Here is a 288,358-nt window from a genome sequence, read left to right on the forward strand (position 1 = left end):
AAAGTAACAGTAACAGTATGGTAATATAGAATTAAATGGTATACCTGATCACATGAGGTGCAGACACTGCATGAGCTTTGAAAGAGGTAACTGAAAAAAGATGCCTTACACTTTCTGTATCTTTTAATTTACATTAAATTAAGTTAATTTTGCTTATGTTTAAAGGAAGGCATACTGGTTTCATTTAAGGGGGATACACTGTGAATGTGAATTATGGTCATTTTCATTCAGACAATCTAAACGTTTGAGAAAAATCAGCCTAATGAATATTAATAAACAAATATATATATATTTATTTTACAGATATGTTGTGTTTAAAGAGATAAAACTTCTCCTTTATGACTTGATCACTTTATAAGTTCATTAGCTTTTGGCACACGGTGATTTATTTATATTACAGACTTTTCTATCAGCAGTCTGGCTCTGTGCTGAGAGGGCAGGAGGACCGTGTCAAAGTCCACGTGCACCGCTTTGAAGAGGCGGGGTTCCGCCTCGCGGCTCGCCCGCTGATCACATGCAGAGAGCATGGTGTTTGTAATTGCTGCGCAACAAGCGCTGCGTGGATGCCGGTTGCCAGAGTGACGTTTGATGCCAGCTGTACGCGGCACTGTATCTTAAAGCGTGTTCTCTCCGAACTGCTGTCAATCTTAACTTTTATCAGGCAGAGCGGAGACACGCAGGTCATTCTGCGAGGAAAGGGAAGAGTCCTTTCATCAGCTCGAGCAGACTGCTCAGAAATGCAGTCCGCTCCTCCCACAGGACGGTGGAGATGATGATGATGATGATGATAATGGTGGTGGTGATGATGAAAATAATGATGAGCGCTCTGGCTATCCTTGTTTGAATCCTTTGGCATGAAAGTTGAGTTGCGATATGGTCGGGAGTAGCCTACAGACTGTTATATGCATCCGCAGTAGTAAATAATCCCTCACCTCCACAGTTTTTGACTGAATTTGCAAACGCAGACGCGATTGTGTATTGTGAACGGAATATGATGATGTGGATGATAGTGGCCATATTTAGCTGAAAGCCATTTTCAGCAAAATAACAACCACAAGAGCTGCAGTTTTCATACAAATTACGTTTCCGGTTTTTCTCAGTTTAATATCCGAATAAAATGGTTTAGATCATGAGATGTCATTACGATGTATTTAGACCATTTTGGCCAGTTTTCAGTTTCAAATTCAGCAGCAAAATATAGGTAGTATTATCACAATTATTATTATAACACAACTTGTAAGTGAGATGGTACATATGTCTAGATGTAGCTTAGAAAACTGCTGAACCAGGTTAGACTAATAAAATATTTCCTTTCCAATGCAAAACTGCGCAGGGTCGATCAGCATGGATTACTTTCAGGCCTACATCTATTCTTCGGCTATTGACAACCTCTCCCTTTTCAGTTTGCATGACTGGAGCTCTCACTAGCGCTGCTAGTGGACAATCAAACCTACACACCCACCTCCAGACACACTCGCATTTCTCATTTCTTACTTCTAGTCTAAATTAGATAGCAAGGCGTAGTGTCGGAGCTCGCAGATCGCATAGAATTAGTTTGAAGCACTAGCGGTAGTTAAACAGTGAATCTGAAATTCAACATGGAGTCCCCTCCAGATCCAGCGAGCGACCCGGGCAACAGCGCCTCGGAGCCGGCTACCCCGGTCAGGGAAACCCCGGTAAACCTGGAGACGCTCCGGAAAGCGGACCATCCAGCCCCGGTTCGAAGGCAGACCTGCTCAAGCACCAACAGAGGTAAGCGGACTATTTCGCTTTTGACTGCGTGAGAAATAAAGACCGATCGAGGGATTTTTTTTTAAATCAAACTTCAAAATGAATTAAATCGCTCCCCCATAAATAACTGCACTGTGTCTAAATCCAGCCAACCACGGGGACAGGGCTTTTTATTTAGTACCACCGCGGCTTTTTGCCCGTTCGTTTGTAATTAATGCCTCGGTGTGTGTTGCTCGTGTTCAGGCTCCACTGACAGCTCAAATCATAGGGGGGGTGATACGATCACAGATGTCACATTTACTCAGGCTGCAAGATAAATCAATTACCCAGCAACTTCAAATTGACCACCAGGAGCTTCTCGTGGTGCCCAAACAGGCCGACCTGTCGGCTCAGACGCGATATTGTCAAAGTGTCAAAAGTGAACTTTTGGTAGACTGTGGGCTAGTTTATCGATCAGTCCCATTCTGCTTTTGTGCGGACGTGCCCTCCACTGTTCCTGATACAGCACGCAGCGCCGTCTGGCTGGATATATATATATATATATTATTATTATTTTTCTTACTTCTCCAGCTAACAGATTTTAGGCTATTCCTGTGTGCAAAAAAAAAAGACGCCCCAGCAGCTGGAATTTGTTTAACGCCAGCTCTCCAACACTGCAAGCATGAAGGCGCCGCACGCCTTCTGCGACTAAACCTCCACATGACCAGACAGCAAAAACTAAACAGGCCTGGATTATCAATTAGCCCGTCACAAGCCTGTCTGCATTGCTGCTGAGGACTAGTTCATTTTACATGATTTATCCACCACGTCCCGTCCATGTTGTACAGTACAGACAGTATTTAACCACACCCCCTCTCGGCTGTCTCCACTACGCTGCTAACCGGGGCTCAGCCAAGTTCAAAGAAAGCCTGATTTCTCTGCTGATTCTTGACAGAGCAGAGTTGCTGTGTGTACATGACAGTGAGGCGGACGGTGTATTTGTGACAATTAATTCATTTCACGGTGTGTTTTTTCCCCCCCACCGTGTGTGTGTGCGCACTCTTCCTGTGCGCAAGGGTATATTTAGAGTGTGATATGGTGAATGTGGAATGTAAGCTGGTTATGTAACAGGTTTAGCCATAAACAGAGGCGCGCAACTGAGAGCAGAAATCACCACCGCAGATCTTTTCACTTCATACAAGAGCTCACACACTCCCCGTGATCACCACGGTTGTTTAATTACAGGAAATCAGTGCACTTCAGCCGGTATTGATATGCCACTGAAGGGAAACTGTGTGACTTTGTGGGTTGGCACAGCCGGAGCACTTATGTAATAGCGGGGCAAAGACAGGTAGTTGGGAGACTTCGTGGATTGATTTCTTTTTTCGCAAGTCTGACTTTGAGACACTCCTAACCTGCTGACCCATATTCACCCCACCCTTTTTATGCACAGGATTAAAGTGCGTCTGGGAAAAGAGAAAGACAGGAAAAAGAACGCCTTCGGTCTGTTATGTAATGCTGAATGGGTGAAAAAAACAAAACAAAAAAAAAAAAACGCATGTTCAGTGGGACAACCTCTGCAGCTTTAAAGGAGTTTCCCAGCTCTGAAACGGTATTTTGACCATTTTGCAAAGAATAAGAATGATTGTAAGGGAGCATTAGCTGTAGAAGGCTGAGAGAAAAGTTTTGAGAACTTTTTTAAAAACTTATTGTAAGTCAGCATTTGCCTAAATTAATTTATGTTTCACTGTGTTGTTCAAATCTCAAATGTGCCATAAAGGCAGACGCCTGCTCAATTTTCAGAAGGCTGTGGTAACAACAGGCAATTCATTTCTTATCTTTCAGAATCATTAAGTTGCCATCTGTAGCTTTGATGTACAGTTACATACAGTAACGGCAAACTGTTGTGGTCTGACATCTCGCCTATACTCTTAAAAAATGTTGGACTGCAACAGTTGTTTTGAAAGACACTGAACTGAACAAAGCAGATTATGAATGAATGTAATAAAGCTTCACCATGCAGGAACGTTTGCTTTCATAAAGAAATTGCGCCTTAATTGCTTTACTTAGTAAAGCATTGATGTAAAAGTGTTCTATTAGTTTATTGCGATGGCACAGCTCAGTGCAGAATTACTCAAAAAATAAAACAATAAAAGATGTTTATGGCGCACGGTAGTTTTACAGACTTGTAAGACATTTTTTTAGGATTACAGTTCTGTGCTCAGACTCTGGTTTTTCAGGCCAGCCACAGAAATCAACATCTGAAAGGCGGCAGACACTTGCTCGAGCGCAGTTTCCCCTCTTTACACCAGCTGTATTAGACTTTCTGAGGATGCACATTTCTTATCCTGCATGCAGAGCGTTTACTGTTTTAACCCTGAGTGCTAATACCTTTTAAGTAGAAAGGGCTTACTTCAGCAGAAGCTCTGCTGTAAGACTTGAGTGGGTCAGAGAACAGGCCTTGGAGGGCTGTGGATATCATTACTGGAAAGAAGAAAGGGGTGTTATTTTCATATCGCAAGATCCCTCAGTTCGTGAATTTGGAAACAATCAATATTAATGGCGTGGTTATGTAAGGTCATGGTCTCTGCAGAGGCTTGAAACCTCGCAATTGCACGGGGAAGCTTTGAAGCCGCAGATCCAATAAGAGCTCTGGTGTCCTGGATCCTTCGTTAACATGAGCCGGTTTGAGTGTTGAAAGTGTGTAAACAGTACATGTGCGTGTAGTAGTAGACTTCATTGAATGACACTGCCCACTGTGCTTGTCTTCATATGCTGAAATGTTTGTTATTGTCACTTACAGTGACAACGATAATAATTATCCTTCGATAGGGAGAAAGAGGCGGATAACTACTCATTAAAGGCAAACACTGTGAAAGTTGTCACCAGGTGTAGTTTCGATGTGCGTCCTGCTTATTAGTTTGCCTCAGTGTCATGTCTAGATTAAATGTCCTCTGATCTTTTCATTATAAATACCAGTTTTCAACCTATTGTGTCACACCATTTGTAGGTTATCCCATCACAAGTCTTTGTTACCATTTTCTCAAAATAAAACAAATGTAGCCATGTTGGTTTCATTGTGGGAAGCCAATCTTACACTGACACTGCAGTTTTAGTAGCCGATCCCAACTAAAAAGGCAGAGTATAAAAATATTCAGTCTTCTCTTAATGAACACGTAACCAGACTTTCGTCCAGCAGTTTCATTTTTGGGCAGCAAAATGAGAGCTCTCGGCTGGAGTGGCAGCATTTATTTAGTTGTTGACACAAGACGGATGAGGTGCAGGGACGCAGGCTTTTAAAAAAAGGTTTTACACAAAAATCTCAGAAAGCCGGGAGTTGGCATGGGGCTTGCACGCCACTGGAGTGGACAGCAACATTATTGAGGCTGTGGCATTCTCAAATTCAATGAATTAGGGCTCTGTGCCCGCTGGAGAGCATGAAGATACAGGTATAGGCTTATAGCTGAGCCTTCAGCTCGGACAGATCCGGGAGAGGAACTCCATTAGGTGTCTCTTTTCTTCTGGCTGGCTGCCTATAACATAATATCGAGTTACAGTCCTCCTGCGTTTTCAATTCTTAAGTGTGGGTGAGGTGATAATATCGTGGACTCTTTTATTGGTACCTGTCAGACAGTTACTATTGTTAAATGTATCAGCCTATTTGAAGTCAAAGCTGAGTTTGTTCTGCTCAGACCAACAGTATAAAACCTCAGCCAGTTTAACTGAAAAAGATAAACAGTAATTCTTCGACTGTACACTGAGCTGTTCCGTAGACGGTGACATCTGCTCTTAGTTTAGACTTTGGCACCACTACCTTTGGGGAAAAAATAGGTCTTCTGTTGTTATGAGCTTCGAAGGTCAAATTACAGTTGTGCGGCTGCAGGTTTATCTAAGGGGGATGTGCCGGTGAATATCGACATGACATCAGGATTAGTAGTTAAATGTGCACTGATTGAGATTTTGTCATATCAGGTGTGAGGCTCATTCGTTCTCACCGCCAGTTCAAAACAATGAGTTACAAAATGTTTAAAATAATGAAATATTGTTTTGGCTCAAATCGTCCTACTTAGTGTTGTAAATTGCTCATCACTTTTTAGGTTCTGTGAAATTAATAATCCCTTGTCCCTTTTTCCTATTGTTTATCTGTCGTCATATGTGAAAAATTTGGTTTTTGGATATTTTTGTATTATAAATCAATTATTTTCCTGGAAAGTTTCAAAAGTAATTTTGCTGATGCATTGTGTGCATAAAAATTCTGTCCGATAAAACGTGATCTTTGATTTTAGAGCTTCCCAACTAAGTTCTCCATCGTATGCAGTACAATCTGCAAGTCTACCTTTGTGATAAAGCTAACTAGCATTAGCTAGAGTAATACAGATCCAAATGGACTTTTAAAGTCCCTCCTGATTTGAAGTTGTGCCTAAACATCCTGCTGTGTGAGGAAACAGGTCAAACTTTGCGAGAAAATGACACTCATAAATGCATTTCATGGGACCTTTTTAACTAAATAGTTTTGGTGCTTTTTATGTTTAAATAACTCTGCTTGCGAGACTGCAAGGCTGAAAGGAAGCTCTGCCACTGTTTTGGTCAGGCGGTTAACCACTCGGGTTTAGTTTGGTGTATCAGTGTAGTGTCTAGGGGGCACTCAGGATTTCAGATTTGTTTCAAAATTATCATTGGAGCAATTAAGGATAGGAAGATATGAAGGACTTACAAATCATGCAATAACCCGTGATGAGGTAGAGTGGAGCGTTTTCTGTATTTGGTACGAAGGAAGCTGCATGAAAGGCCTCCTGTGGATTTTATTGCAGGAAACTGCTTTGTAGACACACTGTTGGTCCTCCCCAGCCAGTGAAAATTTACACACTGACATTTCTAGCTGTTAGCAGGGCAGGCTGTTACCATTGCCTGAGTTCAACACTTGACCCATGATTCTCTCTATAAGTCTGAGCATCTGGGCCAACAGCTTCAAAGTTCACTGTGCTGAAATCTACATGCATTTATATAAATTGTGTACAAATTTCCATCATCTGTGTTCTGTGGCACCTAATATGATGCAGAAAACTCGGTTTGTGAAGGTTCAACTTATTTGAGTCCATGTGCTTTCAATCAGTATAGGATTTTTTTTGCTGTGTGCAATGGTTGTACAAGTTGTTAATTGGTGCTGGCTGAGGATACAAAGTGTAGATGCAAAAAGTGACAGGGTCTGACAAACTAAAACACCATTACAAGAATACATTCCACAAATGGTGTAGCTGCAGTTTTTACACATATCGGGTCTATAACGTAGGCAATGCAAATCAAGCCCTAATAGGCTATATTAATTAAAAAAAGTTTGGAAATGTCAAACTTACCCTAGACCAAATCTGAAAGTTTTAATTCTTGCGGGACAATTTATTTTGGAGTTTGAATCACCAGTGGCTTAACTGGGGCTGGCGCGGAAGTTTCAACTGGTGACAGACACCAGATTTGATGTGAAATCTCCAGTGGTGAATGATAACTCAGATCTATGGCCCATTTACAGAAGTTTGTATCTTAGATAGAAAAGTCTGAATAGTAATGACCGGAAATACTCCAGATGCATTATTGGAGGGCGTTAAAGGAGTCTAAATTTAATGTGGTACACTGTGACCTAAGTACTGGTGCCGCTTGGCTCTGTGCTGCTCTGTGCCTCTCTGATATGAAATGGGCCCCTTTAGAAGAGGCCTAGAGGGAAAGAGGTGGTGAGAGGGGTCTAAAGGATCACTCAGAGGAATTCTCATGTCACATCTAGGGCCAAGCCTTTCACGTCTCTACCAGTGTGGAGGGTGCAAAGCTCCAGAGCAGGTAGGTAAGCTCCTCGCACTGAAAACCCCAGCGCTCAGTCAGGAACTTTGACCAGCAGTATCTCTGAAACCATCATTCCTGTGCCTTTGAACAGAATCACACTGGACATATACGTTCATGTCATGTGTGTCAAGTGATATGTGAATGTAACGCCGTTGAGTGTCTGCACACTCAGAAAATATATTTTCTTTTACCGCTTCATGCAGGCTGCAGAGCGCTGACATGTGTTGAACACTTGAGAGAAAAAAATCAGGATGATCTCCCGGCCGCGGAGGTTCTCCCAGACGTTATGCGCTTTAAAAACAGGAAGAGGTAACGTTGTAAAATCTAAAGTATGTTATTCAAACAGCACACCTCGAGAGCCTCTTAACCGTTATTTATCTTGCTTTCTGTAGGCTAAATGGTCCTCACAGCAGCTTTTAAGGACTCTGTTGAGTGGTGGACTACGACATCAGGCTAAGATGAAAATGGAAATATGTGTTGCATATCTGGCATAGATGAAAACAGTAGCAAGGCAGAAGAATCTATGTGCTTTTTCCTTTGGTTAGAGTTATAATAATATAACTTAACAATGTCTGCACTTATGTATTCTCAGCATGTATAAAATATAACTAGAGTAGTCTAGACAAGAGAAGGTGGTCTCAGGAATTGCTGAAACTATTGGTCTTGTTTCATACACGTCAGTCTGGAGAATGTGGGCTTTTGCTTTTTGTTAGTCTCTGCATCATTATTTCACCACACGTGATGTTGCTGTTTTTTTCCCCAAATCCATCTTCAAATTTTGCAAATATTATAAATAATAGAACAGATTTTTTTTTCTACTGCCTATACTTTGATTTTCCTTTGGTTCTATCACTTGGGGTACGGTAATAAAGCACGCATATCACATCCTCCGCCGTAATTTTCGTTACATCGGTACTGCTGGAGTATTGACTCTACAAAGTTTATTTGTCACCTGAAATAAACAAAAAACTTTTGGAGACAAGGGAGATAAAACAACTCGAAAATCAGTGTCATTTCTGTTGGCTTGATTATTTATATTGGAATAACAAGCGCGACTTAATCTCATAAATAAAAAAGGGAGAGATACAGATCCGTCCCCTCCAGGTACTGCCACCACTTAATCGAATTAGCTCCACTCTCAGGCTTGACGGGCTCTTCAAACACCCCTGGTGACTTCTGAGTGCCGATTACAATCAGCTACTATTTTCAGCCTTTGATTAAAATCTGGTGAGGTTGGACAGAATTTTTTTGAGCGCAGAACCAACTAATTATTAACATCGCAGCCCATCTCTCTATTTTTTTTTGTATTTTACGAGTTACAGAGGGCCAATGGGCTGGAGTAGTTAAACAATACCCATAAGTATTAATCATGTTGAATCACTCTGTATGAAACTATTAGCTTCTTCTTATTTAAACATCTCACACTAGTCTGTGTGTTGTCCAAATGTAGATATTTTTTACTGACCTCTGTGTCGTTATAAACAAATCTGAGTGGCGTATTCTGGCTTGAATATTTGTGAAATCAAATCATGTTTGATAATGTAACGTTTTGTCTGATTCTGATGGATCCTAACACTATAATCTTTGTTAGATAAACTAGTTGTTAATACACATTTCCTCATCTGGCAGACAACAATAGTGAACACAACTCTTTACTCATGAAATAATAGAAGATGATCACAATTGTTCATGCCTCACACAGTATGCCATAGAATCATTGTAACGCGGCTGTCAAGGACAATTCTGCTCTTTTGTTACTTTCAAAAGGCAGCTTTTGAATATGAATAAGTCACTAATGAATATTTGGTTCTTGCGTGTCTTTGGATTGATTGCTTTAGGAGGCGCGTTAAGACGGAGTGTGGCACGATGGGGCTCAATCAATGCAGCGATGCTGCTGCTGTGCTGCTGTCTGACAGTGATTGAAAGACAGAGTCACTCTTCACCATGTATGATACACGAATCCTGCTCTCGTTCACTGACAAATACCATCTGATCAATCAATATTTGCTGCTTTATTTTACTAATGCAGTACTTAAGAGGCAATAATTAACGCCATGCTGGGTTGTTAAAAGCCTATTTTTATGTGACAGACAGAAATAGACATACAGAAATAGGAAGATGAAGGCCTTTAGTTGATGTTGATAGTGGCATATCGTACAGACGTTCCATGAACTTATGAAGAACTTTTTCTTCGCCACATAATGACTCCTGTTGGTTTCAGGTTATGCTGATGTACAAAACTGGAGTTAGTTTTCTCTTTTAACTGTGTTTTTTGTTGAATGTTCTTAGCCATTATTTGGGTTATAGCTAGGTCACGGACAGTACTTTGGGAGAGTGGCAGGTAAATAAAAGCCAAAATCCAACACAAATCGAAGTCTTTGAGAATTACTGTTGACACAAAACCTTCATCAACTTCTCCTCTCTTTATAAACTATTTTTATTCAGCCTTTGTTGGGGTTGTACATTTGTTTGAGTAATTGAAATGTAGTATGAAACAGTTTAACTGAGGGAATATTCATTCGATGTCATCTTGTGTTAAACAAGTGCGGCTTGTGATGCTCATTAATTTCTGCTTGCTCCACTTGCAGTGTTTGGGCTCTCTTTGCTGGCTCAGTGCCACAGCGTCTTCTGAAAGAGCCACTTCATCTCTGTCAGGGGCAGGTGGAAATTTGCTGCACACTTCTAATTGGACAAAGTGCCTTTCAAACTCTGAGCCATCATACACAGATCAGATTATCATACAGACCAGGTGTCAACAGAGGTTTTTCACCTCCCTCTTCCCCTCCTGCATCTTTTAGTCGACTTTCAGATTTTCCCTGTGCTGTGTCGCTTTTTAACTTCCTGCCGCCTAGTGGCCCATAATATACAGATAATACACTTTAATTACAAGAAAGTGCACTTGTTATTTTCACTTTGGAGCTTTTGATATATACTGTAGAGCAACATTCAGACAAAAGACATCTTTTAAAACCAGAAGAGATCAAAATCATTTTCAAGTGATTTGACAGGTGGTGCTAAATCTGCCTGCCGAAGATCCAGGTCCTTCCTAAGTTCCTACATTTAAAGCAATAACTTGGTCATCTTTTGTCTCAAGTACAGAAACATTTGCAAGAGCCAGAAGGAGAATCTAAGGCTGCAGGCTAGCTCACAGGGGGCCTTAAGGTCTGCAGTATAGCTTGGGGCCAGACCTCACTGTGCTTGTAAAAGTAATCGGCGAAATCTTCAGATCAATTCTTCATATAACAGGTAACCAGCGAAAACGAGCAGAACTCGATCTATGTTATTTTGTCTGCTTGAATCAGTTGAAAGCATTAACTGCTGAATTTTGAATGAGTCAGGGAAGTGAAACAAGACTTGTGATTGATGTAAGAGTAAAGTTAGGGTTGTCTAAATGCGGGAAGGTAAAGACAATTTAGATTTTTTACAGATCAATTATAGAAAAAACATGAATGTTGAAAAAGAGGTAATGTTTTAGGTCACGGCATATTTTCTGGACAGTTTACAGTGAAAAAAAAAAGGCCTGCAATCTGCAAGGTTTTTGTCAAAATGTTCCAGGCCAGGCTTGAATATAGTCCTTTATGTATGAGAGACACTGAGTGTTTACACTATTTGAATCACTGGCCTTCAAGGGCGCAGGACATCTGTGTATTGTCAGTATAGCAGGAGGAGGAAATATTTTGTTTTCTGTTGATATGAGAAGTGTGAGCCTGTAAATGGAAAATAAGATGGGGCATAAAATTGAACCTTGAGGAGCAGACCAGGTAATAATTGTTAATAATAAAATAATAGTGTAATCGGTTTAACTTGTACTGAACCTCTTACATGCTTATTTCCTCAGTGTTGTTTTTTTTTTAAAAAATTTATGACCCAATATTTTAGTTAGCTCAGCTGCGTTCAATGTCAGAGCCTGCAATAAGATCTAAATGGTAAAACATTGAACAAACCGTATATTGTCATTTTGTGTACAAAGGCGGTTATTTGACTTATAACAACTTTGCACCTGGATTGTTGCTGAGCAGAACATGAGGAATTGGTTGAAGAATTAGAACAGCAGTGTCTCATTTTATCACAGTATCCTTTGATAGTGGAAAGGCTAAACCAGTTGCATATAGTGATAAATACATTATCACTACTCCTTTCACACATCGGGCAAACATGGCAGAATTTTGGCATACTCGATTGCTTATCTTGTCTGCACGTCGTCAGCGCAGATGTATTACCCTGCGCTGATTTGATTCTGGGCAAAGGAAAGTGGACAGGAGAGATTGATGGTGGTGTCCCCAGTCAGACAGATAACACCTGATTCTGCCTGCAGGGGGTTGGTCTAGCGCACTCCTCCCCTGCACCTCAGATGCGTCGGAGGCTGTGCTGAGGAGGTGAACCGTTCCTTCACTCAATGCAAATTCAGGGCCACATTCAGAGATGATCCCAGGACGATTGAGCCAATGTGGCCCCGAGCACTCTGCACCACATGATCCATGCATCAGCCACACCTGGGAGAAACTCACACAGGCATGGGGGTCATTTGTTTAACACAGGTGCATCATGTATCGCAACGCACTCAAACAAGCGCACGCACACACACGTACCCACACGCTTGAATGCACGCTCAGAGACACACACACATGCCCGAATGCACACACACAGAAACACAAGTGTTAATGAAAGGCTGTCTGTGTACATAGTTTTATATTGGGAAAATGTCTGCAGTACTGCACTTTTGTTTTGACCTGTTGTTTCTGTCACTTTCTACTTTTTCAGTTTTGGATGTCTTGATAAAACATGGAGAATATACTACAATAAAGTAAAAAAAAAAACTTAATAAGATAATAAATAAGAATTGGGTACTTTAAAGAAACACTGTTATGGTATATAAGATTTGCAGTTTTTTGATTAACTACTAATATATAAGTAATATATGAGTATAAGTATATATTCAGTATTTGATATTTGCAGATACTTTAGTATTTCATAAGTAGTACATGTCTTATTGGATTCATATTTTGAATAACTAAGCTTTAAAACTAATCTTCCCTAGTGATTAATAGATTAGTCAATTGACAGAAAATAGATCAACAACAATTTGATAATCGATTAATTCAGTCATTTATCAACATTTCCGATATAAGGAGTTGCTGTTATTGTTTGTTTTTTATCATTGAAAATTGTATACCTTTGGGTTTTGGACTGTTGGTTGGACAAAACAAGCAATTGGAAGACACCACTTTTGGCTCTGGGAAAAGTGTAAGGGGCTTTTTCCGCCACTTTCTGGCATTTATATACAAAATAATTAATCGATTAACTGGAAAAATAGCTCTAGTGTAATTTGAAGTGTAGAATAAAAAGTGCCCTCTTCATATTGGCATCATGCTTGATTGTTCCCAGCTCTGACTGCGCCATATGGATACTGAGGGCATTTTAAGAAAATACTCTGCTCGTTGTGCTTTTAAAGCTTCTTTGATGCTATTACATCATTTGTTATGATTTAGCAACCATCAGTAACATCTGAGTGTCTTATGATCCCCATGAATCAAAGAATGCTGCTACATCCTCAAACAGACATACAGTGTAGCAAAACAAATTTTCTTTTTTTTAATTCAATAACAAGGTGTGCAGCACAGGTTCTCAGTGTGTGAAGCAGATGGTGAAAGGCTAGTGTATAATAGATCTCAATATTAACTGTAGCACACGCTGGGAGTGTTGGTGGATGGCACACAGCAGAGTAAAAGAGAAGCAATGACCTTCTGTCCCATCATTTACCCCCTCGTGCCCCCCATACCGCTCTCAAATTACTTTGTTTTAGCCAATTAAAGCAGCCGGCTGAGCATCAAGCAGGCTGCCATTTTTCGCTCACCTGGACCCATGTGACATTATCGCTCTGTCATCGGGAGAGATGGCCGTAAGTGGGAATCTCCGGCATGGCACCGTGCCACCTTAGACCCCACTGTGTTCACTGAGATTAATGCAATGATTCTCCCTCCAACGTGCAAGAATCTCAGTCAGCTCTCTCACCTGTTCCCGGCGATAGCGCTGCACACAGCTCCTCGCTGCGTGAACCAATGAGCAAATGATTGCGGTGGTTATAGCACGCTCCGAATATAGATATACATCTTGTGATATTTCCTGTATTTACCTCTGGTAAAAAAAAAAAAAAAAAAATCAGTTTCTAAATGTGCAAGAAATCTATTGTCCCTAAGTTGCCTTGTCGCTGATCAAGATACCATATGCTGAGAAATGGTTCTCCATCCAAATCCTTTAATGGCTCAATAATAGAAAGAAAGACGGCAGACACAACAATACCATGGCACGGGATGAGTGAAGGACCGGAGTGTGTGGTGTTTAACAGCCATACGAGCACAGATTATGTGCTTGAAGGGGCTGAATTGAGTGCCAGCAGTGACAGTTGGGCTGGGAATTGAGTGTGCCGGGGACGTGCGGCTTGACTCCACTCGGAAACACCACTGGGTCCAGGGCTCATCTCTGCAGTCCTCCGCCTCCCTCCTCTCATAGAGGCATTGTGGCCTACCGTTTGCTCCGCTTCACCAGGGGAATGGACGGACCCCTGCTCCCGCTTGATGAGCACTCACTAATGGCTGCCGCTTTGAAAGCTGACGGGCCCGTTTGAGGAGTGTCTTTTACTTCCCTCCAGCTTGCCTTGGCTGGGCATTCGTCAGGCTGCCTGGCTTTGCTGTCCTGCCCGCATGATGGTGCGCCAAGGGGCTGAAACGTCTGTCATTTGTTTTACTTTCAAATAAAAGTTGATGATTTACCAATAAAAAGTAAAAATAGTCTTTTGATGATGTCTGGAGGCATATGGAGAAAGTGTTGCAATAGCGACATTTTCAGCACTCTGTCAGAAATACCGAAAGACAAAAGAGATTTTCCTTTTTTCCTTTTTTTGCATCTCCTCTGATAAAGAATAGTGTGGCCGTAAGTGAACAAGTGAGTGTAGAAAGTGTGATGGATATTAAAAATATGGGTGAGGACACATACTGAAGGCTGCATTACATTAGTGTCGACATGCTTTTTCAACATCTGATTCTGTATCAGTTCATGTAATGGCTTGCCAAAATGCTCGATGATGTCATGAAAGGCAGCGGAAACAATTAAATCCCCCTCGTTCATGTTTTATTTAAGAAAAGGTATTTTTACTGTCCGGCTGCACAAGAAGGACCCCAGCAGCCGTCTTGAGGAGATGTAGTCTCAACACATCTTAGAACTGGGAGGTCTGTAATGACAAAATAAGCAGCTGTGTTTGAAATTGGGCCCCTTGACAGTTTGCATACTTTTTTTTACAGGCTGTTAATCCTCCATAGCTCAGAAATATACACAAACCAAGTAAGATGACAAAGGCGTCTGCCGTAAGAAGAGAGGATGGTGGTTTCCTGGTTGCTTATCTTACTGGTACCCTTGACCACTGCCCTGTCTTTTCACCCCGGAGGGAGCCGTCGCTCCTGTGGCCCTCCTCCTCACTGGCGTACCAGTCTCCAGCTTCTGGAGACTCCATTAGGAAGTTGGAGTCGTCCTTGGAAATCTCCTCTCTCTAACTTCTGTCTTCGCTCTCTCTACCCCTCTCCCTCTCCCACTCTGTTTCACGTGTGCCCCCCCTCCCACTTCTTCCCCCATTTGAAACTAGGGTGAAGGTCAGAATGGGCGAATTTGATATAAGAGCTGACGTGCTTCCATGGAGCACCTTGTCAACTCAAAACAATAGGTTTGCAGGAGCTGTTATGCCGAATAAAGAATGTTCGCATATTCCCGGAGAAATGTCCTCCGCTAGACATTCCCAAAAGACATGAGAACATTTGTCTGCATACATTTTTACCGCTCATGGCCCAGTAGAAGATGGAGGTTGAAGCAAAATGAATTCATTTAACATGTGAGCAAATAAGTTATTTCACCTGAGAGATTGAAAAAGTCATCCAATTTGCATGTTAGAACCTTTATCCTTGTGATATTTGATTTAGCCATTTAATGCTCAAATGGTCTGCACTGGTCCGTCTTATTCCAGCTTTGTGTTGATGAACATTTAAGGTCTTGTCTCTAACCCAACATATAGTGTTGCAGCTTTATTAGGCTGCACATAATGTCTATGGAGAAGTAACAGATGTTAGCAGTTGCATAATGGCTAGGAAAAAAAAAAAAAAGCAGCTGGCTGTGGTGTTGTACAGCGGTGTGATCAAATAGTTTAATTTGATCTGACCTCTTTGTCTCAGTGGTGTCTCTTGAGCTGCCTCTTGGTAGGAGCTTACAAAACAGAGTCATCTAGCAGGTCAGGATGAGTGGAGACAAGAGCCAGTCAGTCAACTGTGCACTTGAGTGTATTTTTTTTATACTAGTGAAACAGTCCAACTAATGAGGGCATGTCAATAAATCAAGTTAGGTTTTTCAAGGCAACGGCCATTACTTTTATTTCTGAACACTTGAGGTATCTTGTGAAATAATGAAAAAGAAAACGACCCTGATTAGGAAAAAGCGTGAGTCAAAAATGGATTGATGAGTGTTAATATAACCGCTTTATTCATTTCCATTGTCAGAGATCTCTCACCAACCCGTTGTCACAGGCAGTTTCATCTCAAATTAAATTCATTTGGATGTGACATTTTAATTGGGACACTATTCCCATTAATTGAACAAATTAGAGAAAGTCTGCTGGGGGAAAGGTAATCTCAGGGAGAGATGATTTGGAATTCACAATTTAGAATTAAAAATCAGCTGCTCTGCTTTGTTTGTGTGGCAGACAGTTTGCGGCAGTGCGCACAGGCAGCGCCAGCGCTCGAGGTCTCAGCGGCACTCAGGGCTCACATTGTCTTCATTAAAAGCGATTAAGGAATAGGTCAATTTAGTCCGCTTGACTGGTTGGAGATGTGCATTTCCTCCTATGAAATGTCTCCGTGGGCTCGGGCAGTCACTCAAGCAGCTAATATGATCCGTCACTATTTTATGCATGTTTACATGTCTGATTGAACGTCTTAGTGAGTCATGGCAGTATAGTTTTAAATGTTGTCATTTCGTTTTTATTGCTGTGTGAATGTGTGTGCGTACACATGTGTTTGGGTTTTCATGCTCCTGTGCTCTGTTTCAGCACGCATGCTGCCTGGGTGCTGATGAGCTGCTGTCTGATTAGCAATGAAAAGCGCTGTTCACCCCGCAGCTTAAACTACTGTGAGCAATTAATTACGCTAATAAAAATCACCTTAAAATTTGTGTGGTTGATTTCATAAACATATGTGGATGCAGAAATGTTCCCCCAAATCACACATGAGGTTTTCATGATGTTTCCGGTTGACTGGATGCTGTTTCTGTGTGGCTAAATAGAAGATTCTGCTGCTTTTGGAAAGTTCAGGTGCAGTGTGTGTAAGTTTGCAGTTTCTCCACATTAACTTCTGTTTAGAAAACAGCATGTGATGCCGCAGCATTTTTTTAATTGCCTTCCAGAGAGCCAATTGACACTGACTTAATGCAAAATGTGTTGCAAATTTTTCATTTCAGGGTGGCCACCTGTCAGTTTAGGTAGACCGGCAATTTGGCCAGGAGAGAAAACCTGGTGCCAAGAGGAGCCAGGTGTATGTGTAATGTTGCACATATGTCATCAGATGTGCAGGACAAAATGCTTAATTCTAACAAATGATTGCAACATCATTCTGTAATTTTATGTACATTGTTCTGCAGTATCAAAAGAGAAATGTGCTCTACGGACAGCATGTGCAAAAAAAGAGCTAATATTTGTACAACTTTGCAAAAGGAGCCTTTTGAAATTTCAGCTCATTGTGTTCCACCCTATTCAGATCATGTGGTTTCTCAGCTACCACATTGTTGTGTGTCAACAGACACTAGGAGCACCTGTGTCCATGGAGCTGGATGCTGGAGTATGAACCTTGAAAATGAGTCACAGCACAGTTTTGAAACACTAACTCCATTTTTTTGGTAATTTAAAATTGAAATAATGTTAAATTTTTATAATTTTCCATCAAATCTGGCACTCTCTGTTAATATATTATATTATTGAACTATTATCTAAACTGAAACACTACTCTTGCCTTGCCTGATATGAATGAGGTAAAAAATAAAGAAAAATAATAATGTTGGGCTGTACAGAAGTGGTCATGCAAAGTGGGTGAGAGCCCTAATTGGAGCTCTCTATAGTAAAATGTGGAGGGAAAGCAGAGGATAGGGTGTAAGGAGGAAAGAGAGTGAGCCAGACAGAGGGGGCTTCTAGATAGGGGGGCCAGGGGGAAAAAGTTCCCCCATGCTTGTCAGAGTTTGAGCAAGTTCAGAATTGATGGAGCCCACAGGCAGCACTGCTAATTTTAGTTGAAATCACCTAAGTGGTTTGGCTAATTTATCCAGGCTTCTCGGCCTCAGCCCGTGGTTTCTGGCTCTCCCCTGCCTCCCCCTCCCTCCCAGATATATCCACAAAGCGTGAAGGTACCAGGAGGTGACAGTGGGAACAGAAGGGTATTTTGTGCCCAGCTGATTTGTGGAGCACTGGGTGGTTTCAACCTGTGTCATACATTTGGATATTGTTTGACCCTTAACGACAGCCCAGGTTCAACCATCTATTCCATAAAATGATTTATACCTCTCTGTATTTAATGGAAAAAGTGAAATTTTAATTTTAAAACCATGTTAAGAACAAAAGATGCAATCACTGATATATCTGGTATCTCCTACCTATGTTTAATATTTCCGATATTTCTCAATAGTTTAATGGAGATATGAGGATTTAAATATCAGGAGATGACAATCATATTAAATCTTTTGGAGAGGATGTTGCCAGCAAGTCTGATTTTGTGTAATGATGGTCTGCCAGCTGGATATGCTGAACATGTTGAAGCTTAACAAGCATCATTGCTGGCTTTTGATTGTTTAGTAACAAATCAGATGGCCCCTTGTGTGCCTTTGAACACCAATGTGATAGAAAGTTGAGAAAAGGGGATTTAAAATGAAACTTTAAATTGTCATGAAGGCGCAAGATTCTTTGTAGGGGCTTGTAGGCTAGAATTCAAACGGCAAGTCTGAGTCTGGGATCCAGGATGTGACTGTTAGGGTTATTTTGTATGATTTTTGATATTCACATGATGAAACCAGAGCAGGTTGTCTAAACAAGTGAAATATCAGGGTGAGTGAAGTACATCAAAACCGTCAGGCGTTGTGAGCTTCTTGAGTGCGAGTGTGAAGCAGCATGGATATGCATGCCAAGATGTTGCTTTTTGTGTATCTGTTGCTTCACATACACTTTGTATGGAGAAATTAGTGTCGCACTTGCTCAGTGGATCCTATTCACTTAGAAAATCAATGAAATTGCTCACTGTCCATTATTAAGTGACAGCTCCTAATTGCGAATGTAATGATGTTAAATTACTGCAAGTGTGTTTTGTATTTAATAAGTCTGGTAACAACAAATTATAGTGATGATAGAGAGTTTGTTAGACGAGAAGCTTTTAGATCAAAAAACTTAAAAGTCAGTTTCTGAATTACCAACCTTATCTATTCCGGTCATATGGTATATGTAAAATATTATATGAGAAATCTTCTAAGATGCTTAAAACCAGATTGTGTTAGCAGCATGAAAGAAACACTGAATTGCACATCAGGCCTGTTCAGTCATCCATTCATCAATCAATCATTTTGAAAGAAAAGTGCAGCCAGAACTGGGAAGGCTGGGATGTGGCAGCTTTGGTGTAACGTTACCTTTTGATGAAAAACACTCAAATTAATCTAATAAAAAACTTGCAGAGACATTATGAAAAGCCCTCCTGTTTTCTCAATATTTAATTTGCAGACAAATTAAATATTAATTGATTTCTGGTCTTTGTAAGGAACAGGTTAACCTCAGGTTCAAATTCATCACAAGGCAGCAAAAAAAAGACTACATAGCACTGGGCTGTTTTTGTACAAGAACCTTAAAAAGTATGGCATGTGTGATAAGTTTGATTTATGTGTGATGATGTGCATTTCATTAACTGGAACTGAGTAACAGATTATGACAAAAGACAGATAAACGGATGAAGATAATCTTTCATTGTTATAAAACCATTACGCTATATCCACAGCTAAGATAAATGTTTATTTAATTTCTTCCTTTTTTAAAAAGAAAGAACATAAACAGTTTGTGTTTCCACGGTTTCTTGAGAAAAAATATTTTCAGAGCAGTGAGCAAGAGGAGATGTTTGCAGTCTTGTGTGTGAGCCAGCAGTTTTTGGCAGATGAATGTAGGGGTTTTATGTGCCAAGCACCTGGTCAAACTGCAAACAATGAGGGGCTTATGGATTCTCTTTATCCAACAACGACTGAGATGATACCTAGAATGTTAGAGCTCTTATGGGCCCTTTTAAGAAATGCTGATGCACAATAATGCTCAGCACTTCTGGATGCTGTGGAAATATTTCCAGAGTATCCAGTATGTAGTTGGAACTCTACAAGCTATACATATTTAACATATTAATGTTTCTTCATCTTACGAGGAGCATATTTTTGCTGTCTGTTATTTACATTTACTCATTAACCGTCTAAACTAAGAAAACCAACACGTAGGTGTAGCATCACTTCTTTCTATACAAAAATATGAAAGAGGAATATATATGGAAAAAAGGTGATCTACCTAATGGGGTGATGGAAGAGTGATATTGAATATATTCAGCTTAGAAATATCTGCAGAACTGAGTTTCATTGTGGAGGGTCTTGCTTGAGTCTTTAGCAGTGATCTAATAATGAGTTCCACAGATGGGTTTGTTGGCTGGAGCTCTGCTGAGTCCACCGTGTATGCGGTAGAGAGTGTCAAAGTGTCTCCTGTGCAGGATCATCTCCAGGTTTGGGGAATGGATGGTGTCTGCCAGACATGCTGGCAGTCAGTGGGCCTTCTCTCCTGCACTACCTGGACTGGAGCTCAGCCAGGGTTAATTATAGGGGAGCTCCAGAGTCTTGTGTCACTAAGGATGGTAGACAGAATATTGTCATACTGCCATGTCCTATACAGAAAAGACAAGCGTAAGAGCACACCTGCTCAGCCAGAGTTTCTGCAGCGTTTCTCTCTTCCACAGGCATTTCACTCCAGGCCAAATGGCTTTTAAAATGTGTGTTTGGTAGATAAATCTGCAATAATACTCCAATATACTGACTGGTAACGTTCAGGAGATGGTAACATTTTAATGGATTACTTATAGTATATTTTCTCTTAATAGGTATGACCCAAGCCGATCCTCAGGATTGGTATCCGGGGTGATCCTTTCATATTTTAATGGATCAGATTCCTTTCTTTACTGTGTTTTCTGATTGGCTGCTTGTTACTCTGCCATCTGGATCATGTTACTTTTCCTTCTACAAATGTAAAGTTTTTTAAAGTTACTTTTAAATACACACAAAAACAAGTAGGGCTAACATGTGTCTATTTATATTAGTTAATTTCTTCTTTGGGAAACAATTGTCTTGGCAGGTACTTCTGGATGCTGATGTCCATCAGTCTGTTGGTTCACCAAACTCTTGACAACTGCTGGAAGGATTGCAATTAAGTTTGGTGTATGTTCGAGGTCCCCAGAGAATGGTTCCTAATGATTTTGGTGATCCCTTGACGTTTTTGTATAGCATCATCATAATGTCATAATTTCTCCTTGACCAACTCTTTCATCCTTGACATCCTGAAGAGTAATGGCTAGATTCCCAACTGTCATAACCGTCATGCCAAAATATCAACTTGAACCGAAGAAATATTAAAAGAGTTCCTTTAATACACACATCGGCGCTAGTTTAATTTCGATGATATCAAAAACTGTCTTCTAACTGATGTCAAAAAAATGATTACATTTTTTCAGAGATTGATTTCAGACCCACAGCATCAGGCCAAGATTTCCACTTGTACACAAGAACACTCTTACCCTCCTGCCATCCTCTGGGGAGTCACAGTCACGGTTCACTGTGGTGACCCCTTGACCTTTACTTTACCACCACCCTGTGGCCAAAATTTCCACTTGTACATAAGATCTCTCAAAATGTAAAGGGCAGATTACCATGAACATTACTGAACACTGTCATACTCCCCAGAGGAAATTTGTCCATTTTGATCATTGTATGACCTTTTCTCAGGAGCCACTCTTAGCCAAAATTAACAATGTTGTATACAAAATAACCACTTTTGCGGTGGATGTTCAATGTCTCCAGAAGATAAACCTTAATTGATTTTGGTTAGTGCTTCCTGTAGTGCCCCCCTTACAGAAAAAAAACTTGAACAAGATATTTAATATATTATTTATTTTTTTGGCTGACTCTCGTTATATTTTCTGTGCATATTCATACTTTTCACATGAAAAACACATCTGAACTTTGTAATTCAATGACCTGTTCTCTATTGCCATTCTGAGGTCACACTTAACATTTTTTAGCCCCCCTGGCAGCAAGGCTCTAGGAACATCTGCATGTTTGTATTGTGGGGACCCATTGCAGCTCCTTAGGGCTACTAGTAGGGCTTCAAACATGTAGTCTTGTTTACTTAATCAGCACTTGTTAGATGAGTCAAAAAGGTAACTTCAGACACTGCTTCTATTTACTCAAACGTTCCCTGTTAATCCAATGATTCCAGCTTCTCCAACGAGAGGATCTACTCTCGTAGCTTAAATTTGTTTGCAAGGGAGACAAATTTGTCATCTGAGAATTTTCAAGGTCTTTTACAAAGTTTCCCAAAGTGAACGTTGAAGCCGGAAATCTAAAAGCAAGTTGTGCATCTATCAACTCTCATCTGGCTTTTCTCTAAAGTAAAAGTGTGTTACTTCCCTTTTTTTTTTAACTTAGACAAGTGTCTAGTCATGGCAAGCTGGTGCACACTGGCCTAGAAAAAAAGAACAGCTTGTGTTGCTGAAGTTTCCTCCCCTGTCTAGTTATTTTTAAAATGCCCCATTTCCGCCATTGTTGTGGCATTGTTTTGACCTTACGCAGAACAATTTTCCCCAAGTCAAATTAGCTTTCACCATTCAAAGAGATGTTGTAATATAATGGTTTGACGGTTCTGCCTGTGAAATATAAAGAAATGGAAGGCCATGCCACTGGGGTTAATAATATTCCTCCTCTTCAACAAGTACCTTGGGATCCTAAGTGTCCTTGAAAGCAAACGGCATCTCACTTATGCTGGGCATCTTGCAGCACTCATGGGTAATAGCAGTCTACTTTCCCAACTCCGTGCACATTGTATCAGACTGATTCACATGCTTCCTGTGCTGGTAGCGTTAACGGTCTGTGGTAATAAACCCTTATGGATGCTAAATGTTTCTCCTGCTGATTTTTTTTTCAGGGTTACTAGAATAATAACCAGTGATTGTAATTGGTAAAATCCTTTTCTTGCTATTACTTCTTATATAATCTTCTTTGTACATGAGAAAAAGCATCTACTGCAAGAGATCAATAGTAGCTCATCAGTCTTTCGAATGCACCAGCGTGAGAACTAAAGTCAGCCTTCATGCAAGTCAATGAGCACCTGGATTGCTTTTCCCAGAGGCCGCTAAGTGTGCATAGCAAGGGACTACCAGGGAACTGCAGCAAGGTCTCCCAACCTGCTTTGATAGGACAGAGTCAGGGAGGCTTTGTGCGCAGATGCTGGGCCCGCCGAGGTTTACACCTGTTTGTTTCCCATCTCCTGAGCAGCACAGATCTTACATGCCTTTCTGTGCCCAGCCTGCCGGGAATTGGGGTGTTAGATACAACAAAAAAGGTGACTGAGGAGTGCTGAGTTCGGGCTTATGATTTATTAATCTGCTCTCCTTTAAATTCCAAACTAACGGCGTGAGGCTGTGATGCACACTCTGGGGAGTAATCTTAAAACACAGAACAATTCAGATTCACCAAAGTCCTATCTTCTCTAACTGCTTGAGAATAGACAATATACTAGCTCAGTGCAGCCGAGGGACACGAGGAACAAAAGCTCCAAAGCCAAAAGTTCAAGAAGTGGATGTCATGGACAAAAAAAACTGTGAAGTTTATCTTTCCTCATGGACTATATTTTAGAACTCAAGCAACAAGCTGGGCAGCTGCTCAATATAGCTTTCGTCCAAGAAGAGTTGAGCTACATACTGTAGTCTTTTTGGCCATTATTTGGATGACTACCAAATGAAGAAACACTTCTGATATCAAGTTTTCATGTTGCTCGCGCTTTCAGAGGTGTGTTAATTTAGAAGTTGGGTATGATTACAGTTAATTTGGTCCCACCTGTGAGACTACAAACACGAAAAAAAAGTCAAAGTCAACTGTTCTGGTACAGTAGTGGCCTCAGGTGTACTTCTCTACCGTGGAGATTCATCCAGCAGGAGAGAAATATTTTTTCTGCCAGACATTTCTTTGGCAATCTTTCACTACCTGACTTGGCTCTGAGGTTTGCACGTACCAGCCCAGCCAACAAGGTGGTTAAAGAAGCAACAATGTTGAAGCGTACACATGTTATAAGGTGTCAGATCATCATTGCAACTTTTTTTCATACGACTTATGTTGGTGTGTGGCTTTGCCTAAAAACTAGATGAAATGGTCAAAGCCAAAATGTGTTTTATTCATATTCTCAAGTCAATTTCTAGACATGCATGATACGCCTGTAAAATAGAAGATGCAATGCGAATTTAAAACACACTACAGCCTTTTACCAAATTGTTGGTCCTTGCAGTCCATCCTCCACAGCGCACTCTGTGTAGTGTAACATTTCACTATCTCCGCAGAGCTGTCAGCTGCATGCCAGATCTCACTCTAGCTGCATATGAAGTCAATTATGTGCAACCATTCCCCCTTGGTAATACATAGATGTCACTTAGAATGTATTTCTTTTGGGGTTACTTTGATATCTTTAATGTGAAGGCCATCCATCATCACAGATGTTGTGGTCTCCAGCCTGGTATGTCAGGCAGTTACAGTATTCATGGAAATGTGATCCATTTCCTGACACAGCCAGCACCATATGCGCAGTGGGTTTTTTTTTTTATACGTGTGTATAGATACTGCATGCATGTGTGTGAGTGAACATGAACAATGAATGAGCATGAGTAAATGCAAGAGATAATGAGGAACACAAAAACGGCAGGATACCTCTGTCTCAATTTAACCATTTTTGGTCTTAAGAAAATCCATACTGTACTGTGTAAGACAGTATATTATGAATATGTAGGACATTTAAAGTGCTCATCAGTGATAATTTAGTAAAAAAAAATGAAAACAGATGCATAGTTTATAACATAAGTTATTGAATTGCCACTCTTTGCTAAAATATAATGCATAGGTGTTTTTAGCAATTGAAATGACCTCTTCATTAATAAATTGTACTCATTACAAACTGATAAGTGGGTCTGAATGTTGCCTTTGTACTAGCTGTGTGGGATTTCCTTTTTAAAGTGCTGTGTAAGTGCTAGGGCATAGCTGCTGCTCCTCTGTCCATTAGAGCAGAACCACTATCCTTCACCTGACAAAGTTTGGGAAAGGACACGGATGTTTCCAGTCTACTTCATAGAGTTCAGCCTAGCTCCGCCTTGGGAGCCCAAGTTTTTGCGTTTGAAGAGTGGATGTGAGGGGTAAATGGGACGGGGGTGATGGGCCGGTGGGGGTCTGTATGAGCGGACACGGACGCGGGGATGTGAATAGATGGTCTAAAATAAGAAGTAGCCCCTTGGTCAGAGTCGTGGCAGATGGAGGCTCAAAGAATGAAATGATGCCAGCATTCTTTGTGCAGTCTGGTGCCAGCAGTGCACTCGATGGACCGCTTGAGACCAGTGTAGGGCCGATGTGATAAGACAGCTGCCTTAGCCTAACCTCCACAAGGTCATTTTGGCCAGAGTAGAGCATTGCGCTGATGAAGGGAGGCACCCCTGAATCCACAGAAAGACGGATGAGTTGAAAGTGAAAGCGAAGTCATGATTTTTTTAACTGTGGAACTTGAAAGATGTGTTTTCCAAGAAGTGTTATTAAAGTTCCCGCAATTTGTAGTGAGTTCTGTTATGCGAGAGTGGTAAGAAGTTGTATTGGTTGTGAAAGTTTTAAACATTAGCGCACTGTTTCTGAACTATGTTTTAAATGAGCTACCCAGTATATCAAAGCAGAAATTAGCATGGAGAAAGTTTGGAGGTGCTAATGACTTTGACTGTCCCTGTGGAAAGGCTTACTGTTCCAGAGAAGTTGTAGTGTGTGTGTGTGTGTGTGTGTGTGCCTGCCTGCGTTACAGAGCGCGAATAGAGTGTGATTCACTAGTTAATAAATCATGCCAGATGAGTTTATCATGGAGATACAGAAGCTCCTCTGGGTCCTGAGCTAACAGCGAGTATCTGGGAGCTGGTACAACACATGATGAAATGCCGTTGTCATGTATATCATTTTTATAGCCCCTAACTTTTTACCTTCATTGCTGTCAAAGGGGCAGGATGAGTGACTGTGTATCAAATATACCAATGTGTTGCTTTAAGGAGGACTTATCAAACTGAAAACATTTTGGCTCGCGTGCTACATTCACTGCCACGGCACCTTAAAATCAGTTTTTATCAGCTTAATCCTGTTTGATTATCTGCTGGCAACAAATTAACTATTCTTGTTTACTGTAATTGAGTTCTTTTATGAGTACTTGGTAATTCGGCTGAACTTTCTCATCTTTGCTTTCACAGGGGCATTGATAGTATCTCCCCAGTGAAGATGCTCTTATCTTTGTGCAGCCGATGCAGCTTGTCATCTATTGGGGAGTGTACTCGGATAATCATCATTAAATTGACTTGATAGGTTCTGACTCGGTGACTAAATAAGTAACTTGTAACCGCATTATTTCACGCTCAAATGAGAAAAGAGACCTTGATCATGTCCGTGATCTCTTCTATTATTTTATTGTGGAATCATATTTCTTGGAAAATCTTGTTTTATTTCGAGGAGACCAAACTCTTTGGAATGACTTTGAAGCCAAGAGCGGGCAGTGCACCATTCCTCCTGTGCTCCTCTCAGGGAATAAAAGTCAGTATAACGGCTATCTCAGCTAATGACTTGGGAGAACAAACCTTGGTCTCTTAACATCTAAGACTTATTATTTTTAGCTCTGGCCAATGCTAAGCTTATCCCTCTTACAGGGAGCACGTTTTGTGATATCAGATGTGGAAATTAAAGCTAAATGACTTAAGGGGAAGATTGCCCACACTGCAAGTAGGCTACTCTGACCTTCAATAAAGCTAAGCTTGACATGCCTATTTCCCCCTTTTTTTGCTCAAGTCTTTTCAAATCAGCGGGCTTGTAACATGATGGCTTGGTATTAACTGCCATCAGTTTCTTCAAGGTCCGTTTTTGCTGGAATTCAGAGGACTTTCCCTGAGATGAAACGCTTAAAATTGCTTTTTTTTCTCTCCTTAAATGTTTCAACTTGATGCATTCTGTTTCATATTCTACATGTCACCACAAACAATTTGGATTGAACTATTGAATTATGATAATTCCACATGAATTTAGTTGATCAGTACTTAGATAAATTAGTCATGTTGTAGAAACAGGACAATATGAACTCAAGAGTACAGAGGCATCCTCTGTTGAGTTTTGTTTGGGCTGATTGTTGTTTTCATCACCCTGACCAGCATCACGTTGGTAGAGATGTGAAGCACACGTCTGAGTAGACTGTCAGTGTTTTACAGGGATGTGTGTCCTTAATTATGCTTGGGCTTTTTGCATAGCTTAACATGCAGGGAACAGTTACATAAAAGCAAACCACAACTCTGTTTTTTAAGTTTAAGTTTAAGTTTCATCTCTTTTTTTTTTTCTCTTTCTCTTTAGATCCAGTTAGGTGTGATTGAGAGATTAAGATAAGAAATGGATTGCTAAAATATATGTGACCCATTCCATGCACTCTAAACTCTAAACCCCACTGAGTAATCCCATTTGAAAGTTACCTTTTATAACACTTGTTGGGTTTATGTACTTGCAGTTTATTTTTTTATTTTGTAACACCTCAGTGGGCGGACTGGAGGGACTATTTTGAGTTTTTATTTTTATATTTTTTTAATATGCCCACTCTCACCTCTGTGCCTTCTGGTTCGCAGAAGAGCTCAGAGCTTCAAAGTTCCTGCCGATGTTTTTGACTCCTTCTAGTAATGAGATGAAGTACAGTACGTAAGGGGAAGAACTCTCAAGATGCTTTTCCAGGGGGCTTTGGAATACATTTGGTAAAATGTTTATGATGCCAAAGACCAGGGCTGGCTTCTCATTAGCTGATCTACTCGTTGCAAGTGTTACAGCGGCATTAGTCTTTTGGGTTAATCTTCAAACGTTCCCATATTTATACCCATCAAATACCAGTGACTGCCTGCGACACCCTTGTGTGCATTCGGGGAACTTGCTTAGTTAAACGCCACAGAATAAATGCAGAAATGTGAGCTAAACTTGACAAGATCAAACACACTGGTGAATGTACAGACGCTGGCCAGTGTTCTAAGTGCGCTGCATTATTCATGCTCTCCAACATGGGGTTCCTAATGAGAGTCTGGTGGCTGTTTTTGGAGTTAGAGTCATGGAAATCAGTGTGACCCGTACTTGAGTCTGTGGACAAAGCTTTGCATTCGTGGTGCAGCAAAAGTGGAATTAAAGGCCAACCAAGTTCATCAGCACTCCAATTAAGACGAGTTTTGATTCAAGTTCTGGAAATCATTCACATTCCTCACAGCCTTGTGTCTTTTCAAGTTCCGTCTGTCTTATAGCTTTACACTCATAAATTATTATTTTAAGTGTAATATAACATCAGAATAGGGGATGATGATAATGATTTAACATTCTGCAGTTTTCCTCAATAGTAATGCTTAGTTTTTCCAAGCATCATTTTTTTTTTACTTAAAAAGTTTTCTTAACAGCGTAATAGGCCATTTCGTGATATGCTGTAGACTTGACATTCCCTCAAGAGGGTTGCTCTCACATCAAGCAGCGAGGGCCTGTGGTTAAATGCAAAATTTACTGCTAGCATTGTAATAAGCCAGTGCAACAAAATAAGGATTATCACCCCATGGCGTGCTGGTTCAGTAGGAGGACGCTGAACCAAAGGCTGAGCATCCATCCTATTAACACCACATATCCCTTGAAGAGTAAGCAGCAGGCTGCAGCTGAGCATGTTGTCTTCATCCTTGAATCAGAACTGGCAATAACATATTCAGACTGAAGGGCCTCAATTAGACACTTTAAAACTCTGTGTAATTGGTGTCTTTCTGCAGATTGCCTGTGGATATGTAGTGCTCAAATTAACACAGCCCAACTTTAAGTCTGTAGTGCTGTGATTGTCATGCAGTGTGGTGGTGGCAAGGTAACGGAGACGCTGTGATTTTTATACTTTGGTGCGTGCTTTGCTCTGTCAGCCACCTCTGCTGTGAGGTCCTATTTAAACTGTGCTTGTGTTGCAGAACTGCATATGTATTGTGTATTCATACTGCACATGAAATCAAACTGAGTTCAAGATTTGTTGGTTAACCGCTCAGAAGGAGGTGCACATGATCAAAAATTTAAATGTTTTCATCAAAGTAAATCTTTTACTTGAAAGCATTTAGATTTAATAGTTTGAACAATTTGTATTAATATTAATTGGCTGCAACCAACGATTATTTGTATTATCAAGTAATCTATCAATGTTTTTTTAAACTGTATTTCCTCAGTTTTAAGAAAAATCCCAAAATAGAGGGGGGAAAAAAACTCTTTAACTCCATCCTGCTCTTAAATATGAGTTGAAAAAAGCTTTTCATTGCATACCACCAGCTTTTGCCATTAGTTTGAGCTGCTGCCGTGCTGTTCCATCTACCTTTTCTACACAGTGTGAGTCCAGGCATGCCTTTGCTGCTTGCTGCTTCGTGGTACTTCCTCTAAAGTGATTGTAAAAACGAAGCAAAGACGACAACGCCAAGCTATTCAGCTGTAGACATTCAGAGTTGGCTGTTGGTGTGGAGGCAGAAATGACTCATATTACTGTAATTGATAAATGTCTGGCACTATCTATTCAGCAAGGTCAGGTAAGCTGTGGAGGAAATGACCTGGCATCCCACAAATTGTTTAACAAGTGATCACCAGTTACAACACTGATGGAGACCTTTTTGGGGGGGATAAGTTCAAAAGAATCAATAGTGGAGGCTCTTAGAGCTGGGAAAAAGGTTTGGTCTTGAGGGCTGTAACAATTAGCGTTACTGCCAAGTTACTGTAAATGTTTGACCTTTCTGTTATTCTACCAGTATCCATGAGCACCTAGCTGCAGTATGAAAACATCCTGGTCTTTGCTGTCAGAACTATTTCCTCTGTCAGTATTAGCTCCATAGCAGCCCTTTGTCGCTTCAGTGCAACTATGTAGACAGGCCTGACTGCTCTCCAATCTAAACATGTCAGCTTCACCGTGTCTTTTCCGCAGGCACAAGCAGCCCTCTGTTAGTCACTAAGGAACAAACACATGCGTAGCAAAGGAAAGCCCCCACCTCCGCCTCCAGAGTGTGAGTCCTCACAGCTTAAAGAGCACCTCAGCGTGGCTACCAGACCCTCCCAGGAGAGATCTGGTTAGTGGCCAGTACCTGCAGAGCCCACCAGAGTCCCAACAGAGCCCCGCAGTCGGTGGGTGATGGGCTATGTGAGAGGGCTTGTCACACTCACCCTGGTTAAGGAGCAGCTGGGGGTCCAGTTCAGGCAGGGGGGCTCTGCTCATGGATCAGGCGCTGGCCTCTGTCTCTGTGCCTCCATGCTGGCAACCTTATTCATGTTTCAGTGAAGTGCTGTGAGGTCTGCCTGGAGAGTCTGGCCTAATCCAGCACTCCTTGAGCCATGCTACCGCACCTTGCCACAGAGACGCTGCTTCTCATCTAGGGGGCTGAGATGTGGTCAAGCAGATGCAGATATTGAACTTCCTGGGGGGGGGGGGGGGGGGGGTGCTTTCGTCCCCCCTGCCTCCCCAGTGTAGAGAGAGGCAGGTGGGATTAGAGCACTCGGGCATCCAGCCTTCTCTCTTTCTCTGACTGTTAACAATCCCCGTATCGAAATCCTGTCAGCACAGTGCTTTGTGTCTTCCATTAGCATTTTGTTGTGGTGTGCATCTTGAATGGCTCAGTACGCTTCTAGAACTGCTCAATCTGGCAGGCGTCTTAAAAAGGCGATACATCCAATACTAATGAGGCTACTTTCATACCAAAACTGCATTGGCACTTTTGTCACTCTACAATTCCGCTTTGTTTTCCCAACCTCAATTATATGAATCACGGCAAGTGGTTCGCTGTTGACAAAACTGACACGAGTTGTAATACACATTAGAGGGAAAAGATTTGCCTTATCAGTTCTGAAAAACAGCCATTACTGATTCAGTACACAGTTAAAGTATCGCTGCATTCAAATGTTATTCATGCACAGTCAGCAGCGGTGTCTCTTTTTTCTCCCTGTGGTCATTGACTTCGGCTTGTAAGCTTCCTGTTTCTGATAATTAAAGGTGAAGTGTGTGTGCAAGTGTGTGTGTGTGTGTGTAAATGAAAGGGAGGCTAGATCATGAGTATGTTGCTCAACTACAGACTCTCCTGTGTGAGTGCAGTGGTGGCCTTTGCCCTGTAGAAAGCGCTGGCTGCTGCTGCTGCCCACTCGCTGACTAAGTAAAGGCTACATTTGCATAATTATCTGTTTAATTGGCAGGCTACTGCAAGAATACGGTCCTTTTTTTGTAAGCTGTGGAGTCCACACTAAATTTGTTACGAAGATATGGGGGTAGAGATTACAAAGCAAGCAAACCGCCAGCTCATGGCTTTCTTCTGCTTAACCTGATAATCGTTTGTGCTCATAAACACTTTTCTGCCCACGCACGTTTTTGTGAGATAATTTGCCAAATGATTTTGAAACAATCATGTTGCTCTGAAGTGACAAGAGTATCCGCTATGATTAGGGGCTTTTATCGTGTTGCTGAAAATAAAATCAAGAGTTTTAGGAGGAGGAAGGAGCTCAGTAACATTTGCTGCACTACTGCAGTTAAATATTGTTTCCGATGCCAGCGACGTCTCGCTCGGGGCATGCAGGGCAGCTAATATAAATTGAATTGTAATAATTAAGAGTACTTTTAAAATAGTTGTGAAGGTGGTTGTCTCTCTGCTGAGCAAGCAACACATGATGGGGGTCCCATCTGCGTTTTACAGTCCAGTGACAGTGGAAAAGCATTAGTGCCCCCTCCCCCTTTCCTGAACCCCTCACATCCCCCCATTTCCATTCTGTTTTCATCTCCCAGGCTTCAGCTGCGGCCCTGTGAAATGCTCTACTGCTGAACAATTAACTGAGAGACTGTGAACTATGATTCATGTAATTAATATTTTATGCAGAAGAAGTGGAAGAAGGATTGAAAAAAAAAACATAAAGCTAATTTTAATTGAATCAATCCCTGGGAACAGGTCAGGGGAGCAAGCTGAATTTATCTCTGCTATCCCATTCCCATTGGCCGATACAGACAAAGGTGTGCGTGCGATTTGTTTTTCTGAATAATGTTGTGGACACTCTGAACCTCCCTCTGAGAGACAGCATTCAAGTATGCACTTATCTTCTCTCCTCATGCTGGCTTGGCGAAGTGGGAAATGCAGTATTTAGGAGGAACTATGCGAGAGACTGTTGAATCAGTAACTTTGTTCCATATGACACCGTGTCAGCTCTGCAGGGTGTTGTGCTTTGGTATACAGTCTCAGTTTCCCTCAGTGGCGAAGCTTGTGCTCACTCTGTGTGTAGGCTATCAGTGGTGGGTAGAGGGCTCCTTTGAAACTGACTACTATAGTACGAGTGTTTGTGCCCACTGCTGCTGCATTTGCCGCGCTGGGCAGCCTCTGATCAGCCTGAGCCTTGCCTGCAGAGAGCTGGCGCAGCCTCCAATCCTATTCTATGTTCAAAGGTAAAGCAGACCTCTCATAGGCCCCGTCTTTGATGTGCCGTTCGACACCAGAGTCGTATCTCTGCCACTGCACATCTCCTGGCAGACGACAAGAGCCAGTCCAAAGGAGCGGAAAAAAAAAAAAAACTTAATTTGCAAGTCACAATGCATTTCTCCAGACATGGTTCATATTCAATTGCAGGCCTGTTTCTTGAGCCTGTTGGTATTATTTACGAGTGGTGAACAACAACGGCAGCACAAAGTGGAGAATTAAAAGGGCTGCTGCATTTAAGCCTCCAGTGCTGGTTGGTTGAGAAGCTGAGCCAGGATTAGCAGTAGAACAATGGTTCCCTCACAATGAGCACCCTCCATATAGCACATCACTGTATCTGCTGCAGATGGAAGGCTCACCTATAAGCATCTGAATTAGGATGAATTTACTCTGTTTGCTCATCAATCTTTGGATTGTAAATGACTCAGTGACACGTTATGTATCATTTAATCTGATATACTGTCCCTGGCCAAACCCTCTCAACACTCATTTTGCAGATCCCGCTATGGTGTGTAAATTAGCTGAAAAATAATGCAAATGATCTCAACAAGGTGTTAAATTTAACATCACCCGGCTTGTTATGCGGTTTGCTAAAGACAGAGCATAGAACAAATGAAATCAAATGCGTTTTGGCGCAAGAGGTATATGACCACCATAGCATCTCTGAGGAGTATCTGTCTTAATGATTTATACCGCCACAAAGACCTCTGAGAATTAGCAGTTGAGGGTGATATTCACAGCGTCGTTTCAGCGTTGCAAATGAGCGTCCTTTGGCTGCCTAATGGGAGGAAGAGGAGCTGAGAAAAGTGAGGAGATGCCCCTTCGCTGGCTTTGTCTGGAAAATTATACCAGTTTTGAGAAAAGGAATTATACTCACTGGTTTCTTGTTTGCCGAGGAGACAGCCTAAACACTTCGGCTGAGCTATCGCCTCAGCCATGAGGTTGAGTAACTCAAGCTCTGGGTTTTTGCGAAGAGTGAGTCAGTGCTCAAGGTTTATTTATTATTGGTTGTCATGCAAACAAAGCAGTGGCTATTGAATAGACATCTTTGCTCAGGGACACACCCACATTACAGCTCAGCTAGGATAAAGTCAGCCGTGACTGTACAGTGATGACGACCACTGTAGATGAATCCACATCTGTCCTTACGACCAGTGGACGTCCTTTCTGAATATATTCACTGGCTTTGTATACATGGAGTAATCAGGGTGGGTGTCAGTTTTCATCTACCCCATACTTTTTGTAAGTGCTTACCTTGCTTGCTGCTAGACAAGTTGTCATGTTGGGCTTGTCTGAAGCCTCAACCATCGCAAGGGGGATTTTGAAAGAGAAAGAGATTTGCTGCACGCCACACCCATGCTCTTTGGTGGAGTGCCAAAAAGTGCAGTTTTGATGTGGAAAAACACCTTGAAAAGCAATAGTTAATCCTCTGTGATAAGCTCTTTGTCAGCTCTTCACGTTACAGGAACAGTCAAGAGAATCCAATCCTTACACACACGCGCCATAGTCAGGATTATAGCAGGTTTTGTTTCCACATTGGACACAAGATTGAAATAGATCCTGAATGAATGGCTCTTAGCTAAGATGGATGCTTGGGAGAAAATATCTTCTATCTGATCTCAGGAATCATGTGTAGAATGCTTAATGTTATTATACAATTACAAGACCATATGGATATGATTTAACAACCTCTTGGTTTGACGTCATAATATAACTGTTTGGAGCCAAACATTATGTTCATATTTCAGAAATATTTGCTGAGACCTCTGTCAGAATCCCTGTTCAGATATTCAGAGTGTCACCCATCTGTACTGGTCACCACCAGCATGCAGAGTGCACCGGTGCCACCGGTGATAGAGACGAGGTGCAGCGCAGTATTGTATCCGAATGTTTACAATGGCAGACAAATGGCATCGCACTAAACAGCTTTCAGACATTTATCTCACACAAAGTAACTCAATTCACAACTTGCTGTAGCTGTTTGTTAGCATAAATGTGATACTGACAACAATCTGACACTTGTTCATTTGTTATGTGCCAGCTGTCATTATTGCCTCTTTCTAATCTCAACCTTTGCAAATATTTGATCATCCCTAAGAACCCTAAATCAGTAATAATCTACAGTTTGTGCAGCGAGGTGACAACGTGCCGTGCTCCTGGAGGGGCTGTTCAGTGCTCCTTTACCTACTGTAATGAGGTCCAGTTGAAACAAAGCCTAATTGGGTTCTCTTTAAAAAATAATCACTTTATTCAAAACTGACGTCACTTGAGGAAAATGGCCATGCTGAGTCCGTTTCCAATGTGTTCTGTAATGCCACAGATATGGGATCACCACATGAAAAGACAAAACCTTTGGCCTGCCAATGGCCAGCAACTCCGTCAGGCTCTTCTGTAGAAATAGGATGACATCATAGACTGTATAAAGTGTAGCGTCTGTGATGCCACTCATAGCTTTTTATAATGAAACTGAAGAATGGATTTGCAGCCATGTTTGTTTGTTACCAGAACCAAATATTCCAAATTTGGACAAAACGAAGGACTAGAGCTGCAGTGGAATAAGACCCTCAGCTTTGTGGAGCATTTTAGCCTTTTTTAGATAATTATTTTTACAGCCCACAACTTTACTGTTTTGTTTCACTCTCATCAAACTCCTTTCCAGCTGCAGCAGGCAGGTGTTTTCCCACAAAAAAGCTTGCATAAAACCTGTGTACACTACCTGCCCAGCACCAAACGACCGACAGACAAAGTTAGTGACTAGCTGGTGAACATAGTGGTGCATTTAGCTTGGTCTGCTGCCCCCAAGTGGCCAAGCAAATATATATATATATATATATATATTTTATTGCAGCTTTAATATCTTCGTAGTGCAGCAATGGCCCTCAAAATTGCCCACAACACACACAGTAGCAGAAAATTACAACTAGAAATACTTTAAGGATTTTTTTAGTGTCAGATTTTTCTGACAGCCAGAATCTAGCGGCCAAGAAATTAAGCACTGGTTTACATTGCAGTCCAGCAACGGTAGCTCCGAAGAAGTGACCACACAAGCTAGTGAGGGACTTTGGGCATGAAGGGTAAAATTTCAGTCCAACAATGAGCTTTGCACTTCCTTTCAACATCAAATGAATATTAACTTCACTTTCTCTCGTCCTCTTCCAAGACTTCCACCTTGCTAACTCTAAAGTATACAGCACTTTAGAGACCAAGTTATTTTTTATTTTTTGGTTTGTGTGTTTTCATGATGCATTCAGAACGGTGATAGAAACTAGATACGCAGGTGTAAAATTTGTTCAGTGATCACATTTATTGACTTACCAGCATGCCTTTGTATGCTCAGCAATCATTATAACAGCAAATAATGTGAAAAGTTACCCCTCTACTACATCTCTTCCATCTATTTTATTACCGTATAATCTCCTGGACAGAGTGAAGCTTTGCAGCGACCAGCGCATTTAAACCCTTTGGAACCAATTGTAGGAGAAAGGCTGTCTTGGGATGCCCTCAGTGGAGAGCAGCTAGGCTCATTAGTTAAATCCCCACCGTGGGCTAATACAGCCCTCTAGGAGCGAAGGAGAGAGGGGGAGAGAAGAAGACATTTCTTTGACTCCTTCTCAGGGGTTTCTTTCCCACATTTTCTTGCATGCATCAGCAGCTAAGAAGGGGATGCACGACGCCAGTTTTGAAGCCTCCTTCAGCGTTCTATTGAAGCCCCTCATTGGGGGGTTAGGTAGTGCTGGGTGCTGTGCTGGTGGTCAGATGTAATGAATCTATCATGATCAAATTCACTCATGCGATAATGGTGTTTACTGCAGTGAAAGATCGATTTTCTTTAAAAAGGCTCTCTCCGTGAACTTCACACTTTGAGAAGGTCCAGTCCAGCCCGGAGGATTGCCGAAACTGAACAGAATATCCCAAAGGTTCTTGAGAATGTGGTGTACACATGCAAGCAATCTGACCTTTTCCATTAGTAAGTGAGAGTAAAACTCTTGTTTTGTTCATAATGATAGGGGAACTGGAGGCCACAATGCAGGCAGGTCCCCACTTAACCAGAATTTATCTTTTTGGCAGTAAGAGGAGGGGTTTTGAGTGCTGTTATCTATGGCCTCCCCCTTGAACAAGTAAACAGCCCATTTATTATTAACTCAGGTTTAAGGTAGAGCATTAATCCTCTCTGACAGTTTGCCTACTTGTTAAGGCAGCCAGTTCTTCCTCCACAGCAGATGGCTTTCAGCTGCTGTTGCTCTACTACGCAGCCCCACTAGATAAGAGCTGAGAACCCTCCAAACTTGTGTGCTGCATTGTCTCGATCTGCAATAAGTTAATGTAAGGCAATTACACATATCGGTTTTAAAGGCCGAGATACCGTGGAGATTTTGGAGATTTTGAACAGTCCCTCAAAGATATTTCATCTCTGAGGCAGCAATACACGACTTTTGGTCAGTTGAAATGGCCACTTCAAGTAGACTTCATCATGAATTTCAGACACAGGAATTGGCTGTGGTGCTTTCCCATTGGATGACATAAAGTTTGGCCCCTTCTTCACTTTCCCTGCTGTTGCTGTTGATAATTGCACAAGAGCTCCCGTAGAGCCAGCTGCTGAAGTGTGTCCTGACTTGAACTTGCAAACTCAGTCACCCTGAGACTGGCTCGTCGACTTTCTCTTCAACTTGTCTGCACAAAATCCCTTTTTACTGCGGGACACTAGAATGACGCGCAGATGTCTCAACAATTCAACAATCCGAGGTTGTGTAGTAAGGATAGGGTACATGCTATGTGGAGAGAACCTGTCTACCCCTGCTACCCTGTTCTTATTCAATCCTTCACTTCACCAGTGTACATACTGGCTGAATGTTTGCGCTTACAGGGTTGATTTTATGGTTGGAATGAAGCAGTTTGTGAAGGATGCCTTTCTATTGTATCAGTGAGTGTGCCTTGGACTCAAAACCAGGAAATTCTATCAGCAGACAGGTTAAAAAAGGCAATACAGACGTTAGTACACTGAAGAAGGGGATATCTGTTTGCTCTCCATCAACACTGTAGCACATGAATCAATGGAGGCCTGTGGGAATCAAGTGTGAAGCTGGGAGAAAAAGAGGCGAGGGAGGGAGAGAGGGAGGGAGTATTTTCCGACTTGAAGGCCCTGTCCTTTTTTTGAGTAGTGGTAGCACTCCCTGTGTGACAGTGCAAGTCCTCTCTGAGGAAAAAAAGGTCCCCCCTTTTTTCCCTGCAAGAGTGAAGACAGAACTGACAACAGAATTAATACTAATAGTTTATAGCTTGGAACTAAAGAGAGGCACTCCAGATATCTGTGAACTATATAGTCTGTCTTGTCTTCAGTTCCTCCAACATCTGGCTCACAGTTTTTCCAGCATTCAGTTTACTTAAGTGACACAAGCCAAGCAGCAAAATGATCAAAATGTGACTCTGCAGAGACACTTAAACAATTTAACTTCCCACCTGATACAGCCTAGCAAGCCTGACTATTATGGAATAAGTTAAAAATAACTGAATGGGATAAAAGTACACAGTTGCAATACTTCTCCAGAATATCTATAGACTTTTTTTCTGGAATATCTATACATTTTTTTTTGGGAATCTCAAACAAGGCGCTCAGCAGTAGGACTAGAATAAAGAAATTGTTTGATTTTAATGAACGCAGCTCTAATTCCCTCTTCATCTCTGATTATGAAGGAGGAAATGTATCCGACCACTGCTGAGATAAATCAGCAGGCATAAAGAGCCGCATGAATTACGACATGAAGATAATTCTGTCATTCTTTCGGCTGTTTCACACATTCATTTCTGCTCTGTTGGTTTTAGAGAAAGAACGTGAATGTTACACAATAGAGTATCTGGTTCAATTAAGCAACTTTTTCCGACTGAAATGTACTTTCTCTAAGCCACTATAACACTTCAATACTGCCGTATTCAGCATTCATGCCATGGCAAATATAGAGGATTGTCTAATACAAACAGTTTTGACCAAAGTTGGGTCTTTTTCAAGGTTTGAAGTTATTCATTCAGAAGTGCCTGGGTTATGCGAGCATACAGAGAAGGAAAAGAAAGATTTGTTAGAATCATCAGCTATCCAAATGAAATGGAATATCTTATTTTGTGGGCATGCTTAATTTGGATTAACCATATGAAAGCAATTAAACGGAGGCTTCCATTTATGGGATGGCGGGAAGAGAAAATGTCAATTTAACTGTTACCACTGGAAAGTATGAAATAAGACTGGGAGTCTTGTAACCACGCCATGCTCGTATTTCAGTGCAGTGTGTGTGTGTGTGTGTGTGTGTGTGTCAGTGTGAAGCTGTCTGTCCCTGCCTATACACAGCACAGACTCTGTTCTGATGTCATGAGCAAGGTCACATAGAAGGCACTACATCCTCCCATTCAGCTCCAGGTTTTACCCCACCCCTCAGCCAGACCCACGCTCTACAGCCAATGAGTGGTTGTTTCTGTTTGTGTTTCAAAGAAGGAGACGGAGAGAGAACTTGAATTTGCATGAGTGTATTCACAACAAATGTGACACAGCGACAGTGTGTGTGCAGGCAGGACAAAGACTGTTTACATGCGCACCCAGCGCACACTTACATCTGATGATGTTACTCATAACCTCAGTCTCAAGCTGTGATGCCATGTTTATGTACCATGGCAGCTCGACACGGTGAGATCATTACCCACCATGCTAAATATATTTGTAAAATAATTGTGTTTATATTCGAAATGGTCCGTTGAAGGTAAAGAGGCAGGCAGGAGAGCTAAATCTGCAGCGTGGTAAATGTGTGCGGCTATTGCGCGCCACAGGCAGTGCATTTCCTCATCATCACCTCAGATTCACCTCAGCTCTTCAGTCAGACCAGACGTCTGAGAGGCAACGACATGATAGCCACCTGTAAACATCAACCTAAAATATAAATAGCAGAGCAGCAACTAATTTTTATTATTGATTTAACAATTGTATTTTAATTATATCAGTTAAAGTTTGTGTCTGTCAAACACATGAGAAGAGAGCACCAGCAACACCGGAAGTAACAACATACACATTACATCCTGTCTCACGACCAATATTGTAATGCATATATTAAATCTAGCTCTTAATGCCAAAACAAAAGACCAGTTGATACATTTTATTAAGTGTAAAATTACCAGCCCACAAAAAAAATCTCTCACAGCAAACTTACTGTTAGCATTAGTAACGGTGACTTGATCTTTTCTGCTCATAAGTTCTTTAAAGGTGGATTTATACATTTTTAAAAAAAATATATTTGTTTTGTGGTGCATGGAGCGCCAGGGAGCCCTAACATGATGGGGCTTTGCATTTAATGTACCATTGTTGCAGTGAAAAAAAAAATAAGGGAAACATTTAGCTCTCCTGCCTGCCTCTTTACTTCGACGGACCAACAACTAGAATTTTCTACGTAATGTTAATATAAGATGCTTCTTTTACTGCATAAAAACGTAATACTAAGAGTTTAAATGTCTCGTGCTCTGCAAAGACATGGTAGTGTCCTTCAGCTCTCGCAGCTTACTCATCCAAATCAACACTCTACAGCCAGCGAGTGCATTAGAGTGTCGGCTGAACATGTGTGAATGTGTCAGGAGAGATAGAGACTGAATTTGTGAGGCAGAGTGCATAAATGTGTGACACCAAGTGTGAGTGTACATGTGTGAGAGTGAAAAGGTAGAGAGGGTGCATGTGTTTCAGTGTTAGTGCAAGTCTGCGTGCGCATGTGTGTGTACATACTTGTCTGTATACAGTATAGTGTGTGTTAGTGTGTGTGTGTGGGCCCGCTCTACACTGCGCTGGGGGCCAAAACACTAGAGATTGCTTTGATCTGGATTCTCTGTGTCTCGTCCAATCACAATCATGTCACCAACTCCCCACGGCAGGAGCGACTCATTCATGGTGCAGAGAGGAGACCCTCCTGCATGTTATTACTTTATATACACTTCATTTTACAAGAACTATGCTCACAAAATGGCTTCATCCATATCCCACAGAAGCCTCACAATACTGACGGACAAAAAGATTTTACAGTCACTGGCAGGGATGTGGCACACAACCAGATGCGTTCACATTTGGGAACATCTGCAACGGTCAATTTGTTGGTAGAGACAAAAGTATCAGAAAAGTTTAGGCAGGTTTGTGTGTAATGGAGTCTGTCACTTAGAGGAAAGGCATGTCTCGGTAATCTGAGAGCTTTTACTTTGCTCCCAGAAACTGGAAGGAAGAATTCAACAACCTACAACACTGAAGTACTCATGTCCAGTTGACACTTCATCGTCCTTGGAGGTCTTTTTGAAAGGCTTTTGACTGTTGTCTTAAGTAAGTGATGCAAACTTTGCCTCTTCTGACACCTGTAATGGAAACAAAATGACATTTTTCCAAATGGTGATGCCCATTTTACACTTTTCCTTTCAAATTAAATAATCCCTTTAACTGAATGTCATTTATCATAAATTGATAGTTTAAATTCCATTATAATGTACAAATAGAAAGTGCTGGTAATGCAAGAGACAATTCATGTCTCGACTGCAGGCTACTAGGATGAGTTTCTACCCATATTCAAAACGCATTAGACCAATATAGTTGCCTCGAAGTGAAAGCACAGAGCAGTATTTGTTTAGATGGCTGTTAAAGTTAGATGAAAAGACAGTGTAATCAAAGTGGATTAGGAAGTTTAATATGTCTACCTTCTGGCTGTTTTGAAACGCCAACAGTGCGAAGGGTTTCTCTTAGTCTAGCTATGAACTGTCTCTTGAAACGGTAGGGATTTAGCCCAAAGGGTCTAGCCTGTGAGTATATATGAAAGACATTTCTACGCATTTACAAATTATTATTGTGCAGAAACTTAAACTCACCAAAATGCAAGGGAGATGGCGCAGCAGTAGCCTAAAAGTAACATTCATATATCATTACTTCCACACAACTATTAAAGTTAATGTTGAACAGTATCCCATATATAACACAGTAACCCTAGTTTCCTCTTGCCTCAAAACTGGAAAATGGTGGAGCCTCGAAGTGCATTTTCGCCTGTTTTTTCCATTTAAGTGGAAGAAAATTTGATTAAAATTTACACTACATTTAGATGGAAACGTGACCACTGTTGCCTTGACATAGCCAATCTCTCTGTATGTTAAACAAAATGATAACTTAAACGTACAAACTGCACAGCTCCATCTGGTGGACAATACAGATCATTAGGTTTTTCCAAAGTAAAATTGATAGTTTTAAATCTCAATACATGTAAATGACGAACAGCTGGTCTTTGATGAAGTGTTTAATAATTCTTTTTCGTGTGAAGTAGCTAAAGCATGCAGTATCAGTGCAGAGAGAATGCAATGATCAGTGGGACTTTAATTAATATATATCTGTGCTGTGATGCATTTTTATTGGGATAAACTATAATTATGGCACAGCAGCCGTGTTTCCTTTGTTGTTTGAGTTTCAGAGAGTGTCACTTTGCTTCTGAAATTATGTGTTTTCTTGAATTTAGGCAGAAGAGTAATAGGGGAGTCCAGAGACTGACAACCTGGCAGAAAGACAAATCTGTTGATAACTGGCACTGACACTGAGTGATGGGTAGCAAAATTGTCTGCTCCCATTACCTTTTGGAATTGAAATACATGATGTGTTGTATCATTTGTATTCATTGCAAATGGAGCCCTTACTCTACATTAAAAAACAACCCTTGCATTGTCTGACATTGATTATTGGTAAGCAAATTGTTTAGAATAGAAAATATATGGCATGCAACTTCTAAAAGACCTAAATAGACCCTAATATCTATAATATAATATAGTGATCCGCTATAATCACATAGCTTTTGTTGCATAAATAATGATACATAATTTGTGCCTTTATTATTTAAAACACAGGACATGATGTGCTTGTACATTCAGTAAACTAAGCTATTCACCGTGTTAAATGCTGTGAAACAGCTCATCATTGTGTTTAATTATCCTTCGCACATCAAGCTAACATTGCTGATGAAACAGCAAAATAAACTGATGTCCTGTCCAAGCGCTGCATTAGGCCTTTTTATTGGACTCATATTATATGATCACAGGAGAGCAATAGCCTTCAGCAAACTGATTAGTTCAAAGAGGAAGTGGGTAAAAGGCAAAAAAAACAAAAAAATCCCCATTCAGATGGCTCCTTGTTACCAGAGACGGGGACCAGCAGATGATGAACGCGGACTGAGCATTCAGTCCAAACACCTGTCTGACAGCAACAGCTTTTGCCCACTAGTGTTTAACATGTGGGGGTAAAGAGCTCTGGAAACGAAAATGCAAATAAAACAATAATGCCTTCTCCCTGCTTTGCAAAACAGAGAGGGCTTGCATCTGTGGGAGGGGTGGGATGTCTAACAAGAACTAATGCTGTTTATGAAAGCAGAGTTTTTGCATCTAATCACAATGTCTATTCCCATGGGCCTGCTAGTTCTTCATGCTTCCCTTCAGACTGGTAGAGCACCTCTCTTCCAGGAGCGCTGTATTTTTAGGATGTTGTGAAGCTTCCTCAGCTGCATACAGAATGAGATGCTCGCCTTTAGGGGGATGTCGAGTTTGAAGATGATGTCCTTTGGATTTGATTAATTCAGTAACGGAGAGAGAAGCTGTCCCTGACTGAAAATAGACTCCCTTTAAATGACTATATTGCTGTTGTTTTCTTACTTTTCACTGTTTGGTCTCTTTGCCACTTATCAGCGTATCACGACAGGAAGCACATAAAAAAATAAATAAGTTGTAGGGCTATCAGTGATGGGAGCCTGTTTATGAGTGAGTCTGCTTGTGTGCGTGTGCGTGTGCACATGCATATGTTTTGCATTAGCATGGAAGAATATGCTCAGCACAGAGAAGCCTGTCGCCTTCCCAGCAGAACAGTCTTTTTCCCCCTTCCTTCCTCTCTACCATGCTGCTCTTGTCTCTGCTGCCACACTTGTCCAAAGCGCAGCCTTCTGAAGTTTACCATCAAGGCCTACCTCTATTCAAACTTGATTCACTTGTAGTTTATTTTGTAGTATTTTGTAGCTATTTCTGCTTATAATTTGTGATGTTGAAGGTAAATATTAGGTGTCGGTTGTACTGAAAAAGACCAGCATATAAAAGCATTATGGCTGCCGAGGTAGAACGCAGTTAGTCATTTATTCGGAGTGGTCAGAGGAAAACACCCACGCTGTTTATGGCCGTAGTAAATTGGCCGGCTGAATGAACCATTCTTGCTGTAAATAGGAGATTTTAATGTCAACAAAATGGTCCGCAGATGTTAAACTGTACACACTGAAAACTAAGCCATTTTTGCAGTAAGCAGTTATTCACAAGAGCTTTGTAATGGATATATGCCTGATCCCTCTCGTTTACCAGTGGCTGTCATTGCTTAAACAAAACAAAATGTCCCTACTTGATACTAAAAAACCCAACAATTCCCCTGAAAGATTACAATAAATCTTCAAAAACCATGTGTACCAAATCCGGTTGGGCTGCAGTATGTCAATCATGTACTTAATATTCTGGCTCATTTAGCATCTTGAAGAGAGATTAATGACATGAACAATCTTTACAACAATCCCCCAAAGATGAAAGAAGTCTCAAACAAAAGCACATGCGCTACAACTTTGATTTAGCGCTTTAATACAATGCTAATTAGATCACATGCAGTGTCTCCTCATGAAATCTGCTCTCATCGTCTAATTATAACGGCCAGATATGCCATAATGGGACACATGTATTTTAAATCAAAGCGGTTATGTGACAGAGAAGAAGGGAGATGGGGAAGCAACGCTAACGCTGACATCGTGTATGGACAGGGGTGGACATTAGCTTCATCGTGTCTGTCAATTTGTGACCATGCCACCCTATGGCCCGCTCCATAGAGGAGAGGCTGCTGCTGGCCGCGTGGGAGGGCTAATTGTGTGTCTGTATGACTAGTGTGGAGCCCCGGGATGACTAATGAAGAATCCTCAGCTTTTGAACACGTCGTTCACCTCCTTCAGCACTAATTAATGGCTCATTGGCGGAGGGCTGAATTTCACCCCAGCCTTTTTCACCTATTATCCACTACTTTAACATAGGCCTCCTCTGCATACTGAGCATGTATTAAAGCAGCCCCAGTAATGTAAAGCCTCCACTGAAAGTCTTCCCGCAAAGTGTGTTTTTCTAATGAATTAAAGATGGCTTCCTTGCTCTCTGCCTGGTAAACACTGCTGTTTGCCGCATAATCAGCATACGGATTTATACAAATGAGTGCCATGGTTAAATTCAAAATTCAGATAATTGCTGAAAGTGAGAGATGTTAAAAACAGTGGATGTAGTATCAGATGGAGTCGTACACTCGCAGCTCTTAATCACTGTCAACTTTTGTAGTTGTGCCCTGTCTTATCAGCCGTGAGAAATGATCACACATCCTGTTTTGTATTTCCAGGAGATGTTTTCTCGACTACAAATCCTTCTCGGGGTGTGTCAGTGTGTGGGCCTCCGTGAATGGGTTTATCTGCACCAATGGTGACCTTCCGTTGTGCAGGGTTGATATGGGGGCCGTGAGCTGACTGTTGGAGAGAAAATCACAGCTGGGAGTGGGAGAGTAGTTCCTGATTTGACAAAAAACAGCAGCTGATGTGAAAATGGCTCAATTAGGGCAGCCATAAACTCGTTAGGGCCCACGTCGTGCCCGCCAGGGCTGGGACTTTTTTATTTGCCGCTGCAGTTAATATTGCTTCAGCACATTAAAATGTGCACTTGATGGGCGCTCAGGAGCCCTGGTTGTGTCAGAGAGTGCTCTCCTGGTGGACACTTAAACAAAGAATGAGCCTACTCCACTCCCTCAGCAGAGGCACAATTACCAATGCTGTTTTTCCTGGGGAGAGAACAAAACACGGTACGGCGCTCAGGCTTTTTCCTACAGGCTAATAGAAGGGTTTCACTCCTTCAGTTATACAGCTGGCAACATCATGTCAGCAGCACAATACGCTATCTGGTAGCCACGGATCAAAGCAATAGTCTTAAATCATGGGTTTTGTCGCTGACAGGCTGTAACAATAAGGGTCCTTTTTCCTCCACGTCTGTCTGCCAAACAACTGAAGTAAGCATACCTTTTCTCATGCAGAGCCAAGATGTACACAGACAGATGATCACAGTGGCGGTTGGGCAGCCGATAGCACTATCCTCCGGCTGCTGCCCACGTTTGTGTCTCTGACAATTAGACTCCGGGCTGACAGGGGAGCACGGTTCAGCCACTGTGTTAAGAGACTTTGTCAAATGTGTAGCCCATCAAAATGCACGGGCGGCCCCAGCTGAAGTCAGTCATCCCCTATTAACGATGGCCCTATTAGCTCCTCCCGTGACCTGTGAGCTGGGAAATGAAAGGCGTGGAGGTGCAGTCATTTATATAACCAATGTCAGGGTGCGTCGGACATGGACACCCCTCATCTCCCCGCGCCTCATCAGCCTCTCTGATCAGATGGGGATGCATAATACATCAGACGGCCAGTAAGTGGAGGAAAGACATTCATCACTGTCCACCTTTCAAATTAGATCCCACAGACGTGGCAATCAGTCAGACGCATCAGTATTCAGCCCTGGCTGAAGGCTCTCCTGCAGAGACATCCCCTCCATTACAGCTTTACAAACCTTACTTTAGTGTAACAACTGCCCTCACCACATAATCTGTACTTCAAACAATAGTGTTTTTCCCTACATTGACTTTTATTCCAATGTGCTAACGTGCCACTCTGTCTGTACAGATTTATGGATATGGGAGTCAGAGGGAGGCAAAGAGACGTCCAGGAGAGTGTTTATGTCTTACAAGCTATATTTTTTTCAGCTTGTCAAAGAGATGAGCGCATGTCTATAGGGTGTAGACCAGGCATATGAAAGCCGTAGTTAAGTTTAAATGTTTCCTATCTTTCCCCTGAGGATCATGAGGGTTTCATCTTATGAGAGCACTTACGCGTATTTAGTCAAAACGCATTCTGGTGGATGCCACATAATCTGTAACAGAGTTTGTTTCTTAGAAGATTGTTTACATATTATTGTCCCATAAATGTTCCCAGTGCTGTCTGATCAAAGGTATTTAAACTGACGATCATATAGCACATTTAGTAGAAAATAGACCACAGCTTGTCTAACTTAGAAATGTTCTTTTTTCTCTCCTTATGTTGCTGTCCCATTGATGGTGGCCGCCTCCTTCTGTACCTCAGGTAAGAAAGTGCTTTTATTGAATCCTTTGTCTATCCACAAACTAATGAAATGTACCTAAACATCTTGTATACTCTGTGATCGAGTGAACTTTTTCCAACATTGATTCCAACCAATATTTTCACTTTATAGCTTTTATTTTTGTAATTTTGGTAAGTAATATCGGAAGGATCTTGTTATTGCAGCAAGTTTGTGGCTACATTTCCATCCATAAATGCCTACACAGTGTGTTTTCTTCCTTTTGAGAGTATTTCAACTGAAACATGAAGTTCACTCATGAAATAAAGGTCTTCAAAGAGCATGAGCTTTAATTCAAACCCATCACAATAACATTAACACATTTCCAAAACTTTCCCTGGATGTTTCATCAGCCTAATTCACTTTGCACCGAGCTCAATTACTTCAGTTGTATTCCGTTGAAAAGTGTGCATTAAATTGAAATCTGCACGCTCTGTTACTGTGCATAGCAGGTCCTCTCGCCGGCTCTGAATCCACGGTTAATTACATCTACGTCAAGCCAATCTCAGCACTTGTTTCTGATGTATTAAGCAATAGCCCCTCTGTCTCTTGGTTTTCCTCAGCAATTAAGACGGTGCGAAAAAGGACTTTTTCCAAGAGTCTTTTTCCATTTAGACCTCAGGGAGAATGCTTTATTTAGTCTAGCCGGTCTTTAATGCGTAGCTTCTGTTGGTCTTGACTGAGATGGACCATGATGCTAAGTGAGTCTCTGCCTATGCCAGAGTGCAGAGAAGCAGATGTGCTGGGTGATCAGCTACAGCCTCAGCCACGGCTCTTCTTCCTGGATGTTTGGTTCTGTGGTGTCCAACTGTCAGAGTTTCCCCGAGGCTGCTAATCGGCTTTGAAATGGAAACAATTAGTTCCATAGCTGAGGTAGTCTGTTGTGTGGTTGGATTCCGCCTTAGAGTCTAAGGCTTTTGCTGTGTCATTGGGAGCTAGCAGAGAGGATGTACTTCCTTAGAGTTAAATGTTTGTTTCTTGTGTTTCCGACAGTGTGAAGAGTTTAGACCCTGTTTATTTATTTATTTTTATAAAAACATCATACAATATAATAATTTAGTTGTGATCTCCCCCCAGTAATCCACAGGATCTGCCGGGGGAAAGTAGTGAGATGCACTGCAGGCCCCCAGCTTGTTATTACAATAGCTGGACAATGTAACCTGCTCTTTGTGCAGTGACTTGAAAGTGTGGAAGCGTTGAGGCTGCTCTTGGAGCAGCTTGGAAGGTCTCCTCAGTCTCCTCTCATCAGATGTCTGGCTTTAATTTGTCTCAGTGCGCCTGAGGAAAGGTCATGATCCAGATGCTTTCACCCTCCTCTACTGGTCTTCAGCTTTCCACAAGAGAAAAAAAAAGAAAGAGAAAGAGAGAGGGATGGACAGAGTGGGTGGAAAGTCCTGGCGTTCCTGCCTAGGTCCCCCCCCCCCACAAATGTACATCCTCATTTATAATGAGCATGCCTGTCCGACAGAGTGGTGGCTCATTTGTTGGTTAGGGGAGGGACTGGCTGGGATGACCAGGGACACCTATGGATGGCTGACGGGATCTACATACTCGCTGTAGCACTGAGGTGATTGAACAAGTCCCAGGGCGCACCTTGTCTCTGGCATCCCTTCTCCACATTATGACAGTCGGAGCCCATCCTCTCCTCTCCTCTCCTCTCCTCTCCTCTCCTCTCCTCTCCTCTCCTCTTCTCTTCTCTTCTCTTCTCTCCTCTCCTCTCCTCACCAGTTCCCTTTGTAGATCGACATTACAAAGTGTGCATAATATGTTAAAAGCATATTTACCTTGTGCACTAATACAGACATCTTGAGTTGTCTAGTAAAATCATTCCCAGTTTCAACATTTACTGTGCACGTCAACGTTGTAGATGTTCTTCATGTCTAGGCTGAGCCAAATATTACACGCAAAATTGAAGATTTAACAATTTTTGATAGAAACCTATTTTTAATAAAATAGATAATTGCCTTGCTTCTCTTCTGTTTTTCAAAAATTAAGCTTTTGCAAAGATTCACTATATATCTCTAACAATAAGCATGACATGATGAGAATGGTGAGAAATTCTCACCAAAGCATTTATTCATGCAATCATAGTCAAGTCGGGCTTTAATGCTGTGCACTACAAATTTCAAGAAAAAGAACAATGAATACTAATAGATATTTACAGTCACAAGGTGTGTCACACTGTGTTCAGCGCACAAAATGAGATTGCGTACATCAGAACAGATAATTGATGGCAACAGGGGGAAAATGTTTTTAATAGGTTCTGACCTTAAGGCAATAATTGATTCAATTCACCTCATCACAATTCACTAATTTCTTTGGGAGAAATAGCTCTGGGATTTTCTATTTTATATGAAGGAGGGTGGGGGGTTGTAGATGGCTGGAAGCGCGCACAATTACTCACATGAAAGAGCCCATGTTAAATGAGCTTGGCACTCAAGAAACAAACCTCAGAATGTGCCTGTGCAGACTGTTGTGTGCATGTTAATCAATAGTCATGATTTATTCAATGAAATAGCTGTCAGGAAGTGGTTGTGTGAAGTGTGGAGAGGCTGATGAGAGGCACACACTGGTTTGTATTAGTGTCCACAGAGATGGAGAGGTTTTGTTTTAACCAAAGCCAAGAATGAGTAATGTGCAGAGAGTAGTGAATGTAAGTGGCAAATTACCGTATTAGGACGTAAATTGTCTTCTGATATGGAAATATTTAGACGATCATGTACTAGTAAGTGAAAAAGCAAATTTCTTTGACACTTTACTATGTTTTAGCACTCCTGTTTTTTTCACTTTATGTTGTTGCTTCTGCAGACAGTTCATTGAGGGCATTCAACCACTTTCTAAATTGGCTTCTGATTCATTTCTAATCTGGTAATGTCTAAATACTGCCTTTGGATCAGCATTTCACTAGCTATGTCCTGAAAATAGAGTGAAAAACAAGCGGAATCAACCATGTCTGTGTTTGTTTGGCCCACTCCGTTCAGGGCTCTTGCGAAACGTAACCAGCGTGGCATTGACAAAGATTACGGTCCCACAGGCCACAGTGGGTGTGCAGAAGAAAGTGGCCTCGCTCTGGCAGCTGGCACTGAAACATATATACTTAGGCACAGTGGCATACGCTGGCACACAGCGACATACACAAACACACACACGCGCACAAACACATGCAGCGAGAGAGGCGGACTTACGTAGCGTCAACAAGGGGAGAGTCAGAGTCCAAACATTCGTAGTAAGTGTTTGACTCAGCTCAACCCCTCATAGACACTTTTAATGGAGTTGGCTCTCCCTCCACCCTTCACCCTGGATCCAGCGCAGATGAACGCTACCACTTCTCACTCACTCGCTCTCTCTCGGTCGTTGCCTCTGTCTATGGCCAAAAAGTAGTGGGAAGGGGAAGTTAATGATATAAAAACCGCCACACTGTCTCTTTAAGTGGGGATTAGAAAAAAGAGGAGTGCTGGCCAAGGGAGAAGAGGGGGCTGCGAGGGGGAGTGTAAAAATAAGAAGCCCGGCAGGAGCGGCACTGCAAGGTCACCTCTGCTGTAGTGTCGGGCCTGTCGGATCGAAGGCATGGCTAAGGGGTTGCAGTGGTACGGACCGGTCTCCCAGGAATGCTTCAGGAAGATCTCCTGCCATACCTGAGGCAGCCGCTCATTTATCTGGAATGCTGCGCTCCGGCTGCTAACGACCAGCTCAAATTGGACTATTTTTTCCCATTTGTCAGTTGGCCAGCTGCACTGGCTCAGCTGCGCATCTGTGCGGAGGGAAGGCGTAGGACAATGAAAGTTCCAAACTCATTTTTCTCACTTCTCTTCATTTTGTGTCTCTCTTCTCACAGTTGGGAGAGTTTTCAGTATTGTTGCCGCCTGTCAGTCTAAGTAAGTCTCCCCTGGCGCAGTGTTAATGGAGACGAGTGCCTTTGGCATGTGGCAAAGCTTTTCCTGTGACATTTATGAGGCCCCTGCACAGCAGGGGTGCTAAGTATGGCTTGTAATCTGCCTGTTGTGGAGGATATTCAACATTGTATGTGAGTTTTCTCCAGTAGCACGTGTTTGATGTTTTAACTCATAAAAAAACTATTCTACCCTGAATGGACAACAATTTTAAAAAAAGTGGCAGTAGCTGAGAAAAAAGTCCATGCACAGAAGTGGACAAAATAACAGGCATACCCTCAATAAAGTGCAGTCCAGTACAACAACACTACACTACTAGACACTAATAAAAACTTCTCCGGAAGAAGTCTCAAGCTTTGCAAAGTTAAGATTTATTGCAGGGCTATGTATTACATTGCTTTACACAGTGACATATAATCAATTTACCATTTCTATTAAAACATTCAATAGACTGACAGGATGTAGCTGTGAAAACCTCCCCAAACCATATGAACAACCCCACCCTGCTTTTTTCATTAAGAGGAAATGAGAGGTTTTTCAACAACATTTTTATCATTTAAATGAGCTTCATCAAACAGGTCATTAATATGGAAATTACCCTCCATTAGCTTTATTGCAAAGCCTCTCCAAGCCCAGTGAAAAGCCAAATGTAACTGGAGGTTTACACTGACTTTTTACTTTTCAAGTGATCTCCAAGTGTTGTATTAGTTTACTGAGTTGATTATTGTCCTGCATTGCACAGAATCCTGGTGTGCTCTGTAAATTATATTTGCTAAAATATAAATGAATCATCTGGATAAAATCAGACAGTACATTTTGTGTGCCTTCCATTCCTGTTAAATAACACTGAAGTGCAAAGTGTTCTCTAACCCCCTCCACTAAACTTAAACACACATGTGCATGCGTATACACGAATGCGATTATCATTAAAAAAGCGTGCACTGCACGCCTGAAATGACCATATGAATTAAACAATGCATGATATCGTTCATTACAAATGTTTTGCCACAGACAAAAAGGAATATGCATTAGTGTTGGTTTTGGTTGAAATGTTGGAAATAGACCCCCCTCACCTACACCACTCACACACTCCTCTGTATTAAAAAGTGCTCCGTAATTATAACTCTCCCACTGTCTGTAGTTTATTTTTTGGCAGCAGCACAGCTTGGAGATGCTCCTCTAGGGCTGAGGAAAACCTCTGACCAGTCTGGAACTGGCAGAGGAGAGTCAGTCTGACAAGGTGTGAAAAGAGTCATGATCTTCTTCTCTCTCCCTCTCAGATCTCACTTTGATGGACTGCTTTGTAGTGCAAGGAGCTGGGCAAGTGCTGCTAAGCTACATTACAATATATGGCGTGTTTGCCCAGCAGGTGCCATTTCCCACTCTGCCATAATTTGAAACACTTTGCATTGCTGGCGCACTGAATGCCAATGTCAACTTAGGCATGTAGCTCACAGACCTCCTCTTTAAACACCTCCTGCACCACCTGGAAAAAGGGATCAGTAATGTGCTGCTTCTTAAGCTCACTTGGTATTAAGGTGATGTTTTAAACTCTATTAGTGCTTGAATTTTAAAGGGTTGGTCCACATAAATGACAAAAAACTTTTTTTCACCTATTTTCTCACCTGTCTTTAGTGGTATCCTGCTATAGAGATGGTTTGGGTTTTATTTGCCCAAGTTTTATTATTATATTATTTGTGGTGCTCAGAGCTTTGAAAAAATAACATTTAAAAAACTCAACAGCAACATTTGTTTCCCGAAATAAATATCCCTGATAATCCACAGACCTCACTGTGAACTGTTTTCACCGGGACTATTTCTATGAAAGAAAGTAGTTCCAGTGAAAACTGTTGAGAGCATGTTCTCTGGAAGTAATGGGGACACTGATTCTGAAAACATGAAGCTGTTGAATTTTTTTTTTTATTGCATTCACTTAAATTAAGTCAATTTATTTATTATTTGTATAGCCCCTTAACTCAGATGAGGGGGAAAACAAAACAAAAAAACTTTAACTCTTTAAATTAATGGGAAAACCTTTGGATGAACAAAGGAGGGATCCCTCCTCCAGGACAATAAACGTGTAATATGTGTCATAGATACAGGGTAGACAATTGCAAGGGTATGATATGGACTGAGAAGAATGACAATAATATGTCAATTATGCAAAAACATGTATTAAAGTTGAACTGAGATAGAAAAGTATTCTTCTCTTATCTTATCTTTGTTTTGACTAAAATTTAATTGTTTAAAATTACATTTTGGTTTTATGTATTTTTCTGCGGTGATAATGCTCCCTGCATTAATGTTCTTTATGGGGCTTGAATTTTTGGTTCAGACTGGCCATGTCTGTACTGTAATTTGATTTGTGAATGTCCGTGTGGGCAGGCACTAAAAATAGTTCATAATTTCACTTCATTTTCGACAGCGATGCAGGCAGTAAACCAGATGGGGACGAACGTTGTTAGCCGCTGCTATGTACCATTTTGAGCACTCTGTACGTTACTCCACATGTTGACCCATGATAGTGCGACAGCTAACACTAGCTAGCCTATAGTGCGAGATGAACACAGCATTAACAACGTGTTCAGACTAACAGTAGTGTGAAAAAAACGCAGCCTTCTCATTCATTTGAATGGAGCCAGTCCTCCAGCACCAATGCAGGGTGCTCCGGGGGAAAAAAATGGAACCTGGCTCAACTTTTGCTGTAACGTAATGCAACATTATTCAGCAAGGTGCTGCCTTCACCAATCACATACATGCAAGCACACATTCCTGGTAAATTACTTTGCAACGTAAACGCCATATTTCTGCTGTATACCTTGTATAATAATATATAGTATTATACAGTATTACAAACCTCTGTGTTTTGACATCTGGTAAGGCTTTGAACGCATTAAGATGTTACTCCAACTGGACTCCCTGGATTGTATTTCATAGTCTCACTGATACCTTAAACAACACGCCCACACCAACACATGTTTTAATGCAAGGCTCTACTTTTGTTTATCTCGGATGCATATGGGACTCTTTGACAGGCCAGCTGAAACTCTGTCTGTCACTTAGTGGGCAGTGTAACAGAAAGGGACATGTCGTGTGGAACCTTGTAATGCACAAATGAATGGTGATATGCGATGACAGGACAAAGCCACTGAACACACCTATGACTGGCTGCAGGCTAGTCTGCAGAGGCAGGTGAAATGCCTTAGCCACTGTTGTTTAATGTTATGTGACATTGCTCTTTGCTTGTTGCTATCAGTTCAACTGAGCAGCAAGCCGGATACAAAAGCTTCTGTTATCTCCGTCTGTGTTATTTGTTCGCTTTTGGTTTCTCTCTCTGTAAGATGTGGTTTAGGCATAATGAGGGAGTGTGGAAGTGGTGCTTAATACTGAGCATCAAGGTTAATGAAGTCAGCATCCAATTAACTCAAAGCAGGCCTTGGCAGTACAATGACTCCTTCACCCTCTTTGATATTAACACTGGCCGTTCTTTGTGTTCACGGTGTCAGATTATGCACCTCGTTTACCTCTTAGATTCCTTATAAAGCCATGGAGCGAATGTTCTGCTCCTTCACCATGTCTCTATCAACTTTGATGTCAATAACTCACCACAGGATCCTTACAGATTAATTAATGTGATAAAAAAAAAAAGAGGCTAAGTTTCCACTAGATGAATAGAGCGCTTCTCAAGTTCAGGGAAAAGGCCAAGATTCTTTCAACATTCTGTAGGTGTTTACCAAATAATCCCACACAACAAGTGAAGCAGAAACTTAATTGTAACTAATTAGCTCCCTAGAGGTTTAATTGGATCTGCATTCTTTATTCCCCAGTTTACCTGCAATATGTAAATCCTGCTTCCATGTTGAGGAGCGGGAGGGGAGAAAAAAAACGCTAGGGTATGGGAGGGATCCGTAAAGGGAAGCTGAATTAAGTGAAGTTGAAAATCAGTCTGTAACAAGCTTAATTTCTGTCTCGCCTGGCTCTCTTCACCCATTCGGCACCCCGGAGCTGTTTCCAGCCTGTGTAATTGAATGTGCGTGCACTAATGGTAGAGAATACGGCTCATCTCGGAGGTCAGGTAATAAGAAGGCGTTGTTTTTGTTTTGTTTTTTGCTCAGATGAGTTGCTATCTCTGGATTGAAAGTGACTTTGTAGACATTCTTATTGTTGTGTGGAAAGAAAATGACACGTGAGAAAATGAGCAACCTGTCTCTGTCATGTTTGTAACAGCATTCCTTTGAGAGAATGTTGTTGTTTCTTTTGCATGATTTCACTTAAAATGATGAGGCTCAAACCGGAGCACCACCATCTGTCCACCATGACTTTGGAGTACAATTTTCTGGGCTAGGGCCCTTTCTGTTTTCAGGTTCATCTGCACTGTCCAAAACTGGGAGTCGGCTGGTGGGATATTGTTAATTTTCCTCTTGACAAATTACGTGATGGGTTAAAGGTTAAACAAGCTGTGCTACCGCCAAAACAGGATATCACTGTTTTTTCTTTTAGTTAAAACTCCCTCAAATCACCGACCAGAGAACACAATGAAAGCCTATTCATCCAAGACCTTCAACCACAGCGCCGACAATGCTGTCCATCCTGTTTTGTTTCTATAGCAACTGCAGCTCTTAACTTGGCCTTACCAAGCCTGAACAAGTATAAAGTTGCTAAACTAGTAGAAAACAGATGTCCGTGGACTGTTTGCCAGATCCTCTCCAAAGTAATTTTTGTTACACAGCTTTATTTCTTTTCATAACACTTCATCAACAATCTTTCCAAGCAGGTTCCAGTTTCCCTGTGAGGAGTGACCTCATCAGGGAGGCTTATTAATTAAATTGCAGACAATGTGCACGGTACCCATGAAAATAATAGATATTTAGTGAAAAATCTGTGATGCTCTGCTTCTGCTTTGTCAGTGTTTGCAAACTCGACAATATAACCGGGAGGAAAAAGAAGTTTCATGGAAGGTCGCAGTGGTAGTAGAGACAGGAACAGGGTGTGGAGCATTGAGCCTCAGAGGGTGTTACATCACCAGACTTTTCCACTTTTCCATCAGGCCACACATACTTCACCACAGTGAGACTCATATGGCTGGAGTCACTGACTCGGGATTTTGGTCTGAACATTTGGCTTAAACCAATTTTCCACAAGGTGAGAAATATGGTGAGAACTTTAAAAAGCCCAAAGCAAAGTCACAATGTAGAAATTCATTAAAAAGAATACATATTCCTCACACTTGCATGTATACGTTATATGTAGATAGGTTTTGTATGTGATGCTTAGACTCTGAAACCTGTCTGATCAGCACATGGATGAAAACTGAGCTATCACAAACATAAACCACCCAACTCCTGCTTTGATGTGACAGTGCTAACTGCTATTAGATAACACAGACACTATAAAAGAAAAGTTAATTACTGTATATTGTACTGTGTATTGTACAGATATTCAAGACATTTCATTGACATGAAAATCGGTGTCTCCAAATTTAACTTTACAACTATTTTGTGACTCTTACAATAAACATAGTTTTAAATGAGTCTTTTATATTTGAAAATGCAGTATGACAGTTTTGACATTTTTTTAGTTTGAAAGAGATTTCAGACTTAGGAGAGATTTACAGTACAGTGTAATGCAATAAATATTCAGAATAATACAGGATATGTAAACACACTCTTTTCATTCCTTAGGAAATAATGTTCATTTTATAAATCTTTACATTAATTAAGGGAGACAAATTGTGTAAAAATGTCAAAATATTTTTTCAGAAAATAACGTTTTTATTATGATAATTGAGTACATTATTCAAAAAATGTCCTCTTATTATCCCATTCATCCTTTCTGACCTGACACTATGCTATGATCCAAAATAAAATCACATCAGTGCACAGCTGCTGTTTCTTTTCAGGCAAATTATTATTCTGTTGTAGGATATTACACTTAGATAATTACAAAAATTGCGGGAAGGCAAGAAAATTATTAAATTAAAGCATTGAAAAAGCACTGTTGCAAGTAAAGAAAAAATGACAAAAAATGAATAAATGTAGTGATTTGCACACACACAACACAGCACAAGCACCACTTATTGGGTTTGTCGAGCTACTCTTCTTGCTCTCAGATCTTTAGAACTTGTAGAAATTATCTAGTTAACTTGCTGATTAAAAATGCATTGCTACAGGGAGTGCAAGTGGTTTTAGCGATATGTTTAAAAAGTCTCATGTGCTATATCTGTATGGACCCACCCTGATGAAACACTTGGCCTGCTACTCTCCCTGTTTACTTAGGGTTTTATTTGTTGAGAATTTTCATAGTGACGTGTACTTTCTGAGCTTTTAATTGAAGGACATGGTGTGACAGCCAAACTAAATGTTTATATACATTTTGTGGTGGGGAAATGATTATTATTAGAATTACTATCACTGTTATTATTGCTGGTAGTAACTGTAGTGGTAGTAGTAGAACTAGCAGTGGCAGTATTATATTCTACAGATGAAAGTCTGGCACCATCAGTGACAGAGTGGTGTCATGCCTGCCTGAGAAGGTTCATCATGAGCTCTAGCAAAGCATGTCAGGCATGCAGGTGAAAGACTGGAATGTGATTAGTCTGTCCTGCAGGATTGTGATAAGAGGCCACAGTTCATGCATATCAGCGAAAGAGGAACTATTTGACTCAACTCTCAAAAGTGATACTTAATAAAGACCGCTAAAAAGAAGTCAAATACATGTTCAGGCCAATCCCCTTTTATTTGCTAATTGAGTTGCTAAACTTGATTGGGTATGCGTCTGTGAATGTCAATACCTGGTGTTTGTATTCTGTACGTTGCTGACAGCAAACAGTATTCCTTTGCCTCCTCTAGAAAATAATGATGGACTTCAAGGTTCATGCATTATGCAAAAGCTGTGAAAATAGTGTTTCCTGAGAGTACACCGCATCGCCTTTGGACTTAAGTGAAATATAACCTGAATTTGACATTTTCTAATATCCTACACCAAACTTTTTGTTTCAAAGAGATAGGGGCGGTAATTGCTGCACCAGAAGAAAGACTGCCGATCCTTCTGGGTATTGCGGGTGACTGTGGGGACAAGGCAAGATTGGAACATGGTAATTGCAAAGACAAGGGCTGAGAATAAATGGAAAAAAAGAGTTCTTTACTGTCAGATAGAGGAAGGTCAGAAGCACAAGTGTATGACATCCATGCATGTTACAGTGTATTATTCACAGTGTACACAGGGGACCGATACCTTTTCTTAGATATCCAATTCATCGCTTTGCTTTCTGACAAAGAGAGGAGATGATCTCCGCTGAAGTTCCCCCGACTGCACTGAAGTAACAAGATGTGATACAAGATGCAAGGATGTCAACAGCGCTAGGTCACAGTGAATATCAGAGCCGGCTACAGTATGCTTCTTTTTTCCCTCCTCCCCAAATCATTATTTCATTATTTGATTAATGCTTCCACGGTGTTGTCAGAATGCTTATACATTTCCTCACAGATGAAAGACAAACAGGGGCAATTTATTTCTCCAGATTAGATATTGATCACAGCTAGTGTGCTGGGCGTCAGATATCTTCCCTGAAAAATGAATGTCAAATGGTAAGCATCACTACTTTTGTATTTTCTCTTTTTCTATTAAAGAGGCACTCTTCACATAGAGCGTCATAGCCGTGTGTTTTGTGCGCTCTTTATAGAAAATGTCTACTTTTCTGTTAGTGATTCTGCAGCTATAATTTCGTCTCTTTGACGCGATCATTTCTGATCTTCCTTGTTTATGTCTTGTCCAACTCTTCAGTATGGTCCCAATAACGTTTTTTTTTTTTTCTCAAATCTTCTCAATAATGCTGTCCCATTTAGAGACTTAAGAGAGTGGACAGGGAGCCGGCTGACTGGCTGGAGGCGAAGCACACTACATAATGAAGAAAGAATGTTGGAGGGAAATAAATAGGACCAATGTCTCAAGCAGCTTCCCTACGTACAGACTGGGGGTCTGGAGTAGCCCAGTCTCCGTAATAGACTGTTATAGAGAACTTTCATGAAGATTGTAAAGAGAAACGGCAGCCCATATGCTCCGAACAATATGAAGAACTCCTCTCTGTTGTTTTGTTGTCATGTTTGGTCTATCTGAGATGTTGACTTCACTGAGAGAGTGAATTAAAGACCACCAATGGGAAAACAAAGATAACAATTGAGAGCTGTGCTGGAAGTATTCTCTTACTGTACACTAAAACTAAGAGCACTGCTTAATTTTTAATTCTGTCCTCGTCATTGTAATACATATTTGACTGAGATGAGATGTCGGACCAGTAAAATTCCACCAAATTAGACATTTCTGTGGTTTAGTCTTTAAGTCATGTTGTCATAGACAGTTTTAGGAGATGACTGTGATAAATTAAATCATACATGTGATCAGTGTTGGAATTTCTTTTCAGAAGAGCAGGGGCTGGCCACGGACACACTCTAGACAGTGTTATAAATAATTTCTTCTTGTGTGTCTTTCTGCAAGAGATGACAACAGCAGTGAAGTCACTGTTGCACAAAGAGAGCATAAACACCACGATAACTCAGACTCCAGAGACAGGCAGGAGTAAACAAATAATTATGTTCCTGTGTGTATGCCCTACCCTAACTGGGTCTTTAGCTGCAGTACAGTAAGTCATTACAGAAATCCAATCCACTGGAATTTGGATTCATTACATGTGGATTCAGCACATGACTCCTGTGTGACCTGTTCAGTTGAGGATTTCAGACAGGAAGTCAGCAGATAGTTTCACTCAGTAGTGTTTGTTTTTCTGTCTTTTTTCGTCTCACAGTGGCTGAATAAAATGTTTTATTTGGTCACTCTGTACAAGCTATTTAACAATTGTTATTACATATTTAACCATATGCACTGATGCAGTGGTAAGATCCATGGAGTCAATGTCACAGAATGTTTTTCAGCAAAGAAATTCCCCAGTTTGACCTCTATTTGCTACGAGTGCGTTCTTCATCGTTATATCCCAAATTACTTTTCTCCATAGTCGTCTTTTATTCCATGCAGTCAGGGAAAACACTGTTGCTTTGTATTTAGTGCCAGTGTGGCAGGCAGCTGAGTGTGAATTATCTCACTGATTCTGTCAGGGTAAAACAAACAGACAGAAGAGCGAGACATCAATTACTGTAGTTACTCCTGGGGAAAATAAAAGCATTGGAATCTAATGAGCGTATTGCTTTTACCCTGCTGTTATATAATTTATACCCTGTTAACTCATCCATCACCTCCCTGCATACGGTTAAATACAGGCTGAGATCCCAGTGCTGTTCAGCTACAGGAGAAAAAATAAAAACACGTCTCCAAATGGCATTCATCTGCACTGTATACCAGAAATTCTCCTTCTAACATCATATGTTTTATATGCGCTCCTCTCATAAACACTGGTGTTTCTTTGCTTAGTCTTTCATTTCATGCAGATTTTAACCCTGCATTCCTGAGGTAATGCTTTTGACTTTGAAAAGCTCCTACACACCAGAGAAACACAGCTGATGATTCGCACTGCGAGCTGTGCTGTGAGTCACTGAGGCTTAGCAGGATCTACTGCTCTGACTCAAACATGTGCTGCCAGGGATAGAGGCTTTCTCCCCCACTTTTATTGTCTCACTGCCACAATGCTGCCTCAGACAGCCATCTCCAACCGTATCCCTCGTCACACAGGAAACATAACTTGTCCCTTGAGTCTGTTGCCTCATGAACACAGGCCAATCAGACTGTTGACTGCAATCACCTCTGTGAGTTTTGCCAGGAGAATATCTTGAGTTTTCTCCCAAATTGTGTAGCATGAGGTGACTGCGTGTTGTCGGGAGAGAGGTGTCTCGGTGACAGTTGTTAACGTTGTGAAGTGGAGCCAGCTGCTTTAAACAGAGTTGGAAGTCCGGTCTTCGTTTTGACAATGAGAAATGTGCCATCTGGGAAAGGAAGCAATAGAACTACTATATGATAATGAGAGAAAAATGTGAAACCACGAGGCCACAACAAGCTTGGCCACACTAAAAAATGAATACAGAGGCAAAATAATCTATATGGAGTTAACAGAAAAACCAAGACAATCAGTAATGCACACTATATGTTAAATTTTTTCCCCCAGACTGCCATTTCTCTCTGATCTCTTCCCCTTTGCCTCAATCATTTTCTCCCCAACCAAGAAATCCCTCACGCTCGCTCGCTCGCTCGTTTTTATCGCCACCGAAATTCATTCAACATGTCCGCTTATAGGCATTCTATTATTTCTTTATTTATGTATTCCACTTTTTATTCAGAATCACATGTTAATGAAGAGCGTCATTATCAACCTTAAATATTTAATTTTCCGCTCTGTGTCTGCTTCCGAGGGAGGCTGACTGGAAGAGCAGCAGCGGCGAGGGGGGGGGGCGGAAAGGATGGAAAGAGTCGTGCTGTAGCATCAGCCTTATCTGCATCCGCTGCTTTAAAGTCGGCTCCAACCAAAGCAGAAGTATAGCAGTGTTTTTCCACATCGGCTCCATCTGAAGTCCAGCTACCAGCTACCTTTTTCTAAACACAAACCAAAGATCCAAGACCTGGTGTAACTATACTGTCCGATTTCTTGGGAGAGGGTGTGTCTCCGGCTTCGGCTTCAATATCGGTCTTTGCCCCTTAGCCCCATCTCTAAACTCCATCCCCAGCCTCAGCATTAGCTCCAGAGAGGCTGAGTGCCCTTGTGATAAGGTGTGAGGCCTGTCTGCCTCTGACTGACAAGCCTGCTCTCACCATGCCAGTGCCTGCTGCTTGATAAGAGAAAATGTCAGCGTGATTTTGGGAAATGTCATTTATCGCGGCTTTCTGGCCGTGTCTGTAACCCAGACTGATTATGGTTGCTGGACATTTGTATCACTGGGGGTGGCTTGGAAAATTGTACAAATGCTATGTTTTTCTGTGATAACGGCACTTAATATCCCTTTTGCTGTAATGGATTTGATTTAGTTCCCGTACCTCTCCTTCCCTTGTCTGAATAGTCTTAACATCATATGCTGTATTTGCTAGTTTATTTTATGAAGCGTGTATCAGACACCATCAAAGTGTCTGGCATGTGGAGGCGTTTAGATCGGGGGATTCACTCCACACCCAGACAAAGACTTCCGCCGCTCTCCGCATTGTGCAGAATCTATGAGTTGAAGTGTGTGTTTGTGGTGTGAGAGGAGCCCCAGATTCAAGTGACAATCTGCTAGTCTTTGTCAGAGCGTGTGTGTGGGCTGCGTGGTGGATAGGGGACATCTTGCTGTATTATTTAGAAAGACAATCCCCCCCCCCAAAGATGAGTGGGTTAACAGGAACCATTAATTGGTTTAGCAGGATCATATAGACACTAGTTCCGGCTTAGCTGCAAGGCGGAAAATGCTTGCGTTCAGATGTATTCAAAAGCTCCTGCTTGTTGTTGTTATTATTATTTTTTTTTTTCCCCGCTTTAAATGCTTGCACTGTGAAGATGGACTATTTACCGTTTGCTTTTATGCCTTAGGTTTTGATTTGTGGATCCAAGATGAAGCAGAGCTGAGTTTGTACTCACGTCATCACTTTTAATGTCGGATTCAAAACCCAAGCTGTCATATATTATTCAGGGAGTTTTCCGAAGCACTTCACTATAGTACTGTACCTCTGCTTGCTGCATGATTCTAGGAGCCATGCAGTTCAGAGGAGGGTCTATGATTCAGTGCTGTATATTTTTTTCCCTCATTGTTGACTCAAAGTGACATTTATGGGACACCCTGATAAAGCAATTCTTCCCGCTGCTCAGACCAGGCCGGTATTTTCAACAGATTTTCTCATTCATTTGTATTCACCTTTTTTTCTTTTTTTCTGGGAGACCCAGGCTGCCTTTTGTGATCCACAGCCCCGAAGTAGACTGAGACAGAAAGAAGTGTCTTTAACATTGGCTCCCTGGCAGCCTCTTGGGAGCTTAGTGAGAGTGTTGTCCCCCCACTCTTAACCAAATTTATTGCTAGTCTGACTGTGGAAATCTAACAAAGGCATGGGCACACGGTTCCCGGTATATTTGTCAAATCACTGCACCTGTGAGAGTCCCTGCGCAAGATGAATTCTAGGTTGGAGTGTTCGTCCAGGAATAAATCTCTCTCTTTTTGCATTGTCTTTGTTTGGGCGAGCTGTAGGCTGGGAATGAGCTTTCCTCGTCACATGAAGTAGAGTTGGTGAAAGCCATGATAAATGGTGCTCTTTGTTGACACCTTCATTGGGTTATTTATGGCTCATTAATTGAAGTGAAAAGGAGACTTGTTGGCGCAGCAGGGGGAGGCAGCGCCAGGCCTCCGTAGCTGTGCCTCAGAGCGGCCCACAGGCTTTGGGGGGGGGGGGTTAGGGAGAGGCAGCCATCCCTCTCTCACTTCTGTCTGTTTCCTGTTTGCTGTGGAGAGAAAGGGAGACAACCCATTCATCAGGAATGGATGGGGAGTGAAAGAGGAAGACAAGCATGAGAAGCCAGCCTCCACCCTTCCCAATCACCTCTTTAACATTGCAGTTTGCACACAAGAACCTAAAGTCTTAAATAGTCAGTACATGTGAAACATAGTATACATTTAGAATAGTTGAGGGATTACAATTGTTTTTTTCACGAAATGTAACCACACCAGTCGTTTAGAAGTCAAGGTTTGTTGCGGAGCAGAATTGTGCCACAAATTTGGGATATTGTGTGCGTTTTGACACAGCCGCACTCGGATTTTGTCTGAAATTTTCCGATACCTCATCTTTTCACCCCGACCACAATTTCCTTTGAACGCTTTGAGTCTTCCGAGGAGAAAGAGCCACTTCAGACATAAGCTCATGAGCACACTTGATTAACAAGTGGATTAACTATGCTCGTTTCATGGGATGATGTACCTCAAAGCACTTCAAAGGCCACGCCGAGTGCCCATGAGGTGCGGTAATGAGGGGTTCTTCTACACAACGACAAATTTGGTGGCCTCGCTTCATGTGAACCTGATCATTTTCTCATTTTGTGTGCGCTCGCTCCTTTCGGTCTCCTGCTCTCTGCCGCTCTGTTTCTCTTGCTTCCTCTCGCACTCTTTTCACCCCCCCCCCTTTTTTTTCGCTCTCAGTCTCTCATCTCCTTCCACCTTCTCCGTTTCTCCCCTCAGATTTCCTCTCATGATCCCCTCTTCATTTCAGCTCAGTTGAGATTTAAGACTAGGTTAGACACTAGGTTATCACTCTAGCTGCTCTTTATCTTTAGTTATTATTTACCATTTTAACATTTACGTTTGTTTCATCTGCATGTCCCCAAACTATAAAGATGACAATCCACAGAATCAGTCATCACATGTCTGGAAGTTGCCAGCCTTTTTGGTGTCCTTGAACTGTTAGTCCAGGTTTGACTCCTGTAAAGCCCACTACTGACATCTCAGCGCTGTCACAGCTGTCAGTCAACTCTCAGTGACGCCCATGTCCTCCAACACTCTTCCATCTCTCAACACCCAGGCTTCCACCTCACTCTGTATGAGAGGAACATGTCCTGGCCTGTCATACACTCATCCAGAGTGCAGTTTAGGAGGGGGTGGGGGGGGGTGTATGTGGAGGGGGGGGATTCAATTTTCTAAGTGGCATAACGTCCTCCTGAGAAGTATAGTGAGGTTTCTCTCTGTCTCCAGCAGTGGAAAGGCATGTATAACTCTGCCACAGTGGAGTAGCCTGCTCACGTTCCACCCTCTATCTCTCCCTCCCTGCATTTTTATTATTTTGATCTGGCAAGCACATGAGAGATAGTAATCTACACTTCAATTACATCGCACAAATCATCAGATGCTATCTTGCGCTGGTGATAGAATGTGCTCTGAGGCAGCCCAGCACCACTGTGAAACAGCCCCTAGAGAGCCACAGTCTCAGTGTGTGTGCATGTGTGTGAGTTCTATCTATCTGTGTTTGTCTTTGTGTGTTTGTGTATCCCTGTGTGTGTGTGTGTGTGTGTGTGTGTGTGTGTGTGTGTGTGTGTGTGTGTGTGTGTGTGTGAGAAAGAGAGACAGAGAGAGAGCTGGAGCAACAGAGAGACCAACAGACCGACAGAGAGACAGACTCTGGGAACCAGCTCTATTTATCAGTATAACACACGTATTTGCCAGTAGGGTACAATATTTAACCTCGATTTGTCATTGCACTGATTCTTATCATTACATTTAATTTAGTTTGCAATGAACAGACTGCTGTAATAAGAGGATGAATTTTGTGCATCGTTTATCATCTGAATTCCTGATGGTAACCAGCAGAGGGCTAATACAGACGTGTTTTTAAGGTCTTTGTCTACAAGGCAACCGCTTATCCTCCATGAGCTTTCATATGATTTATTGCAATATGTGAACTCTGCTGTTAAAGTGCAATTTCAATGCCTTTCACAATATATTTTAACCATTATAGAAAATTTTGATTCATTTAACATGTCATTTGAAAACAATCTTTTTAATATAAGCTGCCACAACTAATACCGTATCCAGGAAATACGTATAAATGTATGAATTGTCTGTCTCTCTTTTCGGTGCTGTGTCCTTCCTTGCGCGCTGTCTTCATCGGATCATCTGCACATTTTAGGTAAGTGCTGTTACCAAACCACACATGAGACTGTTAATTAAACGGCTGGTGTTTGAAATACATCAACTCCACACTGTGCAACAACAGGACAGCTTTTTGCATGATTGCACCGTGATGGTTGATGTATTTCTCTTGTTTTAGCTGTAGCTGGCCATTTATTTAAAACCTGAAATGTATTCCCTGTCCTCTAAAGACAGAGACAAATAAGGTAAGTGGGCAACTGTCCTGCAACATGATCAGAACACCCTGAGTGACACAGAAACACAATTCATATCTGTAATCCAAAGTTAGTGATCACCATAATGGAAGCAACCACACATTTTCAGAAATAAAAATGTTTCTTTGTCCTGTTCTCATGTTAGTTACATGCTTAACCTGACACTTAAACATGAAATAATACATATTCATTCCGTGGGCATGAGAAGTGGGAAACAAATAAAAGGGGGTTAAATGAGTTCATGTTTCATCCCTGCACATCATATAAGACGTAATGATCATTAAAAAGACAGTAATCATGTATCCCATTAATTAATTTGTAACTAGTAGTATACATGTAGGCAGGTGTCAGTCTTTGTCTAAAGCCAACCACTGACAGTTGCAGTATTCTTCCACTGAGTGGCAGGTATTCAGTGCTCATACTCCCCGCTCGCTAACACCGGCAAATCAAGACGGATGGTTGGAGTCCATAGTTTTTTATCAGGCCTTAATGTGCACTTATACAATGACAGAGAACCCTCCTAGAGGCCGACAGACCAATGTTTGAGAATTGAGGAAGGAGATAGCACTCTCCGGGGCCAGCCATTTTCTTCCATCAGAGAGCCTGTGATGTGAGGCAGCCCTGGCAGCAAGGCTGTTTCTCAGGTAGGCACGACGCTCAGCGCTCTGCCCTGCCTCTCCACTCCTGCTGAAACAGCAGCTGGAAACCCTCACCTACTTTCGCCCCATTAGGCACCGTTTGACGCAAGACAATAGATGTGCAATTCATTGAGAGGCACTTTGTTGTCTTAGTCAGACATCTGGCAGGACTCAAATAGTTGCGGCCCTTATTTTAGTGTTTTGATCCCTTTTACATGTTCGCTCATTTATGTCCTCCTGTCAAGAAGCTTGCTGATGTAATCTACAGATGTTAAAGGGTAAGGATATTTCATTGAGGACTGTTGTAACATTAAGCCAACTAGCTCGATCTGCCGGTATATGACTCTGCTACCTCTGTTTTTAATCAGAGGTTTGATTGAAACAGTTGTACACAGCTCCAGTCTGTTTCAGGGGATGAGGTGGCAATAAAAATTTGCTCTCTGTCTTTGTTTGTGTGTTACCCGCAGATAAAAGCGCCTTGATGTTTGAATATCTAACCGAATGAGAAAATGTAAATATTTTCTACCAGACATTCTGAGTGGGACTGCATGCAGTGACGGTCTCCAAAGCACACTGCTGTCTAAATGAGTGGTTATTGACAGACCTTTGGTGTCATGAGAATCACATGTTGTTTGAATCTCTGGTACACTAGCAAATGTGATCCTCTCTGATGGTTGCATTTGAACTTATTTTGATGTCCCTGAGCATTAAGGGAAGTGACAGCTTACAAATAAATCCATAATTATCACATCTGAAAGCCGCCATCCCAAACTTTATTTGCATACCCAACACTTGGAGGAATGTGGGTAATAAACCCTGAGGGTCTCCCAGACTCTGGCAAAGTCGCGGCTGTCATCTCATCAGCCTTTGGGTCTTTCTCAGAAGCTAGCAAAAAGGGAAAGGCAGACTGGAGTGAGACAATACTGCTCTGTTAAAAAGAGGCTACAGTAAATGGGCAGCACTGACTAAGGTTCAGCAGAGCACAAAAGGAAACTGAAGGACAAGATTGTTCCCATTGTGTTTCCACTGTGTATTTCCCCACAGAGCAAGGTCTGCCAAGGCCCCGCGGGCTTCATTTCACCCCTTCAAAACCCAACATATTTCTTTGAGTGTCCTGAAGATACGAACACAATGACTGCCTGTAGAATTTCATCTTAATTCTACCTGGGAACACAAAAGACTAATCACAGCCATCACAAAAGCACTGTTCCTGCAGCCCAGTGTGTGATAGGACAGGCTCCGGCAGCATAAAGGCCTGGCCCTCCTGAGAGCCAGGAGGCTGGAAGAGGCAGTCAAATGGGAAGCAGAATAGGCCAGGAGACACCCAAGATTATGTCTCCTCCACTGTGTGGGGAGAACACAGGCCTGCAGGACCAGACATCTATCAGAGGAGGTCAGGCTCAGGGGCGAAGCAATAGAACAGTAATAATTTCAGAACACATGATGAGAACAAGAAAAGTTAAGCGATAACAGTTGTGTAATATTGTACTTTACCGCGGACGTGTGACGTTAGAGCATAATGAATAATATCCCCCCCTGTCTCATTTCATGAGATTAAAGATTATTCACAATTGGCTCTTTAATAAAAAGTTGTTGAGAAGTATCAGAGTGAAAATGCGAAACAGTTGAGGTTTCTCACATTTGGTTTATTTATGTACGCTTCCCTACCTACCTCCTTCCTGCACATCCTGCATGATTCTGCACTTGGCAGGCAGAAAAAGGCCTACAGTATATTGATCTGGAGAGAAATAAAAATCCTGTGTTTTAGCATGTTGCAGTATAAAAGTGGAGAAATATTTCCAGTTGACTCCGTAGCTCCACCTCCCAAACAGATACCCACCCCCACCCCCCCACCCCCCCTCGGTGGCTCAGCCTCAGTACCTCCCCAAAAGGTTCAGCTAAAGCTCATCTAATTGGTTGCTGGGCTTTAATTAGCCTGGCTCGTTTGCATGGCTGCCATTAGGAATTCAAATGGGGTGGAGTGATAGCTGACATTTCCCCCTTACTCCCCTCTTTCCAGAATTCTCCCCTCTGATTCATCTCATCTTCATTTCCCCAGATCCTGTTTTTAAAGTTTTATTTAGGGTGTCATTTATTTAACAAGGGATTATTTATTTAGCGCATCAAATCATTCTGGAATGAATATTTATATATTTGTGAGGGTTTTAAATATTTACATGGTCTCTCCATTTCTAGTTTTGGAGCCACTGTAATGAGTGCTGTTGTTGGATGTCGAGGGGAATAACAAGACTGGTTTCAAAGTGAAAAGTCCTTTGAATATATTTCTAACTTAATTGGTATGAATCTATTATCAGGCTTGATGCTCTGATCATAGTTTAATTGGAGGTATATTATTATGGAATGACTTTAGCGGTGGTTAATTATATTTCATAAGGGCTGATGATATTCATTTGAATGGAAATGAATGATTCATGTCAGGGGTGGCGTGTGAAAACACTCGGCAGTGCCATGACCCCATGTCAGCTGCTCTAATGCACTCACAGACTCCTACTTGACTAAATTCCATTAATCCTCAAAGAAGCTTAGCCATTTTTGCCCTGACGCTCACTCTCTTTCTGCATCTTGTTTTACAGAGACACCATTGTGTAATGGTAGCTTATAAAAGAGGATGAACATTAACAGGGTTGTGTCCCCAGGACTTTAACTACTGGATCTGTCTGGTGGTGCACTACGAAGGCCTGAGCCAGTGGTCTAACCAGAGACTCACTACTAAGTTTACTCACATTGGGCCTTAGAAGAGTCTTATTGACAGCAGCTGCAGGCAGTAGGAGAACACAGAAAGCGGCAGCATGACTGCTGAACCAAGGAACGCCTCTCCACACAAGAACCCCCCCCCCCTCCTCCTCAGTCTTAATGACTAACCAGAATGAGAAGTGGAGGAGAGGAAGAGCCTGGAAGAGCCTGATTTGTTCTGCATGCTAAATATGGCCTGTAATCTTTATTCCTCTGAGTGCCTTATTAAAAGTGAAAGGAAGATGAAATCCCACCAGCCAGCCCATCCTTTCTGCTGTTTATTAGAGGGGGCTTTTCCTCTGTTAATATTGAGGTTATGGTAACCTTAGTGGTGATAGATGCATCTTGTGACTTCAGGTAATAATAGCAATGATTGATTCCCACCTGAACCTTGGAGGTGTAATCTAGCAGGATGGAAGAGATAAAGTGGCAGCCAGCGTCTGAGAGATACACAGAGAGGCAGATTCCATCCAACGGTGCTGTTTATCATCCAGCAGACAACAGCGCCCTGTCAGAATTTATGATGTTTCCCCTCGTCTCTAATTCATCATCCATTAACTACTCTTTCTCCTCCTAAATCCATCTCTATTTGTTAGTTTTATCAGTAAGGTTAGGATGAAAAATACCTGTGTGTTAGTTTTTGATTCTGCAAGAAGATTAATGCGATTTTTGAGTGCAAGTGTGTCACATCAGTCAGATCTGATTTGATAATCCGAGTGAAATTCTTCCCTCAGTCGTGGAGTTTGTTGTCGACTTGAAGCCAAAGTGGCACACAGTTGCTATCATTTGCAAGAAGACTTAATATTTTTCTCCCAAGTAATTTATTTAGATTAATGCTGGGATTGCATTTACACTGCAATTACATCTTATGGCAGGAAGTCCACAAAATACATTAATTTGGAGGGGAAAAACAAAAATAACCATAAAACATTTCTTAGGAATCCACACGGTAATATTCAGAGCACAGCACATTTTGCATCATTTCTTTACCTTGCCCTTTCTACGCAGCTGAAATGATTCCCACTCGTGAATTTTTCTATCATTATGTAAACAGATAACCAGAATGAGAGAGAGAATATGATCAGCATATTTTTGTGCCTGTATTTGCATTATGGTGCTTGTGTTGGAGCACTAATGAAGCTCAAAGACAAGTGGAGTCCTAGATAATTTTTTTTCTTTAAGCCCCACACCTTTCCTGTTGTAGAGCAGCACTAGATGGCACATCTATTATTCCATTAGCAGGTAATTAATGACTCTCATTTGTGTAACTGTTATTAAGCCCTTTGAAAGATTGTTTGTGTTCAGATGAAATGAAACACATCCCAGAAGCCATCCATTGTGGCGGATAGATTAAAAGAGCAATAAGGCTCTTTGAAAAATGATATTTTATCAACGGTAATTTTTCACCGTACCTCAGGGGCAGCGATGACAGGAAAACACTGCAGTCCTCCTTCATGTTGATATCCTTTTTTTAGTCAAAGTACCAGGGGAGTACACTAAGTGTGATTTATTCATCCCTTGACCAGTAAAAGGTGTCAGCCAGGTGAAAATGGATGCTGGGAGAGTATTGACAGGAGAAATAGCAGTGCAGTTGTCCTGCCCTGTCACAGCATATAGGAGGAGGAGGATGAGGATGAGGGGGGTAACGTGTCCTACACTCTGGATGTCTAGTTCACATCTGTCTGACTCTCCTACAGGGTGTCTTAAAAATCTATTCTCTGCTTCTGATGAATATTTTTCATTTGCCGTTAAAGAAGAACAATTGTACGGACATTTTAGACATTTCTGTTTCCTATGCAAGCTACCTATTCTATATGATATTATAATTTCTTTTTTTTCCCCTTTTTTTTTTTTTTTTTTGAGGTTTTTTTACTTGTATCCTGGAGTGCATTGGATAAATCTCAGACGGGAATCTGATTTCCCACATGAGCAGATCAAATTGTCTCTTTTGTTCATGGTTTCTATCTGCCAATGTAAAAAGATCGAGGTTTCTTTTTTTCCCTTTTCTTTCTTTTTTTTTTTTTTTTTGAAACTTATTGAAGAATAGGAGGATGGGGGAATCAAAAGCAGTGTGTCTTGTGAACAAACACCCAGCCTTTTCCAAAGAAGAAGCTGTGTAACACGGGCACTGGCATTCCACAACTCCAGCTGGAAAGGCACAGAGCATCTCCTTGGGATTTATATTTAGCATTTGCTATGCTACTTATAAAATATTTCATAAATAATGTGAATATATTAGACGGGGAGAGAACTGTCGCCAGTCATTCCATATGCACTGCCATAGCAACAAGATGTTCCGCCTTTATCTGTTTAGGGCCCATGATTCTTAAACTGTTCATTGCCCACGTTTCCTTTTTTAATCAGAGTGTGTTTGGGATCCCCTGCAGCAGGGATCTAGATAAAAGGATTAACTCTGCCTCTACTAGTTAACCACGTTTAGACTTTGCCAGGCAGGCCCTCAAAATGAAAATAGATGGATTTCAAATGCCTACATCAATGTGTTTTGATTGTGTGTCATCAAGTATCATCTGGCAATGCATTTATCAATTTATCAATAATTATAATAGCAAGGACTACAGGATAAAATCAAGACAACTTTACGTCTGGCAGGTGACTGTTAATTATGATGACATTTTAATTGTGTCATTGTGTGTACATTTCAATATTTTTCCCATTTTTATTTTGCATTATTTTAATATGCATATTTATTTTGGCTCTCTAAAATTATCCCATTCGCTGTTTTGTTTAAATGTAAGCTGCCTTTAACTCTCTTGACAATTATATTTTCCTGAAATTGAGACACGGTTGCTTTTCTCCACTCCAAAGATATGTTTTTTCTTCCTTTTTAAAGGGAAAAAAAAGAAGATGGAGACGTCTGCTCTGTCTAAAAAGCACTAGTGGTTAAAATCACAGCCTGGTGAGGCTTAAAGAAACACAGGAATCCTTGACCAAGGTGCTGGCTGGTAGAAGATAGAAATCTTTCCAGCGGAGAACATCCATATGTATTCATTACTGGTTTTGATCCAGCAGGCCTTTTCTGAATCTGGAGGCATTATACCGGCCACTGCTGCACTGCCGGCTGGGTAACACAGTGTAGCAGGGAAGAGCTGGCTCCTTTGTCACTGCTGTTAGCATTAGCCAGAGATTTGCATATATTTCTCTCGGAAGCATTAAAGGAATACAAAAAAGACTAATTCACTATTGAAAGTCTCCCTTGCAAGATTAAAAGAGTCCCATTAGAAATGTATGACTGCTCATGTAGTTTTTATTTCATTTTTCTGTCCCCCCCCCCCCCCCCCTTTTGTTGGAGGCTTTGATTATTCGCCAGGTTGGCAGAAAAAAAATAGAAAGAAAAAAATTACAGCTGCCATCTTTTCTAATGCTACTTTGTTTTAAAATACACTTGCTTTTCATGGCAGTGGCTCTTTTTTCCTCAGGTTATCTCTATAGAAAACTCACTTTCATTTAGGAAAGGATTCAAATCTATTTTCTCATACTGGTATTGCCTTAGCTGACTTGTAATTTTTAAGTTTACACATTATATGGAGAAGACACAGATTGTTGTAACAACAACGAACAAAATGTTTCCCAGAAGTAACAATGATTTTAAACATTTTAGGGTTAATGTATGTAACATAAATCAAATATGACTTGTTTTTTCTTTTAAACTTATTTTTCTCCATCCTCTGCTCTGTTGGGTACAGTAGCGCCAGCCTGCCGCTGCCACGGTGGTACAGTGTACCACACAGACGTCTGAATGAGAACATGTGAACAGCATTCCCAGAGGGAGTGCCCACAATGCTTATCACTCTGACCTGAATTCTGTGACGACAGACAATTTTACAAACAGCTGGGGATCAATCAAAGCCCACTTGAAATATGCCACCTGCCACTTTTACATTAGGAAGCATGCTGTTCAAAATGGAACATTTTCACTTGTATTTGTGATTATTTTACAGGCAAAGTTGGTCTCCTCATGGGGCCTCAAGTGCCAAATGATTTATTCCTCCCCCCACTGCCACCTCCACTCTCCAGAGCTGTGGTAAAGGGGTGGAGGGAGGGGGTAAGATTTACTTTAAGTTGTCTCTAAGCCTGGGGATGCAGTCAACAAGGGAAGGATAGATATAGTATTTGTATTTAAGCTAAAATCCTGCGCCCACCACTTACCACAGCCCCCATCCCACCACAGTTTGTTCTCTACAGAGTGAGCATTGCATGAATTTATGATGCCATTAGTTTAGACACTTTAAAGACAAAGTAAATGAAGGAGATGAAATATTTATATCACCTAGAGGCAGAGAACCTGTCTTCATCCTGTATAACCTTGCTGTAAGTAGGTTGAAGGGTCTGAACTCACTCCTCCCAGGTACAGGTGGCTCCCCTACCTGTCCCCAGATTTAGCCAGGAGTCACTCCTCTCCCAGCAGGTGTCAGTGTTACTACTACAGACACAAGAAGATGTCACTGTTAAAACACAAAGATAGACAACTCTCTTGAGCACTGTAATGTCTTAAAGCTAATAATTGTTCAGAACAGCAGCTCAATACATAGTTAATCAACAGGTGGCACTGATGTTGCACCAAAAACAGGTGAATTAAACTTGTAACTACCATCTTTTCTGCCAAAACACTGGCATATTTTCTTTTGCAGTTCAGCAGAAGCTCTGCAGTCACCAGACAAAGCTCAGATTTTTTTATTTTTAGTCAGCTGGATTTGGGTTTTTAAAAGAGTGTGAGTTTGTGTTAGGTTACAGTGTTTTTAGTGAATCTCAAGGGCAGAATGCAAATTTCAACTCTACAAAATACAAATAAAGAAAGAAAAAAAGAGCCTCAGAAATTCACAATAGTTTTCATTACACGTCTGTGGTTGAACTTGAACTTCTCATTACACTCAAAGAAAATAAGGCAAACATTTCCTCTGGACCGCATGCCGCCTCTTGGGCCTGGTCAGTCGTGTTGAAAGTCGCTCCCAGACAACCGAAAAGTGGCAGGATAAAAAGGAGTGGAATTCAAGTGTAGCCACAGGATGAAACAGATGTGCTGGCTGTGGTGTTAATGTGAGTTGTTTTAGCCAGACTCTTAACTCTCCTGAACACAGTGAGCTTGGTCTTCCCCCATCTGGTGTGTAGAGTGTCAGTCCTCCAGAGTAATGTTCGACACGAGGTCAGCAGAACACCACAGACTCGCTACATATGCTTCACAAACTGTTGCAGTTGGTCAGGAGAACATACATTATAATCCAGATTAAACCGGATAATTAGCTCTTTGTGAGCCATTAATTCTGGCAGGTGAAGGGGGCAGAGGGGGGAATAAATAATGTGGCTGTGTCTTGTGACACGGTGCTAAAAAATGGGCATCTTTCCAACAGCTCATTTCAACTCTTCTAAATTGGCCTCATTGTGGATGAAATATTAAATGGCCAGCCTGGCTATTACTGCTGACTTTTACGGATTGGATGCTGTTGTACTTAATACACCGGTTCAGTTGTCCCTTTTTATTCCTCGGCAGTGCCCTGTCCGCCCATGATGTATTGCACGAGGAGCAAACTCTCTGGTACACAATGGGGTTTCAATCCATGTGAAGCTCTCTGGCTCTGGTCCAGACTGCGAGCGAGGAGCAGTCTGATCTGTGTTGTCTGAAGCGTGTTCTCTGCTGTGGAGCATTGCCTTCAATAGGGATCCTTTATGGTGACATTATACTTTGGAATATATTTCAATTAAAAACTAGCTAATTGAAAACAATGTGAAATACATTTTTGAGAAAATGAATGACGGGCAAATTTGAAAAATTGTGCTCAACTTTAACGGCTATATTTTAAAGTTCCATTTGAAGAAAAAAAATCTGTAATTTGTGGTTGCTTTGCGATTCAAAGTGCAAAAGTCTCTTTTACAGTAAACTAAGATTTACGGGTTAAATTTCTTTTGCAGTGCATGGAATTGAGTAATCTGCTGAAAATGTAAATTTCATTTTGATAAAGGCATATGCATATATGTTAACATGCTAACACGCTAAACATTAGCATGTTAAAGTCAAACAACAGTATATTAATGTCCAACAGCTATTAACATAACATGCTAACTCTAAGCAGCTGCTCATTAGAAGTTTCTGTTTTGTGCTACTGGTCAGGCTCATAAAGTCTTAGCCTAATTGTAATGCATACCACCATCAGTAACTTCATTAACAAATAGGCTTCATGGATTGACTCTGGTTTCTTAGTAGTTACTTTTTACAAGAAAACTGGTGAATAACAGACAAGAGTGAAATCAAATATTTTACTGTGTTTGATAGTCTATTGGGGTCCACAGAACAATGCTTGTAACATATGCAGTAAAGATTCTAAAAAAAACATTATTAAATCGTTGTCTTTAATAGCAGAGAATAGATAATTTCACGGTTCAGAGGATGACTGAAAGTAACTTCATGCTTCTAATTAGTAACAATGAAGATGCTATTTCTTTTCCTTTGATTACGCTTCTGTGAAATATGCAGCATCAAGACTGTTCAGGTGTAAAAATGCCGTTATCATTAGGCTTATTCACAACAGGATGACATTATTGTCAATCAGCTGTGTGAAAGAAAAAGACTGAGTAAACACAGTAAATATATTGCAATACTACATGGGGGAAAATGTTTATTTAATACTTTAGGTTTGTTAAATACTAGAGGAACAAAACAAACAATAAACCCACCAAGTGACCCCCATCTTACACACACACACACACACACACACACACACACACACACACACACACACACACACACACACACCAAACAGACGAACAAAAAAATCACTTGAATGTTGCTACAGTATATAAAAGTTTAAAAGAGTTGAGTCTGAAATCATGGCTTTGAAATGTTGGGTACAATTGGATATTCTGTATTACAGAGCAGTATTTTGTTTCAAGTGATAATTTGAAGCCTTTCGTTCAACTGAATTATAATTTAATATCGCAAAACCAAATTTCAAAAAGTAAATATGAGTTCATGTTAAAGGATTCCTTTTGAAATTTCAGTATCAAATTTCAGTGATCACAGACACCAGAACATGTACTGCAGTTGTATGTGGGAACAAAACTCGCCCCATAGAAAGATAAACCTGAAACTATATATATACGACACGGTACAAATTGTGTTTGGCTTAAAAAGGAAACAGACAGGTCAGCTATAATTCTTTGGCGCTCTGGTGGAAGAATTATTGCCGTACACGAGTGCGAGCAGCCAGGGCTCTCCTGAAGAGGGACGTCCCCCTCAGCATCATCCACAGTGGGGGAGGATGTGGCTGTTTTTCTGCCTGGGAGGAAGACGTTGGCCAGGGACCATAATGCCTGCAGCCGCTTGCAAAGCCCCCCCCCCCCCCCCCCCCTAAAATATTCATCACATAACTTTTCTGTGTGACTATATGTTTTTAGCAGATGGTTACATCTTTGAGTGGAGAACAAAGTTGTAAAAGGAATATGATTTCACTTGTTGCCATGGGAACAGAGATGGATGAAGATGTTTCATGGTTCACTGGTTGCCTCGTCTCTGCTTGCGCGTTTGTGTGTGTGTCTGGATGAATCTGCACGTCTCACTTTGTCTGTATGCCTCTGAGTGTACATATATATGTACGCGCATGTGTTCGCATAAGGAAGGGCTTTATGTAACTATTGAATTTGTAGAGAGTAGCAGACTCTGCTGTCACTTAATTTCTCTGAAGGATATTATGTTAAGTTGCTCAGTGAAAGGTCAGTGCAGTTCCAAGAGAGGATCATTTCCTAATACACTATTACAAGAAGTATCAAGCCGCTAGTATTATAGAAATAATAAACGCTCTTGTCAAAAGCTCCATTCAGAGCATGATTTATTTTGCTCTGTGATGGCGAAGTGGTGCTCATTTCACAGTGTATTAGCTGACTGTCTAAATAGTGACGATTCAGTAGCATGGCGACTCATTTTCACGACACATGAAAGGGAGGATCTGTCGATAAATGCGACAATAACAGCAGCCCAAGTTATCTTGTGCCGTTTTTTAGCTGCATTTCAAAATGAGTGTTCTCCCATTCGAGAGGAGCTAATTAGATTGTGTGAGTTGCATGATATGGGGTCCTACACATAAAAGCCTCGCTGTGGAGATGAGCAACGGTTGCCCGTATCCCAGACAGTGCTGATAGTAGAGCCACTCCTTTAATTCCACTCTCAAAAATCAGATCCTAATTGGGTGTCTGATTTTAGTAACTTGTTCAGCAATATAAGAAAATTGCTTTTTGAAATGTAACAATTTCAGTGATCTTAAGCGTCTCATTTCTCATTCTGTGCACTCCACTGAGGACTGTCTCTTTTCAGGCCTCATCAGGCAGTAATTGAAAGGTCCTCCTTCGCCTGTAAACCATTGACCCCATAGAATTTATCATGCAGTTCATTTGGGAGCATGAAAAACTGTTTATTAAGCCCATCAGGAGGCTCAAAGACGCAAAGGAGAAAATATTTTTGCGGGTAATTGTTTAAGATGGTGGTATATTGAGTTTGTTTTCTTGCACGAGTCCTTGTGTTGTACAGTTAAGTGCTCTTACCAGAGACCACAAAACACACATAAACACATAAAACACACATACAGTCATGCACACATAAAGCTATTAAAATGTATTGAATCTAACTTGGCGGCGTGCAGCTCTGAGACACCAGGTGAAGAATGTAGTTATTAGAGGAGGCACCTGCAGACTGAGCATGGAGCCTTTTATTTTTTTTTTCCTGTGACAAAGAGGAAGACAAAATTTCCACAGAGGCATGTATGAGTGGTGAAGTGTAGCTTAATGGGATGGTTTTATTCATCAAGCGAGGTCTGTGCACTCGTCCACTGCGAAGCTGCCTTGAGGGACAGTGAGTGATTCCGACCACTCAGCCTCATTATGGAATCATATTAATATTTAAGGGGTTGGAATTGAGGAATAAAGAGGGTAATTGATAGCATCAAAATGGAAGGTTTTGAACCTTGATACAATATGTGCTAAAAAAAATGCAGCTAAACCAATCCTCCCTATTTGTAAGTGATAAAATTGTTGAGTACAAATCTAAACCTTGAACCTGGTTGTGAATGGCACTCAGGGTCACAGACTAGAAGGAAAGACACAAATGACTGGCTGATGAGTCGTGCCAAGCGGAGGAGATTGAGTCATAGCATAAGCAGTGGTGTTTTTCTCCCTTGCTGCAGCTAAAGAGCCACGGGCCATCCTTTTTTGGAGAAAGAATGGGGGAGAAAAACAACACAGGCCTATTTGTTTTTATTTCCTGTTTATTTTAATCTAGATAACCCCGCTACACAGGGTTATCCAGATTAAGTACTCAGAGAAGGACAGTAACCTTTAAAGTCTTCGGTGTGTGTGTGTGTGTGTGTGTGTGTGTGTGTGTGTGTGTGTGTATGTGTGTGTGTTAATCAGCTGATTAGACTGTATGGAAGGAAAGTGACATGTAAGCATAAATGAGTCTGCAGGCAAGAAGACTGTGAATGATAATGATGCTCAGGAGTTCTACTTAGCATAACATAAGGGACTGCTGCTTGTGCTCATGGCATTCTTCAGAACGTAGTCAGTGGACTTTGTTACAGAGTAGCACTAATTAGGCTTTACCACATTTAGCCAGCGGCTCTACAAAACCACCATTGTGGCTCGTTTCTGGATCTTGTGCATGATTTAGCCTGAGCGTTGCATCAGCCAGTTCTGGCGGATGAATGCTAACTTATGAATGCTACTTTACCTGTTATGAGAGCACAGCATATGGAGATGCAGCCGTACAGGTGCAAGCAGCCTGTTATTTGATTGTTACCCAGAGATTGATAATCACACAACAAAGGCGTCACGATGATGTTCAGTCTGGATGCTTTTTAGATAGAGCAGGAAAAAAAATGCCAGTACACAGACAGATTGTTAACAGATGCCAGCGCACCTGTAGCTCCTAATCGAGTTCGTTTTCTGTTTTAGGGGGAAGAAAGGTGTTGGACGGGCAACAGGCCTGTCATTCAAAAAATGACACAATAACAGTGAAACATAATGATGGTGTTGAAGCAAGAAATAACTGTAATCATAAACATACACATGATCTATTTCATTTAACGTCAAACTGTAATAGGCTTGCATGAAAGAATACAAAAGATTAGTTCATATTCTTTATAGTAAAAAGAGGCAGCAAGTAACCAAGCATAATTTTAATAATCACTTTTTAATCTCACCCTACGCTACAGCATTAGGTGCCCCTGTGTCAAGCGAGCAATTGCACCTATAAGTAATAATTTGGGCAGCCTCTTCTTATAAGGCTTTGTCAAAGCAAGTGAGTGTACATGCTAATAAGACCTCACGACTGAAAGGTTTGCACAGGACCATTTTTATTTTTGTACACAAAGTATAAAAAAGAAGCGAACACAAAATTACACCATTTGATGTTTGATCACATCTTTTCTTTGTGTTGCTAATAGAAACAGTGGGAGTTATAAAGACCGTAGTAGCTATACAAAGGCTGTGTTGAATGAGGGATGTGTGATTAAGCAGCAGGGCCTCAGAATACTAAGATGTGGTGTCTATTGCCTGAGAAAAAAACATTAATGCACTGACTGCAGCCAGTGAATCTTTTTTTTTGTGGAGTGCCTGTGTTGGTATAAATAGATAGCCAATTTGTAAAATCGTCCGCCTGAACATAAGCATCTTGGGCCACTCTAATTGGTCAATTTCCCGCCTGTATTGAGTGCCTAGATTGATTTATTGCCTTTTTTAAAAGGCCGTGGGGACCCACAGAACAGCTGTGCCAGCCGTCCGTGCCGGAATTGTTATGAAAACAAGGGGCTGAGTGCTGAGCGTCGGACAGCAGTCACGGCAGCAAACGGCGAGTAGAATGGAGCAGAGCGGCATTGGCAGACAGCTGGCAAAGACAGCGTCTGCTGTCTGGCACCACTGGAGATGCAGGATTTATTTCAGCAAACACTGCTGAGTGGAGAAGCCCTGCCCTAGTGGAGATCTCTCCCTTTCTCACACAAACACACAACCAGGAATTTGCTTGATTACCGCAATGTCTTAATCATATGAGAGCCTATGTGATTGGAGCCAGAGAATAGACATTTTTCATGTCATGATATCCCCCCATCCACTTGACATGGAGAGGGCTCAGAGAGAGCGGATTTGAGTGCTCTGTCTCTCGGGGCTTGAGTGATAGCTTCCCAACCTGAGCGTATCTTGGCTGAATCTGGCTATTTGTGAGCAATCATACTGATTTACTCTCCTGCCTCGTATCACGGCTGAAACAATTCCATCACATGTGAGATTCAGAATAATAGATCTATCTACTTCTGCACATGTGACCTGTCTGAGCTCTGCTGTTTGTTTTTACGAGTTCCTGTCAAAGTGTATCTCAGTGTTTAGAAATGTGAATGGCGATCTCGAGCGATCGTCGTTCTCTCACAAGTAGCGTTTGAGGCAGAAAAGCAGCGTTTAGGAAAGAATGTTTTTGCTTCTCTTACCTTCTCTTAGGTGTAAGCTTCAGCTTGACTTATGACCCGTGTGGGAAGAAACAAAAGCGTTTGCTCAGTTTGGAGAATGTTTGAACGACTGTGTAAGTGTAATGTGCATCTGCTCTGTGTAACTCAGAAAAATGCTTCCTTAAATACAAGCACATGCCTGTATTTCCTCTCGCCACAACACATTTTTTCCATCTGGTCTTTTTCCCCCCGCTTTTTTGATTACATTAGTGAAAATACTTTCCCGGTGGATACCACACATCGCATGCGATGCTCATACACTTTATTTCCATGTGTTTCTTTTAATTTCAAGAAGTAACAATGAGGATAGTTGCAAATAACCCTTATTGTGTGGTTCGGCAACACTCGCATTCACTGAAACATTTGAGATAATCCACTCCATGTTGAAGCATCTACTAGAAGCATCCTAGCCCAGCCATTGACTCTGGTTCTCTTGTGAAATGTGAGAGCAGATAGCTAAGTGTCTCCTTTTTGAACTGTGATTCTTAGAAATTCCTGTATTTAGCACTGGGGATTGGGAGCCTGAGTCTTCCACAGGCATTTGAATGCACATTTCGTGAGTCCTCCTCCAAAGGCAAAAAAAAAAAAGAAAAAGAAAGAGAGAGACCAAGAGAGTGTGTGTGAAAGAGAGAATGAAAGAGAGAGAGAGAGAGACGGAGAGGGAGAGAGTAATCGCACAGTCTTCATCTAGTACTTAACTTTAGGAAATATGAGTCTGGTTGAAGATGAAAGGGACTTAATCTCAAATGCCTCAAATGCCTCTCTCCTCTACTCTTTCTCTGTCTGTCTTTCTCACTGCCTGCTGTCCACTGGGACTGGTCCATTCCAGCACATTGGAGTGCATTATGTAATCCCCTCCAAGTCTCCACGCCCTGCAGTAATGGTTTAATTAGGGGAGGGGAGGCAGGCATCGTGGCATTCCACCTGCCATCACTTCTCAAACATCCACCAAGTGATTTCTACACCAGAGACACCTCTCAATCTATCAGTAGTCCTCCACACTCTTTGATAAACACTATCTGATTGATATCTTTTTAAGCTGTTAGCATTGTGGCTGCTGATGCATACCGAGATGCAGACTTAACAGAGCTTGTCTGTTCATTGTCCCCCGTGCAGCTTGTGGCCCCAGCCTCCTATCCTCTTTCCTTTTCCTCCAGCAGGCTCTCGCTTTACCCCACCCAGTCCCTAGCCAGCCAGCCAGCCAGCCAGCCAGCCAGCCAGTGCGGGCGTGCTCAGTCTGTCAACACTTCCACAGCACTCAGAGTGTTTGAATGGAAACAGGAGGAACCATACAGACTTGCCAGAACAGGCCTCAGAAACAGGGGGTTAATACCAGCTAGAGTATGATGTAACTCGGTCTGCCACACTTAAGCCTTTCACTAGTGAGCTCCATTCCAGTTGTGTGGATGGTAAACATTTTGAAATTGTTAAGTAATAATGTTTACTGCTAACACTGTGCAGGTTTACATTAGACATGGAGGGATTTGTTTTTATTATATGAGGAAACGTGAACCTTCATTTGTATTTCTGTGGTCTAAATCACCAAGCTGCACACACACACTGTATACAGAAGAATTATTAGGTGGTTTATATTTAATTTATTTTTCAAATACTTTAACTTAATGTATGTTTTTAAACTTCCTGTGTGTAGAACATTCTCAAATGAATTATAGAAGTGCAGTAAAATGCCTTAGAAATGAAGACTATTATGATGGAAATGGTATATTTTTTGTTTTGCCATCTACTCTGTTCATTCAAACCACTATGACTTGGTGGAGTATTATTTCTGTGTTATATTACAGATTAAGGTATCTGGAAAGCTGCTAAAATAACAATTAAGTTATTAGATCGAGCATGCAAACTTGGCATATTAGTTAACATTAGGATTTTATTGTTAATGAATTACTTAAATGCAGTTTTGCATGTTGTTTAGAAGAAAGAGGGTCATCTGTTAAATGGAAATGGAAATGGTGCTCAGAGGAAAGACATTTACAGGCAGAAAGAAAATAAAAACGGCTTGTGATGGCAGCTACGTGGTGACTATTTACTGTTGAATGACATTCTGTCCAAAGATAAACACATCTAACCATCGTATTTGCATGAGTTTTCCCTTTGTTTTGAATTAAGTTTGATCTTACCGTTAGTTGTCTCTGATAGTCAGTGTCTGACTGGATAACCTAGAAAATCTGTGATTTCACCCAGTTATGTGTTTTTTGCCTCTGGACTGACAACAGCTAGAGCAAAACGTTTTTCTTTCTTTCATACTGTTGCACTGTAGTTCAAATGCAACTTTGCATCTTTGTCTTCTGATGTTAACTTCATTTGTATTTCAGTGGTCTAAACCACCAAGCTGCACAAACACACTGTATACAGAAGAATTATTAGGTTGCACTACAGTTCAAATGCAACTTTGCATCTTTGTCTTCTGATGTCAAGTCCTATTAGTCAGATGTCATTTTCACATAGACACCAGCAATGTCGTCACACTGGAAGAGGAGTTCAACCTGCAATTTCTTGACTTGGGGGCAGCGGAAACAAGTAATGAACGCAACATTGACGTGTCATCACGTTTTAATTTCGTATGACGAACTTGTTAGCAAACACTTAAGTCACTTCACGGAGCAACATTATCATTCATTTGGAGTCGTGTTTCTGGCAACCAGATGAATACAAGTCCATATTCACTCTCTCTCTCAGCTCAGTTTTTGGTCTGTAGCAACTCCTCAGGGAAATATCTGGCTCTTTAGCTGCTAAATGCTCCACTATGTTCACTCGCTAACTGTGTCTGTCTGCAGTTTGGTGCTGAACAGGTAGTGTGTAGTGGATTTTTTCACTGAAAATAGCTGCATGCTGCGGCCAAAAACGACACGATGAGAGCCAAAACAATAAAGTTGCAGACCGGAAAGCTAAACAATGAGCTGAAACTCGCTATAAAGCCCCGTAAATCTGAAAGGAGCCGCAGATTCAGATGGTAATTCTCTGTACCTTCATCACTACGAACAGCCAGTGTCACATTGTCATTCGATACGTTGTTGTTATAAAAGTAGTGATTATAGTCGCTTTAAGAACATAAGATGCAGTGAAAAAGATGCAATAATTCATTAGCTACCTAAAACCATCATGAAAGGCACAATGATTGTTACTGTGTAGTTGTAGCTTAGCCCCAGTTTGTCACAGAGGTAGCCATCGGTTTCTGTAAAAGATGATTAACCAGCGATGTTAGAAAAACCCAGGTCATTTAAAACCACTTACCATTTCTGATGGTATTTTTCCTCAAAGACTCCCCTATAACCATCTGGATGAAAAAATATGCCTTCTGCTGAATGATGAAAAATATTCTTTTAACCTGTTACGACTTCCTTAGCCGGTGGGCTGCCATCTTTGTTTTGATTTGGAAATAAAAATATTACAAACAAGTTGGTCAAGTTAGCAGAATACAACCCTGTCAATGGCATACTGTAGGTCAATTGTGATACAAACCTGATGAGCAAAAGGCTTGTTTGTTATCTCAGCTTATTGTACCTAAAATACTGACCATCGAATTTACCATCAATTATTTGTTTTGTTTATTAGCCTGTTCAGTTACAAACCAGTAGCCTACCAACACTGAGTGAGTTAAGATCATCTGAAGTGAAGCACTTCTGTTTGACTGACTGACCTGAGTTAGGCTCCTGCTGTAGGAAAGAAAAACACCTTCTAACAAGTTTATTTCAGTTCCATCATTCACATGTTTTGTATTGTGTACATGTTGGCTGTCTGCTCTCTGCAGTGTGCGATGAGGTGGGTGGGGTGGAGGAGTGACAGCTGTCATAAAATACTATAACTGAGGGACACGAGGTCCAAATATCTCTCATCTACTTTTTGATATTCTTAAATCCTTTATGCAGCATACAGGGTATTTGTTCAGGACCAGCCAAAGAAAATTACAAATTGCAGATTGTTGTGACTTCAGTAGGCTTCCTGAGTCTTCATTAAAGAACACCTGGGCCTCATTTGACCCGGTCGTTCATCACAAACCAACCTGTAACATATTACAATTTTAACGGCCTTTCTTGATATGCTGTATAATCACAGAGTTGAGTTGTGGCTTGATGTGACTTGTTTATGTTGGCGCACACTGTAGTGAGCCCTCCAGTGCTCTTCATGTGAAGGGCTTATCAGTGAGTGACGAGGCCAGCCCTACTCCAGGACGGGAATCTGCCTCTCCCAGGAAGAGAGACTGTCCTTGGGTCAGGATTCACATGCACGCATGCGCACACAAACAAACGCAAATTTTGCATAGGGTTAACAGCACTTCCCTCACTGTTCTCACTATCCTGAAGGTCTGAATAGAATTAAGCAGAATTTGATAATGACTTATTAAAAACTGTGGCTGAATAAATGAAGTGTGTTGTGTAGCCATTAAGAGGACGGGAGCTATTATGTTAAACGTTTTGATTTGTGAAGTGGGGTGTGGACTTGCTAATCCAGAGACAGTTGGGGATGCTGGCGGGAGGAATCAAGCCATGCATATAATATGAGAACATTAGGTTGATGTACACAGACGGGTGCTTCTGAGCAAGAGAAACAGGGATGATCGATGAACTCCAGAGAGGGAAAAAATGTGGATATAAAATGAGCTAAATCACCCCATAAAGCTTAAGTAGATCACAGTGGTGTTGAAAAATCCACAAAATGTCAACAACAGATAATTTAAAGTTAACCTACAATTTTATCTCTATAACTCCCGATCCCATTTCAAAAAGTATTTCATGTTACAGCTGAAGGCTGAAAAGCTATATCTATTCATAGACAGATGTTACTGTATTATGGCTCGGCCGAAGCAGGCCAATGAGGATGGAGCATTTCTCCTCTGCATTTTCCAGGCCTGACTGCCAGACTTCGTCTGAGACTGATAAATCACCCTGCCCCAGCCCTTCTCCTGTGTTTTCTTTTCAAATGTAGAATCGATGGATTTTTCCTTCATTTCATTGACCTGTGCATAATGGTGCTCTCACTCCTCTACCATTGGGAAGGAGCCCAGCGCTGCAGACGTGCTTGCCCAGGCAAAGACAGGCGGCCTGGGCTTTGTGTTGCTTATTGTTCAGCCTGGAGAAATTAATGTGCTGTGAAATTAGCATTTTATCTGACTGCAGATACAGTAATGGAGGCAATTAGAGTGCAGGGGAGAAGCAGTGCTTGGGGTAGTGGAGAGGTAAGGGACAATCCTCGAGCTGCAGGAGCCCAGCGGAGAGTTGCACAGCCGGCCTCACAGATAACACAATCGCCTCCGTCTGGCAGGCAACACAGTCTGACTAGAATGTCTGTTGGTTAATAAAGAACCCATTCGTTGTATGAAATGACACTGTATCGTTTTGATTAGCTAACTGGGAAACCACACTGGAGGGAAAAAAAAGACTGTAATGCAATATCTTTTATTCATATGTTAGCAGGAAGGGTGATCTTTTTATGCATTTGAGACTAGTGCTCTGCTGTTGATTTATACCTTTTTTGTTTTTGGGAGTCGACAGAACTGATAGCTGAAATTATTGGAATGGGATGGGGGTGAGGCAATGAAATCATTGCACATTTTGAGCTTAGATCATTTCTCATCAGTTATTTTCAGACATGACATTGTGTATTTACAGCTGCAGGGGCACATTGTCAACTCTCTTTATCACGTCTCCAGATTGAAATTGATCTCTCCGATTGTGAGCCACGGGCAAGGAGATGGACCTTATCAGATGCTGCGGAGCTGCCAGTACGCTATGTTGTCACCTGAAGCCTCGTAGATTGTTTATTTATTCTTCAAAAGACTATCTGATGTGGTGCTGGAGGGGAGACGCTAACATAATGCTATGTTTAATTCTTGTGAGCTCAGAGACAATCGTGACACCAACCTATGATCCTGTTCTGGTCTGCTGAGGTTGTACCTATCTCTGCAATATGCCCATACAGCGTTATTAGACACTCATACTGTTATTGCATTCCTGTGTTATAATGTACTTATGGAACGGTATATCCCACTGGCTTCCCCCGAACATCCTGTCAGGGTCTGAGTCAAATATTGACATAGCTTATAGTTACAACTGAAAAAATGTCTTCAAAGTTTGCCGTATAGAGAATAGATGAAGTGTTTTCTCTTTGGTCCACATGACCTCCTGAGTGGTTTGTCTGTTTAGAAAGAGCACAGTCAAACAGGTGCACAACGACTGCTGGTGAAGAAATCCTTTAAGTATATTTTTCACCACAAAATATTTTGCAATGGTAAAATGGAGCTGGGTTTTTAAAACAAAATCAAATTTCAGATTTTCATATCTGTATTAAATATATCTGTTTTTCAGCGATGAGATCTAATAAATGGGTGTCTTCTTCTTGCATTTCTCATGCGATTATAAGAGTAATTATGGCACTATGAACGCACTTTCTTGTTATTACTAATTCTCTAATTTTCTGCAAACATGTGGGTTCAAGCAAGTGTAACAGAAACTTTTATTTTTTTCTTTCTTAAATCTGTTGGGGCGAAGCCAGCCACCCACCTCCGGTCCCCCCTCTGCTTTTCTGAGTAAAGACAGCATGACTTCTGCAGTCGGAGGATCACGCCCAATAAGAACATTATCCCAAAGAGTGCACTGGGCTGGCAAGAGTCTGAGATAATACCCCCTTCCCCTTAAACTCCACCAGCTCCAGCTCACAAAGTAGAGGCAGAGACAGGGAGACCTTACCAAATGATACCCCACAGCACCCATGAAACCAATTGTTCCCCCGCCACCTTATGCTTTAGGGAGAAAAGCGAAGGGATAGCAGGATGTCTGCATAATATCCTTATTCTGAAACATGAGGGTGTAGTCTGTGTGTCCATTAGTGTCAACACACCAATGCTAAATGGACCTTGGCTGTCTTTTCTTTTTAGCCGCAGAGTGTTTCTCTGTCTGTGTAGTTGGTCCACAGGGTATTATCCATTCTGATTGGGAGGCTGTGCTGCCTCTGAGGAGAGGGAGATAGATGAGGACATGCCACAGTGCTGAGGTATGTGTATGATTAGAGAGGCAGCCCTGATACCTGTCACTGGCAGCATGTTTACGTGCTAAATGATGCTGATCAAATGGATGAGTGCCAGCAGTGCCGCAGATGAATGAGAGGTCTTAAGCAGTCATTTACAATATCTTCGGTGTGAGATTAGCCACATTACACAGTGATACTTACGAGCGACACCTTTGTCAGAGAGAGCTCATCTTGAAAATACAAATGGGATTCCTGCAGCCCCGTGCTTTTCTTCTCTCGCTCTCTCCCTTACAGCTCGTCATTGTGAGGCGAATTGAAAGGCTCTCTCCTTATTAAGGCTAGTGTTGAAGTGGGCAGTGTTACGCAACAGAGTTATCTGCTGAGCAGCCCTGGCTTACAGCAGACGAACCCCGCTTTTCAGAGCCCGTGCCTTCTCTGTGCTCCCTCACTGATCTCAGACCAGGTGTTGTGGCTTAGGCTGACATTCAGCAAGGGGGCCGAATCTGTCCCGAGTCCAGCGTAATCAGAGGGCCCCAGGTTGAACGCAGACCTGGCCCAGGGCCCCACATCTTGTTTGAGTTAACAACACGAGCTGAATGGCCTGTTTACAATCTCTACAGCAGGAGCAGAAAACCTCACTAAATCTGTCTGGATGGCTGTCAGATGTGGAACAGATGTGCTGAAATGGAGGAAATTATGTCACTTCTTTTTCCCCTCTCTCATGTGACCATGATGACTAAAGAGCTGTGATCAGGGTGATGTGATTACGCAGAGGGAGACTCGCACTGTGGTGACAGTTGTGCCATGTCTGTGTTTTCTTCAGCGGCTTCACTGGGCACACAGCAGGGGAACCGTTCCCTACATGCATCACAATGCCCTCTACAGGTGCATGTTGGTGACATTCTTTTTCCTCACTAAATCTGATCGCTCCGCAGTCCTCGCTGCCACTGATGGCAAGCAAAAAATAAACATGTCTTTTGTCTTAATTAGAAAATCCTGCAGTGATTTGCAAACTCTGTAAAGAGAGCAGACGAAGGCTTCATTGCTTAAAGTCACATGCAGCTAAATTATCAGTAAAGACCACCTGGGTAAAGAGTTCCTTGTAAACATTGTTCCTCCTGAAAAGGAACAATAAAGTGGTCGGCCAGTCTGTGGCAGCATTAAAAATGTACACTGTCAAAGGTAAAGGAACAGCGTGCTTACTTTACCTCAAATATTTATTCACTCTCATGGGCCGTGAAAGCTTCAACGTGGATGGCTTGAAGGGGTCAAATATAGAGTTGTGCTTGTGTGTGTGTGTGTGTGTGTGTGTGTGTGTGTGTGTGTGTGTGTGTGAGTGAGAGAGAAAGAGAGTGAGAGAGATACCTGGTCACACCTTTCTATCACTCTGGGCTTCATTTTGTGATGCTGCATCTCACTGAGGGCCACGCAAGGAATCAGAGTGCACTTACTGCCGGCGCCCAGGGACATCCATCACAATGGCTGCGACGTATACAGCCATATATCCATTAAGATGAGAAAGAATATGACTCTAAAGACTCTCTAAAGGCATTTTGTGTACAAGCCCATAACTATTCCTGCAACATCACCCGCCTGTCTTGACATGTGGCACCGGCACAAATTGTTTATGTGTTTATCTTTCTAGTGTGTCGCGCGGCATTGACTTGATTAGATTGTTTGTTTTAATGCATCTCCTGCCCCGTCTCCTTATGGATGAGAGGGCTCACATTTGCTAAACATGTGCAATGTTTCAATTATAGTTATAATTTACCTCGTTGCACTGGAAGGGGAAGTAGATTATGAATGCATGGAGAGATGAGAAGGTTTATAATGAATGTTAGGTGTATTGCCTTGTGCATGTTTTTCCTCTCATGAGCTCGTGTTTCACTCACTGTCCCTGTGTGATCACTATACACAGGCAGACAATGAGCAGACTAAGAGACAGACATAATGAAAGTGTTTTGTACAGTGAAAAAAAGTATATTTTTAGAGCTTACTTAAGTTTTAATTAAAGTAATGAAATGGACAATAAGGGCGTTGTCAATTTTTTTTGTGCATCTTTCTTCGCTTCTGTACATGCTGACACGTTGAGATGTTTCATTTTCAACAATGAGTCTTTTCCTCTGTCTTTTGGATATTCTTAAATCTCTTATCTTATTAATCTTTAAAAAAAAAAAAAAAAAAAGAAGGCTTTTTGCCGCAGGCTGCAGAAGAGGAATTTGTGTTTAGTGGATTCCTGTTCCCAGATGAGGAGAGCTAAATGAGTTTGGAGGCTTCCTGAATGCTCTATAATTGTGATGAGGCTCTGTTCCTCTGAACAATTAAAGATGCAGGAGCCCTGTCTCTTCTGAGATCCATCCCAGATCACTATCGTTGAGTCTTCCCAGTAAATCACACACACATTGCAGTCTGATGATGACCACCTATCTCTTTCTGCCGTCCGGCTACTACTTTAAGAGGAAATCTCAAGGTCGGCATCATGCCCAACGCTATGATCAATTTATTACTCGCTGTCAAAGCATTAGAGGGTAGAAACAGAGGACTTGCCAGTCTCCCCAGTGGTCTAACCCCCCTTTCCTCCTCTGCTCCTAGTCTCACATAGCAGGCTTTATTTGTCCCCTCAGAACAAAGCGGAGAACAAAGCTGCATAGCCGTCTGGTCTGTGGAGCTGTGTGGCTATGCTAATGTCTCTAGGCTGGTTGGAGTCTTATTGAATGGGTGAGCAGAAGAGGTAAATAAGCGTGTCTGGATGAGAGGTGGGGGCCAGCGGGTGAAAGAGATGAAGTAATAGACTATTCCAAGGGTCAGCCCATGTGAATGCAAATATTTATATAAGTGATTAAAATACCCTCCCCACATCCCGCCCACTTCATTTAAATGAGGAACTTAACTGTAAAACGATTCATCTCCTAAAGGCAAGTCTGAAAGAGGAAGCAGGAAGAGGCATTTGTGGGTGGAAAAAAGAGCAAACAAATAGTGGCGTAAATCTGACTCACTCGTCTTTTGCCTTCACAATGCAAAGATTAGAGCAGCAGGCTCTTTCGGGGATGCAGATTTCATCCCTTGCTTTTCTTAGACTTTCATCCTCGCAGTGACGAGTCTGTGGAATTTCACACTGTCACAGCCATTTCTACAAAGGGTCAGAATGGCTACTCTTGCTAGCAACATTGCTATCTTCATTCATTTTTACCTCTAAAAATACATGTGAATTATTTTGTTTGATGATGCTTTGATAAAACAGCAGGCTCTGTTTTTCTGTACCGATGCATCATGAAGTGGTGCTAAATCTTATAAATCAGAAGGAGGATCAAACCAAGTCTTTTTTCTTCGTATATATTTATCACAAGAAATACCTAATAATCCCTTTTGTGGGTTTGTATCAACAATGATCCTTTAAACTGAAGGGTTGAATGCATCCACTTTGTAGTGGCTGGGCCTTTCAACCTCAGAGAGAGCGAGATGTGAGAACCCCTCGATATTAGTTTTGTTATCCTCGACAACGTTTATCTAATCAAAATTCTCATATCACCAAATCTTTTGATTTCTTTGTATGATAGGTGCAACAAATGGATTCTCAAACCGTGACCTGCGGCAATTTGTCACAGAACCAATCAAGTTTGTCTCAGTCATCTCCTCATCTGATAACGGAGGGGAATCCTGAGGTGCAGACACTTTAACATGCAGCTGTCTAGATCTGTGTCCTGCTCTAATTGAAATCAGGATGCGATAACATGCTCATTATGGAGGAAGTCAGAAGAGATGGACTCGAGCCAACATCCCTGCAAGGGCTTTGCCTTGATCTAGTGTTGATGTGGCAAGCTTGACCACTTTTTTTAATATCAAAAATCATTGTCTCCAACGGTGTAGTGTTTCATCTCACAACCCATAGGCAGAGGTGAAGTTGAGTCAGTGTGCGAGTGTCTCCCGTTGCATCTGAAGCTGATTAGCCTATCATCATCTCGCAACAACATTGTTCCCAGTGTACCGCTGCTTGGGAGTGGAGCAATTTGCTTTTTATTTTGATGCCTTAATGAAAGCTTTGCGATGAGATACAACACTGTTAACAAGTCCACTAACAAGTGGATTGTTAGATCGCATCCTCAGGCATCCTGTTGTCATGTATCATCAGATTATGTGAAGTTTCTCCTGTAAAGGAATCCAAAGATCAAACTCCTAAATTGGATGAATCGTATCACCACTGACCTGATGATAAAATGGTCAAAGTTTAATTTGAATGTCTTTAGACTCTCACGTGAGGGCTTTGCAGCAATCAATGTACAGTGTATAGATTTAAAGTGTTTTTTCAAATAAGATATAATGAAGAACTTCAAAGTTTGTTGATATTACAATAAAACTCATCAAGCTGAAGGCTTTGTATGTTTATAGGTGGCGAGTTGTCTCAACACAAACAGTTATGTGGGTAAGCATCTGTAACAAAAATGTTAGATACAACAAATGTAACATCGTCAAGAACCGTTTAGAGATTCTCATTTGCATGTTTACTTCTGATTTCCACCTTTTCTGTTTATTCAGTTGTCTTCCTTGTTATGTAGTCTCCAGAGTAACACTTATTAAACTATAGTAAAAACTATATCAACACATCCTCTCAATAAAATATATGAAATTCTGATTGCTGTGGATTGATTGAACGGGCCTCGCATATCCACATTATGAAATAACAAACTTGCAAAGCAAAACACTGCTCAGACCAGGTTTGCTCAAACCAGGTTGTCAAAGAAAGTATTGATTCCTTCATGCCTCATCATCAGAGATAATTACACAACACTGTGCTAGTTACTCACTAATGGCTCTTAAAAGCCGGAATAAAACAGAATCACTGTAAAATATGACTTTATTGATAGAAATCCAACATAATTTAAACAGTGAATCACTTGTGATAATATTTTTTTTTTTGTCATACTGCAGCACTGCAGATGTATGTTGGAGAGAGTTACAGTAGATGGGCAGTAAAAGAGCTGCATTATGAGCTCAGCTTGGGAAAGTCTTTTGGACTATCTGATGTCAAAAGGAATTATTTCATTTCCTCCATCTAGGCCGTTTAGTGGTCATCAGGGAGCATTAGACATGGCGCTGCAAATCCCCCTGACTTTGGTGGGGCTGCAGCTTTGCTTGTCTGCCCACACCTTAAATCAGCTCTGTCGATCTGAGCGTGGCTCTGTAGATCAGCTTTGCAGATCGATGACAACAGTTTCTACCTTTCTGTCTGTTTGTACTGTGTTGACTTTACTCTATATATCTGAATCAGCTGGGTAACTTAGTTGTAACGAGATCTGTCAGTACAGCAGCTCTATATTAACAAACGGATCATGTTGGAAGTGTTTCTTTACGCAGCAGCATGGCTTCTCTCAAGCCTTAACAAAGTGCAACTCTAGAAAGGTGATCAATGTAAACGATTTTCTATCACAAATATTCAGTTGGGTGTGAGCAGATGTGATGGGAAATTGCGACTCATAAGCTTGATTTAACACGAGATGTGACCTTATGAAAAATAATAGTATGAAATAAATCAATGCAGTAATGTAAACATAACATGGTACACGTCCATTTATTCACATGAATTGTTTAATTAAATGACTGAGTGCCTGCAAAAGATGGCCCACGCAAATGTCACCACAAACAATGTATTGCATCTTATACTATTAAATCCTCTGCAAAGCACAATGCTCAAACACACTTTATTGTCATACATCAACAAGTATTTCATTAACCCACTTTATAGTAATGCATTAAAAATTGTGTTGTGTGTTTCCTGTAGTCCTCAGTGTCCAGCCTATTTATCTTGTCGTTCTGTAGTCTGGCTGTTATCAAGAAAGTAAACAAATTACTTGCAGCATCCCTTCACTTCAAACCATACATGGTGTTGCTAAACGATTAGATGTGTCGTCTCGTCTCCGTGACTGTCGTAGAAAAAACCCTTTTTTCATTATTTGTCAAGTTGTTCACAGCTGGTGAGTGTGGGGCTGGCTAAGTCATTTTCTCTCATAAATGTGCAGCAATGACAAGCTTGTTACTTTGTTTCCCATTATTATTCACTCCTCTGTAGTCTGTAGTGAATATGAGGCTGATTAAGTTGGACAAATACGGTACAATATGTTGACAGCAGCACCACTCTGTCACGGCACAGCACAAGTGAGGCCTTTGCCTGCTCACCTCCCCTGCTGAGTTTTGCATCACACCACTCCTAATACTACAGTCAGATGGAAACAGCTGGGCAGGTTGAAACCATGTTGGAGGTTGATCTGAATGGGGCAATGCATGTTGTTCCAACACTCTTCTGTTCAGCTGTGTTATACAGGCATTTAAAATACACAGTGTAATTTAATAAATGGATGCTATCTATGTTTAAACAACATTAAATGAACCCCCAGGCCCATTTAGATAGAGTTAAGAGAAAGAAGGAGAGAGACAGAGATTAAGCATGATGAACGTTCATTTGGGTTAACATGTACTTTACATCACAGGTCATCATTTTACAACCATGCTGTTGTCTTTTAATGTACTTTTTCATTGGCCTCCATCAATTTCCTCAGTCTAAAAAATATATCAGAAGAGTATACTTGCTGGAATGGTGCATATTTTATACAGTCTCCACATAAACTGCTTTATCAAGCAACAATAATGTAACATTGAACAATATAAATGGAGACTTGATTTATACTGTGATTACATCAATTCAAACTAGTTTTAACAGTCTGCTAAATTATTTTTGTATGACACGGAATAGAATATAAATCAATAGCTGTCTGAATTGGTAGCATTGTACATCCAAAAATCTATAACAATACAGAATGCATTTGAAAATAGTCAGCAGAAATGTAGAGTACTAATTTGTAGGTAAAAAGCTTGCAAGCACAGTCTTATGGTCCCGTAACTTTATTTGACACTCACAGTATGTGATGTATTTAATTCTTAATTTGTTATCTATTAGTAATTCATATGTAAATACAGTTGAGACTGTAAACAGTATAAGGCAAGGGATTAACCTGTGACAGCACTCTTTTACAGTATAAATGGGTCAAAGACGGTCAGAATGTGCATTCAGCAGACCTGCATCGTATGTGCAGTGCATGTGCACTGTATGAAAGGGATATAAGTGTCCCAGCATGTGAACTGTTTCTGCCTTGCATGGTGGCTATTGGCATTGTCTGCTCACAGTGGAGCTATGGGGCTTTCATTGCCTGTAGCGCTGCTATAATCCTGCATTTGAAGAGGATCTGTTCGGGGGACTGGAGACAAAGCATTCTGTAGAGGGTATCAAGTGTCCGCCACCAAAGCCTAGCTCCCCAGGCTGCCCTCAAGGGGGGTTTCCTGTGAGCTGCAGAGAAATCAAGGTGAGGGCCAGCTCGGTCTATGGGATTTGAACCTGGCCTCTGTGAGGAGCCCCAGCATTGGTCGAGGCAGGATGAGATCACAAGCCACCACTAGTTTGGTCCGTGTTTCACAAGGTCGATACAGTGACTTCTGACGTGGTTTGTTGCATTTTTTTTCCCCCAGCAATGCTCCACTGACCTACTTCCTTTTAATCCCTCGATGTGACTTTAATTGACTAGAGGGAGGGGCAGGGAGGAGAGAGGGGTGTGTCTGTGTGTTGTAGGAGGGGGCAACGGGTGCAGGAAAGGGGGAACGGAGGGGGGTGTTGAGTGAAGATAGGGAACACAGGAGCAACCAAGAGAAAGGGAGATTTGAGAGGTTGAGTGATTTCCTGCTGCCACTGCTGTGTTCAGGCCAGAAATTAATTTGATTCTGTTATGTAACTGTAATCATCATCCTCTCTAATCACATCAGTGGCTTTGTGAGACACCCAAAATAGAGGGATTGTGGGTTGGACAGGGGGCGGGGCAAACTGAAGGGTCTGGTTGCTGTGGGCCAAAGAAAGTAAATGGACGGGGGCCCAGCAGCAAGTGTATGAAAAAGACAGATGTCGTACATGGAAGGGGCAACAAACTTCACTACACAACAAAAACAGAATGAAATGTATTTACATGTAATTTCAGGGTTTTTGCCTTCAGTCAAACACATTGCACTCTGAATCTTGACCCTGAATCTACTTAATTCTGAGAAATGCGGTACATTTAGCTGCCATTAAGCAGTCCATTAGAATCTCAGAGGATTTTTTTGTGACAAAAATAGTTTTGCGAAATACACTTATTTGCTTTCTTGCTGAGAGTTGGTTGAGAAGTATTATAATATTATTCTCATATCTGTGCTCCAAATATGAAACTACAACCAGTAGAAAATGAGCTTCGCCTAGCGATTTCCCAACAACAGGGTTAGCAATCTCAATAGACCTTTTCCATGGAAGAATTGAACTAATAACATTAATGGTCACCTTACATCTGACTGTCCCAGTAAGCCCAGGAACTGGCTCATCTAAATGGAATGCTGCATCATTAATGTTATTAATTTCCTGCCATTACATGTCCAAAAAAATATTGTTAAATTAATTAAATTATTACATATATGTTTATTATGTATTTACATGGCGAACATGCTTCAGATTTATTAGTGAACTGGAGGATAATAGAACTAAATAATCTTTCAGAAAAGTTGGCAGCTTGTTTTGTTTTCATTTCCTTATGTTATTATTTATTTTATTAAAAGGTTACATTGAGAATTCCACACTAAGGTATTTGTCTCAAGACCTGACACGAGGACACATGATGAATGGACGTAAATCAACTATTTTCCCCCCACAATTTTTTGCATCTGTCTGGTGGCCAAGTTCAATGCATGACAATCATTACAGTGAATAACCTGCAGGAGAGATTTCCAGGCTTGAAAAGTCCCCGTATATTTCTAGAACACTGAAATGAAAAACACATTTCAGCAACCAACGACTAGAAAGTGCACATATTTGAATGCACAATGTGTTTAAATCATTTTCAGTGTCATGCTGGAGACATTATATTCTACCGCCATAGTGGAAAAATCGACAGGTTGTGAGCCAGATGTATCAAGTCAAGCCCTGCTTTGCTGGAGAGAACAGAAAGCACTGAGCCATGACTTTGTATTATCAAACAAGTATTTCCTGGCTGTCATTAGATGAGCTTATGATAGACTGCTGTTCCTTCTTTTTCTGGAGTGGACAGATGCCAGCCAACATGACTGCCTCTGTCAGTCGAAAAGAGCGTGATGTACATTGTCTTTCAGTTAGATGACCGAGGCTCTTGGGACTCAAGTTGTTCCAGATGGGTCAAAGGTTAACTGATTTGGTGAGGGTTGTCTCCGGGGGTCTGATTGGGAAAGTGAAGGCCCTGTGAGTGTCCTCTGTAAAGTGCAGTCCTGTGTCGCATACTGACACACTCATGTTTGCCTTGAGTACCATTGGGTCCTCTGCTGTGTCCTGAAAAAAACAAAACAAACCTGCTGTCTGTGAAAAAACTCTCACCGTGTCTAGTCCTTTGTTCTCAACCTGAGCTGGATGAATACAGTCATGGTGAAAATACAAGTGGGATGCGGCATCAACTGAGGTGTCTTGCTTCCTGTATCTATTGATTCTTTGTGATTTTAGCCTGTTTTTTTATTTAGTCACCGAATCACACCGGAACCTAGATGACAGCCTTCATCTAGGCTCAGGATCGGGACGGCCATGCTTTGTACCTTGTTAGTACTCAGTTGTGTGACAAATGCACATGGTCCACATGGCTTTTGCTTTGCATCAGAACTGCCTGTTTGTGTGTCATGCGTTTGTTGTTGTGGAAGGGCAGGAGGCTTGCGGTGTGCCTTCTCCCCTCCAGCTGAAACCTGTCAGTCCCCCTGGGGAGCTGGGCCCAGGTTTACAGGACAGCTGAGGCGGCCCTGACAGCCCGGCTCATCTCGTTTGGAGCAAGGCATGCCGCTTTGCCGCTTGCTGCCTGGACAGGATTTGTTCCCTTCCTGCCACTTTACATCCACAAGCTCTACATTTAATTAGAATCACTTGTCATGTCTCGTATATCACCTGGGCCTCTTGGTGTCAGCTGTCAGCCAAAGAAATGCGATAGTTATTCATTGCTCTGCAGAAGTGTAACAGCAAGGTCACAGGACAGAATGCACCTTGAGCTAACTGTACTTAATGTTCATGTGAGGCGGTGCAGCGTGTGGTGTCCAACAGAACAGGTTTCTCCGATTAAGCTCTTATTTTGCATCATCCACAAATGAGACTATTAGATTATTTATTATGTTACAGTAAGTGACATATCAAATTGATGTCAAATGAAAAGCTAATGGTAGTCAATTAGTGAGCACTGTAGAGTTGAGTGGACTTTTTAGAGGCTATTGGTGGCCTTAGTGGGTATTGGCTTGTGGTGCGGCTTGGACTATTTGAGATTCCTTTCTGTGGAGCTGCAGGAAGCCCAAAAGTCTCAGAGGTAACTAAGCAACCATGTGGCACCAGGGGAATGCAAGCATTGCTTACACAATACCCTCTGCTAAGATAATGCATACACGATGGATGTAATAACCTCTGACCTGGGTTCACATCTGTGTGGCGCTTGCATTTTTAACTCCTCACCAGAGATCTCTGCCTGTTGGACACTCACCTGCCTCTGACTGGTGTTTGTGCAGGCAGCACCATGTACCATGTTTGCTTTGATCATGTTGTCCCTGTCACTTTAAATGGCAATGTTTTTTTTTTGTTTTTTTTCTGGTCCCTCTCTCGTTCTCTGTCTCCGTCTCTGTCTCTCTCGCTCTCTCCCCCTGCTATAACAGCCTGGTTATATAACTCCCTTTTCTTTCTCTGACATCCCAGAGCTCTTGCAGTCAGCTGACAGCACCCAAATGTCTGCTGGTAAACACACTGCTTTCTGTCTTTTCTCTCTCCTGATTTTCTTTTTTTTTTCACTTCCTTTTTACCCCTCCTACTCCCGACTCCTCAGCGATTAGGGATTGATTCTCTCCTCTGTCCCTCTGCCTCCTCTTCCATTGGTTGGGCTCCATATCCCCAGGCCAGTTTCCACATATTAGCACCCGAGGCCAGGGGAGGCGGGCAGATACGCATTGCCTGCCATGGCCCATGGATCCTGCAAGCCAGTGAAAAATGAGCTTTGGAGAGGCAATAAATTGCATCCAATTTAGAGATGAAGGCAGAAATAAATTTCTCTTTTCTGAAGTCTGAAGAAAGGGAAAAAAGCCCCTAGATAATTTCTGTTCCATCTTTTTTATGTGAAAATTTCTTTGAAATATCCTTTTTGTGTTGTTTGAATTCAAGAAATAATTATATGTCTGCACTTTAGATTGCATTTTTATGCTTCAGCAGGTTATGAAAATAATCATTCTTGTCTTTGCTGACGTGTTTTGTATCTCACTTGATATGCGTTTTAGTCAGAGGAGACGTTTAGAAAAGATACATTTATCAGACATGATTTGGCACACACACACACACACACACACACACACACACTCCCCCCCCCCCCATTTCTCATCATTGCATTATCCTAAATGAACTGTCCAAGAGGCTTAGGCTCTCTCAGTTCAGTGCTGCAGAAGTCTGGGAGAATGAGAGAGCGTGTGAGGTAGTCTCAGAAATGATGAAAGGAAGTGTCTAGTAATGACCACATCAACTTTCTACCTCTCCTGTTCACAGCATGTTCCCCAAATGTTCTCAGAAGCCTCCATCACTCCTTCATGGCACCTCGGTAAATGGCTCCTGAAGTAATGAAGAACTTAGCAAAAACACTTCACTCTGTAAAGCTTGCATCAACAGTATAAGCCAATGGAGAGCCTATCACTTGTTTTCCCTGTGGTGATGTGCAAGCCTCCTATTAGTCTCTGAAGCCCAAACTCCAGGCTGAGATGTTTCCCTTTGAGTTCAGGTAGAGAGAGTGTTGTGTGCCAGTGCTTTCCTGTGTATTACCCGGCCTGCCAAAAAAACAGTGGAAGAGACATGAGGGGGATACACTCTGGAGAATTGCATCCCATTCTGTTTTTCTTTTCTCTTTTTTTTTTCTCCAAGAGATGTTTCGTCTCAGTTAAAAGGCTATGTTTCTCAACACCATTTCAATGTGCTGACACCTGAGGTGTTGAAATTGGCAAAAAACATTGTCAGCGCACGGTGTTGTGGTGCCAGTGAACTCCAAAAGTACAACATGAAAGGGGTGATTTTGTGTATGTTGGAGTGTATTTACTGACAACATCGCCATGCTGTTACTCATCACTGACTTCACCCTAGGAGATGAATAATGTGCAAATGGGCAAACATTCTTTGTTTGCTGTACACTCTGACAGTATTTACTTTGGATCACATTGTAATGTTTTGTTTTGCAGCCAAATAAGCACAAATGGATTTACAGAGCTAAGCTTTAGATTATTTGTTCTCTGTGTTAGATCGTATTATTTTCACACTATGTGATCATTAATGAAAAAGTGATACATGAAAATGAAAATATAAGGAAAATTGCACTAGCGAACAGCCTCATGTGAAGTTAACGTATCATGTATTTTAAGTTGCATTATGTCAACAGTTTTGCTGTCTTGCGGCTGATGCTGCAGTGTACCACAAGCTTGTGCTGTTCATCTAAGCAGGCAGTAAGCTAAGCTCAGCTGATTAATAAATAACCATGCCATGGTCTTGGATCAGTGCACCTCTAATGTGCTCAGACTCTCTGCCTTGTTCCTGTTGCGTCTATATTCCGCTTGGCTTCGTAAATGCAAAGGAGGGGTGGGGTCTTTCTACTGTCTATCAGCATGTCGTAGGGGCGTCTCAGCATGTAGTCATCAAAGCCTGCTGTGGCATGAGCTCCCCTTATACTGCCGTATTTGTCTCTCCACATGGCCAAACGCAATTGGACGTGAGCTCCCCGTAGCTCAGCCCCACCCCCACCCCCCACCCATCCTCCATGCTGTCCTCCCTTCCCTTCGCTTGTGTAAATTATGTAAGTGCAGGGGAAGCAGCGGTGATGAGGCATACAGTAGTGGCATTTCGCTAACCAGGGTTGTGAGCAGCACATGTGAGCATACGAGCCTGCCTGGCATGCCTAGCATGGTCTGTCCACCGCATCAGCTACACCAAATGCATTTTTAACTGGGGTTTCCAGCCTGGCTAGACATGGTGAAGACACGGGGTTAGTGGGTTCACCTCACTGACTGTTCTGTAGTTAGGGGCTGACATCTCTAAATGTGCTGTCTGTGTATTGTGTAGCCATGCAGGGGAATTCTCCCTCCATAGCTTCGACTAGGCTCTGGCTCTGTGTTCAGCCCTTCTCATAAAATAACAATAGAGTGGCACTTTAAAACGCAGACCTCACTGAAGTAGAGGAGCAGTCGGCTCCAAAAAAGGCATACTAGCAAGACGAATGGACTTTTATACTAATGTGTATGCTCTCTATGTGTATTTTGTTTTTCCTCATGGATTATTTGATGTTTAATCTGAACATTTTAATATCCTACTGTAGATTCAGTGTATCAGGCAGCCTACACCATAGTGTTGGATATCTGTTCTTTCATTCGGTCATTTTTGATTATGTCCTCTAAATATCCTTCTTGTTCTTAAAAGCTGAAAGGATTTGGGCAAAACAACTTACCGTATGTAACTGTGTTCACCAGATAACACGTACTTCATCTCTGCCTTTATTTCTCTTCCTTTCTCTCTCTCATCCATGCTCACACACACACACACACACACACACACACAAACAATTAGTCCATTGAACGATTATTAGAAAAAGAAATTAATCAATGATCAAAATCATTTATGAAGCAAAAATAGCTCAAATTTACTCAGTGTCTTTGGGTTTTGTTCTGGCGGTTGGACAAAATAAGAAATGTAAAGACGTCATCTTGGGCATTTTTGGACATTTTCAAACTAAACTAAATTAAAAAAAACAATTGTTTGTTGCAGCCCCACTGAATACACCAGAACACAAATCACAATCCATATGTAAATAACTCACCTATCCCATCATCATCCTCTCTATACACTCAGCTCAATAACATTTAGCTCATCTCCTCTTGCTGTCTGTTGGTGAGCCCTCTAACTTATGCCACAAGAGGTGCCACTCACCTGTCGGATACAGTCGCCATGAAACAACAGGTGCTCTTACCTCTGTAGTCCGACCTGACGTGCTCGCCTCACCTGCCTAATGGCCTAGTCTTAACAGTTGCTCTGTTGTTGCTCTGTAGGTTGAATAGCAGGTAAGTACCATCTCGGTCCTTCTGATGATCCACACGGTCTGTGACTTGCTATAAGTAAGTGTGTCCCAGCTGTCTGGCAGAAATCAATAGGCGCTCTTCACGCCGCGCTGAGTTTGTCTGCCTTCTGAGGAATAATTAAAGAGCCAGCTTGCTGCACACAACCATGATGACTAATGCTGTTTAAGGAATGCCTCTCTTACATAAATCAATAATTCTTATTTCTCTCTCCTCTTTTCCCTCTTTCACACTCTCTCTCTCTCCTCCTCTCTTGCTCTTTCTGTGTGTGTGTGTGTGTGTGTGTGTGTGTGTGAGAGAGAGAGTGTGTGAGTGTGTGTGTTTATCAAGGCAGACAAAGTTCTCCTTTGTGCTTGTAGGTCAGTGTGTCACTGTGCCATGGCTATGATGCTTATGCATTTAGACAACCTCTGAGTGAAAAAAAACAAAACAAAGTAACTCTCCTCCCTCCCAAAGCAAGACAGATGCAATAGATTCAGTTGTTATACATGGACACGGTAAGTCTCCGTCTCTCTTTCTGTCTGTGGCCCTTATTAACCCTGCAGACAGGGGGTCAAGGCCAGAAACAAAAGAGCATGCATCTGTTTAGGCTGCTTGTTCAAGCCCCCCTCTCCCCAACAACAGAGAGGCAGAATAAATATGAGTGAAATAATGCATGGTTATGAGTGAGTGCCATGTACACCTTTCCACCATATTAGGTTTTCATAATTGAATAAAACATGGAAGTGCTCTGAACATCCCCTCAGAGGGAAATGGCAGTCACTAAAGCATAGAAGCCAACTCAATAACGAATTGCAAATGAATAAGTGATGAGAAGCAAACGAAGTGTGGTATGTGAGAACAAGGGGGTGATTTACTCTAAAACAATATTTGAAACAGCAGGTGAATGAGGGGCAATAATTACATTCGTAAAGGGAGGGTGGTTTTGAAGAGGTCGGCCTGATATGAACTACTGCTGGGCTTGGAGTGGGGTCTGTTATTTTAAACCGTCCGTGTTTTAACTAAACAGAATATAGACTAAAATCATGTGCAAACATGAGAGAAACATCTCTGTCAACTATATTTTCAGTTGCAGACATTGTACATACACACACACACACACACACAGAAAGGGAGAGAGAGGGAGACAGAGAAAAGCTGGGAAAGGAGGTACGCTGTGAAATATCCTGAAGGTCCTTGGCAGCATTAGAGAAAGGCCTGGGAGGTTAGGAAACATCAAATCAATGCATTGTAATGTGAATTGACTGCTGACTTTGATCATCTGCCTTGGGAGTGCTTTAGCATTGAGTGCTGTCACACTGGCTGGGTTAAGCAAATATGGCATGGGCTGAAATGGGGAGAGATGGGGAGGAAGAGACAGGTTAGAATGGGAGTGAGAAAAAAGGGATATGTGATGCCTGGCTATCATCAGAGAGTAATGGGCACATTAAAATTCAATGTCGGCTTGGTAAATGGCATACTGTAGATGTTATGCATAGTTAAATTGATTCATAATTGCAGATAGCGAATATATATATTAATGACATAAGGAGGTGTTGGCCCTGTTTCTTAATAGAATAATCACACATGCACTGTTGTCTCTGAGTGCGGTGTATTTCTTTCTTTTAATCTGTAGCGGTTAGAAAAAATGATTTTAGCCCAGACTCAACTGTATTGCTGTGCAGACGGCTGATACCTTCCTCTCAACTCCCTCCAAAATGATGGGTCAGCCCTGCTTAGTGTCAGAAGCTGCTGATATATCCTAGCTCTGAAAGTGGAAATGCTCTTAAGCCTTTCTCCTATAATGGAGTGGCCAGTCTAATCTTGCCCTCTCTGAGTGAGAGCAGGTAAGGAGGGGAGTTTTTACCACAACACTCTGACCCTTGCTTTGGCACTATGCTGTCCAGATTACAGTGCAGTGCAAGAGTGGCATCCTCGTTCTTTTGCCACTTTGTCCCTCAGCTGCACCATCCGGTTTCCTCAGGAGGATGTCCCTCTTACATAAGGCACACAGTGGGAGGTTTTTGTTTTGGATATGAACGCCTTGTTTGTGCTTCTGCTGTTAAATTGTCATATTTCAGTTTAAAATCTGTAACTGTGACTTAAGGAGGATGATTAAAAGTAGCTATTAATCACTAATCAGTAGATCCACTGTAAATATTGTCTTCTTTATAGAAAAGAAAAGAATAGAAACATAGGCAATCTGAGAAAGATGGACGTAGAGAGCTCAGTGTGTGTTTTACAGAAAAACACAGTGCAGTTATGTCACTGTGACAAAGAAAACATGAGGGAGGGCCGATACAGGAAGAGAGAGATTCCTTGAGTCAAGCCGGAGCAGCAAAGAGAAGCCCAAAACCTCTTGTCACTGTATGAAAAGAATAGCAAGACGACCCGTAGGTATTGGGCTGCTAGGTGCATCTCCTAACAAGCTGACTGTTCAAAGGCTTTTTAGTGCTCTAGAGAACATGAAAGGCATGTTTAAAAATTTAAAAGCCCGATCTGTTCCAGTGCTGTGGAGCGGCAGAGGGAAGCAGATTTTTACGTCGCTATAATTCCCTAGTTGCTTGCTTTGTAAATTAATTAAGATGTTTATGACAGCTGCTTGCACCTAATGGAATGCTTATAGACTATGCTATTAATTATTACTGCTGGCCACGGCTGCAAGCTTTCATATTGCTGAGAACGTATGGCTGTGGCTGCAGTATAGACGCACTTCCCAGCCTCAACCTCGGACCCCTCTTGACTTCGTGATTGCATTGAGGGTCAGTGGGCTGTCTGTGCATATGTTTCGGATGTCTGTTACAAGTGTGGGGCCATTTGTGTATTCTTCATGCGCTTCTCACCATGTGTCTGGCCATCTACATCACAGTGTTGGCATACAAAAATTATGTAATGTAAAAAAAACATTTATTGGAATGGGCAGTATTCCACAAAGCCTTCCTGAACACCACAGGGAAGGTTACAACTGCCTTTGTTATAGGCCAGCATTTTGATTGCCGATGCTGATTGGATGTTTCCCTTGTGTGAAGTGTAAAATCCCTGCCCTCTGTCTGTCCTCTCTGTAACCTGGCCTGGCTGTAGGATGTGTTATCTTGCTGTGCCTTCTGGACAAATGCCCCGTTTTTATCGTGTAACATTAGGAGTGTATATTAGGATTGTCATCTTCCTACTTGATAAACCAACAGCCCTTCCTGTTACCGTGTCCAGTTGTTTGTGTGGGGCAATCGTACCGTGAACTGTAGCTGACCTCGTGAGCCTGGAGGAAGTTCAGTGGTTTGCTCCCTAGCATTAACTTGGCTCTGGAGTGGAGAGTTGTTTATGCTTTCAGTAAGAAGGCATAAACAGCTCAACTGCGATTCCTATGAGTGTGCAAATGCTAGTATGCCTAATTATAGTTCCTCTTTCATATGACTTCACCACAAGTTCTTCCTCTGACATTGTTATGCAATCGCATAAGAAGAACCCAATCGACAGCAGGAATCTTTGTAGCAAGGCAACAGTGGTGGAAAGAAAGTATATTTCCTAAAGTATTCTATTTAAGTACCATTCTGAGGTACAGGTTTCACTGGTTTAATTTGAATTTTATGCTACTTAACACTTCTACTCCACTACAATTCAGAGGGAACTCTTTTTACTTACTTTGTACTTTTTACTCCGCTACATCTGACAGTTATATTTGACAGTCATAGTTGCCAATTACTTTGCAGATTAAAAACCTGTAACAATAAACTGATCACGTATATCGTAAGGACATGGGGTCGTTATAAATATTGTAGAAATAGAAATTGTAAATATTGTATTAGAAAATATTTAACTGTTCCATTTATTAAGTAACTATTAACTATTTAAATTATTTAAACAAAACAAGGGGCGGAAAAAATCACTCTTTGGTTGACCTGTTCACAACAGGTAAACAAATGCAACCTGTGAAGAGGGGTTGCAAGTAGACTGATAAGGAATCATTGATATATACATCTTTTCAAAATGAAGAACAGATAGGATCCCTGTGTTTATTAGCTGTCTAGTTGGTGGAAAGAATCTCTCATAGCCTGAGCATCCAGACAGCGCGCCCCATGGCATCAAGTTACCCAAGAGTCAATGGGACAAATAAATAACGCAACACAGCTCACTCTGTTGATTACAGCATGTGAGGTAGGTTTGTACCCCTCTATCCCTGCAGAAGGGAGGCATCATGTCTCTGCTTTGCAGAGCTTTATCCCGTGTTATCCTCCGATTACATTTACATAGAGAATGCAGCGGGGAGGGAGTAGGCAACAAACTGAAGCACACTCCACCTGCACCACAAGAGGCGATGTGTGAAATATGTATTCAGTCTTTCATCAACCTCTTTATCTGCTACGCTTGGGTTATCCTCGTGTGTAAAGTCCTCTGTTGTGTTAGCTTTGAAAAAGGAGGAGGAAACTGTGATCTGTGTTCTATTAATCATAGTCCAGCTCTGTGGCTGTCCCGTTATCACACATGTGTGTAATTACAGGGTATTTGTGCTTTAAGCATGGCTCTGTTGCCTGGAAATGGAAGAGTGGCTCCACTGATGAACTCCCTGCTAATAGGACTACCTTTGATCTGCATGGAGCATGGAGGGCTTACAGAACTCGCAGGTTTTAATTATGAAATACATGAAAAATAGATGCTGCACTAAGTGCCGACCATGACTGCAGTGAATCACAGTAGCAGCGCGCTCGCTAGTTTGCCTCTGCTTTTCCTTCCTTTATGTCTTCCAGTGCTCAGAAATACCTCAATCCCCGTCTCTCTGACTCGGTTCGTTACTGCGGAGAAGCAAAAAAGACAAGTCCATGATATTAATTAGTGGATTGACAGACATGTAATTCATCTCAGAGGAAGTTTTCATTACATGGGAGGCTTCAGAGGGGCAGTTTGGCTTATTGGCAAGTGCTAAGACCAGACCTAATGGGGCTGCAGTTCCCTCCCTTTTGAGCAATTACGGCCAAGTCCTTATCAGCAGAGCCACGAGTCCACTGTTGTGGGACCTTGACTTCCAACACACTCACACAGAGTGATCCTTCCCCATAGACCCTTGTTCATTAGACAAGTGCCTGCTGTACTGTACTTTACTGGATGAGAATTGAGACTGAATGAGTGATGGTAATGAAAGGGTTCCAATATATTTCTGAGTCAGCCTTTATAGAGCTGATATTAGCTGACATTAGTGTGTCATCAAAGCTCTAGTCTTCTCCTCCCCCTAGGTGGTTACACAAGCAGGCTTGTGTGTACAGTCTATTGACAGACCTGGAGAGCTCCGGTAACAGATTGTCACTAACTGTCAGAGCACACATCAACCCACCTTTTCTAATCCCATCTTTTATAACTGCTATTCTTGAGATGACATGAAATGCATACTGAGCTCGGACAGGGGAGTTGAATAAACAAATCTTGAGCAACACTTCATCTGTTCAAATGACATACCTTGTGCAAAAGCAGCCTACCGCTGTGGTTTCCTGAAGTAGATGGCCTATGAATCATCCTTTGTAACCATGCGTAGAAACAGAAGCCAGAGAAAAACAAAACAAGTGAAAAACAAGAAATTTCAACCAAACTGTAGATCTGAGATTCTCTTTATTTAACTGCAGTTTGCTGCGTATTGTGAATCTCTATTGGCCAACTGTAATACTCTTACGACCTATTATTGTAATAAAATAAAAAAAAAATGAAAAAATTTAAAGTGCATAACTGGAGCGTATGCCTCAGGAGCTGTAGGAACTGTAATTGTATTCCACCATTAGATTTTAACCTGTATAGGGCTAAGGTAACATATTGTAACGTGAATAGAAATTCACAAGTGTTGTCTCTGGCGAACGTGACTGTTGTCTACTAAAGAGGCAGAGCAGCCTCTAACCTCTACATTGTAATAATGGGAATTGTGATGTATTTTTCTGTATACATTCTGTAGATAAAATAATACAGAAAGGCATGGATGATGTTTTTATGTAATTACACCACTTGAAATAAACAGTCCTCTGGCAACGTATCCATTTCATATCTCTGTAGTCAAAGCCTTTATATATAAGTGTGTAAACACACCCAGTGGTGGCCTGTTCAGACTGCTGTTCGATGTAGCTCAATAACAGTAAAGTAAGCCAGGGTGGTCTGCTGAATGTGGTTTGTCTTTATTTATGGTGCGGGCTGAGAGGCTATTGGGTTTCATGTGTGGTTGAGGCTGGATCACTGGGAGATTACTGCTGGGCTGGGAACCGCCAGCGCAGAGAGTACACAGAGGCCTGCCTATGCCCCTGGCCTCACTTTGACCAGCGCCCAGAGCCTTCCTGCATCTGTCAGGTCCCTCGGGACCAGCTCATACTCAGAAGAGAATTACAGTATAGTACATCCAGAGCCAGGATCAGAGTGAACAACATCAGAGCAGCAGAAACCCTAACATTTTGGCTTTTTTACCTGCAGTGCTGTACTGAATCACACAACAAAACAACTGAATGGAATGCCTCAGTGGTTTCTGATTGAGCAGTTCCTTGTTACCAGCTGCGACAGCGTGTGGCCGGTCTTGTTTTCACGTTGTGAGTCTGTGTGCGGTGTTTATATGTCTGTCTGTCTGTGGACAGATTTTGTCAACACGATGGCGTCACAACCGTGCAAGATGCAGTCGCGAAACTTTACAGGTTTGTAGTTGAGATCAAAATGAAGGCTGAGTTCAAAGATAGGTGTGGTGGTCCGAGCAAGGGCACTGGGAGTAAGGTGGTAGGAAGTAGGGAAGGGGCCATTGGCCCCCCCACTTTACGCCCCTGGCCCACATTTGTTTTAAGTCGCGGATCACTGCATCTGTATGTTAGTATGTGGGTGTGGTACGACCCATGAGTACTCATGTAATAATGTAGTAATGACTACTGAATACTCATGGGTTGGAAGGTCATTTTGACCTGCGTCGCGGCTGGTGTGATCCAATCATAAGATGGTCTCTAGTTTAGTTTTTAGACGTTTCCTGAATTTTTCTTTCTTCGCAATAGCTGACCTTGACTGGTCCTCTGAACATGTTGCCCAGAGAAAGCGCAATGATAAATATTAGTATGACAGTGATATGAACTATATACCTCAGAATAGTCATTAACAATAGGGCTGTTGGTGCCATGTTAGAGCCCTGGACTTTGTACAACAGAGTCGTATTTGGATCTTGTCATTTTTTTAAGCTCTCAGCTAAGTGAACCTGTGCGGCAGTGTCTAACCAATAACAATAGCACTTATCGCAGCGTTCCCTGCGGTACAATTAAAATTCCGTCAGAGTCTTCAATCTGCCTCCCAGCCATGCCTGCTGTTTCTCGGCCCTCCTGGGCCACGTCAATTCCTCTGCTGCAATGTATAATTCACGAGCCACCAAACAGCACTGAGGACTCACCTGGAGACTCGCAGGCCCAGCAATGCAGAACTGCACGGGGGAGACGATGTACATGAAGCCTGGGAGACATTTGTAGGGGGCGAGGTGCGTGTGACATGGTACCTCAAGTCAACCAGGGCTTCTGTGATCTCAGGGTCACCCTGATAACATTGCTTCTCCGATGGGATCTTCCAACTTCTGGCCTTTCTCACTAAGGCATGTATGCTTTTATTTTTTTCTGCCCTTTCTCCTTTCATCTTCTGAAAGACAATTGTGGTGTCCTCTAAAACTAATTTGGATGTATATCTTCTATTTGCAGACAATTCCATAGCGATGCATTGGAGTAACCTGTGGAGTCTCGGAGTGGTTGCTTTTAGTTAAAACCAATTAGAAATGACCAGAAATAACAGCGCCTGGAGACAGAGAAGTCATTTTTCTCTTGAGCCTCCCCAGAGAGTTGGCCTCTCCATGGATTAAGTGTTTTAGTATATTAGGGGGCAGCTGATTAGAATCATTGTGCTTTTTTAATCATTAAATTTTTGCACGTATAGTTTATAGCAGTATAATAGCTAATACGGCTAAGTGTGTCACTGCAAAAGGGAGGATTGTTTAAACGACTTTGTGTATGAAACTTGGCCTTCACAAAGACTGCCAAAGTTAGAATGGCACAGAGGTCCTTGAATCAGCTCATCCATCTTATTTTATGACTTTTAATGAGATGAGCATTAATGCAAAAGTAACCTTGCATCATATCTTTGCGCTCTGGCCGCGCTTCATCCTGTCTGACCACTACATTACTTTAAGAGATTTTTTTAAATAAATGTATGAATTGCCTAAGCAGACTATCTAAACAAGTCACCTACTGAATATTCTAGTTTCCTTCAAGTCTGAATTCGTACTATGTTGAATTTCTTAAATATACAGCACAATAAATCACTGCAAAACATGTTTCCTAAACAACTGAGACTGCTTTTAGAGGTTTGTAATGGCTAAGAAGAGAAACACATTAATTGTTTCTAATTATTTTCTCTCAGGAATGTAGTAGCAATTTGTCAGTTGGGCAGGCAGCAGCATTCAAAAGATGGACTACTGAATGTGGCTACATCTATCATTCTAAGATGACCATGGCTTAGGCACCATCATTAACCAGCAACCTCAGGAGTAGCATAAAATTAACAGTCCCATACAACTGCCATCATTAAGACAGGACAATAACCAAACCTTCTCATTACTGTCTGATGTTTTTTCTATCTGAGAGGCCTTCTGTAGAGAGTGTGTACTGCTAGCATTCCCAAGGCCTATGGTATTGACCCGCAATTCCAGTAGGTGTCTAGCCCGTCCCTCACTGGGCCCTCACTGGCTCTTCCTGCAGCTGGGTCTGTTGTGCTGGCTGTGTCCTTGTGTGCGGCGGGCGTGCAGCAGTGGCATGTGGAGCAGGCGGCAGGAAGCGAGCCTCCCTGTCTCCCCAGACTGAACAGTGAATGAGGATAAGTGAGGAGCGCCAGTCAATGAATCAAGCAGCAGGAAGGGAGCAGCCAGGGGGGGAGTGTGACGTCCCCACGGGAGAGGCCTCGCATTAGGAACTTCCTTGTCTGTGTGTTTCTGGCACAGGTTAAATGGATCGCTCCCATTAGCGCGCTGAGAGGACAGCTCCATTATATGAAGGAGACTGTAACTTTGAATGTCACGGTGCAACAACCCCAGAGCACGCCTCGTCTCCCAGGGAGGCAGGGTGACAATAACCATCCATGATAATCATTCCCTGTCAGGCTTTAAGGAACCTGAAATTATGACGTACAGCCTGCCATGCGCCTCAGACTTCATTACAGCGCTGTCACTTTGAGTCGCCTGCGATGGCACGGTGCTCCACAGCCGGCTGCAGCACTGTGGCTGCCAAACCCCAGACTCACTCTCCTCCTGTCTAAGTGGCATGTTTACAGGATGTGTGCCCCCCTGCAGATAGATGTGGTGGAGGTTAACCTCGAGTCGCCTGCACAGTGCCTCTCTTCCTCTATAGCATAGACAAAGTCTCATGAGAACATGTGCTGAATTGTTTACCATTGCAAGGGAAAATGTGACTGATCAAAGGTCACACAGTGACAACTGTCCCTCCTTCCACTGTGACAAATGGTAATGTTGAAATTAGAATTCAGCTGCAACTTCATACAGACAGCAGGCTTGCCTTTTAACTTCAATTTCTATTATTACTTATATAAATAATGCCCACAGTGCACATAGGTGTTTATAAAATGCATTCCTCAAGTTGTAAGCATGTTTATAGCAGCCTGTTTGTCAGCCAAGGAGAGCTTCACCTCCACACTGACCTCTGAACCTGCCATCCAGTGGAGAAGACATGAGCTGGCAGGCATTGCCAATGTCAGTGCCCAGAGCTAACTCCTTCTTTCTCACCGCCTGACTCATTCATTGGCTTTGTGGCCTCTTCTCCTTGCCACCTCCAATCACAGGGCTCTGAATGACACATAGAGGAGGAAGTGGGTCCACCAGCCACCCCTCCTGCTTCCTCTAACCTGCATAGCAACGGGCAGAATTGGTTTTCTTTGCACCTCAGAACATATTAATAAAGGGAATAGTTTTCATATTATTAGGTGTTTGGGATTCGGTGGGTGGGAGATGGGCAGTTGTTGGTGGGGCCCCTTATTACACACACACACACACAAGAATACACAAATGCAAGCTCTGGCTGTGTTGGCTTTTTCTGTGTTTCTTTCTGGAGTTTGTGATTTACATATATGGTATATCTTAATAACAAACCTGCAAAGGTACGCTGTGGAGTTTTTGACCACTAGTGCCACTGTACAGAAATGATTTGTTGAGCTTAGGACTCACTTGCACGCCACAAGCATGGGGAACGATGTAGTACACATTTCTGCTGACTGCAGAGAGTGGGTATTGCATACTGACAGCTGGTGCCAGTAACACGCCATAACAGGTAGCAATGCGAACATAAAAGAGAGGAAAAGGTCGACCACTGGATGATTTAAACAATGCAGGTTTCACAACAAGTTTGCTAATTTTCATGAGGTGGTAAATGCATTCAACATCCATTTTTTAGGCCCTAAGGATACACACAATACTTTGTAGTGAGAAACTTCCAAAGTCCAGTAAACAAAACTGTGTTTGTTTACACTGAATATTCCCCAGGGTACCTTTACAGTAAATATCCCTCCTCAAATAGATTTGACTTTATAGAGCATTTGGATTTAGCTTGTTCACTACAGTGAGGCAATAGAAGTTTACTTAGTATCAGAATTACACTATAATAAAAAAAAAAAACATCAAGTCAAATTCATGGTGCTTAAGTTTATTAAATAGTACATTTTGTGATTATAGAGTAATGATCATTCATTACTACATCTTTGTGTAGTCAAGTCTCGGGTGAAGAAACATGAGCCTTCACAGTGTCAGATGAATTCTTATCTCTTCACTTTGTCAGTGAAGGAGCCAGTGGCAGTCTAATAAGCATTATCAGTGTGGTCTGTGTGGCTAACCTTGGGCAAAAGCACACATATACTGTACCCTCACATAGACTCGTATTGCTTTCACTTCCTTTGTCATAAACATTTTGCAAAACAAATGCTTGTTAAAGATCTGTGGTCAGACAAAGGTACATTGAGTAACACTTCAGAAGAGGACTGTCACTTTTTGCAACGTCTGTATGTTATGTACATTTTGAAATAAAGTACCTTTAGATTAAATAACATCTCTTGTATAATTGTCACCAGACCCTTAAATAGTCTGAGAATGTCTGTTTTATGTGTCTGTAATAGTAGTGTAAGGTTTGACAAAAAGCCAGGAAAAAGTTGCTTATTTGCTATTTCCCTCTAATACAGTTTCCACTAGGCGCACCAGCTATGCTCCTTACATGGTCTAAGAAGTTGTCTTACCCATCAAAACAAAGAGCCAGTTAACCGCTTAATATAGGCTTTTACAGCTGCCTTGTGTTGTAGCACCTTGACATCACTGCTCTTTAATGGACCATCAGTTATGGCTGGCTTCCATGTCATTTGATTGAAGTGTAGAATTAAGACTGGATTACTGTTTATTTTCTTCTTGCGTAATGTCACAGTTGAACAGAGCAGAGGCTTTTGGCCCTGAGCACTGGAACAATGCTAGAACTCCATCACAGACTGCTGGCCCTTAGGTGACTGTTTTCCCTCTTTCTGCTCAGTGGAGTTGATATCAGTTATGTGTTTCTGTGTGTATGTCTATAGGAGGCTGAAGGGCTTATTTGTTTTCCCCCTCGTTGCTCTTTGACTCGTTTCCCCTCAAACGTGTCTGAAACATTGTTATCTCCGGCCAGACGCCTTTTTCACAGAGAGTTATTGAATCATGTCAGCTCGCCGTCCCCTGAGTTTCAAATGCAAGCTGTAGAAAAATTAGCCATTGCTTCCGCATGACAAGTGGGATCTATTAGTGTGCTATCGGCCTGCAAAGCATGAGCATCAAGCAGGCCGTTGGGGACCACGGCTGGCTGTGCACTCGTCCGCGTCAGGCTCCTAGAGCATTAGACCAATGTTGTAGACAGGAGGGGCAGCCGGAGCCACAGCAAGAACCAAAGTGGCTCATTCGATGAGTTGACTCGAAGGGGCGAGGAAGGGCATGAGCATGAGCAGTGGCAGCCCAGCTCCACCTCGGCCTCAGCCATGTCTGACTCACACTGGTCAGACTGGGCACTTGTTTGATAAGCAGTTTCACTCTCATAGTGAGCTTTACAATAAACTAAGGTGAGTCTAAAGATGAGAATCATTTAGATATTTCCTTTCTACGCCTCAATGCTCATTCTATTGCAACACCGCTTGCTAATATGTTTGACCTTTTATATCTAGTATAATTCTAAATGTATGGAAGGCCGCTCAGATTGTCTCACTGATTAAAATAATTACCAACCAAATTCAAAAGTTAACTTAAAATCATGGACAGTGGCAATTTATTGAAAAAAAAAAAGATTTTTCAATCAAGCAAAACAGTTTTATGACTGTCAGTCTGGAAATAATTAAGCTGTTGTTTCTAATGGTACAAAATCAAATGCAAAGTTAGTAAAGGTCTCCCACAAGGGTCTGTTTTGGGTCTTCTTTCATTCTCACACTATATGAATGATATGTCTAATCTGTGCACGTCCACGCTTGTATTGCATTATAATTATCTATAATATTATCTCAAGATTTCTAAAAACCAATTTTACGTACTATGAGCCGTACAAATGAAGTCATTCCATTTCAATTTTAGACTTTCAAATATTACATGTCATTTATTGTGTACGTTAATTTGTGGTTCAATTATACCTTTTTTCTTATGCTTTCATATACATTTTTGTGTACGGTCTCTCTTGAAAAAGAGGTCCTGGCCTCAGTGAGACTACTGTACCTGATTAAATAAAGGATGAACTAACTGACATTGAGGTCGGAGTGCCTCCGTCCCGCTCTGGGCCACAGGCTTAGTCATGAGCTCAGGCCCAATCAGACATTAGCTCAAGACATTAGCATTCCAAATGTTGTTTGTTTTAGTATAATTCTTCATTCATTGCCCGCAGTGGAAAGAGTTTCAGCCACCTTGTCGTGGATGTTGATGTAGCATGGCCGTAGGTCAGACACCAGCCTACACACATAGTTGCCCTGGGCCTGCCACCTCAGTGACCTTGGACAGTGACAGTCTGTTGGGCCACGGGGTCTACCTCTTCATCGCCATCATCACTATCAGTTAGTTATAAGCAGAGCTCCATGTAAATGATGGTTTGTACTGGGTATTTTACAGTTGTTTTTATGTATTTTTTCATGGTTTGTTTTCTCTTTGCAGGTATCTCAGTAACAAAGAAGACACATACCTGTGAGTACAAAGATTTTTTTATTACTTTTATATCTGTTGCACTACAATTTTAAGGCCGTAAAAATGTCAGACGTCCAATCAGACAAATTCTACACAAACTTAATGTGGAAAAAAAATTCTCCATGCCTCATATACAGTATATTGTTTCCGTCTATGTTGACTCCTCTTTCATCAGTGCCTATATACATATTGTTGCCTGACTAGTATTGTAATAACTCAATACCTTCAATTAGATCTGTGCCATTCACTTTCAGTATTTCGTATTTCTCCATCCTGCAGAGAATAGGATGATAACCCCAGAGAGGAAATTAAAACGCTATGTAGTCTTATGACTGTTTGATAATCACGCACAGTTGAAGCAGACAGTGTGCTGAAGCACTTCTTTGTTTTCTGCAAGGCCTTGCAGCTGAACAACGCGGATGTGGTGTTGTGTGGTGGTTTGTAACCTCTGAGGCTGCATTAACTACCAAGAGTTTGTATTCTTCAAGTTCAGATCATATCACTGAAATTGAAAGATACAGGCGCAATATGTGACACATGTCTCACATGTGAGATGCAAGACTTCTTTGTGCACTACAACAATAGTACACAGGCTTTTCTAACCACCACTGCCTTTTCATTTCAGTCTGCTCATGAAGAATTGATGAACAGTCAAACCTGTAGAAATCAATGATTTCCAAGAGATTTGTACTGTATTTTGACACGTGTGAAGTGCAATCGAAAAGACATGTAAAAACGCTTTTGTGTTGTGTACTGCAGTGTGTCGGTGCATGTGTGTACATTTATGCGTGTGTGTTCATACCCCACTGTGTGAATGGAAGAAACTAGCCCTGAAGGCTATCCTTTCGCTCTGATCACTCTGAAGAAACTTGTGGAGAGGGACGGCCAGAGGGCTTTTCTGTAAGAGCGGTCAGAGCATTTCAGATTGTGAGAGGATGCATCTCGCCCTGTAAAACACCCCGGCTCTTTCTTACATCAGACAGCAGGGCAAAGGATATGATCTGCTATGCTAGACAGCTCTACCTTACTCAAACAGCCCCGTCAAAACAGCAGCATGATTGTGTGTTAAGCTATTTGCTTGTCTGGAGGGGCTATGGTATTTTTTTTTTTTGATGTGTGTGTGCATGTTCGTGTTTGTGTCAGGATATCTTCAAGGTAGAACAGAAACGCTTTGACCCACCATCCGCCGCCCCACTATCTTAATTAGTGTGGCGCTAAGCACCTCTACACCGGAAGGGGGCTCAAATCAAAGAGCATGATTTAAGAGTCTTGGGTTCAAAGTCCTGGGCAGAGACTGGACTACGCTGTCTCATTTCAGTGAGAAATATTCAAATCTTGTCCATGGGAGGAAATCAAAGTAAAGCCCCTTAACAAGTAGTTGATTGCTGTGCCTCACAGACAGGAGGCGGCTGTAGAACCTTGTCAGAACTGTGTGCACAAGAAGAAGTTCAAGGGCCAGTTAATGGTCATTGAGAATGTGGAGGGAAGGTCTTTTTCAGAGAAGCCTGGTGATTATATGGCTGGTGGAGTAATAATGAGGGAGATCGCTCTGCCCTACATGGTTATAGTCAGGCTGTAGATCTATTTCTGTTCTCGGAGTGAAAACATTGGCTTCCCCACTACGCCAGTCCACACCGCCGCTCGTAATGTGAGCTTGGCAGTCTTGCGTGCAAGTGTGTGTGTGTGTGTTTGTGTGTGTGTGTGTTTAGGAGGTCTTCCCAGTCCAACCCAGACCACAGGGATGGGCCGTGTCTCTGACTAACTCCCCACTCTGCCTGAGTGATCAAACTGCTGGAAGCTCCCCGCCATGCCAGTCCCCTCATCAATATAAATTACAGAGGCAGCTGTTCACTGGCAGACTCCTCTCCTCTCCTCTCCCATCTTTCTTTCCTCTACCTCCCTCTTCCATCCATACGACTGGACTAATCATTGAGCCATCAGAAGGTGGAGTATTCTAGATGAAAACAGATACTTATATCATTGTGCCAATGACTGTGATGTCCTCTCCCCATTCTGGCTGTTATAACGACTTACGTAGATTTACTGTCTGAGGCAGCACCCTCTCTTCTCTCTCTTTCTCTCTTTCCCCCCCTTCTTTCTTCATTCCCCATAAGGGGCGGCCCCACGCCAGCACTCTCTTTTACCACAAGGCTGTGCTTCTCAGCAAGAAGTCAACTGTGGTTTTCCTGTACATTTCCCTGACAGTTACATATGCTCTTTTAAATGGACTTTAAGTAGCAGTTGATGTATCCCTGAAACTGCCTGTTTCAAAAAGAGATGACAGCAAGAGATCACAGGCTTGAATTTTATATTGTAGTTTTCACATTGATGGTGGACACCAGATACACCTTCTCCTACCTCGGCAAAGCTGCGTTGCTGTGAGATGAGATTCTGTTTGGACCTGTTGAGAGAGATGGTGTGGAGCGGAGGATCAGATGCAGTAGCTGATTACACTGAGATTAGACGTCTCACCTCTAATCTACCATCAGCAGTCTGGGTCTCTGTCTCACAGCTCGAATAGCAGAGAGCTAGCTTACACACACACACACACACACACACACACACACACACCCACACACACACACAGGTCGTGTAGCCAGGATGCTCTTCCTCGAACAGAGCAGATCCCCTGATTACCTAGAGCTAATGCTCTCTCTCTCTTGCAACTGTAGATGCACAATATAGATTGTCTGACTGACTGTTCAGACTATGATGCACAACAAGACAAAGGCTTGTGTATATACATTAAATATTCATATTTCTTTACAGTTTGCTTTGTAAAATATTAGAGGATTAAATAAACACTATGCTAATATGTCCAAATAACAGAAACAATTTACAATATTATAATAAAATCCAATATGGCAACACCAAAAATGTCCTTAAAAAATCACCAAAATCACCTGAATTTGCAGTCTCATCAAAAGCTGAAACATTTAAGCATCACACTATTCACTATTATTCAAGCACTATTCGTGCATTGTCATTGTATTTGATTTCCTTATATTTCACAGGTGTTTGTGTTATTCTGCGAATCCCCTGTATTAATGTGGACTATATGTAGTTTAGATTGGGAATGGAGTGGCCAGAGGGAGGCAGTAGTACAAATGTAACTCCAGGAAAAGAGAAAAGGAGACAGACGAGGCTTCCTCTCTTCAGTCTTACAGATACGATGTAGAGAGTCGCAGTTTTTTCACCCTATATTTATCTCCATTGTGGTGACAGACTCCTTACGCTGATTGAGAAACATGGCCCTGCTCCTGCATCTTCATTTATTTGCTAGCAGCTTGTATTGAGTTTCTCTCGTCAGAGATCTGCACTCACATAGTAATAGTACAGCCAATCTGTTTTAAAGGCACCAGATGATTTAGATTCTTCTGCACTGCCTTGGAAAAACAGTGCAGAGTTACAGAGAAATTATCAGTCATTGAGACTAAAAGTTATAAAGCCAGAGTTTGTAGATTTCATGCCTTTGTGCATTTGAAATTTCTCTCATAAAAGTAGTCTGGTGTATGTTTGGAAAAATATGCTAACGGCATTATTAATCCCAATAATGCTCTCTGTGTTCTCATAGCACAATGACAGCTTCTACCCTGGTAAAGCATCTGCTTTACTCCTAAATGACATGGCAGATCCCGCTTGGAGTTGTAGAATGCTAATGCATTGGCTCTGTGAGTTGAGGTATTTTCAGTTAATCAAACATGAGATTTATGGTCCTTAATAGTGCTGTACATTGCCAATTTAGGAGAATAATATGTCCCAGTTGCTGTCTAATTTTGCTTGGCAACAGGCGCACTCCTGTGGAATCGCCCGGGGCAGTGTGAGTTGTCTCTGCATAGCTCAGTGTTCCATGCTCAGTGGTTGTTTGAAGGTATTTCATCACATTGTTGCCTTGATTCAGCTCTGTGGGGATTTGTTAGTTGCACTCATGTGGGAAGTGCATCCAGTACATTGTTAAGCTAGGGCTGATAATGAAGATCAGCCAGCCAGAGTCCCCTGAGCTACGCGGAGAGAGATAGTCTAGTGAGACGCACAGCACAGACATAGTGGAGCAGGACGAGCACACACAGCAATACACACAGACGCAGAGGAATCATCAGCACAAAGCATACAACACTGAACTGTGCACCAGTGTATTAGAGTGAAAAACACAATACAGTAGTACATATAATACATTAGGTTATTATCAAATATGTTATACTCTGTTGTTTTTACTAAACATTATTCCAACTTTGTAAAATTGGCTTTATTATGTTTAAACGTTGCAATCATTTCAATGTTGTGGCCTTTTTGTTAGGATTGAAATTGACAATGCAGGGCCCCACCAAGCACATCCGCTCTTTCTGTGGAAAGTTATTTGATTCTCAGCATGGTACTAGAACTCGTTGTTTCCTCTTCTCCCAGAGCAACATTGAACGCTTAAATTGACACAATCTTTTTCTCCCTCTGTACTGTAGGTTATGTTTCATCTTACTCTATTTGTTTGTTCCACAAAAAAAAGGGTATTTTCTTTTTGGACATTTTGGTTTAATCTATAATAGACGGCTATTTTTTTTCTGAAATAGGTCAGTGTAATCACAACAGTGAGGGATGGACAGTCACTGTAAAAGGGAAATCAATAGAGCTATCTATTTGTCGTAAACCAGGCCAGCATGATTTTTCTCCATTTTTCCTCTGCTCCCATACTTTTTCCTCTCCAACACAATATGGCAGGTCCTCATTTTTCAGTAAGAGCATTATGTCTGCCATTTTGTAAAATTGCAAATGGCCTTTGTACATGCACTTCCTTTGCATACTTTCTGTGGGTAAGGACGCTTCTTTTTATCACCTCCTGGGGGCCCAGGATGTTTTATAAGGAGCAGAGTGGTGAGGGGAACCGTGGGGTGCACGACAGCTTTTTGTGGGGGTGCTCTGCTTTTGTTGGCTCTTAATCTGGTTCTTCTCTTGGTGCCGGCTCTTTCAGAGAATTTGAGTCGGAGCGAAGAGAGGCCTCGTCAGCTTTTCCTCACCCTTTCCCTTTTGTGTCTCACCCAAAACTGAAAGGCCCCGTCTTGAAGTGTTGTCAGACCAGAAAACAAGAGTAAGTGACATGTGACAAGGACACAATGCTTGGATGGGCCAGCCAAAGTAAGTGGCCCCATCTGCTGCTGGCGATTTGTCTTCTGCCGGCTGTCTGCCACCTCAGGTGAGAGGGGCCAGGGAGCGAGGGCTGTGCTGAGATGGTGGCGTCTGCCCGGCGAAGCAGTTGGCATGGTTGGGAGGGCACGGCCGGCCTCGCGCTCGCTGTGGCACACAGCCGGCCAGCCTTTGCACAAGCGCAGGTTATCCATCACTCATCAGGTTTCCAATGTCTCATCACTTTCCCATGGTGTACACACATTCAGCGCAGGACAAGAGTGTCAGCATGTAATGAAAGGTTTGATTCATGGAGGGCGACAGAGGCGGAGGTCATGGAGCTCCTCCAGATATGATCCTGACTGATGCTGATGGGGAGCTTTAAAATGGGGTACATAATTAAATGTCCTTGTGCCATCATCAAGTTCGTCAGTCGCAGCCATACACACAGACTGTCCTCTCGTGCTCAGAGCTTATCACTCTGTCCAGCATGTGTCTGATACTGATGGTATTCACTTCTCACTGAAGTGCACTTTGAGACAATTTTTACTAAACTGAAGCAGAGCAAAAATGAAAAAATGTATTGTCAGAAATATTCCATTATGGATTTTTTAGGATATGAAAATTCTGATGCAATATCATGCATGAATAAAGGCGGGTAAAATTAACATATATAATTGAATTCCTGAATTATTCAGAAGAATGTTGTTGAATAAACCATGCAACGAGTAAGATGTCCCCTATAATAAAATTATTTTGAAATATCTTGTAAGCTCCATTTCAAGATCAATAATAATCGTCACAGTGCATCAAAGAAAAAAAAAAAAATGTCGGGACAAAACACAACAAACTAGACTGTTTGCATGAAATGTTTATTGAAACTCAATTAGATGAATATGAAGTGAGAATCATATCTTTCCGACAAATAATGTCATTCTGTTGAGAAACTAAAGTAGAGAAGAAAAAAAAGTTACATCCACAGAGAAGAAAGCAGAAGTGCTCACAAAAGCTCTCGGTGATATTAGACATTGACATTTGTGCTGATCGCATTGTGCACATTTTGTTGAATCTGCTTTATTAGAGGAATGCTGTTTTTCCCCCGTTGCTATTAATTTGTGTTTCTGTGGGTGTGCAGTGCAAGAACAGAGAGATGTGGTTAACCCATTGTGAAGTTAGCCGTCATCATTAAGATTCTACAGATAACAGGCATGCGGATTTCTACTGCTCAGCATTATAGGATCCCAGACATCAAAGGCAGGTTTTCATTCTACTGTGTCTGCGGCAGGGTGAAGGGAAAGAAAGAAAAAAAATGGGAAAGGAGATATGGAGTCAGGAAAATAAGGCAGATTGGGGAGAAGAGAGGAGAGCATGTATACGCAAGTCAGGTGACACAATGCTCTATAATGTGTTTGCTGCCACACAGGGTCCCTCCTGCATAGTTAGCTGCTTGCTAAATTGGCATCCCCTCTGATTAAGTGGCACAGTCCTTAATAACGCCGTGGCTGACTGCAGGTTGGTTCACTTTAAAGATCAAGTTCATTTCTCACGTGGTCATTAAAGTGCAGGTCTGCGTAATTCAAATAAATTCACTTAGATTTTTTTTCTCCTCTCTTACATTAACAACACTGTCAGCTCACACATGTTTCCTCCTTTTTATATCAATCAGTGTAAAGGTGCTGTCAATAATACTTTTTGTACAAATCTTGTAATACTATTTCCTGTTCTATTTACAGATATTACAATGAAGTTCCCCTTAATTCAGATTACTTTCTCTTTCAGCGTGCTGCCATTATGCGTTTGCCATTACATCAGAGTGAGCTGTTTTACAGTGAGAGTATTGAATGTACAAGAGGGAGAAATATGCTGTTCTCCAGTATTGTGCTGGATTACAGAATCAAGGTCGACTCACAAGACACAGAGCAGCATTATCCCTTAATCCTGTGTTTTGGTTTCAAATAGCCTTTTTACACCTAATCTTCACAAGTAAAATGACAAACATGAATACTGAGGTAGGTATTTAAATGTGCATTACCTGCAATGTTAAGGTCAAAAGCTTATGCTGACTTAAAGTGGCTCTATATTTTGTGAAAGAACAGACGATCATGTGTTTGCCACTTATTTTGTTGCGGCTGTATTACAGAAGACTAGGGAGTCTTGTGATGAAATTCCCTCAGGCGGTTTCAGATGGATAAGTCTGGGAACTTTTCATCCAAACTATGAATCATTTCTTTTTTGTTTTTCAATTCTTTTTTTTTTTTTGCTTTTACACTCTGTAATATTTTAAATGAAGATACCCCCACTCCCCCTTGCTTTAACCTCTCACCAAGTTTCAATTGGCCTGCTGTACTTGGGCACAGGGAGGACAAGCTTCCCTGAGTCAACAGATATAGTTAGTACACCAGTTTCAGCACCGAGGCAGTGTCTCCCCTTGACCAGACTGGTCTTAGTATGTCCGTCAGGCTCAGCTGTGGCGGAGCTGGAGGAAACTTAAAGGTGCTGTGAAAGACTAAAAGTGGGCCAGCCGCTGCTGCCTCCTGTTGACCTACCTTGTTCAGAGGGTCCAGGTACAGACTGATGACAGGACTCCTCCTCAGCGGACCACATTACTAATGTGTGAGGGTGCAAGAGGAGCACACCCAGTGATGAATCACTCCCCTGCACCCATGGCATCCTCATAAGTCAAGAGTAAAAGTGTTGAGAGTGCGCTCAGTAAAAGAGCTCCTTCGTCCCGTCCACCATAGAGAAACTCCAGTCAGGCCCGGTGGAAGAGGGGAAGGGGGAAGGCTAAGTGGTGCACGTCGCGCATAGCCTGAAGATCTCCCTCAATCTTGAGGAAAACATTAGTCCCTCCAGTGGGTCACTTGTATTTATAAAGCTCATAGAACTTAGGAAAAGTAACTTTCATGCTTGAACAGAGCTGCTTTTAAATAAATGAGAGTAATCTACACTGCGTTGATCTGGACTGCCTCACCGGACCAACTGCATTACCTGAAGTCACAGAGAGAACATTAAATATGTGTTAGTTTAAGCTAAAACAGTTTTCTTCTGAGGGTTTCTGCGCTGAGCAGTCACAGGAAAAGGCTCTGCCTCATTACTCACTTTGGTGTTTGAACTGAGAGAATAAAGGTGAAATTGTTCAGCCTAAAAGTGGAGGAAAAATGTAGTCATCTGGAGGTTTTAAAATATAAATTTTATTTATTGAAAACAAATGTATTGATGCAAATCTTGTACATCACAGTTTGTTTCTCTGTTTTCTTCTTTTCTTCTCGCCTTAAGCCAGAAGGTTAACTATTTTAGTTTACACGCCTACCTCCCCCCAGAGCTGATGTCAGGCTATATTGGTGATGTTGGGGGAGTGTGTTAGTTTGACGCTAGGTAATACATCACACACGCCGGGGGGTCTCCCTGGTATGCTCCTCAATAATGAAGTTCATTCGTTAACTTCTCCCTCAAAGGCCATGGTCCCCTGCTGCCCTTTTCAACAACCATTGCAACTCTTACCAGAGTCACCCTACCAACAGGAAAAAAAACACATCATCATGCTTTTCCCCTTGACAGGCTCAGCGGTTGCCTGCGCAGGGCATGAAGAATAAGCAGGTCCATTACCAATCCCTCATGCCTGGTTATAGCCATAATTATCACAGGGAAAATGACCTGCTCTGTTTGGTTTGCCATAGAGGGGCTGCACCTTCCTAATCACCTCCTCCTTCCCTCCTGTCGTCCTCATGCCATGGAGATGGAGCTGGTTTTGGGGGAGTCTTGCCAGTTCATTAGAATTCACAGGGTTCCACCTCCCTGCCTAGCCAGGCTAAGCCTCTCACACAGGCTGCCATGCCTGCGATAATCTCCCCTCCTCGTTCCCTTTCGCTCCTTCTCTCTCTATCCTCCTATCCCTTTCCTTTCTGTTCCCAGGGGCAGCTTCGCACAAAAGAGATGCAGTGCAATTCATTGTTAAATCTGATTCCTATTGATCTATTGAAAAATTGCTCTGTGAGATATATGATAGCACTCCAGCAGTGCTGATTATGTCTCCTTACCACTGCCTTTTCATCTGATAAACCAAATAAATAAACTATGACTTATTCCTATTTTTTCAAGGCTGGATCAATCAATTGAACATCCAGTTCCTGTGAGCAGATTGTAAACAGTGTTGTTGCTGCTGAATTACCCAAAGACCGAAAGAAATGGCCTATCATTCCACTTAGTGTAAATCTAGCAGAGAAATAACTAAACCACTTAACTGCCACTAAACAAAATAGCGACTAAAAAGCAGCTGAGGGCGTTTGATATTTTTCATTGAAGCAGTGTAGTGCTTATCATATTGTTCACAGCCTCTTGTCACCACCTCTCTCATACCTGCAAGGGGCCATTTAATGTGGAGCAGGCATGCAAGTCTGCCTTAAATGATGTGAAGCTTGGTCAGTCCATGCAGGACAAATTGGCTTTGCTACCATGGTGACACAGTACTTGCATTTTTTTTTCTTTGATGCAATACATTTGATTCAATTGATTTGGAAATACCAGAGGCTCTTATTTTTGTGTTTGTTCACAAAAGATTTAAATTTAGCTCTATAAATAACGGTGGCAGTTAAACAAAAGGCTGTAGCCTTGTCAACCATTCACTATAAGTACTGTGTTGTTGATTCTTATTACATGACAGTTGACAGGTGTACACTTCACCTATGTAGGAATGATATGCTTTCATATGTCATCGTTTTGACCCTGCTGTTCTATAAATATTGGGCTTGTGTGTATGCGTATTGACTGACAGATAGAAAGAGAGAATAGTGCTGAGCTGGCCCTGGGGCCGATGTGCATATTAAGGATGAAGGGCAGTGTATACAGTCACCAATATAAAGTCATCTAATATAGACTGTTAAGATCGTAAAAATAAACACAAGACGTACCTACAGCTGCTACCTCGCTAGACTAGACGCACTGTTCTGCTCCATGGAAAATCCATTAGCCGTAATGAGTTAACAGCATTTCCTGTAGCTACACATTATACCATAAAACCCGCGAACAGAAGCGGCGTGTAGTATGTTTTTAAACTCTCACTGCTTTTATTTAAACGTGTCTTTAAATGCAACCCTCCGCAGTCCTCTGGACATAACCCAATAGTGTCCTCTATTTTCACTGAAATAGATATTCCCTTTGTTGTCTGTGTGATTTATTGAAGTCTTCCCACAAGTGGAAGCCCCCAGGAAATTGCCTGGAATGGCCCTAAATTGGTTTATGATTGTGTGGTGTGGGCTGGTGCTGTTATGGTTCTAATATTATGCCCTCCACTCCTTGGCATCTATATTAAATTGATCTGTATTGTTTTCATGGAGTGCCTGTTGGAGCTTGTTAATTCTACCGCTGCTTCAGGCTGGTGGTGCAGTTTCAAACACCCAGGTGGCTCCGTGGTGGAATATAAGTCTCAACTATCTAAAATACCTCACAATTAGATTGGGACACAAAATGAGGAAGTCCGTAACTGTTTATCCTGTGGGGTTGAGGTTTGAGGCCTGTCCAGAGCTGTAAGAGTTAACATGGATCAGCTGCATGGTGAGTCTGTGCGTGGAATGGCTACTGACAGACTGCTAATGAGGCCATTATCAGCTCTGGTCCTCTCGTCTCCTCCGGGGCCACCAGTGGATGCTCTGCACCTCATCTCAATTGAATTCCATTCCACAGGGCTTGTTTACAGTAAATACATTTGCTTGAATTAATCCGAGAGGAGTGCGAGACTGGGCTGGTCTGAATGCACAAATGTAATGTGTTGTGCTTTGTTCAGCCCAGTGTTTGTACCATTAATGCATTGACAGAAACTCTGTCCCTCCTGGAGTCATTGCAGCTTCACCATCTCGATTTCTGTTGTATACTCAGGGGTATAAAGAAGTGATTGACTGAAATTATTCTATTGATGGCTACACATCAGTGATCACTGCGTTAATACTCACAGACATTTGACCATCAGTGCCTTTGCGGCTTGATCAATGCCCTAATGAACAAGTATCAGTGGTGTATTGGCATACTGTCACTGGTAATGTGGAGCAGTCGAGGGAGAGTGTGATCAAGAGCAAATGAAGCAGCTTTGCTGGAAACATTTCTCCTTAGGGAGGTCTGGGCTTTTAAGCACAATTATATACAGTTGGAGGCACTATATTTATTGTAGAGCTTAAAGGATAGAACAACATCAAGATTGGTTTATCAGGCTTATGTTTTTCTTAAAGGGTCGTTTCGCCAAAATAACAAATTCACTTATCTCTGGTGCTTTCTGGCTATGCAGAGATTTCTCCTTGTGAGCCAATGCAATGGAGATTAATGGAATTTTGTTTGTCATGCTCACAATATTGAAAGATGTAATGTAATGGGGGCATGTAATGACTTTATTAGATAGCAAGAGTAGGGAGATAACAGGAAATGAGGGGACAGAGAGATGGGACAGATTTTAATCACGGAGGTTCATGGTCGGTGTCTTAACCCCTAAGCCACAGGAGCGCGACAGTTTTCACAGGGACTGTTTAAGAAAGTAGTATTTGTTTTTGTTTTTGTTTTGTGATTTGGGTGAACCAACCCTTAAAACGTGAAAATGGATGGATAGAGAGTTAGTGGACACTGTTATTAGACCTGTAGTGCACTGAAAAGTTCTATGAAAGGCTATTGTGTTTAGATGCAAATATTATTCCTCAGTACCGGCAGGTAGCTGTGGCCGACGGCATTATGTTTTCGGGTTGTCCATTCGTTCCTCCCATTCTCGTGAACCCAATATCTCAGGATGCTTTGAGGGAATTTCTTCAAATTTGGCACAAACGTCCACTTGGACTCAAGGATGACTTGATTAGAATTAGGTGGTCAAAGGACAAAAGCCAAGGTCACTGTGAACTCACAAAACAGGTTTTTGGCTCAAGAATTCATACACCAATTACGATGGAAAGTTTAAAACAAATGTCTAATTGGATAAAATGCTGAAGTGATGACATTTATATCCAAAATGTCAAAGGTCAACTTCACAGTGACATCATAATGTTCTGCAAAAACACTTTTCTGGCCATTATTCAAGGCCATCACTCAGGAACAGAAGAGGAGATTGTGACCATGTTTCATGTTTGGTCGGATACTGAATTGAAAACAGTAATCTTGGGTGCCCACCTTGAAACTGCGGTGTTTGTATAAATCGTCTGTGCTGCTGGGTTGAAGATCTGTGTGAAACATCCATGTTTTAGAATTTGTAGCTTCTTTGCAGCAACATCCACATTTCAAGCATTGTCTGCTGTCATGGTTACAACTTCCTGTTCTATCAGAATAAGCTTAGTTGGCCAAGCATGTGAACGCATTCAAGGAATTTGACTTTTTGTTTCCCTCAATGAACTTACACACTAATTGACATACAGCCGAACAAGAACAACAAAGCTTAACAAGTCAAATCAATTTTATTCATATATCCCTATCCCTATGACATATCCAAAATTTGGGACTTTTGACAATCTGAACAGCAAACGACACCCTCTATCCTTAGACCCTCGGCTCGGATGAGGAATAAATCCCATTAATGGGCAAAATGGAAGAAACCTCAGGAAGAGCGACAGAGGTGGGATCGCTCTCCCGGGACGGACAGATGTGCAATAGATGTTGTATGTACAGAATAGACCAACATTACGGTACACAATCATGATAAGGAAGAGAGAAAGGAGAGAGAGAGAGAGAGAGACATTGGTTTTGCTGATATTGAGCTTCGGTTGATTGTCGTTGCACCATCTGACGTTCTCAGTTTTCTGTACTCATCTGTAAAAATAGTCTCTCACTGAAGACAGCATGTTCCTCACTGTCAACATAGTGATGACTTCCATTTCACCGAAAAATACACTTAATTCCCTTTTATTCAATTCCTTCAAAGTCTTAACCACATATATTACATGAGTCTGGACAGACATGGATGTAAACTGCAACTTGACTGGTTGGCGGAGGCATACAACCATAAGGCGATTCTAGTTGTTAGAAGTAGCCAGTTGTTTCATAATTCTCCCAACCTGTAGGGATTTCTCTGAGATCTTCACTTATTCACCACTAAGATTGTAAGCAGACAAAACATGTGCTCCGTCCAACTCTTCTCCTGACGCTCAGATTGTAATATGGATGTTATCCTCCTCTCAGATGTTCTTGGATAACCAACAGACTCAACCTCTGCCATCATATTTTGTTCTGTTTTGTTTTCTCCCTTAACCATAGCTCAGTGTTAAGCCACAGTGTCTCGAGCCACGGTTGGTTTAAGAGAGACTGATACAGCAGCCAGTTTCAGCAGCCAGACGACCACAGATAGTGGCAGTTAAACATGTTCCTGCGTGGGACTTGGCCCTGACTCATCTGGTGAACTTTGAAGATCTTGTGGGAAGACACCAACTTCGAAATGAGATGTCTCTGACATCACAAGGTTTTGAATAGTTTACTCGGGCCTGTCTATGCATAGTTTGTATCCCAGGCACGCTCCATTTGATGCTATCAGCCTCTGAATGATATTTTGTTCATTAGACGGTGTGCAATAAGAGACCAGTGTTGACACAAGGGGAGTTAATGTGTTTAGTGTCTCTAATGGATCATAGAGGTCCTAATGAAACATTGTCATGGGAAGATTTATGTTGCAAGCTGCTGAGTCCTCATTTCCATTTTATATATGGTTAGAAGTACCTTTATTTAATGAACGGCACACAAGAGAAGGCATCAAATGAATATAGATATTTGGTGTGTAAAACAGGAATAAATAAATAATCTAAATGTCTCTTTCAATTGCATTGTTAATATGAAATTCTGGCCCTGTGGAAGCATCATAATTCTGTGGCAAAGATACAGTGCTGCTATAGTGTTATTAATATCAAACAATCGTAGAGAATGTGAAATGAGCCTCTAAAATATCCAAATCTGAAATATTGGTGGTGTAAAAAAAAATCTTTTTCCTTTAATTTTTAGATTTCAAATATTGCAGCGCCTGAAACTGAAGCTGTATGATGTTTGTCTTGAGACGAGATGATATGAGCTCCAGCTTATTCATGGAAATGCCAAATGCAACGTGGTTATTGGCCAAGGCTGGATTGCACTAAAACCAGAATATTGTATCAAAGAGAGGCAGCTGGTTAGGAGTCAGAACAGATTATCATATGAGAGAGGATGAGCGAGGAGAGGGGGAGGAGAGACAGACAGAGAGAGAGGTAGGGACTGGAATGGGAGGCAGGGGGCGAGAGCGAGGGGGCACAGGAGGGAGAAAGAGGGGGGGAGAAATGATAGCAAGAAACTCATCGCCCGGTCGCTGTGGGGTGGAAGGGATCATCTAAACCCTTCCGTCACTATCTCCCCTTCCTCACCTGTCAAAAAGAGTGTGTGAGTGCCACCGGAGTGTGCGAGAGAGAGAGAGGGGCATGCAGGTCCTCTGAGAGGTCAGGGGAAGAAGCTGAGGCTCCACTCATCTTCTCTCTGTGTAGGGCCCACCGCTGCTCGCAGACATCTGGCCTCACACTGATCACTCATATCTACAGACAGGGAGGAGGAGAAGAGCAGAGCTTCGATCTTTGAGCCACAGAAAAATTACAGATCCCCTCTTATCCATCCTCTCCACTCTTACTTTTTTTTTTTTTTTTTTGCTTCCTCTCTCTGTTTCTGTCTCTGTTCTTCCTCTGCTCTTTTTCTCTTTCACCCCTCTCATCCCCGTCTAGCCTTTTATCCCCTCTTTGACTTTTTTTCATATCCTTGACATTGCACCATTTTTAAAAGCAAGAAAACCACGAGAGTAGAAGGGGCAGAACAAGAGCGTGAAAAACTGGTGTCGGCTAGAACTGGTTCTGACTTTATCCTTGCACTAAAAAGATAAGCCACAGAAGATAGCGAGAGTGTGCTGTGTCTAGCAAGCCGGTATACAAGGCTCTGACTGCAATCAGTGGGAAGAGGGCCAGCTTCCCTGCCTGAGCTCTCAGCGCCCCTACTGGCTGCATGCTGTGCCAATCAAAGGCTAGTGGGTGGGGAGCAGTCAGACATGAACACTGATGTCACAGTCACATGGATTCTGGTGTGGTCATGCTCGGAGGCTGAGAGACAGAGCTGTGCTGGCCAGCTGCTGCTGAGACAGCAGTGGAGGGCTTTGCGCTGGTGATAGTTCTTCTCTTATGGACTCGAAGCTTAATGATGTATTTTGTGATTTCAGCTATGAAAGGTAAGAGCAAAATGCATGCTGATCCTGCACCCTGAGTAACAAGTAGGGAAGTACGGCTCCGCTATTCAATGCCTGCCAACTCTTTGCATTTCATTTGCAAGGCATGAGTGTGACAGAGAGAGAGAGAGAGAGAGAGAGAGAGAGGGAGGGAGGGAGAAATACAGTAATACAGTGCTTCTGAATGCGTGCAAGTGAATTAAGCTTTTCTAATATTTATTTTCATGCATGAACAGAATTTCTTTTTTGTTTATTCAGAAAGAGAAACTAGAAGCTAGAATTTCTTTAACCTGTAAGAATCTGTAAGTGTATTTTGCTCTGATTTTGTTATTCTCAATGTCTGTTTTCTCACTGCTACTGTTGTGTGGGGTGCTGTGGAAACCACAGCCGGTGTAATCTTTGCATGGGGTACGTCTCTGACAAGAACAGCTCCTGAGCTTCAGAGCAGAAGTTTTTTTTTGGCTTAGATGTGAGGTAGCATGCAGAGAGGGGGGTGCAGAGGGTCAGAAAGGGGGGGGGGGGGGGGTTACTGTCGCTATTCCTTTCTGCCCCGTTCTTAATCCTGTTGTTCCAGTCCAGAGGACGTGTCTGTTCTGCGGGAAGATGTGCGTGGCAGTGTTGAACGTGGGTCGCAGACGGGCGACAAGGCACTGGCGCGACTGGCAGACTGTGATTCTTTGAGTTGATACTGGTGCATGTGCGTGTGTATATCTGTGTGTGTGAGTGTGTTGTGTTCCACTGACCTATTTTTTGGGTAGTCGGGTTTACATGTGTGGCCATGAGAGCAGGACTGGGTCCTCCTAGTCGTTGTGATGTTGATCTATTATGCTTAATCCCAGCTCTTCCACCCCCTCCATCATACAGGCATACATGCGCACACACGCATCCGCGCAGACAGATACTGAAAGTGCAGTCAGACATACAGTACTGCACACACTTCTCTCATGCATGCTTGCACACAGAAACATGCATATAATCATGTTTTTCAGACATATGAATACACTCTCATTCTTCCATACAGAGAAATGTGAGCAACCATATTCAAACATATGTGTTCATACGCACACATGATACAGTCAAATGCAATAACCAGAATGAGGCACAGGCAGCTGTCATTCTGTGTTGAATGAAAAATATCAGTAATGATCATTTGATTTGATTCTTGCTGCTTATTTGTGCTTTCTTATACAAATACATTGAATGTGTGAAAAAAATAGTGCTATTATGAAATGCATACATTACTTTCAATATTAGCAGTATTGATAGTAAACCTTGCAGCTTATCATAATTTCAGTTTATATTTTTACATATCAGTTTGCCAGTGAGATGCTGTAAAGTCTCTTCCTCTTTGGTGGGACTGGCTGCTCTGATCATAGTGTTAATTTCTTTTTTTTCTTCTTCTATTGATCACAGTGTGTGAGAATTCATTTATGAAGTGAGGCTCACAGTGAAATTGTGTGAAATTGAAAGGGAGTGCAGTCCTGACTCTTATTTTCAATGAGACACATATGAAAACTGGCCTTTGACCTAATGTCCTTTATATGCAATTTATAGTGAAGGGCTTTATGAAATCCCATATTTTTGGACAGAATCGAGTGTCTTGTGCTGTCTAGTTTGTGTGGCGTATACACAACATTTTAACGTGTATATACTCAGTATAGTTTTTCTCTGTTAATGTAATTTAGACATATGAATAGAGATGAGCCATACTGACATTTTCTGTATCCAAGTTAACCTGTTTAGTAGCCAGTTTCTGCCTGTCTATTTGCCAGTTTTTATGTCTTCTTTTAGCTCTCCTATCCCTTACTGGTACTTTCAGTTTGATTGGAGCTGCTGGTGTCATGATAGGATACTGTGGCAATGTCAGAAATTAAATTAAAATGTGAACAAGCTGTATAATTGGAAACTAATTTCCAGCGCAGTAGTAATTTCGTCCTGAAAATGGTCAGTGAAATGGATGAACAGCACAATGACTTGCTGCCTTGGCATGCACTTTTTCATTGTCATGTTAATATTGTCACACGTTCATACTGCACATGGCTATTTTTTGGGGTGATTTTTTTTTAAATTGTTTTTCATACTGTACACTGAAAAATAATGCTAATATATCATACCAAACATCTCTATGTGTCTCTGTGGCTTTGTCTCTACCCTTCACCCCCCTCTACCCACCTCTCCCTCTCTATTCAGCCTCTCTATCATACTGCCTCTCAAGTACCTAATTACCTGTAATGGAAACATCCCTCTCATTACCCCATGCAAATTAGCCAGCCTACTCAGCACAATTAAGATGAAAATTCCAATTACATAATTAAAGAAAGTTGTTTGATGTGTGGGTCAACAGAAAAGGTAAAAAGTGTGTCTCACCCACAGTACATATAATTAACCCTTCAAAAAGCGCATTATTGAGGCGAAGTATACGTAGCAACAGTGTTTTAAAATTGTCGAAAGCAAGGCCCAGTAAGCCACTACAGTGCATGCAGACTGCACATAAATATGTGATTTAGCACGAGTGTGTACTAGACTGTAAAAAATGTTCTGGGGGCCGTGGAGAAGGTAAAGCCAAATATCTTGTGATAGGCGCTTTAAGGCTATGTTAACAAGGCTGTAAATATTTGCTGTAGATTTGGTACTCTTTGTCTCTTTCCATCAGTGGCCGATTGAAGTGCTCACTACCCAGTGCTGCAGGCTCTCACACGTTAAAGCAGAGGTTAACAAGATTGGCTATTATCCAGTTAGGGACTGAGGACATGAAGAGCCAAAGGAAAAATCGCCACAGATTAAGGTGAAGGCAAATATAGCACAAGTCACCTGCAAGGATTTAAAATAAAAGACCCAATTACAAAGAAAGAATATTTTAAGAGAAAGTGTTCTTACATCTTCTGATGTTAAAAAAAGCGTATTTATTTTAGTTTATGTTTCAAATAATTTTAGTGTGAATGTGAACATATTTCCTGTGACTATTAATAATAGAAAATTACATTTTGTAGAGCTAAATGATATCCCATAAAGTGTGCGTTTCTGAAATATGTTTTGATTCAATTTCACTGTCTTTAAGGAATCATTTACATGTTACAATCAAATTGAAAATATATTATCGGAGTAGGGGAAAGACAAGACAAACAAGAGTGTGCTTTAGCCCTCTCTCTTGCCTCTTAGCTGGCTGAGGAAGTGGAATGGCGTCCCCACAGGTTATTAAAGTGTGTGAGGTGTGCCAGTCTGTGCTGTGCACACTTAGACGAACATCCTGGCTGCTTGACTGTGTGTGGAGGGACTGGTTAATGAGATATTGACTGCCCATTGAGAGCATGGATTTTTCATTTGGCTCCATAGAAGTTGGGAGAATAGGGAGGTGCACTCTGGAGAGGAGAGGAGTGGAGAGAGGAGTGATGGGCACTAATTTCTGAATTTGATATATTTCTTTGTTTTAAATTAGATATAGTTTGTATTGTTTATGAGGTTATTATTTTTTATTGATAATTCTTGTAATTATTTTGCTATGTGCCAGCCTGTAATAACATAAATCACACAATAGATGATTATAATCAATCATATAAAAATACCAACAAAATAAAATGAAGAACAACTTGAATTTGTAATTTGCGTAATGCATGTAAAAACTTTCATGCACTTTCATAAAAACTTCATTTTACAGAAGTACTATCCATACTTAAAAAGGTATTGATACAAAATGAATAGCTTCTCAGCATGGAAGTATTGATTACTGTGGAATTGATTTGCCCATATAGTGCATAGAGGAGACTATGACAGTCTTTGCAGCAGCCAAATAAAAATGAATACAGTCATTTTGTAGCCATATCTGAGTGTCGTTTTTACAAACATTAATCTACGACGCCGTCAAAGCCATTGCCAGGGTACCAGACAGCGCTGTCAGTCATCTTGTCTTGTCAGTCACACCTTGTGGTTTTGACAGATTAGTCCAATCACAGGCGAGGTTAAATGACTCTCCTGTCCCATGCCCAATCAAACAGCGGGGGTACAACAAACAGCAGCGGCCCAAGATAACCATCAGTCTACACGAGATGATTTTTGCTCATTCTGAAACATTCACACCGAGTTCAGTCAGTTCGATATGGCTCCCCAGTCAGGTAAAACACCGAGCTGGGCTTAGTCAAATGCCTCTAACTTAAGGGTAATTTCCTACTTTACTTTCACTCAGTATTTCAGGAGTCACTTATAGATCCTTTGAAGTGTCTCCCTGTCATGCAGCATTTAGCTGCTGATAGAATACTTCCTCTGTCAGCACTCCTTAGATAATCATATACCACAGTCCATGGAGTTAAAGAACATTTTTACTTTCATTTCTTTTTTCTCTTTCTTCCTGTAACTTCCACTGTAGAATATGTACAGAAAGGAGCGATTGGATATTTTTCTGTCACTGTTCACAGAAACCCTTTACTTTCTAATACTGATTTGCATACTCTCAGGGAGGGCTTATGTATACATTATAAAACAAATTACAAATATATAGACTAATAATGAGAATAAATACAATTTCTTCAATCACTGTTACCCTCATAGGCTTCGCCACTTGGGGCTCAGAAGTTAACAATGTTTAAAGAGAGTGCAGAGTGAAGTTTTCCCCCCTATACTTTCATTCTGAGCGTGTTTCGTACCATTGGCTTTTTTTTTTTTCCTCTGTGAGCCTCTGGAGGGCTGTCCATTGGCTTTTTGAAGTTGCATCAAAGAGGAAATGGGGGAGAAAAGGCATTATTGATTTTGCGTTTTGTCTGACTCAAACACTGAGGACAGAAAAACACATAAGGAGTTAGGTGTTGGCAGTGGGGCAGCTCCGTCTCTTGTGTGTGAGCCAGAGGGAGACGGGAGAGAAACCAAAAAGAGGTAGAAGGTGAGGAGGAACACCAGACAACACTAATGCATCTCTCCCTAGAGTCGCATGCTCAGTCCTCTCGCTTCCATCATTTCTCCTCTCCTTTCTGTTCTTAATGGCGGAGTAAATAAAGCCCGTCATTGTGCGGCTGGAGACAAACCTCCGTCTCTCCCCGCTACGTCTGGTAGCTTCTCCTCCTCCTCCTCCATCAGGCCGGTGACTCCCGAGCTCTGACAGCACTCTCCAGTTGACCTGCTTTTCCATGAAACACCAAGCTGCTCTCTTCTCAGTTGTAATCAGATCTCCCTGCTAGGCAAGCATGCCGGCAGCAGGCAAGAAGAGGAGTATTGTTTGTGTGCTTTATCACCTTTATCCTCCTCCTGTGTCAGCCCAGCAGAGGTGAGATGAGAGCAGAGTACTTTTCTGGTGTTAATGTGACCTAGGGTGTAAAAAGGAGCTCTCAGTGACAGCCAGCTGATAAGAACTGTCACTAGTATGGCTTACTCAGCACATTGTATACCCTTCTTTTAAGAACTTTGTTGAAAATGATTTCCTAGGTTTGCCCATATAGAAGACTGTGGAATTTGTATTAATAGAAAAGACTAAATAGTGATGGCATTGCCTGAATAGCAGCAAAAGTATGCTGTAGAGTCAAGTATTAGGTAGGGTCAGAGGTCACAGCATACTAAGTCACACTCCCCTCTGCTCCATGGAGAGCGACTGTGGCATCTAGGGACCCCGGCGGGGAATAAAGGATGAAAAATGAGAGGTGCATGGAATTTTGATGAGATGAGGGAGCAGGCAGCGTTATAACAAAGATCGTCGCAACATGCACTCCGCCGCTTGATTACAAAAGGGAGAGAAGTGTGTGAGGCGTTTGATTACATGTCCCAGCAGAGGCCATTAGGGCTTCTACTTGTAGGATGGCGTCATTTACACTCATCTGGTCTGGTGTCTGCGCTGATGAACAAACAAAGATTGTGAATCCTCCTTAGCACTAGGGGGTGCTCTTCAAGACAGACAAATGATATGAGTATATGTACTACAGAGTTTTGAAGTTGTTACAGCCTCCTAACTTCACTGTCACTGCTAGCACTGGTTACACGGCGCCACAAGGCAAAGGAATGTAATAGTGCATGTTTGAATCTCCCAGAGGAACCTGAGCAGGCCGGAGTGAAACCTAACTCTCAAGGTTGGCAGCATTAGGCCCTCCTCACCCCAGCGATGCATGAAAGGAATTTTATCATCATAAATAACAAAGAAAAACAGCCTTGCCAGAACAGTCTGCTTGAGATTGATTTTTATGCACATGAATTCATTTGAAATAAAAGAAATGCTGTTTCAGTGCTAATTACGAAGATGAAAGGAAGTAGAATGTGCAAGGCAATGAACTTTGTTTAAAGGCGCAGCACATGGCTTATTCAGGGACACGGTGCTTTAATGAAATCCATGGACTCAGAGTATGTTTTGAAATTGAAACTGTATTTACACAATTGATATGCAAGAGGAAAAAGATGCACTCCTATGCACGTGTCGGGCTCAACATTTTAATTCAGCGAGTCAGGCAGCAGAGCCAACTAAACAATGTGTCCCAGACAATGAGTGTGTGCATGTTTCCCAGCTGGAGGAAAGGGGTTAACTGGCTGTGGAGAGATCCTTGACCTATCTGAGAAGAGCTCCCCGCCCCCTCTAGCAATGTGGAATATCTGATTGCTGATTATGAGTTTATTCCCCATCGTGCTGAGCCTTTTGCATGTCAGGATCCATTCCTCCCCAGCTGAACTGATTAAGGAGCTGGAGATGATGCTACAGCTCTCAGCGATAGCTGAAAGACTCTCGGAGAGCCTGGTAATCTGGAGTGCAGCTGGCAATCACCCACCATTGACTCTTTTGGAGGCTTTTTGAGTTGTTTTGTAGTTTTCAAGTGGGGTTTTTTGGCATATTGTTGTCTTTGTTCCCCTGGGCTTCTTGTTTCTGGATGAGAGCTTTCCTAGTGCTGAGCACAGGTCCTTGTCAACCTGGCTGCTCAGCTCAGCCTAGTCCAGCCTCAACAACAGCAGCGTCAGCAAAGACCCTCGCTCAAAGTCTCAGGATGTGCTTATGATCACCCTCTTACAGGAGCCTAATTTGGGCAAAAAAAAATCTTCATCCCTGATGGAAAAAAGCTCTCTCTTTGCTCGTTTTCAGAGCTCCCAGAATCCAATGCACGAGACAAAGGCATCACATAAATTGAAAGAAATAGCTCCTCAAAAAATGTATCCTCATGTAAACTTTTAAGGGTTTATGTGGCGTTCAGTGGATTTCTGTCACAGGGAAACAAATAGTTTTCTAGCAAAAAGACTGGCACGACTGCTTTATTTGCTTCCAGGGATCCGTCGCTTAGTTACAAATCAGCAGCTGTCGTCTCTAAGTTTTGTTTTTGTCAATAGTTGGAGGGGAGAGGAAGACAGTCCTGTTCCTACTGCGCTGATGGCTGTTTTAATGCCTTTAATGTGTGACTTGGGGCAACAGAGGAGGAATCTGCCCAAACAGAGCATTCTCAATTACTATCAAAGCTGTACAGCCCCACTGCTAATGACGTCCCACTGTCACATACAGTTTTACGGTCTAAACGCTTAAATGTTTAAATGTTTTGGTTCCCATTGAAAATACAATCAATATAACGCGTACTGTCCAGTTAAGACAAAAATATTACCACCAATATTATCTGGTTATACACAGGCTCAAACACAAATACACATAATATTGAACTAATAAACTGTTTGAAGGCTTATGTTATGTTTCCTTGTCTGGATCTGCAGTCAACAGTAAAGCTAATGGAGTTCCAAATGTGACACCATCAGTCCCAGTAAACAAATGGCTATTGTCTGAGCACTACTTCCTTGTGTAAATGAAATGTTCTACGGTGTTACACTGCTGTGATGAAAGACACCAAACACAGACACCTCCCAGACTGTGTGTGTGTGTGTGTGTGTGTGTTTGTTATTTGTTTTTATGAAGCAGGAAATCTTTATTATGTATATATAGAATTTCATTTGTATGTATTATACACATTTATGCAAATATGTATTGCATGCAGTACAGTATATTTAAGTCATTTTTAGGGGGAAATTAAATTGCTGCCACTAGTCAAATCTAAACCTCAAGATCCTCATGCTTAAAATTTATTTTCAGTGACGTTTCTTTGTTACACAGAGCAGATTCCAACTCTTACCATTTCTTCTCATCATGTACTGTATCAGCCTCAGTGTTCTGGATCACTGCGGATAAAGTGAAGGTAAGAGGGGAAACGAGCAAAGCCATGATGGGAGATTTTCCTCAAATTGAGGATCATCAGAGTAAAACTACTGTACGTTTGACATACCTTGCCCACATGAGTGGATAAAGAAGTTGGGTTTTTTTTGACACATGATTACATCGGGCCTTTCTACTTTGATCTCAGCATGGATTTTTTTTTTTCTTTCTCTTGATGTGGGATTATTATAATTTATACATAAGGGATTTTGTTTTTTTCTTGAGCCTCAGCAAACTTGAGTAAACATGGTATACATAGTAGATTAACATTGTATTCATTTACACATTCTCATTAGCAAGCCCTAAGGTAATTAATCAGCGGCCGTTGTATATAAGGAGATAGACATCGTTCAAATAATTTATTCCTTTCTGCTCTTACCGAGTGTGAGAAAAAGTATCTGATCAATTCCTCCCTTAGATGTAGCTCTTTGAAGACATGCAGTGTCTTATGAGAGCACCACCACAGTATTTATTCTCTAGAAACTGAAGGCTGCAGACCTTGCACATACTGTACAAACATTGCTGGGCATTGTTGGCTCATCTTAATAGCCCTCAATTCCACCTAAATATAGGAACCGTATAACCCCAATTAAACCTATACAGGTGTAAAACATTCCCTTTGCTGTCATATGTTGCAGCACTGCAACTTCAGTTCGGTTCAGAGTTTGCAGTTTACTGTTGATGTTCACAGAAAATGGCCGAAGTGATTACACTAAAAATACAGAAGGGCAGATATTAAGCTTTGTGTGCCTTTCTGAGGCACACCTTAATGCAAGCAGGAAAAAACACACGTCTCTTTCTTTTATGTATATGCATTTAAGGAGGATCACACAAATGACAGTTTTGCATGGAGAAAGTGGTGCAAATTTGTTAAAGGAAGGTTGATGCGGGTAAAGGAAAATTGCACTGTCCAAAGGTGTTCAAGAGAACTCCAGTAAATAGGTAAATAGTAAAAATAGTAAATGGCTGCATTTATATAGTGCTTTTATTTAAAGCGCTTTACAATTACCCTCTTATTCATGCATTTACACACACACACGCAGTCACACACCGATGGCAGTGAGCTACCATGCAAGGTGCTCGCCTGGCCATCGCGCACATTGGCATGTGGACAGAAGGAGCTGGGGATTGAAGCTGCTCTACCTTCTGAGCCACAGCCGCCCCTAACCAGTCGATCGATGACATTTTGACTACATACCAAGAGCAAAGTGAAAACGACTGCACAAACACAGCACTAGATGCTCCCTTATATCTTCTGTAGTTTGAATATGCAGAAATGTGTGGATTGTGGCTCTGAACTTGAACGCTGAGCTGCTAATGTACTGATAAAACATTTACACTTTAGTGGGTTTATGTCGTTATAAGCAAGCGTTTCTCAATAACACCTAATACATTCTTTTTTACAAACCCTTTATAAACAAGCAAGATAGCACTTTATTTTCTCTGTTAGGCAGACTGAGCTGCATTCGCTGCTAGGTTGGGCGCAAAGTCAGTGTGTGGAGCTCATCATGTAATAAATACTATTATTTAATTTATAAACAAGAACTGTTAAATCCATGCAAAACACACCCATTTTTAAGTTTAACTATTATGTCACTGGAAACTCAGCAACGCTTTCTGTATGTTTAAGCCTCTTGGTCAGCTGCGGCTTTCTTTACAATAAAACAACGGCCCAATCCGGCACATAACAATTCTGCCAGTGATCACATGTAGATAGCTTCAGACTTTAATTGCAACCGTGGTAAATAAATGTTACTACATGAATGTGCCTGGAGGGCAGCCTCAGTCGCTGGTTGAATAATTAGTAGCTGCCCTATAAATCACATGCTAATTGCGCGCATTCGCAAGCACAAATTACATGAAGATCCTGTAAAGCGTAGCGCGATTTTAGAGTACGTAAAGTTTTCCCAGAGTCTCTGTAAAAGGTATTATTAACATTTGTTTATTGTGGATCCTCACAATTATATTGTCAGTTCATGTAATTTTTGAAGAGGTAGAGAACTGTAAACCCGAACTACATGCCTTACACTCACAATTTAGATGGTCCTGTGAACTGTAAATCAGAAATTAGATGCCTAACATTTCTTTTGTCGGGAAAAGCAGGGGTGGTGTATTTCAGCAGCTCAGTTTCTCTCAGAGGCAATCCAGAGATTGTTCAGTTTGTATTGTAAACTGAACGTTATCCATATGCAACAGATATTTTATGGCTATTACTGATGTACGTTCGTAAGATAGATTTGATGTCTCAACAGTATATCCCTTGAGCAACCTCAAAAGCCTCCAATGATGAAGGGTTTATTTTTAAAACTACAGGAAAGGCTTTCTTCAGATTAATTCCAGTGTATGGTTCCCATTGTGGGAGAAAAAAAATTGGGCTTTACGGAATTAGTGTGTTTGCTGCATAATTTTAAGATCTATTCCTGAAACACACAGTTGTGTTTAATGTGATTGGATGGTTTCTGCGTCGCCTTTGAGTGTAAAAAAGGAAGCAAACTTTCCTGTCTGGATTGGAGCTCTAAGTACAGTAATAATGGCTCGGTGTTCCTCCATTGACCCAGGTGTGTTGTCTAAATACAATATGGATGTGCAGGGCTGCTTGTGTACTCCAGTGCTGGGAGACTATTTGCTGAAGGTCATTTGGGATCATAGCGTGCCATTAATAATTCCTGAAAGCATGCAACATCTCCATCTGTTCTGCTGCATCCATCGCTCCACTTCAAAGACAAAGGCAGCATCTGCAGGTAAGCATTAAACCTGCCTCCAGGCTAAGATGTTGGAGGTGGGATTCTTTGTTGAGAGAACATATCTCTGGTCATCAGGTCATGCTGCTCATATATTAGTCAATTAATGTTTGTGTGTTTGCTCTCACAGCTTGAACTTATGAACACATAAGTACACAAAGACTTGCGGATGCACACTTATTGTGTATTGTGGCTATTTTGTGTGTGTGTGTGTGTGTGTGTGTGTGTGTGTGTTTTTCAGCTTTCACTGGCTTTCAGAGTGTGTGATTCCACACATACCCTTGCAGGCTACTGGCCTCTCTACAGGGATGCAATTACTGTACCACCCTCAATCGAGTCTAGACGGTCAGCTTGACAAGGTGTTACCGGAGAAATTATCAAAGCTGATTTTAAACGAAGCATTTAATTACGTGCATTGTGTGTGTTTGTATCTGTGTGTGTGTGTGTGTAGCTGACCAAATAACACGTATTCACCTGTGCGCTGGGCATACAGCGCAGTAAAATCTAAACAGGTCTCAATGACAGGCCCACTTCAGATACGCGGGAGTCCTGCGGGGAGTAAATGGATGTTTGGCAGTAGCATGTGCTGCCCGGGCCTGGTGGGCGCAGTGGGCGAGGAGGCAAGTGCCTGGCTGAGTGAAAGATGGCAGTGTGCAAGGAGAGTGTGTGCACACAGCTGAGGCTGTGACAGAAAACAGTGAGAGTTCTGCTCCTGCTGCTTCATCTTCCCCTGCCAATGATAGATCTCCACTTTAATTTTGTTAATAGCACAAGTCCAGCGCTCATGATGGAGTCGGAACAGCGTACCAACACCCACTTTGCGCTCAGATGAAAGTAATCATAAATATGTGTTTGGTTTATTTATAAAAGGAGAATGGAAAGCTTAGCTTGTATGAAGATATTTTGTAATTTACTGTAACATAGAGAGTACAGCGTATCATTCGATGAAGCCTACAATTATTACTGCTTCATCCCTCACATGTAGTCTGCTGATAAAGCACCTGTACCTATGAGTAACTCCACCATCTTTCAGCCCTGGGCTCTTGTACTGTACTGTAGGGCTGACCAGTGAGTCTACTCAAATCACCATCAGCTCCAAACTGCTTAGCCTGGCCAATTTGAATTTCACATCTCTGCTGACTCATAACCCTGTCAGGACCTTTCTTCTTTATCATGTCGTTGCCTCCGGTGGACTCTCATCACAAGCAATAGGAATTAATTATTCAGATTAGAAACGGAGCCACAATTACTGTGATTTTTGTCAAAGGCTTTGTTTTGGCTTAATGTTGATATCTGATCGGGACATTAATGCAGAGCCAAGATTGCCTTTGAAAGCAATTATTTTGTTGTATTTATTCATTCATGACATTTCAGCGGAAGTTAATGGCTGTGTCAGAACAGGCAGGAAAGCGAGCAGGAAATGATTTTGGCTAATGACACACTCTCAAAGTAGTCAGGTAAGAGCGAGTGCGGCGCTGTGCCGGCCGCCACACTGGACAGCGGCTCAGATCAACACGATAAAGAGGGACTGATTGAGCTCCGTACATCCACAGGAAGCTGAGCGTTGGGGTTCAAGGTTATCTGGACAAATCAGACTCCTGTTTCCATTCATCCCCTCCTCACCCACCAGCCAGCCCTTCCCGGGCAAACCAGCAAATTAGCAATTCTGATGTCTGCAAGCAGGTCTGGCAAGGGAATGCCTGTGAATCCTAATGCCATGATTAAACTTTCATATCCGTCCGGGGGAAGTGCTGCATATACAAAATAAGCAATCTCTTTTTATTTTTCAGCACTTTAAGTAAGGCTGTCGAGATGGGCAAACATAAACTCTTCAATAGGGTTAAACGGACCGGGCCAAGTGGGGGGGTGGTCCTTCACTCAAATCACTCAAGTCCTGGTCTCTCTTCAGTGAATATAATTAGTATCGATATACTTCACATGATAAACTGTATTTGATTTAACATGCCGCAGGATTCATTTGCATTGCAACCATTATTCTACTGCATCTGTGCATCAGTAAACAGGCCCAACCCCCAGTCCTCAACATTGTAAATGTTACTATGTGGTGCGGATTAACATATTAAATGGTAATGTTTAGGGAAATGGAATACCCAGGCAATGTTATGCTCCCTTGGTCGGCCATGCTGAGTGGATGGAAGAGAACGTGAGGAACAGGGAGCCTCAGTCCAAACAGCGAGCCAGTCCTGGATGTGGCCATTATGTAAGATGGTCTTATCAGGCTCTACCTCCTGCTGAGCCACAGCCTAGCTTCCCTCAGCTCCCCCTTCCTGGTGCTCCCAAAACATGGGCCTTCATTAGCAAGGCTAAATATCCCCGTTCGCTGCAATCTCTATCATTTCTTGCCTTGAGGCAATCCGATAATTACCTGTTCTCATTTCCCCTCCTTCTGGCCAGCAGGGAAGTGTTCTGACTTGCATTAGTTTGCATGAAATATTATCAGAATATTGCACATTTCTCCATCCTGCAGCCTCTGACACAAGAAATATGGAGTCAGAGGAGCTGTGATTGACAGGTGTCTGTCTTTCATGTTCCTCTGAGAATAGCTGCTTTGTTCTGGAGTTACAGCAAGAATTTTGATGGAAGGAGGAGTGAGTGCGTAATGTGTATAAAGGCTTTGTTGCTTTGTTTAACCTCCGTCTGCCATTATTTCCGGGCAGTATTGTTATGCGTTACATTGTTACCTACAGTGTAGGTGTAAAAGAACTCCCGGATTTTCTGAATTTAAACTCATCAGCGAGTTTCCCCCACAGAAAAACTATCAACGTTAAAGTAGAGTAGCATCCTCCTCTCTGTGAATCGTGTGAGGGTTTTGGGAGAGAGACGGGTGAGTATATGGCATGCAGTGCCTGGGAGGGGAAGGCTTCTTGAGTGATTGTGGTCATTGTTATGGTCAGAAGGCCAGGAATCATATCCAGCCGCACACACTCTGTCTCATATTATTCATTTCTATCAGTAAAAATGTCCATTGGCTCTGGATGAGGAGATGGATAAGCTTTACCGCTCAGCCTTACCTCTGCCGTTAGTAGAAATCATGTGTGATAGCTCTAATAAGCATGAAACTGCATGCGATCTTGATATGATGCAGTGCATCCTCATTTTTCTGTTATAAATGTCTGCTAGGGGGGCGCAAATATTCCTACTTCAAATATTGCTGTTTTTAGAAGGTAATGTCATGCATGGTATTTGCTAGAATGTATCTCTGTTTTATGGCAACAAATCCATGAACATGCCTGAGTTTTTGCCAGGGAAGAGATTGATTGTAGCCAATTTAAAAAATGTCTTTAAATGTCATTCACAAATGCGTATTGAAATTTAAAAGGAACTTGTGTGTTAAGCAGAGGATCCGTCTGATATGGAGTCGTTGTTGACGCATGAGCTTAAGCCCATTCAGTGTCTCGCCTTGCTGTGGGAAGCAGTGATGATTTTGGACTTTGTGACGGTCACTTTAATCTCTAATGAAGGCTCGTCCCTGGCTCTGCTCAGCCCTCTGATAGCAGAGCAGTCGTAAACAGGCCTGTCAGGGGGATTGCAGCGCTAGCAGTGCAAATGGCAAAGAAAACCCGAGGGACCAAGCCATGCTAGCATTATGGTCTAATTCAGATATAGCTCGGAAAAGACATATGAGAAAATTCTTCTACTCTGCCTCGCCAGCTTACTGTGTGGCTGAATCACAGTATACCTTTGAACTCACGTTCCCCTTTCCCTTTTTAAAATAAACATTACCCACATTAGTATATGAGTTACATTCCTGTGCTGTCAGTTGGTCAACATATCCGTCAGAATAATCTGAGTGGAAACAAAAATACCATCAGGTTATTTTAGCTGCAAATAAACACTCAGCTTTTGAGATTGCATCACAAATTGACCATAAAATTTGTGTTTCTAAATTCAGTCACGCCATGTTATAGCATATGCTTCTTTTAGTTTTACAACATTACCATACAAATGAAGACAATTTCATGTCTAGCATTTAGTGCGAGATGTAAATGTGTGCTCAGATGATTCTGTGAAACTGATTACTGGTTGCTCTGTGTTCTGACACATCCTGTGCTCATGCGGCATGTGCGACAGCTGGTTAGTAATTAGAATAATCTTCTCCCTGGTAGTGATTTAGCTTTCATGACTACAGCTTACCTCAAATTGAAAATAAATTTATAGATAAATGCCTTTGCTGTTCCAGCAAATTATACCGCTGTAACTCAAAGGAGCCAAGTTGTTTATTTTGGTAGTAAAAGAGCAATCAGAGAAAACAAACAAAGCGCTTTATGAGTGCTGTCAGATTAATAATGATGCTACCCAGCGGTGATGATACAAACGATTATTTTTCAGCACACTCTACCCCACCTCATCATGGTAATTATAGATACTATATCATTATTATATCAAGTATTCACTACAGATTATCAAGATAATTGAAGCTTGCTCCAGGACTGCCAAATTCACTGTGCTGCCAATAAACTGGGAATACACACACTTTGTTATCCACAGCAAACTAGCACTGAATCCGTTTGGTGTGTTCATGTTCACTCTGTATTTTTCTTAAGTGAGTACAGATATATGTGTACATACACACAAGGATACACACACAAACATCAGTTGACAGTGTTAAGATGAGGCTATACATGTGATACATTGTTTTTCTCCCAGCTTCTGTTCTGGTGTATCTGGGCAAATCCCGTGGTGATGAGGCGTAGAATCTGTCATGGAGAAGGCATAAGCCTTTCATATGCATAGTAGAGATAAGAGGCAGCCATTTTATCAGGCGAGCTGTCGCTCCAACATGCTTGCGTGTTATGTGTCCCCGGGAGCGTCTCCAGAAACATGTCCCTTTAATGACACGGCCCGCGCTCGCCAAGAGGACGCCCAGTTTGTTCTGAGCTCTAACCTGACAATTATGCCAATTACACCAGGCAGCAATGTTGACAAACACACCAGGAGAATTGTTGCAGTTGATTGGTAGCTGTGTTTCGAAGTCCCCTGCTGTGACCTCTTCTGTAATTTAACTAGCATGGAGGAGAATTGCAACGGGTTTTCTAGAAAATTCCCCAAGCCTTGTTTTCTTTTGTAACGGGGCGATGTTCGTGCCAACTGAACAGGCAGAGAAATGGATCTAGTGTGTCAAGAAGGCAGGGAGAGAGAAATCACTCTTCCTGCTAGTCACTAGCCACTGTATGCGATTTGTTTCGATTCATAAAGAGTGTCGTGTTTCCTGCCAGGCCAGGGCAACATGTAGAAAGTTGTTGTGGTGGATCATATTGCCTCTTGGGATCAGATCCCAAATACTGACCCAGCACCATTAGCGGCTACTTATGTAACCCTTAAAGAGCGCTGCTGTTGGCACCTGTGTATGAAGCTTAGCTGCCTGAAGTGAAGCCGGAGACACAGCCAATATGGAAGCATATTAACAATACAGTGGCTGCTCACTTGCTACAGCATGAAGTGAGAGTGCTTGGTTAGAATACATAAAGGCTTTTTCAGCAGGTTTTTTGAGCAAGAACAGCATTGTACTGCATCAGCCTATTTGCAAAAATCCTGTTTTGATAAGCATGCATCTTTTGAAGGAAAAAAAGATGATCCCCCTTTTATTTTGGAGCAAATTAACTTCCAAGCACAGGACATGGTTTTATAATTTATTTCTCAAAAACACAAGGTGATATCTGACTGGCATAAAGCAGTCATAAAGTCATTTTACACCAAATTAAGTGGATCTTAAATAAAAAAAATAAGTTTTTAGACCAGTTATTTTTCCATATTACAGGGCACGACAATATTTATTTTTATATTTCTACAATAATTTATTTTTGTGGCTGAACAACATGAGATGCTCACATTGTAGCAGTTTTCAGCTGTGATACAACACCTAGCAAGGAGATTTAAAGGCAATAACAACTGCAGATTATAGTTTAACTCTGGGGTCAGGAACTATTCTATAACAGTTCACTTGAGCTCTGATCTGGTCATGTAAGCACAGAGCTGAGAGCAGCTGGGGGTGTGCCATGAGCATGGTTTGTATCTCGAGTTACCTTAGAGCTGAAGTCAGACCTGGTCAATGTGAAGTGTCATTGCCCACTGAGAGCATGCTACTGTATGTCTTTTGTAAGGGCACAATGATACACAAAGGCAGGCAGGAAGGCAGGCAGGAAAGCAGGCAGGCGGCTGCCTCTGCTGGCCTGGTCGAAGTGAACAGAGCTCAGTCCCCGCATGTCCCCCTCACTTCTCTTATGTAACGCGCTGTTAAGCTGGAGTTAGCAAACATTAGAGGTCAGCTGGTTATTGGGACAGTGGAAATGTAGTCATTCACTGGAGTACTATTTACAGTAGAAAAATGAGAGTGCTGTGTGAGGCAAACAGAAGGGTTTTTTCTGCCATTTGTTTTGAGTTAGAAAATAAACACTTTTTGGGTGTATGGCTGATTTGATATTTAGTTCTTATTCCATACAATACTGACAAAGCTGATGTGTTGGATGTGAAGCCTGTAAAACTAGACTGACTTGTTCTATTCTGTCTGTGTCTCTGTGCCACTGCCCACATCCAGCCCTTTGTTAAGTTCTTTGGATCTATCATGACATAATGTTTTCCTATTGTCATGTTAGTGCAGTCTAACCAGTGCTGCCTGATAGAAATGTCTGATGTCCCTTAACAATGAAGGTGCAATGATTTACACCTATGTTTAATGAAAAGAGGCTGGGGAATCCATTAGTGTCCATCTAAATTACATCAGCCAAACCACTGACACCAGCCTGCAGTCCACTGCCAGCTCATTGATTAAGAACAGTTTCCAGTGGCCTTACGTAACTGGTCCATTGCATTAGTTCAACAGTGTTGCTGCTCTGCTGCAAGAAGGGCCATATTTTTCTCTTGCCAGAGAATGCCTAAATTAAATAAAAGCTACCAAGATTAAACACATTTTTTTAACCCAGTGAGTCACCTTCTTAAATGTGGATTGAATAATGAAGGAACAATTGTAGAGGGTAGGCGAAGGAGCAGATTTGCACATGGTGGTACTGTAGCATGCTGCACAAAAGCACTCTATCATTCAGGAAAGTGGTAAAAAGACGTCACATTGTCCAATTAATAACCACAAAAAAACAACCTTCACTTTTGTGTGATTTCTGAGATGTTTTCCAGGCATAGTGGTTAGTGACAACACATGTGAAAACCAAATTTAGATTGCCGTTGGAAGTCTCCATCTTAATTCAGTCAACTCTTTTTAAACCCTCCTTTGGTTTTGATAAAAGAAAAAAGCAATGTCAATCAGGTGAACTAATGGGAATGTGCATTTTGTAATTCACTCAAAGGGAATGGTAAATTGAAAAGAGTTTGCAACCTTTTAACACACTCACACACACCAGCGCTGACAGTCAAGCTCCATTATCTGACAGCTGGAGAGGTTAAAAATAACTGTGCTCGCAGCAAATTAGACGTATCATTTGGCTTCTAAGTGAGAGATGAATCTTTGTGTGGATGCTCCTGCCATGCCGTGACACAGGGGCAATATATCAGGCTGTGTTTGCCTGTCTTTCTCATAAACTCCAAATGGAATTGTAAACAGATGAAGCAATTTTACACCAAATGTATTCTCTCGGAGTCGCTCCTATGCTACAGCGAGAAGCCCAGCTACCATAGACATATACATTACTGCCCCATGCACTCTCAAGCCAAAGTACATAAATCATAATTTGACCGCCTGCAGGGTTATTGCTATCGCTCAAAGCCAATCCTCGAAGTGTTTTATATGTTACTTTTTTATATCTGAACGATAAATCTGATGTTATTGCACATACGACAGGAGGACTTTTCAAGATCCTGCTGCCTGCTATTTCTCTGCTCGCGCATAAAGGCAGAATCACACATGCTTGTACAATGAGTTTAGGCATGCGCATACATACAGCAAACACAGAAGGATAAGCTATATGAATCCCGATTCTGCTTGTCACAGTCAAGTTTTCCGTGTCATTCAATAGCACCTTGCCCACTTATGCATGCATTTTTTGTCAGGTGTCGGAAGGTGGGGTGTCAGTTTCCATTTAGGATGGTAAAAGAAGTGTAACTGTGAGATCCTTGTTACAGTATGGTAAGTAAAGAGATTTCCATGGGAGGCTTAGGTGACAGCCAAGGTGTAGTGTTTCCTCTAAATACCTAACAACATCATTGTTAATTCATAGCTATTTAATCACTTACTAGAGTAAATGCAGGAAGGATGATCTTTGTGTCATGTTGTCTCACAAGGTAATCTCTTGTATTTCCTTGCTTAAGACCCATGCTCTAAATTTGTCACTGACTGCGTGTAACCGCATTCACCCCCGAGTTTTAAGACGAGTTTTAAGTCTGCATATTTACTGAGCTCAGTGTGGCCCTGACTCAGTCTGCTTGACATGATTTATCTCATCCAGCTTAACTGACAGGTATTGATGTGATACAAGGATAAATGCAGTAGATTGATGGAATTAAAGCCCACCCTATTGTTCCCATGCTGTGCATCACTGACACATGTGAGACTCATGTCTCTCATTAAAGAAAATAAATGCTTCAGGCATCCTCCCTGCAAAAGCATCAAGTTGTGTGTGTGTGTGTGTGTGTGTGTGTGTGTGTGTGTGTGTGTGTGTGTGTGTGTGTGTGTGTGTGTGTGTGCGTACGCCCGTGTGTGTGGGAAGCTATCTCAGTTGTTTTCCCTTCTCTATAATCTCTCCCTCCTTGCACAATGGATTTAGCCTGGCCTTGAATGGGAGAGTACAAATTGCAGCTGACTTTAAACAGGAGAGCATTCACCCTGTTTACAGAGCCCTGGACATGTGATTACATTAAACAAAGGGGCAAGACCATTGATTATTAAATTAACTTTCAATTATTGCGTGTGAAAAGGACAGGATCAACAACTACAAGCTCCGCTGTCGATGCATCGTTGTGTTATACCCCTGGGCAATCCCCCTTGCTTCCTATATGATGCATCTAAGCCACTGAAGAATCTAATCTTAACTATGCAGAAAAAAAGAGAGAGAAGCTTTCTCCACTTTACGTGCACGGCAGGCTCTTGGCTGTGCATCTAAATTTTAGGGAGCTAGTGTTAACTCTATATTTGGATTCCACTGGAGTGGATTAAGGATTCTTTACTGCAAACCCACGGGATTCTCAGAGACATAAAAGAGGAGTGTGTTTGCATCCATGCTATACAAATAATTGCAGGTTTCAAATCGAGTGTAATTTCAAGCACCAGCTATATGGGAGAGTGTGGGCTTTGATGTACAAATCCACAATTCATGGGGGATTAGCACCCCAAAGGTTAGCAGTTGCTAATTACAGGAGATTGGTTATACATATCTAACAAGGCAAGAAGACAGCCTTAATAAATGTGAGGATTCATCAGGAACAAGGATAAGCGGCTGTGATAAGCGGACATGTATTTGAATCACCATAGATTGATACCCTGTAATGCCCTTCGTCATACACTGAAAGCAAAGAAGCGCAGTCTCTTCTTTTGTCTTTACCAACAGCATACCTTGTGCGATATGAGATTTTCAAGATGCATTTGTGAATGCAGATTTGTGCAATCATATAAATTAACCTCTCAGATATTCTTCCGGTGTCTCTTACTGCAGCAATTTCTCTTTTACTGTATTTTGCTTGCAGCATTCAGTGCTGCATTACCATAATCCTTGGTTCCCTTCCACAAACCACCACTGGCTAAATGAATCTATTATTTTTGCCTGGAGCCGTAAAGATGCAACAAAATGCAATGCATTGAAGGGAATGAAACTTATGATAAGCCGCACATTTTCTCTATAATAGCCTGTCGACAACAGGCGTTTTACCCATAGTTGGAAGTATCAGTGCACTTGACCTTTAATAATCTGAATGTTGTAAGCTTAAAAGGTGGCATCAAACACTAAACCTTTCCACAAAAAAAACAAAACATAATTCAATTCTGCACACAGTCATTTAGTCAAGGTCCAGCTCACTGGCCATGTGTGTTGTAGAATTCCCCTGACCAACAATAGCAGACCTGGCCAGTGTGGCCTTGTGTTTTCATATGGCCCTAAATTAAACATGTCCGAGCCAAGGCAGGCACTTGCTCTGCCGCGGGAAACGCTTTTTCATCTCCTAATGAATGTGCCCGAGGGGGTCCCACAGGGGGCTCCACTTCACCCCTCATTAGGCGGGGTGCTGCCTCTGCCTTCATGCTGAGGAGCAACCTCCTGGAGAGGGGCCTCCCACTTCATCTGAACGTCCCACGCTCCCCTGCCCTGGACCAGTGGACTGCACTACACTCTCTCTCTCTCTCTCTCTCTCTCGCTTTTCTCTCTCAGTCTCCACTACTTCCCCCTCACCACAAAGCAGCTCGTCTTATAGTCGCAGACCAGGGATGACAGGGATGAGAGGACGGTCCATGCTCCTAATGTCATTTTAATGGCCTTGTTTGGTCTGTTGTGGTTGTGATTTATTGCTATACACACACCTCTAATGTCGTCCTAAATGTCTACTTGACTGTCTTGATGCTATTGTTTTAGAACTCATAAAGAGGAACGGTTTGACAAACTAATCAGACATGTGCGTTATGTCAGGTGCTGATGGCCAGACATGCTGTGTAGTGGCCTTGATTAGCAAAAAAAAGTAAGAAGAGAAGAGCTGAAGAACTGTGGAGGACCTATGTCCTGCTCTGGCTTAGAAGTTCCCAGTGCAGCGCTGCAAATACCCACTCTCATGTGTAAAATATTGACAGCTTCCTGTCGTTAGAAGCAACAAAGCACAGACAATTCCTGGCTGTTGTGAGGCAGCAGGAAGGAAAAGGTGGATATACTGGCTGTCAGCTGACTCCAAGAGCCTTTGCATGGCAGCAGAGCAGGCTGAAGAGCTGATTGTTATTCCAGGGCTTTTGGGATGTGTTTATGTAATCATTAATCTTGGCACTTGTTTATTTGCCTGGGATTAGAGCACCACGGCGCATTCACCGGCAGTCAGGGAAGCTGGTTCACCAAAAGGTAGCAGCGAGCGTTCAGGCCTTCCACTGTAAGCAAAGCGTGCAAGGAGGGAAGCATGCTTTGCGCATGGGTGCTTAATCCTGCCATGTTAAACAAAACCAGGCCAGTGTTTGTAGGACTGTGAAAACAGCAGTGCAGGGGGAATGTGCCTCACATGCTGTAAGCAGTCTGTGAACTCTGTGTGGCAGTAGACACTACTCGTGCACCCCTGTCGTCTAGGAATGCCTTTCATACGGTCTGCTACAACTGGAGGAGAGGGAGGACGACAGTGGAGTTCCTCGGCAGCTCCTTCACAGTGAATGCAGAAAAGACTGTAGTTACTTTTCTATTCAATGTTGTCGGGTTGGGTGATATGACGATATATATACCATGCCACGGTAGAAGTGTGTCCACCGGTAGAGATTTGGCAATACCGTTTCCACTGCAGGAGCTATCCCTTAGTGTCTCTGCTATATATTCAGGGCAAGCTATGTAGCAAACCAGCTGCCTCGCCAGGTAATGTGATTTGGGCTGCTTACCATGTTCTCACGTGACATGAGAGCAAAAGTTGGTGGCAGTGCACCTCTAAACTGGTTTGTCAACCAACGCAGAACAAGAAGAGAGTGACAAGAAAACATGGAGGAAGAGAGTGAAGTTGTAAATACAGAGCGTGAAGTACGGTATGGGTATTTTAGATAATTTCTTATTGAATTTACAGAACAGCTACTGTATCGTGATATGTACCATTAATGTGATATAAAATTACATATCGTGTGATAGAATATTTTGGTCATATTTCCCACCCCTTGTTTCCCAAAAAGGCAACGTTTTAGAGACTAATAAAAATGGCCTTCTTTCAAGATGCAATTTTGAGATAATTCAGTCGGTTATAAAAAGGGTTTCATGACCCCAAGGAGAAGGAGCATAAAGGAACACTTGGAGATAAACTGTTTTCACTGCACAGCCACCATACGTGGATATAACTATATAATATATAAACATGTAATTTGCTACGAGCCCTTCAAATACAACGTATTTTACGTACATGGTTACTGATGAAGTGACATAGCAGTGTACTGACACTTAAGCAAGCCATTGACATTCATCGCCACAGTCTACTTATTATGGCCTTTGATACTGCCAGGAGCAAAATGATATAAACAGATTGATTTTTAAAACGCCTTGCAAATTTCATCACAAGTAAATATTTTACATGGTCGCAATCATTACATTTCAGTTGAATCATTTTGAACATTTAGTAGCATTGGGGATAAATGATGCATGATGGAAGTGTTCGCAGTCACTTATTAAGACACTAATAGCCAAGGGCAATGTATATGGATTAGATAATGACTCGGTCTCACTTTAATTTGCTCTCTGCACCCAGAGGAGAGGGCCTATAAAATCTTTGAAGGCCACATTGTAGCGCTGAGTGATTGTGTGTGTGTGTGTAGTTGCACATAAAAAATGGCTCACATGAGGGGAAAACAAAAGCGGTCCAGGTAAAAATAAGGAACGAGCCCGGTGAAGCAAGCTCTTGAGAAAGCTCTTCTTCTGGGGCCCCATGACACCGGTGATCTGTGGAAAGGTTGGGTGCCTCCAGTTTCAGCTCTATCAAGCTCTGGATCTTTGAGCAGCAGGATTCAGTATCCCAGCTAATGTAACAAGGCTCATTTGTCTCAATCACACGTCCCTGGAAGTATCGGCTGGCCATTGATGTCATTCATCTTCCCTGTCCTTGCCTGCTCTTTTTCAGCTGATGAAAACCCAAGACCTTCAAGCTGAATGGCAGAGGTGCTGTAAAAAGTGCTCATCAGCCCAGCCGTAAAAACTGTTGAGTAACGAAGGCGCTGTTGTTGTGCGTTCATAAAACGCATAGACAATAACTTTCCAGGTTTCATTAAAGGTTGACAGACTTGCACTTTTCATTTTTGAGATTCACATTGTCATCAGACGGTGAGAACATATTCTTTTATGTTGGCTCCTCTAGGAGCAGTTGTGTTTGTCCATTACCTCAGTCTGTACACAGCACCACCAGCAGCAGACAAATCTGGCTAGTCAGAACAAACATTACATTACACTTATTTAGCTGATGCTTTTATCCGTCATCGGGCAAACATGTTATTAAAATGATGATTCAAATTTTTCATTAAAAAATATCTATGTAAACTGTTTATTTAGCCATGGATAGTGGGGTAACACGTTACTATCATTATGTGACGCGCACTGATTTATGATAAAAATCGACAGGCTGCAGACGAAGAACACCACGATGTGAAGCAGGAGTTAACTATTAACTGTGGGGGGTTTTTTCTCTCACAAAAAAATGGATTTCAAATGTTTTGGAATAAAGCTCACCACTTGTATCTATTAACACATGTGCTGCGTCCCCACGCAGAGCTGGCTTCAGCGGATGACAGCTCCAATGGAAATACTGACTCGCGCCATAACTGGAGGCTTATGCTGAGCTTCCCTCTTCGATGGAGCAAATCAAGATCATGATTACTATCTGGCCCGTGCAGCCAGTCTGCGTTGTCTGGAAACATGTTTTCCTAAGGAGACCACAGAGGGACAATTACTGTCAGCTGAACTATTCAGCCTGCTCTCCATGTGTGTTCTGGCTGCGTGCCTCTGACCCACTGACCCTGAGCAGCAGCATGAGACTGGACCTCCAGCCTCCCTCCTCTTTCCCCCCTCACACCCCCACTTCTCCCCACAATATCCACCACAATATGCACTTTGCAAATGTCTAAAATGCACACATACTCATTCACTCCTCACCCCTCTGGCAAAAACACCGTGCAGGAAGTTGTATGGATGTACGTTTTGATTTCTTTGTGTGAAACAGAAGAAAGATCTTATTCAAAAACCCACAGCAGAATCCTGGTTGTCTTACAGAAATGCATACTAATACAGCAATTATAGGAGGAAGGAAGTTGGACAGTGTGGCAGTAGCAAATTCCCTGGTGCAATGGAACAAGGCTCTTTGTTGTTATGTAAAGGTTTCTGCGTGTAATTGCAGTGGATGTTTTGAGGGATTCATTATTTATATATTCCTGTGTTTTTCTAAAAGAGCCTACTAGGCTGCCGTCCCTGCAGGGATAGTGGGGGCTGAGAGGTGCTTAACTAAGGCACTGTACCTCAAGCGAGGCTTTAATCGTCGCCTGCTCAGTTCAAGTGGTCAGACTAAAGGTTCAGAAGCGTCACATGATCCTCAGCTAAATCTTAGAATTCAAACGGCAGCTCCTGCACCAGTCAATCAGTCGGTCCTGTGTGATTTCAGCCTCAGTGATTTTGAGTTTTGGTGCATCCCAATGCCGTGCTGCACAATGCATGAGTAAAGAAAACAACGCACAAGCAACTCTGACTCAGACTCACAATGTAAAAACTTCTATTTCCCTTCAAAGATGCATGTCATTATAAAAGAGGATGTATCACATTTGAATTTATGAAGGGCCCAAACCAAATGATCTAAATAGTTAGACAAAGCATGTAAATATTTGCAACACAGATTTTTGATTCAGCTCTCATGGCTCTCTATGACTAACTAGGGGCTGGTAGAATGCATAAGTGAGTGCTGTCTACAGATTGTATTTTGCCATCAGAGTAAACAGTGTGAGCCTTTCTCCCTCCTGGCACACATGTACGCCCGCACGCACACGCTCGCACTCACAGAAGGGGCGTGCCCTCCGGTCCCCAGCACCCGGGCACAACTTCACTTGTCACTGCAGTCACAGACAAGAAGGGGGTAGGTGGGGGGGAGATGGATAGAGGGAGGTGAGGAGTGATGGGGAGAGAGATTTGAGCTCAGGTGGGGCAGACAAGGGAGGGGAGAGGAGCGCCGCACACATGCTACCCTTCATGGTGCTCGTCTGCTCCGTAAACCCAGGCTTTTGTTGTTTCCCCTAGAGTGCAGGCGCGCAGACTCCCAGTCAGGAAGCTCGTCAATCTTTGCCACAACAACACATAAATTAGTGCCCAAATTACTGTTACGCCGGTGGAGAAAGAGACATGGAGAGAGATGTCTTGTGTTGCGGTTTGGGAATACATCTTCCCCTCTCCTGCTCCCCCTCATAGAGGGTGTCAGAATGCACTTCAATAAAACAGTCAAGCAAATACAGGGAGAGACATGAAGAGAGAAGCACTGCTGTGTTGTACAGGCATCTGGAGTTGGGCAGTGTTGAAATATTAATAGGCCTCACACACAAACAAACACAGAGATGTTCGCATGAGTTCATCCAAAAAGCAGCCCAGGGCGATGGTCCAGACCTGAGCTTTAGCAAAGTCACTGCACTGCTATGAAGGAATAATAGGAAAAGGCTTAAAGAGCCCATCTTTTGAAACGGAAATATCTCTTCAAATATAGCTGGTCTCCAGTGAAGGGGGATCACAGCTTATGCAGCTAAATGATTGGGGGGGAATTAGCAAGATGCAGCATAGAGACATCAAAATGTGTCAATTATGTCTTTCCTTGCTCTAATCCCTCTGGTCAGAATATTTTTTGATGACTTCAGCGTGTTTATAGGTTGAATGGAAGCTGTTTAAAGTGATGATATAGAGTTTTGGTGTGCAGGTGAATGTCTGCACAGCGCTGTGTGCTTTCTTTGTGCTACAACCCAGCAAATGCCATTAGAACAGCTCTATGGTAATATGCCAACAGCCTCCGATCCCTAAACAAATAACACATTTATACTATTCAGTCTGTGTTCCGTGCCACGACTGTCCTTTGCCGCTGACATTCAAATAACCTTTCTTCTGCTGCATAAATGGGAATAAAAAAGTATTGTGTTGTGCGAATTCACATGACAGCAGAGCCCTGGCAGATGAAAAGAGGCAGAATTCTGATTCCAGCTCTTGTTAGGTTGTCGTCTCTCTACAGCTAGATCTGACTGGATATCTGTTTAGAGAAGACTCTGTTTATCAACCGACAGCTGATCTCCACCGCCAAATGGGAAGTTCATGTTGCAAAATGAATAGCCGCACATAATGATGGAGGAACATTGCTTAGTGTGAGCCCCTGGTGTATGTATGTTGACCATGTGTAAATGCTCGGTTTTGGAGAAAATCTGCTTTTGTTTAACAGTCCTGAGAGCAGACATGTGATCCTTGATAAGCTTTTGTTTGGTTGTGTTGCAAAATGTTCTAAAAGGGGAATGTATTAACACAGTTTGTCTGATGGGAGAAGAATTGTTCATCTGTTCATAATGCTGTGCCCTGTCCAGTTTCTTACATAATCTCTGACATGAGCCCACTGGCTTGCGTCACTCTGTCTTGACAGCTGTCAACACAACACGACCGATACACACACACACATACACACACACACACACACGTATTTAAACATTCACTCACACACAACCATGCACAGAGAAGCAAATGTGTTTTTCCTGCAACATGCTTCCCTTCCGAATGATGTGCACTGTAAATGAACATATGAAAAAAAAGATATAGCAAACAGTATAGAAGCCTCGATTTCAGACCTCATTTATTGTGCACATCTATCATGAATCATCAGGCCATGAGAAAATGATTTAATGGTCCAATCGAGTAATGGGTTAAGCTCTCAGCATTATGACGGTGGCCTGGGCATGGGGCTGTAATGTAAGGGATAATCTTAATCCTTCAACGTTATGTCAGTAGTCCAAGGGTTCAGTGGAAACAGCCAGGAGATTTTGACAAGTGATTTTTTTCAATGTTTGCACAAGCCTGTAGGATTTTCAGTTTTATTTTGTGCATGTTACCAGCTGTGATATGCTGTATTGCAAATTTGAACAATATAATTCTAAAACGTATCAAAGAAATTAAAGAATAATTACCAGGAACTAAATAAAGTGTTTGTTTTTATCTGACAGGAGTCTTCAGTGGGTAATAATTGTTTAGAATTTACACTGCATAGTGACTGCTAGAGTATCAGCATTTCTAAATATTTATATTATTTATTATATACCAAATATTTCTCAGCTGCACAATTTTATTATGTCTTGTGAATGACTCTTTATATCTTTGAATGAAACAATACTACATTTACAGTGTATAGGGAGGACGTTTTCTGTCTATTCAGTGTCTGTCTATTCGATGCATATAAAACAAGAAACTATGACAGGGCCCCTATAAGCTGTTAGTGTGCAGTTGGCAATGCAATTGTTCTGGGTGTTCACATTTGACTTTCAGTTTCCAGGTCTTTCCTAATATAGTGTAGTTTTAGCAGTGGGCTGATCTCAGAGCTGTGGAGAAGACAGTGAAGGGCACTGGGTGAACATGCAGAGGCCTCGCTGCCCTATTGTACATGTGCTCTGAGTGACACGTCATCCCCTCAAAGGGCCTGCTAGTGTGGTGAATCAGTGTCCTTGAACTGCTCAACCACAGACAGACAAAGAACAAGCTTTAGCATTCGGCTTGACTGTCTCCTCTCTCTGCCATGCCCATTGTCCGAGACACCCACGCCAGGCTGCAATGCTGCATACAGGAAATCAGTCTTGAGCCGCTGCTCGGCCCTTATGGTTATGCGCGTGGTGTGATTGTGCTGCAGCGTGATTCACACATAATCTTGGCGTCTCAGCAGGTGTCTTTGAAGTGGCCTGCGTGCAGAGGCCATCTCACAGTGCTGCGAGGAGCGGCAGGCTGCTGGGATGGGCTTTAGCATGGCTGCCCGTCTAACTGTGGCTGGCTTTGATGTCGTAAACAGAGCAGGCAGGGCTGGCTGGCAGGGAAGCGGGCAGGCAGGGAGGCAGGGATGCAGAGAGGAAGGCAGGCAGGCGCGGTGAATGGGATCAGTGGCACTGCACTGGTCAAGCTCAAGCGAGCCAGCAGCTGCCTGTTTCACACCAAGAGGCAGTTAACACCGCAGCTCATGTCAATAGATATTGACTGCCAGATTGGGAGTGCTTATAAGTACAGGCCTTTTTGTTTGACTGACTCCCCTGTGAGAATTCAGTTTAAATTATCCTCAGTGTCTGAAGTGTAGCTTAGGGGCCCCATGACCAGTCACTCAAGAGGACAACTTGCACAGTCATACAGATATACAAATATTGACTTAGGCTGATAGTGTAGGTGACTTCATGGTGTATTTGATCTCCATTGTGTCATTGCGCGGTATTTATTCTCGCTGACCCCCCTCTCCACATATTTTTGAAAGCAGCTTATCCCAGTGCGGAAATAACTATATGTTCAGACTGAGGTCTTCTCTCATACAAGAAACTACAGAGCCCTGCCTCAGCCGGTCCAGAGACAAACCCTTTTTACTGTTGAGTGCACTGAGCATCCAGGGGCTTGTGCAGCGGTGAGTGAGAGGGTGTTAGCTGGTGAGGCTGTGTGCACTCAAGGCCTTCCTGCTGCAGATAGGGCTTTGTGAGGCTTGCTTGTGTATGTGTATGCCCTGCCCGGCCTGGCACCCCCGCGTCTCTCCTCCCACTGCTTTCACCTGATGTGGCACAGCCTCTGTCAGGCCTGAGCGAGCGCCCAGCCAGCTCCGCTTCTTCAGGAGAGATGAAGGCATCTCACAGCTATGCTGTGGGGGTGGGGAAGCTAGCAGCAGCCTAAGCCTGGAGCTATCAGAGGCTGGAGCTCAGAGCCAAAAGCCTGTGGGCTGGATAGGGTGGGTGGAAGCTTGGCTTAACTTGGCAAGACAACCATAGCCACAGCCCTGCACTGCCACCCAATGGCTGGGGCCTGTCACTACAACCTTTAGTTCGCCATAACCACAGCTAGTCATAATTACAGCACGCTTCAGTTGTTGTGAGTGCATGTCAGAACAAATTATGTAAGTAATGAGGCTGAAAATGCTAAAGGAGTCGAAACACACTGCACTGCTAATGCTCATGCAGGGAGAACACAAAAACAAACAATAGAGTGCACTCATACAGAGACAGACCTAACCGAAATAACAAGCAACTGTGCACAGTAAGGAAAAGATTAATTATAAATTAACCCTCTCAGTAAGGTTGTGAAAGCCCGCCTCCTGCCTGGATTTCACTCTAATCCGGGCCGACGAGGTGCAGTGCCCTCTATTGTATGTGAGAATCACAAATCGCAGGAGGTGTTGTCTGGAGGAGAATTAATTGTGCATGTTCCACCACTCCCTTTTGTTCATTTTACTAAAATGTAGGCTAATTCCATGTAAACATGGCCGGTCTTGTTGACTCCAGCAGCGCGAGGAGAACAGACACAGATTCCTGAATGAATAGAGTGTGGCTCCGGGGTTAGTGGATTAGAGGCTCTGTGTTAAGGGCCTCTCCCGGGCATGCCTCAGGGACAAGGACATTATCCACATGACACATTACAAGCTGCTAGGAAGATGATTAAAATGGGCAGAGATCTCTGGATTGAACCCTCGCAGAAGTACTTTTGATGTGATCAAACTAGTTTAAAGAGGTTGGTTGTTAAGGTGTACGAGGGATATTTGAAGCTTCCAGTTTTGGGAGGAGGCATGAGGCTTCATAGTAGACAGTTAGGCCTGGCTGGAGGGGAGAGGCTGATGTAACACTTAGACATAGTGAATGTACCACCACTTTTTTTTTATTATTATAATTTTTATTGCATCTTATTAAGGCAAAATCATAATATTCCTCCCCTAATTGGTATAGACTCGTGCTGCAATAGCTCCATGTGCTCTGATTGGTTGGCTGCATTACTGGTTGGAGAAAACCATTACATCGTGAGAAAATATCCCGCGGTGATCTTTCCTCGATTTAGATCAGATAGCAGAGTTCGTCTGGCGCTGCAGTGCACTGTTGGGATGGTGGGACTGAGATGTTGGAGATGTGGAGGAGGGCTGTGAGATAGAGATCTCTGGAGGAAGAGAGAAAGGGGGGGGGCAGAGGGGGGAGGTGGAGGTGGAGAGGGATGTAGCATCAGTGGCTGCAGTGATAAAGCTGAGAGCAGTGGGACAAGCTGGGAGTTCTGTGTCTCTGATGTCTGTGTGTTCTGTCTGTTCTGTTGTGTTGCCCTGTGGTCTGCTCCTGAAGAGAAGGCCAACGATAGATGAGGCCTGTCCTCTATGTGCTTTTTGTCCTCTATGGCGGGTGAATCACAGGCCTGTCAACAGCACAACACCACAGCCAAAACCCCCACTGAACGCAGTCACCGCCACCGCTCCATCCAGCACAGTGGGCATGTTCTGATTGTTTGTGGCCACAGTGGATTTACTCCTGAGGTTTTTTATGGTTTTGAAGTTTAAGAGGCTTCATGAAGTCAAGTTTTCAACAGCGAATATGTGGCTAAAAGAGCCTTTGTCATTGCACAGAGCTAGTATTAGTACTACTGTGGTGTATTAGGGTTTGTGGGTAGCAGGTTTTTTCCTTATGTAAGTTGTGTTTAGGATGCAAATTGACACCATGTTTACATTGGTTGCTTGTGAGGACTTAAAATGGCCTCCTTCCTTTCACACACACACACCCACTCATACACACACACACAACTCTGTAAATATTCAGCTAATGCTCTGTGGAAGTGAGGATTCAAAAGCCACCGGATGAGATGTTTTTAGAAGCACAGTGCTCTTTCATGTACCAACATGGATCCATGGTGAGGGTGTTGTACAGTGACTTGTGACAGCAAATGTTGATTTTTTTTTTCTATTTCTTTCATTTCCTTTTCTTCTCGGCAGCTCAAATCGAAATAATTCCCTGCAAGATCTGTGGAGACAAATCATCAGGCATCCATTACGGCGTGATAACATGTGAAGGCTGTAAGGTAAGCATCAAGAGACCAAACCCTTTTGTGTCATGTGTGTGTGTGTGTGTGTGTGTGTGTGTGTGTGTGTGTGTGTGTGTGTGTGTGTGTGTGTGTGTGTGTGTGGGACAGGAGAGCTGAGAAGGCGAAGACAGGGGAAAAATTGAGGAAGCAAAGAAAGTTGCTTGCTAGGAAAAAACGTTTGAAAATGTTGCTGAAGTTTTACGATGATTTGGAGAGGGACTGCGAAGTGTAAACACACAGAACATGATCATTAAAGTGGTCAAGCACCACAGAGGACATCACAGAAAACCACAATTAGTAGGACAAAGTCATTCCTCTGCCTTGCTCTGCCTTTCCCTCCCAGGGACATGTCTTTTCACAGTTTTTTTTTTGCTTCTGCTGCAGCCTGCTCTTCTTGAAATAAAATGATCAAAAGGAGAGTGCTTTGAATTATAGCAGATTGTTGGCTGTTTGCTACAGTGTTGCTTCCACTGAAGCCGCCTTTTGTACTGTTTCAAATGCACCAGCCATTCACAGTGAGGGGAATTTTGTGCTTAGAGTGTATTCTTGTCCCTGTGCTTGTCACCAGGCACATCATTAGCATTCCTCAGCCAGCCTGCACCTTTGCTGTTTGCTCCTGTCTGTGTGTGTGTGTGTGTGTGTGTGTGTGTGTGTGTGTGTGTGTGTGTGTGTGTGTGAGGGAGGGAGGGAGAGAGAGAGAGAGAGAAAGAGGGAGAGAGGGAGAGAGAGAGAGAGAGAGAGAGAGAGGTTCCTTTCAGCTGTTCTTCCAGTGCTCCTCTCCCTCACACAGGAGCTAGAAGGAACAAAACACTAAAGAATAAACTGCTGAAATCTATCTTTAATGATTGCTAATTAGTCCAAGGCAGAGAGGCCTTTAATGATATGTGCGAGTACAAAAGTTTGGACCATAAATCATAGCATTATTAAAGAGTGCTGCTTGTCACTGGCAGTTATAGCCTGTTTCCATAATGGCTTCCATTATAAAGCAACTTGGCAGCTGTCAGCTGTTTTCTTGTAATTAAACAGCCAATGAGCAGCTAATTAAGACATATGTGTATGGAGCAGTAGAGTGGGGCATGTTAATGATGTGCTGGAATCAATTCATTAAGTCAAAGGATGAGGAATCCAGTTGGTGTGCATTCGCAATCCTTTAGCACTGCACATGCCAGTGCTGTGTTAATCAACACTAATAACCCCGCTGAAGAAAAATACCATCCACTGTTATCATTCCTACCCAAAACACACCACCCTCCTGCTGTACACACTGGTGAAATACAGCGCTCTTTGAATGCCATATATTGTAGCGTAACAACCAGGAAAATACCATCACAGTAGTGTTATTATCTAATCTGGTTGGCAGAAGTAAAATAAAAATATCACCACTAGAAATACAATAAATGAGTAATGAATTTTGTCAGCACAAAAACACTATGAAGACATGAATTGATCCTTCAGTCCCAGAACATTTTTTCCACCCACATTGGTTCATCCAGTAACCCGAGGTGTATCCATGCCCCTTTCCTGTGCAGGGCTTCTTCAGGAGGAGTCAGCAGAGCAATGCAGCCTACTCCTGCCCCCGCCAAAAGAACTGCCTGATCGACCGCACCAGCCGCAACCGCTGCCAGCACTGCCGGCTGCAGAAGTGCCTGGCAGTGGGCATGTCACGAGATGGTAAGTGCTTGATGGAAAAGGTGGGCGGATAGAGCAGGGTGGCGTGGTGAGTCGGGAGAGGTGAATAGCCCAGGTTCAAGCCCCTGTGTGGGCAAGACTCTGCTCTGCTCTGCTGAAGTGCCTTTGGACTAGCGCTTAAGGGATGCTGCTGTGGACTCTGATTTCTGTATGACAGCAGGGATCAAATCATCAGTTGGCATTTTTATAAGTTAATGATAGTGTATATTTAGTTTTTATTATTTAGAAATGTATTCAAATGTATTTACAATCCAGGAATTTATCTGCGATTTGATTTTAACAACTATGTAATTTGTAACTGTTTTTTTACTTGCTTAGAGTGACTGGTCAGCAGCTAATTTGTGTTATTTACCCATTTTTATTTTTACTTTCTATTACTGGATGATTTTATGAGCTGTGCTTATAGCAAGAGGACATTGTTTACTTCTTGCGGCAGGAAACGCAACTTTTCTGTAAAATGTCTTTGCTCCTGGGTAAAAATCTGGGTATTTTTAGAGAAAATCTATAAAAATGATGATCCGGAGGTATATTACCTGAAAGAGTAGAAGGAAAAACACCACTATAACTCTATTGCAACAGCTTAACACATAGCTGCGTTTCAATAGCCATTAGGAGCGGTGCGTGTTACTTTCTGTTTATCCTTATTGTTATTTACACACACACACACACAGATAATGACTGCCATTATTCTCAAAGAGACACAACAGACATATCCCTAGAAAACCGCGACATGAACACATGTTAAGACGTCTATGTTCGTTGTCTGCCTGTAGCAGGTGACTGCTTTGTCTGTGGGACTAATTTGTTGCTGTGATAGAAACTAGGTTTGATGAAATAGGAGGTTGTCATTAGTGCTGCTGCAGCTGAGATGCTGTAATGGGAGCACACAGGTGGGGATGTGTGCTGGAGGGCTCCTGCTGTGCCAGGCTGGTCCAGACTGAGCTGGCCCAGACTGGGCTGAGCTGAGGAGATTATATCAGGACAGAACAGATGTATTATGTTTTTATTTTAGTAAAACACACACAGGAACGCACACAGGCAAGTGAAAACCTGAACATGCTTGCACAGAGGCTGGCACGACTTTATGCACACTACTTTGCTTAAATTCAGTTATACACACATGCATACATATTCATGAATGTGAATGAACACAGAAGTACATTAGCACTTATGAGTGCCTTTGCATAGCCACACACATTCCTCACATGCACATACACACACACTCTCAGGACAGACGAAGGTGACTCTTGCCTTCACTCAACACACCAGAGCCCATCTGCCCGCACTCTCCTCTGCGTCGCTCCACTCGCTTTCCACTGTGCGTAGACAAACACACACACACACACACTGTGACCGGCTGACATACTGCCAGGCCCCCAGAACTCAGGCCAAGGAGTCTCATTCTCAGCACCACTGTTTAGTCTGGAAACCTTGAAACAGGAGGCAGCAACTTAGCCTGTCTCATGTTTGAGTGGCCGGTAAGCTGTTAGTCACTTCCCACTTCTGCCTCTGTGCTTATGAAGCTGTTCATTTTTGTAATAATCTCTGTCATTACTGATCCCTCCTGAAATATGGAGATTAGCTTTTTTTTGTCATCAGTGTTATCTGTTAAGATAGTATATCACTCTTTAATATTACTGGAGTACTGTACTGTACATCAGTCTTGTGGAGTATGATGCTAATAGCAGGCATCTTGTGGTCTAATAGTAACATGCGGCTTTAGCATAGATTAGTGGTGTGTTGCTGTGTCAGGGGAGGGCACAAATTGACAAATGACCTCTGAATGTGGTACACAATTTATAGCAAGAAGGGAATTCATGTGTAATCCTTTTCCCTTGTTGTCTACACAAGTCATTGTCTCAGACTCAGAAACCAAGATTTAGTTTTTCTTCAAAGGAGTACGAATTTAGCCAATTTAGCCATTCGATTTCTGAACAGTTCCACTGTTAGAGGCATTTTCTAGACTATAGTAGAATTTTAAAAATTACATTTGGTTCATGAAAATTATTGAAATAAGTCTATGTGTGTTGGTAACCCACCCCACTGTTATGATTATTTTACTTATTAGAGAGTAAAATGTGAAGACTCAACAATAAAATGGACAAAACGACTCCATAAAATGGCAATCGCATTTGAAAGGATGTATAATTTCTTAAATAGTTTCTGGTAACTTTATGGTGAGAAGCCTCCAGGTGCCACATGTAGAAAATAAACATACAATTCAGTTAAATTCGTTTGTCGATTGATTGATTGTTTCACTGGAGTCACATGTTTTTGTCTTGCTAATCACAGCGGTGAAGTTTGGCCGCATGTCGAAGAAGCAGCGAGACAGCCTGTACGCTGAGGTCCAGAAGCACCGGCTGCAGCAGCAGCAGCGTGACCACCAACAACAGCCGGGAGAGGCGGAGCCACTCACACCTAGCTATGGCCTCTCAGCCAATGGCCTCACAGAGCTCCATGATGACCTCAGCGGCTACATGGATGGTCACACCCCTGATGGCAGCAAACCAGACTCGGCGGTCAGCAGCTTCTACCTGGACATCCAGCCATCTCCTGACCAGTCAGGCCTGGACATCAACGGCATCAAGCCGGAGCCCATCTGCGACTTTGCCCCCGGCTCTGGCTTCTTCCCTTACTGCTCCTTCACCAACGGAGAAACCTCCCCCACCGTGTCCATGGCTGAACTAGGTAAGGAGCAGGAGAGAGGCAGGGGGAGACAAGAGGAGAGACAGCAAAATGGAGGAGGGGGGAGAACAACTCAACCGTGGGGCAAACGACACAAAGGTTGCTTAAAATAGCAGGAGGTTGGAGACTCATCTCCAACACTCATTAAAAGAGCCTCTTTTTTGTAATTAGTTTCCATTAATTAGGGCCAATCAGGATCCAGCAGGGCAGGCGTCTGGGGAAATCATTTTTTTAGGCTCCCCTGTGCCTAGGAACTCCTTTTAACAGATGTGTTTTCAAAACCATTTAAATTCTTATACTCAATATTTCTCTCAGAGAAAATGTGACCTTTGTTTCAGTGAGTAACGTGGCGCCCCTCCTCCTCTCCATGCATTTGTGTCATAACTAGATTGGCTTTGCCTCAACCTTAAGTTATGAGCTTCCTGCAGGCAGTAAAAGGAAATGTCAACAAGCCTTTTCTCAGTCAAAAAAAAAAAACTACGCGTATCCGCCTCTCCTCCTTCTTGAAAGCTCAGTAAATAAATGTTCTTTTCCTGTGGCATATTTCATCAGTGAGGTCTTCCCTTTCACATAGGCTTGTGAGTAACATTCATATCTCAGCTGTGATCTTCTGGGTTTGTGACGATGGTTGTATTGCAGAGCACCTGGCCCAGAACATCTCCAAGTCACACATGGAGACATGTCAGTATCTGAGGGAGGAGCTGCAGCAGATGACCTGGCAGGCCTTCCTGCAGGAGGAGGTGGAGAACTACCAGAGCAAGGTAACTCCACCACAAGCGGGCCTGTGATGGCCTCTGCAGCAGTTACAGTAATCGAATCCATTGTTTTAAAGCAGATAACCCATTCTCTGTCCTATCTGTTCTTAGCCCCGGGAAGTCATGTGGCAGCTGTGTGCTATCAAAATAACAGAGGCCATTCAGTATGTGGTGGAGTTCGCCAAGCGCATCGACGGCTTCATGGAGCTGTGTCAGAACGATCAGATAGTGCTGCTGAAAGCAGGTATGACAGCCTGTCAACATGGCCTGCTGCCGTCAAACTCACCCACCACCACCACCCCCCTCTGGCATTGTCACAAGGGCGAAGCTGACCTGACTGCACAAAGCCCTCTTCTTCAGACGCACAGACAGTGTCACCGAGAGGAGACCCCACCCTGCCTGTTTCCTTTCTCTGTCTCTGTCGTTCTCTATTTTCCTCCGCTCATTACAAACATAGCAGGGATGGACACAGCATTAGATAAGCAATGTGCTCCTGAGCTCAGATAATACCTATCATGACGGCTGCCATTTCCCTCTCTTTTTCCCAGACAACGATGATGTCTGCTTATTCCGGCTGCTCTCATGAAGGCTTACTTGCAGAATATTAAATGCAGCTATGGCTCCGTGCACACTGTCACCTATATTTAATGCGTAAATATAAATGCCCACACAGATAACAAACAAACCACACATGCAGCAAACAAACACCTCTCCTGGGTCTTTCCCTGAGTATTATTTACATTAGCCCAGCCAATATGAATAATGAAATAAAGACTGAGATCCCTTGTCAGACATGACATTTTAAAACAGTCGCATCTCCCTTAGAGGCAGTAATGGCTTCTGTTACATTTTCTTGATCCTCTTATTCACTCCCACAGAGTGCTACAAATTGCAGGATAGAATAAATTCCCTACCTATCTTGCTAAATAAAGGTTGAATGAATAAGCACTGTCACTCCTGAATGAAGCGCAATTTTTATCTGGCATGTCATTATGGAAGAATAGCCTTCTGTCTATGATATTATCATCTGCAGAGGTGTTTTTTTTTCCTCTGACGGCAGTCTTCTTTATTTCAAAGTGGTTGTGTTATTCATGCTGTAGAAGAGTAACACAAAGCACAATCATGTGTTTTGCATCCCTGACTGATGTGTAACTGTTAGGGAAAAACAAGAAACAAAGCTCAGATTCAGCATCTTGTTCCTGTCTGTCTCCACAGGCTCTTTGGAAGTTGTGTTTGTCAGAATGTGCCGTGCCTTTGACTCGCAAAACAACACAGTCTATTTTGATGGAAAGTATGCCGGACCTGATGTGTTCAAGTCATTAGGTAAGTGGAGTGGGTGTATGTGTGTGGGTGGGTGTGTGCATGTGCACGTTTGAATGAGTTTGTATGTGTGTATATTTGTAGGTTTGTGTGTGTTTCTTACAGTGTCTTACTCCTCCCCTCGGTGTAATAGCCAAAATTAGAGTTTGCTGTTCTGTTCTACACAATGCTGAAGGCCTGGAAGCAAACACTGAGCACTCATCCCTGCCTCACCTGGCATTGCTGTCTCTGCAACGGTTATTTATGGTAGAACAGAGATGTTAGTGAGGCTCTGCTGCATATGGCTCCTGTAACTGTAGAATAAATAAAGCCAGACGGGGTGTCTTCAGGGAGAGCACTATCAAAACCATCAATGATAGTCTGATATAAAACATCTCAGGCGAAAGCAAATAGCGTTCGTGTTTGACTGCCATGACATTAGTAAGACTCTCCACCATGGATTCTTCTCGCATTTCCAACTGCTATTTGACAAAAAAAAATGTAAACGTGTCCCATAGTGGCAGTGAAAATGCTGAATTCTGCTTCTCAGTGTAAGTTTACAATTCCTTGTAACTCCCTGTTTGCGTGTGTGTGTATGAGTGAGCATGTGCATCTGTCCCGGCTTCGAGAGTCCCAGTGTCCTGTGTGTTCTGTACAGAGGGGTCCGCAGCACGGGAGGCAGAGTGATGGGCTTCCCGAGCCGCGGTGGCATCCGCCTGTCTCTTTCTATCCCCGATAATTGATTTAACTAAAAGCCTCAATAGTGACCTCATTTTGGCTTGCATAACACCACCCAACTGCCAAAAGTGACTCGTCTGGGAGGCAAAACTCAGTAAAAGCATTGCCTGTTCTCCTTAAGACGCTCCCATGTGCTGTCAGCATGCCGCTCTTTTTCATTCCTTCCCCTTCCTCTCCCCTCCCTGTGTGCCTCTCTCCCAATAAAGATCAAGAGTGAATGTTGTTCTTTGGTCTTCCTCATCCTAAGCCCTCTCTCTGTGTCCTTTGCTGTGGCAGGCTGTGACGACTTGATCAGCTCCGTCTTCGAGTTTGGGAAAAACTTGTGTTCTATGCACCTGTCTGAGGATGAGATCGCCCTGTTCTCCGCCTTTGTGTTGATGTCTGCTGGTAGGTGTCACTCACAGTGCAAAGAGAAAAAAAAAAGGTAGACACGCATTCACCACGACAAGGAATGCTGTTGCCCTCCTGTTTTTCTCTATCAATTAATATCTTATATTAGCGGCAGTGCATCATTACTTTTCACACGAGCCGAGTTGACTGTTAAGGCCTTCCATGTGTTTGTACATTAACAAAAAGTTGCAATAATTTACTTTCCAGACCGGTCCTGGCTCCAGGAGAAGGTGAAGGTGGAGAAACTCCAGCAGAAAATCCAACTGGCCCTCCAGCACGTCCTGCAGAAGAACCACAGAGAGGATGGTATACTTACAAAGGTACAGTGGGAAGCAGTCCATCCATTATCCCTTAAAGTAGCTGTCTGCTAAGCATGCTCTACCCTTGTAGCAGTGTAGTCTCCCACTGTTTAGGATCTTTGTCCACATCAACCGTTTTTAGTGCATTAGATTAAACCGACACAGATTGCAGGGGAAGCATTCATAATGTTACATGAAATGCCTTTTTATTGGAGGAACAGTGGAAATGTATCAATTGTAGTAGCTCCATAATATGAAGTGTCAAGTTTTCCTCGTGCCTCAGCGCTTGTCTCAATATTTACAAGTTTGTTTGCCCGTGTGTGCGAGGAAATACACTGTAGGGAGGAATGTTTTTCACTACCATTGCTCCATGTCCTTGCCTCCCTGTGAATCTAAACAGCCTGTCTCCTCTCTCTCCACAGTTGATATGCAAAGTGTCGACACTGCGAGCGCTGTGCAGTAGGCATACAGAGAAGCTTACAGCTTTCAAAGCAATATACCCAGACATTGTGCGTGCCCACTTCCCCCCCTTATACAAGGAGCTGTTTGGATCAGACTTTGAGCAGTCCATGCCCGTTGACGGGTAGCAGCCCTGCCAGGTGCCAGTGTGCCCACCGTAGGGGAATGTGGAGGAGGAATCTGAGACACTTTATTGGTGCCCTGCACAAACCAGAGCGGACAGATGGCACGCTGTTCAACTTCTTCTTTTACATCGGAGGGGAGAGCTTAGGGAGTTGATTCTCAAGGTTTACTTTATTGAATTTAGTTCTCTTTGGAAGACTTGTGGGACCCGACACCCCATGGGACATGAAGAGGAGATAGGGACAAATAATTTCTGTCTGGTTGAACTTGACCCTCTTTTGCGCATTTCTAACATGGAACACAAGATTCACTTCATTTCATTCATTCATTTTCACCAGTATTTATTGCATCACCATTATTATGATTTATCTGCGCATCTGACTCATAATCGTGTAAACAATTAATGAGTCACCTTTGGAATAAAAATAGCTGGAGATAAATCCACATCAGTATTATTTGTCAGGTTACGCTCCCCAAAATAGTTTTTAGTATTTTAACATTCAAAACTTTGAACAGTCTTTTCCCTTTCTTGCTTCAAAGACGATATCCCCAAACTGAAATAAAACAGCTGATAAATGCGCACATTTTGGTCAAGTTCAGCCTTTTTTTTTCCCTTTTTTTTTCTCGTGTTCAGTCGTATCTGAAGGACGCAGTTCCTGGAATGAAAACTCACGGCGACTTTGATGGAGGGTCTGTCGGCATGGTGATGCAATCGGCACCTCTCTGTGGACAATCGTTTAAAAAAAGAAAAAAAAAGAATTCTGGTAATTCTAAACGCAATGATTTTAGCTGTCAAAGACTCCATCCACCATTGTTGCATAGTGAAATCATGTAAGGCCATCTGCTATTAATCCTTCTCTGGACAGGTGCCCTGGAGAAGCACAGGGCACCAACACAATGAAAAGGGTCCATTCCACCTGTTTTATAATGTACTACAGGGTATATGGTCATAAGTACTTACTATACAGAAAAAAGTAATGTTTATAGAATCTATTTTAAATAACATGTATGATATTAGTAGTTAGACCATTCTTAATTGTTGAATTGATAAGGCACTTTTATTTACACCTTTCTTTAATTTAAGACTTGTATATTTACCTAGTGATGTGTTGCATGTGCACAAGAAATACAAGTTGAACCATGGTCACAAAGGCTAGTCCTGGGAGCTGTAGAAGATACTGGTCTGGAAGTGTAAGGGCTGTCTGTTAGGGTGGCTGGCGTGGCTGCTAGTTGGTGAACAAAGAGGCACGGATGAAAAGGCGGGTTAGAGAAGCTCTCGCGCCTGTTACCTAAACAACCGCCTGCGTGACACCTGTCAAAATGTAGCTCTGATACTCCTTTCAGCGAGTATGCACACACACAATAACAGCCAACGAACCTTGCAGTGATGTCTCATGGCTTTCTTGGTCTTTGTTTGTGGATTGAGCAGCAGTTTAAACCTTTTTAAAATACAAGAACACAGGAAAACTGTGTTGTAAGGTGAGACATATGCAATTTACTGACTTTCATATTCTTTTCTATTATTTTCTAAACATTTGGTACTAATTTTACTGTGAAAACCCTGACGTATTATGTAAAGAAGGCCACGAGAGAAAATTCAAAAAATCAAACATTATCCCAGCCAGGTCTTACAAATCAGCCTTGTGGTCGGACTGGAAAGATCCCACACAGACTATAATCCAATTGTTCCATCTAGTGGAAGGTAAAGATACAGCAAGCAAGTTAACAGCTGAACGACAAAGACACGCGGCCTAACCTAAAAGCACATTCGTGAGCCTCCGTCAAAATGTTTTGAGTGTTTTTTTTGTTGTCGTTCTCGAGTAGCTCTATCTGCCTTCTCACCGCAGCCTCAGCCCAGCAACGCCACAACAGGACACAGAAGGAACAGTGAAGGGAAAGTGAATATTCAAAGCCTTGTCTGGTAGTAAAGCTTCTATTTTTGTAACATGTTTTGGTTAAACTCATGAAAGAGAGCGAGGGAGAGAAAAAGATGTCAGGTAGCACTTAACTATATTCCCGCAATAATTAGATTAGCTGTTGTTTGTATGATTAGGGGAGAAACATAAAAATGGTAGGACAAGTGCTATTTTCAGAATGCTTTGTTGTTGTGTTTCTTGTTTTGTTGAGTGTGTCTTTCTTGTCGGTGTGGTAGTAAAGTGGTAGAAAAAAAAAAACCCTGGATGTGCCAAACAGTAGTCGTTGCTTCCGCTTTCCAGTCTACTCGTCTATAATGTAGAATGGATTCCTAAGACATTCCAGCAATCTCAGTAGCGGCTTCTAGAAATATCTTTAAAAAAAGAGCAAAAGAAGAAAAAGAAAAAAAAATATGATATCCCTTTAGAAACCCAACAAAGCATGTTAATACATCTGTCACCAACCGTTACATAGAATCCAGTTGTTTGTCTTTTGTTTTCTGTTTGCACACTATCATTCCTCTGCCGTGCAATTTGTACAAGGCGTTAACGCCTTGTGCTGTCACCCCTCAGGGAAGAGTTTCTTTTGCGCTTTCTGTTTTGAGAGGCCATTTGTTTGTACTCATTAGGTTTAGTTTTATGTTTGTTTGTTTTTTGTCAGGGATGTTCCATGAGAAGTGGTTGAGATTTAAACGTTTGAATATTCATCGCTGAGTGGTTCAGAATTTTACATTATTGATGTCCTTAAGGGGCCTCAAGCCACTCAAAAGATCACTGCGCCCCTGCGGTCATCTCATTTGTAAAAACAACAAACCCCCATCACTTTTACAAACCCATAGTTTCTATCAGCACAAAGCATATTCCTGTCACACAAAAATCTGTTTTGGTTTCAAATGGTGTCATCAGGGTCTTTAGAAATGATAACCCTCTTTGTTAGAAAAACCAAATATTCTTATGCAATACTAAATCTGTTGTGTTTGGGTTGTAGTAGACATGCTGTACCTAAGTAATAATCTCTGTTATGATCCAATGCTATTTGGATATGCACAAAGCTCTCTACGACTAGTAAACCTCAGTCTCCCAGCAAAAGAAACCCTGTCTGGAACACTGCTAGACAATCCAGGTTGAGAGGCCCAGTGGCCCGGCAAGAGCAGCGAGAGAGGATGAGGTGCGAACGCTCAGGGAGGTAACAGGTAGACCGAAGAAGCAGCTCGCTTTCCTCTGGACAGTTGCAGAGCATTTGATGATTTAGCTCTTTTGTGAATTTGTGAGGTCTTTAAAATCTCTTCAGAGCACTCAATTGATAAGAGGAGGTGGCAGAGCACACTGAACATGCAGTACAGCACTTACCGTTCAGAAAAGAACTAAGAGATGGAGATTTGGCTGATTTCCTGTTATTTATTTGCAAAAAAAAAAACTAAAAAAAAACTAAAAGATTTTCACTACCATTGATTTGGTATTCAGTTTTGTAATATTGCTTGATGGTCACATAAAAAAAAATCAGTATTTTTCTCAAATATAATCAGCTATGGTCTACCACCAAAACAGATCTTCTCTCATGAAGTGAAAATTTGTTTTTCATTCAAGTCTAAATGGTTGAGTGGCATGTAATGTGTTCTACAAATATAAAACAAGCAATATGCCTTGTGTTACAATTACGGGTCTCTACAGTGCAGTCATCATCCTTTTGAATTGACTTTATTCATTCAGCTGACTGATAAGGTTTACTCTCGAGTCGAGAACAAAAAGTAATAAAGCCCCATCACTCTGTTTTCATCTTCTTATGTACTGGTATGGTTGGCAGGATAGCAGAAAACGGTCATCAAACACATGGATACTTGTGTCTAACTATAAACTGCGCCTTCACACGGGCCTGTAAAGTGATGTCCTTCTGTATATTCTCACTTGAAGTATCCCGGTTTAAGTAAGGGATCGATGCTAAGTGTGCTATTCAATCAGTGTATAGTATTCAGTAAAATGTGCTGGTCCTTCTGTCTCTGCTCTGTTGTCTGTTTGTAAAAAGCAATAGTGTGTGTGTGTGTGTGTGTGTCAGTATGTGTGTATGCGTGTATGCGTGTGTGTGTATGTGTTTGTTCTCACAGTGTGTGAATAAAATAAACCCCAGACAAGGCTTTAATAATTACAAAGGAACAGGGTTATGTGGACGAAGAGGTCTTGATTTTATTAAGGACTTTTTTTTCCTTTTTTTTTTAAAAAGGTTTTTGGAAAATGCTGAGCTTGATCCATCCATAATAGGTGTACGGTTTTTAAAAGCATGACATAATGCCTTCAACAATTCATAGGTCTGCAGGAGACTGTGAGGCAACATTGACCAGCTTCACAGTGTAAAAACATGTGTCGCTATCATTTCGGACAGCACGGCCGCAGCCTGAGCTGAAATGAACTGAAATGAATTCTGGACTGTAAAATTGTGGGGGGGGGGGAAACAAGTCTTCTTGTGACCGTAAATTGTGAAGATCCGAGTTATGTCACGCTTAAAAGTTGTGCTGGAAGTGTCGGTGTGTTACCCAGAATTATGAGTCGGTCGTCACATTTTAACAGAACTCATTTTCCAAAGCACAGCTGATAAGGATTTATGATTAAAAATACGTTTTAAGAATATAGTTTAAAAAAGAAAAAAATGAAAAGCAACTTTTAGCCATAATCGAATGTCAAGCAATAATATATGTCTGTGTATTATTTTTGGATTCTTTTGTGCATAATAGTCTTTGAACATCTGCATGTAAATACACCTCTTATTTATCACCTTTTTTTGGTTTTGTTTTATTTTGTGTTGATTTCGTGGATGTTTTTATGTTTCATCTGTATATTTGACCGGTTCTGTTCCCAGGTGGAGAACTAAGAACTCGACATGGCCTGTATGCTGTATATCTTATTTTCTCTCTCTTTCTCTCTCTCCCTCATCCTCGGCTGTTTATTCACCATATTTAATGTTATTATTGATCACATGTATAAAGGTAGCTTTGTAATTTCTGTCTGTATAGGTAAGAGGAAAATACTGCTACTAAGGCCTACCCAGTGAAAATATTTATCTGTTTATCAATTACACCATATTGTACGATAACTCTGTTTCTAGTTTGCTTCCCTCCTTTAGGATTAGTTTGATAGAGATAGGGTGTGCTCTGACATTTATTTTGTGTTGCCCTAATGTGTGGTGCTAGGTAAGTTAATTTTGTGAACAAAGTATTGATTCCTAAGCCTGGCCGCCCTATTAGTCCATTCATTTCATTGCATATTAATGTATTATTGATATTAGGACTCAATAAATAATAAGGATAATGAAAATGATAGTGGTAAAAATTACCCAGCCAGCACCTGTATCAGTGTGCTAGTCTCGGGATAAGGCACTTATTTCCTTCAGACTTATAGCAAAGCTAGTATCTGCTAATTAACAAGCTATTTAAGGTTGCTTTTCCGGTTTGTGGAAAAATGCTAATATTCAAACTGAAACAGCAGTATTGTGTTTTTTCTTTGTCTGATTGTAAAAACCACTCACTGAGGCTATAGTATGTCAGGTGTTAAGAAACTAAATATTTACCTCTCTTGTGTCTGCATAGTTCTTCACCTGATGCAGGGAAGTGGTGCTTTGATTTTATTAAACAGAGCCTCGGTATGCTTTTGTTATTCCCCCATTTTAGACTAAACCTGAAAGTGGTTTCTTCAGACCAGTGGCAAAAACCTTTTGCACCACATGAAGTGCACGAAAGAATTGCCATTTTGAAGACAAAGTTGACCTTTTCTCTCCACTCTGTAGCAAATATCAGTGAGAATATGCTTGCAATAATACACGACGTATCACACTGAGTGCCTCTCGGTGTAACAAGATGCATACATGGTTTTGATTGTCTTTTTTTTGTGGTTTTCCAGACTGTGTACTGAAGTGACAATGTATTTTGTACATGAGGATGAATTCTCACTCTCACATGCTTCAAATGTTTTTTTCCGATTCTTTCTTTATGTGATGTTAATCATTTTCGCTTGGGTTGATGCGCAACGTTAAAAGGAATTCAATGTACAGATGGTCCGTTTAGAGTGTACATGTCACTCCTCAGCTTATTTGAGAAGCATAACTGGGAAGTTTGTTTCGCGTTGATCTTGAATGGTCAAATAAATGCTCGTCGAATATTACAGAAAAGTTCACCTGCACATTGGTTTTGTTATTTTTTTTCGGATTAGGCAACAAACTAACAGGCAATCCACATTTCTTCACTTTCTGTTTGTTTTATATCAACTTTTTTTCTATTTCACAGAGAACAGAAGATTTACTAATGCATTGTATATCAAGTATTTGTATGTGTTTGTAAAAGAGGCATACAACACATCTGGATTTCTTTCATGTTCTGTGTTCGATGTACGCTCAGTCAGATGGGGTAACTTAACAAGAAGGGTGGGCAGAGCAGGGGTGGATTCTTTTTCCATGCAAAAGCAGTGCAAATTATGGGAAAGCCGAAACTAGTGTGTGGTTGTCACAAAATTTCTAAGTCACACGTTTGCTACTGATGTTAAAATGGGGGGACAGATGATCATGTACCTTTTTATCCAGCTCTTTTGAACTCTCTTTAGCAGGTAGTCTATTCACAAACGTAGTTTTGCTCCTTCTTGTCTGATTCTTAAATATGAAAATAAGTATTTTGATTCATTTTGTAAATACAGCTGTAAAGAAAAATAAGAAATTTAATGTTGTCTTTTAAATACTTTTCATTCTAATATGAATGTTGTTATATTGTACTTAGAAACTGTACCTTTAATATTACCTTTATTAAAAGTGCATTGGACACATCGATTTTAGATGTGCTTTATGTGCTGTTATCCCATAATAAAATTTACCGCTTGTAATGGGTTTTTATTTCCTGACTCTTTATCTGTCTCTGTTGTCTGCTCTCTCTCTCTCTAGCTCACTCTCGTTTAACAGAATTAATCAAATTGCATATTTCTGATTCACAATAATTTCATCAGGCCTTACCGTCCTAATTAGTGTTTCAGTATTTAATCAGGGCTGGTAGCCTCACTCCACTGGATACTATTCTTCAAATTCTATGAACAAATAATAATAATTTGATTAGTTGTGTAGTTATATAATACTTACATTTAATCTGTGCAACTGGCAATGAAAATCTGAGCAAAGGTTTTAACTACACACTAAAAAAAGGGTTAAGAAAACTTACCAGTCCAAGACGTTTTTATGTGAGATAAAACAGTATAAATACATCCTTGGCCATATACACATTAAGCAAAATGATAACTTAATTGGTCATGACGTATATATAAATTTAGAAATATTTCCCTCAAAACAGCAACAATTTATGGCATTGAATTGTAGGATTAAAATATGTGACCATGAGCAATTCTGTCCAACCAGAGAATTATGAACTAAATCTGTGGTAACTTAAAAATGTAAAATTCTGGAGCTGATTTGAAATGCGAAGAATCTCGCTGAAAGATCACTCTCGCAAATTCCTTGTAACAGGTAGCAGTTCTGTAGTTTCTAAGCTTTTCGGGGAAAAACATCTATTATTTTAATGAATGACTCAATTTCCCTGCAGGGAATATTAATGTTTCATCTCATTTTCCAATATAATACCTTGGCCATTTTGATGGAGCGTTATCAACCGCAATGTGATAAAGTTATGGAATAATTTGTATACATTTTGAATTTTTTCCATATCTACCCATCATCATCTGCAAAAGAAAAAAAGCATTCTTTCCATTTTAAGCAAGACCAATAGGAGGGTTTTGAGCTATTTGTGTCCAGTTAATGCTCATAATACTATTTCTATTTTAATGTAACTCACCAAAACAATGGTGCATGTCCGCTGAGGTTAATGCCTGAGTCAGATGTGGATATGAACATCATTAAGGGTGGAAAATGCAAGATATCCAGGTATGTCTGCCTTGAAAGCATCTGCACTAGAGCTGGGAATCACATCTCCAGAGTTACTCAGATTTTACAGACCCTCCGTGTGCAACTAAGGATGGTTTTAGGCATTATTTTGATTCATACAGACAGGGATGTAAAACTGTGGTCCTAAGTGATTGTTATTGAACACGAAAGTCAAGCTGCAAAGAAAGATGTTATTGTTTCACGGACCTGTATTAAAATACACAGTAAATGGGCAGATCGACTATGATGTCCGGAAGGGGGCAGCAATGTGCACAAAGCTTACAAAGTCAACATAATATCACCAGACGAGGAATGTCACCTGTCAAACGTTTGTTAGCTGGCTAACGCTAACTCGCGTATTTACAGTAGCTTCAATGCTGTCATTCCTGCTCACCGCTACGTACTGACAGTAATGGAGCTGGTATGGTAAGTGATATTTCCATGGCAAAATTCTGCAGACTGTCACAGTGGCAAATTTTGTGACAATTCAGGCAATTCAACTAACTTTGTGCTAGCTAACAAGCTAGTTAGCATACTACAACCGAGAGTTGTGTTGTGACTGAGAGCTAGCCGAGCTAAGCTAACCAAACGTTAGCTGCTTGTATAATAAAAGTGCGCTTAACCGGACAGTTATTACCATTATGCTAATTTACTGTTTTTGTAGCTTGTAATCGTTAATGCTGCTATATTTAAAACATGAGTCTGTACCGGGAAAAACTAAACGAGAGCCAGGCTCCAGGCTAACATTAGCTGACTGTCAAGCCGTTTCAATGAGACAGGAACTTAACGCTAACGATACGTTAGCTAACGGTAGTCAAACGAAATGTTTAGCGTTGTTTTTGCACAGTTTTTATATATATTTTTAGCTAACGTTAAGCCACATAAATATCCTGTTCGGACTAGTTAGCTAAACAATAACGTTACTGTTAGTGTTTAACGTTAACCACAACAATTATTTAAATTAAATTTTATTGGACATTTCATCTGTGTCGTTATTCTTGGCAGGATGTTGAACGTTGGTTATATTTTTCCAGTATAACGGTAATATAAACACTGGCACATGTGTACTTGCTTCAGGACGCTATCCTAATAATATGTGGCCGTTATTTACGTTAACGATAAAATGTCACGAATCATAACGACGTTAAGGTGACGTTAAGGTAACGTTAGCTTGTATTTTGAAGGTTGAAATGGGAAGTGCATGATCCTTTATGTTATGTAGTTTAGTTACTCCATTATCCAACGTTTAATTCTAGCTCTGAGGTGAATTTGATAGTAATATTCCTTTTATATTGTGTATACTCACATATTTTTTAACAAAATATAACACAGTTGCCATAAATATTTCAATTAGTTAAAGGCCTTTGCTATTTGAAACAAATTAGGAAGAAGAAAGAAACAACATGCACGGCACAAGTTAAGTCCACTAGATACAGATACAATATTGGTCACTGATAAAGTTTGAGTTGATTAAAAAACATGATCAGCCCACAGCTGTTGGGTGGTAAAAAACATGATCAACCCACAGCTGTTGGGTGGGAGGCTGGCTGGGTGCTCATCCAGTATAAAATCAGCTTTATGTGACACTGAATGTGTATTTGGTTAGTAGAGTGGTAAACATTAATACCTTATATAAGAGCCATATTAAGAAAAGATATGTGCAGATATATGTTGTAATATAATATTATATAACTATTTGAAAAATACTACTGGGTGATATTATTGTTATTATTGTTAATGTTATTATCATTGGGAGATATGTCTTCTGGAAAATGTAATTGAATAATTACTATTGCTAAAATGTTTTTGAGATGCTCTTCATATTGATGATGTCACGGCCAATGGCTCTCAGTTGGAGTTGATTAGTCTTCTGGGCAAGACTAGTTGAGACAAGACAGAGAAATAACAAATGGATCTTTTTTTTTTCTTTACAGTAAACTTTTGAAATAGAGTTGCCAGCGCTGGAAGATTAATTTCATGTCAAACTGCTGTCACACAGACTTACTCAGTAGTGGTATATTTTGGAACAGAAAAGAATGCTGCTACATCTGAGTCATCTAAATCATAAAGTAATGGTCATTTATAAAGTGCACTTCCCTACAACAGCAACTGGAGATACCAATTAAGTTCTTCTATCTTGCATGTCAAAAGAAATGAATTCTGTCCCAGTATAAAAGCAGGGCAATGCAGAAGCAGTTGTAAATGTTTGGGTACAGCACAGCCCATCTAATATCATATGTTTTCTCCTTTTTAATTTCAGGGAGGACCCTCCAGTCCCTGAGACTCCTTTCTTTACCAGAGATCTCTATGACAAATATTCCCTTGCACCTAATATCAGAGAACTGTGGGCCTTTCTCCAAAGGTATGTCAATACATTAACATATTAAGTAATACATCAGTTCAGGTGCATTTTTTCTGTGGCTTTAACTAACTAGTGAATGTTCATCTGACGTGTTCTTTTCCACTCAATTTGTTTCTCCTTCGCCAAGTCCTGTAGAGAATGCCATCATAAAACAGGCTTGTGATGTTGGGGCTGCAAAAGCCTCCTGCTCTAGTTCCACGGAAGAAGCTGCACTGTTTAAAGACAACAATTGCATCAGCAAGGAAGAGTCCTGTTGGGACAGCTGTGATAGTGATGATCCGTGTGCAGGCAATGCAGCGGAAGGTGCTGAAGAATGTAAAGATACCAGAAAATCAAAAGTAAAGCTGAAGCAAATTGAGAATGAGGCAGATGCTACTTATCCTGAACCCAGACTGCCCTTCCCTTGTATGTCCAGCCTGTCCAGCAAAGAGCAAACTACATATCTTGCCTTTTTGATGAGCAAGAAAACAAGGGAGCCTTCACAGGTACCAACATTCTCTCCTTAATGGTATTTTAATCCTGCCAGTTGTTGTGGCATTGCTTCTTCAAATAATCTGCTCAAATTTTTCAGAGCCTGAAGGCACGAGTAAACGATGAAGTAATGCAGTTCATGAGGTACCTGCAAGATGTGTCCAAAATATGTGCAGACGACTACAACTTCATATCACAGGGCGCTATGCAATATTCAGAGGTACTGATACAGCATGGATTTCACATGTCATCAGCTCTGTGAGGTATATGTTCATGAGTGTTAAAACGTAGAGCCTGAATTTGTTTTTCAGGATTTCTTCAGGGGCTGTTTGGAGTGTATAAAGACATTTCCTCAGCTCTACCAGATCCATGAGATGACTAGTTTGACAGGGGGAACATTCAACCCGGGACTGACACTGACCTTTGAAAAACAGCTGCTAATCATGGTAATGTACTTTTGAAGGAGCTGTTCCAGATGTGTAGTGTTACCGCTTCATATACTTAAGTTGTTCATAAATGCCATTGTCCAGTTTTCTGTTCAACTTGAAGTGTTGAATTGCAGAATCAGTCTTTTGGTGTTGATTCACTCGCTCTATTTCCATATTTGTACCCTTTATTTCTCCAGGGCAATGTGGATATTACAGACCACAAGATAGTGCCTGCTGATGCACTGCTTGCATCGGATTATCAGAGTGTTTCATCAGAGAATCCTCCAGCTAAAAAAGCTAAGGACATGCACGCTGTAAGCAATTGTCTCGCTTTTTTAATTACTCCAATAAAGTAAGTCGCAAAGATGTTTTACTGCTAGAAGGGGATTCATGACCGCAGGTCTATTGTAACTCCATTTCAGGTCTTGCAGTTTTCACAAAAGACACCAGAGGGTGTTCATGTCTTGCTCAGCAAAACCAGTGCTAATTTTATTTCTGGAAGATGCCAGGTCACACACAGAACTATCAAAGTCCAGTAAATTGCAGACTGATGTGTAGACCTCTGTTTGTTTGACTGATACAGTAGCTGGTAGTGTGACGTAGACTTGTTTTTCTCTGCAGACTGTCAGCAGTGATAGTAATGCAGAGAACCTGTGTGCTCGTTATGAGCCTCACGTGTGTCTGACTCGAGATGCCCTGGTCAGGCTGTTAGACAACCATGGCCCTGACTTTGGAGATCAATGGGAACTGCCTGTCTGGATCAAGTTAAACCCAGGAAAAGGTACAGCATTCTGCAACTCAGACAGTTATGGGGGACGTTAGTTAAATTAGGGCTGATTTAGGCTTTGCTTCTGTAAAAATGCTTAAGAACATTACATGCCTGTCCCCCCTCTCTCTTTTTTTCCCTCTCCTCTTCATGTTGCTGTTCACTTTCAGCTATCAAATCATGGCGAAGATGCCCCCAAATTATCGTCCTATTAAAGCCAGATATTAGAAAAAGTCTTTGTGTTCTGAAAAATATACAGTAACCTACATCTTAACAACAAAAACAAAACATGCACCAAAGATGTGCTAAGTTAGATAATGACCCCCATTGGCAGTACATATTAAGATTTTGCAAGACAGTCATCTGATTCTGTTTTTGAGAGTTGAGACATGCTATATGTCATCATGTTTGTGAAAGAAATATAGTATGTAGCAGTAAGAAAATCAGGTAAATCAGTGTGTAAGGACATTGAATGGCCTCATGGTGGCACTGTTTCACACATACTTTATTTCATATGTCTTATTTACAGGCAGTAGTCAGAGGAAGACTGTGTACATAGACTCACCCCTTCTGAAGACTGAAATGACAGTGAGAGAGAGGAGTCATATCTACCATGAGGAGAGTTTGAAGCTTTCCATTAAGAAGAATGGAAGTAAAAAGGTGTTCCATGTAATGACGGAACTTCCTGCGAATGAGCAGAAACTCTCACCGGTATGTCGATGCAGAAATAGACATGGTCCTGTACGTGGCTTTATTTCATCAGAACGGTGATTTTTATTTTTCTGTTTCTAAATCAGGAGACTTCACAAAGAAATTTAGTGTCTTTTGAAAACAACGGTCTCGACTTTGGGGTGGACCTCGCTGACCTGGAGACATTTGGGGAGACGACACCCATTAAAACCCCCAAGAGGCAGAAGATGCAGAATGAGCAGGATGCATGTGTTAAAAGTAAAGAAGCTACAAGTTCCCTGCCTTTATGTATGACTAAAAGGTCTAGTGAGCGTCTCGTAAACGCTAGCAGCAGTTCACAAGAAGAGATGAACACCTCTTTGACAGATATGGATGATACCGTAATAGAGCAGACGACTCAGCCAGTTGTGATTGAGGCCACTGTAACAAAAACTGAACAAATGAGACCAGACTCTGCTCAGGAAAGTGACGAAGACGTAGCTTTTACAGGAGACTCAGATGATGAGAAGCTGGTCATTGATGACCCGGTGTCTCCAGCTGCAGCACCTAAAACACGACCTAAGTCTAAAACCACGCCAAGCTCCGCAGACCCCCCCACTACTCCTGTCTCTGAGTCTGTACCTGTAAATTCGGAGTCATCTTCCCCTCAAAAAGTTACAAGGCAGAGGCGACAATCCAAAAGAGCAAAGGTATCTGGCGACCAGCTGGGTGAGATCCTGCGCATGCAGACAGCCATGTTCAGCTCTGCCAATGACACAACCAAATGCTCCACCACCATATCCCAGGAGACCAACTCACCTACCCGATGTACGGGACCCTCAGTTCACTCTCATTCAATGTCGCTGGTCAAGCCTTGTGTGTCCTCATATTTGGAGAGGAACCAGAACCAGGAAGGAGATACCTGCGCTGCACCAGTGGTCAACATTGCTACTACAGAGCATAAAAGTTAGTGTCAAATAGATTTTCATTCTGTGGATTTAAGTTGTGTTTATGTGCGGAATTAACATACAGTACATTATCCCCCCCCCCCCCCCCCCCCCATGCAGAAATACTGTCAGAAGACCTGCAGGCTGGTGCGGAAGATGAACAAGATTACGAGGCTCCAGAGGAGGGCAGCCTTCTCTACAAGCTCTACAGTCTGCAAGATCTGCTGCTCATGGTGCGCAGCTCTGTCTCGCTGACCCACACCAGAAGAGTAGGCAGCAGCTCAAACCAGGTAGACATGTTAGTCTGTACACATCCTCCAGAATCTCATTTCATTTCACATATTAAAAAATGGAATGAATATATGCAACAACCCTATTTTTGTCCTTTGTTTTGTGCCCCAATAGTTTGTGCCAGTGCATGTCTTGCCCAAGCTGGAGTACCAATTGAGTTATGGTGTTGAGTGTCTAAGCAGAAGTGAGGCTTGCCACCTGTGGACTGAGACATTGCTCCACTCCAGCACTGTATCCTACATAGGTAACACTTTGATCTCTTTTACCTGCAATCATATAATGTCTAAATTCAGTGAAAATCAAGACAGAAATGTTACTGTAATGTGGAGTATCCCTCTAGTCTTATATTGTTCAACATCATTGCCAAGAAAATAGTCAAAGTAACATTTATGTGGATGGAAAAAGGGAAATTTGTCCTCCCCTTCCCTCACAGGGGTTAGTAGAGTCCACATGGCAGATCCTCCCACAAACCAATGGAATAGTCTTTAGATGACTCACCGTCCTGCTGTGACTGTGTGGTGATTAAGTTTATTTTGTTGCCATAACTACAGCCGCATTTGATTGTGGGGAATTACAAAGAATACAGTGTGCAGAGCTCAGCTAAATGGTGTTTTTTTTTAACTTCAGTTAGATTCCCTTAATGCACACTGTCCACCCAAATGTGCTGCTTATCTGTAGCTCGAGATTCAGGGAAAGACTCCGTCCTGTTTCTTTACTAGGCTTATTGATTTGTTGACTTGTGTAGGTGTTGGCTGGGAATGTACGTCATCACCTACACAGCATAATTATTATTTTTTCATTCTAATGTAGAGCTTTGCCGCTCTAAATTATACCCCTTTCCAGTCTGTTAGCATAGTTGACATACTGGGCAGGATCATCAGCATTACTGTTAATACAACAATCTTGTGTATTGGTTCCTTATAATCAGCTTCACTGCTATGAATAGCTTTGCCAGAAAGTGGATATAACCCTGTATCAGGCACCTTCCAGTCTATAAAATGGACAAAGTAGATTACTAACAGTAGTATAAGAAAAGGAATAGCCATTTAGAAAACAGTGATAACATTCAAGCCATACAGCTGATATAAGACTTCCTTCTTTGCTTAGTGGCTCGTAGTTTGTCATGTGGTTTATCATGTGGCATTCCCCAATTGTGTATTTATGGCTGTGGTTGCAGGCTCTACAACAGTCCATAATTGAAGGAAGGCACTGTTGAAATAAGCAGGCATTACAAGCTGGAGTGGGAGGCAGGAAAGGAGACAGGACCAACAAGCATTTCTTACCACCCACTCAAGCCTGTAACAATGCTGGCAAATCATCACAGACTAATTACTTTGTAAGCAGTAGGAATGGCATTGATGATGAAGTGTAGCTCTTGATGTGCATGCTCATTAGCTCTTGTTCTTTTCTCGTGCATCTCTCACCCTCCCTTTCTGCCTCTGTAGCTCACATCAATGCACACACATCAAAAGTAGCCCTGCTCAGAAAGCTGCCCGACGACTGGAAACGAAGCATCTCCTGTGGGTTCAAGTGAGTGCCGTTTACAACAAATGTGGGCAGATGACTAGGATTAATCTAATCACTCCTGCATGATTATGTTACTTAAGAGGTTTTTATCTAGAGATTCAGTCAGTTTATCAATAATCCAAGCCTTTTCATCAATGCTAGCTATCATCGCTTCTAGTTTTGTCATCTGAATGGGTGTTGAAATCTAGATCCCTACCAAAGTAACTTGGTGATGTCTCTTTTCCATCCACAGGCCGTCCAAGTCACTGAATATACTGCAGCACCTACTGAAAAAGCTAACAGGGTAAGTTGTTGAGGACATTCATTATCTTAGTTTTGTTTGTAGATTATTAGGGTTGAGCTCCCTCACCCTCATTTTACAAATGTAGTACCACAGTAAGACTGTGAAGAAAAAAATCATAATAACAAGTGTGGGCTTAATACAGCAGTATTTAATTCATTGGTGGTCCTAACGCAAGCACTTATTTAATGTGTAAAAACAGATGAATGTGGTTTGATTGAAAGTACAGTCCATAATTTGAGAAGGGTTGGGTCTTTATCTTAAACTCTATTGTTTAGTTGGACAACATCAGCGGATGAGTTGTCTGTGCACATCTCGTCTTCACGCTCTGTTTAAGATGATGAAATTATTGTACAGTCAGGTCTGACAGTACTGACAGCCTCGGGCTAAAACCATGACGTTACTCTGCCATCATGTTTGTGTTTGAGGTTTACACAATCGATTACTCAGCGACACTCAATAGATCTGTCACCTTCTGCTTTCTTAAGGCTTTGTTCACCTACATTCCCGTCCTTTGGCAGGAAACAAGAAATTACTCAAAATGCTACAACATGTTTCAGTGTGGGTTTTGACTTTAACACTCCTTCACTGACTTCATTTGGTTTTGTAGGTTAGAGGAAGGACAGTACCTGATTGCGCACAAGGCAGGGGAACCATTTGTGACCTTATTAAAAGCGGCTAATGGGAAAGTGAGTCGCGGGGCGTACAACCTACAGCAGGTCCACAGCTCTGTCCCACAGCCCCCGGAGTCCGGCCCCGTGCCCTGGATACCTGTTGATCCAGCTGTGGTCCTGCCCTTCCACCAGAAACACGGCCGTGTCCCCTGCACCTTCCCACTGAAATCCTTCGTAAAGGTGTGTACTACCACAGTTACTGCGTTGATGGATGGAACTGTGAAAGAATAAAATAACAATGGAGGTCATGGCCGGACAAATAATGACAATGTGGTGAAAGGATGTTGGAACTATTAGGAAGTGTTTATTGGTTAATGCCTAGGGAGTCCACACCCTTTATTAGACAGACACACACAGAGACACACACAGGGATTCTATAAAATCCAAGATAAATGAAATGCAGTCTCCCTCTAAGCTGTGGTGAGTGCAAAGCCCTTGGTCATTTTCTTATCAGACAGGCTGAACCAGCACCACTGCATAGTTTCCCCGCACAAGCCCCAAAACTAACAACAGGGACAATAGAGAGCATAGCAATATCAACAACAGCTCAGCAGGGTTTATTGGTGTAGACCCTGAGACGTTCATTGGATGCCTGTCTAAAATTCCACATAGAAAAGACAAGTTTTCAATACATTTTAGATGATCAACTGTAGTTTGTACTTCTGAGAATGACAAATAAAAACATTGTTTGATGGTATAATGTATGATGCTGCTTGAATTTAGCACCAGTTATTTAAAGATACAATCTTTTTACTCTTTTTATCCTACCAGACAGCGAAAGATGGGTCATCGCAGCCCAACAACCATGAAGCCGGACAGCCTAAGAACAACTCAAATGCAGGAGGCAACGCGAAGAAGAAGAAGAAAAAGAAACGTGCGGCCAAGCGTAACAACTATATTAAGAGGCTAATTCAGAAGTCCATTTAAAATCCTGTTTTAAAGGATTTGTTATCATTTCATATCATAGATTTGGTGAGTCAGAAGAGGAGCTGGACCTGTACTGCTAAGGAAAGGAAGGGAAAGGAAATCACTCACAATGTCTGTGATTTCATACTGGAAATACATGACTTTAAATATAAATGTAAATGTTGAAGCACTTTTATAGAACATAATCTATTCCTTTTTATATTTTTATTTTGTTCAGAGACATTTTTGTATATTTTGTCAATTGTAATGTTTTGTGAAAACGGATCAACAATAAACTTTTTGAAGTGTTCAAATGGGAGTGTGGTTATTGTCTGGACTGTGTGAACATCAGACATCACCTTGAAAATCACCTGAAGTCGCAGAGCTCCAGTGACTTTGAATAGTTTGTGTGGGAAAACTTTCAACAAAGTTTTGAAACTCTGAGCTGCATTGCTTCAGTTTCCAGTAGCTTCTTGTGGAACAGGGTGGAGTCATGAGTGCATGGAAAGGGGAGGGGATGTGAGTCAGGGGAGGTGAGAGGGGAAGCCTTTTTCTATGTCAGAAAAGTTCAACCTTCACACCCATTCCACTTAAACATCGCCTGGACAAATCTCTGCATCTCAACGTTTACAACATTGGTAAGTTCAGTGTCAATATGCATTTTAATGTGGACTAACTGAATGTGGAACTGACATTAACTTTATACTGGTTTCAGGGAACTTCATGTCATGACAAATGATTTCCACACAATTTTCCATTCAGTTTATGGAAACATGTTTTGCTGCTTCTTTTTCTGGAGTTGTGGTGAAGTGAGAATGGATTCCTGCTCTCCAGTGTGAGCTCTCTAACTTGTTTTCTTGTGTGCATGTGAATGTACTCAGTTGTCAGACCAGACGTGAGTACAGTAGCACTTTCCAGGGTGTGTCTCTTTGGGGTTGCTGTCAAGGATGTGTGTCAGACTGAACAAGGATTTGAGTTAGCGGATTGTTGGCAGTATCTAACCATTTTACTAGAAACTACTCTAAATGTGAAAATGGAAAGGCAGAGAAAGCAAAGAAATGACGGATAAAGTCTTGCAGTGATTTGTGTGACTCAGTTGTACCAAAAAAGTAGTACTTAAATTTATTTTCCTCTGTTTAGAAGACAGTTCCTTAGTGGTTCAAGTGATTACATCTTGAGACAAAACAAACATGGTTCAGCTCAGACGTGTCGGCGATAGGATTGCAATGAAATTTGATTAAAAGATTGTATAGTGTTGACAGTTTTGTCACCTTTTCCAGGACAACATGGCTATGGTATCAGAGTTTCTGGGACAGCTGTCTCTCAACATTGGGGTAATGTACTATTATTTTAATGATGAAAACCAATACAGTACATTATGTACACTAGATACACTGCATACTGTTTATTTTAAGATGGCATTGTTTTTATCTCTCACTCTAATTTTCTTGGCTCCTCAGGCCCATGAACCCACATTCCCCACTGTGGTACCTGCTGTGGACTTTGACCCCGACAGAGATGCAGCCAGAATAGAGACCGCTATCAAAACCAAAGGCAAGATGCAGTACTGCACAAATAAAATCAGTGCTCGGTTCTGCAACTTCTCTCCACAGATGAGTAGCTGGTATTTGTGAGTCAGCATCCTGGCTTAAAGTGTGTTGGCCATGCTGGGAACACCTCCAAGTCTGTGCCTCGGTGCTGGCGGAGTTCTGTTCTGGCCGCTGACTGGGAGCTGTTGGCAACAGTCTGATCGCTAGCTCTTTAACAGCCCACCATTTTGTTGTAATGAAGGATATGTGGAGTGATGTTTCTTTACCAATGAGGGTCAGAGGGGAAAAATACCTTGTGACCACGTCATGTGTTAAAACAAGCTAACTTCCTCCAGGTCATCTTAAATGTATGTTTATTCTTATAACAAACAAATTAAAGCTAAATCCACACACATTATATGCTCAAATGACTCCAAACCTGCTGTACGGCATTTTAAGTCCCTCACCATTTAAAATGTTGTCCCACGGTGCTGAGTAAGAGTAAGAATGTCTCACTGCTCTTTCTGTAAAAGTTGAATATCTTTGTCAACTTACTTAACAGCTAGCTCAATTAATTCTATTTAACTATATTTTATTTGGCACCAAAGGTCAAAGGTTGTAAGACTTTGTATACCATACAAATATACTGTATATAATTTGACCTCCAATTATCGATATAAGCATCAGTCCAAAAACTGTCAGTTGAACTCTCGAAAAGTCATGACACAATGTCATGCATCATACTGTATATAATGTATAGTCATAGTTATAACATTCCTTTTTATTCTTAAGGGGTATAGAGTCCGCTGTGTTACAGTATTTGATATATTTCTGTAAATATATTTAGTGATTGCATCCCTTGTATCTCACTTAATGTGTGTCTTTTTCATATTAACATTAGGAGTGGATGAACAGACCATTATTGACGTCCTAACAAAGCGGACCTACTCCCAAAGGAGAGACATCGCTTTCGCGTACGAAAGGAGGGCAAAGAAGGTACAGTAGGCCTTGACTATATGGTGGCTTTAACAGTAAGGGACACATTCAGTACTCTTAGGTAACGCTGTTGTATTTCTAGGACATGATCACAGCCCTGAAGGGAGCACTGTCTGGCTCTCTGGAAACAGTGATCCTTGGACTGATGAAGAGCACGGCCCAGTACGATGCCTCAGAGATCAGAGGATCCATCAAGGTAAAGGACACGGATTGTATCAGTGACATTGAACATCAGTGGGGGGATTGAAGGCTTTCACTGCCCTCTACTGGGAAAAAACAATAGAATGTGCTTTTTGCTACACCCTGATCCAGATTTTAAATGGGTATATCTGTGTCATGTATTAAAAGTAATGAAGATTTCTCTTTCAGGGCTTAGGAACAGATGAAGAAACGCTGATTGAGATTTTGTGCTCACGCAGCAACGATGAACTGGTGGAGATCAAGAAGGTCTACAAGGAGTGTAAGTCCAAAACATCCCAGGCATTCATATACAGGGCTGAAAATACAATGTAATACATAATGCCTCACCCACAGGTTGTTGTGCTGTCTATTTAGCTGTTGTACATAAGTGATTACTCTGGTTATGTAGAGAGAGCTAAATGCCTACATTGAAAATATGACTTCCCACAGTGTTCAAGAAGGACCTGGAGAAAGACGTGGCAGGTGACACCTCTGGGAACTTTGCTAAGCTGCTCTTGGCTCTGGTGCAGGTGAGATTTTGTTAGTGTCTGTCTTTAAGATTCATATAACACATTCATACAATACAGTTTAAAACTGACCTGAGACCTGTCTTATTTCTGTCCAGACCAAGAGAGCAGAACCAACCGCTATTGTAGACTATGAAAGGATTGATGAAGATGCCAGAGTAAGTTGCCCATTGTCACTTTGTCTGTGGAATATGAAGTGAACTATAATTTTTTTTTTTTTTTACATCAAATTCAATATTTCTGAAATGTAAACAGTGAATGTGTTAAATTGTTCTCGATCAAGAGAAGACATTACTGCCTCTTTAAAATCAACCCTATGGTGGATATTTGTTTGTTTTATATGATAGAGAAGCTGTTTGAATATGAACCACTTGTTTACTTCACAAGTTCATTACTAAGATAATTACCATGTCAATGTGTTGCCAAAGTCATATTTTACCCAGAACATGCTAATTTTGGGTTCTTGCTTTTCACAACTAAGTCACTGAAAAATCCGCTGAAATGTCCAAATTAGTTTGGAAACCCTGGGTAATTTGGTAAAACTTTGCATTGTCATTGCAGACTTAGATAATGAGCGCCACTCTCATGCCACAAAGTGTAAAGTATGGCAGTATTTATTGGTATTTCATTGATTCAACTCAGGCACTTTATGACGCTGGAGTAAAGATAAAAGGAACTGATGTGGCGACCTGGATCTCCATTATGTCTGGGAGAAGCGTACCCCACCTGCAGAAAGGTAAGACACCCTGTTTTCTTTTGGTATCATTGTTAAGTGTTGATTTTTTATTTCTCCTTAATAATTTGTACAATGTATCCATTAACAACCAGTTAATCATTTTTCTCTGCTTGTTAAGTGTTTCAGAGGTACAAGAGTTATAGCCCCTACGACATGCAGGAGAGCATTGTGCAGGAAGTTAAAGGAGACTTGCAGAGGTCCTTTCTGGTGCTCGGTACGAACATGTTTTATCAGTAATTCATATTATTGATACAGATAGTTCTCTAGAATTGACAATGGCAGTAAAAACAATATTTATTCATTATCTGAAGTAAATATTCACCCTGTAGGCCAGGTTTCGTTTTGTGAATCACAAATTACAGAAGAAAATCTTTCAAGTACAAGATGTATTATTGTGGCTATTTATTCTGTTTTTCTTTTGTTCCAGTTCAGTGCTTTGAAAACAAACAGCTGTACTTTGCCAACAGACTGAATGAAGCCATGAAGGTAGTTACAGCGATGCTCTCTTTCTTCTTGTTGAAATGTGGCTATTTTGAGGGCCAGACTTCTTTTTGAACAGATGTAAGAAGTACATCTGCTTGTGAAAGTGCAATTTTGCTGCAGGAACACAGAATCCAAAGTTGGCAAAAGTTATCTTACAACAGCGTTGCATCAGCTGCTGTGGTTAAGTTTAGAGCATGTACAACTTAAGTAAGTGCTGACTTGTGCTTGTCTGCTCAGAGTAAAGGAGCCAAAGAGAAGATGGTGACCAGAATTATTGTGTCACGCTGCGAGGTGGACCTGAAGAAGATCTGCTCTGAATACAAGACCACCTTTGGACAGTCTCTGCAAAAGACTATTCTGGTAAGTGAATTATACAGGCTGCCCTACGGCCTGTTACTGATGTACAGGACGGCTTGTTCTGTCACGCAGCGCCTCTAACGTGCTCTGTTTCTGCAGGAACACACCAAGGGAGACTACCAGAAGGTGCTGCTCAGCCTGTGTGGACCAGAGCAGTAAAAATGAATCAGTATCAAAAGGGCCTCATTTCCGTCACTGGAAAGGTGCACTGGAAAGGTGCGCTCATGAATATAATACTTTTTCTGCACACATATCTGAATGCAACATTCAAGGAGATAAATGTATCTTTTTGATACTCTTTGTTGTACCAAAACGGCAATAAAGTTGCTTTGTTGGAGTATTGTTCCTTATTTTCATTGCCATCCTACCTAGTTTCTTCTTACTTGACATTCACATAGCTAACCATTAGAGGGCGCTATAGTAGCATTAAAAGCAACTGCAGAAAGCTCCAGCTCCTCTGTGTCTCAGGGCCTCATAATGTGTTACCTGCTGAGGAAATGCAGAGATGTAATTTTTTTTTTAATATGATGAAATATTGGATCTCAAATGACCATTATTCCATTATCATCATTTTTCAAATTTTTCGATGTAGTAAATTAAATGAAAATAAATGTAAACCGCTGCACAGATGACATATTTTATTTGCATAAGAGATGAAAATAGTACTATTTTGCAGCTTGTGTAATAAAATCGTAGTTAAAATGATTGTGTTTAAATTCAAAACTTCAGCTGCTCTGTTGCACAAACTTGAAGATTTATGACTTTATCAGTAATGCATGATCCATGCAGCATCTTTTCATACAAAGAATTATGAGAAATCTTCCTCATTTTCCACTATGAGGTTCCATCAATATGATTTAATCATTAGTGTGTTTTTCTGTGTTTGTTTGGTGCTAATATTTTAATTAAAAATGTTAATTTTACCTCCGGCAAAGATGATTTGCATACCACTAAACAAGCGTCTATATGAGTGTGTTTCTGCTGTTTAGTTTGTGGTCTCTCAGGATGAAATAACCACCACAGTGTTGTCAAGGCATTTCTACTGAAGTATAAGAAAAAATGGCCCCAAAAGGCAAGATCAGTACTGCTGAACACAGCAATGAGGAAAGGGATGTGAGGGGAAAGCACACGGACTTAATAATCTAATGAAAACAAAGTGGTGTACAGTGGCTCAAATATGATAGAAGATCTATTATTGTGAGAGAAACTGCCTGATAAAATAATGCTTCTGTCTAATATTTTCACTGGTTGAGTAGCTGAGAGAGAGAAATGGCTTCAAATTTTAACAAGGCACTGGATTTATGATCATTTTGTAATAATATTGATGAGAACATTAGCCCTTTGTGATGGTTTATGTTTATAGGCAATAAAAAAATAAAATATAGTGTAAAGTAAGGTAAAACTGTATTTTGCAACGCAGGGAGTGAGATTTATGCGTGAATATGGTGACAGATTAATCTCTGCATCATAAAGAGGAAAGTACCACCATATTTTTCCCTTTTTTATATAGATGTACAACATGCTGTTCTGTTCAAGGCCAGCCCGTAGGGACCTCCAGCAAACCCAAGGGGAACTCTCTTCTCAATTGAAACGATGCAATTTACTGTCCCAAACGCTGGCACTTCATCATTCAGAGGACTTTAACCCCATGAATGTCAAACACAGAGCATGCTGGGAAGGAGATGGAATACCTCACATTACCATAACAACTAGAGCCAAATGACAAGCACTCTGAAGCCTAAAAGGTGAAGAATAATACCATATAATCACCTAATAACGTTTGAATATGAGGAGAGATTTCCCATTATTTTTTGTTTAGAAAAAGCTGTAGGAAGAGTTTCTAGATAATCTAAGATACCGATATGGCACCAATGACCATTCCCTGCTGTCAGGTTGCTGTATCGTGGCGGTTTTAGCCTGAAAGGTCAAACAAACCCTGTTCCCTTTTCTAATACTTGTTCCAGTTAGATCGAACATGTGGAAAGCCCCACCCCCCACCCTCCCCACTTCACCTCAGAGACAAAGCCCAGGCAGCGCTGCAGGCATCCAGCAGCATTAAACTTTCACAATACAGCTGTATAGCTGCTGCCGGCCCGCCAGACATACCAACTGCACATTGGGAAGGTATTAGTTTGTGCTTTTTATTAATTCATCGCATTGAACAGAACTTGCAACTTGAAGAACCGACAGCTTCATAAGGTTCCTTCTCATCTCTCTCTCTCTCTCCTTGACACATCTGAACCTGGCTCCGAATTTTTGTGCAGAGCACCAAAGGGTGTTTAATTATAGAGTAGTAGGCCACCAAGGTCTGCTTTTAATTGTGTGTGTGTGTGTGTGTGTGTGTGTTTGCCTGCAGCTCTATAGGTCGCAGCCATACTCTAAATGAGAACTCCTACAGGCTAAGCTGGAGGACCCGCTCCCTCAACACAGCTACAGAGCCGAGAGAGAGAGAGACAGAGTTTGATTAATATTTTCTTAATTATCATTATTTAATTCAGCAAAACCACAGCTTCTTCAGTGAAAGCGTGGCCTTTGTCTCAGTGTTGCTGAATATCCTGGCTCGTTAAGGGCACGGAGAGATCCTGTATATGGTAAATAAGAGGTTGTGTCTTGTGCTGCTGCCCCGGGGAGAGTTGGCACCACACTGAAGGACATCTCCTTCTAAAGAATAGCGCTCTGCTGATGTTTCTCTGCTCAGACCGCAGAGCCGGATCCTCCGCCTCTGGCATCGTCAGGCCCGCTTCCTTTTATGAAGCTCAAACTGAGACAACAGCACAGGCAGAAGAGCGCTGTGCACTCGTCATGCCATCAGGCTGCCTCCTTTGTACAGTAGACTGGTAATTGAAACAACATAAGAGAGCGGAATAAGACCTGTCTCCTCTTGGGTTCTGGCTGCAGTCAGTCCATCCGCAGAGACACACAAAAAGACATATCAAGAAGTTTATAAAAAGAGCTTTGTGTACATGCAACACGATCTATGTCTTTGAAGAGTTCAGCTTCTGTCATCTTCAGAAGCTAAAAAGATTCTCAAGAAGGTTATACCTGATGCACACATTAATCTGCTGCTTCAATTCAGCCTGTTTAATACAGCATGTACACGTAACCATGCATTAAAAGGTGACACTTTGTTATTAATTGTACTTTAAATCAATCATGTCTGATACTAGTCACAATCCAGTTTGTTAAAAAGCCGGCCTGGAGACACAAGCAGACTTTTATGTAGTTTATCAGATCAGCAGTATTTGATGCTCAGGGCTGGACTGTGATGCTGACTTTTCTCTTTGCTTGAAGCTTCCTCTCTATTGCCATGTGCTGAAGGGATGCGAATGCCCCGCAGCTGGTTAACCTACACGCTTTCCATGTATATCCACTGTCTCCCCTCCTTCAGTCGGCCCACAGAGACGGAGCCTCATTCCCTGCGCCTGTTCTGCCACTCGCACCGCTCTGCCAAACATGCAAAAGGGAATTTTCTGACAAAGAGCCATGCTTGCAAAGATTGTTGTGATCCACTTGGTTTGATCAAATGTCTGACATAGATTATGGAAGCAGAATGTTTCTGTTATATTATCATACAGGATGCATGCATGTATGCATGCATACCGTGTGTGTACAGTTTAATCTTTTGATGGGGCTGCGTGGCCTCCAGCCAGATGCACTAATGATAATTTTCTGTGAAGTGGTTGTAATAGTCTGGCCCCAGCGTCAGCAGCTCCTCTGTTGTTTGCACATACCACTGGATCAGTTTGGATGTGTGTACTTTGCAGCGATGGTGATAATATACCAGCAACTGCAAAGATAAGGACAGTCTTTATCAGGTTGGCATATTAATGTTTATTTACACCATGGCTAATAAGATGTGTGCTACGCAGCTAGGTGAGACAGAATGATGGTGGGTAATTAAACTGCTTTGCTTTAGATGCATCCATTATCCATACTCAAGCCTGCATACATAATGTAATAATGTAAAATAAGGCTTGTTGCAGAGGAGGATGAGGTGACCATTCTGAGGTGTTTTCATCCTCGGAGCGCGGTGTAAATCAATATGGTGTGTCACCGCAGACAAAATGTATCGAGATCGGTGTGATAAATTTGGGAATTGTCAAAATATGTATTCAGAAGCGAGTGAGATATGACCCTTTACATCATGCAGATTTGCAAGAACACAAACACACTGACAAGACTCATTTGTGTTTCAGCGTTTGGCGCACAACCTCTAACCTGTTGGAGGTTCGGGATTGACAGAGTGGGTCTCTAATCCATATTGTCATGATGCTTAATCCCATCTGCTGAAGGCAGTCCCCTGTCATCAGTGTCCTTGTCAGACTGGCCACTGGACCCTATGCGCACACACAGAGACGCAGACACACACAAACACAACCTCACCTTCATGCAAGAGATTGAAATCAGCAAGGCAGACACTCAAGCATGAACCAAATGTCAGCGACAAGCCACAGGGAGAGCTGAGGAGCCCATGTTAATTATTAGAGAGGGAAATCATACTGTTTCACCTGCAAGACATGCTATCCAGGATATCTGTGGATCATGAAGTCATTTTCGTTTTTTCCCTCCTGGGATAAACCAAGAGGAGACACAATTTCAATGAGTAGGTCTTTAAAAGCAGTGATTAACTTTGTGATGGATGTGTTTTTCCCCCCGCAAGCTTTTGCTTATCACTTTATGGAACTGTGTTGTGTGTACTTCTCTAAAGCGAATTACAACGATTTTATACAAAACATGGACTAAATCCATTGAAAAGATCAGCAAGTTAGAGGAAACTGCGGAGTTCTTTTGTTCATCAAAATGTCACAGAATTACAGATATTGTTTGAAGCCAGACTGTGAAGCTCTGCCTCCTCTGACAGGAGAAATGCAAAGTTTTGGAAAGGTGTCTACAAATTTCTTCCCCCTGCAACTCTACTCTCTCATTTGATTTTGAACGCCCTCTTCTTCTTCTGACAACACGTTTCCCGTGTGACACTTAACCTTTGGAGATTTCCCATTCTCTCTGATCATTCACTGTTTGGTTCATGTTAATTAACCCTGGGGCACAGCAGAGAGTTGCAGGCTTTGAAGCAGGAGGGAGGGGAAAAAAAGAAAGACAGAAGTAAAAGGAAAAATGATCTTTGTTGTTTTCTGTTTCTTTATGGCGATTAATTTCCCTATCCGTGAGAGAGTCTTGGTGGTGCCAGTGCGGATGGAGAGTGGCGTGGGTGTTGGAAAGGATGGGACATGATTTGTGCTTGGGTTTGTGTCCCTGTCACTATTACTCCCTCTCCCTGTGAGGAAGTTGGCCAGAGCAGCCTGACCTCCCTCAGGTGGCCATGCATATGGAAATCTCTTCAAAAATAGAACACAAGATGGTTTTCATAGCCTTCAGCTCCCCCGGAAAAAAAAGAGAAGATTTTTGTCTATTTCTTTTCATTCTTTTTGGCTCCTGGCAGAAATGGTCTTTTCTGTACTTGCTTGAAATACACAAAGCACGTTTCTTGGTGAAAAGTGCCACTGGTGGCAGGCAGAGCAATATTGCCTGAGCCCAAAGAATATGCTGTGCATGTGAAATTATTTTGGTTAACCATTTCGCTGCTTGTGTGTCTCTTCTCTTCTGGTTAGCGAGGCGCTGTAAAGTAAAAGTAAAGATCCTACCTAGACTGTACTGCAGGATCTAACCTCTGGCCTTTATCTCTCCTGTCTTCAGCAACTGTAGGTACAGCTAAAAATACACTATCCACCACAGTCAGGTGACATACAGTACATTTACTCTGCCATCTTGAACTTCAAAAGCCTTTTTTTTTTTTTTTTTTTTACCTCTCTCTCTCTTAAAAAGCACCTTTTCTTAAAGTGGCAATGGGTTGAAATCCACCACTCCAAAACAGTGGAAATATTCATGAGGAAATCCGCTGGAGAAGATGAGCCGCAGCACAACCAGAGGCTTTATTCTCCAGGTTCTCGGGGCAAAACTGTTCCTGTGCTTCTATCTGATGCTTGTCTAAAGCACATAAAGACAAAGACAGGAAGTATGATTAGCCATGGAGAATAGGAGTGCAGCGCTCCCTCCAGGATAAGTCTTGAGGTGGGACTGATCAAAGCTATGCCCAGAGACAGAGGGAGACTGAACCAGCACTTTTCAATGGCTATCACTGCCTTAAGACAGGGGGGGAGGGGGGTTGTTCTATACATATTTCCCTTTCAATGTCTTTGCCGGAAAGTTGTTAATATTTTGTTACAGAACAATAGGTTCAACAATACTGTTTTCAAACCTTTTCATAGTTAAGCTGTAAATTATAAGTGTCACGGTTATAGTTTCTCATAAACTTCTATGATTAAAACACAATAATCTTGATGTAGTTAGTATAGTATATACATAGTATAGTATTTATAATAGTGCTTCAGTGTCTGAGAGCAGAAATCCTATGAAGGAATTCTTCTTTGGCTTTTGCATTTTGGATTGTTTGTACATATTGTTTTCTACCGCAGTAAATGTGTGCAATCTAGCCAGGTTATTATATCGCGTCTCTCTTTGTCATTGTCTTTTGTATTTCAACGCTGCAGTCTTACAGATTGTGTGATTTCAACATCATGGGTGCTAGTCACCCCTGTTTTAAAATACAGACTAAGAAATGTCACACATGCCAACTTTACTGGCTGCGTGTCCTTTCAAGTGCACCCAGTGTCTTTTAGTCGAGGAGAAAAAAAGGCGGGCAGGTATATTCAGTCGGCCTCAGGGTTTGCGACTGGAAGAACGAGGCTCTGGCTGATAATTGAGACGGACAGAATGTGATGAGAGGCCTTCATTATAGATATGTTTTAAAGGAGAGCAGACCTCTGTGAGACTGGTTATATCAAAAGCACGGCTTTGATATCTGGACCTCAAACACTTAGAGGTGTTGTAATGACAGCCGCCTGCTGCTTTGGGTTTCATTGTTTCTTTCTGTTGGAGGTTCCTCCACTATCACCATCAATATTTGATCTTTCTTTATGCAAAGTCCCCATATGCCTTCATATATCCTCATGCATGTGCACACTTAGCCCTGTCTGTTTATTTTCCTATATATGTATATATGTGTTGATGACAGATGATGAAAGTGAGCCAAATATATTTTTCTTAATGTGATTATTTTTGTTAATTTACAAACTGAAGCTTTATATTCCTCCAGAAATGCTTTAGAGCAGAGCTTCCACACTGTTTATTAATGTATTGTTAACATTTTGGCAATAGCCAGACAACCGTCAATATGCTTATTCATAAAAGCACAAATTTGAATTTCTGCCTCGGCCTGTAAGCCCTCTAAACTAGGAGACTAAATATATACTTACATTTTATTTCAAAGAGAAAAAATCCTCTCTGGCAAAAAGACTGGCTATGAAGAACTTTACTCAAGGATAGGAAGCACATCATTAAAACGGGGGAGAAATATTAAAAAGAGGGGATATGAAAGCGTGAAGATCTACTCGCCTTTGGCTACTCTGATTCGCTTCAAAAACATCTTGAGATCTTTCCCTCCCTCAGACCTGCACTCTCCCTTGTTATTTGACTTTATTTGCTGGCTTCACACTGATTTGAGCTGTGGAGTTTTCCACTAAATAATCAATCACATAGAGCATCATAAAGGCAAAAGGGATCCCTACGAGGAGACTCTTTTACTGCATGCAGCATAAACACAAGACTGAGCAAAGGGTGGTGAAGTGCTGAGGTCTCTTCATGTCTGCTTGACACCTCAGATTTCATCAAAGTCCCAAAGTCTGTGCGTCCTCAAACGCATACCCAGACCGTGGCCTGTTTGGCCTAATTATAATACACAGAAATATGAATGCTGAGGGGAGTCGCCTTTATGAAAGTGTAGGTATGAAGTAATTACCTGTTTTCTGCGGCCCTCTGTCTCCCTTTTGTCTCTCATCATCTGTGACATGGACGGGTGCAGTGCTGTCAGCTCGGACCAAAAGACGAGCCATGAGTAAGGGACATTAACACATTACTCCCGCTGCCTCATGGATAATGGAACAAGGTTTGCATTTGAATGATAAACAAAATGACTTGGAGACACTGGGAAGATCACTGGCACCTGCCCCTCCCTGCTTCCATGCAAAGCTGAGTATTATGCAAAACAAGGGGCGAGGATTTTTGGTGTCCCACTGAACTCATCTGTGTATCTCCCAGGCATGTTGGACAATTATGAGTCAGTAGAAGTAACTCCACCTTGCTAATGTTATGCAGTGTTGTGTTCACTGTCCTTTTATCAGAGCGCAGCTACTTTCATCTGCAAAGTTCTTCACCAAATCCTGTGCTCCTCAGATTAGCATAGGCTTGTAACTGAAGGCCTTAATCAGAAACAACAAAGCAGGGCGGTCTCAGTGTGTCCAGGGTGATAAATAATTCTGGACCTTATCAAAACAATCAAATCAAATAAGAGAGAATTAAATATTGATGTGCCAAAAGTATGCAAAGTAAATATATATTCATCTGTAAGGGAAAGAATATTCAGTAGCACATAGCTGCAGTGCTGTTTATTTTCATTTATGAAGACTTTCAATTCAAAACAAACTGAAGTTATTTTAGTTTATTTTGTTGCCAATAAACAGCTGGGGGGAATGTTGTTCTGCAGTGACGCTCCGACTAAAAAAGGTATTTCAAGTCTCCTGAAATCTACAGCGATGCAGCTCACGCAACGCTGCCATGCTTGAAGAGTGACTCCTCAGAACTGAGTGTAAAAAGGGAGCATTGAATATATATTGGTTAACATCCTTTAACGGCAGCTACAATTAATGTGTGAAGCTGTGCTTGAATCCCACTTTGTGCCACACACCTGCCAATCACGGTGTTTGTAGAGCTAGATCATAGTGTTGTTTTCCTACTGTATTCAGCTATGTATTTATTTCCACTGGTGTAAAAAAGATTGTATTTACTGGGCCTTTGAAGATGAGGCGGAGCTGCACATGCTGTGCAAAGACTCGCAAATTGCAAAAAGGAAAAGAAGAGGAGAAAAGGGGGAATGTGGGGTTGGAAAAGCAAACTGTGTCTTCAATGTTGTGTGTGTGTGTGTGTGTGTGTGTGTCTGAAAGTCAAAGTATTCCCACCCTTCAGTTACACAGATTTGGTGATTGTGTGCCCGCTGCAGCTTCATCATCTTGTGCTTATGTGACAGAAGAGGAAGCTGGCATCGCTCTCTGCAGCTGCAGCCTCCTTCTAGATTTGACAAATAGTGTCCTCATAAAGGTGAAACTGATTTTCTGATACAGACAAAAATAAATTAGTCTCCAGAATCTCCCATTTGGGAGAGACTCGTACTTCTGAAAACCTGCCCAAAGTGCTCTGTTTAATTGACTTTCAGCATCTGTTTTCTCTGCATGTCTAAAGAAGCCTTTGGTGTGCGGCTTGTTCTACAGGGAGTCTCAGCGGTTCAGGCGTCACAGTTCTCCAGTGGTTACAACAGTGTATCCAGAGAGGTGCCAATCCAGACGTCTCACCACCTTTCTGAGACAGAGCCCACAAGGCACAGACAGGCACAAGTCCCTGGTTAGGACATGCTGCTGTCTTTTATCAATGTTGACCAGCCAGACTCCTCGTGGCTCCTGCACAGCTGCATCTGGGAGCTTCTCTAATCCCTCTTCTTTGTCATCTCGGGTCAGTAGATGTGCTGCATTTCCACCTTGAGAATTATGACAAAGGAAATACTCTGAAGGTATGTGAAGAGGAAATGCTCTGAACCTGTGGATCTTTTTTTTTTTCTGTTGATGAGTTCAAACTTTGTTTCTCCTGAGATGCAAACCGCCCTGAGTGCCACAGAAACAGCATTCATTTACATGGATGTTCAAAGAGGACAAATTAAAGTCCAAGTCCAGTTCAAAATCATGACTCGATATAATCTTAGTTGACATCATTTCAATTATTTCCAGGCAGCATCAGGGAGGTGAGGATTAAAAAGATAAAACGTAGGCTTTTATGTATAGGCCACTTTGCTAATTAGATGGATTAAAATGTGCTCTGCGAGGGGAATTAATTTGCAAGTGAATGGCAGTTAGTAGGCGAACGTGTATAACAGATGACACAAATCCCTGAGGGTATTCCATGGTTAGTTTGGTACAATTTGGAAATTACACAACTCGTTTACTAAATAACAGGCTCATTTTTCCCCAAACTGCATTCTTTAGCGCCTCACTGTCACTTGACTTTCAAATGTGTTGAAAATAGGTTAGTCTATTCCAATGAACGAAGCCTCCTGGTAGTACCATTCACTGCAGTATTAGATAGCCATTTATAATTCATGAGGTGGCTAGTCCCCCAAGTTAATTTTGCCCAAGGCACTGTTTACTTCTGCTTTGTACTTTGTTTAAAGTCAGTTGTTGACAACTCTTGTACATGTCAAACTATCACCGCTAATAATTGCTTAAGGAGATAGAACTTTTGCAAATGTTGGCTCCACCAGAGGTATATTCGCCTCGCCCTGTGCAGAACTTCTTCAGATGAATTTTTGATTCATCTCCTTCTCGCTCTTGACAAAAAGTCCTCTGTAATTCAAAGCAATAGCTGTAAGAGAAATTATAAAAAAGAATAATGTAGTGTGCACCCCATAACATCCTAGTTTTCATGTGAAATAGGAAACGTCTCTCTTCCTCCTCTTCCTCCTCCTCTCCCACCACCCTCTTTCTCTCTCTTTCTTTATCTCTGACTTTATTCTTTTTTCTTTTTTTTTTTTGCATATTGACCAAAGAGGAGTGCGCTGGTAGATGACGACTGTCACACACTGCAGATTGACAGAAGCTATTGTAGGAGAGTGAGGGCCTTGGGCACTACCTCTGTGGGTCAACCCTGCTCCTCTTTCTCTCTCTCTCTCTCTCTCTCTCTCTGTGCAGATAGCGACATTCTCTCAATACAAGCAGTCACTTGATTAGTGCCAATTATCCAGGCTGTCACTTTCCCTGGTGAGGGTGGCCCAGGATGCGCCCCGTCCCCCACACTTCCCGTCTAGAGCGGACGTGCACTAAAAGTCTGCGCTCATAGCTGTAGGCTGTGGGAATGATTTTGAATGCAGAGATGAGGGGGGGGTGAATAAAAGAAATATGGGAAGCAAGTTCTGAGTTTGACAGTATGATAGCATTGACTTCCGAGACAGTTACAAGGGGAGTGTCATTTCTCCCACAAAGACGTCTCCCCAGGGTTACACCATCTTCCATCAGTCAGTCAGTCACCAGCTTAATATTCAGCTGTACACGGTCTACAGGACCCAACTGGGTTACATTCACTAAGGTATACAAAAATTCACTTGTAAGTCTGTTGGTTTTAGTCTAAACCAGAGGTACTAACTTTAATATGAATGTGCTCAAATGTAGCACAAGTATTAACAATAACGGTAATTTGTGTGGAGCATAATTCATGCGGCTGAAAATAAATGTAGGCAACGTTTGGATCCCTGAAGGAGGAAGGCCATAAATCTGTGGAGCCAATGAAATCCAGTCCAATCCAAACATGTGTTAACAGCTGGTGCCAAAACCTGAACAAACACACCAAACAAAGAGAGGGCAAAGTTAACTCATGTAGCCTCAAGAAACTGAAAAGAATGCAATTATTCAGATCAAATTACAAAACCAAGGTTTTTTTTATGGGCTACTGAACAAACCTTCTTTTTAGTGTGTTATAATTGTGTCGTCTTGTGCCCAAAACTCTCTTTATTTAAATGGGAAAAGTCAGATGACGCTCATCATCACCTCACCTGTACACAGGTTTTAGCCTCAGCATCTCTGCAGTCACCAGTTCTTGGCTGCGCTGCTGCACTGCACTATTTTTCCTGGTTCCAAAAACACAATCACAGTGTTTTCGAGCCACTCTTTAAACACTGCTGCTGTGTATTTACTGATCTATTTCCTGCTGCTTTTATGTTGTTACTGTGTCTCTTGTAACTTCTCAGCATTCAGCAGCAGAGAAGTGAGACGCAGAGCTCCTCTAAACAGCAGAGGTTATCCTCAGTATGGATGTCTGCAGGGGAGTAAACACCATTGGAGCGCGAGTGAATATTTTGTATGAGAGGATATTAATTATTCATGCCCGCTTCATTGTGTATGATGATGTGTCAGGATGTTTGCCAATAAACAACAATATTCCTTGTAGGATTGATCCAATATGAAAAGTTGTTGAGCTAGTTCCTCTCAGTATGAAAAAGTCTGACGAGTGCAGTATGTGGGAGAGCTGGCACTAGTACTTATTTATGGAAATATCAATATTGTATCATAATACCGTGTCCTCTCCTTTTAGTATAAACAATACAATCAAAAGGATACTTTAAATCTGGACTGTGAGAATGGCAATAATATGAGGATTAAGGAAAAATGTGAAACCACTGTATACAAAGCTGTGCAATCAAATCGATTCGAGGCAGCGAGGTAAACTGGGTCAGTGTGGCGCTGGGATTTTCTGGATTGGCAGAAAAGTACACACAAAAGAAAACACAAAAAATACCCTGCACCTTGTTTTGAAGTGTTTATTCTGCTCAAACGGAGGCACTAACTAAGTGCGGCACGCCCCAGTGATCCGGCTCGTCATTGGCTCTTAGTGCAGAGTGAGAAGCCTGGTGTGTCTGCAGGGGGATTTGTGCTCTCTTTCATGGTAGCGGTGCCCCCGCCACCGTCTCCCAGTGACGCCCCCAGGGAGTACATCACCACGCAGGCAGGACAGCAGGCCGGCATGGGCGTTATAATTGCCATCTCCTCCCTAGTACACATTGTGCACCGTGGAGCACGGTGATTAAATCAAAATACTCCTCTGCATCCCAGATCTTTTCCTTGCAGGCAAAACAGCAGGCTCCTCTGGGATGGGGTCATCATGGCCCCCTCTGTGTTCTGTGATCTCTGCAAAAAAAGGAGGGGTGGGGGCAGACTGCTCACTATTATGTACCACTGTTGAAAAAAACCGAAAAAAAAACCCATGAAGAACTTAATGGGTGTTAAAATCAAGATTCGTCTAAAGATTTCCGTATCCACAGCATTCACATGCAGTGTTGAAATGTTGGATAAATATTTGAATTAGTGAAAACTGAGAGCTGAGATTGGACAATAAATGGCAATTTCACACCGTGGAATAACACAACTCTTTTAATTATTATTAACATTTCCATTAGACGCTTCCCTTTTTTCCTTCCTGATTAAACACGGCTAGTTTGAGCACATCCTCGGTCATTAGCATCCTGATTTAAACGCGTCTCTGATCATTAAAATACAGATAACTCACCTGATGCCATAAGGAAAATTAGACCCAGGTTTTATACAGAGTTATCGTCCTTGGACAACCTGCACATACACATGAAGCAGACCATTATCACTTGGGTTAATGGCTTTGTTAATTTGAAGACATTAACAACTGCTCGGCTGTCCCCAATGAATGTGTCATACAAGGCAGGCCTTGTATTGTTAAATGGGTTGCTAAGTAGATTGATTCCTTAGCTGCAAAGCACAGCAGCGATGTAGGCAAGCAGGTTAATTAAACATTTACACACAAACACCCAACAATCTATTGTACTCTTCTAATTTATGGCATCAATATGCACTTTCATCAGGATTTTTTTTTTCTGAGAGAGGCATATGTTTGCTCGCTCCATCCTAATTGGCACCATGCCAGTTTTACTGCGCTGCTGTTTTTGAGAGGTGACTGGGACTATTGAGCTCGCCGCACTCACCCATAATAGGGACGTAGCAGTCCCTCCACTGTGCAGGGAGACACTCAGACAAAGATTCAAGCACCTGCACCCACACCTCCACCTCCGCTCCCTTTCATCTGCAGCACCAAACACAGGCAGAGGAAGCATAAACACTGATCCCTAATCAGCTCTCTCTCTCTCCACTGCCTCCACCTCTCAGCTCTCTTCAGCACACACACAAATGCAAGTGTACACATTTATATACAAAAATACACACACACGCAGTCCACCACAGAGACTTCCTCACAAGGCTCTGATGAACAAATGTAGAAGTGAGCGCCACACCTCTTCCAGAAAGAAATGTCTTTTTCCTTCTTATTCTGAAAACTCTTGGGGTCACGAGGACGGGAAAAGTTCTTGCTTTTTGTTATTTTCGAAGAATTTCTACGTTTGTGAGTGCAAAGTGGGATTTGGGCCAGAGGCGTCGATGGTTTCCATCTTTCATGTATCCTCTGCTGACAGAAACCGAGCTGACAGGAAGGCAACAAGGGAACAATCAATCACCTTTCTTTTCAACTTTTCTTTTTGGCCCACATATGTGTCAGTTAATTTGTTAGCACTGGGGTAAAAGGAAAAAAAAGCTTTTTTACTTGTCTTTAGTGGTTGTCTAAGTGATGGCGCATAACAGTCCTGCACTGCAGCAACAGTGATGAATTCCAATCATCACTCCATATGCCAGGCCTCATTAGCTACGGATGTGTTTGCTTACAGCTTCGCCTAAATACCTCAAGTACTGGATGCATGTTGTTTTTCTCGTCCCTTTTAAGTTCTCTCCCTCACTTACTCACACACACACACACACACACACACACACATGCACTGGAACACACTCTGGAAAATCCTTTAATACACTTGCCAACCGTGGGCCCTTGGTAAGATTCCTTGAGGGCGATGTGTATCCACAACAGTGTCTCTCCCTCAGACATGTGGCATGGGTAAACAACACGGTTAAGCCTAAAACAATGTGTGTCCCTGATGACTGCAATTATTTATGAAATCAAACACAATTCAGCACTTCGCCAAGTGGGACAGCTCTCCAGATCACTCAACAAATCTCCACTCTTTGCTGCTCATAATAATCTTATAGTGAAATACCGGTTATTACAGTGTCATGTTCCTGTTACCTCCACCTTCAAAAAGCTAGTCATCGATTCACTGATCTTTCTCTTGTGTTGAACACAAGCGTTTCTTTATTTACAACATCCAAAACCAAATGGTATATGGGTAAACTATGCAACCTTGAGGCCGTCCCCACTCAGGCTGTCTTTGTGGATGATCGCTGGCTAAATTATTCAACCTGAGGTGTTCTTGCTCCTGACTGGAGGAGCCAGCGCAGAGTGAGAAATGCCAGTGTCAGGACAGTATGCATGCTCTGGGGGCATTAGCCTCCAGTAAGCAGCTGCTGCAGATGGTATGCTCACTTTGTCATCCACTTTCTCAAAGCCGCTTGCGAAGAGCAATTAACAGAACAGCGCAGACACAGACAAGCTCGTTTCATTTCCAAAAAGGAAAATTAGAGAGGTGGACTGCGGGACGAGGTCATTCATCACACTGGGCGCCTCTTCATCTCACACTCTCTGGACTTTAAAGAGTCTCAGGACTTTAATCAAACAGTCGGCTGTGCACACCTTTAACACCAGCCAGGCAGACACAAACAGGCGCTGACAAGCTGCTGTCACCCAGAAACTTTCCTCGATGTGAAGGTCACAGACCTCTGTCTTATCAGTCTTTCCCTCTCAGGCTGTGTAATTTGAGAGCGTGTTCGCACCTCCTGTTTACTTTGAAGTACAACAGAGGTGGCTTGTGTTTCAGTTCAGCAACACTGACGCTGATCTTGATTGTTTACCGTCGCTATATTTGAATTATTGGTAATAGCTGAACACTAAAAGTACTCATTTATCAGAACAATTGAAGAACTGGTTTTAAACCCGGTTTGAACTGATATTCAGGAAGAAAATGGAAGGTCTTTCTATACAGATTTGTTTTTCAAGGATTCAAAGGTTTATTTGTCACATACACAAGTAATATGTGTCGTGAAGTGCAGTGCGACGTTCTCCTGAAGTCGTGCTAAAAGACTAGTGAGAAACAGAAGGATTAGAGGGAAGAAATATAAAGGGTAAAAATTAAACAATTATAAATTATGTACATATGTCAGTGCAAATATGTAATGTGCTACACGGCAGAAGATATACAGGGGTCAGAGGACAGAGTTCACCCTCCTGTGTTATGTTATGCTTAATCCCCCACCAGAAACAACACAAATAAACACAAAAAAATTGTAAACAATTATTATGATGTGCAGTCATAATTTAGCTAACAATTAATCAAAAGGACAGGAAGAGCTGTTTATGCGACAAAGTATGAAAATCTGTGGACCGACACGGTGAAGAGATACCCTACATTTCCAGCGCATGGATTCAAACCCCATAAATCACAAGCAGAAGATAAATATGGGAGGGCGACTAAATTAAATGGTACTTAGCCTTGTGAAGTGCACTGTAATAGATCTAAGGAGGAGGTTAAGAGAAACAAGGAGGTGTGCGTCCTCCCTTCTCCAGCCAGTGGTTGTAACCCTCACTGATCTCCCTTAACACACAGGAAACCAGGGATCATAACAAGACCTACAGTACTGGAAACGTATCTCATTAGCTGCCTGCATACCTCTCCCATCATTTCATAGTGCCCTCCTTGGGAATATAGAAAGAGGGCTTTGTCTGCTCTGTCCCCAAGCTCTTGTCAAAATCTTCTTAATTATGATTAATTACATACGCATAAAGATTTCCTCTACCAAGTATACAAATAATAGAACGCTCTCACTAAACACTACATTATTCATTAATTACAGGGCTGTTTGCGGCAAAATAAAAAATCCTGCTGAGAATGTATTGCTTGTCACAAGAACAATGTTTTTCATATTTTCACAACGACTTGAAAAACATATCCATTTCTTAGCAAAGTATGCCCTAGCTCCAGGCTCCTCTGCATATTGGAGGTTTTTTCTTCCCCCTCTGTGGGCTCAATTGTTATGGATGCTGTTTATGGTGCTGCTATGACAAGTGTGAAGGGCAGGCATGGTGAAAGATGTATCGCTCGCTTATCTGCACAGTGTCTGAATATGTTATAGGATTGTAAATGACCCTGTATCATGACGGAGCCTCACAACAAGCAAAACCTCTTTTTTTTCCATTTCATTCTCTATGATAACTTTTTGACACGAAGTGACAAATACTGCTTGGGAGCCTAAATGTCTGTACATTCATTGAATTTGTGTGTGTGTGTGTGGTGGTTGTGGGTGCTGGGGGTTGTTATAAAACACTTCTTATGAGATCAAATTATATTTTTGTTGTGTCAAAATTCCCACTCATGATAGAAGTTTTTCACAAGTTTGTAGAAAGTCGTCGAACGAAAACAGCCATCTGTGAGTAAAGTGGCAGGGATGAGTGACAAGAAGCAGACTAATGATAAGGTTTATAAGTTTTGATAGTTTTTACGGCCTTCTCGTGGAGCTGAGGCACATCACTGAGATGTGCTCTTGAGCTGCTCAGAGAACAATATGCCTTTGAGACACACTCGCTGCACTGAAGCAGCCTCGTCCTTCCGCCTCTTGCTGCATATGCTTTATAGCCGACAATAAACCATTTTAGTGCAAAATAAATTGGGATCGTATTGAAATGCTGGCGCTATATATGTCATCGAAGACATACAGTTATTTTTTAGCAAAGCTGGAGCGTAGTTTATCATCATGTGAGTGCCGCGATGGGTCTGTTCCACATCATTGGCTTCTCTTGCTTAGTTAGATTGTGAAGGTCAGAGTTCTCAAGCCTTTTATGGCTGTTTAACTTTGGAGAATTATCACATAGGCAGGACTTGGCTGATATATGCTGCACAGCTCTGCCTCAGCATGGTCTCATATCCATCCTGCTTCTTTGGATGAAGTCTCCAAAGCCATTATTTGGACCAAATCTGCCGATAAAAGTGGATACAGTGGCCTGACCTCCAAACATAATCTCTAATATAATCTCTGTGGTATAAAGTTAGTCTGTGTTTGTGAAAATGATCTCTTCAGAGGACAAAACGTCAATCTTGTGAAGTGACACATAATGCTTGAATTTCTTCAATAAGCAATTATATAGAGTTTGCCTTCGTGGACATCTTGTTTGTATTGTTTGTTTGAGCTTGCACGTCAAAGCAAAGTTTATTTTAAACTAGTAGTGGTAGTAGTAGTTTAAAATCTTAACCTTTGTGGACATTCACATAAAATCATATTGAATTCTCCAGACTGTCTAACTAGTATGTCTTTTCCAATTAATCTGTCTTGTTTGAGTCAAAAGAATATCTCTGTCAACATTTCCTCATACAAAACTTAGATTAACAGGAGCCCTGGAAAAAAACCATATTTGAATACTGACATTTTCCTGTAACAACTATTTGGCTCTAATTGCTTTGTTGAGTTTTAAAACTTTGCAAATATAATTAACACCCCCAGTAAATGAAAATGGGTTTAGCACACAGCACAATCGGGGGAAATTACCATAAGAAAGAATTGAAAAGTTTTCCAAATGAGAAGCTTGAGGGGAGCAGGCTTCTCCCCTGAAACGGCAAGGTGACATTTTATTTCCAACTGTTAATTGATGTTCTGCTGATTAAAGCACATTTTATGCCGAGGACCAGGGGGGCTCTATTTCTGTAAGCTATCAGTTTGCAGGCATGGATTGCAGCAGAGTTACAAGGCTGAGCTCAACCCCTGATCTTTTTTTTTTTTTGTTTTTGTATTGCATCAGAGATCCAGTGTCTTCTGGGGAAGCAGCAGATAAAACTGCAGATTTAAAGAAAAGAAAAGTATAATTAGCTTTAAAACACAAGTTCTGTATTGAGTGAAAGTTTGTGACTCGTGTTTGTATTGTAGTCCAAACCGGCAGCAGAGTGAATTTGTGGTGTGTTATATAGTCTACACGCTATTGTATTGTAAAATTGATGATATTAGTTCACTTATAAACAACCCACGTCATTAATCACCGCACAATATTTGTTAGAGCAAAGTAGACTAATAATTCAAATCTGGAGCATAACTTATTTATGGAAGTGTACAATTGATAAAATGCCAGGAAGGAGTAATCTTTTAAAGCACCTCTTACAAAAGCCTCTTTGTCAGAATAATCAACACAATCTGCATAATTTACATTACTTACTTAGATGCATGTACAGCCTGAGCTTAAAGTAAAGAAGTTTGTTTTCTCATGTTTGTGCCTATTAGCCACAAATTAATTAATCTACCATCCAAAACCCAATTAAGCCACAAGCTATATTAATACATCGCCCGTTTCCCAGAATGCAGAGGAAGTACCACGGAAGCACTATTATTTTCACAAACATAATCACATTTTTTTTTTTGTTGCAACAGTTGCACCCACGAAAGCGCCCGAGTTTATGTTATAATGTATTCAGAAGACGTCGCAGCTGTTTGGGTAAAGGAGTGAAACCTGAGCGGGGGAGATGATTTTAAGTTCATGCAGGCTGATTTATTTTCTGCCACTAGGGGGAGAGGTGCTCCTCACAGGTCTCACTACGGAGAGCAATAATGTGCAGCTATAAAGTACTGATGAGGCAGCTCAGTGAATACTTACGAAGAGTCCTACATTAGATTCACTCTCACAACCTTGGTCATCTTATTCAAAACGCTCTCTCTCTGGTTTATAGCCCATGTATAACGGCACATCCCGAGCACCAATCATATAATTACCAGTGTCTCAAACTTGAGTGTTCATTCAACTCGGGTTCCTTCAGCCTTTCAGATCCCTCTATCCATCAATGATGTGAAAAACTTCAGCTCCTCCATTTAATATTGTTTGTTTTGTTGTTTGTCAACACAACAGAGGAGATGTGCTTTTCTAAAGCTCAGTGTTAAAGAGGCACCCCAAAGAAGAATACACACAGTGTTGCCATGGAGCCCCATTGATGTGCAAATGTTTTCATTTAAATATTTTTAAGAGGATCAGCTCAGATTACGCCAAAGTTTGACAGAGATAATTCGATGGCTTGTGTAGCAGCTTTGTTTGTGGAGACCATCATTCAAGGCACGTCAGACCACCTTCACAAACCACATAGCCTTTTTAATGAAGTTTACTTTGAGAAATAGGCCAAAGCTAGTACCTTTTCTCCAAGCGAGGCTATATTAGGGAAGTCTTCTCAGACCTCACTGATGATAGGAGTTCATATTTTTAGTTAGGCATCCCTGAGAAGCTGGATGAGGCTTAAAAACAACACACAGTACTATTGCAATTCCCTGCTTAAAGAAAAAACTTTTAGTTAACATACTCCTCTCTTGTTCCATTTAACAACTCTGAGAGGGGAAAAAAATGCCAACAAGCCAGTATAGTAGCATCTAGCGGATATATTTGCTCTTTTTCTTGCATTATAGATAAATGCACCATGGAGACCCCCCAGTATTTGGGACAAGGGAGAAGAGCTTAAATATTTATGCCTAAGCCTCTGGAGGCCCACTATTAGTAGTAAAATGTTTTACTTTCTGTGGCTGTCACTCTGCTCTGGCTCCCATTAACAACAGGGCTGACAGGGACCTCTGGGTCAAACACTTTGAGGCAACAAAAGGCCCTGATGAAATCACTCAGCGAGACCCAAATTACTTCTGTGTCATTGCTGAACAATATTTTCTCCCCAAAGCATTCCTCCCTCTGTTAACGCCATGACCCCTTCCACTGCATATGGAAGGGATTGTTTGTCTATAACACTGGGGGATGGAGATGAGGAGAAGTTCATGGACAATGTTCCTGGCTGTGTTAGCCCCCCGCGAGCAGCGAGGCTCCCCTCCCTCTGTTTTGTTGTGCTTTGTGGAGAAAGTTGATAAAAACAGGTTGTAAATGGAGATGGGCAGTTGGAAATGAACATGTTGGGGTGGAGCAGTGAAGCGGGAAATCCAAATATACAAGACCTCAAAGAAAAACTGGCAAAAGAGAGAAGGCCATGGGGACGTTGTTTGTAAAGCATTGGATTTCAAACTACAGCAGAAATTGAGAAAAATGTCCAATCATTTAACACTAAATGTTGAGATTTTGTGAATGTGCTTTTGTGAAAAGGGATAAACATTTTTTGCTTAATTTTAAACTCTATATGAAGTGTTTCAAAGTAATTTCTCCCTCTCCAACAATCATTTCTAAATATCAGATTCACCAGACATTTTATAAAATGAAGTGCAGGATTTGTATCAGTACTGTTGTGTATGCTGTGCTGCTAAAAAATGAAAGCACAGAGTCTAAATTCAATATTTGACAAGCCTCTGTTTGTTATGAACTTAACTATTAACAAGAGCTAATAAAGTATACTCGGCGTCTTCAGGAAAATCCTTCAGGATGTATCAACGTGGATATCCTCCTAAAAGAAAGATTGACAGTTGAAGCTTGCTTTCAGGGAGCTATAGAGTAACGTTAAGAGTGGCACAATTGGATGAGCTGCAAACAGTATCAGAAAGGCCTGGAAAGGAATGAGCAGGCAGGGAAGCTTCAAATCCCCTCTCAACCCTAAGTGGGTGGTCCTTTCACTGTGGGTAACTGTGCAGTCGCCAGGCATTCGCACGGAGGTTTTGAGGAGGACTGGCTCTCCAGACGCAACATTCACCGTCCCAGGCCCATACATCCACAGAATTAGATTCATGCTACACTGACTTTATTTAAGCTAAGAATCCTGGCAGTGGCAGCATTAAATGACAGCCAGTTCTTCGGGGCCTTTTCTCTGGATTAAAGGATGATTCAGGAGAGGAAAGGCAGAATGGCTTAAGAAAGAATTCATTCAGGGAGAAAGAGGGCCATAGTTTATCTGAAAAAAGTAACTGAGACCTGCAGAGGTTGCCAAAGTGTATTGAACACCGTGGACATGTGTGAAGATTGACAGAGAAATATGCCACAGCCCTAGCACCTCGCATCCACCACCACAGGACACACACACACACACACACACACACACACACACACACACACACACACACACACACACACGCACACATTCCCATCCTTTACAGTTTTTATAGTATAGAAGTTCACACACACATAGAAATATTTCAAAATAAAACACAAAGTCTACATCTTCTGGAACATCAGACATAACGATGCTTAAAAATTAAAAATTACAGTTTTATCCCAACTGAAAATGATTTTATTGATTATATTACACTTGTATCCAATAATATTATATTAAACCTACTTTCTCGTTTACAAAATAATGTTTGTGACTTCAGCATCAATTCTTCACTCAGTTTATAAAAGCCAATTCATTTGCCAGTCAAACATCTTTTATTGCCTCTGTACCTTAACAAATATCTAAAATGGGCATGTACGAAAAGAGGATTAAGAAACAAAAGGGCCAATCAAAAGGTCAAAATGGACAAATCATTGTATACTTTTTCAGTTACCATCAACAAACACCGAAACTTTTCACCAAACTTATATATTATAATGATGCTGATTGAAGAAAAAGGACCACTTTTGCTCTAATAGCCAATATTAGAGTGCCACCCAGGCCTGGGAATGAAAGCCAGCCAGCCTCCACACCGAGCACATGAGAACTGTTTAAGTTGGCCCCACAAGTCATACATTTCAATGATTTCAAAGAGACCTCCAATTAAAAGCTACAAACATGTCTTTGGAATGCGAACTAACACAATTAAAAGTGCTTCATGAGTGTATTAGAGGAATAAGTTGTGAATTAGCACTTTGAATACACAAGGCTGTTTTCATTCCTGAACCCTTTCACTCATTCAAGAAGCAGAGGGAAAGAGGTCTTTTTGAAGTCAGCCGGTTCTCTTTCTTTTTTTTCTCTCTCTCCGAGCAAAAGAAGATTGAGTCAGCTTAATCTGCTCCTTGTACATTTGAATGTCTTCTGCAAAGAGCTCATCCTGGCTGCTTGATAAAGGCCCAGGTGCAGAGACAGTGGCCGTGGCTAACTTCGTCTCTGTGGGGGCTGTAAATCACCGGGGGGGGGCCCACCCTTTGAAGATACAAGCTTGCTTTCCCGGCTGATTGGTGGCCAGGAGGGCAAGCCCTTTTCCAGCTCTTGCACAACGCTCTCGCCAAACCAGAGAGGGTGTCAGGCGGAGGTAGACTCATAACTCGCCGATATGCTCGAGGACCCTCAATCAAGTCGCACAACACACACTCCATGCAGTAAGAAGCAGGGCTCCTGGCTGTCAAAGGTCAAGTGGAAGGAGATTCGGGTGACACCATGGGGATTTAGTCACAGTCGGAAAATCATATGCAAACAAGAATGTTTACTTTCCTCTCATGGGAAACAGCAATAATGACTATTTATGAAGTTTTAAAAACAGGAGAACACAAGAAGAGTTTTTTGGACACTCTTTTATGCAACTCCTCCATTAAAGAATGAAACATGAGACAAAGCTACGAATCCAGCATGACCTTTACACTGTATACTTACTTCAGATACTTAACATATGAATCGTAAATAAGGCTTGTATTGCATTCACTGCTGCAGGGCCCATACACGGTGTCAATCATTCTGCATTGAGGCATTTTCCACAAGATGTTCATCATCAGACTGGTACGAACAAGAACAACATAAAACAAGCTGCAGTGTCGGAAGAAAGGTTTCTAAATGACTTACGTGTTGCAAACTCGAATTAAATGTATATATCAGCCCAATTCACTAAGTCGACCACATTTAAGATACCACATCACGTGTAAAAAGGGATTTTTACTTGTGATTATTCCTGATCCAGTTCTTTGGTCTTTGGGCTTTACAACAAGGCCAAAGCCAGTAATCCATGACACACACACACACACACACACACACACACACACACACCGGCCCTGCTTTTCATTTGTCCACTACAGTGCCATCTAATGATGCCAAAGAAAAGAAATTAGCCGACCATTGCACGCTCCCTTTGAGCGAGTCATTAAGGTGGCCAGTGCGGAGCTAAAGCGGAGCCCTGTGAAGCTCACTGCGACACACAGGCTTGCATTCCTCTGTTTGTTATTTAGATCCTTATTTACACTTGTTGTCAGAGACAGGCTGGAAGCACAGCAGTGGCTTCCTCCATGGGCTGGATAACAATGAGCCGTAGGGAGCAGCCCAGCGAGGCATTTAGCCCAGCCCTGCCCCGTCTCGAGAAGAAGGGGAGAGGAAAAGTTTACTGCCTGTGAATCAGAGACTTTCACTCCCCACACACCGAGCCTTCCTGTCCTGCTGATCTCTGCCCGACAGCTCGGAGATCATACCGTCACGTGGAAGAGACTGCACTTTGATTTCAGGTCTAAGATAGAGTCCGACACCTTCTAGTTTTCTGCTCGAGATCATTCTAAAATCAGAGATGTGACAGCACAAAGGCTAACTGGTCAACTTTAAGAATAAACAACTCATTCCTCTCACCTGCTCTACTTTGCAGTTTACAGAAAAGAAAGATGGATGCAGCAGGCAAGTGATGTTCATTTGTGGTTCTTAAAGTGCTGCCCTGGCTCTTTCATCATATTTCATCATTCTGCGCTTCTGCTAATGAATTTAATGACCCAAAAAAAGTAGGAAAATGAAAGGAACACCACTTTTTCAGTGCATCATCACAAAAAAAAAAAACCTGCCACACAAACTGGAGCTTCTTTGCACACAATTTTGGGAAACTCAACTCTATATGAAGATGATGTCAACTATTTGGGAAGCCAAGACCCTATCAAGTTAAAGGCAAGATAGTCTGTGGCAGGGTTGTTTTCTTTTTACTTCGATTTCAAGAAAAAGCCAATCAACGTGAGATAAAATAATTGTAGCTAGAGGAACCACAGAACCTTGAAAGCTTGTTTAATGACAGCATATTACATCATTCATAAAGAACCCCGTTTCCCAAGAGTCTTGGTGACTCTTATCATCACTACAGTTTGAATTAATGAAGTGTGCAACGTATGATAAGTGTACACAAAAAAAAATCACAGTTTAAAAATGAGTGTTATCGGAGCTTTGTATGGGTGTGTGCGCCCATTGTAACCTTTTTGTTTGGCGACTTCCTGAGAAGACAAGCAGTGTGTTCGGAGGTATCAGCAGCTGTGTGCTACGTGCCTCTGATCCAGGCAGCTATTGACTTCCTGAGATTTGAATTAATTACTTGCTTCACAAGAGAAACTGGATTGCAGTGGAACCCCCTAAGAAGTCCACTCATTCTTCAGGAAACTGCCCCATGGACTTGCAGATGGTTTCACTGAGATGTGCTTTCCCATAGAGAACAATTATACAGGGGATTGTGGTGCTGGCATAAACCTGGAGCACACAGTCTCCATTCTGAACATTTCAAAACAGCCATAGGGGAGGTTTGTGACTTAACATAAATTAGACCACCAGGGAATGGGGAGATCTGAAGTGGCGGAAGGGCAATATTGCAGATAAATGCACTGTGCTGAGAGCTTCTGCAGCACAGAAGAAACAGCCGAATTACACTGTGACACCTTGGAATCAGATAATAACCGCATTAAAGCCTTTTAGTGTTGGACAAACTTCATCACTGCAACCTCTTCTGCAGATACGTCCCGATGCTCTGCTGGATTTAGTCAACTCCTCCTCTGTGTGTTTTCAGTGCAAGAAAGGAAACGCTGATGAGAGCAATTAATGACGTGAAGAAACAATCGCAGTTGATACTTTTGAGGCCTGCGTGTTAGTCTGAAAGGGATTAAGTGGCTGCCGCGTTTGTATTCTGCTTACTTTCAATTGGCTCGAGGCCCTGTGTTTGGTCTTGTTAGTGCCAGTGGCCCCGGTGAAGAGTACACTTCAGCTGTGATGAGGTATCCAGGAACGCAGAGGTTACCGGTGGCTGCTAATTAACCCCGCATTGTGTCCACTGACAAAGAAACAAAGGAACAAAGTGGAATTTCAATGCAGGAGATTATCACAATCACAATGAGTGTAGTGCCGGATCATGCACTTGATAGGGATTTTCACACTGGCCATGACAACATGAGATTAGATCAAAGACAGATGAAGTTACATTAACAAAACAATGCAGCCTTGTTATGCAATAACAAGCAGCCATCTGGGCCTTCTCTGGGGTAGGAAGAGGCTCCGAGTGCGCAGCTACGCCAGAATGATGTGTCTCCTCTCAGCAACTTCTGCAACACTGTATTTGATTGTGAGAACTTTATTGCGGCTTTGTTGTGTCAGAGAGGAGGTAGCATCCTTCCTCAAACACATCAAGACAAAGAGGAAATGGGCTGTGTGCTCTTCGCCGGTTATTGTTGCCTTGGTTTCTGTCCCACTGGCTGAATGGCAATTACTGCTGACTTCCTATAAGGGACGGAGAGCCCGGGCCCGCTGAGGGTGCCCTGACCCTGCAGTATCCAGAGGGGAGAGACAGGAGCTGTCAAAACTCACACCTCTCCCTGCTCCCGTGGGGAGTGCTCCTCCAGCTGCTGCCCCACGGGGCTCGCTGCACACTCCTGCTAATCAGCTCCATCTCGTCTCTGGGAGGAACTGGCCCCAAGTGGATGTAGGCCCCCTTTCTCACCTCTGCTACACGATGCACCTTTGAAGTCCTGTGTAAGTGTTAGTTTATGGCTGGAGAGGGTACGATAAGATCCCAAGGAAAGGCGATAAATTAGCTTTTCGTCCCTCATTTAAAAGGGGGAAATAGCAGACTGCTAAAATCCACAGAATCTGTTACAGTTCTAACGCCTAACAGCTAAACCACTTGAGAACCAAAAACATTGCAGTGTCAAATCTGTTAAGTACCTTCATTAAAGCGGCTTGTTTGTATTTAGCTGGCTTCCCACACTGAGGTTCTGCATGAACAAGCATTTGGTCAAACTCTAGCTGCAGGACTTCTTTGAATTGAGAAATAAATATGATCATCAAACACCCTGCAAGTGCAACAGATTTACTGAACTCGACAGGACAAGCTGGGACAGAGGAGACACGCTTACCTCTCAGAACACACCCTTCACTGGCATGCCAGGCGAAACTCTGGGGAATTAAAACAGATATCAGCTATTAATATAAGAGAATCAGACTATTGCCCATGTGGATTCCAAACCTTACTGGTTTTAACCATCCACTGACCCCACTGTAACGACGAAACTAAGAAGAGGTACATGTGAGTCAGGTGTCAGATGTGAGGTTGAGGTCGACAGGGCTGGAGCCTGAAGTCTGATGAATGTCTTTCTGCCGGTTGTCTGTCTCAACCCGCCCATCACCTGCACACACTCAGGAGCCAATAACAAGAGATCCATCCATCTACTGAGACAGCGTAGTGTTGCATCACATATTAACTGAAAATGGAAAGTATCTCGGTGACCCTCACTGCGCTGTGAAACCTGTGTCCGACCGAATAACAATATTTAATGTTATTAGTCAAGTCAAGTCAAGTCACTTTTATTTACATAGCCGAAAATCACCAATTTTCCTAAAAGGGCTTTACAGTCTGTACAATATATCTACTCTCTAGCCTAAGACACTCTATTCAGATTGGGAAAAACTCAACGAAAACAGTTAACAGAAGGAAAAAAGGGAGAAACATCAAGAGGAAGTGAGATTTTTATCTATAAAAACCTTGTTTTGCTGCTGACAATGTCAGAGTAGGAACTCTTTCATTTGCACCCCCACACCCTGTCTGTGACAATATGCATCCTTATCTTGAATAACAATTATCACCCCATTTCCTGGAACCATTAGATCTTCTTTACGACACCTACTTCCATTAGAGAGCTTAAATTTCACTGTCTGCGGCTCAAGAATACACTGAAAACACAGTTCTTAGAAATATATTTTCACTCACTTTTTTTTTTTGTGATGAGCTGGAATGTGAACTGAGAACCTCTAAATTTATCACATAAAAAAGAAGTTTCATCGCAGTTTATGAAACAGAATCTACGGTCTGCTATAACTTCCACGCAGCCACTGTCTGCTGCAGCTCAGTGGAATTTCGCCGCTGCCACCCGCTGACATAATTTGTTTCACAGTCACCACCCAGCAGCATGAATCAGATGTTGACACTCTAATTTCATGCACACATGGGTGTTTGGCTGAGCCGGCCCTGAATGCTGCTGCATTCCCCTGCCTCTCCCTCCAGCTGCCCACTATACCTGCCCTTTGCCCTCCAACACTGCCATGTAATGTATTTAGCCTGGGAGTCACACATGATGACTGATGATTTAACCATATAGTCTTATAATGATGATGTGCACTGTGAGGACAGGGGTGTGAGTCTCACTTATTCCCACACTCTAGCATGTTTTTTTTTATGATGTCAAATATAAAACAGAAGGATGATCTCTGACAAAATCTTATGAATGGCAAGATTTACTAAAAGCAAATTGTGTGTGATTTGTACAAACAGGTTTAAAAGAGTCATAGCATCTCAAACATAAGTGTCTGGAAATAAGGATTTTTATTTCCTTTCCCACCCGTCAGGAGAGCACCACGCTGCTCTATTTACCACTAAAATAAATCTGTTTACCATGGTCCACAGCTCCGTCTGAAAATATTTGTTTTACTTTGTTGTTTTTATAAAAACTACATGTGCTTGCAAGTAATAATAAAACATAGCCACTGGCCATGTTTTAAAATGTCACAGGCTTGTCAAGGATTGACACGTTTGCTGAGCATAATTAATGCAAGTTTTGTCTATCACTGATTGTTTTGCTGCTTCTAAAAAGTCGGCGCTGACAGTCTGCTGTGGGAGAGGAGAGGAGCTACCTTGTGGTGTTTGTCCATGTCCTCATTCTGTCAGCTCAAAGAGCCAGCGTAAACTATTTTCAACACTAGTGACCAGCAGGATAACTGTGAGCACATATATGCCAAAAAGGCAATTCCCAATATCTCTCCTTCACAGCAAATCTGACAGCTTCTCTTATGAGTGAGCATAAATCCACAAGATCAACCCATAAACAAATAAGTTGTTTGTGTGCAGTGGAAGCCAGATAACGGCCAGGGTTTTATGAAACACTTGCTTCCTCTTGACAAATATCCAAACAATAAACACACAGTAAATAACAGCACCCTGTCCGTACCAGTTCCCTACTTGAGGTTAAGTTGAGTTTATTGCAGAGGCCACTGCCTGCATGCATTAAGCAAATCATAAATTATACATGCTAATTACCTTGGGCCTCCACTTTAATGAATTATTTTAATTAAACTACAACATTGGGGTTTTGCATGTGGTCTATATTTCATCCCCTGCCTAAGATGACCTTCTTCTTTGTCTAAGTGGAATAGTTGAGAGAACAAGGACAATGCAGACTTGGATTATACAACTGAGTTCATACTGATGCTACTGAACTGTGGAAAGTACCGTCTGTATAATGGACTGGAATGGCGAGAACATATTTTATTTTTACTATGGAAGGAAAGAAAGGCTTAAGTAGGAGGGAGAACTCTGGGATCAAGTTTGCAGATTAAAAAAAAGTTATTATTTAAGGGGTTTTATTCAGACAGAATGATGTTCTCCAGACTATTTAAGTGTTTCCTCTCTCTCCCACCTGTAACATCAGTTTTATTGCCTATGTTTTTTCTCTCTTAGGGGTTAAATTAATTTATTTAAACATTGTGTCTCAGGAAAGGCTGATGGTGTTTATTTATTAGTAATTGAACTGAGTGCCAGCCGAACAACACCCTCATAGAGTAATTCACATGGAACATCAGCCCCATGCATTATGTCTTAAAACATAATTATAAGACGACAGGATGCTGCTTTTAAAATTTGAATATTGCATTTGTGCTCCATATTACATCAAATGAAACCTTTTGGTTATTTATACATTTCACATTCTGGGATGACTTTACAATGAATGACTTCTTATTCACAAAAGTTATTTTCAAACATTCATCTACTTGTATTTATATATTACATAAACATTTCACTTATAACAGTGCAATACATACCAAATGAGACAAAGTTAAGTACACTGAAATCCAAGAGAATAGAACAGAATATATATTGTCAATATATGTTGTTACATTTTTTTTTCACCTGTGTGATGCTGTTGGATTAAATTGTTTGTGTGCTCAATAATAATAAAAAAAAAAGTTACATTTGTTTGTTTACGTGGTTTTAATGTGATTGTAAGGGGAAAAAAACAGAAATCTGATTCAATATTAAAGCTTGTAATCTGGCGTCGCAGTTTCAATACATTTAATCATCCAGAGTCAGAATTAATGTTACACACACAAATGCACAAAGTGGGGAGGGAAAAAAAAAAAAAACTAACACTGTTGTCCAAACAGTCCATGGGGGAGGGGTGGATTTAAATTCCAAAAGGGTCTTGCAGCTCGTTTCCTAGTTCCCCAGTCAGCAATGTGTTTGTGAAAAATCAGTCTTTTTGTCTCGCTGAAAAAAGGCTAAATCTACATTGGTGGCCCAGTCTAAGTTTGCTATTCTTTGCACTTTCAATTGAAGTGAATGAGGGAGAATGAAGTGGCCCGAGACCCTTTATTTGATCTACTCGATTGCATAAAGTGACGGAATTCTAATGTATTTGTTTAATACCCCGAGATAGGCTGTTGCTTTCTGTAGGGGAGGCAGCTGAAGCGCGTTATTTATTTTTTTTATTCAAGCCATCCTGAAAACAAATCGAATAAAAGAATTAAAAATATATATATTTGGCAGATATTTCTCCGTCTGCATTTATAAAAACCTGTTGAATAAAGTTCGAATAGGAAACAAGAAATACGGTCGGAAACAGACAGTTGCACTCATTATGGAAGGAAAAAAAATCAACATGACACTTATTTAATTGCCTTCTGCGACGTTAGAAGTGGAAAATATCTAACAATGGTAATCCGGACACTGTGTGCAGCTTTTCTAAATGTTTATTGTCGGGCTTAATTGTGTTTAGCCAACAGCTTGATGAATGAGCCCAGTTGTCTGCGCTGTGACCATGGCATCGCAACTCCATGCATCCTAATCGACTGCACGATTCATTTCTCTCCCCACTGCTTCTCTGCAGCTCTCACACTCTGGAATCATACAGGTCTGGATAGAAGACAAATGAAACTATTATTATTATTGTTGTTATTATTATTATTATTATTATTATCATTATTATTGTTGTTATTATTATTATTATTATTATTATCATTATTATTGTTGTTATTATCATTAATATTATTATATGGAAAATTGAAGAGTGATATTCTATACCAGTTGAATAATAACTGTGTTATCTGAGACGTATGATAATAATAATAATAATAATAATAATAATAATAATAATAATAATAATAATGAATATATGTGACATCGTGGTAGATTAAATCTTCAGAAACATTTTTGATTGTTTGCTTCACTTTTAATGAGAAAATATTTCGATGACCAGGTTTTTTTTTCAAATTCATTGCAGACTGTTTCCACACTTTTCGAAAGCACGCATGCTTGCAAAAAAAAATAAACAAACAAAAACAAAACAACAACAATAACAACAACAGTAACAACACAAATAGTTTTTTTTTTTAGAATGCATGCTTTACCTAAAAAAAAAAAAAAAAAAGAATAAAGTACAAATTTACAGCATCTGATACACGTGGTCACCACAGCCTTTTAAATTAAATGCTTCACAGAACATTTTCTGGAAAATAGATATCTAAAACATAAAACTAAAAAGTGCATTTTACAACATTTCAGTATCAGTTATTTGCAATATTCACATCTTGCATTTTGAGGACGTCTCACAATACTCCTTTTCCATTTTCAAAAAGATTTCATAACTCAGTTTGCTTTCTTCTTTTTTTGTACAGGGATGGTAAGAACAAATCTAAATCCTATTCCTATTTGGTATACCCTTACCCTCCATTCCAGTATTAAAAAGCAAACAAAAACACAGAGCCATTGCCTCGCAATTTCATTGACATTACAGTGGTCACACAGAAACGGTGCAAAAGTTTTGCTATTTGATAAAACTGAAAAACTGCCACGAGAATTGCAAGCACTTAAAATCAGAGTCGATGGTGCCAAAACAACCCCCCCCCCCCCTCCCCCTCCTGGATCCCCTCAGTGGCTCCACTTTCAACACTCACATTTCACAATAAAATGAAAAATAGAACTATCAAATAATTTATATTTTCAAGAGCAATACTTCGCTGTGCGATTCTGTGCTGGACTTCTATGACACGATTTAAAGCGACACATTCAACACATACACAAATAATTCGATATGCAACTGCAACTCGCCTTGATAGTTTCCGACGACAGAAAATATAAACTTTGGGATTGGTAAAGGGGCCCGGGAGCCAGCCGGCAGTTCGTTCAGCCGGTCAGTGCACAGCCACAGACTGCAGTGTGGAGGGGCTCGTCAGAGTCTCGCTCGGGGTTGCTGGGCTGCTTTGGCTCGTCGCTGTCTGTGGGGACGTCGGGCTCAGAGACTGTGGAGAGTTTGATAGAAACGCGGGGATGTGTGGAGGTAACGCCGAGAAACCGGCCATGGAGGTCGGGGTGGGCTTGATTGGCACGGGAATAGCCGGTAAGGACTGTCCCCCGTGACACAGGGACTTGATGGGCACGCCATAGGCACTGTAGTCGCTGCTTGCCATGGAGATTGGGGCCGCCGTGTCAATCACGCTGGTGTTGTACATGTGGGGCCAGGCTGTCGTCAGCTGGTTGTGGAGCGGGTACCCAGCAGACATGGACTGCATGGTGGAGAACGCCAGACTTCCGGGGACCTTGTACTCTCTGGCGATGATGTTCTCGATGGCAAACGGGTGCTTAAAAGTTGACGTCTGAGACACTCCGAGGTTGTAAGTTGACATTTGGGGGAGGTGTGTGCCAGTGGCTGCCAGGGCGCTCAGTCTCAGTTTGGCTTGCTGCTGGAGGTAATGGGCAGCATCCGACTGCTTGCTCGGAGCCAAGTGATCGGATGTCATCAACACTTTGAACCTTTTGCGGCGTCTCAAGAAACTTCCATTCTCAAACATGTCCCCGCAGCTCGGGTGCAGAGCCCAGAAACTGCCCTTACCTGGCTGATCTGGACGCCGGGGGATTTTGATGAAACAGTCGTTGAAGGACAGGTTGTGCCGCAGAGAGTTTTGCCACCTCTGGGTGTTTTCCCTGTAATAAGGGAATCTATCCATGATGAACTTGTAAATTTCACTGAGAGGCAGCATCTTCTCCGGGCAGCTCTGGATCGCCATGGCGGTGAGGGAGATGTAGGAGTAAGGTGGCTTCTGGTCGCTGTACGTGTTTCTCCCCGGACGAGGCATCCTCGATGTTTGTCAGAAAAGCAATACAAAAAAAAGTATTCTCCCTTTAATTCCTCGGCGACAGCTTGCCGCTCTTCATGAAAACAACCGCTGAGGAAAGTTTCAAAACAGGCAAAGCTGGAGTTGCGCTGTGCGTAAAGCAGCCAGGTTGCGCGCCTCTGCAGTGTGCAGGCGGGCGGACGGTGCACATTTATGGAGTGACGGCTGCTGTAAGTCTTTCTTGCGAAGTAAGTCAGCTTGTCCCGCTAGCAGAGCTGAATAGACTTCATTTGGCGTCCTTGATAAGACGAGCTAAGTGGATGCCTCCATGGCCTTCCTCTAACCGTCTGATAGTTTTATGTAGTGACATGAGCAGAAAAGACCCCTGTAGAGGCGCTCCATTAATGTGCCACCTCTTTGCTATCACATGACAATTGCCATGGGAGGAGGGGGCTGGGAGGAAGGCATAATCTGGTTTCATTTACACCTATTTACATGGACACCTTGGGCCAATGGAAATCATTTCCATTTGAAGACAGAAAAAGGGGTGAAAAGGCTCGGCAACCGGAATTGAACTGCGATGGCACTCAGTGTGTGAAGGTATGCGCTAGTACTTCTTCAAGCGGACTTTACAGTTACAAAGTGTAAAAAAATGTGTATGCACATGGAAATGATTCGGCATGTTTTAATTTGAAGATTCTCTGTTGTGAAATTGGCTTTTAATGATCTGTGCTGTTGTGAAGGCATTTTTTATTATCTAAACATGGATTTATTAAAATGTTGCAATTTGTGCAGTGATACGTGTGCGTGTGTGTGTGTGTGTATGTGTGTGTGTGTGTGTGAGTACAGCTGTCACAGAAGGGTCTTCCATACAGTGTTTCATGCATGCTGCTAATCTTTTTTATAATGTGGGTTTGAATGAAAACTGATTTCACAGATAAAATGTAGCGAAAATGCATTTAGCTTTTCCCCCCCATCACAGTCTAATATTGTTTACGAAACGCCATACATACATAATAATTTGCCATGAGCGAGTTTGTTGATGAGCCGACTATTAGTTTTTCTCTGCTAATTTCGCCCAGAGCTGAGCAAAGGAAGGAGACGGAATGAAAACATCAACACAATGCAAACAGCGCAGTTCAAACTGAAACTTCATGAGGCAATCACGTCCATTGTGTTTATGTAAAGAAGATTCAAAAGTACTTCAGAAACGCAGAAAAAAACCCTTGAGGATGGTGTGGTGAAAACTGTATAAAATATCCATAAGTCAATTATATGAATGTGAAAACCAAATGGGAAGCCTATTTTGAGCTATTGCCATTCAAGCTTTTGGCCAGGGCCACCTTTCCGCTTGGAGGGTTTGCAATGCCAGGGACCACACACACGCACACGCAGATTTGCTCATAATTTATGCTAATTTCCCCCCCATAAATCCACAATGCACCCCATCACCAGTCTGACGGATTACGAAAAGAATCGCATTGCGGGGGGACACCGAGCTATTTTCACCCAGAGACCATGCAGGAGCAGGCTGGAGGAGAAGAAGAGCCTCCTCCCTGCTGCATGAGGGCTGTTTAACAATCTAAAATCAGAACCAAAAAAAAGGAAAAGAAAAGGAAAAAAGAAATAGAAGTGGTCTAATTATAGTAAATGTGCTACATGCCATATTTTATATATTATTATAAAACTAAATATACATTTTTTTTATAGTCTAAAACTTCCAGCGTGCAGTTCCCTTATTTTTCCCTGAGTGCCTTTTAACACCTGTCATTTGCCATTAATGTCCAGCTGAAAAGGTTTTGTCCAAAAGGAAGTGGCCCAGTCGACCCATCTCAAACACCGCGGATAATGACAACACACTTCCAAGTGTAACATCATCTGACATCCAGCCTATTCATTCATTCATTCATTCATTCTTTAAAAAAAAAACAAAAAAAACAAAAACGCATTATATTATTGGGTCTCACTCAGATTAATATGTCCGTGCACAGAGCAGTTATAGATCGGCTCTGGGTTTGTAATTGACAGACTTACGTGCAATAATTGTGAAAGTGTGAGCTATTAAAAATCGCACTGCAAGATACTGAGGCATGCAAATCATTGTAATGTCACACGGATTTTTTTTTTTTACACATGATTCTTAATTGTACATTTTCCTTTTGAAACTTTCCTAATCTCCTCGTCGGTTTTATTTGTGCATGTTTGCACTGCAAACTTGCAGTCAGACTTGCAAGTTAACCTGCAACACTCGCATTAACCAGCCGAGCCACAGAGGAGCAGTAAGAGCCCCCCCCCCCCCCCCTCTCTCCTCTCACACACAGACGGTGTGGCTTCTTGAGCTTCAGGGTTATGGGATATTGGTAGGCCTTTTGTCCCTGTCGAATGCACACACTGAAAATACCACCATGACTCTGAATCTTGAATGGGGTTTTTAGCTGCTCCCAAACTCCTGAGTTCAAGCAGCAGTAGATCAAGTCTGCACTATGTTTGGTCATTTGTAGAGACCCGAACAAAGGTTGGGATAAGCCAAATTGCATTGCACTTGTGAACCGTGCCTCAGCCTGAAGTATCCTTTATAGCAGGAGGGGACCAAGAACAATTTTGTGTGAGCTTTAAAAAAAAAAGAAAAAAAAAAAAAGAGGAGCGAAAACAAAGGGCACTTTCTGAAACATCTTAAAGTAGAGTAGTGAGGCGTGACATTCCCAGGGTGACGAGACACAAAAGCTGAGGTCATGGGGATGAAAAAGAGAATCAAACAGCCACTTTCACACGTCTGCCCTCCTCTGCTGCACCCCCCGAACACAATAGGAAACAAATGTTGTTAAAAGAGGATCGATGCCATTCACCCTAAAGCAGCGAATGATAGCCAAACAATATTGTCACACTGAATCGAGTTGAGATATGCTGCCACCCAGACCCACGGAGAGAGAGAGACAGAGAGAGAGAGAGAGAGAGAGAGAGAGAGAGAGAGAGAGAGAGAGAAATCTGCCTTTCAGGGGACGATTAAGAGAAACTTAAAGCTGAGGGCGATGCTTATGAAAACATGCATTCAAGGGGTGAGCTCAAGTTTGGAAATGAAGATTAATTAATAGAAATACCAGACATTTGAGCTGGATCACAACTTTTAATTAAGCTTCAGTATTTTGAAATGGAGAAATAATTAAATTTGGGCGCTGTTCAAAAAACGTCACTGCTGTCACTTTTTTCTTTTTTTATTAAACTTTACCTTTCCAGGTTCCACAGAGCACCGCAGGTTGCTGACTGTATCTATATGAAGCTCTGACTGCAGGCAATGTGTATTTAGGCCACCAATCAAGCTATAAATAGACAAATCATTGCTAGAGGTGAACAAATTCGCATTTTTTAAGACAAACATTTAATAATGCCGGTGAATTATGAGTGTAAATGATTTTCTATCCGAGTTGTTGCAAAAAAAATGTTTTGCCACGCGGATTATGACGTGCAGGCCTGATTTAAAAGGGATTTGCTGTCGACCTGGCCTCCGATGTTAAACAGCGAAAGCAGGTACAGTTTGTTGCAAGCGGTGACTCTCCAAAGCCAACCAATGGGCCCGATGTGCTGCTAATTAAGTCCGTGGTGATTTCAGCCCCCAGAGATGTTTTACGGTGCAATTAAGGACGCGCTGATGATCAGGTATGAATATTCAGCAGAATGACAATTAATTAGCAGACAGAGGGCTCTCACTGCAGCCTCCTCAATGGCAAATTTAACCAACATGACGGGAGACTCGCACTACTTAAAGGCCATCTTCACACGCTGCCCCACTGAATAGGATTTTTTTGGGGAATCGGAATAAAAGCATGACATCTCTGTTTTCTCAAATATTAACGGCGATATCACAACGTGGTGAATACACTTCGTGTTTATTCTATCAAACAGCGGGATTAAAGTCCTCGCAGCAGCCCGCTCCATTAGCTGTTTCTGGGGTGACATCAGAGGGAGTACCTGGAAGAAGACCTCAGGGCATTTACAACATATGCTCGGATTATGCTTAATGGTCTAATTACATAAATTAGGCATTCATTATACGGCACATCATCTGTAACAGATATCTCAATTGTACAGAGGCGGGAACTTCTAATTCAATTTGTCTGGGAACAGTTTCATCCAATTAAACACTGAAAGACATGAAACAAAGAAGAAATATTCACCAGGTCCGATTTTAGAAATGTATTTATTTTTTATTTTAGGGACTGCTTTATTTCTCGGCAGCAGCAACACTTAGAGGCAGCAGTTTCACTCTGTGGCCATCAGATGGGGACAGGCTCTGGAGTTATTCTGTTATGCTTGATGATCTTATATAATTTGATGTGCTTTAATCACATAGGTCACATGCAAACATGCATATAAACACATCTGTCTATTTATCTATTTATTTATCTGTGATTTTACAAGTATAATTGATTTAAGTTAGTCACTGTTATTGTAAAACAATTTTGGACAATTTAAAAAAAAATAATACATCTGTCCATCTATCTACAGTAATATTATGAAACTGTGTCTCCAGGCGCATGTGAATGTGTGCATGTGAAGTGTGTGTGTGTGTGTGTGTGTGTGTGTGTGTGTGTGTGTGTGTGTGTGTGTAGGAGGGGTGTCCCAGTTCATTGACTCCATATGGTGAGAAACAGCAGGACTGATGAGTGTACTACCTGAGGTCCGTGTTTGTGCTGTCGACTGTAACCAAAACAGAGGCCCCTGACCCACTGCATAATTCATTACAGACAAGACAGTGCCGCTCACACTCTCATTTCATCATTTAGCTTTTGGTGACAGATGACTCGCTGACAACAAATCATCCTGTTAAACTACACGTGATACTTAGCCAGCCGACAGATATGAAGAGGAAGGAGCAAAGAGCAAGAAGAAAGTCCCTGCGAAGATGGTGAGGCAGAAAAAAAAATGTAAATGGGCGAAAAGATGAGAGGAGAAAACAGAATAACAATATGACCATTTCAATATTGAGAAGGAAATGCAGAAGCCCTCACTGCTACATGATATATTACTGTATAATGAACTAGTTTCTTATGAACAATAATCATGGAAATTCTCAGTTACTGTATATATTGTTGAAAATGAGAGGATAATGCAATATTAAGCAATGTGAGATCATAATATATTAACAACAAACTCAACAGAGGAGTGAACTTTCACCGTGAAGCAGAAAGATAAAAGGGCTATTATGCAAAAAGAGGTATGAATTAACATAGTTCAATCACATACAAAGAGTTACCTTTCACAGAGGATGAAAATGAGGCAGAAGGCTTTGAGATGGATAATCACGAATCTGCGCAGCAGCACAACGAGGAAAGGATCACAGGATGAAGTAACATTACTGGAGGTAGGGAGGCTTTTAAAGCTCCCCTGCACTGTGTTGTGTCATTAAACACCCAGATGACAGGTGACATATTAACTGAAGAGTATAAATGGATCAATACACTGGGTCACTTTAAGTGAAATTACAACCTCTTGAGGTCAATATTGTAGGTTTAACCTTAAACCCTTCACCTTTCCCTTTGTGTTTACTTTTCTATTATCTTTGGTGTTATTAATAAAGGCAGAAAACAGTTACTATCCATTTAACTTTGACTGTTTGCCCCTAATTAATTACAGTTCTGTAAGGTGTGGGATAGTGAAGGATAACAAGCTTTGAACTCCGGGATCAATTCAGAGAAAGTTGACATTGTTGTTTGCGAGACACGTCCTCGGCAGCTCCACCAACACGTCTCTCCTTTGAGACGTCGAACTGAGGCAAATCCTTTTTTATTGTGAGCTCGCGTGGTTGGAAGGCACGGCCCCTTGTGTGGCTCATGTTCATCCAGACCTTGGCAGTGATCAGAACACACTTAACCAACTGGGACCAAATGAGGGGCATTTTGTTCTTGTCTTTCATCTTATACATCAGGGAAATGCCGCCTGGTCTCCAAGGATGGTCTAACAGAGCCAAAGACCAGAACAACACAATACACAATAACAATACAGGAGTGTTTACGACACACACGTAAACAAAAACACACGGGACACCCACAGGGAAGGTAACGGAGTGAAAAGATATCAGGGGAAATGTTAATAGAAAAGTTTGCAAACATAATCCATGTGTGGACATCCAGTTGTCAAAGCCAAAGAGGGACAAATTAGAACACCTAAATTGGGCATTGCTCTTTCTGGCCTACATCTGCAAGGTGGCTCTTATTTTGGAGAGACTGTCCTGTGTTTTAATGTTACTTAGCATTTGTATTTTACAAGCCAGGACTGCAGCCACCAAGGCAGCGTTCAGTCCTTTGCTCATGGGTGACTAACACAATGACCAATCGCCAAGTGCCACTTCTATTGATATATTTTAATTGGTGTGTGATATATGCTGCTGTAAGACTCACATTTGCATTGCTAGGCATAAACAAGCCCCACAGTAAATCACAAAGAGCTTTAAAGAGAAAACGCAAACAAGCAATGTGGCATGGTACGCTTTGCACTGCTCCTTTACGGTTGACCAGCTCAATGTGCCTCCTGCTGAAAGGTAATATGCATGACACATTTCCAGGCACTAATTCATTTGTTTAGTAATAGGGGAGCTAACCTGTGCTGAAAACATGGGTGCAGTGAGGAAAACATAAAGGTCCTGTTAATCCACGGCTAATCAAAAGGGCACAGGAAACAACCCTGCAGAAGGATTTTGTCGTATTAATTAAGGCGAGGCTTGAATATTTGTGCGTCTGTAAAAGCATGCTCATAAGGCAGGGCACAGTGCCGACTCGGCATCATTATTCCACCAGGCTGCTTTGACGCCGTCAGTGTGAGGATGCAACCCCTAGCTGGCGGCCAAGGACCTTGGAAAGCATGGCTAATGTCTAGAGAAAAATATGTATTTATGTGTCTGAAACCCTGTTGATTAAGGGTTCTTGAAGCAGCATTGTAGCTGATAGACGAGAAGATTTATTTTTCAAGGATAGTAGTAATAGAACTGATGAACTGTGATGTTGATTACTGGACCCTTAAGGGCCTACACTTGAAAATAATGTTGTTGACTCTGACCCGTCCATGAGCAAGTACTCCAGATGTGACAAAGCATTTGAATTATTGACGGGAAATACACACAGACTGCAGGCACACAGAAGAATGCAATTACGTTTCTATCAAACAAATTTAATCTGGAGTTGAAGTTTACACTATTACAGTCCACTGATGGAAAAGCACAGGAAGAATCCCATGAAATGTCAAGTACCGCTGCATGCTGGGAAAAAATCTTTATCGGTCACAGCCACTGTGGGCACAGACAGAGTATTAACAGCCTTATCAGCTGGGGAAATGTTCGGTTCCCCTGCCTAAACCAAAGCTATTACAATCCCAAATAATTAACTTTCAGCAGAACAGCCAGTTGTCGTGACAACTGAGATGAGAAGATCTGCATGTAGAACAATTTTTGATCAAAAGAAAAAGCTGTTGCAGAGTTGCATCTCTACGTCTTTTCACAGACTCGACTGGGTTCAGATACCAGGCGATAATGACACAGTGCTCTTTTACACAGCGTTATCATGCTTTCATCTCAAAAAGTCCTCAGCAATAAATTCAGAGCTTTGGTGGAAATGTGTCCATTTTCTCTATGAAAGGTTGTTATTTTTATACTGCTGACAGATACTGTAAGTCTAGCATTGATGCACATATCACAGTCTTGACACTAAAGTACAACCTCTACGTAGCTTTCCACTTCTTAACTTGACTCTCAACTTTTTCCAAGAGAAAATACAAACTTTCCTTTAAAACAAAATAGATCTCATCACAATTTTCTGTATATTTATCGTAATAAATAAATCAAGGTGCCAATGTAGAATGCCAAAGAAGTATGTAGAGATTTAATACAAAGCTTTTATCTGTTATAATGGATCATTAATGAAATGATTCAAAAACAGGCCGAGACAATACCTGAGCCTGACCATTTTATGCATTCATTCAGGGGTGTGTCCTGATTGGATAAGTGGGACAACAGGTGGGAGATAATGAGTGTCATTCAGAAAATACTTTAATAAATTGACAAACCAAATCCATATGATAGCCAACAGAAAACTTGATAACTCGAAAACAATAAATCAAAAACAGGTAAACATGGTTATTGACTCAAATGAAAAATATACGACACGCTTTTGGTTTTTTTCCACAAAAAGGTCTGAATTCAGTTTCTTCATTGAGGCACTTATGGACTCTTGTGTTTTTCTGGTGTACAAAGTTTTCTGTAAGTTGTAAGTCATGCAGTCTTGTACAAACACAGCCTTGGAATATTTAAGCAAACTGCTTAATGTTGAAAGTTAACCGCCATGACTGGGAGGGAGAGACAGTCTCTTTTTAAAGTTAGTATTTTCTTGGTTTAATCAAAGTGCTAAAAGTCAGCGGCAGTTCTGAACTGCTCCCATATCAGCACTGTTATTCAATCATTACTCTGTTTATGTCCTCATCTCACTGACAGACTTCAACAGGCGTTAAACCAACTCAGGTAATATGGCCTAATAAATCGGGGCCAATAAAAAGCATTTAATCGTGAGTGTCAACATGATTAATTGTGCACTAAAAAATCCATGTGAGACCTCCCAGTCATGGGGGCAGTGAAAAGGCATTTTGCATTTCAGCATAACTGGCACCAGGACAAGCAGTTATGTGCGTCTGTACATGGAATGGTATGAATATCAAATTAATAATTAGTCATGTAATTTCTCCTCAGGAATTACTACGCCTCAAACTGGTTGGTGAATTTAATTATTAGCAGTCTTTTTGTTTCCATGTCCCTCTCATTACTGTCAGGATTGATGTAACATAAACTTCATTAAAAATTAAAGCAAGAGTCTTAATTATGAGGCTACACTGACTGAAGTTAGAATTAGCCAACTCAGTGATGTGCAAATGAGAGCATTATTTAAGAAACATGCTGGAAGTAGTTATGCTAATTTCAAGAGTTCACAGTAGCAGACCTTTTCACTTGCAGTTGCATATTCATTAAACACACTATGCAAATTTAATGTAGCAGTCTTAGTAATGCCTTGTTAATTTATTCAGATTTATTGAGTACGACTTGTAAAAAGTACCAATTTAATTACCCTATCTCCTTGGAAGGTAAGGGATATGGCCAAGGTTTTAAACTGTGTAAATCAGGATTAGTGTGGTTTGATGGTGAAAAAGGGGAATGAAAGGATGCTTCTGTTAATGGCCATGCTTGAAAGACATATTGATCCAAGTAAAAAGCCCTCAACCCGCCAAAAAAAGTAAAGACGGGCAGCATATGTGCTGTTATAGTTGAGGTGGAGTTCATCATGCATATGGCGTCCTGTCATTCAGAGAATATGAAGTGAATTTAGAAACTTCACACAAGTACTTTTCCAGTGACGGAGTTGTGAGGGTTTTGTACAATAAACCTACAGTGCTGTACAACATCACAAAGACTTGGATTTCATGCTAATGAATCCATTTTAAAAGCATGAACCACACCTTAGCAGCAGTGCACTAAGTATCAAAAGCAAAATCACTTACTATGCAGAATGGACCAATCCAGCGCGTACTATAAATAAACATATTGGATTGTTATTATTAATGTATTGACGTATAAGCTGCATTTTAATGTTGTAGTTTGGTCCAGACGGAGCTCATTTAAACTATTTGTATGCTGTCACGTAATGTAATATATAACAATGCATCATATTTTATTTGCTGATCATTTGTTTTGTACCCAAAATCTGAACATGCAAAGTACCTGTTAACTTAAGCAATGAAATAAATGTGATGCAGTAAACCGTTATGAGTATAAAGTGGCATAAATACATACATATATACAGTATATATATATATATATATACACATACATATATATACAGTATATATATGTATGTATTTATTTATTTATTTTCCCCATAACTTTCTCAACTCAAACTTCAGATTATTATCAACACCAAGATGGGACCAAGTTATGCAAGTCATGAGCAAGTCTCAAGTCTCAGTACTTAAGTCCCAAGTCACATCCAGAAAAACACTGGGTTTCAACTATTCTCTCCTAGCGTTTCCAAGTGGTATTATTGTTGGCGCCACTGTCGCCAAGACAGCCGGATCGCTTCCCATTTTCTTCAGAGCCTAGCAACTACCAACAGCACAGGACACACTGCATTTGTTTCCAAATTTCCGTGAAGAAAAGTTCACCACCACTTTGGAAATGAGAGATGAGAGAGAAGCATGCTCACTGAAGAGGTAAAGTGAAATTGTCATAATTCTATATTGAGTAATAACATAGTTTGAATTTTGCTTCTTGCAAACAAGGAACGACCGCTGTCAGTTGCTGTCCAAAGCAAGAAACAAGCGTAAGAATCCCAATTTGAACTAGGAACACCTGGTAGTATTAATAAGTAACTGGCAGGTATCTGGAAACTGAATGTCGGTTTGGAACCCCCTCACGTCCCAGAGCTTTACCTCGGTTTTTATCACTCTCCCTCTTCTTTGCCTCCTCCGTCAATGGGGCTTGTTTTCTTTTAGAGAGTACATTTTCCACAATTACTACGGTTGTAGTAAAAACTACGGTTGTAGTAAAAACCATCTGCAATTTCCACTACATGGGGATAGCTACCTATAGGGAAAACATAAGCACGATCCTTTTTTTCTTTTTTTTTTTTTTAAAGAACTGTATTGAAACAATTATACAACAAGTTTACAACACGTAATGTAAAAGCCATGTAAGTATAAAAAGAACAGAAAGAGTGCTACCCTCTCTCTGTTTTGGTTGTGCAACAGTTGACGCACTTCCTTTGTGCCGTAAATCGAGGCTTCATTTTCCCGGGAGATCGTACCCGGTGGCAGACAGAATTGCACAGTGAAAGCGAGGCTTATGGGGAACCAATATAAACAGTGTGTAACATTTACTTAATAAATAAGTGAAAGCAAATCATTGGAGCGTGACCTTTTCCCTGATTCTGTTTTTGTAAAACGTAAACATGCCATTTTACATTGAATACTTCCAAATAAGGATAAAATGGTTTAAAATTTGTTTACCACCCGTCTTATCATCCGACTACTCATGTTGCCACAATAGACTGTGATGCTGCCATGTGTCCAGATCTAAGCAACTGAAGTGGTGAGTAAAATAGACAATAGAAATGATGACAACACTAGTAAAAATAAAACCCAGTTTGCATTAAACATGTCTTTTTCTTTTATGTTTCACTTCATGTATTTAAAGTTAAAATATTCCTAATTTGCAATCTATAACTGTTGTGTCAGAGCATGTAAAATGCTGGTTCAATGAAAGGTGACTATTACAAACAACACAGCAATAAACATTTGCATCTGAGAGCATGTTTACTGCATTGGACCAAATCCAAATATGAAGAATTACTGCACAAAGAGAGGGGTGTTAATTAACATGCACTTTTAATTCAATATATAAACCCCTGAAGAAGAAAATAAACATGTCTGCACACATCTGAGCACGGTCTATTTATTATAATAAACCTCAATTTTACAGTCACATATTCTTGTGGAGCAGGTTTTGATCTGTATTCCAACAACAAAACAGTGTCTTCTCAGGTAACAGAGACTTCAAAAAAACAAAAAAAAAAAGGAAGACAGAAAAGGAATTTTAGTACGTTGTGCAACCAAATAATCTTGTTAGTTTCAAGTGGTATGGTCAGTTGTGAGTGACTGGATGTTAGTCCTCGGGGACAGAGTTGAAAGGCTGAACTGGAGAAAAACATCCTTGGGGCTTACAGGGGAAAGAAGCCCAATCATTGTGGTGGTAAAAACAACCTGCAGACGAGCACTGAGGGCCACACAGCTCTGACCGTGGCAGAGCAGAGCTCACTGACTACACACACCACTCCAGGAGATAATTACACTGGCTGGGTGTCTATTGCTCGTGTCTGTTCATCACTCCCTGATGTCCACCAGTAGTCCCTTGGGGTGTGTATGCGGGACCGTGGGTGTGTGTGTGTGTGTGTGTGTGTGTGTGTGTGTGTGTGTGTGCGTGTGTGCGTGCGTGCGTGTGTATCACCTCTTACTGCTTTGGTGAACAAAAATGTATTGCTCATGTGTTTGACGCAGCCATCCAAACAAAAATAAAATAAAGACACGAAATCTGTTAAAACACACTGCGCAATTACGCTGCTTGAGGTTATATTTATTTTGAACTAAAGGAAAATGCCCAACTTGTATTTTTTATCTTTTATTACAACCTCCATAAATAAAAAAGGCACTCAGAGGAAGCAAATGTAAGTGCCTGAAAAGATTGCACACAGTATAAACTACTGATGTGTGCAGGCGTTAGCGCTGAGTTGATTACATAAATATTGCATTACTCAATTATTTACGTGTTATTAATTAAAAAACATTTTACTTGAAAAGGAAAATATCTGTAAGTAGAATCACAGGACTTTTGTTTGTAATATATTGAAGCATGCTTTAGCAGCATAAACATAGATATTATCATTCTGCATGCTTGGGGTCAAAAATTACCCCAAATAAAGTTTGAAATCCAGTAAAACTGAGTAAATGTTGTTGCCTTTTCAATGCAGAACTTAATGGTTTTACATGCTGTAAACACAAGTAACAATTAGGTATTGGAGAAAACAAAAATACTGGTATGCATGGGGTCTCTCTTAGACATTAAAATAGTTGTTTTAACTGTAATACAATGATTTTCTATTTTTTCAACCATGTGGGAAATGTGGTCTCTCCAGTCTTTCAGATGACTGATTTGTGAGTGGCAACACACTAAAATAATTCACAAAACTGTCTCATAACTGTATTTATTTTACCAAATATACAACACATGAATTTAGATGTGGCATTATCAGTTGAAATGTACTGACATCTAACATCTTCGTCATAACAAAAGCACTGTAGACAATACACACACAAGCAGACACACACACACACACACACACACACACACACACACACACACACACACACACACACACACACACACACACACACACACACACACACACACACACACACACACACACACACACACACACGTTCAGGTGTAGATTGGCAGAAATATTAGAGTCAGATGTCATTATCTCTGTATACTTTGATTCTAGGAGTGAGTGAGTTTTCTGGTACAATGGCTGTAAACATTGATATTATTGCGTCCGCTGCTGCTGTTTGTCCACATTATTCCGACACTCATAGTGCTGATGTGAATTTTAAAATGCTGATCGTATTCATCCCTACTGAACCTTCAACTAGCAGATGACTTAATATGCATCCTTTATCGTCTTGAGGGCAACCATTTCCATTTTTTTCACTAAGAGTGACAGATGTGAACCATCCCATTGACCATAATTAATCTGTGTTTAAAATGAACAGGCCACATAGTAGTGGAAGCATAGCCCAGGGTCTGAGGGCCCGTGTCACAGTGCTATCTGTCTGGCCCCGTGCATCTCAGTGTAATTATCCCATTGCCATGAATAATGGGACAAGGGGGATCAGAGTGATGCTTTGATAGAGATGAGATTAGTTTAATCAAGTTCATTGCTTGGGCTAGGCCACCGAATCTCATCATCCTACCTCTCAAATCACCAGACCCTCACCCCACCTGCCAAAACTACCTTTACGCCTGCCACATTAGCCAGAAAAATTTATGACATCGTTAGTTTTAAGTGCTACCTCTGTTAGGACAATGCATACTTAAAGCAGAACCCTTTGTGACAAAAGGATTCATATTAAACGGGGGCAAAAGCTGAATCTGTGGATAGACTGATATCATATGGTCTGAAGGCACTTTTACAACAGAAAAAAAAACAATAGCGTAGATATCACAATAATTATATCATATTATAGTTGTGCTGGGAGTGTGCCTATAACAGTAAAAATGTTCAATAAAATTCTAAATTTACATTCAAGTCAGACATATGGCATATCTGAGGAGCATCATACATTCAACAATAACCTTGGTCAAATAACTGAACAATTTAGCATCACATTTAGATTCATTATAAAGAAAAACTATTGGTTTTCAATAGTTTAGGCACCTCTCATTAGAAAGTCAAACATGGGATTTATCACTGTAATGTGTTGCACCCTCCAGGCAGATATTCATGTTAAACAGAAAGAACGTCGCAGGGCACTGTGGGTATTTACAGACAACAAATCATGTTTGTCAAAACTGACAAACCCAGCGTGAGACAAAAGGCGGTGGACTCCTATAGTGATCTTAGCGAGGAGAAATCCATAAACACATGTTCCCTGCAGCGCACCATCACTCTCTGCAGCCGGCCTGACGTCAGAGGACAGGGCTTAAACTGTCCACAGAGGACAACAACTTTGCATACAAAGCCCCAAGACCGGCCTCTCGGAAGTCCCGACTTTGACTTTCTCCCAGCTTCGTGTCAACACGCCGCTCCGCAGCCCCCTCCACGAAAAAATACCACTATTACAGCACAATTTGGGAGTCATTCATCAAATAAGACATAGGATTAATTAAGCCTGAGGACTGAATTAGCCTCCCTCTTCACTCATCAAGGTGTACCCTTGGCCTGGGGTTGGAGATGGGGGTGGGGGCTCCATGCTGGTGGTGAGGGTGGGGTGGGGTGGGGGGCAGGGATTTGATATCACTAGCATGTGTTTAGTGCACAGAACATTGATGCTGGGACAAAAAAATGAAAATCCCTTTATCCCCAATTTACATATGATGTATGACAATAAAAAACTCCAGAGGGGAATGCGACCACAGTGCTGTTCATTACATATTAGCTTTATGGCAATACATTTACCAGGCTGAAAGGCCTTGAAGGAGAAAAAGTTGGTAAAGGATAATATGACAAAACTTCTGTCCCTGCAGGGTCTTCTTTTACATTAAAACATAGATATCCATCTGTTTCATGTGTATATTGGCTGTTGAGACCAGTGAGTATCACACCTGATACATCGGGATGATGTTAAGCCTTTCAATATTGTTTTTAGAGGAATAATTTCACATTCAACACAAGGAAAAGCACAGCAGACAGAGGTGGACTCTTCTCTTTGTATTGAAATATGATGCAGGTGTGTTTTATGTGCTTGTAATAAGTAAAGATTCCCTCCCCTGTGTACAGAGATATGACACACATAGGTTCATACCATGCGCTGAGTTCATTAGTCCGTAGCATCCTGTCCCTCACTGGAGAGGGTCATGCTTTTGATGAATGGACTGTGTAGCTTGTGGCTTCGGGCTAAGATTCAGCACCTCAAGAGGCAGAGAGGACCCAACTCTGGTCAGAGAAGAAAGAGAAGAAAGATAGGAGGAAATGAGGGAGAAACAGAGAGAAAGAGAGAGATGAATTTGGATTACCCAGGAGTTCTGCCTCCCCCGAGTCCTGCATCCGAGAGACATTAGGAATCTAATGTGCTATTATTCTCCATCACCCCCCTAAGCCTAAAACATCTGTCCTTGGGGTGTCTCCGGTAATAGACAAGGGCTTTCGGACCCTTCGCTAAGACAAGACAGCAGCTTCTACAAGGGCCCTTGACGTCCTGCCGACTTAATCTGCAAGTACTTTCACAAAATTGACATTGCCTAGAGAGTAAAGCAATCAGCAGACACGGTGTTACAGAGCATTTAGATTTCAGCGGAGCTTCCACAGACAGTGAAACCTGACCTTTAGGAGGCCTGCCAAAGAATTACATTTCTTTTCACTGTTTTTTCTAACTTTAAAGCGATTTTTTTTTGTCATTGAGTTTCTTCAAGGTTAGCAGTAGGTGGGTGAGTCAAGTCAGAATGTGTGTGGGTGTGTTACATCAAGATATGTTGCATTTAGTGTGTAAAACAACAATATTAGTAACAATATACACAAGTAATACACAATATCAATGCATTTTGATGGCTGTATTTGCATCATAGGAAGGGATTTATCCGCTTTTGAAGATATTCTCTTGGAAGTCATCTCTCAAATGACACTCAACTCTTTTCTCTCAGTTTTTATGTATAAAAAATCAGATCACTGATGGATTAAATCAGTCGATCATTTGCTATGATCAGAGTTAATTATAACAGTGTTTTAGTATTATCTGCGCAGCCAAAGCCTGATATACCTTCTAAAAGCACATCTGTGAAGCTCATTGTTGCAATGGCTAAAATGTTCCTTTATTACACGGGAACTGTAGTTTATTTTGAGTCAATCCCACATACGCCATTCTGGTGTTATAAATAACTCGCTTGCACAACAGATCTGCAGCTGAAAATAGTCCCCAACACAAACCATATTGAGAGATGAACACACACATTGTAGGTTTTGGTCCTTTAAGGAATTAGTTGAAAATAACAATAATATAGGAGCGTCGCCAAACTGATGCTTTAAGCACAAAATGCCTGAAAATTCAGATGTTTAGCGAGAAGGCGATCTAGACATAAAGCATTTTCTACCAAAGCTTAAAGGGTTAAATGCTGTTTTCACTGCCAGTTGATCATTTTGATATTATTTATCATCTGATAATTTTGCTACACATGTAAATGGGTTCAGTGAAGTGACATTTCATATTAAAACCGCCTGTGATGATGTGAACATTACAGTTCATTTCTGTCAGATCTAAAACCACTACCTGTACAACCTAGGGAAATTACTTATACAGTGTTTTGTATCCTCACAGACATCAGAGAATAATTGTTTTCATATGACCACAGATGCAAAATTCATGATACTCATTTTTAACATGAAAGACCTGTTAATGGAGGCATAGTATTTGATGTTGTATTTCTACTAATTGAATTAAATCTAGTCAAAGAGCTGAAATATTTGTCTTAAAGGCTTTCGGACCCCCAAGCAGTGATTATAAATGCATCCCGTTAAATGAAAAGAATATATCTTGATTCATTAATTATTGATGAGGAGGAGAAAAAATACTATGGGTACTCATTAATTTAAGAGAAATAAATGTCTCATCGTTACGTAGGACAGCATAGCAACAACTCTGCGGTGAGAAATGCCAAAGTCCCAGTAGATCCATCACACAGGATTGAGTGGAAAAGATGCAACCTGTTTAAATGGGAAGTTTCTTTGCTAAAGAGATGGTGTGGACTGAACAGATGGCCAAACCTGTGCTTTTCACTCCCGCTTCTGTTGAGCAATTAAAAGTTTCTGGCTGTTTTTCTCCCTTCCCCCCGAAGTACAGATTGCAAACATGACAAGAGGTCAAATATCTGCAAGGGAAAAAGGAGTGGAACAACTGTTCCACCGAGCTGCTCTGGCCTCAGCTGGTGTGCAAGCGGACGAGTATTCACCTGAACGAGGACTGGTAATCACCCCACACCAAAGTGAATAATTAGTGTAATAATTACCAGGCTTAAAATGAATCTCTCTCACAGTGCCATCAAGAATAACAGGTGTTGAAAGTGCCTTGAAGGGACAGAGATTAAAGATTATTTCGTTATCCTGGCTCTCCTTCAGGCACAACTGTCTTGTGTTTTATCCTGTCATCCACAGCAAGGGTCGTGTGGGGCCTCATTTTCCTCTGGCTTGGCAGTTTTGGGAGCTAGGCATTTGACAGAGAGTGAATGTTGTTTAATCTGGGAGTGTGAGCCGTCCTTGAGCTTCCTGGACACTCCATGTCCACATAACCTCCAGCTACGTGGAGTTAGGTTGTACTAATGGTTATCATTAGCTGCCACGCTGTCTTTTCTTTGTAATGAAAAAAATCCTACATATACTGAAATAATATGTTTTGGTACGTATTCATATGATGCCAACAAAACTATAAAAGAAATAGCAAGATCACAATCCAAGCAATAAATCCAAGTAATTACACAATTAGGCTTTTGCATATTGACCCCAATACAATCAGATTCATTATGAGTTTGCACCTGTTCAAACAACAGCTCATATTTACCTCAGTGATAACCACTTCATAACTTTAGTTTTCATATGAAAAAAGAATGGGCGCTACTTATCTGATTTCCGTGGCAGCCTACTGGCTGTATGTACTCTGTTTTGACTTAAGCAATGAAGCAAGTGAGCCTAGGGGTGTTTGTTCTTGTAAGAATTACTTAAAGACTTGTCAAGATGCCACAACTCGTGCTTCGATTCCCAGGCTCTTTCTGTGTTTGTTATTCAGACTTCCTGTGTGTTTTTGAAATTGCTGCAGCAGGTGTAACCGATCTTAGACATAACGAATTAAATATTCGTTTCCAATGCTTAACAAAGTGTATTTTGTGTTTTAATTGCAGTGGAACTGGAAAAGTCCCGATAGTATTGCAGGGAGAAGACTATAAATGGACATTATATTTCCAGCAGCACTATAATAATGTAGCCAGGAACCATAATATGATATACTTTGTGCCACACAAAAGGATCCAGCAACATAAATAGCTATTTGTCTGGGATTCCTCCGTGTTTCCATTCAGCAATCGCTTGAATGTGTGAATGTCTATGCAAAATCAAGATGAATGTGAGGTTGAAACAGACATTGGTTGATTATAGCATCAGCATGACATCCTGCACTTTATCTTTTACAGTGCCCTGTTGTCTTATAATGTTGTATCATTAGTTTCCCTGACAATGATTTAGCATTCAGCCATCTACCCCATTGACCCGTGCTGTGTTTAAATGTAACCTTCTTTTAGCCCCGGCCATCATTTGTCACTTCAGAGCTGTCAAAAACACGCAAATTGCACACGACCTGCCATGGCCGGTGACAGGGAGACACAGAGGGGCTGCAAAACAGAAGCAGGGCAATCAGCTGCATCTATTACATTTACATGGTCCGGGAAGGTTAGCAAGTTGTTTCTGAAAGATTACCACCTCTAATTTCTTTGGGGAGGATGGGACCTTGGTTCTGCTGCCAAGCCTGCTTTTCAGGTCAGGGCCCCCTGAATGTTAACTAAGACCCAGGAGCAGGTCAGCAGGCAGGCCAAGGGACCAGAGGAAAGCCTGCGCCCTGCTCTTACACTGGCGGCCAGCAAGTCGTGCAGAAAGTTGCCATCCATCTTTGGCACAATGCTAATGATCCATTCTGGGAGAGGTCTGTGGCTAGGAAAGCCATCCAGGTAGATCTCCACTGGCGCCTCCCTGCTGCTAAGTGCAACGCCAACTCTGAAATCTCTGCCAGCAAAAAGACAGGCTCACTTACCAAAAATTCTCTAGCATTTCTTCAATAGCAGCAGAACTGTTTGATGTCCTCACTACTGCTCGTCAACCCCCTGGTTGTCTTCTTTAAGCTATGCTGCAAGAAATTTCCATGTGGTGCCACAAAGGGCACCTCCTGCTTTCAATTTTTTTAACTTTTACTTTGATCGAAATTATTAAACAGTTTCAACTCCATCTCAAACTGTGATGAGCGCTGCAACTATGTTTCTGCTACTGTTGTATCCCTAGATCCTGTTTTGAATACCACGCAGTGACTTTACCATGAGAGCTTAAAATACGTAAGTAAAATGTGTCCAATGTAGTTCTACCTTAACACTATCTTAAATATTACTGCACTTGCATCTACGTGAAATCTGTCCCACACAAGCAAACAATAATAATGAATAGTGAAAACACTAATTACAGTCACATACTGTATGCAGACATACACAACTCCTTCATATACACATTTTGAAATATGTGCAAATATATACATATAACAAAGTTAATTAAAATTATGGCTTTTGTAGAATTAGCTCCAACTATCTCTATTTAACTCTCTCAGGAAACAAAAAAATCCATTTTAAATACTATTGACTTCATCAACACTAACGCAGACATACTCATAATATACATGTCTACAGACAAAAACCTAACCCTAACCCTAAATCTATATTTTCATAATTCACATCATAATAAACACACGTGTTTACATAATATACAGCACATTTCATAATAATAAACAGGTGACACGTACACTGAAATATTGTAGGTTTACACATTGTAGTGAATGTGTGAGTATATATGAGATGTTTCAGGGCTTTCATTAAAATCCACCCCACAGTATATTTTAGATAATATTCTTTATGTTTTATGATGAAAATATAATTTATCATGACCTTATGTCATTTACAAAGACGAGGAAGACAACACACTATCCTCTTCAGAAATGTGTCAGTGTCATTTTATCTAATTTGGCTTGCAATGAAATGGCCAATTAAAAATAACTGCATTACTTTGTTAATAAAGCAGAAGACTGACTCGAGGGAACATTTCATTGGCAGTTAATTATGCAGTCTGGTATTCTCAGATGTTCTGAGCAAACGTACAGTGAGACTGTTATTGTGCTCTGGTTCCATTTCATATTTGCATAACAGAAAGAGCACCATGTGTTTTGTCTCTGCTGCCACATGCAAAGGCTCAGCGTGTTTAGAAAAACGCTGGCGTTATTTGTAGCTGTAGAGATGCTTTATCAGTGCGTCACACCTCGCTGGATTCAGTTCCTGAATCACATGACATAAGGTAGTAATCCCTAATGTTTGATTTTCAAAACATGAGTATGATCATATATTTATGTTGTTGATGCTCCATAATCCACTGCAAGTACACATACCCAATACACTGAAGAATTAATGTCCACTATGTACAAGAGCTACATATAATGTTCCATATATAAACAAATGTGCATGAATAAAAATATATACAAGTTATGGTTCATCTAAATCAGAATTTCCTCCGTCTACTGAACTGAATTCCTTAATGCTTGTACCCATCTTCATTGAGTTGTGCGGTGAAGCCCTCTGTTTTCCAGGCTTTCTGAGGTAAATGATGCTTGAACAGCAGGGAGATCGCTCACTGTTAACCATATGGTTTTGTGCAAAAGGTCACCAGTGTTTCTGAGGGTTAATACCAAACGCCCAAACAGAGACAAGAGGGACCCATGCATATTAATGACTACAGTCTATATTCCCTTGTGCAAAGAAGACCAGGTAGATGGCAAATCATTGTTTCTTTTACAGACAACAGTGAATGTCTACTCTAACTACCAGACTAATATGATGAGATTTAAAAAAAAAAATAATAATAATAGTCAATCTTGACTATTTGCTCAAACTAATGGTAATAATGGGAATGGATTTTTCAGTCTTTTAGTCACTTATCAACAAGACAACTATCATGTCACATGTCAGACTGAAACAAATTCAACTCAAAGTTTAAATAACTTCACAAAGGGTTACATTAATAAGTGATTTTTCTCCTAGGTATGATTTTTCCACTTTCCTTTGTCGACATTTCTCTTTACATTGACAGTGAGCGGGACCAGTCTCCCCTCAGCGATAATACGAAATATTGGCTTTTAACAGCCACTTTAAAGCATATGGATGCTCAAGGCCATTCCATCATTGTGTAAAAGCATAAAGGGAGTGTAGTTTCCCCACAAAACTGCAATACGCACCAAAACAACTATCACTTTATGTGAGAATTAGCAAATAGTTATAATTTCTATGACATAAAAGGGTCCGTGCCAACATGCACTGAAATAATAAAATATTGAAAGGTCTATGAAACATAAATGTGAATTCTTGCTACATCTGTCTCTTGCTAATTGAGTTGCTACCAAGAATGTTAGTACTCTGGAGAATAATTTGTCAGTGCAAAACATCGAATGGACCAATTTATTGGTTGCTGCAGGCTGTAGAGTTCCAGCAGTCTTTGATCAACCTTTTTAGGTCAGTATCTCTCGAAATACAGAGAGGAGAATTACATAGCAGAGAAAATATTTCATCTTTTTAAAAGACAAGGAAAAGTATTTTTGTAGTTACACTGTTTGGCTGTAATGGTGAATAAATTCTTCAGGGGGCTTGAAGCCAGAGTGGGAAAATAGCAGCTTTTGTGCACAATATTTATTGTTTTGTGTGGATGGTAACTTAAACATTTATCATGAAAAAGTGACAGAAAGAGTAATTATAAGTTTTGGTTTTTCTCATTTGGATGTTAAGATGCATGCACTGACAGTTACCGGTAGGCTCTTCTGCTTCAAAGAGTTTTCGTGTTGGCTGAGGGGTTGATCAATCTTTGATTTTGAAAGATTCTTGGCATTTTGACAATGGATGTATTAAAAGTTGTTTGATAGCTCAGTCGAGTGTCAAAATTCTATTTTGCCTGAACAATATGATAACTCTTCACTGAGTTATAAGTAGTTTGTTGGTCTTTAAGATGAGTGTCCTCAGTGAACCTGATGCAATGGCAAATTCACTGTTATTGTATCAACAGTGCGGTACCTTGATGTATATGATAATGTGCATCATCAAATGCGGACCATGATCTCAATTAGGCACCATCAATTACTTTTAACAGTCACAATAAGCATGACAAAAGTTTTACTTACTTATTACCATAACCGACTCTAAACATAACCTCAAATATTACAAATGTACACAGTATTTATGCTGCAAATCAGAATGTAGTGAAAGATGGTGAAACAATATGTCTTCCAGCTTTCTGTGGATGATCTAAAACGCAATAAAAAGCTCATTTATTTGTTTTATTTGTTAATGAATTCAACACTCTCACTGACCACCCAAGAACCGGAGCTGTTTCTCCCTAACAACCTTTGCTCTGGATGTGCATACAGACTATGTTTACTGTTTGTAAAGACCCTGCTTTAGCACCAGGCACCCTGGGCCTTGTTACCATAGAAACAGACAACAAATCCTGTAGTGACTTTTTAAAGCCATTTTTTCTGTTAAGCCACATTGTGACATTTTACAGTAACAGGTGACAGCTGGGTAAATCAAACAGCGCTGGAGTTGTTCAAATGTATTTATTGCAAATAACGGCATGGTGTGTTTTCTAACAATATAATGTTATAGACGTTATGCGACATATTGTATTGTAATAACTGAAGAGTACAGCTGGTCTTTCGCTCATTAAGCAAATTTACTTACATCAAAATGGCCAAGAGTCCATGCTGATCACCATATCCCATTCATTATACCTACGAATGGTCCCTTGGTCACATAGCTGGAAACTGCAATTATGCTTGCAGTAAAAGGAAAGATTGAGTCGTACATTTAAAAATGCTGAATTGCTTTAATTAATTTGGCAATAGTAGATTTTGCTAGTGGAGGCCTATCCTCCTGTGTCCCTTCAGAAATGCTGTCTCAACACCAGGCCATCGCTCACATGAATCTAAATGTAGCTTTGTTTGATTACATCATTTCCACTAGTACTCAAATGAATGTAAAGATTAAGAGTTAAAACATGACAGTCCAGTCTCTTGGCACAAATCATCACAACACTATCAACTGTAATAAGACAACAAACACTTCCCATTTCAACCACTATGAGAGCCACAAACCAAATATCTGCTTAATATTTTAAACACAACCAAACCTCTATTTAAAAAATTATAAAACTGAAAAAAGTGAGAACTATCAGTTAAGACACAATAAACTAAAACATGTTTGCTTGGAATATACCCACACTCCCTAACAGTGCGGTCATATAATTTATTTCTACTCAAAACAATTCAACAAGGCCCTCAAGATAAGATATCAGGTTGTACAGCGCACTACATCATTAGCTCACACATGTACAGCGTCTCAGAGGACCTTTAATTTGAGTAGGAAAAGTCTGTTCCTCCGCTATGAGGTTAAAGAGTGGGTGACAAGTGAAGAAAATCACAGCGGAATGCATTAATTAGATAGACCTAAAAGCATATTTATCAAAGGCTAAGCCATAAGGGAATTATCTTACAAAGGATCTAACAAAGACAGGACAGGTTAATAGAATAAAAGGCCTTGAATAGAACGTGTGCTTATACATAAAATATCAACCTGATCTCACATGTAAACGAATCATTATGGATGTAACGATTAAATGTTATGGCAGGCAGATCCTTAACAATTGAAATGACCTTCATGTGGTTTGACAGTGACAATTGGCTTCTTATGTTCACTCTGATTAAAATGTCAGAGCCTCTGACTTAATTCATCTCGGCATTTGAAAGATTCCACATGAAATGGACCAATATTTGCTCAGAGTGAGAAGACTGATTGCATGAAGTCGAATATGCTGCTATAAAAAATAAATATTTCATGAACTCCCTTAATCAGAAAACAATACACCGGTCCCGCGGAGGAAATAAACAGCCCAGTGATTCTGACTGAATCATCTAAATGGTGTCAATCACAAGTGAATATGGAGGGCTCCCGTCCCAGCTAGTGATGACTGATGGCCCTTCAGTGGCTATCGAGACAGACGGAGCTGATGGGGAGAGCTTATCTTTATGGTGGAGCCATGGAATTGTTAACAGGATGTGATGGCTCGCGTGCGCTGAGTTGAGCTGGGAAATAAAGCTGTTGGGCTCGGGCTACCTTGCCATCATTCACAGAGGTAATGATCTCTGTCTGGCTCAGAAGTAAGTAATAGTCTGCCCACGGGTTAGTGAGGGCATGACACAGCGTTGCTGACAAAGTTGAACTTGGACAGACGAGCGCAGGCCAGTACACTGCTCCATTTTTAATACATTTAATAGGCAATTTAATAAAGATTAGAATATACTGTAAAAGCTAAGGTTCATGAAGTTGAAGTAAGAGATGAGAAGCCCTTGATTTCTAGCCATGGAGATTTTTAGATTTTCTCCTCATGATCCAGGAGTAATGCAGAGTAGAGCAAAGCAAGATGACTGCCAAAATAAAAGCTCTTTTAAAGAACACGTCATTACAGCGTGGCAATTTTTGTGACCACGCCGATATGTAGTCCACGAAGACCACATATTATAAATGTTAGTGGAGATGATATTCTTCTTGAGATCAAAATGGAGGCAGGAGTATGTTGAGAGGAAGCAGCCAAAGATCTAACTCAATTATCTTTAGCAGGATAATTAATCAATTCAGTATGCACATCCAAGTCTCAGAGGCGTCTTTGAGATAATTGTTCTCATTGACTTGAATAATTATTTGTTTGCTGATTTAATTATTTTCGCATTTGGAAAACAAATGAACTGGGCTGGTGCATACTCCAGATTTTTTTTTCTTCTTTTTGATGTAGGTACGTGAAAATGTACAAAATGTTCTGTGGAGTATCAGACTGACACATTGATGTTATGAGAGACCCTAATGCAGAATGTCTCTTGAGAAATTAACTGCAACCATATTCAGAATTTATGTCATTATGTGGTTTTTTGTTTTTTTTTGCAGAACCCTAACCTCAACTTGAAGAAGGTCAATAAAACATGAATTGTTTCTGCCTTGTGGCATCAATACAAACTACACTGAATCAAAGGCTAATATTTCTCAGCTATGAGGTCAGCCCCGGGTTACAGACACAATGTCCTCGTATAATGACTGGCATGTTGAAAACAATTGTCGGAGTCCTCAGTTCACACCATTACGAGTATGAATGAGACCTTATGGCTACTGCAGCAAATAGCACAAATTATGAGGGTCATTTTAATGGCACTCACTACTATTTATCATGCCGTTTTAAATGTTTTGCACATTTGTTTCCATTAAATATTTCATCTTCCCTTAAATATTCATTTAACTTCCTCTTTAAATTTTTTACCAGTCTCTTTGCAGTTGCTATCTTTTTTGCCTCCCTTTTAGGCTTTGCAATCATAAATAATTATTCATCTACACCCAGAAAGAGATTGCATAAAACATGCACATGAATCCTTTTTGTCTTTTCTCATTAGTGATATACTTCGAGTAGCCTAAATACTTCCCGCTACCCCACTTATGGAAATTGGTTGGAGAACCTTCCTAATGATTCTGCTTCACAAATAGGTTACAGCTTCCATCTCTGATCCCAACGATCATCCCTTCTTTCATCATGAAAGGAGAGGTCTGCAACAGCATCTGCGTTGAGATCTGGAATTCTTGTGCTACTTTTAAAAAGGAGGCATCAGATACATCCTGCATCACACAATGCTACTTTAGCTTTTATTGTTTAAACCAACTGCTGGGCTTTAGCGAACAATAGCTGCTCGCTGACACTCAATTGTGTATCTGGGAGAGAGGTTTACTGTAAAGAACAATGCAACACCAATTTTGCACTGGCTCTTTCTGTCTTAACAATATCTTATTTTGGTAGGATTATTGCTAAAATACTCCTTATTATCATCATCATCATATCATATTTTGCATTTTCACATATAGTTTCAGGATTAACTTTAAAAAATGAAATAAGGATAAGGACAAACTAAAAATTATATCAAAAGTCTTGATTAATTCCACAAATTTCCGCTGTTATTATCTTAGTGTTTTCTGTGACATTTGGGGTATAAATGTGGAATTACTTTTCTGGAAATATTCCTTATAATCTGTGTCATATGTGTTGATGCTATAGCCTGGCGCAATAGATTTATCTTGACTAAACAGGCAACATTTGTCTTAATTTGTTAGATAATTGCAACACGACTCATTAGCAAACAGCACCATGGTGGAAGGTGGAAGGGAAGCATAAACTCTCAATTTGACTGGATTATCCTTTTGTGATGAGGCCTAATGATCCAACAGAGTAAATAGCAACGTGTTAATTAGAAATTACACTGAATGATCCGCTGCACACAGAGGAGGTATTAACCAGGCAGCATCATTATGTTAGATCTGTAGCTGTCTTTTCTTTTGTACCATGAGGTCTGATAGTAATATAGCAATTATAACTATCCCCAAAAGAGACATTATAGTGCATTTGCTGCAGTTGATTCCCTTCATTTTGGAGGTGAGTGTTGCTGAAAGCTTTTAAAACTAAATAGACTGACGAGCCCTCTACTCTCCAGAAATATTTATTGATAAGGCCTCACCTGTGGGGTGATTGTAACCATGTTAATTTGAGAATATCGCTATAAAAAAAGAAGTGGAATTTTACCTGACTTAAAAAGAAGACACGTCATTGTTAAATTCAGACAAATCTGGAAGCATCTGGAAATGTAAGTTAAAAGCTGGCTCTTTCTAATTATAATTACAATTGGCAATTTCTCCCCCATCTCAGACTTTGGTCCAGTTTGCTTTTCACTAGGGTTTCAGTTATGACTGATTTTTATCTATAAAGGCATCCCCCAGACTGCAGTGTTTAAGTGAGCATCTGCCTCCACCTAGTGGCAAAGATTAGTCACTGAGGGTGAAGCTCAGACTTAAATAGTATAATTAAGCAGACAAATGTTTCTATTACATGTAATCATATATTATGATGTAGTCTTCAATACTATCAACATACATACCTGTGCATGTTTATGCATGAAGGCCAAAGATTTTGGACTGACAATGCAAGTTGAGAAAATACACCTGACTACTAATAGGCTTACTAATACTAATAGACTACACCAAAATGTACTCAAAGTATCAAAAGTAAAAGTAGTTATGCACACTGGACCCTTTCTGAGTGTTATATGTATTTCATAGTATTGGATTATTATTATTGATTAATTTAATGTAGTAACTATTCTAAGCTAAGCTAATTTCCACTACTTTATATACTGTATATATGTAAAATACCTAAATTGTACTTAAGTATATTACTTGAGTAAATGTACTTAGTTACACTCCACCACTATAACAGACCTACTACTGAGACTTACAGTAAGTAGCCTACAACTGATAATATAGAAATTCCTGATAATTATGTAAAATCAAAATACAAAGCAGGTCAACAGATTGAGTCGCCTAAACCTTTTAAAATGTTGTTTTTCGCAATCAGCAGAGGGCAGTGAAACTTGGTGAGGCAGTGACACCTCGACAGTTGACGAAAGGCTCAAAACTGGCAGGGGTGCCAGGTTTGCTAATTTTCCACAGATTAGTCAGAAACATTAGTCTCATATAATATTCATTAACCTATATCAAAGCCTCTAACTCTAGTTATATGGCATATTTTAAACTACAGTTGGAGAGCAATGCACTTTATAAACATTCTTTTGATCGTTTCAACTTGTAAGACACTGAAAAGAAGTGATGTTTTTAGAATACAGAATAACAATTTTGCCTAGCAAGATGAAGAAGTGAAAACATTATTATTAAGATGGTGAAAAGATGGCATCAAAATAACAATATATTGTAATTTAGTGGGGTTTTCAGTGTGAGAGACGAGGGAGGAAAGTTAAGATACGAACCTGCAGGAAACACAACTGGCAACTCCATGGAACGTTCGCAACCGCTAGCTGGAGAAGTAACAGAATGCTCAGTTAAATAGCTAACGGTGTTAGCAAACAACCGTCTTATGTCGCCACATTGCTGAGATTAATACTGGAGGACCCGGCTAGTTAAATCAGTGGATACGTACTTTGTACTTTACATGGATCCATGGAACTGTCGTCCTAACGTTGCGTCGTAGTTGACAACTGGCTTGATTTTATGGACACTTGCCGGCGTTGAGTGGCCAACATTAGCCTGTTTTTTTTTTGCTGTTGCTAAGTTAGCTAACTGTCGTCCATACGCTAGCGTGACTAGCGTTTGTTACGTTCACAGGAGAGCATTCAGAGTTGGAGGAAGGAAGGGAGGAAATTGATTAGCAGGAACACTGCCCACCGCTGCTCATGCAAAGCTAGCAAACTTTTTTGGACTCCCGAGTTCACACACTGTGACGCATTTAGAAAAAGTGACTATCTGTGCACCCTGTGTGACATTTAACACCATTTGGATAATAAGGTGTGCTGTTGGTTGGCATAGCTTGCTGTCGTCAACAACAACAGTCGTCTTGGCTTGCTGTACAGCGGACGACAGCTACCGCGCTAGCCTGAGAACTTCTGAAGAAGTTGTGTAAGTCACATTCAGCTATCTGATTGACTTAGGTTAACTAGCTAACCGGTGTTTGTTTCATTGTTGGACTCTTTCACTCTGATCGATCCGCTCTAGCAGCAAGGCGACCGGGGAAATTTATGGCATCGGATGTGATTGAGAGTGAAGAGGTGCTGAAGGGTGTAAGCGATATGAATGTGAACAATAGCAGCCCAGATTTTGTCACACCCAGGAGGACGCATGAGGAGCTGGGAAACAGACAGACTTCTAGTCCCTCGACTTCTGGAGTGTCGGGAGACGGTGATGAGGAGGAATTAGACGAATTACAAAGTAGCACAGCTTCTACAGTTGAAAATGGCGAAGAGGCACTTCAGGAGAGTCCAACCAAAACAAGTGATACGCCACAGGAAAGGACAACTCCAGACAATGAGCAGAAACAGCCGGGAGCAAGAAGCTCTACCCCAGTGAGCCTCCCCCAGCCTCGCTCACCACCTGGACCTATTGGCAGGTCTGTATCTGTACATTTTTATGTTTGGCCTACATGTTGGCAACTTGAAAGATATTAGCTAAGTTTCTGGATTCATCTCTCCAGTGCAAGAATGCTGTTTTGCCCCAGACTCCAGTACCTGTGCCAGATGACTGCATATGTTAAAGTGTCTACCATTTGCTGTGTTTAGCTACTCAAATGAAGACATTGTCTGTTTGACCCAGAAAAATGATAGCTGGACTGTAACAGTAGGATCATATTAATATTAATCGTATTATAATGCAGTCCAGTTCGATAGCACCACAGACTATGATGTCAAAAATGACTACAGAGTTAAATCAACACTTCTCTACTTCAATCTAAAGAAAAACTATAAGCTTTGGAAATGTAGCATCTTGCAGGGCTGCTTTTGGACTGCATGATGTTCTACAGGTGTAACTGTCTTTGTCTCAAGCCTCTTTAGGTTATAGTAAGCAACATCTGGACAGCAGAGGAACATTACCTGCACAGCATAATTTCGCTGACCGTTGACAAACTTGTGAAGAAGATGACAGATCTTTCTCTGCGATCCTTGGCAAACAAAAATGGATCGTTCATTACGTATATGAACATCACTGTAGGTGCAAGGTGGTTAGAAATAGGCATATGACAAGGGTGACAGCTGGACAGCAACACTAGTTGACACATTTTATTTAACCATTAGGAGATGATATTGCAAAGAAATAGTGCCGATAATGAAGAGAATCACATTGCAAAGTTGTTAACAACAACTAATATTCCTGTCTAGATGACCATGAAAAATTACTTCTCATTAAACATTTTGGTCAACCCTTCCAATCAACGTCTTTTTTCAACAAGTCAGCGTAACTTATGTGTGAATGTGCACTGTCTTAATGGAAGCCTTGACCAAGAAGTGTCATCATAGTCAAAATCAATGATCTCAAACCATCCACCATTGATCTGCAGATTAATTCTACTAACCACTAATTATTGTTATTATAGTTTGTAAACTGGTATTCATCATTTCCATTTGACTCCCTAATGTGGCTGATTCCACTTGCATGCAGCTTGGTGGTAATTTGTGCTTTGATTTCAAGGATTCCTTTTCAGGAAACCACATTCCTGTGGCACCTCTACCTCTCTCAGCTGGATTTCAAATGTAATGTGGGGATTAGCACTATACATAAGCAAACAGCTAAACTGATACGTTATGAAATGTTGAGTACCAAATGCCCAGAATGTTTTTGTGTCTGGGAGCACAAATACAGTCGTGTATGTGATTAATGCATCAAAGGGAGCTCTGTACAGCAAAGATACAGATACCATGATCAGCATTAGTGAGTAGCCCTATGGTTTATAAACTAAGCCCTTCACACAAGCTTGTAAGCTTTTCAAGAAGCCAGTGATCTGATTATGTGGCCAGTTGCAAGCTGAAACTCTGGAGGAGATTCTCGATCAACATGCAGGACGGTGAATTATGTATCGATTAGCACTGCAACACAGAGCATCTGTACATTAGCTGGTACAATAAAGATGTCGTGGTTATTTTCTCATATCAAAGTATTTGCTTTGTTGAAAGAAGGCAGTAAGCCCATGTCACCTTTGAGGACTGTTGTGATAGTAAAGAAGCACATACTGCTTTGCATATAAACATAAACAGGATTTTCCCTGACTAACGGCATGTAATGCTAAGGTGCTAAGTAACAGCCGGCGTTGACCACACAAAAAGCTGTAATTACCCTTTATTGTACAGAAGATATTAAAGTTTAAGGTTCATCCTAAAAGCCATAGGGACCCTTTCCCCCAAATTCTGGTTAGGTGTTCAAAATTGCACTTCATACCTCGTACAGTATGTAGTACAACTGTGAAGCTAAAAATGTTCTTAAAAATAAAAACCATGCTTAAATGTTGTAAAACGTGCTTGAGTACAAAAGTGACATGGAACATGTTTCATTCCATGTTACTTGCTTATCTGTCATGTTATTGTCATTGTGGCTAAAAACCTGCATAATGCAAACTGAGGAGTAAGCTGTATTGATTTTGGGTGTAAGTGAAAAAGATGTCAGTGAACTTATTAGCCAATTCCTATGAACAATTTGACAATACATGACACTCAGTCTCTTACCAACAACTGTTAAAACAGATCTTATTAGACAATCAAATGCATAAATCAAGATTAAAGTATTGAATCTGTTTACATTAATTAGCTCTTATTAGCATTTTCTCAACATAACCTATCCTATTCATAACATTAAGCGTTAAGTGTATCAGTTATCTTGTGTTCCATCACTGTCACTATCTAACTATGTGAGAGTTTTAGTTGCTGACATATTAATCCACAAACACAAAATTGCCTTTGACTCTTAATCTATGTTTCCCCCATAATCCTTTGAGGATTGTACAAGTCACAAGCAACCGATGACAGATAAGCAATTATGTGTTTGGATTTTGTTTGCCGTGGATGATCTTTGTTGGCCCTGCTCTTGATCTTAATACATTCGTAGGGGCTTTTAGCCATTAGAGATCATTAAACATAATAGATGGCATGACCTTTTTTGTATTTTCATTCCCAGCCTGGAGCGCCAGGAGTCAGTCGCCACCACAGAAGCCCGCCTAAGAATGGAAGGAGTTGAACTGAAGGAAGAGTGGCAGGACGAAGACTTTCCACGGTATTGTCAATCACTCATAATGTTGCAAATCATGCATTACTATGTATTAGATCACAGTTCACAGCTTTGTGATCACATGTTTGTGTTTTGAAAGTCACATGAACCACTGAAGGCGTGATCACCTCCTGTTTGATTATTAGGCCCCTACCGGAGGAAGAGGAGCTTGAAGATGAGCTTTTTGCAGGAACGTCTGAAGAGGGAGACCCTGGTAATGAAAACGGAAAAGTATACAGTGCATTGGTACAGAGACCCAGGAGAATATTAAAGGACATGTTCACATTTTTTCAAATCTAGCTTAAAACTCAGATGCCCATATGTATGTTGAGAGAGTTACTGGTCGCTGTAATCATTCATATTCATTCTTGTTTGTGCAAAAATGCCTTTTTGATTTGAAACTAACATGAGGCCTCAGCAGTCTGAGTTAGCTAAAGCAAAAGGGTGTCGTCCAACGTAGTCCATTTATTGCAAAATCCTGTCAGACAATGTTTTACTTTGCTGAGCTTCAGCAGAGGGACAGTAACGCAAAGAGGGAATCTCGTACTAAAAGACTGTTACGTTGGAAGATACCACTTGATTTATGTAAACTAATTTTTGCACGAACAAGCTCTCTGGATGCGCTAGGAAAAGATCTCTTCACTGCATGTGAGTATTCTTTAATTGCTCTGACAAACAGCATACCTGCTGATGATTTGGCATCTACCCTAGGCTATGCAATGAACCATGGCAAGAAGGCGAAGAAGAAGCTTGCAGCTCCGGACATCAGTCTCACACTTGACCGCAGTGAAGGTTCTCTTCTCTCTGATGAGCTGGATGAGAGTACGGAGCTGGACCTCGATGACATAGACACACCTTCAGACAACAGCAATGAGTTTGAATGGGAAGGTAAGAACTTTATGTCATACAATGAGAACAGTTTTAGTATTTTTTATCTTTTAACTCTGATGGACCCAGATGAAGTCCCTGGTGGTGTCATTTATTTATGAACAGCTTTAATTGTTGGCTTGGAACACAGAGGCAAGTGTGTTATCAGAGCAGTCTTTTATATCCTGGTTTCTTGGATCTATTGGCCTTCTCCTTCCTTGATTTTCCAGGTTCGGGTAGGCAGCTGACTGCCTTAAGTGAAGTTAAAATGTGCTTTGTTGTTTTTTTTCCACCCTGCTTCCTTCCTCTTTTTCACTTGGAAGAATTGTTTCCATTCTCTGCCTGGAAACAGGCTGCAGGCCAGCAGCAGGTTTCTCTCTTCCTTGTGGTAAGGTCTCTTGGACACCCGCCATTTTTTTTTCTGCCAACCTCGAGTCAATCAACCCCTATTGTCCAGATTCTGTTCTGTGTTCAGTTGTTCAAACAAATTATGGGGAGGTTTCATGTTTCATACCCTTCATTTTCTGTTAATGTGTTTGTGCATGTTATTTTTCCTTTCTTTTAAATTTTCCTACATTTCAGAGGGGAGATTCAGGTGTCTCTGGAGCACAAGGACAGAAATAAGTACAGATAAACAGATAAAAAGCAAAATAAATAATTAGAAGTTAAGATAAGAATAGAAAAAGAGCAGAAACTGTAAGAACAATTTAACTCTAAATTACAGGCAAGAGTGACGTAGTAGTGTGATTTTAAATTATTCATTTGGTAGATGATTTAATATGATGAACATCTTACCAGTTATTTTTCTATAAAGCTATATGTGGATCATGCAGTGCTCTAAAGAAGAAACACAGATCAATGTGTTTGATTCCATATATTTAGGAAATGGGCCGCTCACAGAAAGTGTGTTGGTGTGATTTGGGTGCACTTTTCAGTTATTTTCGATTCTCCTTGTTGCATGCATGATATACATGATCATTTCAACACTTTGCTTGATGTCTGCATGATATGCAGAATTGGACATTATGCACGTCATGCAGCTATACACCCTACAAAAGAATCACAGAGGTGCGCAGGGATTTCAGCAACAGTGCGTCGCTGTATATTGGAGTGTTTGTCACATTTATTTCCAGTTATTATAACGTGAAATGACAAGCTCAATACAATAGCAGGGGTTCCCCCAGAAAAATGCTGACCTCAAGTGAAAGGGAGACATGAAGTGAGATGCAATTGTTGGTGTTGATTCAGAGAGAAAGCATGCCATCCAAAAGATAAATGTAATGTCCACTGATTTTAAAATGCATGTAATCGGGAAAAAAAAGTTAAATTATGAATTATTGAGTGATCTCAACATTTAATAAATGATTTGATCAAAACAGATCTGACTTGCTAACATCAGACAGCTGATATGAGCATCCAGGGGTTGAAGCATCCAAGCTGTGTGTTTGAAATGCCTCTCCTTATTTTAGACGATCTCCCCAAGCCGAAAACCACAGAACTACTACAGAAGGGTGTGGAGTCAGTCCAGGAGTACTCGGCCTTGGAGGAGAGGGAGGAGGGTCGACGCTGGAGGGTGTTTCGTTTTGGAGACCAGGAACACAGAGTGGACATGAAGGCCATTGAACCTTACAAGAGAGTTATCAGCCATGGAGGTCAGTGGTGTTACATTGTGACATTTGGCTCACACACACACATAAATACAGTCATGTCAGTCAGTTAAGTCTTTGTTCCTTTTTAATTTACAAGAAGACAAGCTGTATTACATTTGTGTTTGACATGAGTTGATCAGTCTTCATTAATTCAAAATACAAAAAATGTGATGTTTGATTTTTCACTGCAGGTTACTATGGAGACGGTTTGAATGCCATAATTGTGTTTGCTGTGTGCTTTATGCCTGAGAGCAATCAACCCAATTACAGATACATCATGGACAATTTATTCAAGTGAGTGTTTATTTGAATTCCTCTGGTCTTTCGAGCGAACATTGTAGAACCAGCACTAATGAGATTTTCCTGTCGCAGGTACGTCATTGGCACGCTGGAGCTTTTGGTTGCTGAGAACTATATGATTGTGTATTTGAATGGGGCAACCTCTCGGAAAAAGATGCCAACTGTCGGCTGGCTCAGAAAGTGTTATCAGCAGATTGATAGGAGGTGAGTCTGAGTAGTTTTTCCCAAGGACCACGTCATCATATGCGATATGCCATTCAGTTGTTGACAGTTTCTCTCGCTGTTTTCGTACAGGTTAAGGAAGAACTTGAAGTCTTTAATAATTGTCCATCCCTCTTGGTTTATTCGCACCCTGCTGGCACTCACAAAACCTTTCATAAGGTAACTTTTTTTAGGTCGTTGGAATAATGAAATAAAGATCTTCTCGGGTAACCTTTGAGATACTGACGTTTCCTGCTTTTTTTTTTTCACAGCTCCAAATTTAGTCAGAAAATCAAGTATGTGTACAGCTTGACAGACCTCGCAGAATTGGTTCCAATGGAGTATGTGTCCATACCAGATTGTATCAAACAGTAAGTATGCTCTACTCAAACACATCAGCACTTTTCGAGCACTTTTAAAACAAGTAGTTTAAAAAAAAGAATAGGTGTCTGCTAATAAATACAAATGATTTGGCCCTCTGATTTTTATACTTGATGAAAAGGTGTTAATGGTCAATGTTAACACTTAAGTAAGCATTCATGTGTTATATGTTTACATATCGGGGTGGTTCCAGGTTGAGGGTAGAAGGATAGTAAGACTTGCTTCGTGTCCATATGAAGTGGACCTGGTTTTACAGCTGAAAACCGCTGTGCAGTGGAGCAATACATGGCTGCTCATTTGAATCAGTCAATAAATAAACCACATCAGTATAGGTCACCATCCATTTATTCCCTTTTACAGATTTCATCCAATCCTCCTAAAACATAAGTAAAAAGAAGTTATTCCTTTGATGTGCCTTGCTGTTTTTGCTTTAATTGGATTTCTAAATTCCACTAGGTGTTCTAGTAACGTTTTGTGCTTACACAGTATCGGCTCGGTCTGATCCTGCAGAATCTGGTTGGATTTCATCTGTACGTGGTGCTATTGCAACATTCTGCTTTTCCTGTGTAGCCTTGACGGGAGTTACGCACCATCTGACTTCTTTTAACATTTCAGCAAGTGTCAACAGCACTGAAAATAATTACATCTAGATATTATAGAATACATTCTTCATTTTCTAGTTTTAACCTTTTCAGATATTCATAACTGTTGAGCTCATGCTGAGAAATTCCCTGTGCTGTATTTTTCCTTGATGTGACTTAACCTGAGGCGGGTCTTGTATCCTCGTGGCATTAGAAAAGACTTCAGATGACAAATACTCATCTTATCAAATGTTTTTGCTCTTTGGTTGCTGTTGGCTGTGTATTTCTCCTTTCCTTAACTCCATTTCCCTACCCCCCCCCCCCCCCCCAAAGGTTTGACGACGAAAAAAATAGGAAAAGCCGTAAAAGGTATATGCACTTTCACCCAGGATCAGTCTCAGCATTTTTCTTATTTTTTTGCATTTCACAAAACTAACAACGAAATGATCCGTTGGCTTTCAGAAATGCACCAATACACCTCATCCTGTCCTGCGATTTTGTAGTTGGATGATTTGCTGTTTCCTTCTGGCCAAAATCAACAACTTTCCTCCCCAATGTCCCACTGTTTCCTCTCAGTAGATTTAGGATGTTCCTAAAAAGCAGGCTGTTTGATTGGTTTTTCAAAAGTTAGTGGCTTGGTGATTGTTTAACCAACATTTCTGAGCCAATTCTGTGAAGTTCATCTCAAAACCAATTCATGCGAAATGTGTTTTTTATTTATTGCCTCAAAAATAATATCTGCTATCTGTATGCGTCTTAAAACATACCATGTACTTTTGTAACCTCGAGGTCCATTTTTTTTTTACTTTAGGTACTGTCTTCACTGCGTTGCTGGCTGTCAAAAAGAATTACTGATTTATGTCAAGAACACGTTAGAATAGTTTTGGGGTAGAGGATTGCATTGCTGCTTTCTGACATTAAAGTTGGGCCATCAAGTAGCTTACTTGCATGTGTCTTTTAAAAACCAGGTTTAGAATTTGAGGTGACGTTGGGTAAGTTTGTTCATGCTTGTACGACTGAATGGGGTGGAACTACAAGGAAGTAGCTCGTCTTAGTCACTGTGGTGTGTGTGGTTGCACTGTAACCATGTCCTCACATGGTTCCCCTCAGTAACGCAAACTCACCGAGCACCCGGCTTGTCCACTCTCACAGCTCTCTGCATGACTCACTGCATACCCACTCCCTGCTGATGTTTAGTAATTGCCACAAACCTTTGTCAGCCTTGCTCATGCACGCAGAAATATTCTGCTCATTACTGATAAGAAGTGTGTTCAGTTGCTGAGGTGATTCATTTGCAGATATATCATGGGATGTTAGAACATAAGAAAAGTAATTACCATGGGGTTGTAGAAGAGACTGTTGTGTTTAAAACGCTGCCACAATTAGTTGTACCTCTGTTATTAGGTGCATGAGTTTTAAGTTGATTGACAAAATTGCAAGACAAATGCACTAAAACGTCACACATTGCTGTCTTTCTGACAGCATCCATGAAAGATGCACATTTCTGCACTCATCACACGGCTATGGATTGTAATAGATTGATCACAGGTTTACAAAGCTACAAAGACTGCATATATTGTAACATGTCTTTTGATCTTCTGCAGTACATATTGAAGTACACATTAGTGCATTTGTCTTATAAGGTTTTAATAACACAACTGATATTGATGGTTTGTATTGCCCAGCTAGTTTGAGTGCTTTCAGTAAAAAGAGCATGGATAATATAAACATTTTATGGTGTAAAGGTACTGTTGTGATTATATGAAAAGTGTAGTAGCCTGTTATTACTTTGAGTGTCAGTTATCCCAGCCCTGTTAGGTGTCATGCCATCCCAGTCACACAGATGTCTGATGTTGAGTTTGTCTGCAGAATCGACCAGGACATGCGCGGCAAAGTGGAGATCGCAGCTGCTGCTGTTCCAGAGTGACCCTGCTCGCACTGCAAGGTGTGGAGGAGGAGGAGAGCGATGAAGAATGTTTCAAACCGCAGCCACTCTTATGTTAATGTTCTTGGCAACGTGACTGGAGACTTAGCTCTTTGCATCAGGAAAGTGCCTTTTTGAAACGATGCTGCCTGTTACATTGTGGAACTTTTTACAGCTTGATCCTCAGCGTTTTTCCACATGCTGTCTGACACGTTTTTAATCTTTTTTTATTTACTGCCGGTATATCATGTCAAACTTAGCTTGTTGGTGTTCCCTAGTTACTGTTGTATCTACACGTTATTTAAGGCACTCTGTTACAAATGGTTGATGCATGTACTGCTTTATTACATTTAAATATATATTTATATTCAAAAGGTGACAATGGAGAGAAATTAATATATTTTTATGGTTGCTCTGATTTTAAACTGCATTTTAGGTCTCTGACCCATTGAGTGGCATTTCATAGAACAAGTTTTGAGCACCTTTTTCACTGTTCACTGCTGACGTTCTCTGTTAAAATCCTGCCTGGGGGAAATAAAGTTTTATTTTTTGCCCCGCACTTGAATGTGCCCTCTGACTTGTGGAGGGAGAACATTTGTGAGAGCAACAATCTGAAGCAAAGATGTAGGTCTTAATGTAACATTTCCTCCAAGTAAAGTCATGGATCCACATCATTGTTTTGTGTGTTTTTTTTATTGTGACCAAACACAGTATGTTTGACAAGATTAAAATAATAATCTCCAAGTTACTCTAGGTAATGTATTTTGTTTGCTTTGTACAGCTCTTCTACTTAGAATCCACTAGATGGCACCACAATTAACAGATTTCATTGAAATCATAAATAAAGGTATAGAATACTATTACATGATAGATGAAATTACATGATAAGATCCATATCCATAGCTTGACAATGATATTAAAATGCACAGAATAATATGAGAAATTACATCTACAATTTTCTGACAGCCACAGAAGATCTATTTGAAAGTTCTTTACTATTACTACTATATATATATATATATATATATATACTATATATATTTGAAAATAACAACAGGCACAGAATATTTCAAGTAGAAAATCCTTAACATTTTGATAATAAATTGATACGGTTTCCTTAATATTTATTATAAGTTTTACAAAACGGTGGAATATTGATCTGTTAATGGGTCAACGCTTTGAAACGCAGAATTGCCTCCATACATCTGATAGCAACATCATCGACCTCAGGGTCAAACTTATTTGCAAAGAGCTGCTGTTGTCTCAGAAGCCACGGGAGGTCACCTGCTCCATACACACAAACTGCTCTTCTGTAAGCACCAGTGCAGGGATAGTACGGGGCTCCATCTTTCACATCTCCTGCTAAATAGCTCCACTTCACCACACGAGCGAGGGCTTGCATGTCTGACGTGTCATACTTGATGTTGGCAGGCATTGACCCGGGAACAGACGGCATCCTCTGCAGAGTGGCCCACAAGTGCTCATCGGGGCTGTGTGTGTCCCTCTCCCACTCCAGAAATATCTGAACCTCTCTGTCCCGCATCACATGTTTCACAAAGGCTCTTGTGACCACAATGTAAGCATTTCCTGAGAACATGGGGCTGCTAATGGGTGGGGGGCTTTTCCTCACATTTGTCCTGATGACAGTGTCAGTGACATTGTGATGATACTGCCAACGGCCTTTCTTGTAGCCATTGGTGGCCTCAGACTCCATGGTGTTTCTCTCTTTGAGGGCCTTCAGTGCCTGAACCATCTCTCTATTGGTTTTAATGGGGAAGTCCGTCCCACAGGTGTTAAGCAGGTACCTCCACTGGATGTGCGAGCTCAGCAGATCTTTCATACAGTTCAAATCTGCCTGCACTCTGGACCATGACGCATATACCACTGTTTCTAATCTACTGGCTACAAACACATTAGGAAAGCAGGAAACAATTGCCTCCACAGCCTTGTGAAATTCTTTAGGGGATTTCTGGTCCACATGCACACAGTAGATGTTCTGAGGAGCGTAAACAGCTCGTAGAAGTCGCTCAAACATCTCAATCTTCTCATGGATCACCATGGAGTAGGCAATGGGAAAATCCCTCTCCTCTTCACTGAGAGGAACTGTCATGAAACCTCTCTTTTCAGTGTAAGCTGCACAGTCCTTTGTTACATTGAGGTAGAAGTCCTCAGATAAAATATTCTGTCTTTTCCTGGATGCCAGAAGCACTTCGAATTTGCTTTTCTTGCCCTCGATGTCCCCACTGATAATAGCCGAGCAGCCAGGCAGGTCAATAGAGAACTGCTGTGGTATTATGTGATCAGACAAAGACCATCTGTTAGAGCCAGTTTCCCAAAGGACAAAAGAAAGGAACATACCCAAGAGGATGAGAGAGAGGGTCTTCAACATCTGGCACTTCAACAACCTTGTAAAAGCCATTTCCTTGCTTGAGGTGACTGCAACACAGGTGATCTTGTCTTCAGTGCAGGTTGGAGTTCCACCAAATGGGGAGAGTCCGCAGTCCTTCATTTAATAAAGAAGCTGAATCAGCCCCTAAGTAGGTGTGTCAAATTAAGGTGTGGAAGGAATTCCTTTGCATTACCTCTCAGTTCATCACCATTAATAGGATCTGACTTTTTGCATGTCCTGATTGATGTTTTGAAATTAACACTGAGACCGACCGTGTAAGTAGAGCATGTAGACAACACCTTCATATGACGCCAAAGGCATTGTTTGTATTTCATGTATGGTGCACAAAATATTGGCATGACCTCCTTCTGTTGCTACACTGACACTTCTAACATTTCCTGATACTCTAGTTTGAAAATCAGACTGGCAAATATTCTCAGGATAATGGGTCAGGTCATAATGTAATAGTTTTGCACTGAGGGCATCAAGTGGAAAAGATTTTATTTTTCGTTTATATTTCTATTTACAACAAATCATGCAGATTTCGATTATTATACATGATCATTTCACTGTTTAACAAATACCTCTTTAATATCAAGTAAAATAAGAAAAAGTCACATACATACATACACACATACATATGTATTATTTTCACTGTTTACCCACAAATGCCTCATCTAAGAATGTGCATTATACAGATACAGGCACTTTGTAGAATAAAATAAACACCAGAACTCAAAAAGCAATATACCAAGGCAAAATACCACTACACTCTCTTCTAAACTAACTGAATTTAGTCTTGATATTGCTAGCATCCACAATACATTCCTCAGTTACTGTAAACTCAGGTTCGGATATATCTAAGAGTGATTGAGACAAGTGCTCTCATCCACATCCTGGTCTGCATCTGCGTCCTGCTCATGGACGAAGCTGTAGCGCCGATATACCGATCCACCTCTACTGGTGTACACCACATCCACCTCGTCCCCACTGTCCGGCTCGGGCACGCCGTGGGGCATGTTCATGCTGGCATTGCCACTCAGTCTCTCATAGCTCCGGCTCCAGCAAAGCCTCTTCCTGGCATGGGCCTTGACCAAGGCAAACACAGCCAGAGCCAACCCAAGCGCTAGAAGCAGGGCAATAGGCAAGGTGGCCGAGGTGTGCTTCAGAGCTCTCGATGACATATTCAGGTCTGTTACCTGATCGTCTCCTGACTTGGGCTGGGGGGCCTCCACACATAGGGCTAGAACAAAAAACTGCCGTTAGTAGTAGTAGATGGTAGTATCCAAACAATCCTATTTTTCTTATGATAGGCATGATAGTCTCTACCTGAGCGTCTGTCACAAACACAGCAATCAGTGCCATTCCCTGCAGCATGACAGCAGCGGGCACAGCGGCTCTCCACAGCATGAAGAGCAGAATCCCGGTGACAAGTCAGACACTGGTCGGCTCTGGGACCGGTGCAATGCCAACATGAGCTGTCACATGGCTCACAGGTTTCCTACAATGGTACAATTTTACAAATGATTGTAATGGTAAATGAAAGAAATGCATGTCAGTTGCAGACATTAGGCCCGTCAGCAACGTGGACTGTTTGGAACAGAGAGTTGTTGTTCTGAGTTGCAGTAAGTATCTGTCTGCACTTTGTGTTGCCTGTTGAAGAAACATGCTACAAAATTAAATATTCATTATAAATTGAGCATTAATCAAAAGGTACAGTTTGGAAAGGATATCTTCAATTATACCTTAATTAAACACATCCTGATACACAGAGGCCTAGCAACACAAGCAAACAAGACAGCTGTCATCAGATATTGCTACTTCGTGATTGGTGCATGGAAGTATATGACATCACATTTTTTCCAGCTGAACCTAAACCAGTACTCAGAGCCCAAATAAAAAACACATACACAGACATTTGTCATGTAAAATAAACAAAACTATTTTGCAGACATCCATATTTTGTCAGGGAATTATTAATGTATCATCTCATGTATGGCTTTGCACTTGATGTTAGATGAAAATAAGAGGGAAACACTTATCTTTTGCCTTTAAATATTATGATTATAGTCATTAAAGCAACATGGCACATGACCCGTAGCTCACCTCTTCTGAAAAGTATCGCCCCTCCTCACAACGTGGATAGCAGACTTTGTTCTTTAGAGTGCTACCCCAGTCGCACGTCACACATCCCTGAGGCGAGGCATCTGCAAACACACATACATACACATGATCTGACTCCTTACGCAAAAAACAATGTCCAACAATGACGCATTGGAAAGATACAGGCTATAGGTGAACATGCTAGCTGTCCACACAAACGTTTAAAAACTCAGTTATTACTGAGCAGTAGTTAATAGCTACTTCATCACCTGTGCAGGTCTGACAGCTGGTGTGGCACTGTTTGCAGATGTCATTGAAAAGGTAGAAGCGGTGTGGGCAGTGCTCAACACACAGCTTAGTGCCTTGCAGCTCCAGAAGAGGAGGTGGACAGACCCTGCAGGACTCGGGCCCTGGTCCTGTACACAGCTCACAGGACTGGTCACATTTCTCACAGCGGGAGCCCTCTCTGTAATACCTGTAGAAAGACAGGAAATGATCAAGATTAACAAGTCAGACACTGACATAGACTTTTGATTCTTGCAGAGATAATTCAAGATTTATACGGAAGTCTCTATTTGTTAAAGTTAAAAATGGTAATTATCAGTCAACAGTAAGAAACCCCAGATCATCACCAAAATCTTAATAAAGGGCTGAAACAAACACCATTTTTGCAGAAAAAATGACAGAAATGGAACATACTGGCTCTGTTAGCAAACTTTGGCTCGTTTCCAAACCAGACATGCTCTGTGTTTGTTTTGGATCAATGGATAAAGGGCGGTGAAGAGTCAACAGTCCATTAATACAGGTTATGTTGTAAATACAAAGTAAATATTTCCTAGACTTTGATCAGCTTTGTACCCTGTGGGACAATGGGTGACACAGAGCTGAAGGAGACGCAGGTATCCTGGAGAACAAGTGAGGCAATCTCTAGGCGATGCTCCGGTGCAGGTGGAGCAGGCGTGGTCACAGGGCAAACAGAATCCCAGCTCTGCTCCGTCAGCCACCTGCCTTGTGCTGTATGTACTAGCTGGACACTCGCTCACACAGGTGCTGTCTGGAAAAAAGCATGCAGACGATAAGTTCCATTCCCAGTTTATTAGTACTCACTCACGTACTCTTTTTTTATATTCATTTCATGACATAGATAAGACCCAACCGGACAGCATTGGCCTTGCAAGGTTCAGGGCTGATTTATAATAGTAGATGACATGTTGAGCCATTTACCACCCATGAAATTGATGTGTCATATAAAATGTGACGCGTGCAGGACTTCTTTAAGTGCTACTATTACAAATGCAAATTTCCACATATGCGAGCACATGTAAATTTAGCCTTACATGTATATTGCCATCATCATTCTATCCAGCTGTTGTTAACTGTTGATCAATAACATGAAGCTGTTAAAGCGAGACAGAAACTGTGAAATATTCTCATTATGCAACCAGTTTTCAAGGTGTACTGAGGGCATCAACTGCAAAGACAAAATCTATGACTCAAGCTCAATTTCCATCAGTCATCAAGGTTAAAAATAAGACATATCAAGTCAGACCATGAAGAGCTGATAGTTTGGAGATATATGGGTTTGCTTTGTTATGTGGTTTCATAATAAAAATCAGCTTCTCTGCAAATTTTTGCTTATTTTACACCCTGACCCTCTTCAGTGTATGCAGTTGGACATCAGTGGAAAATGCTCACTATGAAGGTATTTGGGGACGGCACAGGTCTGGCATTCATCGTTGCCCGGCCCCTCACAAGTGTAACAGTGCTGGTGGCAACCCATGCAGGTGAACTGGTCGTCATGTAGGTAGGTCCTTGGTGGGCAGTCTGTGTCACCTGTCACGCCGCATAACAATGTGTTTGGATCCAGCACAAGTCCCTTCTCGCACTGGGTGCACTGGTTTGCGTCTGGGCCGGAGCAGCGCATACAAGTCTGGTGGCACTCTGCACATAGACAAACAGATTGGACTACGTCACTGGAGTGTCATATCACTAGAGGGTATAATCACCACCATGTTTTAGAGGTAAATGATAATCTAAGTAAATACTATTTATTTACTTCATGATCACAGATAACACACGGCAGGGACGCTGTTGCGGTTGTAAACACTGTGGATTGAGTACTCTCGTGAATAAAAGCAAACTTTCATACAGTTGTAAATGTCGTCTTTATCAAAGGTTTCCAGTGTACCCAGCTTGTAAGCATACTTCTAAGTATTTACATTTCTTTCTCTCTATCCGCAATCCTCATACCCTGATGGCAATGTTTTTGCTTTATGCTTTTGCGTTATTCTTATTGTGTTATGAGCCATAGAATAGACATTTTAAAAAGGTGATTCATAGACTATTTTACATAAAGTTTCCATAGGTGAGATGCCCCTGTACATAAACATTGAACCTGATTAACAATGTAAAAAGGACTGCGCCAGATAGTACATGGTCAGAAAACTGTTAACCTGGATACTGTCATGTCACATCTATGTGTTGAGATGCTCACCTTGACATTCCATAGCTTCAGTATCATAGTAAGTGCCAGTGGGGCAGTCTTTGGAACATGCACCCTTATAGAGTTTAGGGCTAAACGTCGAGCAGGTCTCACAGTCATCTGCCAGGGGCCCTGAACAGGTGCCACAGGTAGGGTGGCACTGACCACAGCGGCCCTCCTCCATGTCCTCATAATAACCCATGGGACAACTAGCCTTACACACACCGTTCAGCATCAGGTAGAGGAAACTGCATTCTGAAATGACACGTAGGGGGGGAGATTTCAGGATGTGATACAATGTCTTACTATTCGTTTTCAAATGTCATCCACTTGGAATATTTTTGCGCTTAAAGCTTAGCTGCCAACACTGCTAATAACTCACTGAAACAGGTCCTGTCATCTGAGCAAACGTCACAGTGGGAAGGACAACGTCTGCAGGTACCATCATCTGCAGGGTATGTCCGCAGTGAACAGTTGAGTCTACACATACCACTCTCTAAGTAGTGGCCATCAGCACAAGACAGACACTGGGACTTGATCCCATCACATGTCAGACAGGAGCTATCACAGGCTTCACATGACCCCTCTGCTGTCTCAAAGAAACCTCTGAAATTAGTCAGGAGATTTGTTATAAACACACCATCATTACAAAGGTTTTTCATCATTCTACTGCTTAGCTTATCTAGTTGCTTACTCTGGGCAATTCGACCAGCACCGCCCTTGGTGGAGAAAGAGTTTATAGCTGCTCTTGGAACAGCTGATGCAGTTGTCACTGGTGTCCACGCAGGCATCACAGTTTGGCGAGCAGTCCTCGCACAACTGAGTGGCAGAGTTTGCGTAGGAGCCGGATGGACACTGCACTACACAAGAACTGTCCTGGTCCAGGAAGTATCCTATGACACCAAAAGGCACACACACAATAAGAATCGGGACAATGTTTCAATTTATTGAATGAAGAAAGTAAATATTTGCACCTTTGAAACAAGAAGAACAATCCAGTGCTTGTGGACCAAAGCAGGTTTTACAGGATGCATCACATGCGTGACATTCGCCATGTTTCCCTGAAATTAAAACAATGAACAGAGTAACCTTATCTCATACTATAACAAAACTTCACATTTGACAGAACACAGAGAGAGGTATCAAATCCTGTTCAAACTGAAAGCTGAGTTGAGAATTTTCTGTTTTACCTCCCTTCACCGCTAGAGGGAAGCATAATAAGCTGTAAGGCACAAATGATGGGAAGTGATGAATAATGAGGTGCAGGCCACATTGTGTTTTCAGTGCATTGGTGTGTAGGAAACCTGCAACATATGACCTGCTGTTGTAGGACTCTATACAATGTCTAACATCTCTTGGACCACTATTAAAACAACTTGTGTGAGAAAATTTGACATTTTGTGATGGCGGTTTACACACAAAAAATGTGCAACATTGCAAATGCCAAACTCAACTATTCTTGCAAAGATTTGAGGTTACAACATCATCAGAAAATAGTTTTTAGTTTAGTTTTTACTCACAATGGTAAGCAGTAGGCAATTCAGAAAAATACTTGGCTAAATGACAAGTGCTCCTGCTAGTCTGCTCCATGAACATCAGACTGACTGATCCACACAAGGATGTAAATAATAAAACCGTTGACTGTTGACACCAAAGGGGAAGCGGGTGGAGAGCCCTGTGCTTGAGGCAGAGGAGCCTTTTGAAATTGCTCCACTAAAATGGCTCTTGAATGAAAGGTGACAAAGTACATGTGCAGCAGAGTGACACAGTGAGTAGGAGACCGTCCTTCAATCTAGAGGTCCTTCAGCAGGGTTCAAGCCCCTGTCTCAGTGGCAAGCATTCACCATGCTAAAGTGTCCTTGAACAAGACACTGAGTCCCTCCAAATTCCAGGGACACTGCACTGACCTCTGCTCTGACCTCACATAGGAGAAAAGCTATTATTTCCATCAGGGAATCAACCAGTCAAGTGTCATGTTATTCAGTATGAACTCTGTCTCCACTGTCACTTGATACTCATTTGTCAGCACTTTACTCACTTTTTTTTTCTTTTTTTTTTTACAATATTTTATTGAAATACAGTAAATCACGTAGACCTCACCAGCCTATAACTACTATACTTTATTAAAATATAAATGACCAAGATTAACAGCTAGAAATTAGGCCTCATCATGGTTGTTCCTCTTACCGTCAAAGTACTGTCCCAGTGGGCAGTTAACTAGAGGGCACTGCCCATGTAGAGGAGGGTTCCCACCAAGACAAAGGTCACAGTCTGTTGAACGAGGTCCGTGGCATGTCTGGCATGAGTTGTGGCAAGTCTGGCAGCGCCACCCACTGGAGTCACTGAAGGTATGCTGTGGGCACTGTTTAATACAATCACCTCCTGACAGGGCAGAGCAGCACAGAAAGGAAGTGACATTATTTTCCACAAATAGTGGTCTTTGAAAAACCAAGCAGCGACAATATAGTAGCTAATATCTATTTACCACCTTGCTATCTTTTTTAACCTGTATTTATATGGAGTTTCAGTGCCAGGACAATCTTTCTAGGTCACTATCTGTTACTGAAACTTAAGAAAGCAATGATAATCATGTTAATTTTCAAAACACAATGTTTAGTATGCAATCAGTTTTTTTAAGTGGCTCTGATGTCAGAAAAGATCTGCTCGTCACTTCATTGTGTCCACAACTATTTAAATCCTTCTCCTCTGTCTGCTCTTCCAGGATCTCTCCCTCTCCAAATTCTACCCAACTGTCCAAGCACAAAACAACAACCTAGATCTTTTGAAACTGGACCGTGTGGCTGAAGAAGAGAGAATGAGCTGATCGTCCGTGATGGATCCTGTCTGGCACAACGTACAATCACATGCCCATGAAATTTGATATAGCATAGCATTTTACATACTGAATAATTCTGATATTGTAGAGAGTCGTAGCGTTGCTGCTAATCTTCTTTTTAATAGCTACTGGCTTTATTGACAGTCTCAAAGCTTTTACTGAGATGCCCATAGAGAACAAAACCTAACAACACAATCCTAATACCTTCTTTGCATAAAAAACACATTTGCATATCTCATGTTACAGATGTGCTGACACGCACATGATTTGCAATCCAAATGAAGAGTCAGGTTCGTCTTTAACAAGAATGATTGATTACTCTCACACACACAGTGATTTAAGAGTATATTAAAGACAAACTCCTCTAGTACTGTATAGGACAAAAGGTTAATCTGAATCCATGAGTATGCTAGTAGTAAACAAAATGTACACAGAAATGATCATTCTTTGCTACTGGTACCATTGAGGAAGTAACCGGGCTGGCAGGCAAGGCAGCGCGTGTTACTCCTGCAATCTGTGCATGGTGCTGGACAGGACAGACACACACCCCTGCCCAAGTCTTCATAGGTGCTCTGGGGGCAATGCCTGCGACACTGGTGTCTGAAACTGTAAAAGAAAAGGCTATTTCAAAACTAAAATCAAATACCATTCAAAGTATTTATTGATCATCTATAACGATTAACAAAGCATTTGTCTAAAACTAGGCTTGGTATCTGTGCTGGTCAATAAATGGTTTACCAAAAATGGCTGTCACAGCGATTACACAAAAGGAGGCCCTTCCTTCTAACACAAACACGCAGACCAAAGCTATTATAAATATCAAAGACCTGATGAAAAGATTTGTGATTTAATGGCACTTTCAAAGCTTTACAGTGAATGACGAATGATGTTGCTGCAGGCAGCCTTTGCCCACATGGATGAGTCTTAGGCTAGACAAACTGAAACTAGAGAAGAGACAAAACACACCACATGCAAGAGGCAATCCCAACATGCATGTGTCAGTCCACAGCACACCTGCAGCTGTATTGTTAACTTCAATGCAGTCTTTGGCCAAAAGTTGCACTCAATCAGCCCTTCGTAAGGATGGCAAACAGAGACGAAAACATAATGTAGGCTGCTTTTCTTCAAGCTTATCGTGGTTCTATTCTCTACTTAAGGCAGGAAGTTAATTGGTGTTTTATTTGTAGCCCAGAGGCATGGGGAGATTTCTGTCATTAACCTGTCCTATCAGTCCTTCGGGGCTTAACTGAGCTATTAAACATGAGACGGCTGTCCTAAAAAAAAATCTGGCCTAAAGGAGCTGAGATATTGAGTTGCAAAGATGTCACACATAAAACATTAAAGCAAGAATGGCTGCTACTTTACAGACTTACCACTCTAAATGAAAAAAGCCATATAGCAATAAGCCACTAGCCTATACAGTGCAACATCCTCTGCTGCCTCTTCTGCCACCTCCCTACAAGAGAGAATCTGACCACTGACAGCCCGAGCTGCACTTCCGACTGTGTTGCCGTGGATTTGGTGCTAAGATGCGGTGGTTGTTTGAGAAGGAACAGCTGGTGGCGCCACACTGCATCCATCAACTCACTCACAATAGCAGCTGGTTGCAGACCAAGCCCCCGTCTCTGGCCTGAAAACAGTACTCTTCTTAAGAATCTACGGGATGTTTAAGAATCCCTCTGTGCAAATATTAGACTATCCATTCCAGGAGAGCACATCAGCATTTCCAAAGCAACTGTTTGGGGCTTTTACTGCTTGAATTAGTTATGAAAAGTTGAAATTATGCTGTAGGCGGTCCCTAAAGTTAAGAAAGCTTGAGTAAATAAACGGTATAAACCATATTGAGAGTGAATCATTTTTTTTTTTTTGTTTAGTTGCACTTGGTTCCTTAGAGAGGAAGGTAAATGTCAATAAATACCAAGCATCCATCATGCTGACTCTTTTCAATAGGCAGTATTTTATGCAAGAACAACATTGGCCCCACAGATTCACAGTCACGCCAAAGCTGTCTAACTTTTAACATTTGTCATTACCACTAGCAAAACCTCAGTAGTGGAATTTCTTTAAATGCTGGAAACTGTCACAATCTGTCAGAGTGAGGCTCTTCCTGCAGTTCATGATCGCCCCATGCTCTATTGGGTTTCTTTTATTGGTGTTTGCCTCACATGGTAGATGTAATAAGTACTGCAGCCACAGAAATGACTGAGGCGATCTGTCATTCTAAATCTCTAAAACCATTACTTTTAAAGTAAAAGTTACACAAGTAGATTCACAGAAGAAGGCCAAGTATCTCACTGCACCTATGTAACAGCAGTAAAAAGAGGTGAGTGCAGTGAAGCGATGGATTTTCCTTAAACACTCCTCTGCTGTGACTCACACAAGCAGTCAGTGAAGTCAAGATGGTGCACCCTATATAATCACACCTGCTGCTGGCTATGCTTTCCACTTATAGTTGCTCTCTTTTTCCTCTCTTCTCCTTCTCACACATAACATAAAAACACATTCTGTTAGGTATCTCTGAGAAGCAGACCACTCTTCTGTGCTCAAACCAAGGCTCAGGTAACAGTGTATGACTCTGAATGGAGGGTAACCTGACTCACACGATACCTGGAGGCCTAAACTCGGGGGAAAAGTACACAATTGCAGGTCTGTTTTAGCTCTGCAACCTGCGTTACACACTGGGTCCAAGTGATACGCTGGTGTAAACAGAAATACAGTTGAAATAAAGTTCCTCGTAGTGTGATTGATAATTAACCACATTCTGCAAGCCAGTATATGGAAATGTATATTACGCCACATACTGCATACTGATTTACCCAACTCTTTATCTAGCGAGGCAATGCAAATGAAAACAATTACAAGGTCATTTTAAGGTTAATTATTTCTGGGCAGCATATTTAATGCCCATAATCTAAAACCTTTGGAAAATGTATGAACAAATCATAGCACTATGCAAAATCATGTGTATTTTATTTCTATCTTTTAGAAAAGATTAATTTTACTGTATTAATTGTTGATTGATTGATTTATATATTATATTATATATTTACTTGTTTTCTTAGTCTTCCAAGATTGTAAACTGAATATCATTGGGTTTTGGAGTGTTGGTCAGCCAATACAAGCAATTTAAATATGTCAGCTTGGGCTTTGGGTATTGCAAGGGGCATTGTTTTACCATTTTTGGAGATTTTATAAAAATTAAACGATTTGTCAATTGTCAATCAAGAATATACCAGTTAGATTAACTAAGAACAATCATTAGTTGCAGCTTTAGTATTAAATGTTAGGTATCTAAAATAAGATTTGATAACATAGCAGAGGATATGGGGAGCCAGAAAAGTCCACTTATGATAAGATAATAATAAAACGAGAGAAAGAAACTCACAGAAAGTAACCTTCAACACAGCTGTTGCAGATCTCAGGGTCTTCTGTGTACAAATGAGAAAAGGTTATTAATTAAAATTCATGTGGAGGAGCAAAACTCATGCAGTAAAATGGCTATATTAATATAGTGCTGCACAGTACACTACTATCACCAGTGTTTTAATATACATTGCAGATCCACTTACATTAGGGGGGGAACAGTATGGCCTGATTCGTTAAGCATGTGACTTACCTGTGGAACATGATTTGCAGCCCATCTCACAGTCAATGCACTCTCCTGTATCAGGGTCCTGCACCTGTCCTGGAACACAGAGACCCAGCATAATGAGCCTGAATGTCTTTCTCTTAAGCTATAGCCACCTCAGAATTCCTGCTTTACATTTACCTATGTGACAGGATGCCATTTGGCAGACCCCATTCTGGAGTTTGTAGTGTTCCCGACATTTGGCACATATGTTGCTGTCTGTGCAGAGTTCACAATTGGCTATGCAGGGCAGGCAGGTATAATGACCCCTGTCAGGATAGAGTCCCCGGGGGCAGTGTGTCCGACAGCGACCTTGGTGGAGGAAACGTTCCTGTCCATCTTCATCTGAGGAGGAGGAGGCGGAGGAGGACACAGAGGACTTGTTAACATAAAGCCTACTCTATTTTATCCTCTCATGAAGATGCCATTAGCCATATGGGACTCCTGCCAGGAAACGCCTTTTCAAAAAATCTGGACTCTTCTGGAAGTGAAAATCAATGAGCTTCTCATAGGGTAGAGCCAAATGGGCCTGACGATTACATAGGATGAAGGAAAGATGAGAGGACAGGTTGCCAGCTGTGTGAAAGTTCAGTGCGTTCAAAATTACAACATTAACACATATTGCAGAAATCAAGACTGTTTGGTTGAAAGGAGAGAGATAGCATGTGGCTTAATGAGTGAATCACTGGAAATTATTAGGAAACTGAGGATTCATAAATTTCACTACACATGCATCATTGACAACAACAGGAAATAGTGGCAAAATAAATGGATGTTAAAGCCATAAATAACATCATGAACTGATGGCTGCAGCCTAGCATGTTGACTGTGGGCCTGCAAATAACAGATCACAGTGTGAGATCACTTCCTGACTGATGATGCTCCAACTTATGTAAACAAGGGCCATCAGAGGCAGATGAGAGATCAGAGCTGTGGGCAGAGACAGTGTCTTGTGTTGGCCCTAATGATTAATACTCTGCCACCTGCCACTAGCCTAGCTGTGGCACCTGAGGCATCTCTGGAAGCAGCTGAGTTACAGCATTGTCTCATCTGCTCAGTGCTGCACAGAAGATGTGTGAGACAGGGAGGAGAGGGGCCACAAGCTGCTGCTGCCTTTCTAACCCTTCCACTTCCCTGAACCTCAGCATGCACAGAGAAATGCAGCTTCTATGTGACAACAAACCACAGAGTATGAGGATTGGGGTACAGACTTTTAGCTTTTGATGTTCTTTCACAAGGAACGTCACACAGATATACACACCAGGATCAAATGCTAGCTACTGTATACTACTAAAGTCTACACAACAAAAAGCAGCAATGTACTTTAAAATGCAGTCAGTAAAAAATAAATGGATAATTGTAGCAATGTCAAAATACATATTTAAAGAAAGGGGTATGTGTGTGTGAGAGAGAGACTTGCAGGTTTTACAGGTTAAGCCCAGTGAACTGCAACAGTAATACTTCTAGCCCAAGGGGGTATTTTTTTCCTTTCCCTCTGATTAACAAAGGCCCCATTCTGACATGATCAGATTACACTGTGAAAACTCGGGAGAAAAATGATCACACCTTCATTTCTTACCTATTTCAAAAGGTACCCCTGTGACAGAAAAATCAACCAGTCCTACAGCCAATCTGACTGTTTAACAAGAGTAAATGGTAAACCAGAGCTGAATGCTCCTCCTCAAATTCAAAAGCCTCTAAACAGCTTTGCTTTGGTAACCATTAAATACTGCTGCTTTGAAAAAAACACTCCACCTCCCTTTCAGTTGGATTAATGAGTCTGTGACATGGCTTTGTTTTAATCAGGCATCCGAGGAGCCAAAAAAAAACAAAAACAGAGGAATTATATCTGCCAATTTAATGTTCATATTTGCACATCTCATACAGAATTATGAAAAATGCAGACATGTGAAATGTGTCATATGATAGCAAGTCTAACTTGAGGTGGTGATGTATCAGTAGAAACTAGGCTATGTAAAACATTACTTTTTTAAACCCCTCTTAGATTAAATGCAGTGTATCGTATTTTGAGATTTCATACATATATATTTCGCATTTTTCCTCTCCTTTCCTGCCTTCCGTGATTTTATGCGATGTTAAAAGTACGTGTACGGGAAATTTTACTCACAAACTCCACAGGTAGTGCATTCAAACAGCTCATGCCCGTCGCACTCGGAGCAGGTGGGGTGACAGAGGACACACTGGTTCTTCAGCATAAACTGTCCACTCGGACAGGGCGACGAGGGTTTACATCCAATAAATCCGAGACAGTAGAGAAAGGTCAGAAACGCGGCGAAGGACCTCATGGCTGTGCCCGAGGACTTTAACTGGAAGTGAGAAAAAACAGCCAACAGCCAGGACTGTCTCTAAAGACGCAGTGTCCGTGCAGCAGGTACGCTGGCAGATCGATATGGGGCTCTGTGACACCAGCCCAGAAATAACTTGCTGGACCAGTTCGTGCTTCACTTGGAAGCACTGGACAATGAGCGTGGACTGCGGTCCGCATTTAGTAAATGATCCCAAGAAGAAAAAGAGAGAACAACCCAGTTTCTGTGTCACGATAGACTATTGACAGTGGATAACCTTAATAAACCATCACACCATGCATCATTTCCCAAAAACATGTTTATGGAATTGAGTGTCTGTTTGCGATGCTTTTGGTATTTCTTTGGATTGTATGCACATGGTTGAAATGCACTTATTGTATCGCTTTGGATAAAAGCGTCAGCTAAATAATGTAATGTAATGTAATGTAATGGTTAGCCTTCTGATTAAAACCAGGGAAGTTCCGGTGTTCTGATAACACCTGACAAACCAAAGCACACCTGTGACTGCAATCAGCTGTTGGATACTAACATGTCTCTGGCTTTAACTAGGATAACGTTGTATATAGCAGCCAAAAAAAAAAAATCAGGTAAAATATTTAGGTAATCATGATCTGATTTATACAAATTAGATGTGTATTTGTACCTTAAATCCATACGCCACCGGTTTACGGCTTCACTCAACAGTAACGTTAACTTAGATGTTTAGCTAAAGCTAGGTTAGTTAACGTTATAACTACTTCAGCTAAATTAGGAATTATAGTTTTAGTGGTTTACAGATTATGTTATGTGTTTTTTTTTTAGGCTTTAATCTCAAAAGAAAGAAGAAAACGCAAATCATAAGCTACTTTGCTTGTTTTATAGGCTTCTTTTTGCGGACTATATTGCTGGTCGGAAGAATAATGTTTAACTGCTGTTAGCTCAAGTTATGATACAGTTTTAACACTCTTACCGTCCATTGTGGTTTAAAACTCAGTGATACGTTCAACACGAGCATGTGCTTTCTTTATAATGGATACATGTCCTTTTTATTCAGTCCAAAGCCTCTGGACGCCATATATTCTTCAGATTTTGTTTAAAATCAAGTTGAAGTGATTTGTTTTTTGTAAAGGCACAGCGGCCTCTCGCGGCTGCTTCCCGGATGTGTATCCGAGGGCGTGCGCCAACTCTCCTCACCGGCTGACGTCACGCGGCAGCGGCTGTCGGAGGAGGCGTGGCTTTGTTCTGCTGCAGCGGAGAAATATGACATGGGGATGAGCGAGGGAGAGAGGGAGAGAGTGAGACAGCCTGATAGGAATTAACGGTTCGTCAGAGGTCTGGACTGAAAACCTTAGCATGGGGAGTAATGACTGAAAACAGAACGGTAAGAGACAGGCATGCTTTTATTTTTTTCCACATAAAGCGCGACAGGCCGATTCATGGCTCATTTGATAGTCAACACAATAGGCTACCACTGCAGACAGGTGCACCTGCCGTTATGCGAGTACGTGCCTCGATGCATTCAACTTCAGGTTCCGTACGAATACCTTTTTTTATTTTAGGTCGAAGGCAAATACATCGAGGCCACAAATCTCCTCGACGGTTTGGTATGAGACGTTAGCCGGAGTCTCAGAGTTATATGCTGTAAACATGGATGTGGTCTGGAATCTGTATGCTTAGTCACAGACCTTTGTGATGTAGGAACATACAGTAGCATATATATATATATATATATATATATATATATATATATATAGCTGAGACAGCTGAGTATATTCTGTAATGGCACAAACAAACAGCCTATTAGCTTATTGAGGCTATAAAGCCTTGAAGGCTATGGTTCTTTTTCCAGACATGGAATATTAATCATCACAGTGTATTTTGAGCCAGATGGCTTAACATGTAGATGGTGATGAAATACACAACAGCTATATGTTTCATATAGTAAATCACAGCAGTTTCACTATCTGTTCGTCTTAAAATATAGGAAGCCTGACAATAACTGCAAATACCACTGTCTGGTTTAATTCTGGTGCCCATATACATTTCTTTTTATTGTTGGCCTGGTTCACAATATCCACCAACTACGCCTGCCTGTAAAGATGGTGAGGCCACCATATTCATGTCTGCTTACACAGACCTACATAATAAAACCTTTAATCTATCATTAATATCAGATTATATTTGAGCTGGGTACAACACTATTGAAATAAACTCTGCCTTGATTTCCTCCTGGCCATTTGGAAGATGATGATGTACATCAAATCAACTTGTTTGCTGTCCTACCTTTACAACTCATTCAGCCACCTATTACGCCTGTCTTAATGATTTACTTTGGCTTGCGAGACGGGCAGCTGACAGTAGTCGAGTCTGATATGGAGACAGCTTGAGTAGACGGGGCAGAGATACAAAGCAGGGCCCGTGGCTGCCAGGCCAAGCCAGGCCATGCCAGCTCCACAGAGGGCTTCAGTGCAGCAGGGCACTGGGGAGAGGGCGCTTGGCACCTGATCAGTTACCACAGTGAATTCTGTTCCTGTCACTGGCATTTAGCTACAGAAAAGCAGAGCAGAGATGACGGTTGTTGTTGAACCCAGTTGGGCTTTCATGTCACTGTGGCAGTGCCGCTTTATCAAACTGCTTCTCGACTGATACAAAATGACATTCCTTTGCAAACATCTGTGCCAAATGCCCACTGCCTACTTCAAAAACCTAATCTAGTATTGTCAAAAAAACACATGGTTGCACTTTTAAAATAACACTTCAAGTTTACATGTATACACATTTTGCACCAGAGGAACCAGCAGTGATGGTGGGGTTTTCCCTTTGTATCATTAGGCAGGAATCTAAAAGAACGATCAAAATAAATCATCTTGTGGACCCTGAAAAGCACCTGCAAAGGGGGCTTAAATCTCATGTTTCCTTTCAAAAGAGTTCCATGTCTCCACGCCTGATTCCCCCAAAGTTTAGTCCTTCAGAGGAGATGAAATGAGTCAAGTGCCCATGGTAATCACGGCCCAATCACTGCATGGCTTTGAAGTGGGCCCTGTCCTTCAGACGTCTCTACAGGTGGGGAAGCAATGTTAAGTGTTCTGTCTGCAGGCAGAGGGAGGTCAGCTAGAGGCCATGGAGGCAGGCAGTGGGGCTCCTCTCACACTTAGAAATAGGGGGGGTGGACCTCTCCAGTGTCACTGCACTGTGGTCTTGAGTGTGTCTGTACACTGGCTTTGATGTTAGATAGATATTTTTGGGATATATATGAAATGTACCTCAAAATCTCAGAATGAATTGAAGTTGTGAGCCTTGTGCCATAAAGCTGTAATAAATCCTTACACCAGTTTTCCCTGTCATGCTGTGGTAAAGGCTTAAACCACAGACGGATTGTAATAAGTTGACTGCAGAAACCATTTAACCATGATTTATGAACTTTTTTATAGTGAATCTAGATTTGACAGTGTTTGCAAGGCCACAGCTTGTGTTTCACATTTGTCGGGTTTTTGATGTTTGAATCACCGAAGAGATACATAAGGGATCCTACATGGCTTGTAACCATAGTCTGAAGGGACGCATAGACCTATAGGTTTCTGAAAGGATGTTTGGAGGCCTGGACTCCCGCCTATTGTTATCTTTGTAAATTATTTGTGCCACAATGAGGAAACCTAGATGGGACTGAGGTGGGACAAGGAAGTGGCAACCACTGTGATAGGCTGAGACACCTGTCAGTCAAGCAAACACCCCCACAAACACTCTTTCACCCATAACATTGTCCTAATGAGCACATTTCTTTTAAATCAACTGACTCACATGAAAGAAAGTGACATTAGCTATTAAGGCACACTCCTCTCTTGAATAAAATATATTTCAAGAGAGAATTTGGGGGCTTTCCCATTAATATTGAACACAGTTTTCCTTAAGCTAGCATCTAATTAGATGAAGTCTGTTTTAAGCTACTTTTAAGGTGCACTGGCTTCAGAATTCGATTGTAATGGCTGCTTTTTATTTCTAAAAGTAGGAAATTAACCTCTCAGAGTCCTTTTTTTACCATAGAGCTGCATGAACTCTCACTGCCCATGTGAGAATTTTATTTTTTTGATTGCAATATAATAGCAAGGTTTTTTTATAATATGTATCATTATATACTGCCCCTAAAGGCACCAAACCTGATTTGCATGTATATTGCTGTATCAAGCAAAAGCAAAGGCATTATGTTATGGTATAACAGAGATAGTGACCACTGAAGTTCCAAGTAACCAAAGTTTTACAATAGATGTTTCTGTGGAACATTTAAATGACAACCAGAGCTTGGCGTCTTGAATTTTTACAGTTGTGGACATTGTCTGAGATTGAACTTTTGTCACCAATGAGAAGGTGTTATGATCAAGGCTGAGAGAGTGGCACCCTCAGACAGAAAGAGACCACAGGTTGTGTGTTTTCGTGCGACAGATAGAGCTTTTTCTCAGTCTTTATCCAACTGTGACACAGGCAGCAACAGGATTTGGATGTTATGTTTTGCCAAGAAGATATCCTCTGTGACAGCCATAGCTTGTGTGTGCGTGTGTGTGCACACATGTGTATGTTTGCGCCTCCTGCGCCTAATTGCATTTGTGTTGCTTCACTTGTCTGGTGTGAGTCTGGGAGCAGACTGGCTGCTGGAGACGTCTGCCATTGTAACAATCTTTCCCACAAGGCCCGATGGGCACAGCCATCCCCTGTCCTGCCTCGAATCAACAAGGGAGCAGTTTCTAAATCAAACACAACACTGTTGCACAGGATACCCTTGGTGACTCAATTTAGATTCTTGCAGGCCCACAGCGTAGGTCATTTTCATTCATTGAGAAAAAGAGGTCAGGCCTCTTTCCTCTACAAAACCCAGCTGCATTTGTAGGAAACTCAGTGTATCTCCTTTTTGTCTGCCAGTATATTGCCATTGACGGAGATATTAAAAGGATGAAGGTTAGACCCCACCCTGAGAAAAGACGAGCATTAGCCCTGTTGTTCAGCTTGCTTTCTACGTCATTCATTTTCCTAAGTAGTGAAAACAAATGCTCTGCTGTCTGTCACTGTCACAGACCTTTCTTTCATCTTTACTTCATAAGATACAGCACATTGCATCAAATGTTTAACAAAACCCATTCATGGAACCTTGGGGACTAAATTTGCCCTTTCTCAGGTAAAAGAAATCTGCCATCTTTGTTGTTTCCTTTATGGTGAGATGAAGAAGAAAAGATCTGAGGTGCCTCAAGAGGGTCAAGAAGTACAGTAGCCTATATTTTTGTACACTATATTTATCTTATGAAGGTTTGCAGGGCACTTTGATGTCAAATGTGTTAACAGTCATACAGTTGCACATACTGTACATTCAGAGTTGTATTAATTTCACAAGAATATACGGTGGTGGTCTGCTCTGATTATTCACTCTGCAGCTACTTTCCTCCCACTGCTTTTTATGCCTCTCCCACACACTCTCAAAGCCCCCCCCCCCACCTACATACTTTCTCAACTGTGGGGCATGGACCCCATGTGAGGTCACTTGACATGTAGATTGTATTATCAGATGAGATCAGATATCATCATTCATATTCATACAACCTATTTGCATCCCATGATGCTTTTGCAAATTGACTGTGCAAGTATGCCATGCTCAGCTAGCTTGACAACTTTGTAACTGCTGTGGTCATTAACATTTTGGTACCCTAAGGTTTCAGTTGATTTGGCGACGCCCATGGTTGTACAACAAGTGTGGTTTAGTATTACAGGTCCCTGTAGGTCTGGGGGCAGCAAACATTCAAATTTATTGGCGGACTCCGCCACTAACAATAAAAAGTAGAGAGATATCATGACAGCATGTAAACACATTGAATGGCTATTGCTATTGCTGGTTAATCGTATAATAAATTGGGGTTGATTTAATGAACATCTCAAAACTTTAAAATGGTGGTCGGGGGACTGAAAAAGGTTAAGAAGGCCTACACAGCTGTAACTTTAACGTTCACTTGAACACTCAATCATTTGATAACCATTTAGGTTTTGTTCTACAAATAAACAATAACTGGTTAATGTCACATCAGTAAATTATTTCAAACAAATAAAGCAGTATAAATTACTGACTTTGTACCACACAGATTATTGCGGCTGGCACAATTTAATTAGTGAAATTAATCAATATTCAAAAAAGTGGCATATTATTTTACATTTTTTGGCTAGCTCATGTAAGGAACTTAGATCAGGAATTTAATTTACTTTAAACAAGCCTATTAAAAGTGTACATATTTAATAACAGAAATCCTCCTCAAAATGAGTCAGATCAGACCAGTAACTCACTTAAACTAACTGTCTCTGTTGGCTCTAAAACATACTTGTTTTAGTGAAAATCCTTTGAACTATAAAAGGGAAACACATTTTTTTTTTGCATCATCAGTCACTACAACATAATAGATGTCAGTTTCTGATACCGGTCTGAGTATGACACATCTTTCCTCCGCAATGCACCCACACCCACTGAATGCCCTCTCTGTGGGTGCACTTGAGGCCACTTTGGAGAACACGCATCAGACAAAGTTACTAATCCCAAGATTTTTCTTTCCAAGAGTCCAACATAAAAGTTTATGTCAAAGATCTTTGTGGAGCAGGCTTGGATTCATTAACTTCTTACAAGTATAATTGATGTCTTTTGCTTGTTTTGGGGGGCTTGAAGTCCATCCTGAGGTCCTGAGTAATGGGAGTAAATGACACATGCATCAGATTCATAGTATCTGCACTTCTTTTGCAGCTCCCATTAACGGTTTATTTGTGCTCTTTATAGTTTGGGTGTGATAAAGTTGCAGTTAGCATCAGCTCCATTTGGATAACCAAACTGACCACAGTAAAGTGCTGGAAGCACTTAGGGCCCTGTGGTTGAATTCAGGCTGCTGAATTCTTCTGCTTAGCAGGAGTTTGTTAATATTGTAGCACATTCAAATCATTGTTTGGATTCCAGTCTGTCTGTTTGAGCAACTTTTTATTTACTGGCTACTGGAGTGTTTGAGTCTTTACTATTAATTATTAGCATCTGGGGAGCCTGAGGGCATTTATCTGTTACCTCTGATGAGAAAACACTGGCCATGTTGTAGTTCAGATTCCAACATAGACTGTTAATTTTATTACTTTTTAACAGTATAAAACTCATAGCTATAATTATTTATTAGCCTTTAAGAGACTGCACCCTCCTACAAATTGCCCCTCAGGTATTCTTGAGACCTTCCTCACACATTTGCTATGTAGACCTCTAGTGGGTCTAAGTAACTTGCTAAAGGACACCCCAAAAGCAGTTGCTGCCTAAAGGAAGATCTGTAACCATTCAGTATTTGTAGTAATTGGTAACTAGTACAAAGGTTGTGAAAGATCAGCACAGCATTCTTGTGATACAGCCAGAAAACTCTTTTTTTTTATTCAGGAACCTACAGGTTTTCTCTTTTTCTTCAGATACTAAATTAAGAATAAGGTTATGTGATAATGCCCTCTCCACCTACTTGAGTGTACGTGCACAATGGTGCACACACCCACACACACACAGTCAATCCAATAGTGGTGCCACACTGCACAATACAGGTATTGTGAGATGTAGAGTCTGAGATATAACAGATGTCAAAACAATCTCTTCTAGTGTGTTTTTGTGAAGTAATTCTTATTTTTGGGGGGGTCGTTGTAGAGCATTGTTGCTGTCCTATGATTGAAGCCGACTTTCAGCTAAATGCATTTATTTTCTTGATATTTCTGTGCACCTTAGATACATTTTAAAAACAGCTACAACTGTAAGTGATCTAGCCAACATGACATTGTGCACTGCTTTGCAGTAAATGCTGTTTTCCTTTCTTTTCATGGTACCAAAGTGAAATAATCAGGTTGACAAGAGAACATGAAGCACTGTATAGCTGCTTAGCTTAGCTATATGTGGCTGTGTGTGTGTGTGTGTGTGTGTGTGTGTGTGTGTGTGTGTGTGTGTGTGTGTGGGTGTGTGTGCGCGCGCGTGTATGTGTTTCATTTCTGAAATAGAAAATGTGGATTCAGAGGAGACACCAGAACATACTGTATACATCCTCTGGGCTTAGATGTAAAAATATATATACTACTGTATGTACAGTAACCGTATACCCCCAATTATCACTGATGTGTTTGTGATAACAAAAGTCTTTACTGATAAAGCCCATCAATCTACTATCATATTCACAGATATCGTCTAGAGTTGAGCTACATGTAGGTCTTTGAGCTGCTGAGGAAAGTGGAAGCAAGCAAAGATTGTGTGTGTTCAACACTTGAGAAGACACCCTCCCTCAGCACAAACTCAAATAGGAAACACCAGCTGGCTTCAGCTAGTTGGTCTGTTTATCTCAAATGGGATCAGAGGATAAGTATTCAGAAAGCAAGCAGTTCTTTATGTCTGTTGTGTGTATATGTAACGTCCATGCTTGCACCATGTCATTAATGTACCTGACTGCCTGCTAAGTGTGTGATTTATATCCACAGCATGCTGTTAATGGTTTTTCGCTTTCTTTGGCGTCCTCTCTAAAATCACCGGAAAGTCAGGAACCTTCTGCTTTGGTAAGGCTTCGCTCTCTAGTCACAGCTGTCTGCTTGTGGCGCTCTGTCGAAAAGGGCCCAGTCGTGAAAAAGAGGTATTGGCCGCCGTGGTAGGAGAGCTGGAGGGACTGACATTTTCAGGGGTTATGATCTTGTTCTGTGCCCCTCAGCAGCCAGCTCTTTGTTTGGGTGCACACACAGTCTGCAGCTCTTTTGGAACTGAAGATTTGACTTGACTGTAAGGTCAGACAGAAGAATTTTCAGTTGCTTTGTTAAACTGGATTTATTGCTTGTTGTGTACAAACTGAGTTTGCTTTCTGTAAATTGTTGTCTGTAAATAATCAAAACCACGGATGAAGCAGTAAGATGTATAATTTTGATGGTAAATCATCGCCTGAGCTTCTAAACTTCCTCACAAAAAACGGAAAGTTTTCTAGGAACACTGATGTCCCTCAGGTGTATGTACAGTGCAGTGCTCAGGCTGTCCACTGCAGCATTAATTGGAATTTACCTCAAATATTAATGCGATGATGCATCTAGTTCAAATTGACAACAACTCTCCACTCCATGCATATGCTGTGCTGGCAGTGTGCAGCGCAGCAATGAGATGCAAAGTGACATTATTGCTTCCAGCAGCATCTTTCTCGCAGCATGTGAGGGGCTGCTGCACAGAAGTCTGGCTCTTTTTTTTTAAGTTTAGAGAAGGATTAAGAGAGAGAAAGAGAAAGTATGTGTGTGAGTCAGTGTTTGTGCATATCTTGATAACAGACTCTGTCTAGAGGTCAAGACTAAGAAGTATTGCACTCTCTTTCTGCCTCACATCAAGGAGTGGTTAATGTTTGACTGACATGCAACAGAGTCAGTCCTTCCACCTTCTTGGCTTTCTCTCTGTTGGTCTCTCCATTTTCTTGGCTCTGGGAGTGGGGGCTCAGCAGTTGATTTCTCAGGGTGCTCTGAGGTCACTGTGTGTCTGTGGGTCCCGAAGGCAGGGGAAGTCCCGCTAGTGAACAGAGCATAATGGAGTGATAAGGAGGGACTCGGCACCCTCCCAGGTGGTGATGGGAGGGAAAGACAGACATCCATGGAGCTCTCAAAAATCAAAATGGCTTAACTTGATGAGCCGGTGCTGGGTGAAGAGCCCTCGCTTGACTACATCGTCCCAGGCACTGATTGAAACACGTCACACATTCCACAAGCCGCCTGTGATATCGTCTAGATGACGGCGTATATGCATACACACACACATGCACACGTTTGCTCCCCCTACACACTGAGCACTGGTGAGGCACATACACAATCACAAGTACAAGCTTGCTATTGTGGCTGCAGGAGGAGGAGGAGGAGGGACAGAGATTGAGGCCGACTGACTGATATGAAGACTGAATAGCAAGAGCTGCTTCCCCTCTGCATTGAGATTCACTGATTGAATCTTGTGCTCTCAAGCAAGGACTCTGAAATAGTGGAAGTGCTTAGTTTGTAGTTTGGCGAGACATTATAATATCCCATTACATGAATTTTCCATGCCACTTAAGTGTGCTGTGTTATGAAGCACGCTAATGGATTGTGTTGATTATTCAGTAGTGATGCAAGGTGGAAATGATCTGTTTCTCCAACACACAATTACCCCAACAGTATTTTCCATTGCTGTATTTTTTCTGTTTTTCTTTCTTTTTTCATTCAGTCACATCAATAATAGCTGTGCAGCGACACTGTTTTGAAACTGTTGTCTGGTTTTAGGGTTTCTGTCTCGTAGTATATTAAAATAGCAAATAGCCATTGTTTTAGAAAAAAAAACAGGCTTTTTTTTTTCTCTGACCATAACTGAGAGG

At 41.4% G+C, this 288,358-nt stretch overlaps 6 protein-coding genes across 12 annotated transcripts; 4 read left to right on the forward strand and 2 right to left on the reverse strand.

The window, feature by feature from the left end:
- Window positions 1-1,592: 1,592 nt before the first annotated feature.
- Window positions 1,593-169,932, forward strand: roraa (RAR-related orphan receptor A, paralog a). 3 transcript variants are annotated; one of them, XM_070906779.1, is made up of 13 exons: window positions 1,599-1,718; window positions 81,392-81,418; window positions 84,318-84,354; window positions 114,482-114,502; window positions 161,265-161,350; window positions 162,883-163,024; window positions 165,335-165,730; window positions 166,367-166,488; window positions 166,594-166,726; window positions 167,698-167,805; window positions 168,796-168,906; window positions 169,117-169,229; window positions 169,631-169,932. In XM_070906779.1, the coding sequence occupies exons 1-13, from the start codon at window positions 1,599-1,601 to the stop codon at window positions 169,793-169,795; spliced, it is 1,581 nt and encodes a 526-aa protein (XP_070762880.1). In that variant the 3' UTR covers window positions 169,796-169,932. The 3 variants fall into 3 exon arrangements, with proteins under 3 accessions (XP_070762882.1, XP_070762880.1, XP_070762881.1); XM_070906781.1 differs by lacking the exons at window positions 81,392-81,418; window positions 84,318-84,354 and having other exon boundaries at window positions 1,593-1,752; window positions 114,473-114,502; XM_070906780.1 differs by lacking the exons at window positions 1,599-1,718; window positions 81,392-81,418; window positions 84,318-84,354; window positions 114,482-114,502 and adding an exon at window positions 155,672-155,690.
- An 8,024-nt stretch (window positions 169,933-177,956) lies between these two features.
- ice2 (interactor of little elongator complex ELL subunit 2) lies at window positions 177,957-187,206 on the forward strand. Its single transcript, XM_070907762.1, has 15 exons — window positions 177,957-178,031; window positions 179,866-179,967; window positions 180,095-180,452; window positions 180,539-180,658; window positions 180,750-180,884; window positions 181,064-181,180; window positions 181,488-181,647; window positions 182,162-182,343; window positions 182,430-183,267; window positions 183,369-183,538; window positions 183,654-183,783; window positions 184,985-185,069; window positions 185,299-185,349; window positions 185,957-186,200; window positions 186,792-187,206. Exons 1-15 carry the CDS (start codon window positions 178,018-178,020, stop codon window positions 186,945-186,947), a joined length of 2,862 nt encoding a protein of 953 aa, XP_070763863.1. The 5' UTR covers window positions 177,957-178,017; the 3' UTR covers window positions 186,948-187,206.
- Window positions 187,207-187,504: 298 nt separating this feature from the next.
- On the forward strand, window positions 187,505-192,072 carry LOC139286084 (annexin A2-like). Its single transcript, XM_070906754.1, has 13 exons — window positions 187,505-187,564; window positions 188,207-188,260; window positions 188,387-188,480; window positions 189,357-189,451; window positions 189,534-189,647; window positions 189,821-189,911; window positions 190,082-190,161; window positions 190,257-190,316; window positions 190,801-190,894; window positions 191,013-191,108; window positions 191,322-191,380; window positions 191,615-191,737; window positions 191,834-192,072. Exons 2-13 carry the CDS (start codon window positions 188,213-188,215, stop codon window positions 191,891-191,893), a joined length of 1,014 nt encoding a protein of 337 aa, XP_070762855.1. The 5' UTR covers window positions 187,505-187,564; window positions 188,207-188,212; the 3' UTR covers window positions 191,894-192,072.
- Window positions 192,073-223,661: 31,589 nt separating this feature from the next.
- foxb1a (forkhead box B1a) lies at window positions 223,662-224,603 on the reverse strand. Its single transcript, XM_070907931.1, has one exon. The coding sequence runs from the start codon at window positions 224,601-224,603 to the stop codon at window positions 223,662-223,664; it is 942 nt and encodes a 313-aa protein (XP_070764032.1).
- Window positions 224,604-253,033: 28,430 nt separating this feature from the next.
- bnip2 (BCL2 interacting protein 2) lies at window positions 253,034-262,906 on the forward strand. Of its 5 annotated transcripts, XM_070906704.1 has the most exons (12): window positions 253,034-253,690; window positions 256,243-256,338; window positions 256,479-256,546; window positions 257,044-257,220; window positions 258,669-258,851; window positions 259,040-259,142; window positions 259,221-259,352; window positions 259,443-259,529; window positions 259,622-259,720; window positions 260,645-260,680; window positions 261,280-261,303; window positions 262,181-262,201. In XM_070906704.1, exons 1-11 carry the CDS (start codon window positions 253,323-253,325, stop codon window positions 261,290-261,292), a joined length of 1,362 nt encoding a protein of 453 aa, XP_070762805.1. In that variant the 5' UTR covers window positions 253,034-253,322; the 3' UTR covers window positions 261,293-261,303; window positions 262,181-262,201. The 5 variants fall into 5 exon arrangements, with proteins under 5 accessions (XP_070762805.1, XP_070762801.1, XP_070762802.1 ...); XM_070906700.1 differs by lacking the exon at window positions 261,280-261,303 and having other exon boundaries at window positions 253,034-253,700; window positions 256,250-256,338; window positions 262,181-262,906; XM_070906701.1 differs by lacking the exon at window positions 261,280-261,303 and having other exon boundaries at window positions 256,479-256,563; window positions 257,067-257,220; window positions 262,181-262,906.
- Window positions 262,907-263,397: 491 nt separating this feature from the next.
- On the reverse strand, window positions 263,398-264,654 carry gcnt3 (glucosaminyl (N-acetyl) transferase 3, mucin type). The gene has a single exon (XM_070906705.1). It carries the CDS (start codon window positions 264,652-264,654, stop codon window positions 263,398-263,400), a length of 1,257 nt encoding a protein of 418 aa, XP_070762806.1.
- Window positions 264,655-288,358: the final 23,704 nt, after the last annotated feature.

Source organism: Enoplosus armatus, chromosome 6, assembly GCF_043641665.1.
Source record: "Enoplosus armatus isolate fEnoArm2 chromosome 6, fEnoArm2.hap1, whole genome shotgun sequence".
Taxonomy (NCBI): Eukaryota; Metazoa; Chordata; class Actinopteri; order Centrarchiformes; family Enoplosidae; genus Enoplosus; species Enoplosus armatus.

Bases quoted from the DNA above. Each gene is read 5' to 3' on its own strand.
- roraa (XM_070906779.1), top strand. From the start codon at position 1,599: ATGGAGTCCCCTCCAGATCCAGCGAGCGACCCGGGCAACAGCGCCTCG. The intron at 84,355-114,481 runs GTGACGAGGCCA...CAGGTATCTCAG, and splicing joins TGTGAAGGGCTTATCAGTGA to TAACAAAGAAGACACATACC. The intron at 166,489-166,593 runs GTAACTCCACCA...ATCTGTTCTTAG, and splicing joins TGGAGAACTACCAGAGCAAG to CCCCGGGAAGTCATGTGGCA.
- ice2 (XM_070907762.1), top strand. The intron at 180,453-180,538 runs GTACCAACATTC...CAAATTTTTCAG, and splicing joins AAACAAGGGAGCCTTCACAG to AGCCTGAAGGCACGAGTAAA. The intron at 181,181-181,487 runs GTAAGCAATTGT...TTTTCTCTGCAG, and splicing joins AAGCTAAGGACATGCACGCT to ACTGTCAGCAGTGATAGTAA.
- LOC139286084 (XM_070906754.1), top strand. From the start codon at position 188,213: ATGGCTATGGTATCAGAGTTTCTGGGACAGCTGTCTCTCAACATTGGG. The intron at 188,481-189,356 runs GCAAGATGCAGT...TATTAACATTAG, and splicing joins GACCGCTATCAAAACCAAAG to GAGTGGATGAACAGACCATT. The intron at 190,317-190,800 runs GTAAGTTGCCCA...GATTCAACTCAG, and splicing joins GGATTGATGAAGATGCCAGA to GCACTTTATGACGCTGGAGT.
- foxb1a (XM_070907931.1), bottom strand. From the start codon at position 224,603: ATGCCTCGTCCGGGGAGAAACACGTACAGCGACCAGAAGCCACCTTAC.
- bnip2 (XM_070906700.1), top strand. From the start codon at position 253,323: ATGGCATCGGATGTGATTGAGAGTGAAGAGGTGCTGAAGGGTGTAAGC. The intron at 259,143-259,220 runs GTGAGTGTTTAT...TTCCTGTCGCAG, and splicing joins ATCATGGACAATTTATTCAA to GTACGTCATTGGCACGCTGG. The intron at 259,721-260,644 runs GTAAGTATGCTC...CCCCCCCCAAAG, and splicing joins ATACCAGATTGTATCAAACA to GTTTGACGACGAAAAAAATA.
- gcnt3 (XM_070906705.1), bottom strand. From the start codon at position 264,654: ATGGCTTTTACAAGGTTGTTGAAGTGCCAGATGTTGAAGACCCTCTCT.